The following is a 288,358-nucleotide window of genomic DNA, read 5'->3' on the forward strand; positions in this document are numbered from 1 at the left end:
ATTACAATCCACGTGCTACATCACTAAAATGTGCATGCATGCTTGTACAGACAGATTTGACATTTGATTACCTTTCTTGTCCCTCCTCCTGTGTCTGTACTTCTCTCCTTTCCTCCACCACAGTCCATCATTTTATTCCCTCTTTCATCTTCTGTACGTTTCATCTGTTGTGTAAAAGGATTGCGCTGCTCTTTGAAACAACAGTTGCATAATGAACTGACATGACAATGTCAGCAATGCTTGTCCGTGAACTCTGGCAAATCTTTCGTGCTTTGAAGTGTAGTGTAAAGAGCAAGTCATCAGAGTTCATTCACAGCAGCAGTGCCACAAAAAGGTATTTTGTCACCTTCCTGATTTCTTCGTTGCATATTTCTCGCACTCAAATGTTTCAGATCATTAAACAATTTTTATATTAGACAAAAATAACACGAGTAAATACAAAATACATTCGTGTCTCTAAATAAATGATGACTTAATTTATTATTAAGAGAAAAACACGCTATCCAGACCTACCTGGCCCTGTGTGAAAACGTTATTCTATCCCTTTTTGTAAATCACCAATTAATTGTGATTAACCACATATTTTTAGAAGACTTAATTAAATTTCACTAGCCATTTCCAGCACTGATTACTTCCAGACCCATTGAAACTAGAAGTTATTTACATAAAATCTTTCTAACAAAGTGGAGGGAGCTAAAAGATCTCAGAAAGTAACATATCATGCCACGATCTAAAGAAACTGAAGAACAGATGAGAAACAAAGTCATGACATCTTTCAGCCTGGAAAGGGTTACAGAGCCATCTCTAAGGCTTTGGGGCTCCTGTGAACCACGGTGAGAGCCATTCTCTATAGATGGAGAAAAATTGGTGGAACTCTATCAGCAATGAGATGACCTTTTTTATCCAATAGAAGCACTCTCATATCACACGTGAGGGAAATGGTGGCTGTTTAACTCTGGCTTCAGGCTGACCAAGATCAGGTTTTGGTGGACGTAAGATCATAACACAGGTGTGCCAAACAGTCATCAGTGGCATGGAGGAAAAAGAGAGTCCAGCCACATGTAAGCTTCCGTGATAGGAGAGTCCTCAATCCTCCTTGGTCCTTTCAAATTCTCCTGCATCCAAATAGCTGAAGATTCAAAATTTACACCAGCCTCCATTCTGTGTACCTATGCAGAAACCGAAAACAAAGGGGAGGGAAAAAACAGTCTGCAAGACATGTAACTTCTTTTTCAGATTATACACGTCAAAGTCAGAGATTCCCTCGAGATTAGTGGTCCCCTCAGTGTCTCACTCACTCCCCCCTCCCATCCCGCTCGCTTTCTGAAAAAAAAATCCATGAATCCACATGGTAGGATTTGTAAAGAATTTATTCGTAAATCAGGGTGGAAAATAAGTATTTGGTCAATAACAAAAATACAACTCAATACTTTGTAACATAACCTTTGTTGGCAATAACAGAGGTCAAACGTTTACTATAGGTCTTTACCAGGTTTGCACACACAGTAGCTGGTATTTTGGCCCATTCCTCCATGCAGATCTTCTCGAGAGCAGTGATGTTTTGGGGCTGTCGCCGAGCAACACGGACTTTCAACTCCCGCCACAGATCTTCTATGGGGTTGAGGTCTGGAGACTGGCTAGGCCACTCCAGGACTTTCAAATGCTTCTTACGGAGCCACTCCTTTGTTGCCCGGGCGGTGTGTTTTGGATCATTGTCATGTTGGAAGACCCAGCCTCGTTTCATCTTCAAAGTTCTCACTGATGGAAGGAGGTTTTGGCTCAAAATCTCACGATACATGGCCCCATTCATTCTGTCCTTAACACGGATCAGTCGTCCTGTCCCCTTGGCAGAAAAACAGCCCCATAGCATGATGTTTCCACCCCCATGCTTCACAGTAGGTATGGTGTTCTTGGGATGCAACTCAGTATTCTTCTTCCTCCAAACATGACGAGTTGAGTTTATACCAAAAAGTTCTACTTTGGTTTCATGTGACCACATGACATTCTCCCAATCCTCTGCTGTATCATCCATGTGCTCTCTGGCAAACTTCAGACGGGCCTGGACATGCACTGGCTTCAGCAGCGGAACACGTCTGGCACTGCGGGATTTGATTCCCTGCCGTTGTAGTGTGTTACTGATGGTGACCTTTGTTACTTTGGTCCCAGCTCTCTGCAGGTCATTCACCAGGTCCCCCCGTGTGGTTCTGGGATCTTTGCTCGCCGTTCTCATGATCATTTTGACCCCACGGGATGAGATCTTGCGTGGAGCCCCAGATCGAGGGAGATTATCAGTGGTCTTGTATGTCTTCCATTTTCTGATGATCGCTCCCACAGTTGATTTTTTCACACCAAGCTGCTTGCCTATTGTAGATTCACTCTTCCCAGTCTGGTGCAGGTCTACAATAATTTTCCTGGTGTCCTTCGAAAGCTCTTTGGTCTTGGCCATGGCGGAGTTTGGAGTCTGACTGTTTGAGGCTGTGGACAGGTGTCTTTTATACAGATGATGAGTTCAAACAGGTGCCATTCATACAGGTAACGAGTGGGGGACAGAAAAGCTTCTTACAGAAGACGTTACAGGTCTGTGAGAGCCAGAGATTTTCCTTGTTTGAGGTGACCAAATACTTATTTTCCACCCTAATTTACGAATAAATTCTTTACAAATCCTACCATGTGAATTCATGGATTTTTTTTTCACATTCTGTCTCTCACAGTTGAAGTGTACCTCTGGTGCAAATTACTGACCTCTGTCATCATTTTAAGTGGGGGAACTTGCACAATCGGTGGCTGACTAAATACTTTTTTGCCCCACTGTATAGAGTTGAAGCAATGTCCAAAAATAAAGCAGTTCAAAAAGTGTTATAAAGATGTGATCTTCATGAGTTATAAAGAAAGGGAAAATGTTGAAATTCAGCAAATGTCTTTATTCAGAACATGTATTTATTCACACATGTATTTTAGTGCTTTTGTTTTGTGGTGCTCCCGTCCTTCCCCTCTGTTTTTAAAGTTAGCACGACTGGAATTTAAGCATGTGTTGTACTCCTGTGTAGTCTTTGTTCATTTCTAAGATGTTTTTTGCATTTCTTTCACTTGTTTCAGCGATTCAATTACCAGGTCAGTTTATTGTTCATGAGCAAAACAACTTGATTTGTTTTCACTCCTGTTCAATTTGGATGAGTGTCCTTGAAGTGATTTCTACAACAGGCCTTTCTCTCTGTGATTTCCTGGACCCTACAGTTTTCTCCTCTCTTTCTCTGTTCTCTGTTCTCTTCTTCTAACTCAACCAGTATCTCTGATAGGCACTTAACTCTTACTCTTTCTCTCCCAAGTCTCCAAGTCCTTCTTTTAAAAATTCTGTTTCTCTTTTTACGTTTCCTGTTTTCTTTCTATTTGTACAGTATGCGTCCTTCAGCCTGGATTCAGTATGGGTTAAGAACATTTAGATTTTATATTGCACGATTAACGTATTGTTGATAAAAGTCAAGAAAGAAATCTTCAAAGCAGAGCAGATACCTGAGACTCAGGTAGTGGGTCACCTGTGAGCAGCTTTGATAACCTCACGGATACAGCTAAGACTGGAGGGCTTTGGGATTCAGCTCTAACTGTCCTTGAATGGTTCAGCCAAAGCTCTGTGGTTTGCACCCCATAAAATATCTAATAAAGACCAGAAGAGGACATTTCACAGATACTTTCCAGAACATCTGATGGAGCTTGAGAGAACCAGGCTCTCTCTTATCATGCCACTGACTGTGGCGAACAGAGGTTATTTATACAAGAAATTAAAGCTTATTTTTTATTAATTGCATGGAGACTAATAACTTCATGTAAAATAAATATGAATTGCAAAAACTGTAGCTTTTTTCTGGCAGAATAAACTTTGCGGATCAAAAGGTGGATCGCTTTTTAATTGTACTCTATAAACAACTCTTTGCAAACTGTACAAATGATCCTGTGCCATAACTTAAAGCAGCCAGTTCACCATACCCTTTGCATCTCAATTTTTTGTTTATTTTTTTTCTCTGCACACCTGTATTCGTCGCTTCTGGTTACATCCCCTTCCACCTATATTATAGCTGCAGAAGTGATCCACTGACATTCTGCTTGGAGGTTATGTCGACCAGACGCTTACACCACCCTCTTTTCCCTGCTCAAGAAAGGAGCATGTTTCTTCTTTGGATGTGGCAACTTCTACCTTGAAAGATAAAATTCACTTTTGAAATTCAGTGAACGTCTGTAATGAATGACCAATAACTTGACTATGTTTCATTTGTTACAGGGTTTATTGGCTTTACTGTGCAATAAATATTACTATGAAATGAAATACGAAGGGTTAGTTTTGCATTTTGCAGCCCTGATTTATCATCAAGGCTTATACACAAATTACCATAGGTGTTTCCAGGTAACAGATAATTATGTGTTTATCTTCAAATAAAGTGTAACTTTTAGAATATTTAGTAGAATTCATTTTTGCACTAAATAGCCACCTACATTTCCTCATTATTACGATGTTACTACCATGTAAATGTCACTATATATATGTTGACTTCCAAATACTGCACAGAAATAACAGATTTATTGCTCACAGGTTATCATGTTGCTACAAAAATAATACTATGCTGTTACTAACTTTTGTTACATTTCTTTTCACATTATTTAATTTTCCACAGCTATTGATAATTAAATGATATCATGGAGAGACTACTCTTTTATTCAATGTAACATGCAACCAAAAACCAAATATAGATAGATAGATAGATAGATAGATAGATAGATAGATAGATAGATAGATAGATAGATAGTATCATTAAGACAAACAAAGAAATAACAGTGCTTGAAATTTTATCAGGTGATATCACTGCTAAGGCTCTAAAGGCACCCAGAGCAAAATGAACATGATAAATGGCTTTGCCAGAGAAGACTGTCAAAAAATGCAGTAATAACAAAATAAATATACACTGTCTAGAGAACAAAGCAAAAACCATTTATTAATATTTAAAAGGTCAGGCTGTGTTCATTAATAATGTACTTTTTGTTTGCATTAGAATGAATGCAGTGTAGTTGTTTGTGTTCCTTTTTCTATGTTGTATTAGTCTGTAAAATGACGTTTTTTAAAAACTTGATGTTGATGTTGCCTAAAACAGGCAAGTGTTTTTTTCTAGGTAGGTAAAATAAACCATGGTGGTAAACCCAGGGAATCAAACAACAAGAGACAACACTGAAACCATTATCAGCTGTGTTTAACCACATTCTCACTAATTAAGGCGTGTAGTAATTATTCATTTATTTGTTTATGCTGCTTGTTTTTAGTACTACTAAGTCTAATTGATGGTATAATTCCCCAAAAAAACCCATTCCATTTTTTTTTAAAAGGCCATGAGATTAAAATAACATAAAAAAGAAGAAAAATAAACAAACAGAGCTTTTTCACATCAGGCATTTTTACTAGAGTAATCATAGGACCAGTGGAATTAATGTCTCCATTAAAAGTACCAGTCAACTCTATCGCTGAACCAGCATGTACAAAAGCAAGACCTCTTCTAAGTAGAATGCAGCCACTATGAATACACCTGTGGTTCCCTTACTGTGACAATTCAGAATGCCTGCGAGGTTTAAGGGATAAGAAAAGCTATGTCAAAAAGATTAAAGTAGGAATACCATGTAATATGGATTTAACCTGATCTTTATGGAGGGAGTATTCACACTGCAGGATCACAGATGAGTTTTAAAAGGTTTGAGCAAAAAAGATTTAGTATTATGAATGTTGTATTATATGAGTGACACAGGCAGAAATAAATCCTAACTTTAGAAACATCCATCCATTCTCTTCCGCTTATCCTTTTTAGGTTGGCCAGGGGGCAGGGCTAAAACACACTCATATTCACACCTATGTGCAATTTGGAGTTTCCAATTAACCCATACATGTCTTTGGACCATGGGAGGAAGCTGGAGAGAACCCACACAAACATGGGGAGAACATGCAAACTCCACACAGAAAGACCCCGGTCTGAATTGAACTCAGGACCTTCTTGCTGTGAGGCAACAGTGCTAACCACTGTGCCACATTGCTGCTTTAGAAGCAATGTTTTACTTCATGATCATATTAATTGCTACTACATGGGCTATCTTTTTTTTTTTATATACAGATAAGCTTTGTAGTATCCAGTCAGTCTTTTAATTACACAAGTATCGTAAACACTAAGTCTGAAACTGGCAGACATGATATCACAGTGGATTAAACCATGCCTGCTACATGATGTGAACACAAAAGCAAAGCCTGTTCTTTATAAGAAAACTTATGTAAAACTTTCTTCTGCACTCAGGCTCATATTTCAGCTCCGTTCTCACTCAGCTACACATTGTGATTGTGGTCTGTGAGCTGCCGTGTTGAAAGAGTGATTAGCAAAAGGTTACAAAATTAGGGCTGGTACGAATGGCTTTTATACTAATTGGCAAATTTTGGATGGACGTAATGAAGGGGGTGCTGTTTGTAAAAGGAATTCATTTATGGAGTGCAGTAAACACACAACGTTCAAATTAAACACGTGATGCTGCACTCCATACAGAATGGAGGTAAATGCAAATTTCAGATTTTTCACAACAATGTTTGGACAGAAAAAGTAAAAAAGTTCATTGGTTCTGAGAACTGATGAACTCATTTTTGGTAGGCTGCCCTGTTCTCACTAAATTATTACTAAATTTCTTCTGCAGTGGCAGACATTCAGGCTTACCCAGCCAAGTTCAGTAAAGGCAGCAGTTAATTAGGGAGGGCTGATGATTAGAGAACATTTCCTAATGCTAGACAACATGATTTCAAGTCCTGCATGTGTGTGCCTCTGTAAGCGTGTATTTGCATTTGCCCCGTGAATATTACTGCAGTGTACTCATTAAGATATAATAAAGGAAAAATAGTGAGACGTTATTATGAACCAGTAATAGCTGCATGAATCAGCCTGCAATACTGGAGTGCTTTCAAACTAATAAACATAAAGAAACAAAGCAGGTGTCAAAAATCACATTATTTTGCAATGTTTTTTTCTTTGTAAACTTTAAATGCTCCTCCAGCCTGTGCTGCTATATATGGAAGCCCGTTTCCGCCACTAAAAAAAAAAAAAAGCTAGTATCCATAACTCGAAATTTCGAGTTATTTTCTCGAAATTTTGAGTTATTATCTCGAAATTTCGAGAAATATAACTCGAAATTTCGAGTTACTTTTCTCAAAATTTCGAGTTAGCTCTGCCAATCAAAAATATACGTGAATGAGGTCGCTTTCTTGTTACCCGGAAGCATATGGCGCAGGACCACGCACTCAAAAACGGATCCCAACAAATTAAAGTATGTTTGCTGATAGTAACACCATGTGATTCAGCTAATAACACAGGGATTTCATCATTTGTGAAGCCAGGCTGAAAACACTCAGCAATCTGTGCATTCACGACTGGATGTAATACCGGTAGCTTAGCTGTAGCATTTGTAGCTGAGGGCTTCAGCTTCCGGGTAACATGGAAATGACGTCATTGACGTAGATTACTGATTGGCAGCGCTAACTCGAAATTTCGAGTTGCTTTTCTCAAAATTTTGAGTTAATATGTCGAAATTTCGAGATAATAACTCGAAATTTCGAGAAAAAAAACTCAAAATTTCGAGATAATAACTCGAAATTTCGAGAAAATAACTCGAAATTTTGAGTTATGGATCCTTTTTTTTTTTTTTTAGTGGCGGAAACGGGCTTCCATAGCTATACAACAGTTATGTTCAGCCTTATTTAAAAAAAAAAAAGAAACATGAATCGATCTTCAAAGGAAAACACAGCTCAAAGAAAATGTAAAAGTGTATCTAAAGAAATTACAGTAAGATTAAATAAATAGTTGTCATGCCGGAAAAGAAACTTCTTGTCAGATATCTCAGAAGTTAAGCAGCCTGTTCATCATATAAAATCCAGTGAAGCGTTGAGATTGATATGGCGGGCCACAGATACACCCTAAAAAATTATTCAGGGGCTTAGTAAATATCATTATAATTCTAAGTTAGATGACCTTGATTAAATCTTTGAAAATCACAAACGTGTTATCTTGAGTTGAAAATACTGAAAAGAATGCTTAAATTTTCAACACCAGTTTTTGAGTTGAACTGAGTTCTTTTGTTCAAGTTTATTTAAAAGAAAAAATTCTGTATTTGAAACACAGGGTGCATTATTTAAATCTACTCAATATATCTCATAGAAAGTACTCAAAATAACTGAGAGACTGGTATTCATATTTATCATTGTCTTTAACTTTAATTATTAATGGTTCAAAATCAATATAATTTTGTCCCCCAATACTAACTTAAAACTTTGAGTAAGACTAATGACCTTTGGCATGTACCGCGCGCGAGGAGCATGGCCTCATGGGAGATTTTCTGCACGTTGAACGAGACAGACACACATCCACTGCAGACTTGGTAACGTTTTCAGGTAAGTGACCATTCTTACATTAGCTGTCTTTATCCACACCGTTCTTTTATAACATGTTCTGAAGAAAGCGTTTGTCATGGTGGCTCACTTTTCGCAGCGTGTTGTGCACGTTAATTTAAGTTTTCAACCCGTCTTCCAGTAAAGGCGGCGGGAAACCGCGCCCTTTTATCCTTTTACGTTCTGAGTCGCTATCTGCGTTCCGGGTAATTTGACCGGAATGTCCCGGTACCAGCGACCTGACCGTTTAATCGGGGGCATTTTAGGAACCACGTGAAAGCAGGTGTGCTCAGACATTTCTAGAAAATGGCCCTGTTGAGTCACGGTGCGGGAGCTGCGGTAGTCACGCGGCCTGACTCACTCTGTCAGGTTGTTCAGGAGGAAATGAACAGACGTCATCAATGGCTTTGGTAACTAAGAAGACCTGCCCGCGGAACAGTTCATAGCAGCAACCATGCTGCTTAGCTTTCTTGTTCTATGTGGGGTCTTTCAGAGCATATAAGACGCTGCTTTCAGCTTTGTCCTGAACAGGGCCAGTTTTTGAGAGAACGCTGAGAGGACCGCCCGGGTCAGCAGATTACCTCATCCAGGGCCGGTCCAAAGTACTATGGGGCCTTAAGTAAATTTAGACTCGGGGCCCTACTTCCTTTCAGATCCCAGAAAATAATGGAAAAAAAAAAAGCTTTGGTCTTTTGGGTCAAGCCAAAAGTACCATCATTTCCAGTATAGTTACTCCCAATTTACATAAATAAATGTTTATTTCAATCCAAGCTAAAATTTCTTATAAGAGATTGATGTTATGGCAGATTACTCAGTGACATGTTTTGTAATGATAAAGTTTTGATTTGTATTTTTTCAGCACCATCTTCACCACCAGGAGAAAAAAATCTGCATCAACTACAAAGTAAAGCAGGTAATTTTACTCAGAGGACTTGATGTGTTAAATTTTGGAATGATATGATATTGTTTTATACAAGCTGAGTAGTGGATGGTGATACCACCTAAATATTTATACTGGTTTTGTGGTGGGTTATTTTAGTCATACAAATGCCAAATCTAAATTTTGAGAATTTTTCAGTTCGGTAAATATATTGATGAGTTCATGGTCTGTCATCTAGTGTCACCATACTATCTTTTTATTTATACAGCATGGTGATGTGATTCAGATTATTTCAATGTGGTTAAGTATTGTACTTTGTTCCATGTTGACTTATTTGTAAGTTGTATCCTCCACCTGAATTGGTAGTGAGTATTGGTTATTCAATCAGTTAATCATACAAAAACTGCGTAAATATGGTTATACACCATTCTGTCATCTTCATACTGTGAGACATATTTTCTCACAATTTTTTAGGTCACAGGTGATGAGATGGCAGTGTAAACTCTGCAAACATGAGGAGTCATCAAAAGTGTCACTACTCAAACATTATCGAGTGAAACATGGTACATTTGGTCATGGCTATTCCATACCCTGTCTTCATTTGAATTGTCCTTGCTCTTTTAAGACATGGGGTGCCTTACGCTCACACTTGTCTAGGTCTCACAGTTCGCATGAAACGGAAGAGTGTGAGGTCCTTCCAACTATTAGATGTAAAATCTGTGACTCTTTTTACCCAAACACAAAAGACTATTTTCAACATATAAATTCCCATTTGAAAAGCCATGAAACCATAGAGTGTGTTTTTGATGGTTGTGAGTTTAAGACAAACATTTGTGGGACTTATGCGACTCACAGAAGTCGAAAGCACAGATTTTGTTCATGGAAGCACTTTAAAACTAACTTGATTTCAAAGCAAACTGTCAGTACATCTAATGAAATCGTCTTACCAGCACTGGAATTAGAAGATCACGAGGACTTGGATGTCACCACTGAACTTGGTTGTGAAAGGGAAACAACAAATGAAATTTTGAAAAATATTGGTGTGCTCTTGTTAAAACTGGAAAGCATCTATAATGTTTCTGGTAAATGTGTGGATGACTTGGTAGAACAGCTCAGTTATATCTGCACATTATCACTTCAGTATATTCCAAAGTCAATAAGTGATATTCTTATTAAGAATAACTGTAATATTGATCAGTCTTTTGTCAGTGAATTGGCTGAAAAAATATGTCACTGTAGTCCTTTATGTGCAGCCCTTAGTCCTGATGGTCCCTTTGCTTCAAGATATAAGAGACAGAAATATTTCAAGGAAAACTTCTGTGTTATTGAACCAGTAGAATACTGTTTGGATCCAGAAAAGAATTCCACTTTTCAGTATGTGCCTATTCTTCAGTCCTTGCAGCTGTTACTGAGTAAAGAAGATGTTAACAGTATATTAACTAGACATTTGAACACTTCACAGTTATCCTCTTTCCACGATGGACAATATTTCAAGCAAAACCAACTTTGTGCTATTGAGGACTTAAGTATTTCCCTTGTTCTCTATGTGGATGACTTTGAAATTTGTAATCCACTTGGGACTTCAAGAAAAAAACACAAAGTCACAGCTGTGTACTGGGTACTTGCTGATATACCAACTGAACTGAGATCACAGCTAACATCAATTCAATTGGCTCTCCTGTGTAAGGCAAGTGATGTTAAAACTTTTGGCTATGAAACTGTTCTCGAGCCACTTTTAAAGGATCTCATAACATTAGAGAGAGACGGGATTTTTTGTTCACAGCTTGGTAGATATATCAGGGGCACTGTTTTTTGTGTTTGTGCTGACAATCTTGGCGCTCATTCTCTTAGTGGACTCGTGGAAAGCTTTTCTGGACATTACATCTGTAGATTTTGCCTTGGAGACCATTCAGACTTTCAGCAAAAAGAAGTTCGTTCAGGAGCTTTTCCACCAAGAACAAAAGAGAACTATGATCTACATGTCCAAACCATAAAGGAAAATTCCTCCTCGGTTCATTTTTGTGGTGTGAAGAAAGGTTGTCCATTAACGGGGAAATTAAAATATTTCCATTTTGTCACAGGGTATCCTCCAGATCTTTTGCACGACCTTTTTGAAGGCATAATTCCACTAGAATTAGCATTATGCCTTCATGTGTTTATCCGTAAACGTTACTTTTCCTTAACTGAACTCAATAACTTCATAACAGAATTTCCTTACAAATGGACCGATAAAACAGATCGCCCCCAAATCATCCCCCTAAATTTTTCCACTCGCAAAAGCATTGGTGGCAACGCACATGAAAATTGGACGTTATTGAGACTATTACCTTTTATTATTGGGGAAAAGATTCCCAAAAATGATGAAGCATGGCAAGTTCTTATGACTCTAAAAGATATAACTGAACTTGTTGTGTCCCCTAGTCACAGAGAGGAAAGTATTTGCTACTTGGACACACTTATATCTGAACATCGCAACAGGCTATTGGAGGTTTTCCCAGAGCAAAAACTAACTCCAAAACACCATTTTTTGGAGCATTATCCTGACTTGATCAGAGGATTTGGTCCATTAGTATGCCTCTGGACTATGCGCTTTGAGGGTAAACATAGTTTCTTTAAGAAGGTTGTTAAACACACAAACAGCTTCAGAAATGTACTATTGTCACTTGCCTCAAAGCACCAGATGATGATGGCATACTATTCAGATGGTAATGCATTGAAGCCATCAATGTGTGTCACTAAAGTATCATCTCTTCCATTGGAACTGCTTGATGTAGAAATACAGCAGTGTCTCAAGGAACTTTATCCAACACAAGCCTATGTGAATTTGACCAACTCTCTGACTCATCATGGAACTAAATATGCCTCAGGAATGGTTTTGCCTCATGGATCTACTTGTGGCTTACCTGACTTTGTGGAGATTTTACAGATTGTTGTCTTAAGCAATGAATTTCTTTTCATTGTGAAGTTGCTCAACAGCTGGTATGATGAACATTTTAGGGCATTTATTCTGGATCCTTCTGGGAAAATGACCTTAATACATCCCAGAGTACTTGGTGACACTTACCCCTTAACACCATATCGTGTTGAAGGCAAGCAAATGGTGTCAATAAAACGTCACATTGTTTGTTAGTGTAAGGGGAAAGACTGAGATACCCCCTTTCTTTTTCTTTTTTCTTGTGGTTTTTATTCTGCAGATGGACTCCGTTGCCTTGAAAGTAATTTTTGGACAACAGAGTGAGAAGCTTGTGCTCTCTTCAGGAATACCCAGGACTGTTGAGGAGTTGCATGAGACAGTGAGAGAGACATTTGGGCTAGTTGAGGATTTCATATTGCACTATTATGATGACTCATTTGGAGATTTCTTTACACTTCATTCTCCCAACCAAATCAAAGATAGGGGTACAGTCAAAGCTGTGGTCATTCCATCAGTAGTGCTTACATTGATTCCTCAGTGTGAAAATCCCTCAGATGTAAGTTCACTGAATGAAAGTTCAAGCTCTTCAACCTATAAAACCACAGAGGACCAAACAGATGGATCATCTCTGTCTTCAGACAACACTGTCATACTCTCCCCTCTTCAAAGTCCTCTAAAGACTACATGGCCAGATGAAATTGTCATTCCACTTTTCTCTGTGGCAACAGAGACTGTACTGAAAAATGCCAATGAAGTCTTTGTTCAAAATGGCACTGTGCTGAACAATACTTCAGTCAAGTCAGATATAATGGAAAAATTAGCTGATTATATGTACAGCTACACAGCCTACCCTACTGGCCTTCAGATTGGAGAAGTGGCAGAGGCTCTGGTCAAAAAGCACCCGTGTCTGACAGAGCCAGGCAGTCGTAATGGCTGGATGGGATGGATGTATAGTCTTAAATACAAGATGGGAAATTACAGGTCAAAGTTACGAAGTCTTGGAGTTCCAGAGGTTACTTGCAACTCACTGAAGAACAAGCACCCTGATGACAAGGCTCCAGCGAAGAACATAAAGAAGGCGCGGAAAGGAGAAGTGCTGTTTCTGCCACACTATCCAGGACAAGATGGTAAAGAACAGCAAGAGCTGGAGCGACAACAACTGATTGATGAGTGTAAGAAGAAAAACAGCACAGCCATCAAGGATTTAATGTGCAAAACCTTTGCACATAGAAGACATGATATTATCAGCCAACAGCTGAGTGTCAGCGACATCAAGGACAGATGGCCGGCGTTGTTTGACGTCTCCCAAGTAAGTGTACATTTAAAGGGATATCCACTTGTAAATAAAATTTGGTCTGTTAGATCCCCCATCATAAGAGAAGTGAGAAAAAACATGTTGCTACCATCCTAGTGATTTTGATGATCTTGCAGCAGCCAGGTTGCTTTAATTTGTCATAAGACTCTAGAATCGCTAGGAATTTGAATCAGAATGAGGAATCTGAATCAAAACCAGAATGGTTCTTATTGAAACCATTCCCAAGCCTATGGAACGATAAATAATTTCCGTTCACTTAACTTGTTTTAGGCTAAGCTAATGTAACCTGACTGAAGAATGACTGGGCTGATTGCAAAGTGCCTTTGTCTCACTTATCTAACTCTGGAGCACATAACGACAGACTAGATTTTACTGAAGAGTAAAGAGTGAAGAGTAATTTAATATTTTTATGAAACGTTGGTTACGTATTGTAACCCCAGATTCTATGAGTATAGGCGCAGCCCTTTAAGTGGGTATTCCCCTTGTGCGCGCAGCACTGAAGTATTTTATTCCACGCCCACCTGCTGTGTGGGCCTCACCCTGGTCTAGTATAAGTTATGGTGAGACCAGGAAATCGACTCTGCCGTTTTTCTTCAGCCAGCCAGAAGATGTCCAGCGAGACCATCCGTCTGTGTCCATCCTGCCAGACCGGCTACATCATGTCGTATGACCGACATGCCGTCTGCGTGGGCTGCCTCGGTCCTCACCATGCAGACCTCGCCCTCACACCTTAATCCTATTGCCGCTCCTGTTAGCTCCTCCCGCCAGAGGAAAAGCAGTGGAGGTCAGCCTTTTTCAAGGGATGCTCATCCACCCCTGGCCTTCACATGTCGGCGAGGACGCCGCTCCCAGTTGTTGGTGCGCTGCTCCTGGATCTGCCTGGCATCATCCAGGAGGCAGCTGGTGAGAAGGGACTTTCCGTCCCTCAGCCTGCTCCACCCCCCCATTGGATGATCTGGCGGGAAGGTATGGCTCTGCTCACTCTCGTTGCCCAGATCCCATCTGGCCCCAGTTCCCGGCGGTGATGACCTACCTCTCTGAGGCAGCAGCAGAGCCAGCGAAGATTAGAGCGCGGTCTCTACCTAGGGCTTCACAGAGGGCTTCACAGACCGGAGTTTTCCGCCTGTTCCCCCTCTAGAGCCGAGCCTCGCTTCAGTTTTCGGCACCAAAATGACCAAGGTCGTTGGACAGCAACCGGCCCATCCCGCCAAACTTGACCAGCTGATAGCAAGGTTCACTGATCGCGCACATCAATGCACTGTTCAGTCAGCTGCAGTGACTAACAACACTGCCTTGCTAGCGTTTGTCATCTCCAGGAAGGTGGAGGAAGCAGAGCTGCCAGAGGAGCTGAAAGGCTATCTCTGTAAAGCCGCTGACGCGATTCTGAATATTTGCGCCACTTCAGTGGAGGTGTGTTCCTCTCGCATCGCTGCCTGGCAGACGATGGTTCAGAGGGCAACCTGGCTCCGCCTCTTCCCTCAAAGATTATACAATCTCACAGGGAAATAGTGCAAGCAATTCATAACATAAAATTTAGAAGCTTAGTGGAAGATAATACTTTATGTTAAGGCTTTAGTCTGCATACTGAACAACTCCACTTATATGGATTTATGTCTGGATGAGTAAATTAATCTTTTGCATGTTAGAAAATAAGGTCCAGGTTGCAAAAAATGGTAGTTCCACTTAGAGATTTTTTTTTTTTTTTTTGATTGAATCAGAATTTTGGCCTTCAGATTTTTTGTCCTTGGTTTTTTGTCCTCTCCCATCCAGGTCAGTGCAGAGTTTCATAGGATCACGACCCTGAACCTTGAACCAAAGTTCATGTCATCGTTGGACTTGTATTCATCCAAACTCCTGTCCTTGTTTCAAGCCAAGAAAGGTGCTGCTGGACAACGCCACAGAGCACAGTTAAACCTTCTGCTTCAGGTAAGGAAGATTGCATTTTCTAACCACAAAAACGTTCCAACACAGCATTGAAGAGGCCCTTCCACTAAAAACGGCTTTTCTTAGGTTTCTGTTCAATATTTTAGCTCCACAGGTGTTCTTACCTTGATGGTGGGTGTGAAAACAGGTCAACAACAGAAAAAAAATAGTTATGTTTAAGCTAGAAATGGTAAGTCATGTTTTAAATGTGCAAATTTTGCCTCAGTTGAGACTTCCTGTTTTACAGAGTGGAAATTCCATCGAGAAAAAACGAGAAGTCATCATCAAATGTCTCATTGACCATCTGGGAGAGGATCCAAGTGCCTTAATCAAAACCTTTGAGGTTGGCGCAATAAATCTGTTTTAGGAATATTAGTAGTTTATTTTAGCTTGTGAGATCATAGAAAAGTTTTAAGATACTGTTCTAAAGAAAAAAAGCAAACACTTCAAAGCATACAAAAGAATAGCATTTGCTCAAAGATTTTGGAGCAGTGTCCACATATTATGAGTACCGGTGATGTCATACAAATGAAACTTTTTGTTTCAATGTTTGGAAATATGTGAGCTGAAAACAGTTCTTTCTCTTTTTAAAGGACGGTGCTGATGCTGTCTTCGTTGAAGAGGCTTTGGCTGAGGAGGTGATGAAGATTTACCTGCTGCAGAATCAAGACAGGTCAGGCGAACCTACTGATGTGGGTATTGTTATTGAAGGCGTTACTGTTCTGGGCAAACTTGGGAATCTGAGCAAAGCCTGTTGCTATCTTTTGGGACTGTGCTATGCTCTGGATCTGAAATACCCCAAGAATTTCAAATGCACATTTGAAGCATTTCAAAAAGTGTTCATGGAGCTGGATCCAGGAAACCTTTCTGTCAAGGTTCAAAGACTGAAAAATGACCTCTGTTCATTGTAGACAAAATTTCACAGGGCTGTTCTTAAAGTGTTAGACTTGTTAAGTGACATGTAATGCTCATCAAAAGGTTCAGTTGCGGCATTACATTGTGTTGACATTCCTGTTCATAAATAATGTTTGTACCATAAACTGTGTTTTTGTATTAACTTTCCAGATTCACATTAAGGTGTAAATGGGAGAGTATCTTCTGTTTGTTTTTTTTTTGTTTTTTTTAGCGCAATCCTTTTTGAAACCTTTTTATTTAAATTATGGATGTTTTTTGGTCACTCTTTAGTTATAATCTTCCCAATTTTTTGGAATCAAAATAAGATGTTCAAAAACTATGTCACAGTGCAAAATTTCTTTTTTTTTTTCAGGATTTATATTTTTTTGGGATCTTAATTTTATTTTTGTCATTTGACCTTTTCTGAAAAGGTAAAGCACTGCGTTCACTTGAGCCACTTTTATTCTTTGTATGGCAGGTACATTTTTCTTGTTGTTAGCATCAATATGCCAGTTTTACAGAGTTTTGTTAAGCATGCCAATTTGGATGCAATTTTATTATATAAGGCTGTTGTGACTGAAATTTTATCCAAGTTCTATCCACTGAATGTAGAACAGATTTCAGCTCACTGTGTTCAGAGAAGGAATCTGCTAAAATCTGATTCACAAAAAAGCTGTTTAAAATAAATCATTGTGAACAATGTTGAACTGACGTGGTTCTTTTTTCCTGTGGGGGGGGGTGTGTGTGTATGTGTACATATATATATATATATATATATATATATATATATATATATATATATATATATATATATATATATAACACTTAATTGTAATTAACGTTTTTGCTTAAGTTAACTTAAAAATATTAAGTAAATTGAACCATTATTTAAAAACAAATAATTGTAATGGTGTTGGTTAAATGTGCCAAGCATTTCAGCATTTCCTAATTAATATTTTATGTATTTTGAACTTTTGGTTACTGTTGTTTTGACTTACATTTTCAATTGTATTTACTCAATTTTGTATGTTACTGTAACATCTTTAATTGTTCATAACAACTTATTCCATTTTAGTTGGATTTACTCAATTAATAAGGTGTATTTAAGAGATGTGATTGTTTTTGCATTTACTCATTATTTTTGAGTGTAAAAGTGTTGCACCAAAATATTTAAGTAATTATCAGTTTTATTTCTTAGAGTGTACAGTCCTTTTATATAACGATAGGGATCAGAGTGAACGGTGATGGCAGATAAGAAATAGTGGCCTAAAAGGCACTCGCAAACATATATATATATATGTTGGCTTGAAATGACTTGTGCCACAGGCGGTCTAAAACAGGTCCCTCTGAGTCCAATCTCTGCATTTGCTATGATTGACTGACGGGATTGCTTATCTTTGACAGGATCATTTCGATAAAGTTGTCCTCTAACTAGGCTCTTCTTTGTCTGTTTTCTCTGCTTTCATCTTTTTCCTTTTTTTTTTTTTTTCATCTTTCATCTTTTCCACATCTGTCTTGTGAGTTAAATCTTGAAACTGCTCGCTACTGTTTATTTGAATGACTTTTCAAGCATAGCCATTGATGTGAAAGTTATTCCATTTAGCAAAATGGGAAAAAACTGAAATAAAAATCATATTTCAAAACACCAAATGTTTGAAAGATTCCCTGTTTATTGCTCTGTTGTGTTGGACAGCATATTGTGTTCTAATATTGCTTTTCTGTTACTCACAACAATCACCAACAAGATAACAAGGCCTGTCACTGTCTAAAACTATTATAGTTTAAAGCAAACATCTCTTTTTGTCTTAAATTAATTAAGAGAAAAAAATATGACTGAAGTTAAAGAATCAGTGTGAGTACACTAAACCCAGGGAGCTGGTGGAAATGTCTCACTTTTTTCTTTTTACTGCTTCCTACAAAACTGCATCCTGTACATCAGCCAACAACATGTTGCATATTTTTATTCCTTAGTCTGACTGTAACCGTAAAAAATTTCACTCACATGTGAGATGGAGGGATTCAATTTGTTATTCAAGTAAGATTGGTGTCTGCCTGCCTCTATATTGTGCTGCACTCTGTGCTGACATTGGGTTTCACCAACTGTTGTCAAGTTTCCACTGAAGTGAAGCGAGCGGGAGCCACGACTTGATTATTTTCAGATTGTTGCAGAGAGACAAACCTGATAAAATTCCAAATTTGATGCATCTTCAGTACAGATATAGCTTTGTCGCGCAACTTTGTCAAACCAGTGATAAGTGATATTTCAAAATAACAGTGTAAAAGTAGTCCTGCAGAGAATATTCACTGGAATCTTCAGCTTTATAAGTGTCACGCCGCTGTTTTGCTAACAAGCCTGCAACTATTTTGGTTGGTTCTCACCTCCCTTACTTCCATTTTCAGTCCCTGCAGGGAGCTCTTTTTCAAAGATAATACTCTAAAAGCCACTTTTACGCTTTAGCACCAAACAGCAGAGACACAATTAGTGATTGACATAATGGGGCATGTAGCAGTTTGGAGAGAAAGTTGTGAATATTGCATTTCCACCCATCAATTGGCCAGAAAAACAACAGATATGATAAAACATATGATAACTGTTGGATTTGTAAATACTACTAATTCCATATGCAGATATATGCCCATAAACAAGAATAATTTGCATCAAAGGGACATATTTGCGATACTGACAGCTTTCTGGTGTCCTTTTGAAGGAACCCTTGGAGTCGGGTGGCATGCAGAGATTGCATTTGCTGAAATGCCATCTTGAAAACAATGGATGTTATCTGAAGATGGAAACAGGGTTTCAAGAGAACCAGTGGAGAGTACCTTTGGACAGATCTTGCCTATCCCTGGCTTCCATCCTGTGGACGCGGCGTGGATCTCATCAAACCTCGCAGCCTTGCCCATGCTCTACATGTTAAGATCTACACCCTTTAAATGGCTTTGTTTGCTAGCAATCTAGCATTTAATAATTTTTTCAAGTCACAGCAGCTGGATTATCTGTATCTGACAGAAACGTGGCTTCAACGTGGTGAGTCTGTAGCTTTTTCTGAACTTCTTCCTTCAGATTGCTCATTCTTCAGGCTCCCTCGGATCTTGGGTAGGGGTGGAGGGTTATCTACAGTGTTCAACACCCATTTTCATTCCCCAGTTTCAGACTCTAGCTGTTTGAGCTACACCTGAACAGCCCTGTGCTGTGTGCTCTCATTTATTGTCCTCCTAAATGTAATAAGGACTTTATCCAGGAGTTTTCAGATTTAATGGCCAGAGTTGTTCTCAGTTTTGATAGTCTTTTAGTCCTCGGTGATTTTAATATTCATGTCTGCTGTGAGTCTAAACCTCTGGTCAAGGACTTTCTAAATGTTATAAACTCTTTTAACCTGACACAGTGGGTCACTGGCCCCACTCATGAAAAAGGACACATACTGGACTGGCTGCTGTCTCAGGGGTTGGATGTGTGCAGAAATATCTGACTTGCGTGTCTCTGATCATTTTCCTGTGCTGTTCACTATAATGTTACAATGCTCTGTAGATTAGCTTTGCACTCCAGCATGTAAAAGATGAGCGATTAATGGTTTAATGGCTCCTCAATTTTATGCCGCATTTCTTGATCCTGGGATAATTAACTTAAGATGTGAAATCATCAAGGACTTTTCTGATATTTTTAATTCCACCTGCACTGATATCTTGGACTCAATCTAAGCCAATGTCAGAGCCATGGTTGAATAAATATATGCACACCCTTAGACGTGAATACAAACATGCTGAGTGGAGATGGAAAAACTACAGGTTGTATGTTTCTTTACAGATATTTAGGGACTGCCTCTCTGTTTACCAAGAGACTATAAAGACTCAGTTTATCTCAGACCTAGTGTCCACAAATAGAATATATTTTAACGTTTTTGTCTAAGTGCTTTGAATCTACTATTCACACATAGGATACATCAGCAACTTGCCCAAGGTTATTTGGCATGTAGACTGGAGCAGCCAGGGATCAAACCACCAACCTTTTGATTACTAGATGATCAACTCGACCTCCTGAGCTACAGCCACCCCAAAACCACCCTTGGAGCAGTCTGAGCCTGTTTCCTTGAATCATATAATTATGGTATTTGATCACCTAAGATCATCATGCTGTCCATCAGATTCTTCCCCCAAGTATGCTGACTTGGTTTGGGTCCTACTTATCTGGAAGGACCTTTTTATGAGAACATGGGCTAAAGCTTTAAAATAGTCCCTCTTAGTTATGGTGTGCCTCAAGGCTCAATTTTGGGTCCAGCCTTCTTTGCACTGTATATGTTGCCACTGGGGTCTATTTTTTTCAAGGTCTAACTGGTCATTTCACTGTTTTCCAAATGACTTGGAGATTTATTTGTGTTTAAAAGAAGGGATATCTTCAATTTAGCTGTTATAGGTTGCCTTGAAGACGTTAAACAGTGGGTGTTAAGTAGTTTAAAACTAAATGAAACTTATCCAGGGCCGGGTCATGGGCTGCTGCCCCTGCCGACAAGTGGAAGAAGATGGATGGACTAAATGAAAACAAAACACAAAATGTCATTTTTGGCAATTCTGTTAGTAAATATAAATTCAAATTCAAATTCAAATTTTATTTGTCACGTACACAGTCATACACAGTACGATATGTAGTGAAATGCTTGGACAACTGCTCGTGACCTAAAGAAAACAAAAAAGGAAAAGGCTATGAATAAGATAGGAAATAAATATGAAAAATTAAAAAGGGTAAATTTAACTAGGAAGGAATAAAATATAAATTAAGGTTAAAAATGAAATAACTGTACAACACAAATTAGAATGAAGGGTAAATTTAACTGGGAGAATAAGATAAAATATATAAATTAAAGTTGAAAATAAAATAACTGTACAACAAAATACACAATATAGAACTATATAAGAATGTATGAAGAAATATAAATAAATATATACACAATAACAGCAGCATATACACAATAACAGCAGCGTGATTTAAGTAATGAAGTGAAACAATGTCCAGAATGTCCAGTGTGTGTAAGAACTGTATGTGTGGGTCAGTACTGTGTGGTGGTGTGATTGAGAGACCGTATCGCCTGCGGGAAGAAGCTCCTCCTCAGTCTCTCTGTGTTGGTCTTCAGGGAGCGGAATCGCTTTCCTGACCTCAACAGAGAGAACAGTCTGTTGTTGGGATGGCTGAGGTCCTTCACGATCTTCCTGGCCTTGGTCCAGCACCGCCTGCTGTAGATTGAGTGCAGGTCAGGGAGCTCGGAGCGGATGGTGCGCTCAGCTGACCGCACAACCCTCTGTAGAGCTCATCTGTCCTGCATGGTGCTGTTCCCGAACCAGGTTAAGATGTTTCCCGTCAGGATGCTCTCTATGGTGCAGGAGTAAAAGTTCCTGAGCACCTTGGAGGGCAGTTGGAAGTCTCTCAAGCGTCTGAGGTGGTAGAGACGCTGACGGGCCTTTTTCACCACGGTGTTGACGTGACAGGACCATGACAGGTCCTGCGTGATGTGAACTCCGAGGTATTTGAAGCTGTCCACTCTCTCCACTGGGCACTCGTTGATGACAGGGGTCTGGTAGTTCCTCTCCTGCTTAGTGCTGAAGTCCACTATCAGCTCCTTTGTCTTACTGACGTTTAGAAGGAGGTTGTTCCTCTGGCACCAGTTCTCCAGATTCCTAATCTCCTTCAGGTAGGCCGTCTCGTTGTTATCAGAGATCAGGCCCACCACGACGGTGTCGTCAGCAAACTTGATGATGGTGGTGGAGCTGGTAGTGGCCACACAGTCATATGTGTACAAAGAGTACAGCAGGGGGCTCAGAACACACCCCTGGGGGGCTCCAGTGCTGAGAGTGGTGGAGGCTGAGACATGTCCGCCCATCCTTACTGCCTGTGGTCTGCCAGTTAGGAAGTTGGAGATCCACTGACACATAGATGAGCTGAGTCCCAGATGCTCCAGCTTGGTGGTGAGTGTGGAGGGAATTATGGTGTTAAATGCAGAGCTGTAGTCTATGAAGAGCATTTTAACATAATTCCCCCTTCTAGTGTCCAAGTGAGTGAGTGATGTGTGGAGGAGATGAGAGATGGCATCGTCTGTGGAACGATTTGGACGGTAAGTGAACTGTAGTGGGTCCAGTGTGTCTGGTAGTGAAGAAATGATGAAGTCTCTGACCAGGCGTTCAAAGCACTTCATCACTACTGAGGTGAGGGCTACAGGGCGATAGTCATTGAGAGAAGCAGGGTGGGGTTTCTTCGGGACAGGAACAATGATGGACTCTTTGAAGCATGTGGGGATCACCGACTGAGATAGAGAGATGTTGAATATCTCAGTGAACACAGGAGCTAGCTGGTATGCGCAGTCTCTTAGGATATTGACGGTGCTCTTGGCCCTTTATCTGCTCATTGTAAAACTAATGTTAAAAACCTCAGTGTGTACCTTGGCGATTCCTTTAAAGTGTGTAGGTGAGTGTAGTAGTCCAATCTAACCTTTTCCATTTCAGACAGCTAGCCAAGGTACAGCCATACTTTCCAGCTAATATCTTTGAACGTGTTATTCATCTGTTCATGACTTGCAGATTGGACTACTGCAACTCTACTTCAATTTGGACCAGTACTTTTTTTTTAAGCCTCAGTTGTTGTTGTTGATCTTAGTTGTTTTATTGCCTTATTGTATTATTCTTTCTCTTTTATATTTTTATTGCATCGTTGTCATGTGTTTTCCTTGTTTACTTGCCTTTTAGTTTATAAAGCACTATGTGCAGTATGAGCTGTTATAAATGTGCTATATAAATAAATTTGACCTTTACCTTGACCTTACTCTAAAGTCAGTGTCACTCTCCTATGCAACCATGTTATCCATATTATCTAAAGGAGACAAATTACTTGTGAAGTTATGTGCTTCCTGTATTGATAGAACTAGTTATTCTTGACTTTTAGTCCATTACACTTCACAGCTAGTAATGTTGTTTTTTTTTAAACCCACTAATGCTAGCATTGACATGACACCTTACCTTACAATTCTCACAACCTTGTTAAATACACATAAAAGAAACATAACAAGCACACATTAAAATCATTAAAATATTATTAAATACGATTTGTGTGATCTTGAATTTTTTTATTTGTCACAGGGTTTTTTTAGTCATTCATGTAAAGGAACCTCATAAAATATGTTATTATTTTAAATTCATCAAAGCAGAACTCTGTCAAAATGAAAAATATGCTCTTTTATTTTCATTTTAAAGTCTTTTACTTGTGTTTTTAATATAGCGATAAGTCTGTCTTGGGCCACTGTCTATGTGTCTTTCGACACTGAAAGGAAACTGTAAGACCTCTCCCCCTTAAAAAATATGCCTTTAATGAACATCAAGTCGTGAAGCCACACAAGGTGCAAACACATTCCAAAAAAAAAAAAAAAGGTATGAACAGCTGCAGACAATAAGTGAAACATCTTTTAATTCTCCCTCTCAGAGTTTTACACACAATCCTAAGATTATGCACTTTCCATATTAATGTTGACAGTTGTTTTATGCAACCATTCTGTTGTGCAGGTGTGACACCAGATGTAATAAGTCCCAGTACAATGACAGAACTGCACAGAATAATGTGACACAAATCAGCATGCTGCACTGGTTGGACAGGTTTCCCCGCTGTTCCTTCAGATACAGATTTAGATCCCTGCAACCCCCCGCTACTTTCTGCCAAATGTGGACAAACACTGCATACTTTGACTAGATTTAGCCCCAATTAAGGAGTCATATGCATACAAATTCAGAAAATATTTTCAGAGTCCAACCATATCAATGTTTTTCCTTTGTGGTTTTTCTCACAGCAGCTCCCTCATCTGTAAAATTTGGGCTGGGAGAGTATGGTAACTTTGGGTTTAATTAGTTGAACTAAACTTGATGAGATCTTGTGGTGCGCATCCAAGCTAAGCTAAAACCAGGGGAGAGCTGAGTTTTCAGTTATCTTGCACCGTGAGCTGTCCTCATTAAAACACATCTGATGGTTGTCTGCAGAAGATTAAACGAAAAACACCATGAGGTGCTCTTATTATAAATACTGAGCTCTGCTGATTACAAACAATTGCCTACATCACCCCTGCTCTTTTTGCTTAGCAAGTAGATATCCTCTTTAAAGTCCATTTCCACTTTAATTATGGTTTAACTGTAGACACTGTGGAGTTTGTAAATTAAAAAAAAAAAAAACAGAAAATCAGACAATGACACATTCAGAGTTATTCATAATCTGTTTAGCAAGAACAAAACCACCTATTTAGCCTTAATTCATTCAGTGACTAAACCACCAGCCTGACCCAGGTGAAATGCAGGCAGGTAGATGGAAAGACATTTTATTCATCCAGTGAGTCATTCTGTCACTTTTATAGCTCGAGTCGTTATGAAACACAAGGACACATGGGGCAGGGTGCATAAATGATGTGCATGCATAAAGCCCATACATATGCTCATTCCTCCACATAAACAGGTATTTATTAGGGAAGTCTGTGAATGTGCAAAGGTCTCGGATTCTTTAAATTATAATATTTTTTATAATATATTAATATTTATAATGATTTTTTTTAACACAACCCCAGCTTGATGTTGGGAAATATGTCAACAAAACATTTAATGTCGATTTATGTTCATTTTGGAAACTTCTTTTGTTCTTGTATTTTTTATAAGGTTGCTAGGAAAAAATAATACAAATTCTCCCTTTTGTGTGCCCACAGTTTAAGTTGGGAATCTACTGAGTGTTCAACAAATCCATCCAGCGGTGGCTCGGTTGCTTGGCTTGTGCAGGGAGTGCCATTAGTTGAACTTCATTTCAGTGGAGTGTTGACTTCCCTCCACTGTGAGAGGCAGCCTCCGTGTGATGTGTGATCTGCGTCACGTGGCGGACCACTGGCATGAAGGGGCAAAGAGGGGGAGTGCATTTGGTATAAAAACTGAAATGGCACAATGTCAACCCGTCACCATTTAATGCTCTGTTACTATGGAGACATCATAATAGAGCGCTGTCATACCCAGTTAAAAATATGAAGTATTTACCACTCGTTGCCATGTTAGTTCATCCTCATTGTTTGGAATCGTGAAACGTAGACAAAAGGCTGAAGTCCTTGATGCAGCTAAAGCATGAGAGGATGAGAAATCCTCCGTGCAAACATGGTCCATGATTTCAACAGTTTTAAGCCTTTCTTCAAAAGATCCTTTTAAGAGAATTTAAAATGTAAAAACTTTTTAATGCAAAGAGGAAAATCATGGTAATGAAAGTATTATTTTTATAATCTTTGTAAATAATTTGGCTAGGAGATTATTTGCATACAATAAATGCAAATGACCAAGAGCTCAAAGCCTCTAGTCATTGATTGTCTTCTATACTGTGTGCACTTTATTATACTTTTAACAACTATGTAAAAAAATTAAAGCCAGCGTTATTACCGCCACTCAAAGTAAAGACATAAAGCAGATAACAAGTCAGAAGTCTGAAGGACTCTATCGCAGTTTCCTTCTAATTTCAAGCCCTGTGTAATTTATGATAATTCAAACAGATGGTAGACGGTTTAGTAAATGTTAGCGTTGAGCAGTTTCAGCAGTGTCCTGACAGTTTATTCTTCCATGAAATTTGTGCATATATGTGGTATTTTGGTGCCAAGCACAGAACGCATGGTACACAGGTGGGAAGACAGGAAGAAAATAGGTAGGGGGTTGTTCAAATAAGGCAGTGCAAAGCTAGTTATTGGCATTCTGGCAGAAAACGTCTATTTTTGCATAGAAAATAGGAATATCAAACCTATGTGTGTTGTTGGCACCACTCTGATGATACTTTGCCAATGAATGTCTATAAAGAACGAAATCCAAAATGTAATTTGCAACGGATATGTATGGACTACAAAAATAACATTTATTGTGGACCTTGCTGAAAAAGTCTTTGCAGGAGCAAAGATTAGATCCTAGAATAGATGTTTGAAATAGGCTCTCAAAGAGCGTCATAAGAGACTATAACACTCTTAAACAAGGATTTGCAGTACTATCTAAAACTATCTGGTAATAAGGTGTAAAGAAGAGGGTAATAATTACTAAATTAACAACCAACTTATACATTGTATCACCAATGGTTAGTAAGGTAATACTAATTGAAGCTTTATTTGGGTAGCAACTTTTTAATAACGTGGAAACAGACATACAGCTGGCTAAGCACATTAATACGAGTATAGTTACATACTGGTAACAATATAATAATCTCTAGGTAATAAAACAGCAACATCTCTGTATTGGGATTTTCATTATCTGTAGTAACCTCAAGTTAATTGTGTATTGATTGATGTTTTAACATATTTGGACATTATTAGGATGTTATGAAGTTGGAATAAATGCTACCTTATGTCCACCAGCTTTCTTTACTGCTTGAAGGTAACAGTGTAAATATTATGTATTAATTCTTCTTGTTTTTTTTATTGTAAATGTTTTATTTACATGCGTTATTTATTTATTTATTTATTTATTGTTAATATGTGTTTTTGTATTTAATTTTATTTCCAGCTATGTTGCTTTTAAGGTGCTTTACAGTTGGGATGGACTGGATTGGATGATGCTGTGGCTTATCACCTGGAAACATGCGTGTTATGGCTATTTTATATTACAGCACTAGGAAGTAAACAGCTATACAGGCAATCATAGCTCAAAAAAAATTAATGGTGGGCCAATACAAAATGCTTTGGTTACATAAACACACTCTCATTAAGCCATAAGACCTATGATTGTAACCAAAAATACATTCTTTAAAAAGCACACACTTTAGCATCCTGACTATATGGAAGTTCAGTTTAGCTGCCACTGTAAACACTACTATAATGAACATATTATTATCATTATTATTATTACTAGTGTATAATGATGTCGTCCTTACTTAAAAGTAATCAGGACAAATAATCAAGTGTTGCTTTTCTCATTGACTTTGTTTTTATTACATAAGCTTAGTCCTTTGTTTTAGGTTACAAGACTAATTATAAGCACAAAATGATGACCATATGTAGGGCTTGACAGATGTGCTGTCCTAGCAGTTTTGCTAGTTTGTGCCTCTGCGAGTGCAAAACCATCTAAGTTTTCTTTATGTGGAAAATCCAGAAAAATAATGGGCAACACTGATTTGGCCTGCTTGTTTCCTGTGTAGACTGCACGGGAGAGAAGGGAGTCCTCACAGGCAAAACACATCCAGGTGTAACAATGGATGCCCCAAGTGTGAACGAGGAGGGGATGTTTAACACTTGCAAATGAGATTCCACCAGATGTCGTGGGTTTAAATCTAGTTTAGGATGTTGGCCACATGTCCTCCGATGCTTTCTTTTCCAGCATTTCTTGTATCAGTCCACTGAGACTAGATCAAGAAGGGAAAATATATTCAAAAAGAAACTCAAAACATCAAGCCACTGAGTGTGCAGGCAGTCTGGGGGAAAAAGAGGTTTCACAGTTAAATCATTCAGCCACACAAGTAGTGATGGTACATAAAGTAAATAATAAAGAAAATGAATATTAACAACCTTTAAAAATACATTTTTAACAAACCCTCATTCATATGCAAACCTTTCTCTGAATGTCTTTCCTTTCTGATTTTCTATCATTCAGGCCCACAGATGTGAGACATGAGGATCTAAGGTTGTTTATGGACCTTTCCTGTACTGTTTCTATTATACCCTATAGCACCTTGTACAATTCCTTTGAAAGGTCCAGTACAAACTTATTAATATTTATGTGGGTGTTTTTCAGATGCACACAATGCGTGGACTTCTTTATCTACTAATATGACTTGGTGTTGCATTTGTAAGAGGATTTTCAAGGCTCTCTAGTCAAGGCTAAAAGTCTCTATAAAGAAATGTTAGCATTACTATCTTTTTTTTATAAGGTATCAGGCTTGCACTGACTCTGTGGTATATCTTCTAACCTATTAAAATTATAATTAGATTTTTTCCCTACTTTTCAAGGTTTAGATTTAACAAGCACTAGAAAGAAACACTCACTGCGGCTATGCTGATAATTTCGCGACCTGCCCAGGACACCACGATAAAAGTTCCTGCTCTTTGTATTTCTTCTTAATTCCATCGTGCTGACACATATCTGTGCGCACACTTTTGTTTTACTTTACTTTGTGTGAACATTAACTTGAGAACATGACAAGAATTCAACATGTACACTAAGTCTGGCCCCTGTAGAGAAGATGGTCTGATTAAATTTGGAGTGCCTTGCTGAATTGATTTACATATTAATAAATGTAAAATTAATTTCCTGAAAGCACTAGGACTATTCAGTGTAAGATACAGTTTAGCTTAATACTTTCCCAAGAATGTTGACATGAGTATCTGCTTTGATTAATGAATTCGGCAACACAACTTATTACATTTATTATACAGTATCCTGGTAATTGTGATGGGGTGTTGTCATCTTAAATGCCTCTTGTTTTATTCATACTCCTTTCAGGAAAACTTTTGAACATGTACACATGCAAAAGTGACCGTTTATAAATAATTAATTCTTCGTGATGATAATGACTCTTAGGATGGTTTTGATTTTGTTTTGTATTGCGTTGTTCTACTCTGCTGATTTCCCGTTTTAATCACATTCGCTTCCTGCTGTAAAACTCCAAGAGTGAAACATGAATCCCAGTTTAATATTGGGTGCTTTCTCAAAAGGAGACTCCAGGTTCTACCTTTTCTAGAGCCTCTCATAACATACAGGATGACATCTTTTTACCCCCTCTTTTGGCCCTTTGTTCCCTTCTGTAAATCTAGTAGTACGGATATATTTTTCTTTAACCTTCATTAAACTTCATCCATTGTAAGTCTTTATGCCTTATGAATAAAGACAAAAAAATATGGAATGGACAGGAAATAGAGTTAACAGGTGGTGATGAGAGTAAAGGAGAAGGGGGAGACAAGGATGTTGAAGAGCTGATCTGGCGATGGCTGCCTGCCAAGAACTACGGAGCAGAGAACTGAGAAATGGAGTAGATCAGGGGAGCAGAATGGAGTTGTAGAGATCAGACTGGGTATTACATATGAGAGGGAAAACAGAGCAGGGGAGAGATGGAGAGATGTGTGGCCTGAAAGTTGGGACAGTGCAGTATGAGGGAGAAAAGCAGTGGTGACTGAGGTGAATAGATGAAGGGAGGAGATAATGGGTGAGGAGGGAGAGGAGAAAAGCAGACAGATATATAGCATGGTAACAGGAAGCAATAAGTGGGATGGAGAAACGCACAGCACTTCACTTTTTGCAAATGGTCACCTCCCTTTTGAAGGTTGTAATGCTCTAGTATAATACAGTGTGTTAGTGTATTAGTCCCCATGTTGGATTAATCCATCTGTCAGCATATGCAAAAAATAATGTGAATAAATATGGATAAATTTGATTAGAATTTCCTACCAAAGCTTTGCTGATTTTTCATTTCGGACATCACAAACACTATAATTTAATACATGAAGCATTCCTCTACTCAGAAGTGCTTCTTTGTGAAGATTTAAACACTGATGAGTGTTGATCTGAAGGCATCTGAAATTTCTTTTTCTCCCTTTGCTTTTTCCTCTGAACTCAGCTGACAGGAGAATCGAATCGTGAATCTGTCTACGCCACGTCTGAAACAAAACCCTGGTCCCAACAGCAATCGTTGATCTCGGACATTCAATGTGAGCTCTAACATACCGCACTCCTGAATTTCATGCAATTGCTTTAATTAGTGTAATAGTATAGTAGTACTATTGCTTTTTGCTCAGTGAAAAGCTGGGTTAAGCTCCAGCCCCCCTCGGTGACCCTGAATTATTGGATAAGTGAATAAAAAATTGATTGGTTGAATAAACAGGTAGTAGTATTATATTCTCAGCCCAGAAATGAGAGCGAGTGACAAGAGAAGGACAGCTGCTGCTGCATTAAACAGCACACACACAAACACACAGACTCGCACAAACACTGTTTACACTGCCCAGCAGGTCTCTTGCATATATGTCAAAGTACTATAGCTCCCTCCACCTGTTATGATTACGTGTGAATGGAGAATAACAGAAAGCTCCATCTAAGACTGAATAAAATAACGCTGTACTGTCAAAAATGAGGGGTCTGTATGTAAAGGATGTAACTCTAATCCCCCCTTTATTTTACTTTTAATCTAACAGAATATTTCCTAATTATCTCATATTTTCAATCAGTAGATGTTCATTTTGTAAATGATATTACTAAATAGATTTAAATCACAATATGCCATCATATGTGCAGGTGTGCAGCATGCCCTAAAAATGTTAGTTTTAGTTTTTTAAGGTTCATTTTAGTTTTAGTTAACAACTACAGCTACAACAAAAAAATCAAATACTCAGAGTGGCCAGTCTGGAGAAGGTCATCCATTTTTGTTTAATTTTATTAGAAAATATCCACACACCATAAAAATTACATGTACAAAACTATAAGATTTGAAATTGCTTTATGTACACATACAAAAGATAAAGCCCAAAGAAAAAAGTAAGAGGAATACAGGAAGGGGAAAAGTGAAGACAATGTGTTTTTATTTTTTTGGGTGGGGCGTGGGATGTGTTGCTTCTGGAATAGGTCAAAAGTTTTGAGGTTCTCCATCTAGTTCCTGGTCTTCTACCGATCTGCAGGGAGCTGTAATCATGACGATAATCATTATGGAATGGCTGGGAGTGCAATTCCATGCACAGATATGAATAATGCATATCCGTGATGCCGTATATATCACATATCCCTTTTTCACAAACCAGAGTCAAAGCACGAAAATGGTAAGGAGATGCTAGTAACAAGCACCTGGAATATTCTGATGATTAATATAAAGGGATATCTGCCAGACACATGAAGATGGAACTCCTCACAGATAGAACATTAGGTGAGATGTGGCCTGTTATCGCTCATGCCGTGTGCACGTAAATGCACTCCACTGTGGTAATAATGAAAGAGATAATGGAGATGTGCAAGGCCTAGATGACAACAGCTGAGCTATTAGCAATGTAAGTTGTGCAGTAATATACAGTCATACAGCATTTTTCTTCACATTAAACTATTCTGATTTGTAGTGCAGAACTCTTTTAGAACTCTTGTAAACTTATTCTGTGATGAAGGTTAAGGTTGATGATGTTTCGGATAAAAATCTTGGATGATATCAATAATGACTCATGATTTGGAACCCTGCTACTTGGCTTGTTTTCTCTTAACCATTAATTTGTCTTTCTGGACTTCAGACATGCGGCTTTCCTTCTGGTCACTGGGTCTGAAAGACAAAAAGAGAAAGAAATTAGTTTGGAATATAGACCCAGAATTGTTTTAAAATTTCAAATATACGAGGGTTTAAAATGACTTGTCCTACTTATTTCCTCACCACAAGACACGCTTTGTTACCACCTGATATGCACAGCAGCCATACTTTTAGCCTAAAGCTAAAGGAAATGTGCCTTTTATCTGAATAACAGCTGTTCTTATTGTGTCAGGGGCAACATATCTGAAATGTGTTTTTGTTTGTGTATAAAAAGATTTTTTCTAAAAGGCCACAGGGATTTGACCACTTTTTATTTTTCATTTCTTCTGTCAGTTACATCTCTGCGGATTAGATCAAGCCAAATCCACAGACGATTACACTTCAAATTGAAGAGAGCTCTTAAAAGAGGTATTTCCTGTGCAGCCCCAGTGAGAACACATCTGCATCCCGCATGGGTTGGTTGTGCCTTGTTCCCATAAAAAGAGACAAACTAGCAACTAGGTTAGTGTTAATACAATCACCACAAACTAGACAGCTTTGTCACTTTCAGTGCTCTAGAGCACATGGAAAATCAAGTGTTTGACGTGATAACAATGATAAACCTCAACTTTGTGCAGTCAACTTATCACGTACAGCTGTTAAACCTGCAAAATAGTTATTTAATATTAATGTGCATTTCAAAAGCCCCTAATCTGACAACAGCTACAAAATTACATAATGGGGCCTCATAATCCCCTGTTTAAACAGAATGAATATGTGCGCAATACAGTATTAAATGACTATAGATTTATTGAGAAAATGTGAACAAAGGCATCATACTCTTTGTAAAACTGGCCTCATTAGTACTGTAATGTTAGCATGCTAAAATGATTACAGTAGTGGTCACACTGTAAGTATTCCATGTGGGGGAACCTGGTGCTCATTGATTGGAGTGTAGGAAAGAGACGATTTAATGGTGATGCTTAAAAATAAATACATAAATAAATATGGAAAAGGGGTGACCGACTGGACTGGTGGTTGGTGTGTGTAACACATGGGTGACAATGCCACAAGCAACGAGCAACAGGTTAGACACCTAATAAGTTACTGTGCACACCAATAGGGCCATATTGTGCTCTTTGTGAACACCTGAAAGACTCACCCTCCAACACCATCCACACCTATCCTTCCTAAGACAAGCACAAGAAATCAATCTAACGATGGGAGTTTCTCTTCTGCCTGCATGAGCAAATTATTTTCTTCTAAAAGATAAATGCAAGGGTTCTAACTTAAAGTCTGTCTAGTTGATAGATGTGCAAATGCTTTTTATACCACCGAATTCCTGCCACAACAGCCTGGCAAATGTGCGTGTGCGTAGCCTCGGTGACACCTCCTGCTGCAGGAACAACTGAAAAGATGTGTTTTAATCATTTTGCAGGTATTCATAAGCCCGGTTGCCCCGATAACTCCCCATCAACGTCTTTATCAGGTGTATAACAGTTTTCTAGTATGTAACATTAGATTTTCAAACATGGGTGCTCGTTAGCATCACAGATGGTCTCTTGTTTTTTTTTTTATTGTCACTCTGCATTCAGACAAACACATTGCATGCATTATCCTGACTACTGTGTTTAAATGCTTGAAATGAAAGTTGAATTATCAACTATAGGTGACGAAGTTAATTAATGTCACACTGTATTAAAATGTATTGAATTTCTAATTTCTGTGAGTATAGTCATAGAAAAGCAATTAATCTGCATTCACTATACTTTATCTTACTCTATGTACTAGAGCAATTACAGCCATGCAGAATTTCATTTATCGGGAAGAAAAATGCAAAGCTGTAGCTAATTACATGGAAATTGATCAAGGTGTTTTATGTTTTGAGTTGCCATTTTGTAACCTTCTGAAAAGCACTAACATATTAGTTTGTTTCTGTCCCCGACCCACTCCCCCCAAATGCATCCTGAAGGTGCACCATACATCAAACAGAGCTGTGGCCTGCTGATGAAATACAGGTACAGCTTTTGTGCGTTACTAGAGGGCGGGAGGGAGAGAGAGAGAGAAGATTCTTTTTATACACAGGACATATATAATTATATGTTCTATATCAAGTAATCAAGTAATGCTGAGCAGCAAATTTGCAGCATTCAATTATCGTTTTCCTTTTTCCAGCTACTGCTATTATAGGGATTGTCTCTCTCTCACTCGTGCTCTCTCTCTCTCTCATGTGCATACACGTTCCTCTGATGAAACACAGTTGACTTTTACAAGTCCGTGTATCACTAAATGTCAGCCAGTTTCACTTGCTATCATGTTTGATTTTTAACATGGCTATAAATATAATCACTGCTCCCACATGCGAATCACAGGCTCTCAGTGCCAATTAACGATTATTCGGCTGTCCTGAGTGCAGCGTTGTGCTGTATACGGCAGATAAAAACAAAAAAATGCCCACTGCCAACAAATCCATCCAGCAGATTTAAATAGTGTTGTCGATAAATGGTGAAACTCTGCCACGATTGCTGAGCGCTACAGTAATATTTATAAGCGGGGACCAGGTGAAGGTAAAATTACTGCTTTGCTTATTTTTAGCTCTGAAATTCATATTCCAAAAATCACTTGGTTTGATGTGATTGTGGTGGTAGGCTGTCGACACAAATTGACAGCAATGCTTTTAAATGGCTGATTATGCTACTGACCTTCACAAACTGACACTGGAGCATTTAGAGCAATCTCTTTTGCATAACAAATCCTGCTGGTGCTCAGATGTTGCATGAAAAAACCCCACACAAAACAAGAAAAACAATGGCTTTTAACATTCTGCAGCCCAGTCCTAAAAATGATTTTAGTACTGAACGTGGCCCAGAAAGATTAATTTTGTTATCTGAGGAATAGTTTACTACTCACAGACCTTGCTCCCAGGAATACAACAGGCTAAAATGCAAAAGTTTTGAACTGAATGACGCATGCACCAGTTAGCTGCGATATTAAAATGAACACAGGACCTCTGGGTATGTCCCGTGGTGTCTCATAGAGTGCTGGCAGTAGATCTTTCAGGTTCTGTGAGTTTGAAGGTGGGGCCATGGATTAGGCTTGTTCTGTCTAGCACATCTGGCATATGCTTAGAGCGGGCTCCTATTTTAAGCCATTTCTGAACAGGAACATTGTCCTGCACGTGTCATGGAATTATTGGTAAAAAAAAAAAACTGAATAGTTGTTATATTCAATGAAGGACCTCTTCTTGGCATCACCTTAATATATTTGTAAATGTAAAAATTTCATTTTCTATACTATTAAAAACTTGCAACTCTTTTGGTTTAATTGACGAAGAGATGGTCTAGGAAACTGCAGGGCACGGCATGTAAAACCAGAGGTCAGGATGATACGGGCAACTGGCCAAACGGGCAGTTAGCCAAGCTAAGAGAAATGATGAACCAACCAATGCTGACGCTGGCCTGACAGCAGCCACTAGTGGGAATATGTATTTAGGTGATCAGCTATATTCAAATGTTCTCATGAATGAAATGTCTGGTGAATGCCCTGAATTATTAAACTTATCTATTTTTTCAGAATTTGGTACAAATGTTGACTTAGACTCAAGAAAGAAATAATTAGGCGCTGTCAGTTAAAGATCAAGGTCAACGTGACACATCTGTCTCGTTCTTGCAAATCTCTCAGGAACACAGAGAGGAAATGTTATCACATCTGGCACATTTACCTTCACTTTGACTCACGGGTGAACAGATCAGAATTGGGAAGTCAGAGTGAGAAAACACATTTTAATGATTTTTCATTTTCTATTCGAAAAGGACAAAGACCAAGTCAACACTCTAATTTTCTGCAAGAACACATTTGTTTACCATTATTTGTTGGGAACAGAGGGGGTGGATTGTGACCATAAGTCAAAGCTGTTCAGATGTTTGGTGTCAACTTATTGCATTTTGCTTTAATTTATGTATATCAGTCTGGACAGATGTAAGCTGCAGCTTGACTGGTTGGTGGTGGCATCAGGGAGTAAGTAAGCAGAGAGCAAACTTATTTAGCCTCTGAAGTCTCATCGGACAATACACATCTTTTTTTCATCATTCACTTCTTCATCTAAACATATTCACCAGCTCTGCTAGCAATCTGTGGAGGTCTGGTGTACTTCACTGGGACATATAATTCGATATCTGTATCTTTCTAAGCATGTCTGTCTAACCACCTTAGGTGAATATTAGTAAAAAGACAAATCATCCAAGTTCACAAAAGCTGACTGGTGATTTTCCCTCGGATAACGCACTGTAAATGACTGATGTGCTAAAGTAGAACATTAGTCATCTGTAGTTTCTTTTAACTCTGTGTTGTTAATTACTTTCACCTCTGTGTAATTCCCCTCCTGTCATTCCCTCATCAGCCCTCAGTGTATAAGTAGTCCTGTCTCCCTCTTTGTCTGTCTATGGCAGTTTTTTTTAATATCTGCTTGTTACCCTTTAGAGTTTGTTTATTAGACTTTTTTTTTAGCCATTTATTCTTGATTTTTGTTGAACCTTTGTATTGTGCATCTGGGTCCTTGCCTCTACACTCCACACACTGTGGCACAATGAGCTTCTGAAAGGAAAAGTGCTGAAGCCAATCTTTCATCCCAATTTATTGACACAGACCTGTGATGTTGCATGTTCTTTCAAAATGTTTATTTTTTTTCCATTTTGGTTACAGTTTTGTCAGATAAGCCCAACTGCTTACTCTCTATTTAACTTCCTGAAAAGAGCTATACTTCTTTCCAGAGCTTTAATCCTTCTATTGAGAAAGAGCTCGTGAATTATGACCAATATGGATTTAGGCATTAAAAATGCTCAAGATTTAAAATTTCTAACCACATTAAACACTTAAATTATTATTAGTTTTACAGTTTAAAATTACAGTTTATCAAATATTATGATTTGTGGAAAGACATCTGATAACACCACTCTCACTTTTGGGATCCTTCAAATATATTCTAGAGCTACTCCAATTCATTGTCACCTGACTGCAGCAGTACTGCCCTTCTCATTATTTAGCACTTCAAATGCAATAAATAATCTCATAAGAATCCAGCGTTTTATATTTTTAATAAAAAAGTGCCATTGTAAAACTCTTGGCTCACAGAACTTAATTATCAAGCTTTCATCCAAGTCCTTGTAAGTGATGAACCTTGGTGACAACCAAAGGTTGATAGGGAAAAATGTGTATTGCTGGAAAGCTGACTTTAGGTGCAAAGAGGTGTGAGAAGATGCACCAAAAATCTATCTAGGGACTGTTTGCAGTCAAATAGGCTTGTTCCATTCACACTACAGGCGACCAAAGCAATCTGGGAGTGACCAAAACAATAATTTGCAAATTACTCCTTCTACAACTTCTTGATGCCACCAACTAGGTTGCTGGCTATCTATTAGTTGGGTGACTGAGGTCAGGGAATATGCATTTTCCTCTAGCTGCTGGAGGTTGCCAAGGGGCTGTTGACCAAGCTCTGGAGATGTGTGATTGGGGGAAAAGTTATAAGATATATATTTAATTTTTTGGAGTATGACGTTAAAACCCTTGATACTTATTAACTGTTTATGTATCTCTCCACTTCCACATGCCTTGATTTTACATATTTGATAGCAATGTGAACCATTCACCTAAAATATCTTTTAAAAAAGGGGGGGAATTCATTGTATTAGATTATTCTGTTATTATATGTTACCTTATATATATGTAATCAAAGTAGTTGAATTAGAATACTGCTGTAGATCATATTATACCCTTTAATATAGAGTGTGTGAGCTGTATGTAGTTTAGTTCTCGTTATACTTTTGAGTTAAAAGAACATATTCACTTATTAGTTTATTAGACAAGTGTGCATCACTCTGTATCCTTGATCTGCTGTGAATGTGTTACATGCTTAATTGTTGAATCATGAAGAGAAGATTGTAAGCAGGAGACTCTGTGTCTAAGACAGGGGAGATAGACAGACCACATTCCATACCCCCACCTTACAGAAAGCAGAGAAACAACTGCCGAGGTCATAACTTAGGCGCTGTAACAGAGAAAGAATGTGATGTTTTGGCTTTTACGACTAGATGGGGGCCACTAGAGACTATAAAAAGCTGAGCAACCCGTCACCATTTTGAGACTTGCTGTGACCCTCTTCAGGCATGTCTCCCCATCATGATGGTTCTTATGCTCTTAAGTGTTGAATTGTATGGAAATAAATGATTGTTGATTGAGCATAAATACACCGAGTATTGTCCTTCCTTCAGCCCAAAGATTCAAAGAATTGGGAGATTTCAACAACTTGGTGCCGTGACCCGGATCTTTGGTGTGCTGAGGAGGGGCAGATTTGGCCTTTGGTGAGATCGTGAGGCGAGGTGAACAGAGGACCGGTCCAAATATAAAAAGGTAAGCACAGCCTGTTGTATTATAAATACCAAATGTGCATATTGGGCTTTCCAAATTAATCTGTTCACTGAGTCACATGTATTTTCACAGTAAATTTGTCGGTGTCTGGTTTTTGGCGCAAGATACTAACAACATAAGTTGAGGCTGAATCCCAGTGTGTTAAATAAACTGCTTCTACCGAGAAACTAATAAGACACTACGTTGAGCTAGTTGCAGTAAACTGCTTCTACCGAGAAACTAATAAGATACTACGTTGAGCTAGTTGCAGCCACTTTACCTTCCACATTTAATTTTGTCTAATACTGGCTTCTGTAGCAATAATACATTAGAATTTCTTCTGAAGACGCGGCCATTAGTTCAGTACATTGAAGTCGAGGTTTGAAGTTTGTTTATGGTGTCGGTTACGTCCTGGCTCTTGCCGGCTATGAAATAGAAGTTGATTTAAGGAAAAGCAGATGCTGGCTCACGGTGCAGTTGAACGCTGGCAACGCGAGAGCGAAACACAAACTATATTTTGCCCAACACAAAAATATCTCCTCATGGTGCACTTGTGACAGAAAAAACACTGTCCCAATTAAAACTAGGAAAAATAAAGATGAGTGTTTTCTTGGGGGGGGGAAACACCTATAATATGCCTCGTACGTTAGTGAAAATGCATGTTATAACATCACACAAAGAATGAAACATGCTCAGAATGTACTCGTTAAAATAGATGCACATATCCACTGCACGTGACATGACGTTTCCATAGGAATATCTCGTCTTGCTGAATGTGTGTCCACGTGTTCACACATTTGTTCATCTGTGCACATCATCTGCCTTGCAACAAGATCTTTCATTTGCCATCTAGAAGAGGCATCATACAATAAACACGCTTAAAAATAAACATGCATTGTGTGTATGCATTGTCATCTGTGATTCATACTATCATTTTTTTTCTTTCTGAGTAACCAAAGACACCCTTATAGCACAATACAGCTGTATCTCAATAGACACTGCATAATCCTCCACACATCCCACTTGCGGTTCTCCTGTCTTCTGTGTATTCTTTCTCCTTTCGTTCTCCTCCTATTTCACTCCTGCCCATCGCCGTCACGTCCTCTCTTCTCTCCTCTTCTTTTTCAAACTGTTTTTCTCCTTTCTGCTCTACAAAATCTTCATTTACATAGCTTCTTATCATCCTCAGATTCTCCTTCTCATTTCACTCTTCTACCTAACAGTCCAGTTCAACAAGCCTTACTGGCAGGATAAAATCGTGCCTGAAGCACTTATACCAGAACACCACATTAGCCTATAGTGGAAAAGCATGCATGGATATTTTGAATTATCTCACGGAGCCCGCATTTCCTGCTGGTGTTAGCATTTCTTTCCTACATTTTCACATTATTCTCCCTCTGGTACATGTGAGCTTCTCTCACTGTTAGGACATGCTCTTGTAGGATTCTCTACTTATATCATTATGGATCAGACACCACAGTAGTACACACACACACACACACAGACACACACTCCATGCTCACAGCGTAGACATTTTGTGTATTAATTTTGTGTATTTTCCTTTTCTAATATCTTGAACAGCTGTTTTTAGATATGTAAGTGTAACTGACAGAGACCTCATTCACTTGTACAAATAAATCAAATATAATAATTTTGATGATGATGATTTTCTACCATTTTTGACATGCTTAAACTGATCAATATGCCTTTTTTTCACATAGAGATTATAATTAATGCACAAAAATAGGATCTTAGCATGCTATAATGACCTGAGCTTAACTTTAAACATAAAATAATGTCTTTCATTTGCAGAAACCGTCATTCACTTTAACAACTTACAGAATGGAAGGTAAAAAAAATGGCCATCGTTTTTATTAGTGAAGATAATGTTTTTTTCTTTGTTTCTTCCCCCAGCTGAACGATCTTGTCGTGGAAGGGATAAGCACTATATTCATGTAGGATGATAAACCAAACTGAGGTCATTAACATTAAACGTTAAGGATTATGTGAACCCCTGTCACATGAGAAAAAACAATGTCATAAATCAGTTTGACACGTCAGTTAACGAATTACATAAATTTGTTATCAATCATGTTGCATTATGTAACAATGCAAAAGACCAACCAATGCACTTTTGAGATAATGCTGTGCAGTCTGAAGAGGTCATTACAAAAATCAATCACTTTGTGTTTAATAACAGCGTGCTAATTGTTAATTATTATGATCAGAGCTGAGTTTGCTAGTGTCAGTGTTGCTAGTGTGCAACATTTGGCTTTTCACAAAAGCCGGAATGACATCAATACCCTTTATGTCATTGCAACAATTACAATGGAATGAATCAATTTCTGTAGTTCATCACACACTAACAAGTTGGCAAAGATTTAATGTGAATGTACAAAATAAAAAGAGCTTCAGCCAAAGGCGCTAAAGGCTAGTTGGAAGATAAAAGAAGAGAAATGTTCGCTTATCAGTTTTGTCTTGTTTCTCTCTCTCTCTCTCTGCGGACAATCATCAGCATCAATAGTCAGAGGAGATGCTTACGGGTGTAAACAATTTGTGATATCTAAACCACTTCTGCAATCACACTTTCACATAGAAAGTGAGTTCACATAGATGCACACAGACAATTACTACGGTCATAGGTATATAAAAACTGTTAACTGTGATTGAAGTACTCTTAACAGCCACTTTGGTTCTTGTGTTTGTGTGCCAGACCAAGAACACTGACTGATTGATTCATTGCTGGTGCCATTACTGAATGAACAATGAAGGTGTCTGTGTCACTTTGTAATTGAAATGCAAATTTAAGCTGGAGACACCATCATTACTGGTTGTCCCTGCAACATCTCATAACCATCACTTACCAGAAGAAAATAACATCTTTGTTGTGCTGCCCAGTCAAAACACAGCAGAAATCACACATTTCCTGTTACATTTCCTTTAACGTTATATACAGGAGTAATTACATGTCTGTAACATTTTAAAAATTTCTCTTGTTTTTATTTTACTTACTGAATCCTGTGTTCAAACTGCAACTACATTTAGTTTCTGATGTAAATAAACTTAAACTGGACTAAGTAATTACTGTAGGAACCCCCCCCCCCCCCCCCCCCCCAAAAAAAAAGCACAAGCACGTTCTTAGAAAACCATAGAAAAAACGTCAACACTTTCTCATATTCTTAATTTATTCTTAACTTTCCTATTGTTTCTATTGTTCGCATCTTATTCCCCAACTCATATCAGATCCCTTGTTACCTCATTTTAAGAGAAAAAGCTACTTATAGTTACTTATAATAGGAAAAAAGTCTTATTTTGATTAAGCTGGCAAGTCTATGGATGGTCATTTAACATTTTATGTGTATTTATTGCACTGTTTCCCCACAATCAAGCCAATTTCTCTCCATTTTTTATGATATTTATGATATCAAGAGCTATCCCTCACAGTGAGCTAATTTCCCTACATAAACACCACTGCAAAAGCAACTAATCAGATTGTGCTCTGCACAGAACTGCTGTTAAAGAAAATTATTGTTTGTTAAACGCAAAGGTAAATGCTCTCAAATTATGAGAGGAAATAATTCTGTTTGTATTTCATGGCAATTACACCACGGCCTTAAATTGCCTATTTTTTTGTGTAAACACAATAATTGGATCAGTTAAATTAAGTCTAGAATTATGAATCTCTTATAAGCAAGTTATTAAAGCAGTGTTTCCATCTGTGGCAAACAGATAACAGTACATCTACTATTTGATTAAAATTCATTTGAAACAGTGTGGGTGCCATTGACACTACATGGCAGGGGGAAAGCCAAATTATGTGGAGAAAGATATACTTTCAATGAGCTAAAGCTGCATGACCATTCTAATCTCTGCTGTTTTTCATTTAAAGCCATTTAAGATAAAAGGGGCACTTTCTTTGTGCCTTTTTATCTTTTGTAGATTTCTGTCAAATAAAGATCAACATCGCTTTATGAAGTCTGGAACAAGATTTCTAAAACGACAACAACAAACAAATATTGTTGTGATTACCTCTAATAAGAGGATAAATTCAATCTATAAGTGAAGATCTCTTTTTAGGCTGAGCGCTGGATAAGTTCTGAAGCTTCAGACATCAGCTTCTGTGCTGACTAAGCAGATATTATTGACCCCCCTATCCTCCCATACAGGCAAAGACCATCCCCAGGGCTGTGCTGTTCACTCATAACCATATCCTCCTGCAGCATATTATATTCTCCACCAGTATTCAATCACAGGCTCAGGCGGGAAGGGAAAAAGTGATCTGATGGACAGAGGGAGTGATATGTATGAGATAAGGAGTGACTCAGACAGTAAAAGACCAAGAGACAAACAGGATGGGGAAGCATTTCCTGTCGCCTGTTGTGATATTGCCATAGGAGAGTATTAGGAAAGCAGATCGTTTAGCTAGGATAGCTCTCTAATTGTCTAGGTGACAGCAATTAGATAGGCACTCATTAAAGCATTGCCCTCATTAGGTTACAGACTACTCACTACAGGAGGAGACACTGTAGAATCTAAGTGTGTCTTAAACTCAGGGGCAGGACTGTGGATGGCCAAGGTGACTACTGGTGGCCTACCATATGTCACGCTAATTAATGAGCCTGGATCTTTGGGCTCAAGAACTTCTCATTTGGCTCCCACTTTGGCTAGGTTAATAAGCTAATTAGCAGATTACTCACCTGTTTAAGGGGGCGAGGAAAGATGTAAGGGAGGTTGGTAAGGGTTCATCAGGTCCTCACCTGTCCAGTGGAAAGCAGAAGACATAGAGGCCAGAGCTGCAGAATACACACACTAGACCCAAACCAGTCCTTGGTAATCTGGTACAGTTTAATCAGTATCAGAACTCTGATCACTGTACAGTTCTAGTTAAGGTCCTGTTGGGTCCAGGTTTTTCAATTCAGTTCAAGTTTTACTATGTACTGTTTTTTCCAAGGGTAACATTTTTATTAAAAAAAATCAGGGTCTGGTGAGTTAATGTCCATCTCCAGTTCAGCCCAGGAACAGTTTTGCTTGGTTCAATTTAATTGAATTATTTTATTCCACAGGGATAAACACTGGCGAGCGCCTTGAGCCAAGAAAGCTGTATATGTTCATGCCCAAAACAGACCCCTCCAGAAGCTTTTTTAAACTCTTTTTTTACCTGTTTATGCAGTCTATTGCATTGTATTCCTAGGCTGAATGTGATTGTCTATGCATTCATCTTGCTTGCTCACTGTTCGGCCTTTTCTGTCCATGCATGTCGAAGTCTTTGTCCATTCTTATGTTGAAACATATCCATATGCCCCTTTATACGTCTCCGCTTCAACACTGGTGCAGAGGCTATAAAGTAAAAACAAATCTCCTTCATGAAAACTGGTATGTCACACTGCCAGCCAGATCTTGCACCAGCTGGCCAATCAGCAACCAAGCAGACACCAGGCCTTGACACAGTTGTCCAATCCAGAAATGAGAACCAGGAGAAGCACTCGAATGTAAACTGAAGACTACAGGTCTATAACCCTGTGATATTCATGGCGACAAATTAATGGGTACAGTGAACAGGAGATACAGGAACATAAGCTATAGGGCCTTTATTCTTCAGGTGGTTTCACCAGCTTTTCCCAGTGGGCAGCATCCAGTCTTCACACAACAACATCAGGGCTCTAAGAGAAAAGAAGATTGAAAACAAGGTTTGAAAATAGAACCGTGGGTATACAGTGTTAAGATTTGGAAAAAGCAAATTACTATCAGAACAAGAGCAGGTATAAAAATGGGTATCTAGAACCAGCAGATCTTTTTTTTTTTTAGCTGCCTTAACTTAAAAGTTTAAGAAAAAAAAACTACTGATAAAAATTTCTGACAGTACCTCCTAGGGTAAAACACACATAAACTACTTTTATAGGTAGTGAAGGTTCAAATGTTATGTTGTTGCTGTCTTTGTTTTAAAATCACACCTGGCTTAGAGCCAGACATTTGAAAAGGACAAGGCTCCAAATCATGTTTGGATCAGTTTAGTGTTTCTAAAGGTTAAAGGATGCAATGTCTTCATATCAAAATGGCCCTTAAGAACAAATATGTACACATTAGTATTAAAAGCGTGTAGCTTGTGTTCTTTTGTATCTTAAGGTGCAACTGCTATTTGTCGAGAGATATAATAAATGCCCACGTAAGGAGGGTTTGCTGACAAGAAAAAGCAAAGATGAGCAATAGCTGGGAGAGTGATGAGGTTGTACTTGTTGTGGCAGTATGTTGCTGCAGGTGTTATTTGTAATGTGTCTGTTTGTCGGGAGAGCATTTCTTAACTGTATCTGTCAGCAAGAATATTTCATAACAGCATTTATGTACAGCCAGTGCTTATTGTGTCGGTTTAATAATGAAGAACAGTCTTTTTAATGCCTCGGACTGTATTCATCCATCACAACCACTGCATATCTCCACAGTTTTCTCCTCCATCATTCTGCACTCCACTCACCTCTTCTCCTCCATCACTCTTTGAGAGGAAAAGGTAGTATATGATGATCATAAAACAGTATGAGGGGTGAAACACAACCAGACAGACAGAGGTGTTATAAATTTAAAACAGAAAAGAAAGGAGACGTAATAATGGATAGAAGCAGTTTCAGCAAAACAGCAGCCAGGAGAAACAAGATGAAAGGAATGTCGGGAAGAAAGGAAGAAGGGAGCATAAAGTAAGAAAGACAACTACTTATTTATCCTGAGAATCACTCTATAGTTATACAGTACAATGCAAAAGTCTTAAGCCACCCATTATTTCTTTATATTTTGCTTCCAAGTACCCAGACTTTCTTGTAATTTTTTAATGTGGTCTTGAGCAATAATTCTCCAGGCTTTCTGGAGGCGATTCAAACTTTTTCTTTGAACATTGCCCTTTTTCCCTCTCATTTTCAATCCAGTGCCTATATTTTACCATTTTCAGAGGACTTAACACTGACCTATAAAACATTCAAACATAAAAAGGCATCTAACTAAAGGGATGAACCGGTGTTGTGTCTACACATAACAGAAAACTTAGCAAAGTGAAAACTGGTGGAATTGGTGGAACCTATAAAAAATGCCAAAGATTGCACATGTTGACATGCATAAAATAGTATTTTTGTGCTAACAAGATGATTATGTACAGCAGATTAACAGCATCTAGAAGTCATATCTTTATGAAAAAGAAAATCCAACAATGATCCAACACACGCCCTGATAAAATGCATCTTGCTATGTAGCTGATCCATCTACTATGAAGCCTCTTAGAAATGGTCTCAGTGGACGGGTGATTGTCACGAAGCCATACTTACGGAAGAGAAGCAAAGAGAAAAGGCTTAAGTATGCCAAATTATACACCAAAACCAGGAAAAACACAAAAATCTTTCCAAATGTTCCCTGTTTACGCCAAACAACTACTGTTGTACTGCTGTCTGGGTAGAGACCATCAGCCATATCGTTCTGCAAATCTTGATTCTGTAGAAGACTGCCTATAGTTCTTAACTGCTGACAGGATGAGAAATTGTCTTCTTTTGGCGTTCTCTTTCTGGGACAGCCACTTTGCATCCTGTCTCTGAAATCACCAGTTCTATGGAACTTGCCCTTCAATTGGGGGATTTACCTAGGGCTCACTCCAAATAAAGCTGCAACAACAAGTTTTACAGTTGACCTATAGCATGGGCCCTATCCAGATTAGTCAAATATAGTATGCTTGGAGCAGATTCCATACTGTTGTAGCAGGGTCCATGCTCACAAGTGCTGGTAATCAGACACCAATAAGCCATCTGGGGCACCAGAAGCTCAAGACAAGAGTCAGTAGCAGAATACACTGTTTGGCATTGTCAGAGAAGATCTGGCAAGTTTTCATGGGTGCAACACACAAACTCAACTCTCCTGATCAACCCGCAAATGCATTTTCCTTACAAATGTCCCATCATTTAGGGGAAATACACAGGCTTTCAAGTGATTAAGATTAATGCCAAGAACGGTTGTTACAACAAATAATTTCCTTACTTTTCATAAACTAAGGGAAGTAAAGTTCATTAAATAATAAGGGATGACTCAAGATTTGTGCACATTCCCATAGCTGTCAACAATTAACCAATTATAACTAATAATTTCTCAGAATTGTTGAAATAGAATAAAAAAATGAAACAACCAAAAATGTGGTATAACTTTACTCAACAAGATTTTTCAAGTAACTGGCAAGTTTGTCCAGTAGCCAGAAATGTAGAGCATTTTCAGTTTACTTCCACACAGGTCTTTGAAAAGCAGCAGAATTTCAAAAATGATAAACAGTAAACAAAACGTGCTTACTTTAAAAATGATAATTAAGTAAAACACTATTTAAATTAAATGTGCCCTAATCGTCAGGGGCACATTTATTCGCACTAATCAGTCATCTAAGGGACTAACTATAGGTAACTATAGGTATTTTTATGATTTTAAGATGCTATTTTCAGTCATTATAATACAGCAGAGGCAGGAATTTCAAGGATACATCTCTCAAATGTCAGTACTCAAAATCACTAGATAATGAAACACAATTGTGGTTGCTGTTATTTAGCTGCAGTTGCTAAAGGGTCAGATTGCAGCATGCTGCAAAGACGTGAGGCTGCAGTAGGGAAAGACAAGTTAGGAATAATGACACAGGTAAGAGAAATGAAGAAACTGCTTGCTACAGGAGAAAACAAAAACCAGGGAGTGCTAAAATTTAAAGTGGCAGTCATTACTCTGTGTGTTGTAGTGGCGCAATCTCTTTGAGAGGCTGAGAGACCTTCAGATGTTAAAGTCCCTCCATTCCACACTACGAGGCCGCCTGTCGTCTGCTGCTGGAGGCGTCCAAGAGTCAGACAGAGAGAGGGGGAGAGAAATGGAGAATGAAACGGAGCCAAAAACAGCGAATGAGTGAAAGGACACAGAGAGAAAGAGGAAGCAGAGGAAAAACACTGATATAGATACAGCTAAACAGCAAAAGAAATAAAAAAATATATATATTCAGTGGAGAGAGAGAGAACAAGCAACAATGTCAGGGCAGTTGGAAAATGGGTAAAGAAGATGAGAGAAAAGCATGTGGGAGCACTTGTGAACAGCGGGAGGGGAAGAGGCCTGGCCGATTCCAAGAGATGTATTCAGAGAGACAGACGGCAGTGAAGAATGAGGCCGGGCATATGGGATGACAGTGAAAGGAGTGATGATAGATTAAAATACACAGAGGACAGACAGGCTACAGGGTCATGGATGGGCCACGGGGAGAACACACACTTGCACTTCACACAGACTCGCACATCCTTGCGCTGTGCTTAAGTATTTTTCTATCCTGACTAACCTTGTGGGAACATATGTACTGGCTCAAGGCAGATAAACCTTGTACATAACCACACACAAATGCAGGCACAAACCTGCAGGGATTTAGTGACTGACCCTGAGCTTACATACACAAATTTTTTCCATCTCTTGTAAGGACACTGCACACTGCATTTGTTACCTGATGTCTTGTCCTTAAATTAACCTAAATGTTCAGTCTTAACCTCATAAAAGAAATGGTTTATCTGTTTTTTCCCCCCAACAATGTGTGCGTCTTTATGTGTTTGTGCTCTAACACACACACACATTCAGTGTTTGTTTGCCTGTTATTGAACTAATAATGCGTTGCTTGACATAATCATAATATGTTTGTGTCAAGCATATAATTACTACTAATCCAGATAGAAAATTCCCCACTTAGTATTCAGGTTAAAGAGCTGCTTCTAATCCTGAACCCACATGCTGCATCCTTGTACCATAGAGCTAAAAAGCAAGGTGACAACTTGACTGCTAAAATGATCTCTGATGTACATTTCTTCTTTGATTCATTTTCAAATTCTGTGATAGTTTTACATTTTTCAAGTTGAAAGTGCCTATATTTTATTAATTTATGGAGTATTTATATACTGAACATTTCTATGAGAATATTGTTTATTGTTTTAATGTTCAAAAACCACGTTTATCTCGTAAGTGCATCTTTCCATTTAATGCCTCCCAACCAGAAAAGCCCATTTGGTTAGCTTTATTAACAGTTGTCACAGATAGTAGTAGCTTTGTTATGTTTAAAAGTGTGTCTTTTTTAGTCCAACACTGAACATTTTGTCTTTGTGCCATAATCGTGGGACTTCTCATCCATTTAATAAATAAATAAAATACTGCATTCAATTCCTATGAATATATAAGAGCAAATAGTCTTAAAGAATTAAACTACCATGAAGAAACATGTTTATTTTTTTCACAACTGCGGGCATTTAATGGGGTTTTCCTGTGTATCTGTCAGTTGCTCTGTTCCTCAGGCGCTCTGACTCACTGTGGCTCTCTGATCAGATCAATGTTGCCTTTCTCTGCAATGCAGCAACCAGTGAAACACATCACAGACACAGTTACACCCTGAGAAACTCCAACAGCCGTTGTACAAACACATGGGTATTATCCCTCACTGTAGGTTTCCCTCAAAGTGCCAACGATCCTGGAATCAAAGGAAGGAAACAAAGAACATAAAAGGCCAACTGTAACTTTTTCCTCCTGGGTAAAATGTCAAAATAAAAACAATAATAATTGGTTTGTTTGCATGTCTTTTAGTCTGGGATGTTGTTTGGAGGCTTCCCTGACTGGCATACTTCAGTTAGATAAGGTTGAGATAAGGTTAATTAGGCCTATAGGGGGAATATTTGAGTTTATGCATATGGTGTTACCTCAATGGTGCAACAAAATAAAATTCAAGGGTTTTTTTTCTTTCACAATTCCCAAAATTCTAACCAGTTTTAATGAGCGCTGCCTAACTCATCTACTTTGCAACCGCAATGTGGCCATCAACCTCCTGGCACACTTGCTGAACTGTATGTGTAAAGTTGTCGTCAAAGCTTTATTAGTATTAAAAAAATTAAAACAGCTTAAAACAATGTGTTTGAGTACAGTACGGTGCACAGCTGTGCAAAGCCTCATTTCTTCATATTTGGCTTCTAAAGATCCAGACTTTCTTGTAAAGTTTTAAAGTGAAGTTAACCAGCAGTTCTCCAGGTTTTCTGAAGGTCTTTGAACATTGAATGCTTTTTCTCTAACTTTCAATCCAATCCTTTTACCTGACCATTTTCAGAGGAACTCATAATTATGGGAAGAACATTATTTGTTTCAGAGAGACACATTTTGTGGATTTTGTTAAATCAACAAAATATGTCAGAGGCCGGCATAAAATTATATTTTTTGCACAAACAAGGTTATTTCCAAAGTGCTATCAGTACATTGTGCAGTGTATCCTTTAAACAAGTTAAGAAAATGGAACAAGTAACAGACAACAAACGTGGCAGGCCTAAATAAAAAAAAGTGTGTTAGAAAGTCATGTCCTTAAGAAATAGGAAGAAATCTAGCAAAGACCTGACACAGGACCTGAGACCTACTGTTCACTGAAGCGTGTTCAGAAATGGTCCCAGTTAATTACACGGCAACTGAACTGAAAATTCAAGAAATTCAAGAATCCTGGAGATCTATTCCTTAAAGAAATAAAAAGACTGTTCAGGCTGTGTTAAAGAATAAAGGTGGTCATATCACATATTGAGTTTGATGTTTGTTAGAATTGTGCAAACTTTTTTTTTTTTTTACCTCATATACAGTATTTCAATGTACGTTATTTCCTATTTCCCATTATCCTGGCAATACAAGTGGGTGGCTTGAGATTTTTTGCACTATAATGTCCGAAGTCGAAAACCAATTAATATCAATGGTACATTTTTTGTTAATGCTGGACACAATGAATTCTGATAAAAGCAACATCTAACATTGTTGTATTAATATAAGAGAGACAACCAAACCGTCAAAATTGATGAAGGTGAAAGCGCTCCCTCACTTTGCTGGCTAAGCTCCTATACTCTGCACAGATCTCTCGTTTCCTCCCTGCTATCAACATGAGGCTCAATGACACCTCATTTCAGCTCATTCACAGAGGCCAATTGAATGACATATCAACCGCTGATAAAGTATTTCCACTCAGCTCTTTAAGCCCCTCATGTGAAATGATGTCTTCATTTATTCATTCCAATGAAACCCCCATTTCCTGAATGGATTAGTGTTAAAGGGGAAATGCACTGGAGTAGGCTTAGTACAGGGAAATTTTACTTCCCCCCAAATATCCACATGATTTTCTGGATTTATATTATAAGGGATCCATTGACGGTTTCAAGCAATCTCTGAGAACATGTGCAAGTCGTTTCAGAAGTTTGGAACAAGGAAGTGCTCTTGATTACACAAAGTAGGTTTTATCTAATAGCTGGCAAAGACTGTTACGTAAAAGCAATTTTCCACCAGTATCTTGCATGCTAAGAAAACTACAGTAGAATTATAATCGAGCAGATTTGTGCATTATTGCAATCATGTATTTTGCACTACTTGGATAATTTACTCTCTTCATTAAATGATTACAATGACAAATTATCTCTCTATCGTTCTATTTCTTTCAGACTGTCTAATAAAGCTATTTTCTGATGGCATGCCAAAGGCCACTGCTGTAAAAACTAAAAACAGTATTTTCAAGCTGGCACAAGAGGCCGATCGTTGATTAGACCAAAGAGCCCAGAGATAAAAAAAAAACAGTGAATGGAAGCCTAAAGCTCAAGTAGTACTAATGGTTCTGAGGATTTAACCAATTTCGGTTCAGCAAATTGGTCGTGACTAAGCTTAATTTCAATCCGTCATGTGGATCATGCATATCTTCAAAATGTCTTTTTCTTATTTCTATGGATCAAACAAGCACATTTAAATATTTAATCATTCATCTTCCCTCCTCTGTCCAAGGTAATCCAGCTTTATTTATTTACATTTCTTTGTTTTATATTCCTTCTTTTTGATTGTGTGTTTTAAACTTTCAATTATACATCATCATGAAGTACTGTATAAATAAACCTAGCTGTAGCTTTTGCTGAGTGTTTTTGCTGCTCACATGAGCTTGCATGCCTATTACACCAGATGAAAAGGTTGACAAGTACAAGTTGTTGTCTTATATAATTTTACATTCATTAATAATAGCTGTTTCTGCATTGATTACTTTCTGCATTATGTATAGTGTATTACTTCTATATAACACATGTGTGCCAGACTCTGATAATCCTGGAGATTCTTCAAGTAGACTTTTCATGAATCTGCTGTAAAACACATTTCTTGGATTCACATAAAATGGTCTGTTGCACGGTCTCCCCCTTTCTCCTCCCGCTCTCTGCAATACAGTATTTAAACTAATCTGGTTCTCTGTAGGGTCTTTAACACTGTAATAAATGTTTATTACAAAGAGGAAAACACAAAACTTTTATATACCCCCCCCCCCCCCCCCCCCCCCCCCCCCCCCCCCCACCCCCAACAGATCTAGCATTCAGTGCTATTGAAGTCACATTTAACTTTATAAGTGACTTGGGCTTTTTCCAGCTTGATATTGAATGTAAGCCAGTGCATACAGCCTTTCTTTTGTACTGAAGTAGCTTTTTCACTCTTTAGCACTTGGGATGTGTCATTTCTAAAGGCAAGCAGGCTTTCTTGGAGTGCTTAAAGACTAATAGTTTGCAGCGCTCTAATGTGAGAGGTGTTAACTGGAATAATGTGTGACAGGTACTCCCACATGCATTATCAAATCCCTCTCTCCTCTAACACAAAAACATGAAGATTTATTTGGTTATTATCTGTTGTCTAGCCAAGCTTTCCAGAAACTAAAAAAAACTAAAATTTTGGCAACAAAGTTGCAGCATCATTCTTCATCTTCTTCACAAATTTAAAAACTTTGAGTCAGCATGTACCCCTTCTGAGCGTTCAACAGAAGAAGTCTGGCATTTGGAAAGAGCTGAAAACAAAAATAAATGAGCATGGGGAGGTTTTCAGTTCACTATAGGAAGGTTAATTCAAGACTTTTTTTCCATTCATTTTTTGGAAAAAAGGAATATGCAATCACACAGAAGAGATTTAAAAACAACTTGAGTTGCTGCTGCAGCCCTACAGACTGAAATTTGATGAATTGTCTCACCCTCTGTCTCTCTCTTACTTTCATTCTAGTGCACTAGAATGGGATCTCTCGTACTCATTTTCTCATTCACACAATGCTCTTCTCTTCATTATTATCTTACTCAGTTTTACACCCTGCATTTCACATTGTCTATTTCTCATCCACCAGCTTTTCCTGTTTGACCGAATTTCTTTGTGTCCCTCCTTTCCACGTTTTCCCCACTCCTACTCTGTCAACTTTTACTTTCTCTAAACTCTGCTCAGTTGCTTGAATTTGCTATGTCTGTATCTTTTCCACTAGCTCTCTAATACCTGCCAGTTCTTTGGGAGAGGTGGGCTCTTTGGCAACAGATGGCGGTCGAATTTTCATCTCAATGGCGACCCTGGAGGAGAAGCGGGACTTCGTGGGTGAGAGCAACTCCTCGTTTGCTGACGAGTCAGTCCTTGTCATTAGGCTCTGTCCACTGCTCTCCTCCTCGACCAACGTGACAGTGTCTCGCAGAGTGTTGCTAGGCGACATTGCCCTGGACGGTCCGAGGACTTGGTCGTCATGACTGTCAGTCATCTTTGAGGCAGAGCGAGGAAGGACTTGGACCTGACTGCCTCCTTGTCCATTGCTCTGCGGTCTTGGCGCAGTCGCAGTGATGGCTGCTTTTCCATGGCCTGCCCCTTGGTGGCTGTAAACCTTGTATCGTATCATTAAGATGATAATAAAAACAAGCACAGAAGCAACAATAATCCCTCCAATGATGATGATCATAGTACCACCCAAGAAGTGGCTGTGCAATGCTTGGCACTGGCTGAACTCTGTGTCTGTGGTAAATGACAGACAGCCCAAAGGACGAGTTGCAGTCAGCGATGTGATGACGTCATCAAACACGGCCAGGACACAAAGATCATAGCTACGTCCAGCAGCGAGGTCCCGCACCAGGAAGTCGTTGCTGCTGGATGGAATCATTCTGCCATGACAAGAAAGAAGAACACAAAGGAAAAGAAGATGTGAGTTCACCTTCACATATTTTTTTCCCTACATGTAGAGCATGTTTAACTGATTCTTCTCTATTACAATTATTCATCTTACTCGCAAGTTTGTCCTCAGGCTTCATGGTTGGTATATATATGGTTAAGTGGACATGCAATTAGTGTGATACAAGCATATTTACTGATAGCTAATTAATTTCCTTGGATTTTCAGGCAATAGTATGACCAGCAAAAACGTATCAGCAGATAAACAAATTGGAGATAATTTATCTGAATTTCAAGGGTGGGACCACACCTTCCATGAGTACATATGCCTTCCTGCTCTATAGGCTGTTTATTTTGCATTTTTGTGCTCCACCCTGCTCCCCTTGTCTCAGTTCTCAAGCCTCTCGTTAGTACATGGGAATCTGCCCAGCCCAGGAGCCACTCTCTTTCATGAAACACCGTCAATCTAACTGAGGATGTGGTCCCTGCAAATGAAATGTTTGACAGAAATTGCCACAAGTGGGATACTGAAGACAACTTAAAAAAAGAGCATTTCTATTTTTATTTCATTGAGTCTGAAACTTACTTTATTTGAGGCTCTTACTTTGTGGCTTTTCACTGAAATAAGCATACAGATTTAAACAACCTTGTCTTGTAGAAAGATATTTCTATAAGCTAACGGTCATCTCATTGAATAACTTGCATTTTTAATTACTTTGACGACAACAACAACACTGTCAGTCAGTTTATAGTTCAGACATGACATTTTGGTTTGAGTGGATAAAGTACTACAATTGTGAACTTCAGCAGAGTCATTAGGTGGTAGTTAGGGTAATTAACTTAATAAATTACAAGAAATGAACAGTTATATATTGGCTAATTGTTTACTAGTGTAAGCTATTGGACAGAGTGCCGCAATATCTTGCTTTGGTGATTTCAGTGACATTGCACAGCGCTCTCATCGGACCAACAGAAACCCGGTTTATCCAAACCTGTGACCATTTACTACTACACTGTACCTATTAAACCAGCAAGGAAGAGCCATGCAGCAAAAAAGTCCTTTCTGAAAATGATTTATGGATCTTCCTGTTTTGCTTCCTTGTATTTTTCTGTGTTATGTTATAAAAGCTGCACTGATGACATATGCACTATCATTAGATATTTCTGTGCTGCCTATGGCACAACAGTGACCTCAGTGGCCTAATTTCCCCAGAGAGTGGGAATTTACAAGTCTATGACTTGACTAACACAAAGAGTCATCCCTCACAGCTGTAGAATTCATCATTCTCTGATTAAACACTCCTGATTCTTCTCATTGTGCACTTCATAGAATAGAATAGAATAGAATAATCCTTTAATTGTCCCACAAGGGAAAATTTGGTTGTAACAGCAGCCAAAAAGACACATATACAAACAGAGAGTACACAGCACACAGAACAGAAACATACACAATTTTTCTTACATAGTTACATTAAGGACAATGGTTACTATATACAGAGTATTGTATAGTTATTAAATCAAATAAAAATAACTACAGATAAGAGGCAAACCAGGTTGTTGTGCGAATTGGTTAATTAACTTATTGCAGTTACAGCATTGATGTAAACATCTATGTTTGTTGGGAGCAGTTCTGATTGTACAGTCTGACAGCTGCAGGGAGGAAGGACCTGCGGAAACGCTCCTTCATGCATCTAGGATGCAGCAGTCTGTCACTGAAGGAGCTCTGCAGTTCACCAACATTTACATGCATGGGGTGGGAGACTCTGTCCTGTTCTTCAGTCTTTCTCTTCAGTCTTTGTAGGAGCATGGCATTGGCTGGTCCAGTCCCAATGCCAAACTCATCAATGGCATCAACCCCAACCACGAAGTACAACTTGACAGATAACACTCTGTGTGTCGTTCTATATTTGTGTGTGTGAGTGATTTCTCATGTGGTCGTGAACTGCTGTGAAAGGACCCCTGAACTGAGATCCTAAGAATCAAATCTGGAATCTTCAACAAATAATAGCATGATCTGAGATCACGCAAGGGGGTTGCTAAAAACAGGTACTTGTCCAAAGGGGCTAACACAAGGCAGAACTACCCTGGTCATGAAGGATTCCCACAAGGGCACAACACCATTAAACTACTGGATGATTACCTCCCTCTCCACAGCATATAAGCTTTTCTCAGGCATCATAGCAAACAAGCTGAGTAGGCACATGAGTCGATACATGAGCACAGCTCAGTAGGGCATTAAAATAACAACATGTTGCCAGTGCAACAGTTCTTGGTTGATAGCAACATACCAGGATTCTAAGATCTGGCAGACCAACATGAGCAATGCCTGCACTGACTATAAGAAAGCCTATGAGTCATCCACACATGGATACAGGAATTCTTGGCACTGGACAAGGCCAACAGTGTGATAACAACATTCATCAAGAACTCAACGTGACTGCGGAAGATGACACCAGAGGCCAACTTAAAGTCTGTTGTACCAAGTAAGTCACCATTAAGTGCAAAGGTACCATAGTGACGCACTGTCCCCACTGCTGTTCTTCACATCCCAAAACCCACTAAGCCAGCTCATCAATAACAGTGGATCTAGGACACAGATCTAGGAAAGGAGTCACCATCAACCACGTTCTGTACATGGATGACATCAAGCTGTATGCCAGGAGTGAATGGCATATCGTCTCACCATCTCAACAGGATCTATAGAAAGGACATCCAGATATTATTCGGATTGGATAAGTGTGGCTGAGGCCACACTTATCCAAAGGCTGGCTTAGGAGAAATCACAGAGATTATGATCATGGCAGCAAAAGAACAGGCCTTAAGTATCAGATCCATAGATCCAGAAGTCTACCACAGTCAATAGGACTGTTGTTGCAGACTGTCTAAAGATGCACGGAGACTATCCAACACATAGTAGCAGGAAGGTTGGACCATGTACTGTATGCTAAAAGGCATAACCTTAACCATAAGTGGTGGGGATAGTGTACAGGAACATCTGTGCTGCATATGGACTACAAGACAAAATATGAGACACCAAGGTGGTTGAGCACAACAGGGCTAAGGTCCTATGGGACTAGGAGTCAGGACTAGGATTTCGGCTGTTTGTTCGTTGTTTTGTAACCTCACACAGTTGCCATGGTCAATACTGTGAGCTTGAAGACATGAGGGTAAGCCTGTGTCTGGTTTTATTGCTAACTTAATGATGTATCAGTACAGAAGCTTTAGAGAGTCATAGATTATACAGAGACATGTTGCAACAGTTTGAAAAGACTTTCTGGTGGTTTTAACTTCTTCTCATCCTATACTAGCACTGAGAGGTTTTGTCTCAGTGACAACACCTATCATTCAGTACAATGCTGCAGCAAGTATATGCACCGTCAGTGCTGATATAAATGGTACAGAGCTGTGGCAAAGTCAGTGTTTGCACACAACACAAGCACTGCGGTATCTATGGTTGGTCTCTAACCGGCAGCTTGGCAAAGATCCTATTTTAAATTGTATATAAACTGTATGTATCTATAAGTAAATATCACCTCTGTCCACTTTAATAAACTTCAAACTACTGCAAACTGGGAGTTCTCCTCAAGCTGTTTAGACAAAATGATAGCTTTTTGTACCTTTTCTCATCTTTGCAGTGTGAAAAACTAAATCATAGATTACCAGGGGAGAAATTTTAGAAAATCTGTAGGAGAATGGGGCTGGCAATGTCCTTTAGTGAAATCCACGAGGCACATGTGGGCTTCCAATCCAAAATCTGCAGTATGACACATTGCTTTCAGTTTTAACAAGTATCTTTTTGGTTAAACTTACACCAGAGTCTAGCTGCTGTGAAAAGATGCAGCGTGTTTCACATGATGCAAACTGAGGTGTGTAAAAATGCCCTCAGGAGCTAAACAGTGTGACTCAAAACACATTATGTAAAAGTCGTGACTGATCAGAATTAAACTGTCATGGAGACAGAGGGAGCAAATTTTTAATATTTGTCACTGTATTGCTTCCAATTATAGCTGTGAACTACTTTTCATAATAATATAAAGTAGATAACAATGCTCAGTGAATGCTGAAGTTAGAACATACTAGCGGTGATATTCCTTCAAAATGAAAGTGCAGTGGAAAGTGTGAATCTCTCTGACAGAGTATAGGGGATAACTGTGCCAATATACTGTGAAACAATGGAGAGTAGTAATAAAGACACTCCAGTGTGTAATGTGCTGTGTTCTTAGCCAATCCTTGATATTTTTGGCTTTGTTGTGATTTGCTGTCATTTGTTTTTGTTTCAGTGAGTTCTTTGTCATATTGATTTGATTTGTTTTATTCTGTTTCATAATGATTAGGCTGAAAAATATGACAGATGCATCCTTCTGTGGGACATAAGCTCATTGAAAGGAAACTATTTGTATGACTTTACATTACAATAGACAGAGACATTTTTTCTTATCAATTGGCACAAATAGTAATACATGTTAAATGAATAGGTTTTGGGTTAAGCCATAGTTTGTGAAGTCTAGCTAAAGTGGATGAAGGGCAGACAGAGTACAAGGAGTAACTGATGATAAATGATCTTTAATTTAACAGAAAAAATTATATTTTTTATTAGGTTTTATCTTCACAAGGAAAACACACTGCTCAAGCTGGCTCGCAGTCTGCACTATTGAGTTAAGTCTTGAAACCATACAGACCACAGGACCAGAGTACATGTAAGGTCATTAATATTATGTTGTAAGGATCAGTCTTATGCAGCCACACTGCGTATGAATGGATCTGTGAACCTTTTCATTCCATTCAAATTCTCTTTGCCCATAATCATCATCTAGAAGGGAAAATCTATTCCAAAACACTAGGGGAATCCCCCGGTGTGTCCCCCTGCCTATAAGTGCTCTTTTCCTAATAGGAATTAATCCAGGAAACGTCAACTGCCCTGAGGCTTTGCTAAAAGGCAGCTGCATGTGAATCGTAAAGCGAGTGGGTAGGTTGAGGTGAGGCGAATTCTAGGGAGAGATGTTATTCAAACAAAAAATACCACCACCATCTTGCTATGTTAAACTTTAACAAGCAGGATTTGTTAAGTAGAGGACTATTCATCTCCGTTTTGTGTGTTGCATTTGTGAAATTGACCTGTTCTTATAGAGATGCTTTCTGACTTATTATTTATTGGGCGATCGTGGCTCAAGAGTTGGGAGTTCGCCTTGTAATCGGAAGGTTGCCGGTTCGAGGTCAGAGGGCCCGGTGGCGCAGTCTCGCCTCTGTCAGTGAGCCCCAGGGTGGCTGTGGCTACAATGTAGCTTGCCATCACCAGTGTGAATGGGTGGATGACTGAACGTGTAAAGCGCTTTGGGGTCCTTAGGGACTAGTAAAGCGCTATACAAATACAGGCCATTTACCATTTCACCATGAATGAGTTCAAATAGGATCACTTACAAAACAGTATTGGCGAAACGTAGGATTTAATGCCTTTGGCAAGGAGTCTCGCTCAAGGAATGTTTGCTGACACACGAGGGTGAACATATTCCTTCAGCTTGGAGGATAATTTTCTTATTTACCACTGCACAGTTTTGCCAGATACACAAATGGTAGAATAAACTTCAATTATATCAGAGTAAATTAACACATGGCATTTAATTTGCACATTGGCCAGCATCTGTTTGTGTTTTGTACATCCGCTATTATACAGATGCATGAGGATTGATGCAGCATTTCCAACCAATCAATAATTAATTGTGCCGCTGAGTTTTTGATCCTGTGTAAGTGTGTCATGACTTTAAAAAGGACAAGGACTGCTGGGCCAAGCAGAAATGCTTCAGCATACCCATTTGACACTGGGTTCAACCATAGTTGGACACACACACACACACACACACACACACACACACACACACACACACACACACACACACACACACACACACACACACACAGAGTTAACTTCTTCCATGATTCACATTCACACAAGCACACACTACTACTGATCTACACTAATGGTCTGTATGACTGCTGCTCTCTTGCTCACTCGCGCATCACACAAACAGATTAACAGTCAGTCATGTTTTGTCACTCTTCGGTTTGACGCTCACACCCCCAGGTTAACATGGAAACACACATACACATGAATCTGCGCCTACACATAGCTATACTAGATCCATTCAAGTACACAAAAAGAACCAATCAGATTACCGGATATTATGCGTACACGTTTAAATATACCTCAAGCAAGAGACTAGTCAGATTAACGAGTCATTTGGAAATGCAGAAAATGGCACTTTTCATTTCTTTAACGTCACTAAAATGACACATGGAAGCTACGCAATGAGCTATTGTTTATATAGAGAGAGCAGTGAGACGGGGGCCACTATTCAATCCTCGTCCTTGCAAAGCAGTACTGTAGGTCTTGGGTGCACCAACTATGTGGGTGTCTCCAAGCACACCTGCTATTTTGGTTCATGTAGGTGCAGCACAGCAGTCTGATTACAAGCATATTTGTTCCTGTGAGGGTGCTAGAGTTTTTTGCTTATGTTGCTTATGAAAATTAGAAGTATATATCTTATAAAGATCAATATTTATATCAAAGTTGACCTTTTAGGTGCTATATCGTCTGTGAGACTATTTCAATTCAATTCAGTTTTGTCTAAATAGTCCCAAATCACAACAACAGTTGCCTCAGGCAGCTGCTTGGCAGTTCACTTTTTAAAGAGGTTTAAAATACCACAAGTGGTCAGAATCTCAACAGTAAGTGTTGCTAACTTTGGGTACATACAGTGGGATGATTGCCATGCTGGCTATAACTAGTTCACTGTAAATTTTATGTCATCTGAAAATTCCAGAGATCCCAATTCTTGGGGACAGTGACTTTGTTTCTAAAAATTATCTATGTGTATGTGTTTTTGAAAATAATCGTTGTGGAAAATCAGGTTTTACTACTTTGAGAAAACAGCATGTAATGTGCTTTTTCCTCACACCACAACTTTACATGGAAACACTTACACAAATCATATCGATTAAAAAATAAACAAAAAAAATCAGATTACCCCTTAAACTACTATGTGGCTGAGTGTACACATGTATAAAAATACTGCATGCAGCAGAATAATCAGAATAACAAGTTTAAGTGATTGCATATGCTTAACAGTCATTTCTACATTTCTTTATCACTTTATCACTCTTTTAAGCTTAGAAACAAGCTTGAACCACCAGACTTCTCAGGCTTGTAAAATTACCCGAAATTCAAATTCCACTTCTATATTCCCAGATCCTGGAAGTTCTCTATGGTGTCTCTAAATTCCTGTGAACAGCCTTTAACCTGAATTTCTGTAGCAAGTTACAGGCTTCTTACTGAAAAAAATCCTACTTTTCACACAGTGTCTTTGAATCCTGGTTTAAAATAATTCCTATTAATATAAAATGCACTTCACTCTCAACAGACTACTTATAATCTTTACCGAGAGCCGAGGGAGATTTCACAGTGACCTGTGATCAGTGGGGCGCAAGACATCCCCTGGGCTCTGACACAGAGCAATCTGTCACAGCACATGTATCATCCTGAATACTGAATAACTACGATAATGCTGCCATCTCTGCATATACTTTTTTTGAGGTGCAATCGGGTTCAGAGGAAATTGTTTCGACCCTTCAATCTTCTGATAGTGTGTTTTGAAAACCATCAGTCCTATTCTCTCATGTATCGCCGCATTTTTACAGAGACTTTATATTGACAAGTTTCCCCCTCCTTCATCAATGTTGTTTTCATGCCTTTTCATCTCTAACGCCTTTCAATGCAATTGCATTCAAAGACTAGTAATTATTGTAGATTGCTGTCATTTCCGCAGGTTATTCCTCGCTTGTGTACTGCAAAGCACAACTTATCTGTGCAATTCCCATCTAATGACTTGTATTCCAAAGCACACTTTGAAGATCTAGGGACAGACGCACAGTGCAGTGCAGCCATAAATGTGAGATCGCACGTATATGTATTTCAGGTTGTTACACAAAATAATTTCTTCATGGACTCGATATAAAGAAGGGGCGCTAAAAAGGTCACAAGAGTTCTACACTTCCATAAACTCACGAGATTGACCAAATCTCAATAACTACATATATTCGGTATTCAATGCCAGCAAGTAAATGTTACATATTATCACAAACATCTAGACTCAACTACCAAGTAACAACCTTATCTGTACAAAACACCAGTCAAAACATTTAAGATCAGAACCTTATGGTACTTTACAGCATCCAAAGTGTTCATAGGATGTCACAGTCTAATGCTTAGAGTCAATTACTACGTTATATAACAGACTGCAGTCGGAGTTTTTTTCAGCGGAGAATGGCACAATATTTGCTAGAAGACTTACAGCAGAGCTATAGGCCTCAGTGTCTGTAGCCACAAATAGCATTAATACATGGTAATAGACCTATTCTCAGCAGCTCTACTTTGTTAGCATGTCATTATTGTCTTGTCTCAGGCGAGAACAGTGACAGGTTTGTTAGAGGCTCTTGTTACAACAGCAAAGTGACGAGGGCCGCTGGACTGCTCAGTCCTTTGTGTGCATGTTCACGAGTGAGTGTGCCCACTCTGAGTGTGGCTGACATTTACATGCACAGTGCAGTTATGTGTACACACATCTGGGTCTGTCATAAGCCTGACATTTTTCATGCTGTCTGCATTTACTTAGGTTGACTGGCAGGAAGAAGCTTTGTTTGTAAATACTGTCAATCAATCAGCCCTGGGGCACCCACAATGGATATCCACACAAGCATGCGCGCACACAGTCACATCCAGAGCTTTGGCTTGCAACTGTTGATCTATGCAAAACGTCAAGTGAATATTTATGATAATGTGCCCTGACTGCTTTTTTAAATAATTTAATGTGCCAATTATTCAACCAGCGCAGACAGTCCAGAATAGAAGAGGGCAAAGGTTTGACAGCAAAGTCCCTGAAGTACACAAACTCTGTCCATCTGCTAGACGCACTGCAAAAAGAAAAAAAATCACACTAACTGTGTCACTGAGCAAAACATGGATGTTATATTAACTGGTGGATTCGGCAGAACCTCATCAAGCTTCACAGCAAAAGAAGCGGATTTCTTACAACTAACAAAAGTGCCTGCCAAAAATGGTATCATTTATTGAAACCAATCATTATGAAAAAAAACGGACTTTCAAAAAATACGTCAAATTACTTTCAGAGCTTGTCATGTTTTTTTGTTTTTTTTGCAGCGTACCATAGCCATTAGGTATTCACAAGACCCAGGGGCAGAATTTGACGTTACAAGCTTTAATTATGAAAATAAGTGCCACATAATGATTCTGAGTGGAACTCTCCTTTGGGAGCTGGCAAACTGAGGGCCCTGTCTAGTTGCCCTATCTTAAGAGGTGAGATGTCCCCCTGCAGCATCCCCAAGGGAACTGAGTCAGTATTTTTAAAGTCCTACTGACTGGCTCGATCTGTTCGTTTTTCACAGCAGCATTCATTTTGAAATAGCCGTGCTCTTTCTTTTCTCTCCCTCTTTTTCTCTATCGCTACACCATGCACATAATTTTCCTCCCAAATGGTCCTCAAACTTCTCTTTTCATGTCTTTCCATCTCGCTCAATCCTCTCCTGATTTATTTCTTCCATCAAATTTAATTTCTTAGCTTCTCTATCTGTTTAACTTCGATTCATTTCCTCATGCTTCGCTTACACCCATATATTGAGGCAGATTAGATGTGTTTAACTGCCTTGCAACAACAGTTTCACCTTTATAGATGATGTAAGTGGTGGTTAAACCATCAGATATTGAAAAAAAAATGTCAGATCGAAAATAAATAGCTGTCATACTGAATCAGTTTTTTTTTGTTCATGCAGTTTTGCTATGCCTATTTATCACAGTTTAGTTTCTCAAAGCTAAAGTCTAATATCTTTTGAAAGCATATTTTTGAGAGCTCATTGTTCTTCCTCCTAGCGTTATTTCCGCTCTGCGGGTTGCTTTTCTGCAAAGCCGCTTCCATTCGGCACGGTAAAGGGCGTTGTTCAGGTTGGCGCCGATCTTCTTCACGTCATCTTTAATTCAGTCCATCCATCGCCTTTTTGGTCTGCACTTTGGTCGCCGGCCTTGGGGACTGAGTCGCAGTGCTGTTCTTGCCACTGAGTTTTTGTCACTTCTGACCACATGCCCATACCATCACAGTCGTGCTCCTTGCATTTTCTCTGTGATTGGTGCAATGCCCTGCCGCTTTTGGATGTCGATGTTCATGACGTGGTCCCATTGTGTCAGGCCCAGGCACCATCGCAGCATCCGCATTTCCATTTCCATTGTGTGAAGGGTGTGTTCGTGCTTTGCGGTGGCTGGCCACCACTCTGATCTGTAAAGGGCCACAGGGCGCACTACGCTCTTATAGATCTTCGAATTGAGGCGGTCGGGCATTCGTCGATCGCACAGGACACCAGTGACCACTTAATCCAGACTGCATTAATTCTGGCTCATACGTCTGGCAGGATGTCGCCATTGTTGCTGAACATCAATCCGAGGTACTTGAAGTGAGATACCTTTGCCAGGTCTTCTCCATCGACGCTGATGGTGCTGTCGGTTTGGGGGCTGGCTTCTAAGTACTCGGTCTTCTTGGTGTTCAACCTCAGCCCATACCCACGCCTGAGCGTGTCTTCCATTGCTGCGTTTGAGAGCTCATTAACATTAAAAAATCTTCTCATTGTCGAAGTTACAGTTAGATATATAATTGTCTTCTGGATGTCTTCAGAGCTCCCCTTTAGCCCCTATATGTGTGACAAGTTGATTTTTATTTGTCAAAGCTGCAACAACTTTCCCTAGAAAATAAAATACTTCGAGAGGAAAACTATGAGGTCTAAAGAAAGTCTGTATTATTTTCATCACATGGTGATCTGAGACAAAAAAAACAAGAAATAACTCAGTTTTGTGTTAAAGAAAGTCATACAACTCAACATTATTGCTTAATTTAGCAGTAATTGCAATGCATAAATGAGCTGTGGAATCTAAACTGATAAATCCTGAATATTTAGCTATACAAAGTTTTAACAGTTTAAATAGTAGTCATCCTGAGAAGGTGAGCCTGTATACTTTTACAAGAGAATAAGAAACTGTTCTTGCATGCACTTTGTAGATAGTTTGTTCAGGGGAGAAAGTCCTGTATCAAAACTAATTTAGACATTTCTTCTATAAGTCTGTTGAGTTTTTAAATGTATGTTAGATAGCTAATTGCACTGACTCTGAGACCAGAATAGGTATCGGTTCCTGTTTCTTTTTACTTTCAGTACATGTTGGAGCCACACTATACTGTTTTCTATAGTCAGGAAACAATTAGGACATACTGCTTTCATGTAACACTGCACGCTAAACTTGACCTTCTTACTTCTTACATCTCTGCTGTAATCTGCAGCACAAAATTTAAAGTAAATCGAAAACTGAAAGTGTTTGCTTATCAAATGGGTGCTGCATTACTTAACTGTCTGTGGATGAGAACAACCAGAAAAGCATACTGACTTCTGTAGTGCAATGTGGAAGACCTTAGTCTTTTAGACATTAGTAGCGGTATACAGTAGTTATGAGTGAGATTCATTAAAAGAGGGTGAAAATCTTGATGATGCACTCCCAATATTGTCCTTACACTTCAGGTTTGTTGATCTTCAAAAGGGTATATGTTTCAAATTCATTTATGTTAAACAGTCCTTAGTCTGAATTGCCATCCTGTTCCCTGAGAAACACATGTAAAAACCTATAATTACAGTGTATTGTGTTTTTGAGGTTGCAAGTATCAAGCTGCATCTGTGTTGCTAGCAATTTACTCACACCCAAATTAAATCTCCTTGTGATCCCATAATTGGGTATTGGTCATTGCTGAAATAAACTGTCTGTCTCTGTCTTTATGAATTTGCACATTGTTACTACATCACGGTGAGAATTTTATACTCCTGTTGGTTCCCTTCTTGTGGTTTCATGTTAATTTACCTAGCTTAGTAGATCTGTGGAGCTAGATGTGTCGCTTCATAAATCTCGAGCTACTCACCTCTTTACCCACATAATCCTTTGCTTCCATTTTCCTGCTTAAAATATTCTTCATAACACCTTTTCTTAGAGATGGATTATCATGGAGAAAGCAGATAATTACAGTGGAAGAGACTTTCCTATTTGTTTTCCATGGCATATGCTCATTTTAAATCAATTTATTTTATTTATGGCTTTAGAATAGGAGTTTTATTGATTAATTCGGGGCTGATGGAAACTAACATTAATTTGTTAATGAAATCCTTCTTTCATGTCTTTTTAATGACTTTATGAACATCAAGTTACAGATTATATGAATTCATTTTGGGAGCCAGAGATACTAGGAAATTTCATATTTCGCTTTTCTATGTTATAAATAAGCTGTTAGTGGATGCATAGAAGAAAATATGATTAGCTTACATCTGTACATGATGTCTATTATAAGCAAAATAACTCACTGACTCACTAGGTTAGAGATGTAGAGCAGTAAACAGCACTCGTCAGACTTTTTAATCTCTTTGACTCACATTTTCTGTCTTATTATTTACCTCTTGTCCTCAGTATGTTGCACTGGTCCTTTTCTGCTCTAACGAAATAACCCATCTGTTCTGGTTCCTCTGACTCAAAGGAAATCTTCTTAATCAAGCCTTCCATTTCAGATGTCAGCTTTAAACATTAAGCATGGTCTTCAATCTTAAATGTTCTACTCATTGCAATCAGCACCAATTTTAACTCTTACACAGATGCTGAAGTAGGGTACGGGGTAAATACAGAACATATAGTCATGAACTTGCTTCATTGTAACACCAAGTGTCATGTTTGCCAAGTTGAACCTAGTAGACCTTTCACTCCACAGCTGTCCCCGTCTCCTTTTTTAAATTCTAGTGACAGTGGATTTTACACTTTCACACACACACCTTGAAAAGTGACCAAATGATTACACATTTTATCATAACAAAGATAAATCTTGAACCTCTTCCAAGTCCAGATTTATTGAAACAGCACAATCTTGACGTGCGAAACAGAGTTTTCCATCAGAGATACTGAGTTGTGTTGTCCAATAGCCTAAAAATCTCCTAATTTGTCCCATGAAGAATATCAATCGAGTACAAATTTCTGAGGTTTGAGGTAAAATATCTTTCTGTAAATTTGATTTTTATTACTCAGTAGGGCAGAAATTCAACATGTGCTGATTCAGTTCTTTAGAGTGAAATGACACAGAATAACCCCTGATTACTCTTTTGTTCACAGATTTTGTCTCATTAGAATCTTTTCTCCATTCATGATCTCCTCTGATTTTATTATATAAGTACTAGTTCTACGCATGTCACTGGAAATGCATTGCTCATTTCTAAAGTTTTAAAAATACACAAAATACACACCTGACAATCGTATTGTCATCATTTTCTTTCCTTCAGAACAGGTATTTATGAGCACAGTATGGACACTTTCCTTTTATAGCTAATAACAATTACGGTATGCAGAATACCAGTTTAGACATTTTTTGGAAACTATAATGAGATGATATGTTTGTTTTGTTTTAGATCCCACTGGCTGCCAAAAGCAATTATAGGATGCCAGGGTCTGTGATGAGACATTTGGTCTTTATACCAACTTTCACAGTTTGAGCTAGACAGTGATAGGAAATCAAAGCTGGACTGAAGTCTGAAAGTGTCCAGTGACGATATGATGGTATATTTGTTCACACATAACATTCTCCTTTTGCTTAACAGACTGTGATTTCCTGCGTGCATTGGAGCATTTCACTGTTGAATTTTAGATTGTGTCAGAATTAAGCACCAGCTCTCTTTTAGAAAAGGGTCATACCCATGATCTGATGGGTAGATGAAGCCGCTGCATAAATTCAAACGCTTCACTGAATGATGGCAGAAGACAATTCAGGGGAGATGCATAAATCTTTATCAGTCTGATTGTGTTTTGACCTGCACCTTAGTCAAAAGCTTTGGGCAGTGACCAACCGAATAGGATTATGGATTCAAGCAGCCAAAGTGAGGTTTGTCCACACACTAACTGGGCTTGGTATCCGTAACAAAGCGAGTAGCCAGACAATCCAAAGGGCCTCAGAGTTAAGCTTGTTCCAGTGCATTCAGACGGCCAAATTATATTGTTTGGCAGCTGGTAAGGATGCCAACCCCGTCATGTGCATCCCTTTCAATGTATACCATCTACGGCTGATTGAGAGAACAGTCCACCGTAGGCCGAGGATGGCTGGATAGGCACGCTGGAGGGGCTTCCAGCTGGCAGGAGAGCTCAGTGGGACTCCCCATAAGGAGCAGAGTCTGTAGGAAAACAAAGATGAATACACTTCCTTTTTTGCTGGTACCTCAAACATGACGTGAGGTATAAAAAGACAGGCATCGAATCATGTACTGTCTGGCATAAAACCATAAACAGTAGGCACAGCTTAGTGTGCAACAAATTGAGAAGAAAAGGGTTTTATTTTTTCAAATAATGTGCGGCAACTGAAACGGCTCCAGTTCCTTTTTAAACTACTGGATGTGTGTTTTCTGCCAAAATGATAAACCTTCTGTTTATTAATACCATAATCAATCATTCTGCAATACCTAATGATTTTGTTGAAACAGCTGAAAGTCACTGACCACTTTGTTAGGTACACCTATTCAAATGCTCGTTAGCACCAGTCACCTTGCAACTCAGTGGATTTAGGCATGTAGGCAAGACGATCTGCTGAAGGTCAAACCCAGAATCAGAATGGGGAAGGAAGATGATTTAAGTGACATTGTTTTTGGTATTTTCCAACACAACCTTATTTGGAGTTTGCAGAGAATGGTCTGAAAAACTGAAACTATCCAGCAAGCTGGGTTGCAAATGCCTTGTTGATGGAAAGGTCAGAGGAAAATGTCCAGACTGCTTTAACTGATAGGAAAACAACACTAACTGAAATAACCACTCCTTTGAAGGTCTGCAGAAGATTAACTCTTAACACTCAACACGTCAAACCTTGAAGCAGATGGGCTACGGCAGCCGGAACAGGAAAATGAAGCTACAATCCACATGGGCTCACCAAAATTGAATAAGAAAAGATTGTAAAAACCTCCTTGGGTCTGATGAGTCTAGATTTCTGCTGCAACCTTCGGATGGTTAGGTCAGTATTGGACTTAACATGAAAGCATGGATCAATCTGGTGCCATGTCACAAAGCTCAAATCAACTTATACTGGTTTCTTGAAGACGTCACTGTACTCAAATGTACCCCACAGTTACCAGATCTCAATCCAATTAAGCACATTTGGGATTCGATGGAAAAAGATTTACATTATGTACGAAATGTGTAATTTCATCCCATCATAATTCTAAATAATAAAGTGTCTGAGTGTATAAAGGCTTTATTTCTAAAGTATTTTCACCTACCAGAATATTTCTGATTTAATGTTGAGAGCATTGCACAGAAAATAGCACCAGGAGCCCTTAAATGCCAGACTGATGTAATTAATAAAGTCAATGATTATACACAATCTTTTAAAGCTGGAATATAGTTATATGCCCTTTTTGATCAGGTAGAGTATTGAGTCTTGATTATGGTATGCTCGAAGAAGGAAAACACCCTGCCTTTGTCATAGATGGAATTAGAATATGGCATCGCATTGCTCAATATGGCACATACCTCAGGAGGCGTTGACTGGAACTGTCGTTGTTGTTGCAGATTTCTTATGTCTAGTACAGGCAAATGGATGGCACTAAAGCACTGTTACAAGTAGGTCAGTTGTTTTATTTATGCTCTTCAAAAGAAACTGCCATGTTCCAATATACAATGGCAACAAATGCAGGTGTTGCTCCTGTTTCTTATAACTAAAACGACTTAATTTCCCCTATTACCATGGTGCCGTTAAAGATTAAATTAATCAGTTTTACTTGCCGGTAGACATATAATTCAATGCTGTGATATCTAACCTTCAGCACATTGTGTCAGAGGTTAAAGGATTACCAATATGAGATTAAGTCAGCGTTAATCCCCAGTTTTTGTCTTTTCTATAAAAAAAATAAGCCAAGACTTAGCATCCAGCTAAACCCTTTATTTTTTTCCAGTCTCCTCACTAAAGCTATCCGTCTTTGGATGTCAACAACAAGCTAAACACAGAATCCGTGGTAATAATATATGCAAGAGTTACCTAAGTCTTTATCCTGTGATTAAGGATAGAGGGAGTACTTTATGAAAAATTGCAATTATAATATAGTTAGGTTAATACTTCAAAAATAATATGCTAGCATGTTGAGTATGATTAAAAACATCACTTCATTTTATTTTTATTAACTATTTTCTTCAACAGAATATTGTCACGGTGTCTTTTATTAATGTGTCGTTTTGCGTCCAAATGTACTACAGTGTACATTTTACAACAGTATAGTGCATAGTATTAAATGTACTATATCATATTTTATATATCAGCATTTTATTTTCATATATATTGCACTCACCATACAGGGTTGGCAATTCATCCTCAGTTTTAGGTACACAAAGAAGTGTCTTGGTTTAAAAAACACTGGATGTGACAGAAATAGACTAAAAAAAAGCTATTGCGTTTTAACAGGAAAAAAGTAAATAAAAAAAATATATACAAGTGGAACTTTGCTAAAGATAGAACATGATGATGTCAGATGCGATTAGTACAGGAATAATCTTCTCTGCTGCTGCTCTACAGTTATGATCTTTGATTTGATTACAACAGATTTTTGCTTCACAGTCTGGTTGTACCTGCAGTGGAACTATTTTTTTTTAGTTTTCCTTTAACATATTTATTTTTTCATGAACATGGTGAATAATAATATCTGTAAAATACAACTTTTTTTTTCCAGTGACACCTATAATATTACCTATAAACATGAGATAAATAAGGGACTTACTGTATAAAAATTAACACATTTTTGAGGGTGCCCTACAAGGCTCAGGCCCTGCTCTGCTATATGTTATTGCTAGGCAACATGATTATGTTATAAAATGACACAATATATCACAATATTAAAGTTATGTGGATACATAAAAGATGATATTGTCGTGAAATCAAATTACACAATGTTTTTCACATGTGTTCATGGTGCACAAATATAAAAAATATAAAATAAAATCCACATGAATTCCAAAAACTAAATAAAAACACTTCAGTACAAGATTAATAGCGACCTCTGCATGACAGTTGGTACTTCAAAACAACAGAAGGGGCGTTTATATACATCGTAGACTCTTTTCTTTTTTCTTTTTTTTTCAATTTATCAGATTACAAGTAGTTGGTCAACCCAAAACCAGTAATAACTCATTCTCTCATTTCCTGTGCCGCTCTCGCTAAAGTTGTAAGTCTGATAGAGCACAGTTACCCAATCTGTGAACGTCATATCTGTATGAACTACAGAAGTTACCTCATAACTGTAATCTCCCTCTCTCTCTTCCTTTCTCCCGCCCTGCTGTTTCCCATTTCATTCCCCTAGTAAACAGGAAGAGATAATCTGAGCGGAGATTATTGTAAGATTAGTTGTGTCAACTGTATGTTATTTGTTTGTAATGTGGCGTAGGGCACAAATTCATTGGCAACACATAGTCAGATGATATACGGAAGGAATGACTGACACAGGAGAGATGGACGAATTGTTTTCATGGTTAAGAAAAATTAACAACATCTAACCAAGTCGTCTGTGAAGGTTCTTAGTCATCCAGGTCATCGTAGTCAAAGGAGCTTGCAAAGAAAAGCGTCTGGACTTCTTTAAGTTACTTGAAGACGTTTCACCTCTCATCCGAGAAGCTTCTTCAGTTCTAAGGTCAAATGGTGGAGAGTCCCAGATATAAACCTAGTGGGAGTATCCCCCCACAGAGGGACAAAAGGACCCCCTGATGATCCTCTAATCGCCTGAGCCAAGGTGTGAAACTGGGTGTGGGTCCCAATCAGCCAGAGTTTCGGGTGAGTTCATTGTGAAACCTGGCCCCACCTTATCATGCGAATTCCTGAGATCAGATGGCCCAGGATGTGAGTGGGCGTTAAGGCGTCTGGGGAGGGATCTCAAAACTGGATTATAGATGGCAGAGAGTTGGTGTCGTAAACCACCGCCTCTATTCAAAGATGGTCGCTCACAGTGGACATAGATGGCTTCTTTCACTCCTCTTTCAAACCATCTGTCCTCTCTGTCCAAAATGTGAACATTGGCATCCTCGAAAGAGTGTCCTTTATCCTTAAGATGCAGATGGACTGCTGAGTCTTGTCCTGTGGAGGTGGCTCTTCTGTGTTGTGCCATGCACTTGTGAAGTGGCTGTTTGGTCTCTCCAATGTAGAGGTCTGGGCATTCCTCGCTGCACTGTACAGCATACACCACATTGTTAAATCTGTGTTTTGGCGTTTTGTCTTTCGGGTGAACCAGTTTTTGGACAGAGGCGGTGGTTTACGACACCAACTCTCTGCCATCTATAATCCAGTTTTGAGTTCCCTCCCCAGACGCCTTAACGCCCACTCACATCCTGGGCCATCTGATCTCAGGAATTCGCATGATAAGGTGGGGCCAGGTTTCACAATGAACTCACCCGAAACTCTGGCTGATTGGGACCCACACCCAGTTTCACACCTTGGCTCAGGCGATTAGAGGATCATCAGGGGGTCCTTTTGTCCCTCTGTGGGGGGATACTCCCACTAGGTTTATATCTGGGACTCTCCACCATTTGACCTTAGAACTGAAGAAGCTTCTCGGATGAGAGGTGAAACGTCTTCAAGTAACTTAAAGAAGTCCAGACGCTTTTCTTTGCAAGCTCCTTTGATCTAACCAAGTCAAGAACACTCTGGAGATGGCAGATGCATCACGGTCAAAGCCTTCAATCAAGAGATGCCTGAAAGTAAATACATTATAACAAGACGCAAAACACTGATTGCACTCAAGACCAGGAATGCAGAATTGTACTTTTTGAGAAAATGTCAAAAAGAGCATGAAAGGTTCTGGAAAAAACAAACAAACAAATAAAAGGTGATCAGCCAGTGGCTCAAAGTGGAAATGGATAATGACCCAGAGCACACGGCAAAAGCAACCCAAGAAAAAGCCAAGAAAAAGCCTGATCTTAACCTAACAGTGTTATGAATAATGGAATACAGAAAGCCCCACAAACCATGGTTGTCTACACTACAGGTATTGGCTGCAAAACTTATAAAGATACACTGTTCCAAAAAATAGTAATGTCAAAGTATCTTACTGTATATTTTACAGTTTTGTACTGTCTTTCTAGGATATCATTAAATTTACATAAGTAGACTGTGATCTTACATGTCAAAGGTAAAATAACGTAACAGCTCTTTAAATATAGTAAAACACAATTTACTTGTTTTTTAAATATATTTTTGTACATATGCATATTTAGATTGTAAAAATACATCCAGAAATGTATCATAATTTCATGAATATTTGTCTGTTATGTGAGAGAATGATCTGTTAAGTTCAAATGTAATACTATGGAAAAATATATAAAATGATCGAAAATTAATGAGAATAATCAATAATTAAAGGAGTATTTGAATTATAATTTTGCTGAAAATTTCATGTCACCTAGGTCTGATTCAATAATTAAGAGGTAACAAGGGAAATATAATTAATAGGAATAAAAACTAAAAAAAACATATTGTGGCGTGTTGAGGGAACAGCTAGTTCTCTCCCATCATGCCTTGGGACATGTACTGCTGTTTAGATGTTCTTGTTTTATTGTTTATGGTTACGTTACTTTTAACTGTTATCTTGAATGTTGTGTTTACGCCGTGGTGCAGCGTCACTTACAGTTGTTGTTTTGTAGAGAGAGTGCTGTACCATGAGTGACTTCTGTTGTGCTGTTTTTGAAGCTTGAGGCACATCGTAGCACCAGCAAGTGTTTTAATAAAGCGCTCCCCCTACCAGCTTGGGGTTGGATAACAAGCTCAATCTCTCTCTGTGAGCTTCTTTGTTAAGATTCCTTTGCATGCCACAATATAAAATATTGCACGGCCGCGCTGTGCTAATTATAAATTTAGAACAAGAAATGTATAGTTACAAATTGCAATTAATATAAATCTCAGAACAGAAATGGGCCTCTGCACCTGGGTTGAGGGTGTGGCCATGAAAGCAATGTGACATGCCATTGGATGTTGGGACACATAATAACATGACGCTAAGCATCGGCCAATGAATGTGAACTAACAACAACAAGGTCGCGGGTATGGCTGCGACCGTAGGAAAAAATCCTAATATGAAGATATTTTACTGTGCATTTTACAGTAATGTTCTGTTCTTCTAGAATTTCATTAAAGTTACGTAAATAGACTTTGACTTCACATTTCAAATGTAAATTAACGTTAAATCACTGTAATGTAATGAAACATAATTTTCATGATTATTAAATGTATCTGTCTGTACATATGCGTATTTAGATTGTTAAAATACATTCACAAATGTGTCATGGTTTCACAAATATCTGTCCGTTATTTGAAAGATTGAACTGTTGAATTCAAATGTAGTGCTATGGAAAAGCATATAACATGATCCCTATAAGCTTGTGTTACATCACATAAGTATTGTTATCATTGCTAGTTAGGGCCATCGTGGCTCAAGAGTTGGCAGTTCGCCTTGTGATCAGAAGGTTGCCAGTTCGAGCCTTGGCTCGGACACTTTCCGTCGTTGTGTCCATGGTCAAGACACTTCACCTACCGCCTACTAGTGATGGCCAAAGGGCCCGATGGTGTGATATGGCAGCCTTGCCTCTGTCAGTCTGTCCCAGGGCATGCAATTCATTATTATTATTTAAACCAACTGTTAACTGTATATTTCTGTACATTTACGTATTATGATTCATATTGCCACATTCATTGACCTTGTTTATAGGTAATTTCATTGTTTGATCACGTTAAAATGTTCCTAATTTAATGTCTAAAAGCACTTGGAAAGGCAGAATCCCATGTAAAATTAGCGCAACAAACTCTATTTTCATTACTGAAAATGACCGTATTTTTATGGGACAGTTATTTTCTGTTATTTCATGGTCGTATTTTGGCGCCCCAGCTGCCGGAATATTACCATTGTTTTAGGATGTTTTTTTAACAGTGTAGGCTTTATATGTAAATTTAGATTTGTTTGTTTGTCCCCCTGAAATAGGATTATGGATGACACTATATAATATGAGTTTTAACCATTGACTTTCATTTTGTCATGAAAACCTGTCAAAGCAGTGGTACAGCGATCTTGGACCTAAATTTTGGCTCACAAATATGGGCCAAAACTGGTGAATTACATGTGTGGCACAGTGAAACCGTGGTAAGTACTGTAATGTCCTGAGTTTTAAACCACTGGCTCGCTGGGTCCTTCAGTGTGGAGTATGCTCTGTCTGTGCCTGCAAGGGTTCTCTTCAGGTAATCTGGCTTCCTCACATAAACCAAAGAAATGCATGCTAGGTTCACTGATGATTATAAATTGGCCGGAGGTGTTATGGTGAGTGTGAAAAGTTGCCTGTCTCTGCAAAAGATGAATAACCTGTTCAGGGTGTACCCAGCTTCTTTCCCATAAAAGCTGGGATGGGCCCCCTCTAGACACCGAACTGCATAAATGGGAGAAAATGGATGGATACGTGGATGCATGGATTGCATATAAACTAATATTTCTTGGCTGTATTTGATCAGAAGCTTCTGTTTGCTGTCTGTGCATTTGGGCACCTATGTGTGCTTTCTCCACTGCCAATCTTATATTGTTTTAAAGGGCAGCTTAGAGGCCCTGGGGTGTCTGGACTGAGGAAAATGCAATATATCAACCTGCTGAATGTTGTGCTGTTAACACTTTGGTAAAATAACCCCCTGGTCATAAAGATAGATAGCCTTTTTTGTAGCAAATTTTGCCGTTCTTGTCTCAGAACACTTTATTATTTGCTTTGACTTTTAGTTTCCAAGATATAGATAAAACTGCAAATCACACTTGAAGCTTCTTAATTCCTCATTTTTTAACAAGACATTTAGGGAACGACAGAGTAGGGCGAAAAACACTCCAGTATGGGTTGAAGGTTCTGCAGGTGATCTACCAACAGTTTGCTAATTTGTAAGTAAAGTCAGTTCCTTTCAGTAATTACAGTTTGATCTAGTACACTTTGCAAGGTAAAAAACCAAACAGACCTGAGGGAGCATGCAATCTACAACAACAACAACAAAAAAATAAAAGTATCATTTTCACACAAGTCTTTAATATATCCTGATATGGGGCAAACTGATGGGTATCGTATGGCGTCTTGGGGGCTGAACAACTGCTCTCTGGATAAATTTGACAATTTGGGTGGCGTGCAGGATTCAGAGAAGCCTTTATTAAAAACAAGCCCACCTTATTTTATATCTATGTGTAACAGTGACTGAAAAACTGTACTTACTATCAGATCCTCCTGAGAGCCCCATGTTAATTAAGTTATTGTTACTGTGCCATGAAGTAAATTCAGGCATGACTTATGTTTATGTATTTATTTTGTTCATGGGGTGTTTAAGTTTGAATTAAAGATGAAATGAAATAAATGGATAAACAACCACCTGCAGACCACACCCCAACAGTTTCTGCAAAACCTTGGAATTCATGTACTGATACATGATACATAAATATGCACACTCTGAAATTGTAAAAGTACAAAAGATTGTTGTTGTTTGCACTTAGTCTTATGGCTTCAGCGAGACGTGGCACGTGTTGAAACCGGGTGTAAACCATATGCCTTTGCTATTTAATATTATTTGTCAAACTATAGACACTATGTTGATTTTGTGTTATGGAATTTGAAGACGTCATATGAAGAAATAATAAATTTTAAATAAACTGAATTTGTAAAATTTAGGTCATAGACACATAAACACCCACAAAAATCTCTGTCCTTAATTTACTGTTCATCTATACAAGCACAGAACACAAGGCCATACCACAATCTAAAATACCGTGCTTCTGAATGAATTATGTTCTTGCAACATACAGACAGATATAAGGTTTTGTAGCACAATGTAAATAAAAAAAACTCAAAGACACAAGCACAGTCACTCGTACTGTGACAGTCATAACCACGCAGGGGAAAATGTCAGTCTCTTTGTCAAGCAGAAGAGCCTGACAGAATCAATTAGCAGGCAGGGAGAATGGAGAATACTGGATTCAATTAAACTGACAGCTTTCCCCATAGGCACACCACTCACTGGGCCATTATTCAACCAAACTGTGTGTGTGAATGAAAAAGAGAGAGAGCGACTAAGAAGGTGTGTGTGTGTGTCTTTGTGTGTGTTAGAGAGTGTGTCCCTGTCTGTTTATCTTGAGGATGAACTCATTTCACTCCATCCACTCCGAGGTCAGCTAGCTCTGTTAGGGATTTAGACCAACACAAACGCAGTCAAAGTCTAATCCTGCCTTCAGCCGTCCCCACCAAGCCACACACACAGTGTCCATAGTTCAAAGAGCAGCTTTGGTATCAATACAGCAGATTCGTGGGCTACATTAGCATTAGCAGGAAAATGGCTTTCTGACACTGGCTTTTGAAGAGAGCTCCAGCAAAGGAGATATTTCTATCAGTCTTGATTATAGCCATATTTACAGTCACTGGCATGGATGTTGTTAGCAGAATTTGTGGCTTAGCCCTGAAAACTGTTTCAGAGCCACGGTAGGAGGAACCAAGGGCATTCACCCTTGCAGAAAATATAACTTTTCATAATCAATAAGGAGAATGTAGCTGGTGGTATACAAAATGTACTTTATGCATAAATGAAATAGCACAGCAGTTGAGTTTGGGTGGGTGTGTGGAGGTTGCACTTGATTGTTGGTGTTATTATTGTATGCTAAGCAATTTGTTCAGTCCATCTGTAATGCGAAGTGTTGTTAGCTATTTGAAAATATTTATCTGTAATATAAAAATGTCTTGGTGCCTGTTAATGTGTGTTTTTGTCTGGTCATTTCCATAAACACATAGAGCCCATCTACAAAAAATTACATTTGAATACAGATTATATTAATTTACAATTACAGGGAAATATTTTCCTGGATTATGTTTGTTTGCCCCATAAGTACGTCTAATCCATTTATTACTTGCTTACTTAGTGCTGGACTGTTTGCCCTTAAAACCCAGATGACAAGGTTAACAAATATAGGTTTATAAAATGCTGCACAATTAATCAAATTTACATCTTGATCACCATTTTGGGTATCCACATGCTTCACCAGCACAATGCAAAGCAAAAGCAAATCAAACCCAAACAAACAAAAACCAGCCTGGCCACATTTCTTCATGTTCCAGTCATAATAGTCCCCGCACTGTGCACGTTGAAGTTACTGGGGTGGTCTGGGCGAGTAACACTATGTTAAAATATAGCTATACAGCAAAAATCAAATGTCAGACACAGCAGAAGCATAAAAGCTTGTCCCTCAAAGCAGATCATCAAATCATAAGCAGAAAGTGCTGCACAGTTGTATCTGCGCTACACAGCAACACAGCTAAGTTATTCAGCTGCCTAAAAACACCATAAAATGCTGTTTAATACAGCATACAAGAAACACCGTCAAACACAATGCAGTGGTTGCTAACATGCACTCAGACATTCATAAACCTGGACCGCACAGCGCGTTAATTCAGATTATTTAACTATATGTACCTTAATGTATCAATGCATGATTCATTTAAATACTCTTCTGCCCAAATGTTGTCGTTTACAAGCAAAAACAGTTCAGCCACTAATATGACCACAATGCAGTGGTTGCTAACGTGCACACAAATGTCCAGAAAAGTGGAACATACAGTGTGTTAATCCATCCAGCTCACAAAGATGCACTGGAGTCACTAATAAAATCACATTTCCTTTAGCCATAGCTATTTGTTCACTAAGCACAGTGAGCAAATGGTCAGCATTCTGGACAAATGGTATCTCATCCCCACCCATTACTTTTGTAAAGTGGTAAAATGTCACAGAGGAAATGCAGAGTGATCTCACAGCTGTCAAAGACTTTGGTAGTGTTTTTCACATCCATTATGCAAGCACAAACAAAGTGACACACTTTATGTATTTTGCAATAGGACAGGCAGTTAGGTCAGGTGAATAAGGATGCATCTTCAAAGATATTTTAATTAAGAGGAATGCAGGACAGTGTACCGTAAAGCTGAACGAAGTGCCCTGTTCATTAAATTTTGTGTTTGGTTTTGGTATATTTTTTCTTGATTCTTCTTGATTCATATGCATTTCTGAATTTCTGAAGGAGTTTCAGTTGTATTTCATGCAAAGATTTGGACATTACCAGAAATGTCGGACAACATGAATGTTCAAGTAGTGTTATGGTTATGTGACAGAGAAATAAAAATAATCTTTCTAAATATTTAACAAATAAAATTATTTTGGCCAAAATCATACAGCCCTAAAAACAATATAAACCTTTTCATGTGACTTGCTATCATAAAAAAATCTAAATGACAGAATTTCTACTTTCATGCTTTTCTTAGACCTTGGACCTTAATAATATAATTTTTCATCACTGTATAATATAATAGCAAGCATGCATCCATGTTTTCAATGTCTGCAGCTCTTGTGTCTAATTGTACAATTTTTTGGAGAAAAAGTGACTTTTTCTTTAAACGTAATCGAGAACAACATAGAATTGTGTGGGAATGTTAGTTTGGCACAGAATATCTTAGCCACATGCATTACTACACTGTGCAATAAACTGTAGTTTGAATTCTTGCTCATCTGTTGCTATATCTGTCAATCTACCGCCACTGACATGAACAGAACCTCTAATCTAATCTTTCTCCATCTCTGTCTCAAGTCTCATTGAGTTAAACTTGTGCCACAGATAAACAAGGAGAAGAAAAGCAAGTCTGATGGCCGAGTATTTAGGTGTATACCACACGAGCACCAGTGCTGTCACCTGATATCTGGCCAGCTGGACCTTTGCAGGCCCTACATGTTAATAACTGATTCTGGCAGCCGAGCATTACACAGATCTCACAAGATATTTACGGTAATTTCTGTATTATATTGATTGTGGTAAAAGATTTTTCCAAGTTTTGTGTATTTGATACAGAACAAAGTATGAATGCAAAATGAAAATCTTAAGATGAATACCCATGACTTGACTTAATACGCCCTATATCAAAATGAACTACAGTTAGGAAACTGTTGAAACAAAAGTAAGCCTCGTTGTCTATGTGTGTGAGGTGTATTGTGGGGGCTACAGAAACTCCCAGAAGCAGCACGATGTGACTCTAGTGTCACTGTCTTTTATTTTTCTCATTCATCACCTCACAGTATACCTGGAATATGGTGGTTTCTATGTACTTAAACAAAGCATGGTTACGGAGGAGCAGCTATAGCACTAGTACACCCTTTGCTACATTGGTTTTCTAGCATGAAAAGGTGCTAGACAATACAGGGACAAATAAATTCAGTGCAACCATCCAAATTTATGCAGAGACACAACTTACACACATAGGTTTAACAAGAGCTGGAGTGATGGAACATAAAGCAGCACAAAGGGAGGAAAAGCTCTCTAAACTGGAGCTGGTGGCAACTAGTTCAAAATGAATAAGTCTAACCCATACCACAGTCTGTGTGCATACATTTGTTGTCCAGTAGGTGTTTTCCATCTTAACAGAGATAACTGACTGTCGGTCAGCTTAAGGCACATTAATGACTATTGCCCCACACCTTCTGAAATGGTGAGGAAACATCAATGTACTAAGAAAGGTGGTGCTTTCTCACACTTATAATTCTAAAAAGTAAATAAACAGCAATCAAACTTAGAGTCAAGAGCATTTTTGAAAACGTTCTTTTCCCAAATCCTGAGTAAGATGGAGCACAGCTGCAGAATACAGTTAAAAGCTTTTCAGTGGCACCGTTCGTAAATTTCATTTCATTTCAGTTATCAATATATATATATCAGGAGGTTGTCAGTGGAAGAAAGTCCTTATAGTTAGTAATCCTTGGTCATCGCTGATCTAAGGACTTCAAGCAACAACTTAGTCAAGCTGTAGTTGATCAAGTGCAAATGCCCAACCACAGAATAAGTCAAGTGCAGCCAAATGTAAGTGAGTTTGATACACTGAGGGCTTTTCTTTCTCTGTATAGTAAATAGGGCAATTTTTCTGTCATGCAAAAAAAAAGAAATGTTGATACATCTTAGCACACACCTTGTTTCTCCTAATGACAAATGGTCTTGAGACTGATAGCATTATTTGTGACTCCAGCCAGACAGCCTTGTTTTGACAGTACTTTAGAGTTTTAAGTGCATTTTATTTAACAAATTCTGAGTGTGTGATAAAGTTAGTGAAGAGCAAAGTTCTTTAGGTGTTAGCTAGCTAGGTGGGAAGCATAAGTGAGACAAAGACTCACAAAGACTCAAAAGTACACAGTAAGTTGCAGGTTGTTGGCAACACTTGACGACAGGACAAATAATAAAGCACAAACGCATGTCAACCACTATATAGTGTTACACCACTAAAATGACGGGCCAACTCATCTCCCGTGCAACATTTTTATTTTTACAGAAAACTGTAAAAACAGGAAAATGTGACATTGATCAGTTCTCTTCGGCTACACTGCCTCTTCACCACTGACACTACCTTCTAGTGTAGATAACATTACTTTTTTCGAAACTTATACAGTTTAATATTCACATGCACCGCTGTTATGAACTGCTTAAATCACAAAAATACATTTTACTATACACATGGATAACATAGTGAACTCTCATTACAGTTTTATCTTGTTCTTTACTACTGTTTTAATCTATGTATGAATCTGTCTTATTAACTGTATTTATTAAACTAGTTCTCTTTCAAATAAAGGTTTTAATATATTACTATAGCATTCACTATTCATGAACTAAACATGCAGCATTTTCTCTTATTGTGCAAACATATTAAGTGTGGCTTTAACCCAAAAAAATACCTGCAATGAACTGAAGACTTTCGGTACTGTCTAACAACTGAATTGGCACAGGCTAACAACTGGGCCAACTTGGATTTAGCCTTCTACTGCATGACTTTTTAATTTTTGAGGAAAAAAATATTTCACCTTATTTTGGGCCCCCAGTAATATATCAATCATAAAATTTGACCCCCCCCCCCCCCCAAATAGATATTGGTTTGTTGCTTCAAGGTAACACTATGAGACAAGGGTAGTCAAGCACCAAGTTATTCTATAATGAGCTTTATTAGTACAACAAGGATGAACAAATAAATAGACAACGTAAACATTTCACAGAACAATAAAACACCAAAATACATCCAACATTTGATCCTAACCCCATGCGCACGCGTACACACACACATACATACACACATGTTGTGTTTCCATCACTTTTGGGGACATTACATAAACTTACATTTATTTCCTGGAGACTTATCCTGACGCTACCCATCACAAGTCCCTGCCTGAACCTAACCCTAACCCTGACCTTATCCTAAACCTAACCTTACCATAACCCTGACTCAAGCCTTCACCCTAAAATTTAATGATTTACCTTGCAATTTTTACCCATAAAGTAGGCGAGACCTCACAATGTGAGTGTGTAAACAGATTTGTGTCCCCACAACAATAAGTAATACACTTCCACACACACACACGCACATAATTACTTTACCAACTGACCCCTGAGCTCCTAAGTGTCCCTCAAACCTGATTCAGGGATCCACTACTTCACTGTCACTCCCCCAAAGCTCACTGTCCTCACTTTCTGAGGACAGAAAGTGCACATTCCCTTGGTTTCCTTCCATAAAAGGTTTTTGCGTCCGTGAACTGTAATTATCAGTAGATTGTAAAGTAAAAAACATTGACTATGATCATATAAATGCACACAAACACATCTCTACACACATATGCTAATGCATTATATTGCCTGAAAAAAATTAGGCTAACTGCGCAGTGTTGCCTTGAGGCAACGAATGAAAATTAACAGTTTTACTGTATAAATAAAAAATAAAAAATAGAACAAACAATCAAATATGCTTCTTAACATATTCATGCACATGCAAGTATTTTTTATATACATTTATTTCACTATAAACATGTAAAATAGTGATCTTTATCTTACCTCCTAATGGAGATGTCTCTAGTGCAGCTTACTGAAAGCCCCTCCCCCCAAATGAAAGTCACACCACCTTCAACTCATCATTTTATTGGAAAGAGATGTGTCTGGTAGCATTATTTGAAAAAAAAAGTTTTGTTTTTTTTTGAATGGCCAGTGTGAGGCATGAAAATGTCCCATATATAAATCTTATAAAGTTTGTATCTGTCTTGTGTGAAACTTGTATGAAAAGCATACAAGAGTGAAAACAGATATAAGATCCCTTAAAAAATTATATAATGAAACTTGTATGTTTTATAATAATGGATTGGATTTATATAGCGCTTTTCAAGGCACCCAAAGCGCTTTACAATACCACTATTCATTCACTCTCACATTCATACACTGGTGGAAGCAAGCTACTGTTTGTAGCCACAGCTGCCCTGGGGCAGACTGACAGAAGCGAGGCTGCCATATCGCGCCATCGGCCCCTCTGGCCAACACCAGTAGGCAAGTAGGGTAAAGTGTCTTGCCCAAGGACACAACGACTAGGACAGAGAGCCCAGGGATCGAACCGGCGACCTTCCGGTTACAGATGTAATTCCCAACCCCCTGAGCCACGGTCGCCCCAATTTTGGATACTTACTAAAACAATATATGAAAGTAAAGAGAAAGTGGCCACTTTCATGAGTAAATCATGTAAGTTTTTACTATTTCTTTTCCATATGGGGTGGTTTGTTGCCTCAGGGCAACGCTATGCAGTAGAGGGTTAGCTCTCTAGCTTAACATTCACCACAAACAAAACATTTATCATTAATCGCCACTGCTGTCTGTCACTTTTATAACATCTGTTTTATATTATCAACCACCCAGCTTACCTGTAAAAACAGAAAAATGTGACATTAATCAGTTCTCTTCGGTGCACCGGCCGTACGCTGCCTCTTCACCACTGATGCTACTTCTTCTATTGTAGCGGCATTTGTACAAAAAATAAAAAATAAAAAATACAGCAGTACAAGTGTTTTAGTTTGTCTGAGGCAGTGTACTTCTGGTAACTTTGCAACCTATTTTCACTGCTGATTAATAGAGTCGGTAAGCTAGAGTGGCAGTTGCAGGTAGACTTTTCTCAGCTACAATCTGGAACATTCAGGCAGACGGGCAGGGCTGATAAGGTTTGCTGCTTTGCTCCCACATTAACAATATAATTTTATTATCAGCCATAGCCACAAGCTGTTACCTTAATGATACCAGCTAACATGGCTATCAGGTAATTGCTGATAGTTAAAAGGCTAACGTTAATATGTAAGCAGGTTTAAATTTATGAAAATGGTTTAATACTTAAATTTTGTCAAAACGGGAACTTTGTTGACCTTCGAAATTCCTCATAAAGTGTTGTTCGGTGTGGTGAACAATGACTCCTTAAGTTGCTAATGAGGGGATGGGTTCTATACCTGCCTGTCTGAAGATGTAATAGCTAATCAGATATTATTATATATTTTTCTACTTTAAATATTATTTTTTAGTATTATTTTTGTGACACTAGAGAGTGTATGCATTATTTTTTGCTCTGAGTATATTGTTGAAGTAAGAAAACAAGTGTTTCCATAGATGAGATACCTTGGTTGCCAGTCCCACCCTGCCCAGAGCTGGAACACTTCCAGACTACTAGGATCTACACTACTAGACTATTTTTTTCTTTTCTTTTCATTTTTTCACAAAACACAGGAGCAGCGTCTAGCTGTGTGTCTGGGGTAAAACCGTATTATTTTTCAGCTACAAGCACACTTGATGTTACAAACAGTGAACTGTTTGGTCAGATCTGTTTATTTGAATCTGAAAAATTGAGCTTTGTTCGAGTCTGAGTCTGAAATATGTTTTTAATGCACAAAATATTTTTCAGGTCTGGTGTGTAAAGGCCCTAACACGTACTAGGGGCAAATACCTGTTAACTGATATGAAACCCATACATTCAATTTCAGAAGAAGTCTGCAATGCATATAAAGTGTAATTCTAGACCACAGGGAATGAGATCCAGTGAGAATATTCGTTATATCTCTGTGCCAGGTGAACAAGTAAGCCGTACTCCAAGTCTGCTTGCCTGCTTCTGCCTTTTTGTAAGTAATATACACGCACACACACAAACACACGCACACACACACACACACAGAAAGGTGGACAGACTTTCAACCAGTTAGCTCCTAAACCAACTGTAATAGGTTAGATATTGAAGAACCACGGGCAGATTTCCTCCTATTTTTCAAAACTATCGATCCACAAGCCGCCCAAGGCCCATCAACCACAGAGAGAGTGAAATGGGCAAACAAGAGAAAAAGATACAAGGGGAGGGAGATAGAGAGAGGAGATTAAATTCATTTTAAGCGCACTGTTGACAGTGGGGGCCATGTGCTAATTATAGCACATCTATCATAAACAAAACCCGTGACGGGAGAGAATGAATGAACGGACTACAAAAAGGAAACATAAATGTAGAAGAGAAAAAGATTAACTATCATGGAATGAGCGGTGTTGACACTGGGGAGCATGTATTTAGTTCAGCTGGCGGATTAAAGCCTAATTTTACATCCATCTAAGTGGGCCATAGGGGGAGAGAGTGGGGCTGAGGGTGATGCTTGTTAATGGCTAAAGAGTCTTGTAAGGGCTGGGACAGACTTTGAATTCAATGACAAGTTGTGCTTGATACACGATAGAGGTTTTAGAGGCTTAGTTCAATAGTGTTAAACAGAAGATATACAGCAGCTGAATCGTTCACTAAATGCGTTTCTGAAACCCAATCAAAGCCAAACACCTCAAGTTTATTTTCTATACTTGTGTCTCTAATCTCATAGCCAGGAAAGCTCACTGAAATTTGACACTAACCACATACTGTGATGGCACTAAATCAATCACTCTGGAGGACAGCTGACAAAACCTAAAGACGTCTGAATAGCCTTGACCTTCATGGCGATTGTGTTACATTGCTTTTACTACTGCACGTTGAAGTAGAGCCTAATTTAAAGGTATTAACTACTTGAGAATATAAGAAAAAACAAAAAAAGTGTCTGAGTTATAAGCAGAGGAATTAAGTGAAAAAAATACAAACAAAATAAGAGAAAAAACAGTGACTATAACATTGGACTGAAAGTGAAAGAAAGGCTCAGTTTTGAGCTTGCTGGATATTTTAAGCAGGGAAAACACGTAATAGTTCTGATGTTCAGCACCGACACGAGCAGACTTAGTTATGTGTTTACATTCTGACACATTTTTGCAAATGATCTACTTGGCTTATGCAACACTAGCAGCAAGTGCAACAAGATTATTAAATCAGAATGTATCCAAACGAAAAGTGCCAAGGCCCTTTAAATGCACACGTTTCAAACACATTCAAATCCCAGCCTTTACATAATTCATTCAATCCATCAATATATGCACGCCAATAATTAACAGACACTGAGATGCACTGCATGTTGTGAGCAATGAAAATGCAAAAACAATGTAATATAATACTCGTTTGCTTGTTTGTTCGTTCTCTCCTCCACAGTCTCATCTCGTTTCATCTCTTGCTCATTCCATGTTGTTGTTTGTGAACTTCATAACTTCCTCATTTTCCTGTGTTCTGTCGTTGATAGTTAAAATCATGGCCATGCAAATATATTTGGTGATTATTGATAAACCAGTCGTTACTGTGGCTGGTTAAAAATGAATATATGGTGATAGAGAACAATAACCAGAGCAGAAGAGAGCGTGAAGAAGCAAAAGAAGAAGCATGAACTAATTGACACAGACAGAGAGATGGGGCCACAGCAGGAATGCTCTTCACCCGCTTTAATGGCAGATCCCGCATGAGCTTCCATGATTTGATATGTACGGACCAAATGTACACAGGCCAGCAGAGTATAATGAACTGAAAAGGGCCAATTAAAACAGGATGCTACTGAGACTTTGTCCCATTAGCAGGGATAGGACACTGTTTTAACAATTAACAGTGACTGCTGTGGCCCAAGTGAGGCCATTAGCTCATAGCACAAAAGGGACTCTATATGCTTAGCTTTCTGTGAATATAGTAAAAGACGACCTCATTTCCAGGAGTCATGAAGTGTCAGAATTCTTTAATGTTCCATCCATTATTACTTAAAAAAGGGCACAGATGAAAAGTATTGGCACCCTGCATAGTCAGCATTTGCAAATGTCATAAACACGCTTTGAACCAAGCTAAGAAAGTAACAATTTTTGGTGGTGAAGGTAGTTGGAGGATTGGGGGTGGCGGCATTGGGGTTATATCGGTTATAATCTTTTTCTAATATGCTTCTAGTTCCATGAGACTCCTTGTTTTGATGACATTTAGAAGACTGTGAGAGGTATATCTTTAAGGGAGGTTGTGGCTGTAGATTGCGGTGTACAGGCATTTCATCCTGTTGTTGATGCCATCCTCGTTTAATCTTCAGGGTGTTTTGCTGAGGTGTGATGTTATAGGATTATGGTGTTTAAATGAATCTGTATACCAGTGAAATGTTCCCTGTGCCAGTGACTGCAACAGACGCCTGAAGCACCATCGATCTAACTCAGTGCTTAAGAGTTAGAGAGGTGCCTTTTCATTAATTTCTGCAATGTTTTTCCTTCAATCATATATTTGGTCACTGTGGCATGAAATGCCAATTTTCTTTTAGAATTTCAATTTTTGTTAACGCTGGGCTCATCTGGCTATTAGAAAGATATTCGGAAATGAAGCATAGTGCTGATAAGCTAATTAAGTTCGGAGAGTTTGGTAGAACATTTCTAAGAAGTAAATATGTACATAACATAAATGTGGTAAATGGCCTGCATTTGTATAGCGCTTTTCTAGTCCATAGGACCCCAAAGCGCTTTACACTACATTCAGTCATTCACCCATTCACACACACATAACGTACGTACACATGTCACAGCCTGAAATGCTCTGTCCCCTCTAGTTTTCAGCCTTGTACAAGGAACAGCCAACAAGTTCTCAGTGTTTAATAGGAAGCTATTATCCATTTTGTGCTTTGTATGTAAGTGCAAGACTTTTGCACTGTCCTATTTTTTTCAACTTAGCAGACAAGAAAAACACAATCTTGTTCACTTTGTGTTTCATCTTTAACTCTTGGAGTTCGGTTAATCTCTACTCATCTCTACTCACAAAGTTTCTCCAGGGGAGTTCAAACCTTTGCAATCCATTGTAGGTACAAACAAACCACAGTAGGTAAACAAGAATCCACTGATGATGTACTGATGAGCTATATCGGGTGTGTTCAAGATCACAGCCCCACTGTGACTCTGAATTGGATAAGCAGTTATAATGGACGGATGAATGGATGGAAAAAGAATATCCCCACCAAATCGGATGGCAAGACAATTATAAATCCTCACTTTATACTGCCACTACAGATACAGTCAGAAGGCCATTAAATGTAGAACTCCTTATGAATCCTTGATAACGTTGTGATGGAAAATTTCTAGTTTATTCTGTCCAAAAGTTTAATGTCAAGGTTGAACTATATCACTTTGGACCTGACTTTGGAGCTGATTAGGCAATAGGGCAGGTAGCAGTTGCATTACACAGAAACAAAAATTTGATTCATACATATCTGAAGGAACTAATTTAAATACTATATCTTTGAGGCTACCGAATAATATAAAATGTCCCATATTAAATAAATATATTTGCTTCTAGTTATGGATAACTGTGTTTTCACGCTGTCTTCAACAATGCATTGCACTCAGAATAATTTAGAAATACCTCAATTCATCTGGCTGACAACTGCATTTACATCTACGTTTGTTGATGATTTGGCATATCCTGATACTCCTCATCTCGCACCCTTCGAGCACACACACACAAATGTACGCACACACAAACACACAGACAAACAAAGAGTTGTTTAGAACCCCAGAGAACTCATTGTCTGGATATTTTTCCAAACTCAGAAAGCCAATTTTGTGACAGTGCTGGTCACCAAGAAGTCTAAGTAGATCCTTTGTTTACAAGGCAGCAAACGGAAACTCCAATATACATTTAGCCAAAGTAATCTTAGACAAAACTGCGTGCAGTATTTGCATATCTATAGCAGACAAACAAAATTCATTGTCTTTCACAGCATTCACTGTCCAGGTATGTGTCTTCTAAATCTCAATATAACTCTAGATGTGTGTGTGTATAAGTATAGAGTTCTGTTTTCCTGTTGGTTATATGTCTGAGTGCATCTCTGAGTTTCTTCAAACTTTTTCCCATCTGAATGAATAAGTCATGGAGGTCGGGCATTCAAGAGCTCGGTGACTTAGTAGTTGTGCCTTAGAGCCTTTTCCATGTGACCCCTGAAAACAGGACCTTTGTGCTGAGGCAAGCCAGGGTCCTCACACTTAATGAGGCATCCATCTTCCCAGCCTTCTACCTTCATTTCATCTTTCTTTTATCTTTCACTCCCTTTGCACCTTTTGTATATCTCTCCCCTGTCTCTCCTGCTTTTCATCTTGCTCCTTGCCCTTCCACATTCCTTTACTGTTTTCTTTCTTTCCCCAGTCACTCTATTTCTTTCCTTTTCTCTTTTTTTACCCACCACTCTTGTCTTCTCTTTCATCTGTCCTTAACTCGAACCTGTAATGTCTCCTCTGATTCTTGCAACACATTTTTCTCTTCATTTCTCACTCTTACCTCTGCCCTACTTCTTCCCGTCTGCCTTGCATTCAAAAATATGAAAATTAATGAGTAAAAGTGAAATGAAAATGAATATATGCACCTCTTTGAAGTTATTGTAAGTCACTCCAGATAAGAGCAACAGCCAAATGCTTAAAAAATGTTTATGTAAACGAGGATCAAAGCACACTACACTCAAAGCTATATTTGTCTGCTGGGTGTGTTTGGACCAAAGAGAGATGATATTTGTGGGAATAAAGCTCCCAAATTACATCAAGTGTCGGGCAGCAGACACAACATTAGCAATGAGTTTATACATTTTGTTCATTATCAGGATTAGAGGAATGAAGAAGTCATTCAATCTATTTAAAATGCTTCAGTGAATTGAAAAATATATTTCATGGGGTTTACATTTGTTACATAAAGTTTTAACTTGTTGTTTCTCTCAGAAAGAGAAACAAATTAAACTGCTTTTCAGAAATAATGACTGATTTCTGTGACGGGGGAAATAAATCTCAGCACGATCAAAATGTGTTTCACAAATTCCAAAGTAATACTTAGATGCAAATAACTATAACTAAATTATAACTATAAAGAGCGCACTTACCTGAACTACACTTTAACACACTGACTGTGTGGCGGTTCACACTGAGGACAGAATCCAGAATCTCCTCAGCAACACCTCAGAGTAAATCATATCACAGAATATGACGAGCGTATGTTATGTTGAGGCGAACTGAAGAGGAGGACAGGGACAGGTGCTGATGATGAACTCTGCATTGTTAAGTGATAAGAACAAGTAATCGGATGTTCTGTAATCATTATGATGCTATCATTTGAGATACAACAAATAAAATACGTTTCTGTACAAAGTATCGGTATTGGATCAGTATCGTCGATACCACCCTGAATATTACTCGGTATCGGATCGGAAAGGAAATCAGTGGTATCGCACATCACTACCAGAAACATGCTTTGCCTTCTCACATTGAAACAGACGTCAGCGTGAACGATCGCATGTCCGCCATTTCCTGCCCGAAACCGGAAGTGACGTCATTATCGCGGAAAATGTAGTTTTTTATGTGTAGGCCTTAAAAGCCTATACTGGTGTTTTTATAAGTCATGTTTGACTTTATGCTTTTCTGAATAGTTTCTGGGATGCTTAGAACTCGAATTGCACTGCTGGAAATAGTTTATTTTGATGCACGTGCTGTTTTCTTTGCAAATTTGCATCATAGGATTGTTTTTAGTTTTTCCTGCAGTATATAAAAATTGGTGTATCTCAAAAATAAAACTATGAAGACACTCAAAATTAATTTCCTGTTGTTGTAAACTATTTTTTGCAACTTTTTTGTAGTTAAAGTTTTGAGGGATAAACCTCTTAAATTTCTCCAAGTAGAAACTTACGTAAAAAAACCAAAAACGATTTTCAATTATTTTGTAGTTTATTGCACTTTTTTGCAATTAATGTAGTTACTATGGACTTAATGCATACATATTATTAAAATATGGGCTATAACAGTTGTATTGATGTATCGCAACTTGAAATGCTCCCAGAAATGGCACTACAACATGTAAAAATATAAAGTAAGCTCTGGCGGACTTGGTTCTATGGTAGGTCTTAAAGGGTTAAGATATTTCTGAGTTAAGAGAATTCTAAAAATAGCTCACTTCATCAACTATCATATAACCCTTCCATCCATCTATTGATGTTGGGGTCATGGGGGGCTGGAGCCTGTCTCTCACATTCACACCTAAGGATAATTCAGAGTTACCAATTATCCTAACAGGAGGAAGCCAGAGTAACTGGAGGAATTCCTTGCAGATGAAAAAGACCAACCAAGAGGTACGTATCAGGAACCTGTGAGGCAAGTGTGCTAACCATGGTGCCATCATGCTGCACAACCATGTATCAGCCATTCACAATTATTATCTGGGTTTAAATTTTAAACATCTACATTCATGAGACAATTCCACCCCTGGTGACTGGAACAGATTGTGGCTGTGCCTGTACCCCACTTGTACCCCAACACGATTTTTAAATGTCATTTATATAACTGTTTTGCCTTTATTAGTGTAAACAGTGGGTAGAATGACATGCAGAAAATAGCCTGGGGCAGACTCAAACCCTTGGTACATGGGATGCTGCCTGAGCCAGGAGAGCTATATTAGCATCACCACTTTTTGTTAGTTTGAGCACATGAATCTGCCAGACTCTGAACTATATTGGATACAGATCGCCCTGTTTACAGAGTATTTATAATGCAAGACACTAAAAGCCAAGCATCGGATCAAAATAGATTTAATGATCGATAAAAAAAGACGGACAGCAAAACAGAGAGAAAATGTAAGGAGCAAAGGTTTTCAGTTCACAAAAAAATGCTAACAGATAACACTGCAGGTAAGTGTTACAGCAAGCCACTTCTGAAAATAGAAAAATATGACCCAGTGCAAGATGATATTGGATCACTTTATACGTAAATGCAGAGGCATGTTTATGTGTATTTATAGAGGGAATTTAGAAGACACTAAGAAATAAAAGAAGTCACCTGGGAAAGTAACAAGAGGATAGTTATCCTTTCATGGATAATGAAGGGATCAAGAGAATGACAGAATAAGAGGAAAAATGAGTCAGAAAGAGTGTTGTGTTTCAACTCTATACCGACAGGAAAAGGAGATATCCTACTGTACACATCTCACAGAGCATAGCATCAATAACTCTGTTGTAATCGTGTTTCACTGACCCGCAACAGACATGTTTCTCATTATGGATTCACAACCATGTCCTTGTTCTGTATGATATACAAGCAGTCGTGAATAAAACACTCGTTTCAAAGGAGTTTTTGCTCTGAACAACTGAAATGCTTTTTAACAACCATTCTGTTTCATCAGTTTCAAGAGGAGTGTTTCAAGGTTAGAATAACTGCTCTGATGATACTGTAACAACTAAAAGAGTTTAGGGACAAAACAAAAACAGATGGACTTTGAATAAAAGAATTACAAAAAAGTATTTTTGTGTTAAAAAAATTCTTCATGCAATATTGAGGCATACAAATACGACAAACACGATTTCTGATTTTCTTTATTTCTTTCAGTTAGAGATATATAATGTGTTTTTTGTTTAAGGATAAGGCCTGAAAAGCACAGAGACCTGAATTCAGATTTAACTATGTGTTCATCCAATTCACCCAAATACAGTGCAGTGCTGTGTGACTGTTTATGGTTCTTCTCTTTCTTTGTTTACATAATTCCATCTTAATTGTTGTAATTAACAAAAATGAGTGACTGCAGTCATGAAAATTACAATCTAAATAGTATGCCATATAAGCTCAAGTAGCTGATGTCAAACTTTGGAGTTGGATAATGTGACCAGTTGCAGTTATTATGTGCTGAGAGAGGTACTCATGCATTTCTTAGATTATTGCTTCATGTTACTACGGATCTTTGGGTCTTTACTGTTTTAAAAAGTAAGTAAAATTTCCATGACTTCATTTAGCTAGCTCAACCGCTGCTATACCAATTAGAAGCATTTCATGAGTCGTGTGTTATCCACTTCATTAGCAACAAGCATTGCTATACTACTTTGTGTTAAAATAAACACAACTGCACTAAATTGGAGGGTGCTCAGTGGCTACAGTTACACTGCCACTAGCATGACAGCTGTTTAAGATTTTTTTGTAGCTACATTACTTATATTTCATATAGTAAAGATTTGTTGACTATGTTTTATAAACAAAGTAAATATAAATAAATAAATAAAAACTGAACAAAAAGTGTTTGTTAAAAATGTTTTAACAAAAAAGAAACGTAGGTAATATTTTAGAATAGCCTGAGTGCTCCCTATTCCACTGGATCTAATTCAGTTTCTAATGAGCTGAGTAATAATATTAGACAGACTGACAGTTGTGAAGTAGTGAATCCCGAATAATTATATACATTAACTGATGATTGATATTGCAAACTTGATTAAGATGTCCTAACCTCTCACAGCCACTGTCCTTATACAGAAGATTAAAACATAGCTACCCAAACTAAAATATTAAGCTTCTGCAAGCGCGCGATTAGAAACTCCATCATTAATGAAGAGTTTGTTTATTCGTATTCCACTGAGTGCTGCTGGATGCAATCCATCCGGCAGCTCGTCTCTTATCCCTGCTTATCATCCAAATCCCCTCTTCACCTTACCTCTCATCCTCTTCAGTTCCTCTTTTCCTCTGCTCCTCCCCCTTCTGCCCTACAGTCTCCTCCTCTATCACACTGCCTCTTTTCTCTAATGCTTACCCATCCTTTGCTCCAGCTTCTTCTCTCTTCCACTTGCCTCCCCCACTCTTCCTTGCACACTGTATGACGTGTGTTTTTAATTACTCTTCCCTCTGTCCATGAAGACGTGAAAGCTTGGTGGGAGGCAAAGAGAGAGTGAGGCTGTGGACATGGGGCCGCGATGAGGGGAAAGAAACGAGGGATAATTAAGCATTGATTTGGGACGATGATGAAAATGGTAACATGACACCAAACAAGGGAATTATGGGTCAGACACCCAGTGAGCTGTGCTGCTGAGCTCAGAAAATATACAGGACATCAGAATCAGAATCAGAAACGGTTTTATTGCCAAATGTTGAGCAGGTTTACAATATTAGGAAATTGCTGCGGTGCTTAGTGCAGAGGTATAGCTATAGAAAAAGGAGGAAGAGCAGAAACAAGGGTCAGTATGGGATTATGGAATAAGAAGAGATAAGCAAAAAGCAAATCAGAGCAGGAAAGGGTAAGACAACAGAAAAACGATGCATAGAAAAGGCAGGAAATGTAAAAAAAAACATTTATAAAGGTGGTGAGTTCAGTGAGTTACATAACAAAATTGTCTTTCAACCTAACCTCTCTGATCTGACTCACTAGTGTTGTGTTTAATTGGTGTAAATACAGTAGATACTAGTAATGCAAGTTAAGTAAGGCTTGCGCGTGTTTCTATGTGTGTGTGTGTGCATGCAGTCCTTTGTCATTGTTCCTTTAAGCTCATTATTACATATACAGTGAATCATTCAATTAAATGTCAATGACCTACAGCCACACATTGCCATGAGTGCTGTATGGAGAAGTACACACATCTCTCTGTGTGCGTATTATGATTGGGATGAGTTATTTTTCCTGATACTGTATGTGAGACTGTATTAAGCTCAATTGACTACAAAGAAATCAACTGATAGCAGTTGCGGTAATAATAACTGTAAGTGTAGGGAAATAGCTGTAAATACAGTATCAACAGTATAACTTTGAAACAGTTCTGCTGTACTAATTTAGCATTTTGCATTCCAAGATCACATGAAATTGACCAGGTCTCACACATTAAGCTATACTTTAGTGTGAAATGAGGCCAGGCAAAACACAATCATTATCCACATCATGCAACTGAACAAAGAAAGTTTATATTATAAGAGTTTAACATAGCTTAAACTAGTGGTTGTGTTATTGTTGCGCGCACATGTGTGGAAAATAGCAGCATTTACTGTGTCTGCTCGTTTATGACATGCTAGAGGAGCTGATGGCTGGTCATCCATCGATCCATTTTCTTAACCACGTATCTAGCATAGTGTCATAGAGGCTGGAGCTTCTGACCACAAAGTTAAAGGGCAAGTTGCAGGAAACAAGCCGGAAGCAAAGAATAACAAGCAAATTCTTGGACTGCAGGTACAGAACTGCAAAGGAATTTAAGTACGTGCTAAAGAGCATGTTGTTTATTACTGCAACACTGTACTGCTGTGTTATGGCAATTCTTACAACACAAATATGTTGGTAATAAATGGTAAATGAGATTGCAAACCCACCTACTGTTACATATCAGTAGCTGTTTTCTATCGTTTTTATTGCTTTCTGTGTTGTATCAACACATTTGCCACAGTAATAAAACAATCAATATAAAAGTTCGAGATAGAACACTACAGCTTCGGCTATGATGACATTGTATTCTGCTATTATTGTCTATTATTCAATAGAGCCGGAAATGTTATTTTCTGTATGAAAAAACTGTCATCAGTACGCTATCTGTTAGACTATGAACTAAAAATACACGAGCGATAATCCTGCGTCTCATATCGCTCACATTGTATCAACCAGTTCTCACTTGACCTGACTCAACTCGACAAGCTCAACATGATCTCTAACATTGATTCCTAAACCTAAACAAACTGTGGCAGAAAAGGAAAAGTCAAAAACCACAGGGGTGAAAACATCAGTCCAAGATGAGACTTGACCTCTTCATATTTTACATAATATTGCATGATAGTGATTTATTTAAGAGACTGAAAATGTAATCAATTGTGTGTGATCTTTAACAGGCTGCAAAGGCTTGGTGTGTATTCCACACTAGGATGCACCCCCACGTCCTGGGAGCATGAGACCTTATACCTTGTCTTATTGTTTTACGGCAGGATTAACGTAGTTACGTCTGTTCTAGTCTAAATGCTTTAACTGCCTGACTTCCTCACTGTGTTATCTAGGGTGAACCATCTAGGGTGAGGGGGAGGCTACCCTCTTCCTGACCAAGGATGTTTGACCCTTTGATCAGCAGTAACACACACACACACACACACACACACACTCAATGGAGTATAAAATAAAGACCAGGGGCAAAGCTCAGCGCGAGTCTCAGTCTGGAGGCTGCCCTTGCTAGCAAGAAGTTCTGTGTGTTTCTCTTCTCTGAGTCTTTACTGAAGAAGTGTTTTAGAACATTTTCCCTAACATTATTTGGTCCTCAATTGTGTGTGATCTTTAACAGGCTGCAAAGGCTTGGTGTGTATTCCACACTAGGATGCACCCCCACGTCCTGGGAGCATGAGACCTTATACCTTGTCTTATTGTTTTACGGCAGGATTAACGTAGTTACGTCTGTTCTAGTCTAAGTGCTTTAACTGCCTGACTTCCTCACTGTGTTATCTAGGGTGAACCATCTAGGGTGAGGGGGAGGCTACCCTCTTCCTGACCAAGGATGTTTGACCCTTTGATCAGCAGTAACACACACACACACACACACACACACACACACACACACACACACACACACACACACACACACACACACTCAATGGAGTATAAAATAAAGACCAGGGGCAAAGCTCAGCGCGAGTCTCAGTCTGGAGGCTGCCCTTGCTAGCAAGAAGTTCTGTGTGTTTCTCTTCTCTGAGTCTTTACTGAAGAAGTGTTTTAGAACATTTTCCCTAACACTTACTGTTGTGATATTTTGATACCACGGTTAGCATTTACAGGATATTGTTTTATACAGGAAAACTGTTACTCAATAAGGCCCATCTACTAGTTGTTTTTCTCTTTCTCTCTGACCCAAGAATTGATGTGTAAGACTCACAGGCTGGTACCCCAAGGTCGAAAACACCACAGAGACGAGACCACTTCCTTACTCCCATCCTCCCTTTTTCTTTATCTCTTAGAAAAAGGCTCGTTAAAGGCCAGGTGGTTTGTTTCAGAATTCACTAATGAAAGAACTCTGTATTCTATGTCTAGGAGTGTATTTTGCTGGGATGATCATAAATTGTAGCTGAAGAGAGAAACTACACAAAGGATACTTCTTTGCTCACAAGGCAGGAAGACGTTTCCTTATTTGGTCTGTACCGGTTTGAACTGGGAAAGCTGACACACGAACCTTTTTTTCCTCTATATAAGCTGTTATGTACTAAATAAACCTTTGAGTCGATTGGGAAGGCAACCTAAAGCAGTCTCTGTTTTCTTGTTCTCCCAAGCTGCTCCCGAGCTCGTACTAACACGCTGAATGGCATATCTGAGTGTTACTTTGAATAATTAGGAATCTTAGAAGGAAAGGACAGAACTCTGCTTATCGCTCGTGCCTTGGAGGGAAAACCGGGATGGACATTTTTTCCTTCAATTTGGCGTCAGAAGTGGGATTGGCTGACAGAAGGTAAATATGCGTCTTTCATATTTATATAAAGACCGTATTATACCTCTCTCAGTGATCGATCCATAAAAAAAACGGGATATGCTGACGAAGTTTCACTTAGTGATCCAGAGAGATACACTGACGACTTCCTCAGTCCCCGAATAAAGTAAATTAACCCTTGTGTGGTGTTGGTGGACACAGGAAGTTGCCTGTTGTCTTGAAACGTACGTTAAAAAGTGAGAAGTTGCTCACTCAGAAAAAGTGACACAGGAAGTTGCCTGTTGTCTTGAATATTTCTCGTTAAGTGAGAAGTTGCTCACCAAAAAGTGACACAGGAAGTTGCCTGTTGTCTTGAAAAAGTGAGAAGTTGCTCACTCAGAGAAAGCTAGCAAATAATTAAATTTAATTTTGTTAAAAAAAAAAAAAAAACGAAAGAAAAGAAAACTGAACACGGGTCTCACAGACCCGATTACCATACAAGGGTTAAAAGCAGTAAATTAAAAGCAGAAAGACACAGGAAGTTGCCTGTTGTTTTACGAGAAGTTGCTCGTTAAGCGAGAAGTTGCTCGCTATGTGAGAGTTGCTCACCCAAACAAAAAATTGCTAGCAATAAATTTAAAGTAACCTCAGCTGTGCCGCAGCGAAATACTAACATAAATCCTTCAAGCGTGTAAACCCCTCTGGAAATCACTGAACATGGGTCAGAATTATTCAAAGACCACAGACAGGTCCGATAAAAAAAATCTAAAGTACCTGTAAAACCAAAAATTAATAAAATACAAAATAAAGTCTCAAATAACGGCTCAGTACAACTCCCATTTCCGGTTACGTGTAACCTACGTCCGCGAATCGGTGAAGACTCCCATGATTACGTATCCAGAACATGCGGAAGTGCTTATGTGACTGACTTTGTTTACAACTTACGGACTATAAGTTCAATGCATTCTAATTTCTTTTCGGAGCCCTATCCCGAACGATTATCGCCAGAAAACAGGTCAGTAGAAATGTTGAATATCATTTGTGATAAGAAAAGTAGTCTGCTTAAAAAGTCCTGTAGAAAATATATGACAGAATGCCGCGACGTGATACATCAAATGTTACCACTATGGAAAAAGGGACCGGAACCAGGTGTAGATGCTTTAACATCAAATAAAACTAGTGCAGGCTCTAGCAAAGAACATAAACCTACCGCAGGAAAAGCTAGTCTTGCATGTCAGCCGTTCAGCCTACAGCCCCACACCCTTACGATGAGACCGAATTAATAGTCGCTGTAGCAGCTGCACGTAAACAATGTCAGCATTCTGATCCAACCAGCTCAAAAGAAAGCGACGAAAAATCTGAATCACATGCAACGGATCTTAGCCATCTCTTTAAACAGGATCAGGAAAAACAATATATACGCCGCGAGGAAGAATTAGCAGAACATAGAAAAAGAGAAAAACTTTTGAAAGAAGAATGTGAGGAACTTATGAGAAAAAATTCAGACGACTATGAAGAAAAACTTTTGCATCAGGCAGTGTCCACAATAGACACCCACATGAAACGCCACGATATCGTAGCTAGAGGTTTAGAGGTAGCTAAAGAAATACCTGTTACCCGAACTTTAATAAAGTCTTATCTAAAAGGAAAAAAGGAAAAACAAAGCCAGGATGACAAAGGTCCTCACGCCAACACTCGCGGTAGTAAACAAACAGAACCAAAATCTAGTGACGTCAATGACACTTACCCCTTATGATATTATGTATTCAGCCCCCTAAAATCTCAGAATTAGTGACAACTATTAAAGAGCTTCCCGATCCTCTTAAAAATCCTACAGCCTTTGTCTCTGCACTACAGAGAAGTACCAGATATCACCATTTGGGTGGTCCGGATTACAGGTACATATTGTGTCAATGCATTCCTGGAGTAACCGAGTCACAACTCATAAGAGAGATAGGTGAATTAGACCCAAAGCATGATAAAGCATCCACAACTGCAGAGTTTTTGTGGGTAAATAATGACAAAATCACCGATTTCTTTAAGAATCTAAAGAAATTCCTGCTCACAATGTCCAGAGACAAAATTGACTTAAATGCAGTAACTATGTGTAAACAGAAGCCTGATGAATCTATCCTAGTATTCATAAAACGCTTTATGCACTGTTGGACAAGCTAGAGGTGCAAATTTAGCTCAGTTTTCCAGCAGCCGCAGACACCCAGAGCAAAAATGAATTTGTGTATTTCATTTAACATAAAGGGTGAAATGTTTGCTGACACTGATAACAGCTTATGTTTTCTCTGCCCTATGTATCGACATGATGGAGAAGGAACATCCTCTGTGTCAGCTGGACCCTCAGCAGAGAATGAACTCAACATCCTTTTTGTCCGGTACTCTATGTCACACACTGTGCCAAAAAAACGTGTACAGACGCCACTACCAGGTAATCCCATGACTGGGAGCCACACTTTTGTTTCTCTAAGGTCAAACAGTGATTTTGTCACATAACTCAGACATAGTTTATGACATAACTACACCATGTCGTCACATAGATCTAACCTACCCTATCGACTGTACTATTTCTGCACTTACGTTGCCAGCTGAATACCAGAATATGACATTGTGGTCAAAAAGTGAGAATGATATAGGATTTATTGACTGTACACTTTATCACGTACACCTATTAAAACACAACAAGCCAGTATATGTCAAGCAACATCCCATTTCTGCCGAAAAAGCCGCAGCTCTAGATGTCATGATAGGAGATTTATTGACTACAGGAGTAATAAAGCCCACACTCCTGTCAATCCTGTGCCAAAGCCTAACAAACCTGGCGTATGGCGTTTCATACAAGACTTAAGGCAAATTAATGCAGTCAACATTCCTCTGCCACCTCTCGTTTCCGATGTTCACAGCATATTGACATGCATTGCATACACATTTTACCGTGGTGGATTTATGCTCTGCCTTTTTCTCAGTGCCTGTGCATGAAGACACACAGCCGTTATTTGCATTCACACATAGAAATAAGCAGTACACTTGGACTCGTTTGCCCCAAGGCATGATAGACAGCTCTGCTGCTTTCTCAATGGTGCTTCACTCCTCCAGGGCTGCACCCTGATCCACATGTGGATGACCTCCTCCTCTGTGCTGAAAGTGAAAAACTATGTCAAACTGCTACACACATGCCTCTCCAGCACCTCCAAAAGACTGGCCACAAAGCATCAGCAAAGAAAATGCAGTACTGTCAGACTTCTGTTCAATATTTGGGATTCACACTGTCTCACGGAAAACGTTCCATGACTGCAGACAGGGTCAAAGCTGTGACCTCTGTCCCTCGGCCCACTACACAGAAGGAAATGTTGTCCTTCCTGGGCATGGTGAACTATTGCAGACAGTGGATACCAGACTGTTCTTTTCATGACCACATTCTGCGTGACTGTTGTAAAAAAGACAAGCCTCCTCGAATACTGTGGTCCACAGAAATGACTGCCTCTTTCAATGCATTAAAGGGAGTGCTGACCTCCGCCACTCAAAGGTGCTGTCCGTGGTTGTTCAGGAATGCCGGCCTGCCTGAGGGCAGTAGCAGCTTGCTCTATCATGATAAGGGACTGCGAGAAGCTCACACTCTCACATGACACTATTCTACACACCAATCACCAGGTCACGACCATTCTAGCAAACATAACTACACAACATATGCAAACCTCACCATAAAAGCGAGCAGCACACCTGATTCGCCAGCACATTTATTGATCCTATGCTGTGTTCTTCTGACCGACAGGATGGCTCAGACAGGCTTGACGATCATGACTGCATGACACGTATACAGGAATCCACAGCACCACGTCCAGATTTAGAGCAAACACCTATCCCAGACTCAGCCACGGTTTATGTGGACGGGTCCTGTTCAAGGCCGAATGACAACTCATTTCTTTGTGGCTATTCAGTGGTGACATTGCCTGACATCATACTAGAGGCTCACTCATTACCATTTCACTCAGCACAAAAAGCAGAGCTCATGGCTTTAATACGCGCCTGTGAGCTACATTTGGATAAGCATGTGACAATTTACGCAGACAGCCGCTATGCATTTGGCGTTGTGCATGACTTTGGCACATTGTGGAGACAAAGAGGATTTAGATCTGCTGATGGAAAATAAATTGCTAAATTCTGATTTTGTTCAAAGACTTTTTCAGGCTATACAGCTACCATCGGCCGTTGCAGTTGTAAAAAACGAAAGGACACAGTACAGCTGACACAGACGAAGCAACAGGTAATGCTTTAGCAGACGTGACAGCCAAGGTTGCAGCTGCATCACAGCTCCCACCTCCGCAGGAAGTATTATCTGTGCCCCTACAGCTGCCACTTGTTACACTCCCAGACTATTTAGAAACAAATGTTGATTTAAAATTCATACAAGAGCAAGCCTCTGCATGTGATTACACCTATTGGGAGAATAATGACTGTACCTTAGATGACAGAGATGGCTTATACAAAATCTTAAGGGTTTGATTGCCCTCCCATATTCCCTGATGCCAGTCCTTGCCCGACATTTTCACTGTGTGAGTCATGTCGGACAAAGAGGGGTAATAGGGGCAATAAAATCAAGATTTGTAATTGAAAAAACATCACATGCAGTAAAAAGCATATTAGCAACCTGTCTAACATGTGCGCGAACTAATGTAGGAAAATCAAAAGCAAAACATCAGCATTTACCACAACCAGATTTTCCATTTCATACATTACAAATTGATTTTACACATATGCCAGCGCAAGGAAGCATCAAGTACTTACTGGTAATAGTGGATCAATTTAGTAAATGAGTAGAAGCTTATCCAACCTCAAAAGAAACTGCAGAAGTAGTCTGTCAAAAGTTGAGCAATGAAATAATACCCAGATTCGGAATACCTCACCAGATTAACAGTGATAGAGGATCTTCATTCACATTAGAAGTAATTCAAAAGTGTGCTAAAACTTTAATGACCTGGGTCAAATTACTTCCTCAAGTCCTCTGTGGGATTAGAATGACTCCATCTGCAGTAACCAAATTATCTCCATTTGAAATAAGACTATTCCCAACACCATGGTCAGCTTCCAGAGGGGCACCGCTAGTAGAAGGTGATGTATATTGCATTGTCCACTGATGTTCACAACCTGGTAGAAAAACTGAATAATAACTATCAGAAAGTTTGTCTCTCTCAGCCTTTCCCCTCCACAGTTCCACCAGTGGAGACAAGGAGATGCGTGTTGGAGAAGTCACTAAAACCAAGGACACTCTGGGAGGCCGCGCGTGTTCCAGCCCCAGACTGTACTGGCAGTGACGAAGAACCAGCATCCTCACAGACGGACAACCTCAGTGGATTCATGCCAGCAGGGTTAAGACCAGCCCAATCGGACCATCTCAGGCGTCGGATCAAGCAGATGACATCTCCGGCGGGCCAACGCCCGGAACCAGAGCAAATAAACACACGGGTAGACGACATCTCCGGCGAGCCAGCGCCCGGATCCAATGTACATACACACACACAATCACTGATTAACACACAACGCCTGAAAGAACAACGACAAGGTACTCAAACATCCAGCAGGAACAGAAAACCAAAAGTACCACATGACGTCTAACCTGATAAAGCTAGACTCATTCCATCCTGATAATGGAGAAAATGAAATGCCCATTGTCATCATACGACGCTTATTCTGTGTCTCTCGAACCTGGGACCAGGCCAGAAGACGACTGAAGAATTGTCTTTCTTATATATTTAGGTTATTTATCATATCTATCGCATTAACCTTAGGATTTCTCTTTGCTATTTTGTATTGTAGACTGCAACCATGTTCACATTTCTGCAGGTCATATTTTGCTGACTATACCTCATGCTCTATTTTGCAAGACACCTACTTAATGCACTCATTACGTTCCCTAAAATCAGTAAATGACAACATAGACGCCACTAATAAACGATTTTATGCACCCTCTAGAGCAGGAGCTAACGCCTGGTATGAAAATGCCAGAACAGCCGCTCGTGATTTAGGAAACAGTAACTGTTATGTCTGTTCAAAGGCTAATCCAGAACAGGTAATAGTAGGATACCCCATATCCGGTTTCCCCCTCACTGAGGGACTAGAGAAAATCGGCGGAGATAATGCTCTCTTTAAAGACGCTTTACAGTTGACTCTGAGCCCTCTCGACTGCCTACTTAGACACACACACACACCAACTAACCCTGAGACTCCATTAGGCGAATTATTGAAGTTATCTAATGACACCGCAGGGACCTGCGCCCCAATGAAACGCCCCAAGAATAGGTTAAAGCCCTCACTGCCCTTAGGATAGATCCCTCTCCATTTTAATACTAGTATGATATGTCTGCGCAGACTAAAGTTAACTGGCCCAGACACACACATAGATTATACAAAGGATAACTATACATTCTTCTCTGACTCCCCAGGTGCACGCTGTAATGAGACATGGCTAGCTGTCTCTGTGGCTGAAGTTGTATCATATCTGGAGGAACACACACACAGTTCAAGTTCGAGCGGAGAATCGATCATTGTTCCCCCAGAGGGTGTATTAAATGACACTGACTGGGGGGAGTTAGTTAAATCACATATGGTCACGCGCCTAACTAGAGCAATCCCTAACGCTTATTGGTTGTGCAATAATACCCTTAGATTAGCTCTACCTGTTAATTGGACCGGTACCTGTGGTCTAGTAACCGTTGATGTTTGTTGTACTTTCATTCCCAATAACACCGCTCCTAACGGTTGATTCACACAAGCTATGAATAAACTTGAAGCATTGCAGATAGAACTAATTGCCGATACAGGCCACGGTCAGTGGCTAGATAAGTGGCTACAGGACACGTTTGGAAAATGGAGGGAACTAATTGTAGCCTTTGTAACCGTTGCAGCATGTTTTCGATGATTATTGTCTGTTGTGTGATACCATGTATACGCTCTCAGAATTTTTGATATTAAGCTTGCTCGAAGGACCAGTTACAGTTATGATTTGTCTTTATATTATGTTATTACATTCTGTCTTTATACTATGTTATCATTTCATGATAAAAGGAGAGAACTGTTGTGATATTTTGATACCACGGTTAGCATTTACAGGATATTGTTTTATACAGGAAAACTGTTACTCAATAAGGCCCATCTACTAGTTGTTTTTCTCTTTCTCTCTGACCCAAGAATTGATGTGTAAGACTCACAGGCTGGTACCCCAAGGTCGAAAACACCACAGAGACGAGACCACTTCCTTACTCCCATCCTCCCTTTTTCTTTATCTCTTAGAAAAAGGCTCGTTAAAGGCCAGGTGGTTTGTTTCAGAATTCACTAATGAAAGAACTCTGTATTCTATGTCTAGGAGTGTATTTTGCTGGGATGATCATAAATTGTAGCTGAAGAGAGAAACTACACAAAGGATACTTCTTTGCTCACAAGGGAGGAAGACGTTTCCTTATTTGGTCTGTACCGGTTTGAACTGGGAAAGCTGACACACGAACCTTTTTTTCCTCTATATAAGCTGTTATGTACTAAATAAACCTTTGAGTCGATTGGGAAGGCAACCTAAAGCAGTCTCTGTTTTCTTGTTCTCCCAAGCTGCTCCCGAGCTCGTACTAACACGCTGAATGGCATATCTGAGTGTTACTTTGAATAATTAGGAATCTTAGAAGGAAAGGACAGAACTCTGCTTATCGCTCGTGCCTTGGAGGGAAAACCGGGATGGACATTTTTTCCTTCACTTACAATCAAGCAATATATTTCTTAGCAAAGAAAAAAACCTGCTTATAACAACTACATCTGCTCTGATGACTAAGTTTAACAAATAACAACATGATGATCGGATTAGTGTTATAGGTTCACATTAACTAATGTTACATAATGTGCCGAGTATCCTGAAGCTTAACAAAGTACCTGACAGAGAGGATACACATGAATGACAGTAGTCATCCTCTCCTAGTGAAATGAATGTTATCGGTGCACAATTTCATTCACCATATCCTTAGTTTGCTGGCTTTTTCATGTGCCTGTCAGTGCAAAGATGCACAAAGCATAGACAGAGCACACAAGTGAGACCGAGAGGTGTTAAGTCACATGACTGGACAGATGTCTCGATTGATGGGTGCATGTGTGTTTTCATGTGTGTATGTGTGAAAAAGATTTACATCAACCTTTTTCTGCCCTTGCCAGTGAGCATTTGTATCAGTAAATAAGAAACTGTACCTATACTTTCTGCACTTTTACAGAGCAAAATAAAGGTTTTATATATTGTTGTGTTCAATGTATAAAAGATACGTCTCACTTTAAATGCCACTTAAAAATATACACATAAAGACACAAATTAGACAATGAAAATGATCTAGTCATGTATCTATTTTTCCGTTTTTTTTTTGTCTGTTAATTAGATTGATTTTAATTAATATGTATCTGGCTTGCAGTGGTTCCATAGGTTTACACATTCACCTAACAAGAAAAAGTCCCTGGGGGAAGACAAAATCCCTTTGGAGTAAGGCATCCTGTGTAAAAAATCTACCTATTTGAACATGTGGAGCTATCGCAGTAGCAACACCTTGTAAATAAAGGAGCAGATGACTGGAGTTTCATGTATCAAACTCACCATATAGGTAACAAAACAATGGGAGAATCAGAACAAATTCACTAATCTGCTTGTTCATACATTCATCCACAACCAAGTAGGTACTGATTATAAAGGATAGTCAAGGGATTTTGAGGAGAATATCTTAAATAGAGTGAACTAATACAACAAGTAGGGCTGCCACAAACGATTATTTTGATAGTCGACTAGTCACCGATTATTTTTGTGATTAGTCGACTAATCAGATCATACATCCATTACAACGTACAGCCTATTGCCCCAGCATGCATCTGCTCTTATATAACTATCATTAGCTTACAGCTTTAAGTGTTTAAGGTATGTGCTAGCTAAAAATAAAGACAAGATGATAGTTTGTTAAATTTTAATGAAATTTGCAGTTTCGGTGAAATTTAATAAACTCCTTGCTATCTAAAATATAACGGGACACCGGAGTATATTCTCCAGCATCTCACACTTCTGATAATCAGCTGTCTGCTTGACATTTATTCAGCTGTGTAAAAACTATAACTTTAATCTCAGCCAAACCGATTTACTCAGGAACAAATAAAATACTAAAAAAAAGCCAAACAATAACATTTTTAAGTTATCTAAATGACTTATATATCATGTTTAACCTGAGTAGCTAAAGATGGCGGTGGGTTTGAAAATGATTTGCCGGGAGTCCGGTGTTCTCACGGGCTCTAGTGAGCCTTGCCCCCGGCTAGCTATCGAGCTGGTGGGTAACAGACGTCTCCGAAAACGTCGGAGCGCTTTTGAAAATATGTGGTGTCTTGATAAACTGAGCAGATATTTGAGGTTTACGCAGTTACATTCTCGCCTGAAAATATGTTAAACGTTTATTTTGTGATCCAGAAAGAATAATAAGAGTAATATTAAAACTAACTAGCTGCCGCCATTGTTGGAAACTGAGCTGGACTGCGCTATGAATTCTGGGACAGAGCTACTTCTTCTTCTTCGGGGTTTAACGGCAGCTGGCATTCTTGTACATGCAGTGCTGCCATCTTCTGTTTCAGTCTGTTATTACACTCTAAAATCCTACTACTTATTCCTGCGACTTTTGTGATCTTACAAAGCTTCAAACAACGCGTCGACTATTAAATCAGTCGTCGACGATTTTGATAGTCGACGTAATCATGACTAGTCGACTAATCGTGGCAGCCCTAGCAACAAGTACACATATGCATGCACACATACATGCTAACAGATACTTGATGTTATAATAATATTGATCATGCTTTTGAAGCTATATCAGGTATATCTATACCATTTACAGCCTGGACTTGGACTTGAAATGTTCAGATAACATGGCATATGTTCAAAATGGAGATGCCCTAATAGGACTTAAAAAGTCTGTGAAGGTTCTCAGTCAACCATGTCATCGTAATCTAAGGAGCTTGGAAAGAAAAGCGTCTGGACTTCTTTAAGTTGCTTGAAGACGTTTCACCTCTCATCCGAGAAGCTTCTTCAGTTCTAGGGTCAAATGGTGGAGAGTCCCAGATTTAAACCCTGTGGGAGTATCCCCCCAAAGAGGGACAAAAGGACCCCTTGATGATCCTCTACCTAATCACATGAGCCAAGGTGTGAAAGCGGGTGTGGGTCACAATCAGCCAGGGTTTCGGGTGAGCTCATTGTGAAACCTGGCCCCAACCTATCATGTGATTTCCTGAGGTTAGATGGCCCGGGATGTGAGTGGGCATTAAGGCGTCTGGGAAGGGATCTCCTTCCCAGATGCCTAGATGGCAGACAGTTGGTGTCGTAAGCCACCGCCTTTGTTCAAAGATGATCGCTTACAGTGGACATGACTTAAAAAGGACGCCGAGCGCGGATCCTCTGGCTGATTTGACTTAACCATGAATTGAAGTTCTGTTTGTGCTAAACATGCATGTGAAAATGATACAAAATTCTAATAATGCATGTGTGGCACCCCTGTGAGGGAATGACCACATTAATATTATTTTTTGTAAAACACTCTAAAACACTCATGTAACGGGACATTTTTCATTGCTATATGTATTTATTTTCAGTTTCTTTAAGAGGATAGAAAATCCATGTAACAGGGATTCATTTTATGTTAGAAAGCAGTGAGGGCGGAACTTTGGTGCTTGCTCCGGGGTTCCGGGGTGCAGTATTCACCACTCATCCAACGTGTGAAACCTGCTGTGAGGACAATTAAAGTGTGGCCAGAGGGGACAGACGCAGTGCTCCAGGACAGATTTAAAAACACAGACTGGAATATGTTCACCCACACAGACCTGGACCAGTACGCCTCATCTGTACTGGATTACATCTCCAAAACCACAGACAGTGTCACCACCCAGAAACGGATCACCATGTACCCCAACCAGAAGCCTTGGATGAACCGGGATGTTCGTCTCCTCCTGAAGGCCCGCAACACTGCCTTTAGGTCAGGAGATGCACACGCCTACAGTACAGCCAGGGCTAATCTAAAGAAGGGCATCAAAAAAGCCAAACACCATTACAAAAAGAAGGTAGAAGAACACTTCTCCAACTCCAACCCCCGACGCATGTGGCAAGGACTCCAGACCATCACAGACTATAGGACCACCAAACCCTCCCCCGCATCCTCTGATGTCTCCTTCCTCAACGAGCTCAACAACTTTTATGCTCGTTTTGAGCGAGGGAACCCCACAACCACAACCAAAGCAGACATGACGCCAGACCACCAACCTATGACTCTCTCCCCCACCGATGTAGGAGCGGTGCTGAGCAGGATCAATGTCCACAAGGCTGCAGGCCCTGATGGCATCCCCGGGCGTGTTCTCAGAGCGTGTTCTGGGGAGCTTGCAGGAGTGCTCACAGACATATTCAATCTGTCCTTGGCCCACGCTGTGGTACCGGCCTGCTTCAAATCCACCTCCATCGTCCCGATACCCAAAAACTCCAACCCATCTTGCCTCAATGATTACCGCCCAGTAGCACTCACCCCCATCATCACTAAGTGCTTAGAGCGACTGGTCCTAGCACACTTCAAATCCTGTCTCCCCCCCACCCTGGACCCCCACCAATTCGCATACCGCCGGAACAGGAGCACAGAGGATGCAGTCTCCATCGCAATGCACTCTGTCCTCTCACACCTGGACAACAACAACACCTACGCCAGAATGCTGTTTATAGACTTCAGTTCAGCATTCAATACAATCCACCCCTCACAACTCATCAGGAAACTGACAGACCTGGGTATCAGTTCCCTCATCTGCAAATGGTTACTGGACTTCCTGACCAACCGCCCCCAACATGTCCGGCTGGATAACCGCTGCTCATCTACCATCACAATGAACACCGGTGTACCACAAGGCTGTGTGATGAGCCCTTTCCTCTACTCCCTCTTCACCCACGACTGCAGACCTGCTGATGGTTCCAACACCATCATTAAGTTTGCAGATGACACCACGGTGATTGGCCTCATCAGTGACAACGATGAGGCCGCCTACAGGGAGGAGGTGGATCGTCTGGCTGAGTGGTGCGACAGAAACAACCTGCTGCTTAACACCGAGAAGACCAAGGAGCTCATCGTGGACTACAGGAGGAATGCTGACCCACATCCACCCATCCACATTAAGGGGACGGCTGTGGAGCGTGTGAGCAGCTTCAAGTTCCTGGGAGTCCACATCTCCGAGGATCTCACCTGGACGACCAACTGCTCCAAGCTGGTCAAGAAGGCTCACCAGCGCCTCTTCTTCTTGAGGACTCTGAGGAAGAACCACCTGTCCTCAGACATCCTGGTGAACTTCTATCGCTGCACCATCGAGAGCATCCTGACCAACTGTATAACAGTCTGGTACGGGAACTGCTCTGCCTCGGACCGGAAGGCGTTGCAGAGGGTCGTGAAAACTGCCCAGCGCATCGCCGGAGCACCACTTCCTGCCATAAAAGACATCGACAGGAAGCGGTGTCTGAAAAGGGCTGGGAAAATCATCAAAGACCCCAGTCACCCATCACATGGACTCTTCACCCTCCTGCCCTCTGGGAGGCGCCACAGGAGCTAAGACCACCAGGTACCGGAACAGCTTCTTCCCCACAGCTGTCAGACTCCTGAACTCTGCCTCCTGACATCTGACCCACGTTAAACTCATGGACTGAACATACACACACCCACAATGGACAACTGTACCCTCAAACACAATAATAACATGGACTGAACCACCACTCACAACCACTAGCACTTTATATAGCCTCTGTAGAAACTATCTACACCCTCACTTATCTTAACTGCACAACTGTATAGCTCTGTGTAAATAATCATTCTGTACATTCGATAATCTTTAATCCTACAACTGTTTACAACTTGCATAGTTCCCATTTCTGTATAGCTGTATATCCCAGATTCTGTAAAGTTATTTATTTCATATTCTGTATAGTTTTTCATATTTATATCCTGTTCATATCATGTACATAGCTTGTACTCACTACAGCCTGTACATACTTATAGTTATAGAATATTCACAACATACTTCATACCGTGTACATTATAACATACCATAATAGACCCATTTCTGTAATATACTCACATATCTATATTATTGCTAATATATATTGTAATATATCTATATCACTAAAGCACTTCTGGATGGATGCAAACTGCATTTCGTTGTCCTGTACCTGTGCATGTGCAATGACAATAAAGTTGAATTCTATTCTATTCTAAGTGGAGCCCACCTTCCGCTGCTTCCTCAGACACGTTCTGGAGGAAAGCAGAGACGCATCGTGTCTTCCTTACTCCGCTCTTCACCTGCTTTTACAGGTAACATATTTGTCATCGTGGTCTTCATCCTTGGGACCCGTAACAAATCTTGGGGGCTCGTCCGGGATCGGCACCACCTTGTGGTCGGGGCTGATCCATAAATGACATCTGGGACCAGGACGCGAGCTGATGCTGGCTGAGCGAGCTGAGAGTTGGAGCCGAGACTGATCCATCGTCGTGCTGAGTGGCCCATTGAGAGGGACAGCAAGGAGTTGCAGCCATGGCCGAGGGAGGGAGGAAGAGCCTAGTGTGGGACATTAGGAGAAGCCTACTCACCCTGTCAGTGGGAGAACTCTACAAGGTCGCTAAGAAGGTGGGTCCAGCGGACCCGGGTCAGCCAGAGCTCGACGCAACAGACCAGGAGGGCTGCTTTGACCACATCAGTTCTTTCATGTACAGTAAGCCACTGCTTGAGGCAGAAGATGGTGGGATGGTGGACTTGTTAATGTTAAAGGACTTCATTGATGATGTGATTGAAAATCGACAAGTATGTGATGATAGTGAGTACGCAGATTCACCTGTTACACAGACACTTACACAAACTCTGCAACCAGCTCACCCCTCAAGTGGCATGGGTGATAGTCCTACGCAACCTGTTCCGGTGACCACGATAGCTAACATGGTTAACCGGCCGCCAGTTGCAGGTACAACTAGTCTGACTGGCCTAGCTAGCTCTATCTCTGATATCACTAACACTGAGCTGCAGGAGATGTTAAATAGCTATGAGGCGCTTGGTAAAAAACTGAGACAAAGTGTAATGGTCCCCACTGAACAGTCACCTCGACAGCAAACAGGTTTGCTAGTTCAAGCTAACCTAACACAGAGTGACCCATTTCAACCCAACCCACCCGGGCAGTCACGGGCCCAGCCCACTCGTGAGGGGATGATCTCTCTGAGAGACCTCTCTTATCTCCAGAGAAGAGAATTTAGAGTACAAGGGGGTCAAGTTGGTGACCATTCATCCGACATTAGCTACAACAACATTTGCAAACAGATGGATGAGGGGATTAGAGAAGGCTTCCCTGACGCAGAGACAGTTCGTGGAGTGCTCAGGATAATAAAGCCTGGAACTTTTAAAGATATGCTAATCAATAAAGACGATTTGACTGTACTTGAACTGAAGGGGTTCCTCCAGGCCCACCTGAGAGAGAAAAATAGTACAGAACTCTTTCAGGAATTAATGTGTGCCAGACAAGACGAGAGTGAGACACCACAGCAGTTTCTCTACCGGGTGATAGGGTTGAAGCAGCGGGTCCTCTTCACATCCAAAATGTCTGATGCAGGCATAAAGTACAGTCCAGCTACTGTTCAGGATGTTTTCTTGCACTCAGTCTACCAGGGGCTTGGGTATAAGCACAGTGACATTAGGCGAGAGTTAAAACCTCTGTTGTCCAGCGGAGAGGTGAGTGATGAAACAATTTTGCGCCACATAATGAGAATCACTAGTGAGGAAAGTGAGAGGCAAAAGAGAATAGGCTCGTCCCGTCGACAGAACACAACTAACGCACATAGTGCTCAGTCTGAGCTCAACACCATCCAGGAATGTAGTAAGCAAGACCGACCAGTTGACATAACTAAGACTGACCCGATTAAAGAACTCACAGCTAAAGTTAATGAGCTCGCTGGGCTGGTGGAGGCAATGAGACAACAGACTCTAGCACGAGCCTCAGACCTAGCGAACCCATACTCACAAAACAGGTCAAGAAACAGAAAAGACAAAACCTTTGGGTGTCCAAACTGTGTTGAACAGAACCGTCCAGATTGTTGCCATTGCTTCATCTGTGGGGAAGAGGGTAACAGGGCGGTTGGCTGCTTAAAAAAAATCTAAGAACCAGGGAAACGTGAACCGGTCTCTGCAGCGGGGCGCCCAGTGACCGAGTCCAAAAGAGAGCCCCACAGTGAGCGCTTAAGGGAGGTGAGGACCCAACCTAGCCTTAACAGTAGCAAACCCAGTCTCCCCTCACCAGTCACATCAGGAGTTAACCGGCAGCAGGGTGAGGCACTCGCTACGTCTGGTGTTATGACACCCCACACTAAACGTGGGGCAGTTGCTAAGCTAATCGGTAAGAAAGCCCTCATACAGTGTAATTTGAATGGCTTAGCAGTGAAAGCACTACTTGACACAGGTGCTCAAGTTAGCATCATAAGTCGAGATTGGAAAGACAGATACTTGCCTGACTTAGTCATGCGACCTCTGTCAGAGATCATCGAGGAAATTGATGAGTTGAAAGTGTGCGCAGTCAATGGGGAAACCATACCATTTGATGGCTGGGTACCCATCATGATCAACTTACCGGGGGGTGAAGACCCCAGCCTCTCCGTCAGTACTCCGGTCCTCGTCAGTACTTTGCCAATGGACAAACCATTGATCGGTTTCAATGTCTTGGAACAGATCATTGAGGGGCAACCAGAGCGGTTGATACCTACTCTTGTTACCTTGCTGTGCAATGCCATCTGTCTTCCCCCTGAGAAAGCTGAGGTGGTCGTAAGCTTCATCCAGACAGCAGAGCCAAAGATGACGCAAGGGCGCTTGAGAACAGGTGAAAGGGATGTGATTATCCCTGCTGGACAGGTCACCTGGGTAAAGTGCCGGGTTCCATCATTCATGAATCCACCTGATTGTTTGGTGCTGTTTGAGGCTGATGAGGGTAATCAGGCCCTAGAGCAGTTGGATGTCTGGACGGGGTTAGTTGAAATACAGAATCCAGCTAAGCCGTACGTCGCCATTGCCCTGAGTAACGACACCAAACATGATATCACCTTGACGAGGAAGACGGCCCTGGGCACCCTACAGCCGGTTGAACGTATTGTGGAGGCCGAGGCCCCAAACGAGTCCCAACCTACCGTAACAGTTCGCGAGGTAACGGTGGAGCCAGCTGAACCTCTCACAACGTCATGGCATCCGCCAGTGAACCTTGAACATTTGGAGGAGGAACAAAAAGAGATTGTGGAGAGAATGTTGTTCGACGAGTGCAGGGCCTTTGCGAGGGATGGGAATGATATTGGTTGTAATCCTGATCTGAAAATGGTGATAAACCTAAAGGATGACATACCAGTGCAGAGAGCATATACTTCCATACCTAAGCCGCTGCTACGGGAGGTTAAAGAGTACGTGCAAGACCTCCTGGTGAAGGGATGGATAGTAAGATCCAAGTCCTCTTATGCTGCTCCCATCGTGTGTGTACGGAAGAAAGACGGTTCACTCCGTCTTTGCATAGACTACCGTCTATTGAACCAGAATACGGTTCCGGACCGACACCCACTACCTCGGATACGCGACCTGCTTGACACCTTAGGGGGATACTCCTGGTTCAGCACCCTTGATCAAGGCAAGGCTTACCACCAGGGGTTTGTGGATGAAGGCTCCCGCCATCTCACCGCCTTCACCACACCCTGGGGCCTATACGAATGGGTGAGAATCCCGTTTGGGCTCACTAATGCACCCGCCGCCTTCCAGAGAAGTATGGAAGAGATCTTAGGTTCGCTGAGGGATGACTGTTGCATACCATACCTTGACGACATCCTCTGTTACTCACAGTCTTTTGAAGCCCATGTCGAGGTGGTCCGCAAAGTGCTTCAGGTCCTACAGGTCCACGGTGTGAAGCTGCGGCCTGAGAAGTGTGAGCTTTTTAAAGCAGAAGTTTGTTACGTGGGGCGCTTAGTTAGCGCTGAGGGCGTCAGGATTGACCCAAAGGATCTGGAGGCTGTCTTGGCCCTGAAGACCAAGTCACCACAGACAGTAGGTGATCTGAGGCGGGTCCTGGGCTTCCTTAGCTACTATCGCTCTTTCATACAGAACTTTTCGAGGATAGCTCAGCCACTGTACGAGCTACTCCAGAGCAAGTCTTCAGAACGGCCCACTCGTAGCCATCAGAGTAAAACCAAAGGGCCCCAAATGCCATCAAGGGCGCCCATAGACTGGACTCCTGAGCATCAGAGGGTACTGGAACAACTGGTCGACATGCTAGTCCATCCTCCAGTGCTAGCATATCCAGACTTTGACCAACCCTTTGTTTTGCACACTGATGCATCCGAGCAGGGACTGGGCGCTGTACTCTACCAACAGCAGGGCGGGAAGTTGCGCGCCATTGGCTATGGGTCACGAACCCTGTCGCCTGCTGAACGGAACTACCACCTGCACAGTGGCAAGTTGGAGTTCCTGGCTCTTAAATGGGCAGTGTGTGAAAAGTTCAGAGATTATCTGTTCTATGCACCACACTTCACCATTTACACAGACAATAACCCGCTTACGTATATCATGAGCACAGCTAAGCTGAACGCAGTTGGTCATCGATGGGTTGGGGATTTGTCTGATTTCCGATTTAGCATCAAATACAGGCCAGGAAAAACAAACATAGATGCCGACACGCTGTCCCGCGTTCCTCTGGATGTGAACAACCTTGCGTCAGTGTGCACCGAAGAGTTGTCACATGAGGTGGTGAGAGCGGCTTGGGAGGGAGCAAGAGTAGCCCAGCAGAAAGAAGTTGCGTGGGCGGCTGTCCTTTTAGCTTCCTCCCAGGATGTCATGCTGCAGCCAGGCGCGGCTCTCCAGGAAGTCAAACCTGATGACCTGATGCAGGCACAAAGGGATGACCCCACGATGAAGGAGGTCATCAGACTTAAAGAGTCTAATGTCAGACTCAGTGAGAGTATCAGGAGGTCGTTAGAAGGATCTACTTGTAAACTCCTCCGCGAGTGGGACCGATTACACCTCGAAAGTGGAATCTTGTACAGACGAACACCCGAACGGAAACAACTAGTCCTACCTCTCCTGTACCAGCCTATGGTCTTGAAACATCTTCATGACCAGATGGGTCATGTCGGTACTGAGAGGGTCCTTCATCTCGCACGAGAGAGGTTCTATTGGCCTCACATGAAGAGGTGCATAGAGGACTACGTCACTAAGAAATGCTGTTGCATTAAACAAAAGAAACCCACAGTTCATGTGCGTGCACCCATGGGCAACCTGAAGTCCAACTCACCACTTGAACTTGTCTGTATAGACTACCTACATCTTGAGAAAAGCAAAGGCGGGTATGAATACATTTTGGTGGTGGTCGACCACTTTACACGGTTCGCTCAGGCCTACCCGACCAAGAACAAATCCGGGCGGACTGCAGCCGAGCGGATCTACAATGATTTTATACCTCGCTTCGGGTTCCCCAACAAACTCCATCACGATCAGGGGCGAGAGTTCGAAAATGAGCTCTTCCGAAGTCTTGGGCAGCTCTCAGGGGTTGGTCATTCTCGGACATCCCCATACCACCCCCAGGGTAATCCTGCAGAACGATTCAACCGCACCTTGCTGCAGATGTTGCGTACCCTGACAGACAAAGAAAAGGAAACATGGAAAGATCATCTCCCACAGGTTGTACACGCATATAACTGTACTCGTCATGAGTCCACTGGTTATTCCCCACATTTCTTGCTTTTTGGCTGTCACCCCCGCCTTCCGGTCGATCTGCTGTTCGGCCTGGTTGAGGAAACTGAACCAGTGTCGCACGGGGGGTATGCTGAAAAGTGGCGTAAGAGAATGACAGAGGCCTATCAGGTTGCCACCAAAAATAGCCTCTCGGCTAGTGCTAAGGGGAAGTCGTACTATGATCAGAAGGTGAGGGGAGTGGTACTGAAACCAGGGGACAGAGTGTTGGTGAGGAACTTAGGCGAGCGGGGTGGACCTGGCAAATTACGCTCCTACTGGGAGAACAGGATATATGTGGTCAAGGAACAGGCTTCGGATAACCCAGTGTATGTCGTCCATCCAGAGGGTAATGACCAGGGAAGGACTCGGACCCTGCACCGGAACTTGCTCCTCTTGGTCAATGATTTGCCAGTAGAGTTCCCACCACAACCAACTAAACTAACCTTAAGATCGACTCACAAACAGACCAATGCTCGAGTGAGGGGTAAAGACAGGGAAGGACGGATAGAAAATGCTGAGACCTCTGATTCAGATGATGACCCGGGTAGTGGCTACTGGCTGAGGGTACCACCAATCCAGGCAGAGTTCAGAACAACCGTCCCTTCTGAGAAACAGGCTGTCAGCCAGGACAGATTGGAACCGGGGAGGCAGACGCAGGCTCAGTTTGAAGGAGGATCTGTTCTGAGCCCGAGGGATCTGGAAGAGCCAGGACGAAGGACACCTGTGATAGATGCCGAGGACATTGTTGAGAATCTGTCAGAGGTGGCTGGAGCCCACGAAGGAGGTCCATTAGGAAGAGGGGGTCCCATGGCACCTGAGAATGGAGATGAAGTTGAGACTCACCAGTGTGACCGCGAGGGGAGTAACAGTTCGGCAGCCCTTAGCTTGCCTCAGTCAGAAGTGGAACCTGAGTTACCTCGACATGAGTGCTGTGATGAGCAGGTAGGAGACTCTCAGTCTAGCTCACGTGAGGCGATCCACCCGACAGAGGCGTCCAGGCCAAATGCTCACCTATTCATCTCTAGGTCATCCAACATACCAGTCACGGCCCACTGTAAACATGGTAGATACTTACCTCGTGCCTTCGGCCACCCTGTGGCCCCCACAACCAAGCCTATCTTCATTCCAAGGCCCACCGGTCGTCCAGGTCCCATATATCTCTCTTCTCTAGCCCATATGTAGTTATTAGGAAAAAGCCCTAAACTATGGTGGTTACTTAATCCTAGAGAACCAAACATTCCTAAGTGCTTGAAGTTTTAATTTAACCCTCCTGCCTTCTTGGGACCTTTTTGTGCCACTGCTATGTGTTAAATGGCTGCCATTTCCACTGTGTTCAGTGGAATATAACCAAACTTGCCACAGGATAGTTTTTACCTGTCAATGTTAATATTCCAGTGTGAATTCCTTAAATCAGCCTAAAATGGCTGAGCAGCAGAAATCCCCACACCCATCACCCTGGGGACCATTTTCTGCCCATTGACTTCCATTATAAACGCTATTTTTCAACCCCAAATTATCATCATATGATTTTATTTTTTCTTCTTTTCTTGGATGTCAATGAAGACTCAGGGCCTTGAAGTTTTAATTTTTAAATTGCAAAAAAAATGCAAAAAAAATAATGGCAGGTCAAAATGTATGTTGGTGCCAATCTTTGGTCCATCTAAAGGCCTACTTATAATGACAATCACATATTACTTCAACTGGTTTTTTGTGGAAATATTTAGTTTCGTTTTTTGGTTTTTGGGGCTTATAACACAGGGCGCTCATGTAATAACACTGGGATTTGAAGGGTTAAAACAACGAAAATATAATTAAAACTTTACATGAATATTTCAGGGAGAAGTAGTTTTACAAGGTTGGCTAATTTAAAGTGGAATAAAATATGGATATATGGTCTTTTTATGGCGTGGCTGAGAATGGTCCCTAGGGTGATGGGTGTGAGTTTTTTAAAGGATGGCAGGAGGGTTAAGGGTTTGATTATTCACTGTCCGAGATTTGACGAGAATACAGAGATTGGGAGTGTAAATTTGTTTCAAGTGTCAGGAGCCACTTTTGTTGTAGGGGAGTGTGTGGCACCCCTGTGAGGGAATGACCACATTAATATTATTTTGTGTAAAACACTCTAAAACACTCATGTAACGGGACATTTTTCATTGCTATATGTATTTATTTTCAGTTTCTTTAAGAGGATAGAAAATCCATGTAACAGGGATTCATTTTATGTTAGAAAGCAGTGAGGGCGGAACTTTGGTGCTTGCTCCGGGGTTCCGGGGTGCAGTAAGTGGAGCCCACCTTCCGCTGCTTCCTCAGACACGTTCTGGAGGAAAGCAGAGACGCATCGTGTCTTCCTTACTCCGCTCTTCACCTGCTTTTACAGGTAACATATTTGTCATCGTGGTCTTCATCCTTGGGACCCGTAACACATGATCCTAACAGCAAACCTGTGTCACTCAGCAGCAGAGAGTTAAATGGATATGCTTAGCTATGGTTTCTATTTTGTAGAACACATTTTTTTTCTCTTTCCAAATATTCTGTGCTCTTGATGGTCCTCAGCACTTTATATCATCTCCTCCAGACTGCTGCCTTACCTCCTCTCTCTTCGTGGCATTGTGCCTTATCCCTCCTAATGGATATCGACCATAGAAAGACAGAGAGAAGCTGTTCACATATGGACACAGTGGGTTGTTCCTTTTTTTTTCTTCAGCTCAAAGCTAAACTAGTGCAGCATTGATGCATTCTAATGGATGTTAATTTCACAATAACATATGGTAACATCAGACTTGGATTTTTAGCCATGATCTTATAAAAGATTTTCCATCACTCCATCCATTAACTTTTGATTATCCTTATCAGGGTTGCGGGGTGGCTGGAGGCTATCCCAGCTACCACAGAGCGAGAGGTGCGGTCTACTCTGGGTTAAAATAAAGTTTCTTTTAACAAGCAAAACAGGAAAAAAACAAAACTATTGCAATGGGTATAATTTTAGGCATACACTCACCGACTACTTCATTAGTTGCATCTTGCTAATACTGGGTTGGACCCCATTTTTCCTTCAAAACCATCTTAATTCTTTGTCCCAAAGATTCAACAAGCCTTTGGGCCATGTTGAAAGCATCACACAGTTGTTGCAAATTCATCTGTGAATCTCCTGCCATTCTGAGGGAGCGCTATTGGATTTAGATGTGGTAATTGTGGAAGCTTTTTTAGTGCAGGGAACTAAGTTTGAGATGATCTAAGCTTTGTGCCATTATATGTTACCCAGCAGCTGGATACACTGTGGTCATAAAGGGAAGAACATGGTCATCAACAATACTCAGGCTGTGGTGTTTAAATAATGCGTGGTAATAAGTGGCCCAAAGTGTGCATATCCCCCACTATTATTCCACCATCTGACCTGTTGGTACAGCGCAGGATGAATCTATGCATCATGTTGTTTATGGCAAATGTTGACCCTACCATTCAAATGTCACATGTGAATTTGAGACTAGTCAGAACAGACAACATATTTCCAATCTTCCGCTGTTCATTGTGCCTAACAAGTAACAAGTGGTTATTTGAGTTCGTCTTGCCTTCCCATCAGCTCAAAGAAAGAAGCCTAAAGAAAAGCTCAAAGTCTGCCCTTTTACTCTGACCAGAGACCTGCTGCTTACTGGATATTTTCTCTTTTACTAACCATTCTCTCTAAATCCTAGAGATGGTAGTGGAAAATCCCAGTAGATCAGCAGTTTCTGAAACACTCAGACCTGCCTTTCTGACACCAACAACTATCATGCCATATTCAAAGTCACTTAAATCACTTTTATTCCTGATTCTGATGCTTAGTTTGAACTTCAGCAGGTCATCTTGACCATGTCTACATGTTTAAATACAGTCTATGCAGTCATTACCCTGTGATTAACTGATATTTAAACAAACAGTTGAACGTGTTTACCTAATAAAGCAGTATAACAATAATGTTACATAGCATAAATACATATGATGATTTTTTAATGAATTAATTATTGTATGTAAAGATTAATACTTACTCATGAATACGTACTAACACATTGGAATTAGCTGCAATAGGATATATTTTAAAAATACATTATAAAATTACAAAGTAACTGTTTTTTCTAAAGAAACAAGGAAATATTTTGGTATGATGTTTATACCTCAATGTAGATTATTACTATGCTCCTCATATGTTAAATATATATATAACTAATAGATAGTTAAATAGATAGTTGAAGCAAAATATTTTCCATAACCACGCATCTTATCTTGCTTTAGGACCTAACATAGAACCAAGTCCGCCAGAGCTTATTGTCATATTTTTACATGCTGCAGTGCCTTTTGTGGGAGTATTTCAAGTTGCTATTCATCAATACAACCATTATAGCCTAAATTTTAACAATATGTATGCATTAAGTCCACAGTAACTACATAAATTGCAAAAAAGTGCAATAAACTGCAAAAAAATTGAAAATCGTTTTGTTTTTGTTTTTTTAACAAATATTTCTAGTTAGAGTAATTTAAGAGGCTTAACCCTCAAAACTGTAAATACAAAAAAAGTTGTGCAAAATAGTTTCCAACCACAGGAAATATATTTTGAGCGTCTTCTTATTTTAATTTTTGACCGTTTAGCTATGTTTTACGGCTAACCGTGACCTAGGACAAGCTGATGGCATAAGATGTAAGTACAACTCCTCTGGTTTCATATGGAAAAAAAATTATTGCGCTAGCTTATGTGGCTGCAGTTCTGCCCGCTCCGACCGGTCTTAAAAAACAACAACATTACAAGGACATTTCTGAAAACCCCATTTCCATCTCACAAGTGTTGCAATTTCACAAATGAAGAGGAACTTTCTTTCTCCTGTCAGCACGAATGGATTCAATTCTGTCAAAGGTTCTTTCAAGACTTATTTCCCCCGAGACAGAATTATAACTGTTGATCAAGACTAAAAAGGCTAAATTGGATTTTAGATAATTTTGTAGAGCGGTAAAAACATTGTTGATTTACTTCTTCAACCACAGAAGACAGAGTGAAATATTTTACCATTCAATTTGTGGCTCACATAATAAATAAATAGTCCAAAATACGCATGTCAGATATTATTAAAGCCACCTGTCACTCACAACATTGCATCTAACATCTGGCAGATTTTCCAGACCTGTTGCCACGACAACTCCTTATATGTAAAAACCCCATAGAACTGAAAATAAGTAGGGCTTACCCAGGCTTTCAGAGAGACAGAGTTAGGCAATAATTTTGGTTTTTACACAGCAAGAGCGAATGTGAGAGATTCTAAGAGCACTTTAAAAAGAACAACTTAGAAACAAATTTAACTGGAACCCCTGGAAGTGATTCGTAGTAGGTAACTATGCGTTTTCCTTGAATGCCGATGAAGCAGTAGAGGGAAAGAAATCTCCCTCACTGAATTCCAAAGAAACATCCTGTATCAAAGGTATCAAAGAAACCCTTTATCAATAAAACTCAGAATATGAACCACCAACAGCAATGCATCCCTATATAAACCCAAGGCTTTAAACAATCAAAAAAATGATGGTGTGGTTTATACACCAACTTTTTTTCATCCTGCTGATATTTTTTTTCAACATGGCATTAAATGCATAGGCAGCACTTTACAATATGGTATACAAAATTGCAAGTATTTATCAAGGAGCAATTTTTTAAGAAATGAGAAGATCTGCTCCTTGAATGATGCAAATCAGATGTTTAATGTAAGCAAACTGTCAGTTTATATGTATCTAATTCAAAGTGGTGAATGTCTTCATTTGCTTATTTGAATCAGCGGGGATTATTTATTAAGGTCAAGGTTTTATTGTTCCCAAGTCTGTCTTAATTTTTGTCTTTTATGCCAAAGAACCAAAAGAATTAAGAGGGTGAGAGACAGAGAGGGTTAGAGAGAAAGAGAAAGAAAGTTGTTCCAAAGAGAATCCATCTAGGTTTTAAACTAAGCACTTGTAGCCAAACCACATGCAAATCTGAGTGCTGCTGACCTCAACTGAGGATACTGTCAGGTGGTGGAATGAATACTTCAAAGGCCTCCTGAACCTCACTAACATGCACTTAGTACAGGAAGTAATGCCTGGCCAATCACTGTGCCTGAGGTGTTTAAAAGAAAAACTCCCCTGTGGCCAAGCCCCTGGATGAGATTTTCCCTGACTTCCTTAACCCTTTAAAGCCTGTACCATGAAATAATTATCAGAAAGCTCAAATGTTTTGAAAATGGGGTGTTTAGTGAACCTCCCAATGAAATAAAAAATAGTAAAACAAATTAAAGATAGCATTGCATGTATGAGTTTTAAATTGTATCAAATTTGCTACATCAGACTTTTTTTGTTTGCATTTTATTCCTTAAAAATGTATTTTGCAATTTATTTTGGTTTTTCAGATTCACACTGGTGATGTTAATGTGTCAAAAAGACACGTATCTGGGAAGGTCTACATCTATGTGAGGTCGCTTCTGGTGTCTGTGGTCGCTGTTCCGCAAGTCATGTGGTTAGGTCATCTGTCTGAATTTAAGCTGATGATGGTCTTTAGTATCACTTTTCTAATTCTAATTATATACTATGTTTAGGGGCTGTAAAGCAGCCATAACAGTATTAAAGTCCATCTACCATCTGCTCATATTGTAGAATGCAATTGGATAAATGCACAAAGAGCACTAAACCTCAGAGTTGCAGCAACAACATAGGTCACATAGCCTGTCACAGTAAAAATCAATTCTGGGAGTTTTTTTGAGGTGAGTAATTTTAGTCTTCCAAGATCTCAGAAGACTAGAATTCGACCAAATCCCACTTAAAAGCCCTGCTGTCATAAGAATGAACATAATCATGATTTACTCATTTAATTTTGAGGTCTCATAAGAGTCTAACATGGCGTTACTTTTGTGTGATTAATATGTTTAACCACAAAATCAACTCCATCCATCCATCTTTGAAAGAATCTTTGATTCTTCTACAATTTCTATTGACATGACAGTTTGTTCTAAATAAACCATCAGAGCATGTATCTTCTTGATTCAGTCATTTCTTAACGTAATGTTCCTCCCTTTTCCACATTAACACGTTAACTATATTTGACACTCAGATCAAATCAGAGTCACATCTGACATAGTGCTGACATTGCCGTCCTCCTCAAACAAAGCCACAAAACATTTAATACTAACTCATTCATAAATTTATAATGTAAATGCTGACAAAGAAAGCATACAGCAAACTCATCAGGACAGCAATAAAGCAAACTAAATGACAACCGTTGTAACTTGTTCAACAGACATTTGTGACATTTGGCCCTTATTCCCCCGTATTCACCGTACCCAACAATGGCTCTGTTCCACCACAGATGTCTTTATCATTTCGCCTGATTAGACTTTTACGACTGGATGACACTATCATTATCATCTGCCCTCATCCTCATTGCATTTGCTGATGTCTCTTGATTAACTTACACAAAGCTGCAGATACACACAGAACCATGCATAGAAACCCATACACACACTTACAAACTCATAAAGGCAGATAGATAAATGCATTTTACTATTATGACACCATAGAAACATCAGACAGAAAATTTAAAGACACAAGGCAAATAATGAATTGACAGTGCAGACAGACAAACCTGTAAACGAGTGTGTCGTCCCCAGAGCTGTTGTACTGGACTTGGAACATCCTGACTCCAGATGTAGGGGTTTGACTGCTCCATCTAATCAGGGCAGAGTTTCCTGTCAGCTCCACCAATGAAACCCTCCTGTCTGCTCCTCTTGTCTCATTGTTGGGAAGTGCAACCTTGGAGGAGGTCAGGATGTCAGAAGGGGCTGGTTCAGAAGAAGGATCTCGACTGCGGCTTGTGCTGTTTGCCAGATGGGGCATTGCTGTGACGACTAGCTCCACCCTTCCCGTGGATTCACCTGCCGTGTTTGAGGCAATGCAGGTGAAGTTTCCTGAATCCTTTAGGGATGTTACATTGATCTCTAGGCTTCCATTAGGGAAGACTAATGTTCTGAAAAAAAAGTGAAATGGAAAATGAAATATCATTAAGATAGCAATCAATTGATCGATACATGAAGTCAAATGTGAATGTTACGAAAAGTAAGCTGTCTGCTGGATTCTTATTAGATAAACTGGATATTATTATAAGGAGTATCTGATACTGACAATATCATACCACCAATATCTACGGTACGTTGACAATATTTAGAATGACTGTTATGCTAATGTTTCTAACTGTGTGCTTTGGCATAACCAAAGGTGGCACTTGACAAGAAAAATGCTACTTATGTATTTTCCTTTGTAATTTGAGTAATACAAATTACAACTGCTGAATCAAAAAAGACTTTTGAAAGAAAAGAGTTACAACACTCAAAACACTGTCAGTGATTTTATAATACATGTTTTTAATGCAAAACCATAACTAGGCACTCATACCTGTGCCAAGTGGGTTACCCAATGAAAATTTTAGCAATACATTATAGGTGAGGAGATTATGGCCTTAACAAATATTGTCCTGAACCATTTCAGATTGGCCCGCACATGTCAAGTGCCTACACCCCCCTACAATATCTGACTTTCTGACATAGCACAAAACTGGAAGAGCAGAATATTGTAAAAACTCTGTTGCATATGCCTGTGTGTTTGCCAGATGTATAGTGGCAAACTCAGTGGGCAAGTCATATTCCATAGATTAATACCACAACTTTAATTTTTCAATGAATTTACAATGTACAGGGAAGAAATGTAGTATACTGGATTAAACTAGACCATATGTTGTTGTTATTACCTGGATCCATTGGATATGAGTCGCCCTTCAGGGCTGATCCAGTGGACTTCAGGCTCAGGGTCACCATTTGCTTTGCACTTCAGACTGGCAGGCTGACCTTCCATAGCCACAGTATGAGGTGACTTTCGTGTTAGAACTGGTGGGTCACAAATAAACTCCTACCATGAAAAAAAGATAAGGTCACACTTCCAATGTCAAAGTGATATATTATTATTATTTTTGTTATAGAACAAAAAAGCCTAGTGTCAAACTTTGCCATTTTTTTCAATTACTGCATAAAATTATTAAAAAATTGCAAAAAGTATCACCTCTTCCGGTATAGTCCAGAAATACTTGGCACTAAGGTCTGGGGGAGAAGCGCACGTTTCCAGATCATCTTCTCTGGTTAGTCTCCTCAACCACAGAAGTTCACAGTTACAGTGAAGAGGGTTACCTCCAAAACTCAACACAAGAGAGGAGAGGGGGGAGCCTTTGGACTTGGCATAAACTGGGATTCTAAGGAACAATGGGTCTGGGGGAATTTTCTTTAGCTTGTTCGACGTCATGTCTAACCTGTTAAAGGACGGCATACAGAAAGAAGGGGAGGGACGGACAAGAGAAGAAGGGAGTTATTTATAAAACCAATAGGGAGAGGCAACAATATACCAATTCAATGCTGCATTTGTACATCACAAAAAACACACCATTTGCCCTTTTCTATGTCCTTACCTTGCCAGTTTGTGCAGGTTGGTGAATACTCCCTGGGGAACATTTTCTATGAGGTTATGATCCATATTTAGGGTGTTGACATTGGTTAGGCGTCCAATTGTGTCCCAGGGCACCTGGGCAAGGTTATTGTAACTAAGGTCCAGGTCTTCCAGTGTGGACAGAAAGTCATCAAAGGCATGGGGAGATATAGAGTGAAGCTGGTTATTGGCCAGGATCAGATGCCGAAGGTTGGTCAGACCTTTAAAATGGTCATCCTGGTTGTCAAAAAAGAAAAACAAAAGGCAGTGAGTGGGTGTAAGTAAGAAATGATAACGACATGTGAGTGGATTATAATAAACCAGGGATCTCTCTTTTTAATTCAATGTCATCCATCCAGCCACCCATGTTACCTTTATCACAGTTAATCTATTAGAGTCTAGGTGGAGCGCTCTCAGGCGTCGCAGGTCACTAAAAGCAGAAGGAAGAATCTGGCTGATGGTGTTTCTGGACAGGGTTAGATGCAACAAGCTGGTCATGTTGGCAAAGTCCTTTCTTCTGACAGCTGGAAACAAGCGTAATAAACACATAAAAAGACCTCATCAACAAAGTAAATTAAGAATCATTATATACTGTACACAGAGAAGTCATCAGCTGGCTCATGAACTGTAAATATGTTGAGTGGGGGGCTGAAAAGTGGAATCCCCATGACATTGGGCAATAGAGTTCCTACGCGGTAAGGAGGACATTCCCCACATAGCAAAATTGGTATGTCCCCAATCTGGCCCACACAATGTGCTTACACATGGCCCACATACCACAAGGAATGATGGCCTTTTGGTGGCCCAGATCAGGTTTGCCAGAGGTGGCCCACACATGGGCCAGCACAAGACCAGCTGCAGACACACTGGTGGTCCTGTGCTGGCCCATGTGTGGATTACCTCTGGCAAACCTGATCTGGGCCACCAAAGGTCCGCCATGTTTAAGTTGTGTGCAGCCACGGGCCAGTTGCAGACACACTGCTGGCCCAGATATCAGCCTAATGTGTACCTTTATCAAGCCATGTAATAACAACATGTGCCGAAACATAATAGTGCAAAAGTAACATGACAAAACTCTGTTCGCAGTGAATGGACTGATTCTTATATAGCGCTTTTCTACTCTATTGGATTACGCAAAATACTCTATACAACATGCCACATTCACCCAATCACACACTTTCCCTAGACTGAGTGCTTCCTAATTACATTCATAAAGTAAATTGTCACTAGGTTTTGGATAAAATGTACACAATCCTGTCAAATCTGCATTTGAAATGTTGGCAACTATAGCAGTATAGTATTGCAACATGGCATTTGGGTCTTCTAACTAAAATAGGAAAATAGGAACATAAATAGTGCCATCATTGCCAGACATGGCCCACATCTGGTTGATATACACCTCGCCATGACACCGGTCAGTCAGAAGTGCCAGCTTTATGCCAGATTCAGGGAAGACCTGTTTCCTATGGGCTTGGGGCACATAACCCAAACCACAATCGAGCCAGATATGGCATGCCATCACATAGACAGTGCCATCTATGCCAGGCCTGGTGCACATCTGGTTGACATACACCTTGCCACGACACCAGTCAGTCAGAAGTGCCTGCTTGATGCCAGATCCAGGCCAGACCTGTTTTCTATGAGCCTGGGCCACATAACCCAAACCACAATTGGGCCAGATGTGGCATGCCATCACATAGACAGTACCATCTATGCCAGGCCTGGCCCATATCTGGATGACATAAGTCTTGCCAGAAGTCAACCAGTAGTGCCAGCTTGATACCAGATCCAGGCCAGACCTGCTTGCTATGTGGGTCTGGGCAAGTCAGGTCCCTCCAGACATCAGCCAACTTTTCAGAAAATATGACTCCTCAGCCATAAAAACTATTGATTCAATTCATTTTTCTGTTCAACCAGTTGTTGGTCCATTCATGCTATTAAACTGTTCATAAAAATAAACTCCATATGTGAATGTTAATGACATTAACAACAAACCTAACAGAAGCTAGGAAGGGGAAAAGAAGAAAGGTGATCGAAGAATGCAGGAGAATATACAGCTCGATAAAAGTCACAATTAATACAAGAAAAAAGTCAAATTGAAAGCAAATATATGGTGAGCAAATTCACAGAAAGATAAATAGACAAACTGACAAAATATAGAAAAAACAAAAGGCTAAATAAAACAGTTTAGGATAATAAGTAAAACCAACACATAAGAGGAAGACTGAATGTGGTTCTCTCAAACAGGGTAATGCAAAACTTAAATTAATTAAAATTTAAATGATCATTCAGGGTACTGTTAGATCTTTTTTTATAGCTTGTGTGCCTTTTGTTTTGGAGAACCTAGGAATAGAGCACTAACGGGAATCCAGATTAAAATAACAAGATAAAGCAGCACTTCAGTTCTTATAAAATAAGTATGTTTCAAAGTCACTCTTTGATATAAGCAGATGAATCATGAATGAGCTTAACTATGCTGAACCATAAATAACAAAAAAAGTATTAAAGTTAAAAAGAAATACTCAGGCTCATGAGAAAAAAATTAGTCATTGTCAGGCAGAGACAACAGAAAAGCTTCGTGACTGAAGCCAACATTTGTACTCACTGTTAACAAACTCTTCAGTTACAACCAAGTGTTCTGAAATAAGATAAATATGCTGCCAATTATCAGCCAGCCTTTTAGTTCATTTTCATGTATACAGCCAAACCAAGCAAACTCGCTGCAAAAGGCTGGAATACTAGTCAAATTTCAGAGGCATATTAAAATAATGAAATGCAGGACAGACTGGAACGCAGTTACCTGTAATAAAGTTCTCCTGAAGCCGTAGCTCCACGGTGCGTCGATCAATGGCAGCAGGAACAAACAGCAAGCCCGTCTTGGAGCAGAGGATAGCGAGAGATGGGGAAAGGCTCTGGCACATGCAGCGTTTCGGACACGGCTGTCCCCTGCATGCTGCTGCCAGCAACAGCAAAGAGAACCACAGCCGTTCCATTATCCTCCACTGGCAACAGGGTAACTGGAAGACAGAAAGGAAAGAGCAATAATTTAAAGTAGATATGATGAAGAAGCAGATATACATAAAAAGGATAATGTCAGAAAGTGGCAAACTGAGGTGAATCAAAGGTGAAGTCTGTCTTTGTTAGCTTGAAAAATCAGCCAGCCAACTGCAGGACTTTAAAAATCTAAACACTATGATTTGATTCACAGTTGGCAGTAGTCACCTTGTTGCATTTCAATACAAGTACATGCAATCGTAGTCATAGTTTACCAGACTGTGTGGCAGCCAACAGCTCGTAGGTAAGGCAATCTCCAAGCAAAATTATATTGTCCAAAAAGGTTCTCTTCTTTACAGTTTGGGTTATATGAAAAAACAAATGTGGTTCTCAAAGTGTCAGCAAAGTCATCAAGGATGCACTTCTACATGTCACAGTTTACCAAAAAAAAGAGTTCCACTCTCCCACTCTCACACCAAAAATAACTCGTGATTTTATATCTGTGTTTCAGTAGGCAGCGCTATGTTAGTCGTACCAGTTTGACTAACAGGTATATCTGTGCCATGGAAATTCTGTTCAGCAGGGGGTCTTGTCTGCTACTTCTCTAACCGGCTTCTACCTTGAAGCCTCAAAAACTCTAAAAAGAACATTATTAACAAGGCGTGACAGTCTACTATAGCATCTGAATATTTTAAATATCCAGTGTTTCCATTTATGTTAGAGTCCAAAGAGTGAATCTTATGCATTAAAAATAGAAAGCATAATACGATCATATCCTTTTTTAATGTACACAGAACAAAAATAGTAACTTGCTTACTCATAGATATCTACTTTTCTGCCACCCTTTTTTATTTGACTCTTTCTGTGGCATGCAATGTATTTCCTTCCATTAACTGATAATTAGTGCATGCCCATGTCCTGCTCTACTACTTAAATGCCATTTTAGACCATTGTTAGGTGGTTGCCAGGTAATATGATGGTGTCATTAAAATAAAAATGATATGATGCTTTTATCAGGCTGCATAATTCAATTCAATTTTATATATATAGCGCCAAATCACAACAAAAGTCGCCTCAAGGCACTTCATAGATACAGAGAAAAACCCAACAATCATATGACCCCCTATGAGCAAGCACTTTGGCGACAGTGGGAAGGAAAAACTCCCTTTTAACATTCAGGGTAATGAGATTGTAATATGTAATATAGATTAGAGATGGCACGATACCACTTTTTTATGTCCGATACCGATACCGATATCATAAATTTGGATATCTGCCGATACCGATATGAATCCGATATAATAATAATAATAATAAATTTTATTTATGAGCGCCTTTCAAGTCACCCAAGGACACTTTACAATAGGATAAAACACTTAGTAAAACAATGGCAGAATAAGAACAATAAAATAAAGCACAAGATAAAATGAACAAACAGTGGATTCACAGTGAATATGCAGATTTGAACAGATGAGTTTTGAGTTGGGATTTAAACTGGGGGAGAGAACCAATATTTCTTATTTCAGGGGGCAGAGAATTCCACAACCTGGGAGCAGAGCAGCTGAAAGCTCTGCTTCCCATGGTGGTGAGGCGGAAGGAAGGTACAGTAAGCTGGACAGAAGAAGAAGAACGAAGTGAACGGGCAGAACAAGTGGTGGTTAACAGGTCAGAAAGGTAAGAAGGAGCGAGGTTATGAAGGGCCTTGAAGGTGAGCAGAAGAAGTATAGTGTTTTTTAATCAACAAAACTGTTTTTTAAATATCTTGCTGCATTTTGTATAAGTTCATACTCAAGTTTAAAACAACAACTACACTAAAGCTATTCTGTTATACCTGTATGCAAAAAAAAATATTTCATAGTTCAGCAATACTGATCAATCTAATAAACTTAAACCTACACCATCCTCCCTATTCTGGTATTTTAAAGAGTACTTAGCATAAATATTAAGCAACCTAACTAATAGGGTTCCGACTCCCAGCAACAACAAAAATAAAAAAATAAAAAAATAGGGAACCACCCCTCACGCTCCACCTCATGATGCTTAATCGACGTAATCAACCTTAATTTGATGCAGTGTGAAAAAAAATGCACAGAAATCAATTATTTTTCAAGAAATATTAAATAGATTCAACATCTTTCTTCAACAAAATTGCAGACTGCACAGATGGTACCTTCCCAAAGGAAAAAGTACTATAGCTTACTAGGGTATATATATATATTAGACTTAATAGTCACTATATACAGTAATTGACTTCTATTCATTTTACATCAGATTAAAACTTTGGGTGTCAGATAATTATTTATTAAAAGCTAGACATTTTAAATGAGAATAAGAAAGAAAAGTATGTCTTTGTGCCCCCTTTTCCCTGTTAATGCCCTATCGGCCCCCCTGGCTAAACTTTGCTAGATCCTCCCCTGCACAGTCAGCTACGTAGAAAAAGATCCTCGAGTAGAAAGTAATATTAAATACATTCTAACAACAGCTGATCAAGCTTAAACGTGCTGCTGTTGTTCAGCCGCTGGTTTCCTCTTTCTGGTGCAAAGTGGGCCAAAAGCAAACAAGAGACACGGACTCGAGACAGAAAAGCCGATCAGCTGATCGTTAAGCAGTTTCATGATTGAAGTAGCAGCAAGAAGAGGCAGTCGCTCCATATATCGTTTGTTAAGCTTAACGCAGGAATGCTTTACAAACATTCAGAGATGGACTTACACACTTGCTTTACTTCTCTCGGGATAACTTTGTCGGAGATGAAATGCCGGGTTGCTAGCGAAGCTCCAAATGCTATCCAGACCACCGACAGGTCCCGCATGCCACAGCCGCTCTATCAGGTGATGCATACTGCTCCGACGTGCTAACGTTCTGAGGTGAGTTACGGCATGTTGCAAGTTTTGTGAGGTGCTTTTGTGATATTTAATGGATCGGATTACATTTTTTATTTTTCTCCGATATCCGATCCAGTAATTTAGGTCAGTATCGGACCGATACCGATACGTAATATCGGATCGGTCCATCTCTAATATAGATTAGAACATAATACATTTTTTATAAGGTATATAAATTTGATGTCATCCAATTAAATAACACAATGCTTTTATAAGGTGTTATAGGTCCACAAATGCTAAAGGTGAGTCATTTTAACCCACTGATAGGTGGTTGCTAGACAACAGGATGATGTTATATCTGATATACATAAGAACATTCAGAGGCCTAAGATGTACCTGTTTGCTAAGTATGGTTTCTCAACTCATCATAGCAGCTGACAGAGCGTTTGTTTATCACAGTAAGATTCTACTGTACCTCCCTCACATTTCCTTCATGCAACACATTATTCACATTTTTCTGTCATCGAGCCTTATATTTCATTTTCTCTTCACACTTAACTCGCTCCATTACTTCAACTACAAACCAAGATGAATGCATCACATGAAGCTCTTCAGTAATGTGCAAAATGTGATGTTACAAGTCTTACTCTGTCACTCTGCAGCCCACTATGCTCTAGCTGCTTGTCATTCAATATATTAATTCTATTCTGTTTAACAAAGGGGTAGAACCCAAGTCAAAACATAGCAATCATCATACTTCAAAAACAAGTTTACAAAAATTAAGAAAAAAGGAAAAAAAACAATTCTCTATCAGTTCATGTTTGAGAATATGAAACATAAGAACAGTGATTTAAATTGGCTGAAGCTACACAAAGTTTGCCTTTAACAATTGTAATGTGTTAATCTTTTTTTTTTTTCCATAAAAAAAAAAGAAAAAAAAAAGTAATGTGTTAATCTGAATCATGTATTCGTATTCTGACTATGAGTTACAGCAAAAGGAAATTTTCATTCTCTTGCTGGGACTTCAGTTTCCTTATACATATTGCCTTAATTTATCTCATGTGTACTCTGTGGCGGACAGAATCTAAACTCTGACATTGTTATTATTATTATTTTTATTTCAAGATGTTTGAAGTATTTAATTTTTAAACTGTATCAAATGTATCTTTTTTCCCTATCCAGATTGATTGTATGTCTCCTTCCTTCAAATGATATGATATCAGCTGAGTTTGGATGATACAGATCTTGATTAGAAGCCTAAAGTTTAAATGCAGTTTCTACAATTCCTGGGGCAAAAAATTGGGTTTCCCACATGGTTCTTTTAAACATGTCTCACTTCCTACCAAATTTTCATCACAGGTTTAACAGTTATAGTAATGTTGCTTACCTCTCACCACTGCCATTGCTTGAATGGACACCATGGTGACTTTTCCTTAAAAATCATGACAATAATGTATCTGTCTTTATCTACATACCACTTTCAACACTTAACAATTCTGAATGTGTCCATTCATAATAATGGGTAGCCACAAAAAAGCATTTGATTGCTCTAATACATCTCACTAGCTCTTTTTTTTATTGGCAATAAGATTAAAATAACCACGGATGGTACATTTTACATATTCGCTATACAAAAGAGACGTCCCTTGCTGAGCCTGTGTGCCTCGGGGTACTTTCTTGACAATTGAAAAGAGGCCTAAATTTTGAAAATGGTCCTCACAATAGGCTTTGTCTGAAGACTGATCAAGCTGTGAGAAACACTATTGTAAAAGTGACTGAATGAATCCCATATGTGAAAAGGGGCTCTTTCCATTTTATTGTAATGCCTCTTTAATGTGTTTATTTTCCATGAATCCTTCATGTCCTTAACCCACTCATCCAGATCCTATGTATTCATAACGTATCTTCAGTGTAATAACTGCTACACTTTGAACATTTAGATATACCTCACTTGGTTTTCTCACTCATCCAGACTATGGGGGTTTCAGGCGATTCAATTATGGATATATGTTTTTTGCTTTATGTGGAATTCAGTGGGGATGCTGGTGATGAGTCACCCACCCTTACTTACAGCCATGCCTGTTTGTCTGTAAAGAACTAATAACACCACAGAAACAAATGCAAGCTGTGTGTATTTGCTGCCACTTAGATTGGGCCATTATAATTGCTGGCAATAAATTGAAATACAATAAAAATGCTCTGCTAATGGTTTGTTAAGATACTGGTCGGAACCAGCTGAAACAGTAAATGGAGAAATTTAGGGACAAACACAAAATTAACACAAAAAAATCTGCTTTTGCTAAGTAAAACAGATCAGAAGTGATTCTAGTTGATTTCCATTTTTATTTTCTTTGTTTTGTTGGTCTTATTTCAGAACACCTGGTCGGGAAATGCTCAAAAATCTGGTCTCCACCATAATACTTTGCAGTTTACAACCACTCACAGACCAGGCCTTTCTCATCAGTTTATTCAGTCTTTTGGTGTCTGATGCTGCTCCACCAGCAGACCGCAGCAAAGCACACTGCACTCGCCACAACTGACTGACAGACAATCTCCAATATTTTGCTGTGTAATTTGAAGGATCTCATCTTCCTCCAGAAAGAAAAATTCTGCTCGTAGAGCCTCTGTGCTGGTTTTCCAGTTTAGTCTGTTGTTGATAATAATGCAAGGCCACTTGTATTCCTCCAAGATGTCAACATCAACATTCTGTGTTCCAGAACAGACATACACAACTGAAATTTGGAGGCTCGGAAGCTGAATAGGAATGGGGACAGTCACTTGTGGAGTTCCTGTACTGCACACCACCAAATCAGACATGTCACTGCTAGAGATGGACTGATCCGATATTACCTATCGGTATCAGTCCGATACTGACGTGAATTACTGGATCGGATATCGGATAAAAATAAAACAATGTAATCCGATCCATTAAATATCAAAAAAGCACCTCACAAAACTTGCGACACGGCGTAACTTGGCTCATAACCGTAGCACGTTGGAGCAGTGAGCTCACGTGATAGAGCGGCTGTGTGTATTTATAGCCTCGCTACCAAACCAGCATTTCATCTCCGATGAATTTATCCCAGAGAGAAGTAAAACAGCTTAAGCTTAACAACCGATATATGGAGCGACTGCTTCTACTTGCTGCTACTTCAATCGTGAAACTGATCAATGATCAGCTGATCGGCTTTTCTGTCGCGAGTCCGTCTCTCTTGTTTGTTTATTGCTCACTTCGCACCAGAAAGAGGAAACCAGCGGCTGAATAGCAGCACGTTTAAGCTTGATCAGCTGTTGTTAGAATTTATTTAATATTACTTTCTACACCAGGATCTTTTTCTACGCAGCTGATGGCTGGTAACTGTGCAGGGGCGGATCTAGCAAAGTTTAGCCAAGGGGGCCGATAGGGCACGAACAGGGAAAAGGGGGCACAAAGACATACTTTTCTTTCTTATTCTCATTTAAAATGTCTAGCTTTTAATAAATAATTATCTGTATCTTACACCCAAAGTTTTAATCTGATGTAAATTGTATAGAAGTCCATTACTGTATATTGTAACTGTTAAGTCTAATATACCCTAGTAAGCTATAGTACTTTTTCCTTTGGGAAGGCACCATCTGTGCTGTCTGCAATTCTGTTGAAGAAAGAAGTTGAATCTATTTAATTATTCTTGAAAAATAATTTATTTCTGTGCATTTTTTTCCCCACACTGCATCAATTAAAAGTTGATTACGTTGATTAAGCGTTATGAGGTGGAGGGTGGGGGGTGGTTCCCTATTTTTTTTTTTTGCTGGGAGTTTGCAACCCTATTAGTTAGGTTGCTTAATATTTCTGCTAAGTACTCTTTAAAATACCAGAATAGGGAGGATTGTGTAGGTTTAAGTTTATTAGATTGATCAGTATTGCTGAACTATGAAATATTTTGGGTGCAGTGTATTTTTTACACACAGGTATAACAGAATAGCTTTAGTGTTGTTGTTTATTTAAACTTGAGTATGAACTTATACAAAATGCAGCAATATATTAAAAAAACAGTTTTATTGATTAAAAAAACACTATATCATATTCATATCGGTATCGGCAGATATCCAAATTTATGATATCGGTATCAGACATAGAAAAGTGGTAGCGTGCCATCTCTAGTCACTGCCCAGTCTCACATACTGCAACCTATCTGTCAGACAGCGAGTAATTCATGAGAGGGAGATAATTTTACTGACTTTCTCTGTCTCTTCTCTCAATAACAGCAGCTTTCTTCTGGTTTGATTTCTCCAGCTGTTTCACAGTCAATTCAGATGTTTATCAGATATTGTTATGGGGCTGATCCACAGAGTTCGTTTGACAGGAAGAAGGAGATAAGCGCCAAATCAGTGAAGGTAGTGAAGGTGTGTAGACACCAGGGTGCATGATGAAGGAAGCCACAAATGGCTGTGAGCTGAACCTGTTGGAACTGTATTGTGTATAGTTCATTTGCTCGCTCCAGGCTACCCACTGGCTGCCTGCTACTTTAAAACCAATGATTTTCTTCATTACATTCAACACATCCTTCATGCTGTTTTGTAAGAATCACCTCCTTTTCTCAGTTTCACCCTTAGGTCATGCTCCTCTCTCTTTAGTTCATCCCTGTGCCCAGACCTGAAGGCTTTTAACTTTCAATTAAGCATTTCTTTCAGGTCAAAAGTGATCCATTGCTTATTGTTCACAAAGTAGTTGTGGCTGGTAAAATGGTGTATTCACAAAATTTGATATATTCCTTCATCCTCTGTCCTTCAGTCAAACTGTGAACGTCTTCTCGATGTGGTGCACTTTAGCCTGTGTCCACAAAGCAGTCCTGCAGTGTCCCCATAGCCCCATTTGCCAAAGTGTTTTACTGTTTAACAAGAAGAACACACTTTGGTGCTTTGGTCAGATCTGTCAGGGGATGGGAGTGAAGTGGCACTGGATGCTTTAGTAGCATTTGCCTACAGCAGCAATAACATTTAACAAGCAATAATATTTTGTGCCCTATGATCAACTGGCCATCTGTACAGGGTTTACCTTGCTTCTTCAATGACAACTGGAATGGATTTTAACACCCCTGTGTGACCTTGAATGGATGGATAATACAGACAAGAGCACTTTATTGACATAGGTGTTCATAATGTATGTGTTAATTATAGATAGTGTACATGTTATCAAGACCCATCAGTGTTACATGTGCCAGATATTCATAAATGCCTCTTTGGCTAACAAAAGGTCTAAAAAGTATCTAAAAAGCATAAATGTCATAGGGCCATAAAGTTAAATAAAAGTGCCACATAAATATCCTTAACTGATTTAAATCTTTTTCCTTAAACAACCTGTTATACTGGATGTCAAATCAACAAAATCTGGTAAATTTCTTCATATCACCAGAAATGTCAGCGCTTAAAAACAACACCTAATTGCACCCAGCATCATTCTGAGATAATTACACTACAGCTTTTTTTTTACAAGCAATTGTAAAAACTACCAGAAAAACACTGTGAATTTGTATGTTTTTGCAAAGTAAGACACAAACACACTGAGTTTCTTTGTTTTGCTTGACAGTATGATCTCTCCTTAGCAATAGGGAATCAATCAGCTGCTCCCAGACAGGGTATTTTTCAGTGTGTTTAGGCCAGATATTGTAGCAGAAAAAAAACAGGGATTTCTACTCTGTGCAAAAAAAAAGCAAGACATTCAAACACACTAGCAGAATTGCTTTGGAGTGTTTAGACTTCACTTATACTGGAGAGATCTGAAGGAAGCGGTAATTAGCAATGCACACTGGGGAAAAAATCCCCAATTTCTGAGAAGAAAACCCCCTAAAAAACAAAAATCTTCACAGGTCATATTGACGCTCGCTGTGATGACAGCCCCTCGTGGTCCCTTGTGTCCTCCGATTAAGCCTGTGCTCTTCAGTCGGAAAGAACAAGACATGATCAAAGTACTCCAAACCCAGTGAACATAATGCATTTACAGCAAAATGGAAAACAAAAGAAAAACAATATTTACAGCATTCACATTGTAAATATCAAGGATGTGACATCACAAAGCAGAATTTACTAAAGGTCACACAAGCAGAAATGGATTAGTTGTGAGATTTGAGAACTAAGAGAGCAGTGTTATTACAGTCCCATCTGAAGCAATTTGCAACGCATATTACTACAGACACACATAATGGAAAAAGAAAGAGGGAGAGCAAAAATCAGCAGGCGAGAAACATCAGAAAGCACCACAGGTATAAATAAACATAACAGAAATGAAAATGAATAAAAAGCTAGTTGTCAGATAAAAAGAATGATACTGTGAATGAGCAGGGAATGAAGTGATGATGCAAAAATGCTCAAGATAAAGGTTTAGTTCTGTCTAATTTAGATTTTTAAATCTAAATATAAAATGAGTAACAGTAGGTGGACATTAGGTAAGGCTGCACTTTTTGCAGCGATCTTGTATAGAAAACTATTCGGCGTGTATATAAAACAGGTCCACGGCTCCGAACCATAGTAAAGGGACCTCTGGCTAATACGTCAGTTTCTGTGTCAGGGTCGTTGCCGAAAACTAGCTTTACTTTGTTGTCTGGGTCAACTTTGCTTGCGAGACACAGAGAGAGGCGTTGAAAGACTGCTCCAACGGAACTTATTGTTTCGGACGAAAACACAAACACAGTGTACAGTCAGGTCTTAATACCTTACTTACAACTGGGCTCCTCAGACACTCCACTCTTCTTGGTTGCAGTGGTTATTATTATATTTACATGCTTCCATCTCCTGTTTCTGCTCGGTGACAGCTCGTACATTTCCTTTTTCTCCCTCCCTTGTGCTCACAGACACAAAACTGGTATGGCAGTCCATTCTCGCTGCAGCACGGACTACACTGCCCATGAGGCTACATTCTTTAGGGCTATGCCTGTAACACTCTGACTATTGCCTTTATAATACATAATTTTTTGACTAATTTTTTAAAATATTTCTTCACGTCATTATGCGGCCTGCAAGTGAGGTGACATGGGCCACGAGATTGAGACACAGGCATTAGAGCCTCTCAACGCTTGTTTTGTTTGAGTTTCCACCGGAATTACCAAAAATAGAGAGGGGGACAGCCTAACATATGAAACAGGAAAAGACCGCCGTGTAATCCATTTATTTCAACAAAGTAACTGTATTCTAAATACCACCCATTTAAACGGTAACTATAACGGAATACAGTTACTCATATTTTGTATTTTAAATACGTAACAGCAGTACATGTATTCCGTTACTCCCAAACACTGCTTAAAGCTAACGTTTTAAAAACATTTTATCACCATCTTCTGTCAGAACATGATGTCATGTGGTTGGTTGGTTGCGGCTGATAGACTTACGTTAGTTTATGTTAGCTAGCTAGTGACAGAATCAATAACTCAGAGAGAAATAAGGGCACTAAACCTTAAAATCAGGTCAGATTTGGGCTGCCCCTGGTTGAGTTTTATGTTAAGAAACTGAGGATATACTAGGGCTGCTCGATTATGGCAAAAATGATAATCACGATTATTTTCACTGAAATTGAGATCTTGATTATTTGACGATATTTATTTAACAATGACTTTAAAAAATAATATAAAATAGTGTGCAACACCACTGAAGTTTTTTTTTACCTCTCTTTTCAACCAACAGCAGTCACTCTCCTCTCCAAATAACTTCTGCTTAGCTTTCCGAGCTTCCCTCGGGTCCTCTTAATCAGTGGTCTCCAACCTTTTTTGCGCCACAGACTGGTTTATGCCCGACAATATTTTCAAGGACCGGCCTTTAAGGTGTCGCGGATAAATGAGGGAGGGGCTAATAATCGGCTCAGTCAATTTTAATGATCGTTGAAAGCCCAGATCGTAATCTTGATTAAAATTCGATTAATTGAGCAGCCCTAGGATATACCGTCCACTTTCACTGTCTGTCTCGTTAGCAGTAATTGACTGTTGCTGTTTGGCTAGCTGCACTCGAAGAGCCTGTTTGAGCCAGGTGGTTCACTGGAGTGTACCAAGTAGTGCAATCAGCTGATGCTATCAGGACAGGTAATAAAATAATCTTTCTCTTCCCAAGAACATCGAGACAGTTTACAACATAACAGCCTACTATATGTACATGACATCACAAATATAACAAAGTTTCTTACAGGAGCAGTCGGGAATCTATGGAAGAGGATTAAGGCCACTGGGGGGCAAAAAGTAGGGATGTCTTTTTTTTTAACTTATTTCTTAAATCCAGCTTCACAGACAGTTTTAGATCTAGGTCAATTTTTGAGAGCAGGGCTCAGTGGTGTAAATTAGCCTTTACATGTGTTGCATTTCATGTCCCCTTTAAGTCATCTACAGATTTAAAATCTCCATTTAAGCATTAAAAAACATTTCCAAAAACAGCTTACTCTTCAAAATACTCATAGTCACCTGGTGACTTGACTCACATGCCCCATAACACCCCAGTGAGAGTAAAATAATGACTTTTAAAAAATATATCTGAATTTATAACTGAATTTTCTGAAATGTGCACCGATTCAGGCCCCAAGTTTGCTTTCACTGGCTTAACAAAGTAAGGTCTGATTGTAACTTCTGGGTAAGCAAATGTCATCTCACTCTTCTCTTAAATGCCCATTGAAAGATATCTTTATAATGGCAGCCCCTGTCCTAGCCTCTAGCTAAGTCCTGGTGATATGATGTCATATCCTTATGAATTTCAAAAGAATCTCATTTAATATGAGGGCCTCAGGTGATGAATTTTACTCCAACTGGCAACGTTTGATCTCGCAATCAGTAAGGCTCATTCCTGCCGAAGTAACACATAAAAAATGATATACTGTATGAATATATCTTGCAGACTTTGTATATGCAAGACAGGAAAACAACGCCATTAAAATTTGTATGGTGCAATATAGTCCGCTGAATCACCAAGTTTTTTAGAGGCGAATTAACAAAAATTCACTGCTGGAATACCACGTGAATGAAAATGCTTTGAAAATCGCCAAACAATAACTCCTTATTATTCAAAACAGGTGAGTGGTTTTTGAAATCTTTATTCTTCACTGTACTCTATAGGTCATGCTTTTGCCACAAACATAGATGGAACCCATGTGTGACCTTTCGTATATCGCCACTACATCAACACCACCATCACCACATCTGTTCCTTTGGACAATCCTCAATTTTGTATTAACCAGAATAAAAAATCCACTGCAAGGCAAGGCAAGGCAAATTTATTTGTATAGCACAATTCAACAACAAGGTGATTCAAAGTGCTTTACAGAGACATTAGAAACAAAAACAAATAAAAAGCATGATTTAAAATTGATTAAAACAAACAAACAAACTAACTAAACACAATTTTAAATTCCCTGAATTTAAAATACTCTCTAGATCCAGTCTAGACCCAGCTGGGGAGCTACCCAGAGCTCTAAACCCACTTAACAAACAAACAAACAAACAAAACAGTATATAAAATCAAAACAGATAAAATCAGAACAGTAGATAAAATCAGTAGTTAATGTAAGTTTTGAAATTTAAGCTTAACAAACAAACAAAACAGTATATAAAATCAAAACAGATAAAATCAGAAATAGATAAGATCAGTAGTTAGTGTAAGTTTTGAAATTTAAGCTTAAAAGTGTGGATTTGGTGCTTTATTCAAATGCAGCTGAGAATAGGTGAGTCTTCAACCTGGATTTAAATAAACAGTGTTTCAGCTGATCTGAGGCTTTCTGGGAGTTTGTTCCAGATATAAGGAGCATAAAAGCTGAATGCAGCTTCTCCGTGTCTGGTTCTGACTCTGGGAACTGATAAAAGACCGGATCCAGATGACCTGAGGGATCTGGAAGGTTCATACTGGGTCAGGAGGTCACTGATGTATTTTGGTCCTAAACCATTCAGAGCTTTATAGGCCAGCATCAGAATTTTAAAGTCTATCCTCTGACGGACAGGCAGCCAGTGTAAAGACCTCAGAGCTGGACTGATGTGGTCCACTTTTTTGGTCTTAGTGAGGACTCGAGCAGCAGAGTTCTGAATGAGCTGTAGTTGTCTGACTGATTTTTTAGGTAGACCTGTAAAGATGCTGTTACAGTAATCAAGCCTACTAAAAATGAATGCATGGACTAGTTTTTCCAGGTCCTGTTGAGACATCAGATCTTTTATCCTTGAAATATTCTTGAGGTGATAGTAAGCTGATTTTGTTATTGTCTTAATGTGTTTTTCTAAGTTTAGGTCTGCATCCATCACTACACCCAAATTTCTCGCCTGGTTTGTGGTTTTTAGATGTATAGATTGAAGTTCTCTGGTGACCTGTAATCGTTTTTCTTTGGCGCCAAAGACTATTACTTCAGTTTTGTTTTTGTTTAGCTGGAGAAAATTGTGGCACAACTAGTCATTAATTTCCTCAATGCATTTACCAAGAGCCTGTACAGGGCCTCGGTCTCCTGGTGACATTGTGATATATATTTGTGTGTCATCTGCATAGCTGTGGTAGTTTATTTTGTTGTTCTTTATAATCTGTGCCAGTGGGAGCATGTAAATGTTAAACAGAGGGGGTCCCAAGATGGAACCTTGGGGAACTCCACATGTGATACTTGTCTGCTCAGATTTGAAGTTACCTATTGATACAAAGTATTTCCTGTTTTCTAAGTATGTTTTGAACCAGTTTAGTACAGTTCCTGAAAGACCTGCCCAGTTCTCCAGTCGTTTGAGTAATATGTTGTGGTCAACTGTATCAAATGCTGCACTGAGATCCAGTAAAACTAGGACTGACATTTTTCCACTGTCTGTGTTCAGACATATGTCATTAAACACTTTTGTCAGAGCGGTTTCAGTGCTGTGGTTCTGTCTAAAACCTGACTGGAAGGCATCGTAGCAGTTATTCTGTTTTAAGAAGTAATTGAGCTGTTGAGAAACTGCTTTTTCAATGATCTTACTTAAAAATGGGAGATTTGAGATCGGCCTGTAGTTTTTCATTTGTGTCTTGTCAAGATTGTCCTTTTTCAGTATAGGTTTGATTACAGCAGTTTTTAGTGGTTCTGGAAACACACCTGACATTAAGGAAAAGTTGACGATCTGTAACAGGTCTGACTCTAAAGTCTTTGAGACCTTTTTGAAAAAACTTGTTGGCAGGACATCTAAACAGCAAGAGGAGGAGTTCAGTTGACCTAAGATGTCCTCCAGGTCTTTGCTGTTAATCGGGTGAAACTGTTTGATGGTGTTTAAACAGTTTTTCGGTGGACACAGTACATATCCTGGATCTGCTGTTGATGTACCAACTGCTTGTCTAATCTTTTGGATTTTGTCTGTGAAGAATTTGGCAAAGTCATTGCAGGCCATGGTTGAATGAAGTTCAGCTGCCACTGGCACAGGAGGGTTTGTTAGCCTGTCAACTGTAGAAAATAAGACCCGAGCATTATGGCTGTTTTTAGTGATGATGTCAGAGAAGTAGGACCTTCTTGCACTCCTCAGTTGTAAATTATAATTGTGAAGTTTCTCTTTATAGATGTCATAATGAACCTGGAGGTTTGTTTTTCTCCATCTGCGCTCAGCTTTCCTACACTCTCTTTTTTCATTTTTCACCAGTGTGGAGTTTCTCCATGGAGACTTTTTCCTTCCAGAGATAACCTTCACCTTAATGGGAGCAATAGTGTCCATTACATTTAACATTTTTGCATTAAAGCTATTGACGAGCTCATTGACTGAACCTTTGGACAGGTCAGGTGTTAATGGGAAGACCTGGTTAAAGATCTCACTACTGTCTTCAGTTATACACCGTTTTGTGATCACTGCTGTTGATATATTTGTGTGGGCTGAGATTTTACTTTCAAAGAAAACACAGTAATGATCAGATAAGCCCACATCAGACACAGTAATGTTTGAAATGCTCAGGCTCTTGGAGATCAGTAGGTCGAGAGTGTGTCCTCTATTATGTGTGGCCTCTGTTACATGCTGAGTCAGCCCAAAGTTGCCCAGAGTGTTACTCAGGTCTTTAGTCCCTTTGTCCTGAGGGTTGTCCACATGGATGTTAAAATCCCCAACAATAATTACACAGTCGAAATCAACACAGATCACAGACAGCAGTTCACTGAGGTCATTAAAAAAGTCTGTGCAGTATTTGGGAGGCCTGTAAACATTAAGAAACACAACTTTGGATGGGGCCTTCAGCTGTAAAGCCACATATTCAAAAGACTGAAAACTTCCAGGAGATAGCTGCTTACATTGAAATGATTCATTAAATAAGACAGCAACCCCTCCTCCTCTCCTGCTCACCCTGGCCTCACTGATAAAACTGTAGTTAGGAGGGGTCGTCTCGATGAGAACAGCTCCACTGTTATTTTGGTCCAACCAAGTTTCAGTTAAAAACATAAAATCAAGGCTGTGCTCAGTGATTAAATCATTAATTAAAAATGTTTTCCCAGCTAAAGATCTAATGTTTAATAAAGCCAACTTAAGTGTTTTAGAGGCATTACTTGTCCCCTCGTGTTTGGGAGCAGTCTGTGGCACACAAGGTATGTTTACTATATTTAAAGATCTTTTAGAGTGCAGCTCTCTGTGTTTTGACCAGGCCACATGTCTCCTTCTGTCACCTAAAAGTACAGAAATTTTAAAACCTTCTAGTAAACAGGGTCCCAGCTTCTTCTGGGAAAAGTCACCACTGCCATAATCCTCGCAGCCCGGACCCTCCACACATCACACATCAGACTGCGGAGACAAAGCATGAAGGTGGTAAGGAGGAACTAAGGGGGGCGAGGCTGGGCAATGTGACTTCGATTGCTCTGTTGAGGGTGGGGCTCGGTGGCGAACCTTTGGCTGCTTTGGTGGGGGGTTTATGGGGGACAAAGAGGGATTGGGCCGGGGGGTAGATCTGAGCCCAGCATTGACCCGCTCCATCATCTCTTCAGTGAATTTCAGGTGTGGGGAGGAGGGAGAAAGGGAGGGGGAGGAGGGTGATGGGGGTGATGGCCTGTCAGGGGTTTGGGGGACTGGGGAAGTTCCTGGTCCTGGTCGTTGGTGTTGTTGAGAGAGTTGGAGGCAAATAGGGACCCCTCTTCTTGCCTCTTCTTGCCTCAGATGTCTCTCCTTTCTGAGGCTCTTCCCGGGTGGGGGCAGATGGAGCTCCTCCTCAAGGTTTCTGCTGGGCTTTGTCTGTTCTTGGAGTACTGTTTGTTCCTCTTTATGAGATAACTCCTCGTTTATCTCAGCCTTGGCTCCAGGCACAGATGGATGACGTATGGAATAAAACAAGTTGGAGGTGAACAGTTTCACCCCTGACTTGTTAAAATTAAATCCATTTGCTTTAAACAGATGCCTGCGTTCCCAAAAAATATTAAAGTTGTTGATAAAATGCACTGAGTGGTCAGCACATGCTGATATAAACCATTTATTCAGTGTAAACAGCCTGCTGAATCTCTCGTCTCCTCCTCTGACCGGCGGTACAGGCCCACTGATGAATACAGCTGCATTCAGAGAGTTTACAGTGTTTAATAATCCAGTAAAGTCCCGTTTCAGAACCTCCGATTGTTGTTTGGACACATCGTTTGACCCTGTATGCAGGGCAATGTTTGTCACAGTTGGATATTCATCTGCAATTTGAGGAATTCTCTCCTTCAGGATGTTGACCATATCGTTAGGAAAGCAGAGGACTTTAGTGTTCTTACCGCACATGCTTTGTACATCCTTTACAGCAGAGTCACCCACAATCAGCGTTTCAGGCCTAGCCTTTAGCTTTCCCCGTGGATCAGTCAATATCTGCAAAGTATCAATTTATGCCAATAATAGTGGGTTTGTGCCTGTGTGCACATATGTCTGCCGAAGCTTGTATGCTCACTTATACTGTGTTTCAGGCCCTGCACTTATCCTGTGTCCACCATGCTTTCCTAGAGTACGCTGCACCATGCAATGGAGATGGATTACCCTGTCAGTATTCTTGCAGAATCACTGGAGAGCATCTTGTGTGTGTAATGTACTGTGTGTGTGCTAAAGCATGAACATGCGCATGTGTGCCTCTGCACATGTGCTTACTGACTGCTTATAGTGCAGCTGAATGTCTGTTTGAATAATTAACACATGTAATTTTGCTTAAGGATCTATTTAAGGGCGTATAAGCATGCACTCTTTACTATAGTGTTTACTATAGACAGTAGAAAAATACTTCCATTACAGCTCATAAGTGCATAAGTGTTCATGTACATAAGTGCATGCCTTTGTGGCGTCCTGTGTAACCACAGAAATGTATGTGCATGTATATGTGTGTATGTGTATGAGCGTGCATGTGTGTGTGCTCAGATGCCCTTTGGTGTGTGTTTCATGTTTTTGTCTTGAAGCATGCTCAATCACCCAGGTGGGGAAATCTCAAAAAGCTCATTCTGTTCATCTGGACCTAGTATCTAAAAACGCTACGTCCAGATGAACAGAATCAACTTTCTGCGAACTTTGCTCTATTGAGAAAACTGGGTTACTAACAAACTCATCTGTACTCACCATTAACACGTCATTGTGCAATGCTTTCCTGTGCTTAATCTCTGTATAATACTACAATGATTGATGGCAAAAGTGCACACTTTACACCTTCACGTCAGCAATATGTCAGCTGTCACTGCAACAAAACTGCACCTCATATACACCTATTTGTCTTTTCTCATGTCACCTCCTCAGTAATAAAAACCCATTATGCTTTCTTCCCACTGAATCAAGCGAAAGAACAAAGTAAAGTAAAAAGGTAAAACTAAAAGCCGAAAGCTAAAATCAAGGCACAGAAAGGCATGAAAGAAAGTGAATGAAGGATAGGTGAAAACTGTGGCAAGAGCAATGGAAAGAGATAAAGCTATAGCAAAAACAAAGTGCTCCTCCAGAATGGGTTATGTGTCAAAACCAGCGTTGAAGGCAAAGCTTTCATTGGCTGCAAATAACTTGGTGGGGGCCTGTAGCTAAGCAACAGCCAATGACACATAGATGGTAACAGTGAGGAGGTGGGAAGAACGTGTGTGTGTATGTGTGTGTTATGCTTGTGGGGGTGTAGTGAGAGTGTGTGTATGGGGGCTGTGAGAAAGTACAAGATTGGTCTGGAGATCTCGCAAGTAATGAATCTGGAGTGTTGCCGTCAGAAAGGGTGAACGTGGGGGAGAGAGAGTCATAGAATGAGAGTAAAAGACAGAAAAAAAGAGAGCTTGTACTTGTGTGGCATTCAAAGTACACGAGCAGTGCAGTGGTACACTGTTTATTTGTGTATGAGATACTATTTGCATTATTTATTTTTCAAAACAACTAAAGATCAATCAGAGAATCAATCCCAACCTTTTTAACAAAATAATATTTTATCGCTTCTTATCAGTTTGAGGTACCCCCTAAAGTATATCCAGATTCCCTCTAGAGTCCCTCTTCGCACAACCAAGCTTGCTTTCTTTTTCATCTGATACAAAATCACATGTCATTTAACAGTTAGTAAAACCTTGATGAAAAGATATATAGTGGAGGAAAAATGCTTGTTTTGAATCACAAAGTGCATATAAGAGTTTGGCAGTTTCCAGAGTATTGAAACAAAAAAAAATGCAGTTAATCAGTTAAACTATTAGAGCCCCAGCTGGGTTTAAATGTGTTATTTAAATGGGTTCTTTGATTAAAGACTGAAATTAAAATTCTGCTGCCTTTTATGAAGACAGTCGATCTATCTATCTATCTATCTATCTATCTATCTATCTATCTATCTATCTATCTATACAGACAGACAGACAGACAGGTTGAGGGACGAGGGCGCAACCTCTGTATAGCAAGGATCCGCCCTACCAAAGGGAGAAACTGAATTCCTGATGGCCCTGTTGTGCTGCTCTGTAGCTGACCCAGACCTTCCCATGGAGGAGAACAAGAGATGAATGAGACACTTCCTCCGTGGGCATCACTATTATTGTAGCCCATGAACTGTTCTGTTCACTCTCTGAAATGAGTTGGAAAATGTGTTCTAGTTCTTCTCCTTGCCAGGGCAGCAGCTGCCTCAGCTAGAATGTCACATGTGTTATTTCCTTGAAAAAAGGAATTAAAAAAACTATTTCCAATTAAATTTGTTTTAATTTTATTAAAAGTTCTGTGACAAATTAATGTCTTGAATAATAATTTGGGAAAATTAGCTTATTCTACACTGAGTCCAGGAGCTAACGATCTACTGTAGTAGTTAATTTTGTAATTGCTAAGTCCTCAGATTACTATTTCAAAATGCAAGGTTTTAATTTGAATGAAACGACAAAAAAATTTATTTCACTGTTTTTCTTTTAAACTTATTTTTCAGCCTTTTTTTTTTTTACACTCAGCCGTTACTCCACACTCTGCCAGAGTCTGCCACAAGAGTCATTTTAATACTTTTCTATCCAGAAGTTTTATTAACCACCTAGGAGCTGGCGTCGACATATGTGGACATCACATTTTGTCTAGACCAAAACAATAGGTTTTGCTCTACGAGGGCCTGATGTCCACTTACGAGGACATTATACTGCCACTGCTTTAAAACAAATGTCCACATATGTGGATCTCATTTTTCTCAGAATTCTTTGTTTTTATATTCATCAGGTCCCAATCAGCCCAAATAGCAAAGAGAAATTAAAGATGCATGCCGTGAAAGAGTTAGAGTATTAGGAGGTAAAATTTCTACGCTTAAATTTTTACGTTTCTACAGTATTCTATAGATATGTACTTTTTCCTTTGTAGACCATTTTAGTGACACTTGAATAAACTCAACTTGGAGCTGATGTGAATAGGTCACATGCATTGTTCAACCAGGAAGTGCAACCACATTTTCAAGTTTCATATAGTCTTGGCACAGCTTGGATTCATATTGCAGTCTGCAGACTTCAATCATAATATTTTATTGAACTTATAGTTACTGAGTGAATGAGTCTTTAATGATTAATTTCTGGTCTTTGAAGGACACATGAGTCTCCCAGGGAGCACAGAGAGATCATTGTGCATTTATTTGAGTCCTACTGTACTGTCATCCTGAACATCCTAGGCCTTCTAGTAACAGTACAGTTTTGAGGGCTGTGTCCAGTAGAGTACTTTCTTTTCAAAGTGATAATCATGAAAGCATTCACATTTTCCATTAGTAAGTGATCATTACATGTGCAGACATTATATTTCTGATGCTAATGATCAAATGAGTTCAGTAAGAGGGTCTTAACTTCAGTTTAATAAGCTTTAAGAAATATGTAGTAATTTACAGAACTGAAGGAATTTCAGTTGGCTGAGATGAACTGTCTCTTCAAAGGTAAGACACCTGTCCTCTGACAGGTAATTCAAATCTGTCAAAGTACCGGATATGTTGAAAGCAAATGCCCCCCTGGGAACAGTGACTATGATGATACATATATACATACATACACAATGCCTGCTGCACTGTGCAAGTTAAATGTACCACATGACTCCAAGCTTCAAATACAGCCATACAGCACATTAAAAATGATCTTTCTGAAAACCATCACAGGTTGCTGTGTTATGTTGTGGCAAGACTGAGGCATTTCTGATCACCTCCTTTTTCTGTGTCACTAAAGCTCAAGGTTATATCAAGTGTAGGGAATGTAGTTTCATTGAAAAGCTCCATTGTCAGGTGTTATTTCTCAATTAGATACTTTAGATGCATTTCTTTTATCTAACTGTTTGTCTGTGAAATGTAAAGAAACTTCATAATCAAACAAGTTAGATAGGAAGTTAGTTAGGCAGGGTTTTTTTCTGCCTAAACTAAATGCATCCATCCCTCCATCTATCCAACATAACTACATATGTTCTTTTTTTTATTATAGTCTCAAGAGGAATGGGATTGACTTCTTTCTAACCCATTAGGCCTCGGTCACACAAGCCTAGAGAGTGGTCTGAGGCCCTCTGGTGATTGCCAGGAGGTGGTGAGGGATTGGGGAAGTTTCTGGCAGACCCTGGTATAAAGATGTTGCTTTTTGAAATGGGTTGGTTGGAGTTAAATGCACAACTTCTAATTTAAAGGTGGTTTTCTCACTTTTTTCAACTGTCACTATAGTTTGGACAGTATTAAGTAAATGTTGAGTGTTTGCAGACAACTGAGCATCTTTCATGTAAACTGATTTCGCCCAACATCAGCCAGCAACGTCTGGCAACCACTCTTGAGCTGGTCTGGGTGTACACGTTTTAGGTCTGTGTGACTAATGCAACATGACTGAATGTGAGTGGTTAAAGTCATCACCTATATAGGAGATGATAAACAACGTCGTCCTGGCCAACCTCTATTTTCACACACACACACACACACACACACACACACACACACACACACACACACACACACACACACACACACACACACACACACACACACACAGAGATAGATTTCACAAATCTGAGCTGGGGAAAGTAACAGACACTTGCTAATGGCATTTTGGTTACATGAGTCCTGTTTCTATTTCTTTCTCTTAACATTTCACTTTTTAATCTCTTTTTCTCATCATGTGATAGTCATCCTCTGTTTGTTTGTTTGTTTTTCTGTTCTGTTTTTTTTCTCTCTTTTTTTCTTTGCATGGTTCTTGGACTCTCCTTTGTAACATTTGGTTCTCTCATGTTAGTACAATATGTAATGAGATGATTGTGGCTGCCCGGACAGTGCATTAGTGCTTGTTGTGCTGTAATACTACCATGGCATCTGGTTTATTGTAATACTAACCATACACACACACACACACACACACACACACACACACACACACACACACACACACACACTATAGTTTCTCAGTTTTATACCTACTTAACACCAATAGCATTTTGTTACTCTATTCTTCAATTACTTACTTAATAATTCTCAACTTTAACTTGTAATTTAATTGCATTAAAAATTTCTAATTCACATTTAACTTATTATACTTTTACTTACCATTATGCTAAGAAACAGTGTCCACTGTGTAAACTCAAACACTAGACAATGTGGCTGCATATGTCATTAACTTTTTATTCTTACTTTGGATTTTCTGGTGGAGTGGAGCTTGTAATAATGAGACGCAGTAGCTTTGACAAACTAAAAATGTGAAATTGTATCATTTCAAACTTTCTCTCTCATCTACTTCTGAGTAGGATCATTTCTACCCTTACTCCCTAATTCCATCCCCAAAAGCTAATCATGCAATAGCAAAAGACAGAAACAACATTAACATGACTTCTGCCATCAAGGGAATACAAAGATGTATAAGCAATTTGGCATTAGAACAGGGATAGCCATATTAAAAGGAGCAAAACTGGGGACCTATGAAAAGTGAAATAACCAAAATTTAGAGTTACTGGATTTTGTACTAATCACCAGCATCATTAAACCAAAAATAATGGTCACAGAAGCCACGCCTCCATAGTGTTTCATTTATAACCAGAACAAATATATAAATATGTGCACTATCAACCACAAGAATTCATTCACAATCAGGAGCCCAAGCTAAAAATATAAATGGATTACCATATATTATTACTATAATGAATAGTATACTGGATTGGATACCACAATGCTGAAAGGAAGATCCCAGATTACAACATGGACACACTGGGAGTTCATTGTCTGCAAAGGACATTATTAAACTACATTATCTTTTGTTTCTTTAGAAAATGCTCATTGCTAAATTAATTATCAACTTGGAAAGAGCTAACTGCAAGATTTAAGCATCAAGATTTAGCTAAAGTCATGAAACTGTGACGAAGACAATCATCTACCTATTTCCCTATGGATGAAAATGCAGGTTTCTGATATCATGGCCTTTGAGTAAAAAAGGACTGATATACGGTTTTATCCATCATCTACCATATATCTGTTTTCTTTCACTCTTTTTTTCATTCCGTGATTCCTCTCATGCTTTCTTCCATCTGCTCCTACCTGTCCTTGTTCTTATCCTCATTTCCTCATCCTCTTTCGTCTGCTTTTTCAAGGTATTATACAAGTTTGGTGGCGAAAGATGTGTCTCAATTTGCAGATAGCAGTACCAAGCAGTTCTAATTTAAGGATTATGGTGATTGGAGAGTAATATTATTACAGGAGAAAAGTAAAAGGTAAAAGTAAAGCACAAATGAGAAGACTGAAAGAGTAGAAGACAGAAAGAGTAAAAGAAAAGAGGACATCAGGCACATTGAGAAAGGAAGCTGATCAGCATGCAATCACTGATGAGAGAGGTAAAGGTAAACGCAAAATATCAGGAAATGGTTCGTAGAAAGAAAGGGGAGAGACATGCTTGCCACTTGGTAGTCATTACAGAGAAGCTTTCTCCATTCAGGAGCTCGGTGTGCAGCTGTCGCTTCAGGGAACTGATCACATACACCCTGAGTCACAGAGACAAACACACACATATATACAAACACACACACATGATTTCTATTACACACATGCACACATGCCTTGGGCTGTGCTTTGAACTGATCCTTGCCACTAGAGAGAGGCACTCAGAGAGCTGGCTGATAATAATATTATCCTATGGCCTTCATATGGTAATATGGTTTTATTGCTATGAAGAAATATGAATATTATGGCTTTCACAGGCAGCTTAGGGAATTACATGGCTGTCATGGTTCTCAGCTTCAATAGAATGTTTAGATTCTCTATTTATCTAAGGTCTCTGGGTGGGAAATCTATTAAGTTTTGCTCTGATATCTGCTGGCATGTTGTATATACCTACAAGTATGGATAAAGACAAAGTGCAAGACATGCCTCTCCACCAAGTAAAGGTCACAGTTTAGCACACAGACTAACACACTTCTAGACAAAAAAACCCAAATGAGGCTGTGTCATGATACAGCTGAATAAACTCAGATACAGGATCATTTATCCCAACATATTTGCTGATAAAGAGCAAATAAACCTGGTTTGTGCAATAAAATAATTATACTTTTAAACTATGTGTAAATTTGCCTCTTTTTTTCCTCAAGTTTCATTTTGGTGGTCTAATTATCCGAATAAGGGCTTGCATTTATAAAATTGCATTAATTCAGGTATAGCCTCTTGCCTTACATCATATTTTAAATGTATGGGGTGTTCCATAGTATCTGTTTAATTACTTTTGCATTAGGAAACAATTCATGTAGGAGAATTTGGAGAATATAAAGTGAATGTACTTTTTCATGGCAATTTTGAGAGTAAAGAACATGCTCTTATTTAAAGTGTCACACACATACAGCAGGGACTTGAGCCTATTACACATCTTGTATATGTCACCAGTCTGTCGTACAGTAGGGCTACCACCAAGTCATCCTTTACTATTTATTTATTTTATGTTATTTATGTTTTTATAATTACACCTGTTTAACTTCTGGTAAGCGTGTCCCTTCTCAATCAATGAGTTTTTCCTAGCTAGCTTGCTAAAGGAGTAATCAGTAATAGAAACTTTATCTGTTAACATGAGTGCTTGTTTACTTGTCAATACTAGCTCTGTTTTCCACAATGTCCACCTCAAAACTGATCCCAGAGCAGTAAAAGCAGTGCCAGGTGCAGCTTGTATTGCATGCTAGTCTCCCATTGGTGTCTAATTAAAGAACACATGTTTATCCACAATGCACGCACAAAGTAGAAGCTAATGGCTTCTGAGCCTTATAAGCTCAAACTTTTTTCAACAGGCTATGGACGTGCCCATCAAACTGACAGATACTACTGATTTCAGTGGAATCGTAGTCAAGCAGAGTCAAGCCTGCTTCTGAAGACAAAAGTCAATTATGGCCAGTAATTTAAAGGATGGGTGCAAACAGCACATTATGGTGTTTGAGATGTAAGAAGAAAGATCACTGAGAAAAGCGAAACCTGTTTTGTAATAGGTAAAAATAGCCAAAAGTATGGATATCACATGGTTTAAGGACACATTCATTAGAGTGTGTCATAAAAGTAATTAGGCAGATAAGAAGTAAGTTGTCTGACTCTATGTCTCGTACAACCAGCAAGTCAAAAGAAAGAACTGAATCTGCATACTTTGTCCCTATAGGCTTTGATGTTAAACAATGACTCAATAAAAATTAATCATCATAGGACTACTGCATTCACACAAAATTGCTGACTCTTTTATATGGTATAAACATTTCTTATTCAGTGTATAAAATCTAAATTAGCTGACCGTGCAAAACTAAAAAAATAATGTAGAGCAATTTGTTATACAAAAAGGTAAATGGCCTTGCAAGAGCGTTATCTTCCTAACGAAAATAAACGAAACATTAAAAAAATGTACAAGAAATATGCAGATGTGATGTGTTTTAAGTGTTCCTATATTTTTTTTAAATGCTGTCTATTTGAACAATATATAGAATGGATAATCATAGGTCTATAATTACTTGTTTATAGCTTTTCCTGTATAGCTTGTCATGTTCGTCTTGATAACTTCTGGTTTGTCCCTAGTGATCCAAAGGACAAAACCATTCCATAAAATCCACAGTAATTGTGCTTTGGTAACAATCCCAGACAGTTTAAAAAATTCTCCTGGCTTGGTTTCTGACAAAAAAAAACAAGACATCCTCAAATAAAGGAAAACATAACAGTAACTATACCAATATTATGTTAAAAAAAAAACCCAAACCCAGACATACATAGATCTCTCTCAGGGACTTCAAAAGTATCCTTTTAAAAGACAACTCTCTGTCCTTTGTGAATTTCAACTGACAAACAGGAATCTGATGGATGCAACTGAATGACTACTGACCTGTGCTCAGAGTATGTTTTTAATCATTGCTACTAAAAACAAAAACTAATAAATAAACACTGAGGTTATGCTTCTGTTAAGCACAAACACCCTAGTAAAAGACAGTATATAATGTAAAAATATAATGGAATTTTAGATAAAGGCAGACATGTGGCAGCTAATCATCTGCAAATGTTTTACAATGAAAACTTATTTATCTCTCATCCATCCATCTATAGTCCTTCTATCCTGTATCAGGGCCAGCAAGGGCAGTCTCCCTGCTTGGCGTAGCTGTCTGACTGCCTAAAGCAGTGTGCCTAATATGCCTGCAATACAGGCAGAGAAAAATGGAGTAAAAAAAACACTGCTCTTATCACACACACACACACACACACACACACACACACACACACACACACACACACACACACACACAAATTACTTTACTTGTTTTCCCATTCACTATGCATAAGAAAACCAAGGCTTGCAGCATGTCTCACTTACTGCTGAACTTGAAAGTATGAGGAAAAGAAACCATAAAACAGCTGAAGTTTATTTAGCAAACCTAACAAAAATGGATGTATATGTGTGTGTGTGAGCGTGTTCTAATGATATCAATTAGAGCTTAATGTAATATCCTATACTTACCCAATTTCCCAGAGGATCATTAAAGTTTTATTAAAGTTAATTGGCAATAACTGTTTATGTATGTTTCAGGTGTAATTAAAGCAAAACAACAGTGTCACAGCTCCCAAATGAGCCGCTTTTGCAACCTCAGTTAGCACACTTTAAAACTCTACAGTACAACAAATACCAGTTAAAGCTGTAGCTAAAGCCATGCCTACCTCTATCTGGTGTTCTGTGTTTTAAGACTCAACATGAAGATAAACTGAGGTGGCAGGTAGATGGACAGAAAAGCAAGACAGAACAGCAAGCTGGATCCACAGACCTGTTGAAAAGAATAAAAAAAAAAAGACAATATTAGAGTTCAAATGTTTATAGCGATATCCCCAAAGTTGACATTGGTGACAATTTAAAGCCTTTATGAAACATCTAGTTCATAGAATTGTAGCTGAGTAAGTTACTGAGAAGTATGAATGAATAATTGCTAATTATAATCTGCAATTACTACGTGATTACACTTTAGGATGCCAGTGGGGCAAATCGACAAACACAATGGCGATTGGCCATCAGTTGTTGGTTTCACTGGGGTAATTGTTGGCATCAGTTTTGTTGTTCTATTTTGGCTAATTTAGTAGCCGCATACACTGACACTGAACTGTGTCTGAGGTAAAGGGCTATTCAGGAGCCAGTAAGGGGATGTGCTGCACGCAAACCTTTGTGAACATCAGCAATCACAACACATCCCCAAATCCAGAGTAAAACTTAGCATGGAAATGTTTGCATGAATATGTTTTCCACATATTATAGTAATCCATCAAATAGTTTTTCACAAGCTTTATATGTGAGATATTAAACACTGATACAACATCAAAAACATATTTGAAATTTGCAATGTATGCATGAGTGAATCAACTGCGCCTTTTTTTTATCTCAGTGTTTGGAGTCTCTGCTGCTGTCTTTAAAGAGATCATCGCTTCTCTGTCTCCTACTTTTGTGTCTTCTCTGCTTCACACCATGTGTCTAACTGAGAAGCGGGTGCTATTCTCCATTTAATTTACCTGTATTTAGAATGTTATACACTATATATGATTTTTTTTTTAAAAGCTCATAGTGATGTCACAATAGCTCAGTAATGTCTATTAGAAATAAGCAGGACAAAAAAGAAATCCAGTACAAGGATGGGATAGATGTCAGCAGTGTGTCTGTTTGTTCTGTAGTCCAGTGATTCTGAATGTTGTATAAAGCACCTTTAAGAAATGTCATATCAATACTACAAATGTCATTCTCAAGTAGCAGTGCAGGAAACAGCTGTGGATGATCCAAGTCAGTAGGGTTAAACCTTAATGGATCATGAATGGGAATCTATTAAATACTTGCATGTATTTAATTGATACTACTGTATAGACTAACACACTCTATGAACTGGAGAGCTAAAAAGTAGAAAACTAGTTTCCTTTTCAGGAAGCTCTACTATATTTTACTTGGATATCAGTATTTTCTTCATGCTATAGAGGGAGGCAGTTCAAATATTTTCTAAAGCTTCCTGTGACAGTAGTTAAAGACAATCCATTTGCCATTATAGAAAATATTGATTACCTTTTGCATGTGTCAGTTTTTAGTACAAATGAGAAAAACCATGGTGGGAAGCTTAACTGTCTAAACCTACCACCATCTAATGCGGGTATGTGAAATATAAAACCTCCCACAGCTTTACTTTGACTACTCTGTAAACCTATTATATACTTTAACAAGCATCTTCAGTCACACTGTGTCTCAGCCATTATAAGTTAAATATACAGTAAATTCTTTCATGTCATAAGAGGGAGGACTTCTTTCATTGCTACCCTATATTTTTTTCCACTTATCTCAAAGTTAATCTATACCAAAAGCTTTCTAAAACACAACATCAAGTTACCAATTACATCCATGACGAACACAAGCCTAGAAGTCAGGGCGTGATGTGAATGTTCAATGCTTTAACTAAAAATACTTTTGGCATAATAAAATGTGGGCAGCGATGCAGAAATTATGTCACTTTTTAACAATTCGTCCAACATTGATCAAAGTGTTATCAAATTGAAAATGACAGTGGATACTTCTGTGTTTTGGTAGTGTACACAAACACACAGACGCACACATCAAACAGGACGGAGACACTTTGGCAGTCAGTTCCCAAGCCAGCTGAGCTAACAAGCTGCAGGTTATTAGAAAATCATTACTCACATCACAGGCCCAAAGGCGTCTCATCACTAAGACATGGAACAGCAATGTGACACAACGGTGGGACAACTGATCATTTTGTAGACACTCAACCTGACTTTCTTCAGATGGAAGAATGCAGACCAAAAAGCTAAAATACCATACTAAGCTTTTTCTTGATTTGAAACATCATGTCAAAGAGCAACGACAGCATCGAAGTTTTTTCTGTATGCACAACATGACTAACACGTCAGTGTTGCAGTTTACCTGACAGCACACAAGCACACACAACAAAGGCTGTTTGACAGTTAAAGTATTAATTATGTAATTTCATGAACACCCCCCCACACACACACATTCTTGTTTACCTCACTTAGTGAGGACATCTAATTGACATAATTCTTTCCCTGGCTGCTTACCCAAAACCTAATCATAACCTAATTGTAACCCTGATATTAAAACCACATTCTGAGCCTCAAAAATGCCTTCAAATTCGTGAGGACCTTGTGTGTCCTCACAAGTGACTGTTGGTCCCCACAAGTATAGTAGAATACCAATTTCTGGTCCTCACAAAGCCGTCTAAACAGGAATACACACACAAACACCTTTTGGATTGCCTCCTTTTATTTATGTGGCCTTTTAAGCTAAACATGTTTTGTTTTTCTTTGCTTTCTTTAAAAAAAAACTGTATTCTACTATCAAAACAATCAAAACAATAATACACAAGGGGATACTTTGCATTATGATAGCCCTTACATCTGGTGCTACTTGCTTAAATGAGGTAGAGAAAACTATAGCAAGCTTTAGCTGAGCAGCTTTTCAAAAACAGTGTAGTTCATTTGAAAGTAGACAATTTTAATAGGCAAAAAAGGAAAAAAAAAATCCTACCAGAAAATGCGTTAACTCTGGTGAGTCTTAGGGGAGGTAAAAATAATCCTCAATCTTAAAGTAATAATTTCCCAGCGTGTATTTATAATTAGTAATGTGGAATTACTTAATTCATCTTATCAATTTAATTATAAATAGAGCCCATTGAATTACAGAATTCTGCTATTCAGTTGTTTAATTTGCTCCTTTTTTTATGAGGTGTAGCTCTTACTTCCTTGCACGCAGTACTGTGCAAACTCACAGCAGTCTCTTGACATCAACAACTAATGAAGGGCTCGGGAATTCTGGAATCCAGATTTCCCAGAATCTTGTCAAATAATCACTCATCCCTTAATTTTCCCATAATGTAGTGGTTGCTTTTCAAATAAACAGGAACGTGTTGGCTGGATCTATTGTGTTTCATTTCATGCCGTCATTTAGATTCTCTGACCTTTCAAAGGGCAGTGTTTATTTTGCTCATCATAACTCAACAGCATGTGCAATTGTGCTCATGTACAAATGCCTAGCGTAAACAAAGAATGATGAAACAAATACATAGAAAATGGAGGAGAACAGAAAACAATAAATGAAGGTCACAACACTAACTGAATGAATAAATTCAACCTGATCCTATAGCACTGTATAATATGTTCCTTCCCGAGTTGTCTTAGATTTAGGGTAATTACTGTTATTAATTACTATAATTCTGAGTATAATATTATAAGGTTAAAAAAATATCCAACTTTGAAATAGATAGTACAGGAAATAAATGATGATGCCTACCAACAACAAGATCTATTATTTGAAATGTAAAAGACCCACATGAGTCACGTGTTTCACTATAAATCAGTGTTAACATGGATACATTGCATTTTAAATTACATTCTAAAAAGCTTGACACATTTTCCACATCGGATTTGGAAATATACTCCTCCCTTTGTTTATTAGAAATTGTTTATTATCCGTATACACCTTTACATGTAAAACAAGGCAGTTTTTAAGATAAACCTATTTCAGACTTACCATTAATAATTTTTCGGTCTCATGCTTTGCACCTGCCTTATTGTTTTATCTGAATCACTGCTCGGCTGTTTTGTAGGATCTTGAGAGCCATTGATATTCTGCTTAGTTTTCCTCTATATTTAGCATCTGCACTCTGCACTAGATACATTAGATGGTGGTAAAATGACCTGTCAGTGAGTTGGAGTGCATATATATGCGTGCGGTTTTGGGTGTGTAGGATCATGACTGAGACAGGGAAGAAGCAAAGTGTGTGTATAAAGTAGAACGTATAAAAATGAGCATCTTTGAGGTGTTCATGTGTTTGTGCCTGGATATGTGATGGCTACTACACAGGTAGTTTGGAACAGCTCTCCATCAAAAGGGTCAGATCTTAATACTCTTATTCTAATAGGAAATGGAAGCCATTTTAACAGAGACACGCATAGCTCTAACTACCTACATCCGGTTTCCATACCTCTGATGACCCAACTCATCTGAGCAGCCCTGTTAATTAAGTTTAGCCACCAGCCACACCCATTAACAGCAGCTCTCCTTGATTGATCCTTGCACTTGGTAAAATGCCAATTTTGCATAAAATTATGTTATTGGCCAGGATAATAGACCTCGGGGATCTGTTAATTCTATGGCCTAGAGCAACCTATTAGAATCATTAAAACAATAATACTCACGTACAAGCTTCAAGCTTTACTGTTTACTGTTGAAGACTAAAAGAAGGGAATACCTGTATTAAATACAGTTTGGATATTTTAGTAAGTGATTTTGGCAGGTGCAAAGTAAACTGGTCAATTATATAATATAATGAATCACAGAGTCCAATTGCATAAAATCACTTGTTTATTTTTAACCAACCTCTAAATTTGAGCCAGTTGATACTACCAGTATACGTCTTTAAAGTTCACAAAAAGATATAACAACTTATGCTCAAGTTTCAATATTTACTCTGTATATTTTATTTACTCAAAAAGAGAATGTTGGCTTCCTCAAAGTTCAGAGTCTAACACGGCAAACTGAGCAGAGTGGAAACAGTAGGAATAGTTAGCTAAAATCTCAGATTACAGGTAATGGTTAACCCTCCCGCATTCCATGCAAATCATTATAACTCCTTCATCAGATGTAATGAGACAGGAAACGACTAATGACAGAAGTCTTCCAATACAGTTTTTCCATATATATATATATATATATATATATATATATATATATATATATATATATATATATATACAGATATATATATACAGATATATATGTATACAGATATATATGTATATATTTTTTTCACACACACAAACACAAACACACATATGCAGTTTTACATTTTATTGAACTCTGTGTTACTTTAACCATAAAAAGGATAGGTGTTATATTTCTTTTGCCACTTTTTCTGTGAAGGTGAGCTGGTGGGTATCAAACCTTTTGACAGATCCTATCAACTAATAATATAGCTTTTGAATATAACTTGTATATTGAATTTCAATATTTTTTTATGACTCACAGATGAATTGGGTGAATTAGCTGGGATGGTGTTAGTATTAGTAGTTGAAACTGGTCTGACTGGTATGCATCCAAAGTAGCTTAATTATGGACCTGCACAGAATGCATTAATAAATTAATCTGTCTTTTTGAAAGGTTTCCAAGACCAAAAAATTCAAACATATTCAGTATTCAGTACAGGGGAGGTGAGCATTACTCAACTTAAAATAGGACCCTAACAGACCTTGAAACTATAATAAAATACATTTCGTTCTTTCTATCAATGGAGTGTCCTGCTTTCATCTCATTTTCTTTACTCTACGCTTTTAACATTTCTCATGAAACACATCCATCTCTTCTTAACCCCTCATTGTGTAAATGCACTCTTCTTTCTCTCATCCATTTCAGCCTGTTTTTAAACCACCACTTCCACTCCCCCACTGCTTTCCTGCCTTCTTCAGATGTGGTATAATTATCTGGTCATCATTATCAGAATCATTCTGTTTCCTCATTATAAACCCATCTGCTCTGCTTTCCAGTCCAACCAACACAACATAAACACGCTGCCATACAGATACTGATTCACAGGCATACTCTTATCTGTTTTTCTGTCTCTCTCCCACTCTCACTCTCTGTCCCATTACAGTCTCATCTGCTAAGCCACTTTAGTGACTGCACATCAGAGTAACTGGTCCGAGGTAATTATGTTGAGATAGAGGTAAAGATGTTGGACTAATTTACTGAGATCCATTGAGGAATGAAAAACTGTTGAGTAACCTCTCTCTCTGGTCATGATGAAACTGAGCCAAAAACACTTCCTCTTCTTCCTCCAATCCCAATCATTTGTCTATAATGCGCTTACAGGCATTTAAGTTATAAGTTTTATTTAAACATATTTTGAAATTAATGGAACAATATGTGTTATTTTAAATCTTTAAATAATAAATTACAACTGGGATAAGTAAACCCTGGGATCAGCTATCAGTCCCCCAAAACACAACTGCTTTGCCTTGGCTGGTGGGATAAAGTATTATCAAGACTAGCTATCACAGTACAGAGGAAAGAAAGTGCCTGGGTCTTTGGGTTCAATTTTATATTGTTAGGGGGAATACATAGTACTAATCTACTTGTCAAGGTGGGTAGGGCTGTAAATAAGAAAATGTATTATTGACCGCAGTTCTAATGGAGGATAATGATAAAATAGCAAGAAAGGAAGGATAAAGGTATAAAATTGCAGACAGTTCTTCTACTGAATGACAAACACCAAACAGAATGCAGAAGAGATGAAGAGAAGCTGCTACCATGTCTCCCTTGGTTTACTAATCATGAACTGCATTTAATCAACAAAATTACAAACGCTCTTTTTATCTTGAGAAATCACTGTCAATATTCAAAATGCCCTCATTACACCTACTTTAGTGTTTATCAAGTCTAAATTTGATTGAAAATAATAATCTGAAGCGTGAGATCATTTAAGTTTTGATAAGGTAAGCTTAAAGTAAGCATGTACAGACAGCATTACTTGAGTTTAAGCGCCAAATTCTAAAATCTAATTTATTTATCCTGCAATGCAGTCCTTAACACACCATGCAACTTCTGTTGCAAAATCAGGTAAGGTTGTGGTAAGCTAAAACAACAAAATGCATGTCATACACTGGGGACGAATGACAGTCATGAAATAGACTGGTGGAGCAGAAAAATATGGTGTAACTCATGGTGAAACTCATCTAAGACACTGGAAATTAATGCCGGTAAAATTGTAATATGTAAAACTAAATATGTCAATACTTTGTTTTTATTTTGTTGATCATGGCTCATTGCTCATGAAAAATCTAAATCCAGTACCTCAAATTATTGATAAGATAAACCAAAAAATTAAAGGGAAAAATATTTACAGAAATGTAAATTTCTGACAAATGTCCAACTTCACTTTAACTAAACATACGTTGAGGATTCTTCACTTTATTGTACCCATGTAGAATGACATGGAGGTGAGGTATAGGTGCTGTTTGTGGCTCTCTGTGAACGATGCTGAAACACGAGTAGTGAATTTCAGATAGACAACTCTTAGATATACAAAAAAGTGTTTGTATGAATGAGACATGTTTTATAAAGTGCTTTGAATGTAGCAAGTAGAAACCTATGTTGTAGGGCCTTCAGCTTGTCTGTATTCTTGGTGTTGGTAATAGCTTTGGCACTGTGGTGAGGTGCTAAATACTACTGAAAAAAAAAGAAATCTCCATAAATCTCATCAGCACATGGAAACATGAAGCTCTGGTAGGTCGTTGTGTTGACTCTGGATTTATTGGAACATGCTTCCCTCAATCCCAGCCATTCATGGCAGATGGCTGTCCCTCCTGAGCTTGATTGTGCTGGAGGTTTCTTCCTATTAACCCTTTAAAGCCGGTGGAAGCGGGCACGCTCCGTTTTGCAACTATTTTTAAATCCCGGTAGCACTGCAACCACGTAAGCTAGCACAATAATTTTTTTTGCATATGAAACCAGAGGAGTTGTACTTACATCTTATGCCATCAGCTTGCCCTAGGTCACAGTTTCCTTCCACTGCATAAAAAGCATTTGCAGCAACAAAAACATAATATTCCAGAAACAGGCTTTGCCGATCCGATCAGCTGTTTGTAACACTTCCTACGTCCATCAGCGCGAACTATCGCATGCCCGCCATGACCTGCCCGGAACCGGAAGTGACGTCATTTTGCGGAAATGTATTTGTTTTTACCATCAGGACCTTATGATCCTATACTGGTGTTTTTAAAAGTTATGTTTGACTTTATGACATTCTGTGTCGTTTCTGGGATGCTTAGGACTCATATGATTGTTGGGGATTTTTCTGTGTTATTGCAGGGACTTGACCTTACAATACAAAGTGCCCTGAGGGGATGGTTGTTGAGATTTCTCACTACACAAATAAAATTGAATTAAATTGAACTAAATTACTTCTTTCCTGAATAGGCTGCGTAATCTCTATTGCCTGTGTACCTTTTCTACCACACTTTTCTCTTCCAGTAAACTTAGTAAATTATTACACATTGATACAACACTCTGTGAAATGGCAATCCTTTCACTGACCATCTGTTGCTGCTCCTTTTGGAGAGTGTTGGGGATTGTCATCTGAAAAAAAAAATAAAATCAGCAACCATCCCCAATGCCAGTCCATTGTGGTTATAAGTACTAAACTAGACCGACAGGTGAAATGATATATTCTAGTAAGGTGAAATGCTGAATTTCTTATTTTTTTATAATCATGTGGCTAAAACTTATATGAGATAATGACTAAAATAAACGCATATTTCAGATACCATATATTGAATAATTAACGTACAAAATTTTAAGTTTTTAAATACAATAATAAAAAGTAATAATAACATAAATTTCAAATTTTTGAAATGCAGTATAAAAGTTGCCTCTGATAATTAAAACAACAAAAAAACTAATCTTTGTAATTGCCAGGTGTTTCTGTACACATCTTAACTGCAACACTGGATTTGCACTAAAATAAAAAAATTTGATTGGTTCCTTATCTCTTTGTAATAGACCAAACATAGTGGCAGTATTAGAAATACATTTCTCTGGCGGTGTCAGAACCATTTTCTATTGTCTTGTATAAACTGCTAATGATGGCCTATATATGCATAAAAACATATCATCAAACAAGACGTCCTCACTCTTTCAGACACACACACACGCACACTCGCACACACACACACACACACACACACACACACACACACACACACACACACACACACACACACACACACACACACACACACACACAGACAAGCACACTGTGCCCCAGCTGTGCAGGGGATTAGAGATTAGAAGGGAGGAAGGGATGGATCTATCTAAACACAGCAGCCTATAATATAACCACAAAGATACATCTCCAAACATTTATCTTACAAAATAGTAAGCGATAAGTTGACAAATTTGAACAGACATAATGCACATGTCTGTTCAAATTTGTGTCTGCCTTACAGTGCAAAACATACAATAAACCTTCTACATTTTGGAAAACATTTGTGTAATTCTCAGTGTATGAGTATGAGCATGATAATGTCACTTTGGCTTTGCTGTTACAGCATCTCCAAACTGTTCTTTAAAGATGTTGCATTTTTAATTCCATTTTCTTTGTGTGATGTTGTTTAAATGGAGTAAAAGCACCAGATTAGGCATCAATGTTGTTTGATGCATCAATTTCCACTATTCCTCAATATAAGAAAATAAGTATTCTTTAACCCTCTGAGGTCTAAGTCGTCATATGTGCTAATGCTAACCCTAATGCTAATCCACTTTGGGAGAGCAGCACCAACCACTGCTAGCAAATGGTGCGTTCCAATATCAAACTTAAAACAATGAATCCCAAATATATTTTGAGACAATCTAAAACATAACACTAAATTCTACACATTTTTGCTTTTTAATGAACTATTTAAAAACAAAATAATTAGCATATCATACTATCTGAAACACTTCTGTGTTTTTTACAGTAAAATGTGTCCAAGGCATAGATAACAGAAGCATGGTTATTTTGTGGCTTTAATCTATTTTCATGGTTGAGGACTAGAACTACTGACCATCCATCAAACTGTCAATAAGGATTAAAAACTGGTATATAGTTTCAAGTCCGCACTTTCGACACATCTTGTTGCTAGATCATACCTGAATTAAATGCACTGGTGCACTGTTGACTCCAGAGCAGTGTGCCGCCACTCATTTCTTTCTATTTTGCTTCCAAGAAGCCAGACTTTCTGGTGATTTCTAAAGTGATAATGAGCAATAGTTCCCCAGGCTTTCTGAAGTTTTTCCTTGTACATGCCAATGCCAAAGACAAAGATGCCACAGTTAAACATGAAATACAAAGTGATTCCCAAAGAGCTATTAGCCAAAAGCATATCTCAGCATCCTGTGCAGTACGTCCTTAAAAGATTTGAGGAGAACAAAAGAAGAAGTAGCAAGCCTAAAAATTCTCTACAGTACATAAACAGTATCTGAAAGTCATCTTCTTGAGAAATAGGAAAAAAAGTCCAGCCAAAACCTGGCACAGGACCTGAGAAGCACTTGAACTTTCAGTTCATCTATTTACTGTTCATCAAAACCTCATCAGAAATGGTCAGTGGAAACATGGATGTCAAGAAGACATTCGTAAGGAAGGCAAACAGGCAGAAAAGGCTGAGGTATGCCAAATAATACAAGAGGTGGATTGAAAATTGTTGTCAATAGGTCTTAAGAAGTGATAAATTCATATTAAATGAAATTCTTTGGTTCAGTTCATGGCCATTGCATGGGTTTCACCTGGGTGGGTGATGATGAATCAGAATCTACTACATCAGCCTTGACTCTTCTTTTTTGTCCAACTTTATGGAAATGCAATACAAAATCACAGCTGAACCTTTTGCCTCAGTGCATAGAGCCATTTGTATTTTATTGCATCATACATAAGTGCTTGCAAGTCCACAACACAAATGCAAGTGCAAGTTACCAAAAATAAAAAGTCCACATTTTGAAGTACACCTATATACACCTAGTCACGAGTATGATCTTGCACCAGTGTATGATCCTGGCCCCCTGATCTGAAACAATTTCTTCACACTCCCTTTCTTTATCTCCAAGCCACTTACAGAACCACTATTTCTCTCCATTTGGCTTGTCCACATCACCAGGTTTGCCATGTGTGTGTATGTGTATGTTCCATCAGAGTGAGTTGATAGGTTGTGATAGGTCTCAGTGAGAAAGCCAGACTACAGCAGTTAACACTGACCCGTCCATTGCTTTCTTTCAGCCTCCTACATAACTTGCCTCCTTCATACTATACCTCTCTATAACTCCTTTTCTTTCTTTCAGTATCATGTCTCATGCTACTGTCTTTCCCAAATATCCGACTACCCTTCCTCTATTACACTTTTTACCCAAAGCTGTCTCCTAACGTTGTTATCAATTCAGGTAAACTGCATTCCTTTTTTTTTTTTTTTTTTTTTATTGTTTATTTTATTTTCACTTACTGAATACGGGACAGACTTGACTGGGGGAAAGAAGGGGAGAAAGAAAGAGGGAAAGAGAAACAGCTGAGAAGAGGGACGGGGGAGAAGGGCAAAAGACAAAAACCAACAGAACGGGCAGAGAAAAAAAAATGCATATATCAATCACCTGGATCACCTGCTGAGAAAGAAAAAAGAAAGCAAGCAGAAGAGAACAAGAGTAATAGAATAAACAACATCACAATGATATATGGGAATATGACAGTAAATACTAAATGTTAAACATTATTGTGCAGCACATAAGATCAACAGAACACAGTGTGCTTTGAGGTAGGAGCCAAAAAGGGTGTAGTTTGTGGGTGTGATCACCCGTGTGTACACCTGTGAGCATGGACGCGCTTGTTTTTTGTTTTTTTAAAAGGTTCCTTCATGTAATAATCTGCTAGAGGGTGTGGGGGGGCCACAGCCCCGTCCTCCAGGGCGTGAAGCAGGTGTGGAGGAGATCAAAACTCCAGACATCCAGAGGCCCCCAGAACACAAGAGACCAAGGAAGACCAACAGAGGGGCAGCTGCATTCCAAAACAAGAATGGTGCGGAAGGTGAGACATATTGCATAAAACATGTACAGATTCTCATTCTTGGAATTAGCTTTGCATTGTTTTTTTCTGTATTTTTATTTCCTTTTTAAATGTATAGTGGTCATTTTTTTTATTTATATTACAGCACATGTTAACATTTTGTCTCTAAAGGGAATAGCAGTTGTAAATATATGCAAGTAATTTCTTTTCCTTCAGCCAGTTTTGACTAGGAAACCTTAGTCCAACATACCTTAGTACAGTGGTTCCCAAACTTGTTTTGCTAGGCCCCCCTTTGTTTTACAAGAAAAATGTCCCCCCCCCCCAATCCCACGCGTGCACGCGCACATGCATGCACAAACACATCCTCCAATCATACACACCCTTATTTTGCTCCATTGCGGTTTATTTCACACCTCAAACATTTAGTAAACAATTAAGCAAATACAAGTAATCTGCAATAAATTACAGGTAGTAATATAATAAAATACTAACTCTATTATGCTACATTCACACCTAAACGAGTATTTTTGACAACGCAGCTGTTTCGTCCACACGAAACTATTTACTTGTCTTAGTTGTAGACAAGGGCAAGAATGTTAAACTGAATAATTATTCCACTTCCATCAAATGCATCAAATCTCTCGAAGAAACTCCAACTGTGTTAATAAAAGGCTAGGAGCAAAACCCCTCCAGACTGAGCATCACTCTGCATCTGAAATATCAAGCACGGATAAACAGGCTTGTGGCATTATATATACGAGATAGAGGAAATGCTTGTGTGTTTGCCATCCATTTTTTTTCAGTTATTTTTTTATTATTATGTTTTTGATTTTATTGATTATTTGTTAGGTCAGCCATGCACCACACAATTATATGATACAGCACAACATTTAGAGCCTAAGACATGTTGCAATGTATACTTCAAGAATACTTATTAAATAAATAAAATATATTAGAATAACAAATACACAATATTTAGTACACAACACAGAAAAAAACTAAACAAACAGCTACACAGTGAAGTGCTATCTGACTGCTCTGAGCTACTTTGCTGTTTGAAAGATTTTGGTTTTAGGTTTTGGAAATGTTATCCTTAATGGAGTCTTGTGTTGAAATGAGGTAGTTACTTTCAAGAGGTTAAAAAGTAAAGTAATGGATTATTGACTAATAACAAATTACTAATACGTCATGTAATTTGGAAAAAATTGCGGATTTTAGGATTCCTTGCTAAAGAAAAGAATTTGGTTGGGTCTGGAAAAAAATAGCATGGTTTGAGTTCAACTAGACACTTGTACATGTGTTACATATGTTAACCACATTAGAAGTTTCTCCATCATTAGCTGGGTGACCAACTAATTTTCTGCCTCTTGAACTGTATGCTAATCAATAATATACTGTGGTCTCATTGGTAGTTGCTTCAGTCTTTTGCAACTACCAAGTTGGGAAACATTTATCTCAAGACACGCCACCTCCACATCACCAGCAACTGTTTTCTGCCAGTTATTTGCCTGAAGCTGGAAAATTGTCATGACTTTGTGTGGTCTATGTTCATCCCACTGCTGGGAAACGCGATCGTGTAGATGAAACTTTAGGGGGGAAGGGTCTTCCAAATTGGGTTTTAGAGCTAACTAGACCTAGATAGCATTGCAACTCTAGCATCTATTATTGCTCTCTCTACATTCTCACTTTATTCAATTCAATTCAGTTCAATTTTATTTATATAGCACCAAATCACAACAATAGTCGCCTCAAGGCGCTTTCTATTCTCTCTCTATTCTAGTCCTATAACTTAAAAAAAAAAGCTTTAGGCCCTGACAGACATTAAGATAAAGGCAATGTTTCAGGTTTAGTGTATTGTGTGAAATAGGTCTAACAAAACCTTGGTCATGAAGTCTTTAGAGTTGTCAGATTGTGAAATAAACACTTGTTGAGTTGTATCATTAACAGCATAAATGGAAGAAAATGTTTTGCAGCAAAACAGAAAAAAGGACATAGTACTAGCATGTCAAGTTAAACATCCAAATAAGGGAAAACTTTGTGCGTGTGTCTATGTGTGTTTGCTCCACAAAGTAGGTCAGTCGATAGCCATAGCTATAATTCATCGCCTGGGTATCTGGACCACTGTCTGTATAATATTTCATGGTTGCTATTTCAACTTGGACCACACTGAACAAATAACCAACTGGCCAATATTATCATCTGTAGCTGTGGCTGTAAATGGTAGTTAAAATGTTGCCAGGGTATTCTGCATAATTAAATTTTATATTCCAATCACTTCATTTACATACACACATCACAGGAAAAATCACTCTGTGAGAATTCGGCCACAAATTTCTGAACACTGTCCAAATTTTGACACGGAGTATCACCAGTACTCCAGCTTGTCTATTACTAAACATATCTCAGTGCGATTGTCAGATTTTTCCAGGATAGCACAGATACAGAACTTCTCAGTTGCAATAAATGCAAGTTTTAGGTTTCTGAGATTTCTGTTCCCTTGAAAATGTCCATGGCCTACACTTTGATCCTTGTCAGTACTTGATGATATCTCCTTCCATCTGTTTCCCCTTCTGTAACTTTTCCCCTTTCTAACTCTATTTTCCTCACTTGATCACATTGTTCTCAAATTGCCTGCCTTCCATTTTTGCTCCATTCTCTATCTATTACCTCCTCATTTGTGCATTTCACACTAATCTATCTGAAGAGATCCTATAATTACTGCCTAAACTTAAAGTTAATTTTAATATGTTTTATTCAGCCTGTTCCCTGTGCCTCAATTTCTGCACTGCCATTTGTACATTTATATAGATTTTCTTTCCTCCCTTCTTCAATGTCACGGCTGTAATTTTTCCTTCCTCCCACACCTCTGTCTCACTCCCCTCTGTTTTTTTCTCTCTCTGTCTCCGACATCTGCTCATCTCTTCCCTTCACTGTGCTGTGGTCAGTGCTAATCATTTATCTGTTTGCCCATCCCACACCAGCACATGTGTGTATGTGTCTGTGCAGTGATAATAAGGAGGCTGGCTGATCTAAACTTGCAATATGACCTAATCAACCCACACTAATAAAAAAGCTTCCACTTACACACGCAAATACATACACACACACACACACATAGACACACACTGCTGCAGTGAGCTATGGCCACTAAGACACATCATATATACTGTTGTCCATTCCTGAACACTTGACTTCCCCCACACCTCATTATTGTGCAATCTAATGGGCGAATTTGGTCTTTCACTGTTTCATTCAACGTCTCTGGTTTGTTTTTCACTGTTATTTTCCTGACCTCCTCTCTTTTTTATCTTTATTTTTATCTTAGTGTGTTTGTTTCACCCCCCTTCTGTTTCAGTCCTCTGTATTTATTTCTTTATTTCTTTTTTTAATACTTTAAAGACACTGACATGTCAAAGGTTAATGCAATGGTGAGAAAATGAATGAATGACAATAGCATCTAGGGAATTAAGCAAAATGGTTTACTATGAATCAATTGATGGAACCTTTTCAGTAATGCTCAGTGATCAAATATGAATATGATTAAATCATGACAATCCCTTGTACCTCACATTAACGAGATGTATCTCCCAAATGCTATCTACTTTCTTCTTTTTAAAAAAAATCTTATCTTTTGTCGAATGTTCTCCAGTTTCTCCTTTCTGTAGCTTCCTGCCTCTATCTCTGTTTTCTCTATTTCTTCCACTGGCATACCCTTCTCCATGAGCCTTTCAACTTTTAATTATTCACTGAATGCTTTCCACCATGACATGCGGATCCCTTATTTTGCCAAGCGCATTCACAGACACTTACATTCAGGGTTGTGATAAGCGCACATAATGGGCATTTATCTGCAAAATTACGGGCATTCATGCATAAGCACTTGTAGGACAGCTCTCAGGCTGCTATGTGCTGGGCAAAGCTTCTCAAAAGACTGCCATTTCCTAAAACAAAATTCTCCAATGTTTACTAAATAATCTCTGCTTTGCAAGCAAAAAATGGCTTAAGGGCAGAGGCCACTTAATATGTTTGATTAGACTCACACAGCCTCATATAAAGACAATGATTTTGTTAATGCACCCTAACTTATATGTTATTCAACAGAGGCAATCTCTTAACCCTCAAGCTATTTTTACATTATGAGTTGAGGATAATGTTATCTTGTTTCTGTTCTAGTGTTTCTCTTTTTAAGAAAAAAATATTTTGAAAGTCATTAGTGAAGAAAAGCCTTTATATACACAGAGCAGATTTTTTTTTTAGGCATGTTTGTTTTAAAAATGAGAGCTTTGTCCCTTGGAGGGGCACGACTTGCCATCATAATAATATATACTTTGCATCAAGATGCTGTGCTTTGCATTTGAGTAGCACACATATAGTGGTTAATACATACCTCTCTGACTTTTTTCCTCCAAAAGTTATAATATTTAAGAAGTTCTACTCGAAATTAAATAACAATTTAAAAAAAAAATAACTGAAGAGCCACTAAGAGTGTCCAGAACTGCTTAATGTTTTAGTTATCTTCAGTTTGCTTTGGGTCAAATAATTGTATAACATGTATTCCATTTTCTGTATCAAATTTACGTTTTTAGAGTTTATACAGGTAAATTAAAAAGTCTGAAGTAACTGTATAAGAGCTTTTTCCTGGTGGCTGCTACCTATTGTGCTCTTTCCAAAGTTCCCAGAGGCACAGCTGAGAATTAAAAAAAAGAAAACGTTTGAATTACTTTAAAATGTATTGCAGCCCAAGTCTGAGACACAGCCTAAGCAGATGAATATGCTCACACAGAAGGCATTATTGAGAATGAATTTATAGACTGGAGGAGGTGAAAAGCATTTCTTTATGTATGGCAGTCTGAAGATGTTTTTATGCCATGTATGTATGCATGCATCGTTGCATCGCATAAAGTATAAGGAAATCAGCTCAGGTTGGATTCACTACAGACCAGAGCTGTGTGTGAAGTTTTGGTGTCTGACAAGAGATGACAGGCAGTGAATTTAGACAGTTGTTAGAAGGGCCCTTTAAATATACACTTCAAGGACACAAATGTGTTTATTATGAAGCACTTAAATTGTGATGTGATTGCACAAATTTGTAGTTTTCTAAAGGCATATGCGAGTAATTTCTTATAGTAATTGTGAAAAACCATTTATAAGTTTATCCTCTGCAAGTATTTTCATTGCTAAGTATTTTGTGATGAGAGTTCCAACTCCACCATCTTGGGCTACAGCTGGCAATAGTAATCCTTCCCTGCTCTGCGGCTTTGCTGAGCTCTGCACAGTGGCACATGAAGCAGTTCTCCACTAGCTGCAGGTTCTTCTTGGACTGACCCTCCTGCTCACTGCCAGTCTCCAAACCAGCTGCAGTTCAAGATGGAGGTGATAGAGTGCATCCGGTGTGGGATGAGAAGTAGGTGTGGAAAGGCTAACATTGGTCTCTTTCTTGCAGTGATATTTTATGGCTTATGTCATATTTTGGAGACTTTTAGGTTATTTTAGGTCACTTTGACAGTGCTGTATTTTTTTTTTTTTTTTTTTTTTGTTCCTTAAGTTTAATTTTCGTTTTTGAACTTTATACAACATAGCGCTACATCATCTTCATCCATCTTCAATGGATAGGGAGACGAGGAATGCAACTGATAAAAGAAGCTTTGCTTTACTTTTTATTTTGGTACTTTTATTCTGAATCAACATAATTTTTAGGAGTATTGCACTTTCCACGGCCTTTGCCAAGTTATGTTGGATGTAATTCAGTTCAGCAATAATGTCAATGGTGAGCAGAGAATCCAATAGCAGGCTTAACACTCACGGTGATATGATCCATAGTTTATTTATATATTCCACATTAGATTTCTACCTTACAGCAGCATATTGCATGTCACCACCAGCCTGTGTCTTTGTTTCTCTTTGCATGTGCCCATTGCTTAAAGTTTTTGTCCATCTCTGCTGCTATCCTCTGAACCTCATTTTGTTTATCTCTTTTATTCTGCTTTTAATGGGCTATTTTCTGAGCTTCTGTGCCTCAAAGAGCAAGTTGATTAGAAGGACGATGGACGGGTGGACTGACATGAAAAATAATGTTTATTTGTGATTTAATGGTTACCACTATTAGGCAGCAGCTCACTAAATTTAGGGTTTACAGTGAGAGCATTATATTTAAAAGAAAAAGAGCTCCCGCACATAAACAACATGCACAATTGTTAGAGAAGTGAATTTTCTGACTTAATCATTAAATCTGTGAATATTTTCCAAAACCCAAGCCAAATAAAAATGCCTGCCTATTCAATTTAATCCTTTTCAGGTGTCATACATTTGTACATTAAGAGAAAGTGTGGCCTTAAGATGTATACATCTGAAGTTCAAAAGTGATATTCAAATAAAATCAAGATTAAAGATTAAGATAAAATGAAATAAGAAAGAGTGTAATTATTTCATGTTTGTGAAATAACTAAATAATGAACTGCAAGGAGGATGATCTATCATTATGCATAATATTATATTATTAATATGACCTGGCATAAATTAGGCCAAAATTAATTTTAAGCTCACACTGTAACAAAGTAATTGGCTTTGAACAGATGCAACATTGAAGAAATGCATCAATGTTTGAGGCCTCATGAATGGACAATAATTGGGATCAGAAGCAAATGCATGGTGAAGAAAATGTTGAAGTTTCCTGTATGTGTTACCAACTCACAAGACACTTTACATCGTGAGGAAAAGACCTTATAGAATTAAAGAGAGAAGCTCAATAGTTCCCTTTACATAAATTCTTTGTGACAGTGAGGACAAGTTTTCCCTTGCTACCCTCTGCCAGTCCTCTTTTATGCAGCTAGAGCCAATTCTGAGTTATTTAGAAATAGTCCATAAGGGGTAAAAACAAATAAACAGCTGCAGTCTAAATTTGTGCATGTATCTAAGGTTTTATAACCTTTCACAGTAACAAAAATTTAAAGTAATCCAGGGAGTTGTCTCTTTAATAAATGCTTGTAGTGCGAATGAATGAATTGAATCTAACATATTACTGCAAAGCAAAGGAAATGCATGCAGTAAATTCTGTTAATACAACTTACCTACATATAAAGTGAAAGGGAATACCTACCACATGATAACTTTATGTGAGTGAGGCCTGTGAATTTAAATCAACAAAGCTAAATCTATTTAATAAATATGACTAAAACCAACTTAATGTGTCCAAATCCAAAAGATATGCTTTAACTGCTAGGGTCAAACGAAGCACTGATATCTGTATTAGCACGAGAAGAATAAAGACGAATCCATTGACTGAGGCAATGACAAGACTGATGATGACTTTCACCCATGCTGTTTCTATGCTATTATGTACTCTAAATCCTGTCAAACAAACCATTTCTGTGCATAAATTCACAAAATTTGCAAGGCCTTCAATAATTTTCTGCAAGGTCTCAAGGGCCCACTTCTATTCTAAGCAATGTAACTACAATCAGATAAAGAGAAAGAAAACTAAGAAGAAGATGCAGGTTAATGATAAACAAGTTATTTCTGCATCTGAGAAGCAAAGATTGTGCCTTTAAAATGATTAACAACCAATTTGAGGTCTTGGGTTGATTATTAAGAATGCTGCCACTCCTCCTTATTGGCCTTTGCTTTGAGAATTGATAGCTACATTCATTCAGACAGTTCATTTAGACTTGCACATTCTTTCTACAGGTCAGAAGCTGCATTTATTTTGATTACGTTTAAGTGGGTAACATAGTAGTGCAGTTGTCGCACTGTCACTTCACAACAAGAAAGCTTTGGGTTTGAACCTCCTGGTCAGCCTTTTGCTGTGGAATCTGCGCCTGCGCCTGCGTGTTGCCTCCCACACTGTGAAGTTATGTGTATAAGGTTAACTGGTGAGTCTAAATTGGCTGCGAGTGTGGGTGTCAGCCCTAAATGGACTGGCAACTATTGTGTACCCTGCTGCAGCATGAGAAATGGGTGAATCTCCTGTCTTCTAATTAAATCAGGCGCTTCCCAGAATGTTTTAAAATTGCCTACATAAAATTTTCCCATAAACCACCATGACAGTCAGGCATTGATGACTGACAGGTGGCTGTCATCGTTGGTTGGATTAGAGTCTGATAATTTTGTGATAAAGTTAGACATTGACTGATCATTTAACTTTAATGCATTTTGTTATTGTCTATAACAATTTTAATGTTTTTACATGCACATGGATAAATGTTCACTATACACTTGCTCTGGAGACATATGAAACCTATGAAGCTGTACAGTATGCATTTTATTAATTCAAATAGCTAGAAGCAAAACAACACAACTTAGGTTCCTTTTAACTTGTTGTCAAACCAGGATTAGGAAACCTTTATTGGTGAGTGTTGTTAAAGCTAACATTTGTTTTCCAGGGACAACTGACTTTGGAGCAAATGCTTAAGTCATAAATCTAACCTAATACTTGAAGTGCCATTACCATCATTGCTAATTAACTGCAGTAGACTTGAGAAAAGGTTTTAATGGATTTGCAGGTTTCCTCTAGTGCCACCATATTCCACAACTGGAGCCCGAAAGTATAAAAAAAAAAAAAACACAAAGCAAATGTTAAATTAATTTAATTCTTTTGCCACCACAATGTGCTAAATGCTTGGACACATGGCCAAAATAAAGATCACTGACATATGGCCGCTAAAAAGGAGATTCATATTTAATGCAAAGTATTGGACTAAGATATACGTAAAGAGAGACTTTTCAGAGGTTTAACAGACGGATGAAATGAGCGCTGACTGAGTAGCTCACTTTTTCTACATGACACGTTACCCATGAACCTCCTTCCATCATGTTTAAACCACTGAATTTCAATCAACCATGCTCTACTCTGCTTTCTGTTTGACATACTATAGCCATAATATAGTTACTTTTAATAACTATATTTACAAAGTTAGTATTTTAGAAAGCGCTCATTCTATACCAAGTAGCTCTTTTAAACTGCTGTTTTTGCCTATTAGCAATTGAAAATACAAGAGTGAGCTGATTCAGCTCCACAGGCAGCCAGCCACAGACAGTCGAGTAACCACTTTCAGCAGTAACAGTTCAAGTATGAGTCACTGAAGTGGTTGGTGAATAGAGATTTAACTAGTCTGGAAGGCTGCTGCAACAGTTAACAGTCATACTAAAACAACTCTTCACGTTTCATCTTCAAGATTAAGGGGAGTCAGTGGCAGCCAAGTGAAACCCATATATGAGTATTTAATGACTTAGGTGAAAACATTATCCAGAATTACAGGTTTATGATACTAACAAGGAAACTAAATTTAGTATTCAGACACTCAATTGCTTTGTGTCCTCAAGTGCTTTGTCTTGACCTCTTTCCTGACCTTTCCACCTTCTGCATATAACTATATCCACTCTCTCCAAGGTTTCTAATTTGTATTTCCCATATCTTCTCTCTTACTGCCCCTTTTTCTATTCTATCATGCCAACCATAGCTACTCGGAGATAGCAAAAACAACCCTTTATGAGAAGTTTTGTGTGTGTGTGTGTGTGTGTGTGTGTGTGTGTGTGTGTGTGTGTGTGTGTGTGTGTGTGTGTGTGTGTGTGTGTGTGTGTGTGTGTGTTGATCAGATTCCAGCTGGCCTGTGGTGAAGCAAGCTGTCCCATTAAAGTGATCCTATGTGCCCCTCCAACCTGAAATTTGTTTTAAAACAGCAAGCACACAGAGGCGCAAAATAATTTCATCATATTGTAGGATAAATTATTAGCGTGACAAAAGAAGTCAAATCTCTAAGCTCCTTACAACAAAACAAGAACCAAAACAAACTGAATCCATTTTCTTTGAGGTTTCATTAACAAAGACTACTTTGCTTACATTTTAGTAACACATCAGACTACAGACTACAGTCGACACATGGCAAGATAATAACAGGGTTTTAAAAAAAACAAACCAAAAAAACCTGATAGAATTGCTACTAGTGAAAAAGGACCAATTTCTTCAGGGAGTCTGGAATTCTAAGATTTCCAAATGACTTAAAAAAATGTGGCGGCAAAATTGTCCCCCCCGAGTCCATTTCAAGTAAGGAAAAGGTACATAGAAAACTAATAAAAATCAACAGGCATCAATGAAAAGGTTCTAATGAGCAAAATCAAGAGTAATTAACTGTTAATGGCTTTGCCAGCGATTACACCCTCACTGATAAGCTTTCCTGCCTGTAGGGAAATCTATTCTCTAGATTTACCAACATCCTCAGTGCTAGGAGCAGTGGGGAGCTATTGTGTGGTACCCAAGCTGTAAGCCAAGAGCGCGGATGACAGGATAATATCCAAAGCATGTTTTGTTTTGCTTTTTTCATGCAGCAGAAATTATACACAGAGAGGTTAAAACCCACCCACTTTAAAGGCATCAGTTCCATCCACTTACCAACTGTGTTGCAGAAATAGAACTCACAGATGACTGCTTGAGATTCCTGATATCTATTCAGAGTTTATTTAGCTTTAAATCTCACCTTCCTTACCGGTACAGTTGTCAGATGAGGAAGTGCCACAATACTGTGAATCATTATCCATTACCCATATTAAATTGAGTCTATTCATTTTCTTTTTTAATAGTGTTATGAAGAGTAATTGGGAACACTGATAAGATCCTTGCAACATCAATACGATTATCAGAGTACCTAATCCGATCAGAGTTAATCTTATCCTAAGTTTAATCAACTGACATCAGGCCAACTAATTCCAAGATCAATATTTCATTGAACTGCATTATTGGAAAGTCGTCCATTGCCTTACAATAATCCAGCGTTGTTATGCTTTATATGTTACCTACTGCCTTCTCTGAACATGGCTGTGCCAGTTGGTCTAGCCAGTGCTCTGGTGGAAACTAAGATATCTCACTAACTACTGGGGTAATTGCCATTAAATTGGATGAAAATAACACCAGTGCCCAAAGGGCTAATAATGACTGTTGTGATTACTTGACTTTCCCTTACTTCTACCATCTACTTACTGTCTTTGGTGAAAGTACATTTTTTGATGGAGGACTTAAATGTCTTGTCCTGCTTGGCTTTCGGCAAAGTACTTTACAATTAAATTTTCATATCGGGCACACTATTAACATTAAATCACATTAGGCATATATATGAGGGACTTAGCTTAGAAAAGCCCTTTTCCACGCGGCATCTGCAACTGCAGAATCAGCTTTCAAAATCAGAAAAAACTGTGCTTATGAAGGCTAATGTCAAAAGCGTAGGAGCCTTCAAGTGTTGAATTATCAGAACAGTGTACATAATTTAATACATAGTTAATACATATCGCGGCTCTTTAAAATGAGTAGCTCATTTACTAGTAAAAGACTCAGCGCGTTCTTTTTAAACTTAAGAACTAAGTTATGTAAAGAGGCAAAAATCTTAACTACAGTTCATGTCATCAACCTTACTACAACTCAGACAATTATTTATTCATTATAGCAAAATTCATAGAGGTATCCTGGCTCCTTATATCATTATTTGAGTAACTGTTTATCTCTTCTCTGTTTTATTACGAGTACATCTTAGTTAAGCAAGTTTTCTTTCACGCCAGTGGACCGCTGAGTGTTTTGGTGAGTCAAGATGAGTGCACAAGCATTCGCAGGTGTAATCTCTGAAATACTCAGTTGTCAGGTTTTAAAGGTGTATGTAAACAGCTTAACAGAATAAGCTTTGCCCTGAGAATGGCAAACAGCTGATTTACTCTGACGATCTCCGCTGGTGTAGGCTACACCTGGCTGAGAGAGAAGAGAGAGATAGAGAGAGAGAAATCATTAGTCAGTGGAACTGTCAGGACTCCTGCTGAGACTCCACAGCTTCTCCTGTATGTGAATATGTGTGTTTTAGGGAGGAACACAGCTGCATGTGTGAGATGAAACAGGCTTGCTCGGAGTAGCTCCGTCTTTCATTCGGCACAAAAACACACTCACCACACTGATTAAATAATACATTGGCTTTAGATGATATATTCATGATATAGCCCCCCACCACCCTCCCGCACACACACTGCCTGCGGTGTGTGTAACATGTGTGACTGTAGTATTATGTTCCTTCAGGTGCTATCATGTAAGTGTCATGCTTCTGGCTTCTGTACAAGTTTTCAATGATATTCTTTCGATTCCATTATATTCATTTTCATAGTGTCTCCTGTATTTCTTTTCCCACTTGTTTTTGCCTACATGTTAGTTTTCACATGTTCTATTGTTCTCACTTCCTGTTGTACTTTGGTAATGACTCTTTTTGTGTGGTACGTTATCATTGATAGAGTTTGTAGGATAGCAGATGCTAAGATGCCACTCCTCTCATTTACTTTACTTTCTTCTCTCATCCAATTACTTTGTCTAACTCTATCTGTACATGCAGTCTATCCCATCTATTCAGAGAGAGCCTAAAGTTGTATTAATTTAATCTACAACAACTGAAAACAAAATTAGTTATTAACAAACACTTTTTTCGCTCGTTACAATAAAATTAATTCAGTCCAAAGAATCTCACACTGTTACGCTACAGTGAGTTATCCCTCTTGACATTTACTGCAATATTGCCATAATGTCACCTTATTCTAAACTCTATTTCCTTGCCACTATACCTGCTGTGAGTGAAGTAAAAATATGCAAGCAAAGCTTTCTGAGCACTTATGACATATACTGTAAAAATGGAGGGAAGTAAACACATTTGGGTAATGTTTCTCATCAAAGAATCTGCTGCCGAAAGTGTTTCCTGCGAGCAATACTGCCGCGCTGTCCCCGAGCTCAAGAAATTGTAATGAAGCAAATGCTGCATTGCAGAGACAGCAAAAACAAAAGCGTACTGATGTGACCGATCATAATGCCCTCACTCTTCAAAAGCAAAAATCTCTTTCATCTCTCATTCTGTAAGTGAAATATGGATTTCTAACATCAAGTCAGGTGTCGTCAATGTATAAAACAATCAACCACGATGGCTTTGTTGAACGTGAAATATACAAAAACTATCATTTTAAAATAATGTAATACATTTAATTCATTAATAAAAAAATAGTCGTGTTCAAAAATGTACATACTGTAAGCGTAATGAAACATAAGGTATTAACAGAAAACAGTAAAAATATAAATAAACACATATTTTACAATCCAGATCACAATGCTGTATGCATGACATTTAAAAATTAAGTAAATAAAGATGTCAACACAAAAGTCTCAGAGAGAGCATCTCTGTGGAAGATGTCATGTGGCAAAAAGGAAAGATTTTGTTTTACTTCTTTGTGTATTCAAAATATTTATTTTTGTGTGTTGTCTTAAAGGTAAGACTTTCCCTTGACTTTAGTATATTGGCCTCTTTATATACTAAAACATTGTGATGAGACCCAATGTATTCAACGTATTTAAGTTGCCTTGATTCATAGTGTCAGTTTAATCCTGGAGTAAAATATTAAGTAATAATTTCAAAGCAAAATATTGAACTGCCTTTAGTCAAAACTGTGAATTCCTGTTTCTTTTTTTTTTTCTTTTCTAGTCTGCATGTAGTGACTGATGGAGACGGTGAAACAGTAAAGATGGAGGGATGGATCATGAAATCAGTTAAGACTGATGAATCAATGGCTCTCCCATCATAAGAACCACGGTAACCTAAGAAATAAGCCAGAACTCAGATGTGCATGTCACAGGTGCAATCAAGGTGAGATACTGTTAAACCCATTAATACAGACTATTAATAATAATTAAGCACTAAATAAGCCAGCATGGTAAATAATCCAAAGCAACACATTTGTAAGCATCAGAGATGGGAGATCCGATTACTTTTTTCAAGTAACGAGTAAAGTAAGGGGAAACTATTGCAAAAACGGTAATTAGATTACCGTTACTTTCCCATAGGAAAGCTGCGTTACTGCGTTACTAAAACCGTGATTTTTTTGCGAGAATGTCTCATGACAGTGACGTAAGCAAGTGCGACGTTTGTGACAACAGCTGTGTGCAGATCAACAATGGATAATATATCGAGTACGGGAGAGAGTATGAGCGTGCAGCGTTTAAAGCGTGGAAGTACTGACCTTACTTTAAGTTTAATTCCATAACAAGTGACAAAAACATTAGCGTCCGTTGTGCGTGGGAAGAAAACTTCTTTTTACAGTGAAAAAAAACCCCTAAACTTCCAAGCAAGCACCGAGTGCGCAACGACGTAATGGGAAACTCACAGAGAAACTCGCGGATTCTTCAACTAACCGTTGCGGCACACCTGCACCAGAGCATACCTCCGCCTAACCCGCTCCTGCTTTACAGGTGAAAATAGAGCAAAAAAAGGACCGCTGAGTCTTTGACTTTATTTATTTTCTGCTATTTTGAAAGAGTGAGTGTAAACACAAAATATATATATATATATTTTTTTTTTATGTGCTGGAATGTGCAGAAAATAGGTTTAAATATTAAACAAATTTCTTCCAGTCAGAGAATGTTGCAGATAATTAAATTTTTTTCTTCATGCATGAAGTTAAAAGATTAAAACTAATAAAACAAGTTTTAAAAAGAGACTTTTCCATTTGATTACATTTTGTATGATGGATTATGTAAAAAAAGTAGAATTGGGCTGAAAGATCTATCACTTTATTACCTATTCAGGTTGTAAATCATGTTTTTAAAAAGTAACTGAGTAACTAAGTAATTAATTACTTTTGAAAATAAGTAATCAGTAAAGTAATGGGATTACTTTTTGGGGAAGTAATCAGTAATTAGTTACTGATTACTTTTTTCAAGTAACTTGACCAACACTGGTAAGCATTTGAATAAGTTATTGCATATGACTTTAACCAAAATATTAATTACACCTTTTCCTTATGCTAAAACAGAACTCAGAGTTTTTTAATACATCCCCAAGCCACTGTGCGTTGTTCTGCGCCAGGTTACAGTGCACTGAAAACACACACCTTATCTTTTCTTTGTCACAGCTACACAGTCATTGCTGCCGAAATGCTCACAATTTGCCTGTGACTTTTCCTCAAACTCAAATTCAAGATTATGAGATGCTGTTTTGACCCAGTGGAAGATATCCACTGCATGTCACTAGATGTTCACTTTCAAGTGGTTGAACACTAGGTTTCTTTTAGTCAAAGCTCTGGTGTCCCTTGGCAGGTTAAGAAAGAATTTAAAACACTTTCTAACTCACACTGCACCTTGACACACAAGCTATGACATTGACTGTCCTTAGAAGTCCTGTTTTAGCATTAGTTTCTGTCATTACTCAGAGTGGAACACAGACTAAAGAGGGAGTGGAATGAATCTACTGACCTGGAAAACAATCATCTGATGGATCTTTTTTGTTGTTCAGACACTCAGACAATAAATCTCTCTACAAAGTGCAAAACCTTCTTAGAGATCTGTCTATTTGTTGTCAAGACCAGAAAAAACTTGTGACTTAACATCATTGACAGCAGCTGACTCACACTACTAAACACACGCTGGAAAAACACATATCCATCACCTCTCACACAGTTCTCACACTTGCACTCACGCACCCTTTCACGACCCTACTCAGCATGCAAAAAGAGTAACTTCCTTAGCTGAAGGAAAGACACTGCTTTAATTTTAAACACTGTGTACTTGTGTGTGTATGGGGTTAATGTAGATGTGCGTTATTAAAGAACGATTAAGGCACTGCTACTACTAGATATAAGACAATATGGCCAGGTTTTGTTTCCTTATTCCTCTCTGTACTTTGACTTATATTGTATATTCTGCTGGCTCTGATGCTACTATCACAGGAAGCTGTGGCTTGTAAAGGTTTGCACACGTCACAACCCAAACATCTTATTTCAGAGTTAATACTGCAGTTACAATGAGCATCAGAAAGAGAATTACAGTATTATTATTGTTTTTTTCTAAAGCCATCTTCACAGCCCTTCTCTGTGAGTACATACAGTATGTGAGAAAGTATTTAATCCCTTTTTGATATCCTAGTTTTCTGTGTCCTGTGTCACACTTACATGGTTCAGATCATCAAACTGATTGTCGTATTAGACAATAATACAGCAGGTAAACACAAAATGCATTTTAAAAATGATGCTTTTATGTATTAAGGGGAAAAAAGCTATCCAGACCTAACTGGCCCTATGTTAAAACTATTCACTCCCTAAACATAACAACTGGCTATGCCAACCTTGGCAGCAAGCACTGCAATCAAGTTCTGAATGATTTTAATCCAGCAAAACTGAAGGGTTTGGAGGGTTAAACTAGCCGTTAACAGGTTGTTTAAGGTCATGCCTTAATATAAAAAAAATGATACAAATAATTTTTCACATATATGTAATGCCTCATCATGATAATACATAGAAAAAAACAAGGTAGCCTTTCAGTTGTGTCATGTGAGTGCTTAAATTTAGCCAAAAGAGGTTTGTTAAAACAGGCAGACTAAAAATATACTCGACACGAGCAGTTTAAAAGCATGTTTTAAGGACACGAGTATATCTTTATGTGGTGAGGACAAAATATTTGTTAAAGCAAAGTTCAAATGTTGTTATTATCAGGAGAAAGATTTTGAATTTTTTATGCTGGGCTTCATGTGTGCAGCTTTTTACTTGCTTAGATGTGTATGTGCATCTCAGGTTTTGTGGCCGTAGTCAGAGCAGTGCTTGAGAGCAGCCTCGGGATAGAAAACACACAGTGCTCCAGTACCTACCATTGGTAACCACTCTGTGGTACAACTTAGTGCTGGAGGGCACCTTTTACCCACCAGTGCAACATAGCATCTGAGTGTTAGCAAAATGAATGCTATCGAACTCCCCCTTAAATGGACAGAGTAAGAAATCACAAGCTAGAGGAAGAACCTGAAAAAATACTAGGCAGAAAACAGGAGAAAGCAGATGAAACAGTCTATAGAGCTGAATTTAATGAAACAACAGGGACAAAAAGAGCAGAGATTTGTTTTAAAAGCATCCACATCGTTCTGCTCTCCATCTATACTCCTCCACTCCTCTTGCTGATCAGTTTCCGCTGGATATCGATTACTGCAATAACTGCACAATACTCATCAAATGCCCTCTAGAATCACTCTCACTCTGTGTTTCTAGTTTCTCTCAAAGCCTTTTATTTCTTTTTCTTCTGGTTTAGATTTCTAAGCAGTTATTTTTCTTTCTTTGGTCTCTCATAAAGAAAAGGAACTTAATCCCTCTATAGTTTTTGCCACACTGGAATTCGTCTCTCATTTCTTTCTCCTGTGTGACATAAGCCCACTAATGGTATGATGCTGTATATATTTCATTGCCATCTAATCAGTATTATCATCATTAGGTACTCAGAAACCCCAAGAGATAATCTCTATTTGCTCATTTGCGCAGCCATGTTGCTTTTCACACTGCAACTGTTCAGGGATTAGTGCACTTTTTAAGCTAAGAAAGAGCCGTGTGTATTGGAAATGCAGAGCTCTTTGGCAACAGACGAGTCAAACAGCAACCAGGGACACTGTTCTCAGAAGTAACGCACTGTGGCTGAAGACCTTTAAACCAATGCATTGGTTAGATTTTTAGCACTTATTTAACATGCTGCAGTTGCTTAAACAAAATAATAAACATGCTCATTTGAGATAAATGCCCGTTGCATTGAGTATTTGGTGTGTATGATTTTTAAAAATTAAAAGAACATTTGATCAAGAAACACCAAACATCTTAAAGACTTCTTTGTTTACTTCAAATGGAGACACATTCACCTAAACTGGATATTTTCTGTGGTTCTGCGTTTAAGCTTTGGATAATTTTCTATTTCTTTCTCTCTCTACCTGCATTTCTCTGCATGTATCGTGTTTTCTGTTCCTTTCTCTCAAAAGCTTTCCTTCCCTTATGTTGCTCTATTTTCCATTTCTCTGCCAGTCTTTATGCATTTCCTGTCTCTCAGCTGAGTGCGTTGACTTTCTTGTCCATCAGAGAGCTTCATCCCCAGAGTGGTGCTTTTATCCTCCTATCCCATCCATGTTCTCCCCTACTGCTTCTGTCTGTCTTTCTGCCTTCATATGGCTCAGTCTGTGTCTCTGACAGAGTAGTTCGGACAGTTTCCTTTCCGCCTGCATTGATTCCCAACTGGAATACATTTTGTTGTATTGAACTGTGGCATACTGATAAAACCTCTCTTGCAACCATGGAAAATCATAACTTACTTAAAGACAATTAAGTGCTTTTAACAATGTAACATGTATATTGAGTTCTGCTGTTCCAAGAAGACTTACCGCTGTCACTGAACGTGTGCGCGCTCCCTGACTAGCTGTCAGCATCTGGGTGTGGATGAGACCTGGCTGTGTTAGTGTGTACATGCATTTGTGTATGTGCGATGTCACATAAGCATGTAAGTGTGCTCCGTGTATGTGTGTTTATGAAAGATGGAGTATCTGTCACCTTAGTGATCCAGAAAATATTTAAGACAACCTGTCGCCAACTCTGTATTCAAGCACACACAGACAAGCACACAAGAGCTTTAATCTCCTTTAGCACCACTAACCCCTCCCCCTACTCTCACACACACAAACCACACACAGGACAAGCAATTATATTAACCCAACACAGGTGACCCTATCTAATATTGTGGAAAATTAATAACAAATGCTTATATATACTTCAATAAAAAGGAAGTGTGACAGGGTGTGGGTGTGACAGGAGATGGTGGACATGTTCTGTTTTCAAGATGATCCAAGTAAGCATTTGATGGAGGCAGCAAGGCAGAACAAAGAAAGCCTGTTGAGTACAGCGCTCAGGTGTTCGTCAAATCCTCTTTTGTATCACATGATAAGACAAGAGTGCAGTTTCTAGATTATAAAGCATTCTACATCACAGTGGATTACAGGACAAAACTACTTAAAAAGCTAAAGTTTTAATTACAACTTAATTACAACTATATTTTCCTGCTGGACTAGGAATTGATAGGAAAATGAGGAAATGATCACTTCACAAATCCCACGCCTCTGCCTGTAATCTCTTAATTTGCATTGGCTTATTGTCAGGTAATGAGGCTTACTTGGCTTAAACCAACAATCAAGATTTCCTAAAAATATAGGTGGACAATTCAGCTGTCTATGTTCAAACCTCCATAGGGAGGTTTATCTAAACAAAACCTCAGCCTGCCTCCCTATGTGAAGCGAGTAGAGGTAGTGGGGATGGGCACACTAAACATTCTTGCACCTGGGTCCAGTACCTTGTAGCTATGGCTGAAGTTGGCACTATGCTTCACAGACAGCTGATACACTGTCACTTTGTTTTCTGGGTGATGGCTGTTATTAGATAGACAGCCAATACTAGATCAAGATTGTAGATTTTGCCATAAAGAAGAGCTCTTATAAATACTTGATATAGGGGTTTAAATTCTCTGCAAGACACATACCATACCTGACTGGTGAAATGTTGCATCTGCTCTATGTGAAAACAGCCTCCATCTGAAACCATACAGGATATTTTGTCCCCATTAGTGGTGATAATTCTTATGTAAAAATATGCTGCTGCATTCTGCACTACATCTACAGTGTCTTCATTAGGTACCTCTGTTTAACTGCACACTAATGCAAATATCTAATCAGCCAATCACATGAATTTAGGTATGTAGACATGGTGAAGACAATCTGCATAAGTTCAAAGCAAGAAGAATGGGGAAGAAAGGCAATTTAGGTAACTTTGATCGCTGTATGGCTGCTGGTGCTAGACAGGATGGTGTGAATATTTCAGAGACTGTTGAGGTGCTGGAATTTTCATACACAGCCAAGTTTTACAGAGAACTTTACAGGACTTTACAGAAAATGTTCAAAAAAGAAAAAGAGCAGTTGTCTGGGCGAACATGTCTTGTTCATGCCAGAGATCAGAGGAAAATGGCCAGATTGCTTTAAGCTAAAAGGAAGGCAACAGTAACTCAGTACTTGTTGCAACCAAGGTTTGCAGAAGAGTATCTCTTGAACCTTGAAGCAGATAAGCCACTTCAGCATAAGGCTACACCAGGTGCCACCGCTTACAGTTAAGAATAGGAAACTGAGGCTACACTTCACACAGGTTCACCAAAGAAGATTGAAAAATGTTGCCTGTTCTGATCGTTCTCAATTTCTGTTGCAACAAACCTAATGGTAACATCAGAATGTGGTGTAAACAACACAAAAGCATGGACCCATCCTGCAATGTATCAGAGGTCCAGATGGTGATGATGTGGTGGAAAAGGGTATTTCTTCCTAGCACACTTTGAGCCTTTTACATGCCACAGACCAACTGAGGATTGTTACTAATCATGTCTATTCGGTTTTGACCACAGCGTTCACATCTTCTGACATCTGCTACCAGCAGGATAACACACCATTTCACAAAGCTTAAATCATCTCATACTACTTTCTTCAGCATCACAGTTTTTACAAATGATTTGCCGTATGTCCTGGATAAATCTCATCTTGTAATGTACGCTGATGATTCCACCATGTTTTATTCAGCCAGTAGCCACTCTGAATTGACAAGCGTATTACAACTAGATTTGCTGAATGTGTTTGATTGGATAAGTAAAAACAACATGATTATAAACGTGACTAAATCCAAATCCATGTTAATAGGAAGTAGAGCACGCTTAGTCAACAGTCCACAACTAAATCTTTCCATAGCTGGATCGGCATTAGAACAGGTCACCCAGATTAAATTACTTGGTGTTACCATAAACCACCACCTTTCATGGTCTCAGCACATCAATTCTGTTATTAAGAAAATGGGACAGGGCATAGCTATAGCTAGGAAATGCTCCTTTTATATTACTTCTTCAGTTATGAAAGATGTCATTAACGCATTAGTATTATCTCATCTAGAGTACTGCTCAATCATCTGGTCTGCAGCTAATAAGACAGATCTGAATAGACTTCAGTTAGTCCAAAATAGGGCGGCCAGATTAGTGTTAAGGTGTTCATACTATACAAGTATTGACAAAATGCATGATAAACTTTCTTGGCTTTCTGTACAAGCTAAATTATACTATGGCTTACTTGTATTTTTAAAGAAAACAATACTGTTAAACACACCACACTTTTTTTGTGCTCAGTTGCAGTATCCAGATGAAATTCATAATCATGCCACACGATTCTCAACCAACCACAATTTAGTAATTCCTCGTGTCAAAAGTAACTTTTTGAAAAACTCTGTTATATTCAGAGCATCTTTTCAGTGGAATAAGTTGCCTGAGGCAATAAGAGAATTGGCTTCAATTCATAATTTTAAAAATCACCTAAAAACCTATTTAGGCAGTTTTTAATGTATTTGTAAAAATTGTAGAGGGTAATATCACTTGTAATGGAAATTGTGTAATTTGTTTGAGTGTTTTGTTTTGGTTTTCTGCTTTTATATAATTTTTAATATTCACATGTTTACATTTCAGAATTGTAAAACTTTACTGTAGATCTAATTGTGTAACATTTTATTTGGAGATATTTGATGGCTTGGGCCCCAGGAAGACTAGCAACCACTGTTGTGGAAGCTAATGGGGTTCCTTATAAATAAACAAATAAACATTGAGTTCACTGTGCTCAAATGGTGTCACCAGATCTCAATCCAGTAGAGTATCTTTGGGATGTGATGACTGGGAGATTCACATCCTGGATGGGCAGCTGACAAATCTGCAGCAACTGTGAGATGTTATCATGTCAATATGGACCAAAAACTCTAAAGTAAAGTTTCAAGAACTTTGCTAAATCTATGCCATGAATTAAGTCTACAGGTCCAACGCAGCACTAGCAAGGTTTGATAATAAAGTAGCTAATGAGTTTATATTGCTTAAGTGTTTCTGATCTACGTTTGAAGTTCATTTGAGAGAATCCAAATATATATAGTTAGAATATATATTTATATATAGTCTTCTGTATAGTCTTATATATATAGTCCACATATTTTGAGGCAGGACCAGTGTCATTTTAAACCCACATGAGACCAGAATAGCATTAAAGTCAGTCCAGCAGGCATTCCCGTCAGGCCACCTCACCTCACTCATGTCGAACTGAAAAGAAATGTACTGTTGTACTTCAACTGAGCTCAACCTAAATATGCAACATACTCACCAAGTCTCTAAGATACAAGGCACCCTAGAAAGCAGGGCCATTTCAACCACTTTCCTTTATTTCATCCTGTCAGTCACCACTCAAAGCATATGACCAGAAGAATGGTTTGAATTGTATAGACTGATTGAAAGCTTCACCCTGACCTCAGCTTACACATAAAAGCAGTTCCGACTCTGCACCACCTCATTTCAAAACCCTCACTTTTGAGTTACGCTGAAAGTACTTTCACGCCATTACTTGGTGAAGCAACAAGAGCCAAACCATAAAGACATATGTTCCTCTTACATTTTAAAGGATACAAGATGTGATGCCTCATCTGCACCACCCTTGTTTTTAAAGATAATAATGGAAGGTGGCCACATCATAATGAAAACATCACTAGTACAGTACAACACAGATAAAACAGGTCCTTGCTTGCACCTTGAAATCCACCCCATAATGTGGACACAAGCACTATAGATAACAAAGGATCAAACTTGAAAAATCAGTCCTGCAATGGTCCACTTCCAGAGCATCTCACGTGAAACTTCACACGATTTATATTTACGCTACATTTGTGGATTAAACTGAGAAATTGGAGTGAATTGCTGGCTTTCACTGTTCAAACAAGCACTCTATCACATGTCTTTAGCACACTGTGAATATTCTGTGCATGTGAACTGTCGATGTCATTATTATTATTAATTGTTTCTGGCTTCAGTGGTACAAAAAACAAGAACCTGCTCGTACCCCTTTGCCTAATTTGCAACTGAATATGGACTGCATGCTTAGTTCTAATGAACATTATACACGACTCCTGCCATGATAGCAGTATTCTCATTACTACAGTTAGATATATGTAGTGTTAGAACAAGGAAATGAGAAAAAAAATAATCCTCTGTTTGGAAAGTAGTGTGTGTGTGTGTGTGTGTGTGTGTGTGTGTGTGTGTGTGTGTGTGTGTGTGTGTGTGTGTGTGTGTATGAAACACACTAAGTGGCTGAGAGATAATTAGAAATAACAGTCTATGCCACATGCATTCTTAAACACATTTGGAAATTCCACCAGAGTCATGAGCAGCTTTCTATTATACAACCCATTAAGTCATTAAAATGTAATTTACCGCATCCATGTTTGTGAAAGAAGGAGCTAAGACAGAAAATATAATTTGTGTTTCTGAGGTGGCATGGGAGTTCAAATTAATGCACGATGTTATAAATAAATGACAGCGACAAAGTTGCTAGCAGGAGATGAGGTTGTCTTAAGCAGTAATGAATCACGTGAGTTGAAATCAGGCAAAGAGCTGTGGTGAGAAGCAACTAGGATGCAGGTTTGTGTGCTACAGGGGAAAAGGTCTATAAAGGGATTTTTTTTCTCTTTAAAAATATCTTGTTTTTCACATGGAATGAATGATTGAGACACATTTTCTGTGGGGAATATGGTAAATAGTGATTAAGACTCAGAAACTTCTCCCACATGCCAACAATCAGCACACTTCCTCCTAATAGCAACCCTTAGCATTATTGCTGTCTTGTTAAATAAAACACTTTTCAGCAACCAAGGCATTTCTGGGTCACTAAAAAAGAGGCACAGATCAAAATCATGCAAAGTGAAACACACACACTTTGTATAACACGTATACACATTCGCACACTGTGCTCACAAATGTATGCAGTAGGTAAGCGCTAATGCAACAGTCGACACTGGTATTCAGTGCATATTAAGTCGTCTGAGTCAGCCTGCCTGTCTACACAGTGGCCTAGAGAGCTTACAAGATGTAGCCATTTAAATTGCTTTTTGACTTTGCTGCTAGAGCAGGGTGATATGGCCAAAAATATTTATCACGATATATATTTGAAAATTTGCGATAACGATATAACCGACGATATAATTGATGCGAGACAAAATACAACTCCACAACATTACTAGCGCAAAAAGACAACCTTCCATTTATTTTCACTTAAACAAGAAGCTGGTTTTTATGTACATTAAAGCTTTATAAAAATGTAACAGTGCAAATGCAAATTCCTTGCTGAAAGTTTAACCAAAAGGCATTTCCAGTAGAAATGGGCTGACATATCCTGAGCATAACCATGTATAATATCCACTGAAGTTAAAAAGAGGTGCTTTGCAACATTAAACTGCAGTGTGCAGTACGCATTTTTCGGACCATAAGGTGCACGGGATTATAAGGCACATTAAGCGAAACAAAGCAGTCAGATAAATCAAACTTTATTAAACTCATTCTTCTTGCTTCCTCCACTTCTGTACCATTGATTCATTAATGTTGAATTCTCTGGCAGCTGCTCTATTCCCATGTTGTTGCAGTATATTAATGATTAACCTCGTATTGTGGATGGATTATCTCAGTTGTTCTCCTGACTGAAGTTTGGTCCGTTTACAGCATCCTGCCATGCGATTGCATTTGTCTCTAACCATGAAGAACCTTCACGTTAACTTTTATAAGTGGAAAAGTGTTAGTGTTCGTCCTCCAGCTTCACTGTTTATGTTATGCTAACATAGCTGTGTCGCTAGCGATCACGTAGCACATCATTATATACCAGCTAGCCCAACTTCAGTAACCCTACAAACGTCACTGCTGTTTAGTTTCCTGTCTTCATTTATGTTGGAAGTGATAGCAGAGCTGTACGTTTGATTTTTTTCAGAAATCTCTCAGTCAGAACATGCAATATCATGCTTAGGTAACTAGCGAAACTAGCGAGCTAACTTCCGCTAGCTTCCTGCTAACTTCTAACTCCGTTAAATGTAATAACTTTTATTTTCATGGATGCCTGGAAGTTAAACTTTATAGTTACACCTGGTAAAGCAGCAATGCTGATCGTTTTATTAAAGATGAAAGAATTTAGACAGTTTTTAACTCTAAGTGATGCTGCAGTGTTGTTTGACCTGAAGAATACGGAGTTTAGGACCCAGATTACTCCCAGATTTAAGAGCATCTTAGTCCGACAAATACGACAATAACAACAGCCGCTTGCATGTTCTGCAAAAAAATGTGCTTTATTGTGTATCTGACGGACAAACACCAAACCAGTTCCACATCACGGAAGTTGCACCATTTTTACAAACCAATTCTGGTTCATCTGTTTCACTCAACAATCGGCCATGTGCGTATGAAAACAAAGGCACTGCGCATGCGCGTTTTACTCCCATTCTATCGCGATATTTCATTTTCCTATCGTTGCCTAACATTATACCGGTATTACCGTGAACGGTATAATATGGCCCAGCCCTATTTGCTGCCTCATGATTTAACTAACCTTAAAAACAGTTTATCGTAAACACAATAATTCTTGTCGTCTTATTGGCAACTGAGTCTCCAATTTTGAACTTGCCGCCCTTAAAAGTAGGATGCGGTTCAGTTTCTTTCTTCACAACAGACTTTTACTACTCACTAATGTCATTAATCAGTGTTATGTCCAGTTTAGATAGAGAACCCAAGTAGGATCATTAGTAACACCATCATATTATGTCATGGTATGTCATGTCAAAGCATATCAAATTGGCTGGTGTGAAAAAGGTAAATTACAAGGTTATATTAGCTCTTGCAATCTCTTGTAATACATCCAAACATTAAATGTTTACTTAGGAAAAAAGCTAATTTTTCAAATCCAAACAACTTCTCATAAGCACTCAGTGACTCACTGACCTGTGGGAACTCTTCTGACATTATTCGTTTGAAGTCAAAAGCCATTCTTGTAGGGATATATAGATAAAAAAAAAACGTTGATATATGGAACAGATTTCGCAACCACAAACAAATCACTTTAGATATCTGATCTTTTCCCACCCACTGTCACTTTCCCTTAGTCTGCCTTTTCCTCCCTTCTTCCTTTCTCTAACATCTTTTGCTTCCCACTGATGCCTATCTCTTACACACATGTATCCCCGAAAAAGCTATCTATTACCTCACAAACACACACCTCTGTCTACATCCTTGTTCCTAAAGTCAAAAATAAAACAAAACAGTTTGTTACTACTTTTTCTGTCCCTTGGTTTGGGTATTCATAACACTATATTGAATCCAACTCAAATCAGAAGCCTTTCAAAGCCTTCATCTGAACTTGTGTTACTCATTAGGTCTTTGTGACACAAGCCAATGAGCAACCTTTGATCACCAGGGAAAAAGGACCATTCTCTAACCATTTGCCAAGTGGTTGCTGGATATCACTGGATGAAACTGTTACAAAAAAGACTTCCTAAAATTGCTTAGGGTTAGAGTAAGGGTTTACTGACCTATTTACTGGCAGAGCATATGCAGTCAGAGTAAAAGTTGTGCCTTACTGCAGAAACCAACAAAAGGTGCAGCTTTAAAAGAGAATGGTCTGCATTTTAATTTTCACTACTGCCTAGCGAAGAGCTGACAACTTGGTGTCTTCCATGCAAGCAACCAAAGCAATTGCAAGGAGGATTTTGGTTCAGCACCAGACACCTTTCACCTGTCAACATAGCAGAAAGTAACCTTGTGAAACCTTGAGCCTTACATATTACATTCAGGGTACATATGAATTTACCCTGTATATCTTATATGTCATCATCTGAAAATATTGTTTAAATTCCTAAAAATGTAACTGTGACTGTCAACACATTTGAATATGACATACCCACCCGATCACTTCTTTTATGAAGAGTCACGACTCTCTGTAACTGTAAATATAAATTATCGAATACTGTTACAAAGTGAACGGGGGTTTTTTTTGCTGTTGTTTTGTTTTTACTGACTCTGATCAATAGGTAAGCTTAGCTGTTATTGAATCAACATTCAATCAATTCCAAGTGTCCAAAAATGGCACAGCTGTCAGAATCAATTTGTACACAGGTACAGGCAGACAAGCACACATATGCACATGAGAGGCTACATTCTCCACTATGACAGGGGACCAGACCATGCCAGTCCAGTTAGCTTCAGAGCAAAGTCAGAATGTGACACCACTTACATAAGCTGAGAGCTCCATCCCCCTCTCAGCTCGACTAAGCTCCCACTTCACAAGGTCACACTGGAACTGATGGGCCACTCAATCAAGCAGCCTGTTTTACCCATCATCTGTCCAAAATCTGTTAAGTACATACTTAATCCTAACTGTACATAGAGTAGTACAAAATTTTCTCCAGCAGAAGGAGGCGGAAAATGCCAGGATGCTGCATGTGAGCTCTAAACCATGTGTTAATGTGCGTTTATCAGTAAGCCACATGACTCGGGTGAACTCAAGACAGGGGAATCTCCTTATTTGTGAACTTATAGTATATGCTAGAGCATTTGACACTTTCTTGAATTCAGTTACAAGGGAAGATTGAGACCAGTTAAATATGAACGTAGAACCAGCTGCTGATTGTCTTATGTTGTCATCAAGGCTTTAAAACGTGTGAAGCCACAAGGCTGGCTCTGTCTAAAGCATTGGTGGACAATTAATCTTCCCAAAGGGTCACATGAGAAATTGGGACTATTGTGGAGGGCTACACCAATAAGCTTATAAGGAGATAAAATTAATATTGAGCAGAACTGAGTCCAGCTTATTGGTGAGGTCTTTCACAACAGTCCCAGTTTCTCATGTGCCCCCCTGTGAAGATTAACTGCCCACACCTGCTCTAAAGGAAACTGAATCCACCTGCCAGCACTTATTAAGCTTCTCCTTAAGCCATATTTTACCTGTTTAATTTGTGCTAAAATGTAAAATCGGTGTTTTTTTTGCAGGACTACAACTTTGCAGTAGTGTCTCATGAGGTTGCCAGGCAACCCACAGAGCCGCCAGCATGTCCTGTCCAGGAAAAGCTAAAAAATACTGCTCCAAATAACCTCACAAAAAACTATTTAAGAGCAATGGCAGTTTAGTCATTAAAATCCTTTGCATGAAAATTAACTACATATAATGACATTAAAGAAAATGATTAACTGATGGACCAGTTGGTTGACCAAAAGACAGCAGTGAAAGCTCACTACAATTTAACAGTTAACATAATTGTGCATTTTGCTTTTCAAATGAAGCACTCAATTAAACTGTAGAAGTTATTCCGCGTGTGTTTGTGTGTGTTTGTGTGTGCGTTGTAGTGAACTGTATTAACGCAAGTTGCTAGATTTGCTGCAACATTATGAGAAAAGTGTGTATTTGTCTTAGCTTTGATTATTTTGTCATTAAACATTAAAAAGCATTATACTAATGGAGTGTGTGAAGAGAAAAGCGAGACAGGGAGGGAGATGATAGCTTGAAAGCCCACTTTAATACATCACTTATCAGTGCCCCTGTTTTGTGTATGTCTGCAACTGTCTCGATCACTTACAAAACCACTTACATTTACACAGTGGCGTAACACTGAATTTCCTAAACGTGTGTGTCCATATGTGTGTGTAATAGGCTCTCCAAAAAATCTTGCTAAGCCTGAAAGTATTGAGAGCTGACACTTTTTGGAAAAATGATGCGCCATCACAAAGGAAATGGATAGAATGGGAGAGGACATACTGGTTATAATCTTCCAGCATTCAGGCCTTTGTGGGAGATTAAAAACAAAATACACACATATGTATTAAATACCAAGAGAGGTCATTACCACATTAAATTACACAGAGACTACAGTTTCCAATTGTATAAGCTCCAATAATTTATGTAAAACCAGCCTTTGAAGTTCAGTCGGTTTTAAGATGAATACGTCGTCTACACAAAAAAAAAAGATGTTTTAGAGACACTTAATCAAATGAAGACTTCAAAACTTTCAGTACTAACATAGTACTTTTAAGAGCTTACAGTTTCACTACCCCTCAGCCTCCTAGACAGACCTATGATATCATTTTCCTACGTCGCCTCATTCTTGAGTTATCATATTCACAAACGTAGGTGTCCACGCCCACTGCCCACCCACCTTCTGACAGGGTGACAAGAATAACCACATAAAAACAATAGACGAACCCTTAAATTAGCATGAATCCTTAAACATACAGATGCACAAAGAAGACCAGAATGATTTGATATATAACTATTATAAGATAAAAAATGAACAAACAAATATTCCATATTCTTTTTAATTTAGATTCATAATTGCCTTTTAAGGAGGAGAAAAAGTTGAATGCTAACTGACTAAAATCAATTTTTACCTTGAGAATTTACTGTACTTGTATGGCTTGAGATGACTGTTGCTGATACCAGCTCTCAGAGACTTTGTGTTTTGTTGAGAGCTGCTTCATAGTGTTAACGGAGATGATGCCCCATTTAACATTTTTATAACATCTGAATAAAATAATTTTACTGTTTGACAAACACATTGAGTTTTAAATGTCATGGCAGAATTTGAATAGTTTTAGATTTTAGACATACCTAATATTACAGTTACTGACCATGGCTATATTAAGAAAATCTGGATACCATTCAAACATGGCACCCCATTTGAAAGTTGATCACTTCAGGTCTATATCATAAAACCTTAGTCGTGTTTTGCGACCTACTTTCTATAGGCTCACCTCCCATAAGCACAGTATGACATAACTTCATCATATTCGCAAACTCAATGACAACTGTGAAAGTAATAAAACAACTGTGCAGCTGAGTGAGGAGTGAGGACACTTCTGTTTTTATGCTTCAGTTATCACCAGACAATAAGGCATTAATTGATTCATTCCTGTGGCAAGACGTGTCTTTATAAGATGTCTTATAGGGAGTTTTTGTGTTGTTATTTAATCATATTGGATTGTTTTGTATTTGCACCTATGTAATTAGTTTATGAGTCTGGGGCGTCAGATCAGATCAGTTCAGCTTAAGTAATCTAATTTCCTAACATTTGGTTAAGTGTTCCAACCTTTTGTGAAGTGAAATCTTTATCTGTTGACATTCATTGTATACATTAGTAGTACTGTGATTCATTAATTGCATAGATGATTGTAAATGATGGCATTGTGTATACATCAGTCTACTAAAAGACCTAATTGTTTGGAACTACTTTTCCTTGAGGACTAAGCCTGTCTGGACACCATATTTTTGCCTTTTGTTCAACAACCACCATTCTTAAAAAGTTGGGACACTGTGGAAAATTTTAATTGAAAGTAAATTTTAAAAAAATTGCTGAAACAACTAAAATTGGGTTAAGAACTATGTCTCTGGAAACTGCTGGACAGATGATATTCTTAGACAGTCTTCTGTCAACACTGATACACATCACCAGCTGCTTCTTTTCACCTGTCAGTGAGGAGCTTGCTAGAAGGGCACAGCACATGTCATGGTTCAAGCTGTCCCCCTGGATCTCACATGCTTCATAATTCTGCTCCTTTAGGGTCTTAGGCATAATTTAGATTCTGTCGACCATGTTGCCCTGAATCTTCAACAGTGAAAAAACAAACGGGTTCTATTCAGTGACCGCTGCATTTTCAGTTAAAGTAAATATTTCCAAATGTCGGAAACTTTTCTCTTTTGTGTCATTGCTGGTCTGTTTTTGCCTTTAGTTATGTTTCAAATGGTGAAATTTGTGCCCTTGAAGTCTGCAGTAGAGTACTATTTGCATTCATAAGTGCACATAAATTGTGATGTGCTGAATTATTAATTTGCATTTGGGTAAAATTATTGCTGCTCAAAGCATTTGAGCTGCAGAAAAGCTAGGCTAACTATTAGCATTTAAACTGCACGTCTGTTACCATATTAATGAGACACAGTCTGACTTTACAAAATTGAAGTGGACTGCTTCTAATCTACCGAGACAATTGTAGGCTCCCCGAGGGATGCACAGGGGGTTTTTTTTGTTTGTTTTTAATTTAAAACTCAACGGTGACATTGACTGCAAAACCACACATTTCTCTGGTGCAGTCATCTCTTGATTCCCAAAACATCATGCAGACAAGCAGCTTCAGGCTCATTAATAATGACTACAGGTCTAGGCAGGCTTGCTCTCTCGCTCTTTCTCTGCCTGCTTAGGTCTGTGATAGAAACGAGACGCCTCTACAAGGGTTTCTACAGTACAGCTGTTAACACAGCCAGCGCTGGTAAAAAAAAATGACCCGTTTCCCTGCAGACATAAAGTCACATTGATAAAAGTCTCTTTGCAGCAGTCTTTCGTTCCAGGACCTTTCACAAACATGATAATGCTACTGTAGAAATCAGCAAGAATGCTGCTACAGTAGGGAGTAACAGGGGATGACAGAAGTCATCCATTGGGTTAAGTAAAAATAATAAACTATGGGAGACAGTAGAAGAAGAGAGATGTGAGGTGCAAGAGAAAATTTATAAATTAAATGAGCGCGAGAGTCAAAACTACACAGCAATAGAAGAGAGCAAGGGACAGTGAGTGAGAAACAGAGTTGAAACATTGTGCTGACAGTTACAGCCTGTCAACACACACGCTGTGGGATTTTGGTTTTTGTTTTTGCATGTGTGTGTTTGTGTGTGCATATGCGTGTGGTGTGATATTTGAATATGCTCTGCCAGCTATCACAACGAGTAAAGGCACAAGTGACATCTCTCTCTCTCTCTCTCTAACTCTCTCTCTCTATGTCTTTCGGAAAAGCAAGGGATGTCACTGCTGCCTAGCAACCACGTGTTAGCCTCAGAGGCTATGCCAATATGTTATTTTACTTTCTATTTTTGCCAAATTTCACACTTCCCCTTGATTTAGATCAGTGGCCCAGCTAATACAACGGGTCGACACAAGCACGTCAATGTTTTTAGACATTTGTGTGTGAGTGCATGTGTGTTTTTAGGTGTGTGCATGCCCAAACTATTTAGATTAGCTTCATCTGTGCCAAATCAAATGTCAGTAGTAACTGGATAGGATGGCATGATAACAGACTGATAAATATCCCTGAGATACTATAACTACTTACCAGAGAATGTATTCATTAACCTGTTCCTGGCTCAAAGGGAACAGTCACCCTGGTCTCCAGTGTCAGCCTTCATTTCATTCACTGCTTCATTGTGCTTCACTGATTGAAACTCTGCCCCTCAACATAGATGACTAGAGCACATGTGTCAAACTCAAGGCCCGCGGGCCACAGCTGGCCCGGCGGACATTTATATCTGGCCCGCGAGATCATTTTATATAGAATTATTATTATTGCTATGCATGGACCAGCGATATGAGGCGCTATTAACACACAAACTACAGATCCCATAATGCAGCGCTGCAGCCTCCTTGTCAAACGCTAGGCTAGCTTGGAACATTCCCGCATCAATCAAGTCAAACTTCTGTTATTGAGAAGCTAGCCCCTCACATTGGCGAAGAGAAAAGTTGATTCTGAAAACAAAGCCTGTCAGCACCGGTGGGTGACTAAATATATGTTTACAAACATTGCCGGTAAACCCGTGTGTCTTATTAGTGGAGCTAATGTGGCTGTAATTAAGGAATTTAATTTATTATTATTTTTAAAAAATACTACTACTACTACTACTACTACTACTACTACTACTACTACTAATAATAATAATAATAATAATAATGGATTGCATTTATACAGTGCTTTTCGAGACCCTCAAAGCGCTCTAATCGCCTGAGCCAAGGTGTGAAACTGGGTGTGGGTCCCGGGTGTGGGTCCCAATCAACCCAATCAAACCCAACTCTGGCTGATTGGGACCCACACCCAGTTTCACACCTTGGCTTTTGTCCCTCTGTGGGGGGACACTCCCACTAGGTTTATATCTGGGACTCTCCACCATTTGACCTTAGAACTGAAGAAGCTTCTCGGATGAGAGGTGAAACGTCTTCAAGCAACTTAAAGAAGTCCAGACGTTTTTCTTTCCAAGCTCCTTTGACGGCATGTATGATGCGATGAAGGCATTTCAAGTGAAGCTGTCACAAGTGCACCAGTACAACTTGCCTCACTTTCCCTGTTGCCAAGTAATGTCGAACCAAGTCAGCCCAACGGTGTTCCCAAACACGCACCTTGCTGATAAACGCAGCGCACTAAGTTCGCATGGCGCTTTGGTGACTTTGAAGCACAAGATGAGAATTTCGAGCTGCTTCACAACCCATTTACAGTTGACGTGGAAACTGCACCTGTGCAGATTCAGATGGAGCTGCAGTGTAATGATACACTCAAGGGAAGGTACGACACTGAATGGCCCGCAGAGTGTATTAGTTCCATTCCTGAAGCTCCAGCTCCGTCTACATGCGGCTCGAAACCTTGTGTATGTTTTCATTTATTCTTTCTGGGGTTTTTGGCAGCATGTTCATATTTCTAACTTGCATAATTTTGACAAGATATATTTTTATGGACAGCAAAATATTTAAAGTTAAAGTTGATTTTTTAAAGTTTATTTATTCTGGAATTATATTCCTGTCTGTATTCATATTTATGTTTACAAAACATTGTTTTAGTGTGTTCAATAAATGTTTACCTTGTTTGGCCCGTGACCTAAAGTGTGCCTTGAGGTTTGGCCCCCTGTGCAATTGAGTTTAACACCCCTGGACTAGAGGGTTGAATCAACCCAAAGCAACCGCAAGATGGTAATAAAGGGGGCCACGATTCTAACTGGTTTCAGTGCTAACCTCTGTAGACAGACTATATAGACAAAAGTATTGGGCCACACCTCTTAATCTTTGAATTCATGTTTTTAGTCCCAGTGCCACAGGGACTCAGGCACCAAACCACGCTGTCTGTCAAACGTCTGCGCAAACATTATCACTCTAGAGATCACTGAAATTGTGTTCAGCATTGTAAAAGGATACCAACACTTCAACGAGTCAGTTCTACCTCTGGCATTAACATCAGCACAAAAAACTGCATGCAGTGATCTTCATGTGACCAAACATTTCCTGTATGTGTAATACAGCGTCAGGTTGTTCTTTAAGAACTTCTGAAAGCACAGTGATACTTTGGATATGGCACTTCACTTTGTGGTGTTTTGTTGCTCTAAAACTGAGTGAATTGAGGTATCACAATGCATTGCTACAAATCATATCCTGGAAGAAAAAGCTCTGAATTCATGCTTGTGAATTTTACATATAACCACTTGTGCTGGTAACAGTCAACTGAACACTACTGCTTTGGCTGTTCACGTCTGCAGTTTGTGTCTTTTTGTTCATGATTAAAGGGAAATCAGTGAGTGGAGAAATGTACAGAGATATGGAGATATGCCTACACAGGGGACAGGGATTCACTGAATGTATGAAAATGCTCGTCTTAAACTCATATGTAGTGACTTTCAGTTGCAACATATGAACCCAGATGAACATGTGGGAGATTTTCTAATTGACAGCACTCTCTGCTACCGTTATGAAAAGACTAGGGCACTTTAAATTGATGTCCTTGAGTTTTCTTCTCAAATTTTGACTTTGTTGACAGTTAACTGGGGTGAACTAATGAGGGGAAATACAATTCATAAATCTATGGAGCACATTTCACTCCCCTATGATATAAACATCCACAGATTCATTTGAGCCTTGATAAATTTGTTTTCTTGGTTTTGTTTTTAGGTATACATTTTACTTTTCCTTACTTTTCATGGCCCTGCTGAGTTTTCTTTCATGAACTGTATTTGTGTTTTTGTGAAAATCCCAGAAGGGTTGATTGTTGGTCTGACACCAACAACCACTCAGAGGGATTTGGATTCCCACTGTAATATGCAGTTGAACAGCGACTGAACCTTGTAACCTTCTCCACATACCTTATATATTATTTATTTGTAAGCCATTGTCTGGAGAAGCTACAGAAATGGGAAGTTGTACATAATAAAGTACCTTTGACATATAAGTATATATATATTATTTGATATTTTTTTTATAAGCAGGTACAGGTTAAACTTCTGAATAGCGATTCATCACTCTTACACCTTACCTATCGGTGTCCTGTTATAAAGCAGTTTTATGTTCTGGCTATGAAATTAAGTGCTGTCTAGAACGGGGCTGTTTTATGTTGATGTGTTGTGGATGTTGCCATTAATGCGTAGAACGCTGGGAACAACAGCTAATGGGGATCCTGATTAAACAAAACAGACAAACAAATACGACCTCAACAAAAAAAAAGAAAAAGCAGATATCAACTGTCCACATATACACTTACAGGGAAGAACTTTTCTTAATACTACAGACTTAACACTCAGAAACTCACATAGTGGTGCTGCATAATTTATGTTTACCTTAGTTTCTGTTTCGCTTCTAAATCAACTGTGAGAGGTTTTTCTCAAATGCTTTTTCAAACTAAAGTCTTGTTATTTGTCAAACTGCCACTGTTTTTTTTTATTACCAGGCTCAATTTCCATCTGAAGTGTCAGAAAATATTTTGTTGCCAATTTGTGTTAATACACAAAGCACTGTTTTTTTTTTGTTTGTTTTTTTAAGTCATAAGTCCAGGGTATTTTATGCAAATAGGCACTATTATACTAAGGGCCAATATTTATTTATTTAGTTTTTGGCAGACCAGCATGTGACCATTTTCTTTTGAGTGTATGGTACTCCATAATCATGGAGCAGTCTGGTGTAGTGAGGTGGAAAGGCTGAATACAGTATTAGAATTGCAGCAGTACCCACTCCAACACACACACACAGGAGGCACACACAACTTTCTAAATAACTTTCATATTGTCAATGGCTTTTCTTTTTTTGTTTTTTTGTTTTTTCTTCACTGACTGCACACTGATTACAAAGGAAACTAAATTGCCCGCGGTTTCCACAAATTTCCATTTTTCCATAACTGAATTTCGATTTTTTTTTTTTTTTTTAAATTTCTTTCTCACAAGGCAATCCAAGAACATTTTCAGTCGAGAATCCAATTAGGAGGTTTAGTCTCTTGCTGTGAAAACAAGGGTTATTAAAGCATATTGTGTCTCTTGTCGAATTGAGAACCACAAGGGATAAGTCACTGACCTATTTTGGGCTTTGACCTAAAGTGTTAAAAATACCCCATCTGTGCTTCGTGGAATTTCATCCAGTTACTGTTCCTTCTTTCCTTTAGGGCTCCCAGGACAACATAAGGCACCACAGAGATACTGAGAAATAGAGCAGAACTGGCAAAATTAGATCTTTCTTCAGACTCAACTTAGCCAGCTCCTTCCTTGAATGCACACATAGGAGGCCACACAAAGTAATACAAAGGAAATGAAAGGATGGCAGACAGAAGAAAACAGACAGAGACAACAAAATACATGCAGAGAAATTGAGACAGAAAAGCCGTAAACGCAGTCAGCCGTATCCCCAGCAAGTAAGTTTGTGTAGTTTTCTGTTTTTGCATTGTGAAAATGTCTACATGAGTAGAATTTTTTGGTCAGCTGAACTGAAAACATTCCTGTAAGAGCGTGTTTTGAAAATCAGACTACATACAACACCGGTGTTTTACATAATTGATGCTAATACCATTGGGGTTTTTTTGTCTGCCCTTTGTTAGTTTTGAACATTTGGCCAGCACGCAGTTTATTGTCACATCATAATGTCTTATTTCGTTAAAAATAATGGCAATCAACAACAGCAAGGCCGAGCTCGTATACGATACATCCCTAGTATCAATAGTATCCCTAGAAGTAGGCAGGCTATCCAGCTGTACGAAATGCTGTTTCTCTGCATCTCTGATTTGTTTTTTCTTGTCTCCCCTCCTTTCCCCGTATCCCTCTTCTCTTGAGCTGTGTTGCCTGTCTCCATGTCCTCCCGCTCACATCCTTTCAGTTTCAGCTTCTTTAAAACAGTTGGTAGTGTGAAGGAGGACCAGTGCGAGAAATCCATTGCCCTCCGTTGCTCTTTTCATCTTGTATTCACCACTTTAAATGCATACTTATGATGCATATCATTTCTATACCACTGCACTAAAAAGGGAAAGGAATACGAATCGAGTTTGAAAAATGACTCCTAATGAATTCTCTGCAAGTTTCATTGACTCTAGTGTCATGGAAATTGCTAGGCACACCTGATAAATTCTGCATTTAAAGAAAATGTAAGAAATCAGGCCGCATAGCTGGGTAAGCAACTGAATTAATGGATGGATGGTTGAATAGATTGATCAATGGAAAGCCTCGGGTCCAGACGGTACCTGCTTTAATACCAAAGCACCATCCCATCATTTTTTCTTGCTTTTCTGCTACCCTGCCCGGTGCATTCCCTCCAATCTAGTCCTGCTGTTAAGGCCACTTTGCCTTTGCATGTTTTTGTGTGTGTGGGGGGGACATTATGGATTAATCCTGTATTAATCACATTTTTTGACACAATACCCATTTCATAGAGTAGTAAAGACTAATCCTGATGAAACCTTTCTGGGATTCAGCAACAGATCACGTCACTTTTGCATATGAAAAATGCAGTATGCATACTGTTATACTATTTAAGTAGTGAATCATATGGGTGAGTTCCTTTATTAATCCTTACTGTTTATTGACCATAAACAGAGGAAATGAGACTACCCATATTCTTCTCACATACCCCGCTTTTCATTTTGCAAAATATCTTTCTTATGAAATTTTGTTCTCTTCCTATGAGAAGAACTTCGTAAAATCATATTGCTCCCCTCGTCATGTGCAGAACCACAAGGGAAGGGATAGAAGGTAAACATCCTCTGTGTTGGAAATGTAAACTGTTGCTTATATTCTTCCTTGTAGGGGTTTGAGGACTGAATGAAACTTCACACAGATATGAAGAAGTAACGCAGAGATGGCAAAATTGGATGTTTCTCCAGGCACAACCATAACTCACTCCTTCTTTGAGCGGATGCATTTAGATTTTTTTCTCTAAATGGAGCATAACAGCTTTATCTATGTATCGTTACGCGACTGGTTAGAAAGTCCCAGTGAACAACACAAGATTCCTGCAGGGCACTGAGGCTACGTAAGACATGGCAGCGCAGTGCAGTAAAGCAGGTTATCCTGAATCTACGCTTAGTGCCACCAGCCAGCTGGCTTAACACAATTGCTACTTTACAGAGGCCACAGTAATGCAATGTCTGAGCCAACAGGCTGACATGGTTCACAGCAGTCACACTGACTAACAGACACAGAGGTGAGCAGCCTTTGTGTAGCCAGATGGTGACACAGAGCATCTATTTATAGCCTTTCAGAAAAAGTGGAAGGAAAGACAGTGAAAGACACAAGAAAGAAGCATTAGGAGCAGCCTCACGCAGCCGGGGGCATCAATGCTTTTATTTGTGACGTGTGCATTGATTCAACGGTTTAAAATGCACCGTTTGAAAACCCGAGTTTCGAGTTAATGTACCGCCTGAACTTCTTTCACATTCAGATTAGGTGAGAAGACCTTAGAATGTTATTCACATCATTTTCATACTCATCAATCCATCCAGAAAGTCCTCAAGCCCCACCGATAGCCTTTTATCATTCTAGAGGCGACCACTCATATCGGGGTAGAATGCATCCATTATGGGATAAAGGTGATCACTCAGAACAACAGCGTATTGATTTGCAGTGACCTTTCCCTGAGGAGTACATGGGGACCCTGAATGTGCCAGCAAATCTCAAAACAAAGCATTTATTGCCACTAAATACAACACAGAGTGTCCGGGAGTGATGTGTTTCTTTCAATTTCTAATAATGTTTGAAAAATTCAGTGTTAGATAAAAACTTAAATTTCAAGAAGTCATTCATATTTCCCTGTTATAAGGTGCCCAAAATACTTTAAATAATTAAGACAACTTATAATCTATATTTATATACAATATTTCATGGTTATGTAGTGACATAAAGTCGAACCATACTTAACTTTTATCTAAGTTGTAATGTCTCCTTGAGGGTATTGTATTTTTATAGTAGCTGAACCAAGTTGAAAATGTTTTCTTTTTCTTTCTTTCTTTTTTTAACTTGCATGTTGCATTTTCTGCTACGCCAAAATCACAGAAATGACAGAACTATTCCCAGATTATTTCTTCTGTAGGGTTTTATATGTTAAATGTCTTTTCTAGGGAAAATAGAAATCTGTTTAAGTTCTCTGAAGCATAATTTACTGAATTTCTTTGTTTGAATCAGCTGGCAAACCTTGTTGACAAACCCATGTGGTGTTAATATTTCTTTCTAAACATAAAGCTTCCACTTTTATATTAAAATAACCATAAAATCCGACATACAACATCTGACCTGGCTACTATATGTTTAGGCTCCCATGTTGTCTTTTTAGCGATGTTTCAGATATTCGGGGAATACAAGTGCTGCTTTAGGTAGTACAGGTGCTACGGCTGGTGAGTCATGACTAATACATAGGGACCAAAACAATGGTGGAGAGCAGTGTGGAGAGAAAGAACAGCGAGGCATTATGTCAGACTCACAAGCCCTGTTCAGAAACAAACGTCAAACTCACCAGTGCATCTGTACCATGGATTCTCTAGAATACTTTGGATTACTCATGAAACTGACAAACAAATAACATGCAGCTTGTGAGTTAAGTGTTAAGGAATGACGTTGGCACTGAAGAAAGACGTAAACATCACGCACCACAATGAAAAACTCGAATACTGGAAATCAGTTGCAATTATATGTCTTTTTGTGTGTGTCACAGATAACGTCTCTTACAATGTGCCATTTGCTTCTGATGTGACATTTCTTATCTTCTGCTGAACTAAATCCGTATAAGCCATTTAAACTCTCTAAATGGTTGATCCTATTAATGTGCTGCCACGTGCCGTTATTTTCTGGAATTGTTGCTTTTATTTATAGGCCAGTCACAGCTCTTCAGGGACATTTTGAAGGTCTAGAAAATATCTGCAGTGTGATCGCCTTCGCTCACGTCAGTATGGAAGCAGATAGGTGAACAGTCACTGTGTTGTAAGAAGCAGGAAATGGTAGCTGTTTAGGGTTTTGAGTTTAAGGGCTTTGAATTCTCCGCCGTTATTAAATATTCTCGCTTTTTTAGTTCTTGGTTTCCTTTTTACATTTTTGTCTTTACGTATTTCCTTAGTGTTTTAAGTTTTAGTTCTAGTACGTTTTCTGCTATTATTAGAGTTTATTACTTCCCTCAGAAATGACCTCTGTGCTTTCCTTCTGTCATTAACCCATGTCAAGTTTACTTTTGTGTCTGTCCCCTGTTTCTGTGTTTTCAGTTATGATTGCTCACTTCCTGTTTTACTTTTGTAGTTAGTTGTTCCTTGTGTGTTGCATTTAGTTTACTTCTTACTACCTACTTACTTTTTTCCCTCTGCTTTGTTCCGTTGCCTTATTATTCCATGTGTGGGTTTGTTTTTTGTGGCGGCGTTTTTGCATTATTTTTTTTAATGGATAAAAACCGATGCTGTGTGTTTCCTTCCGGTCTTGTCTTTCATTTGTTCTAAATCCTCCCTTCTTTAATTTTTGGAGCTTTCAGGGTTTTTTGTTTAAGAACTTTCTGCATCGCCATAAATAATGGATTATTTTTATGTTTATCCACCTGTCTTATGTGTCTGCATCTTGGATCCACTCCCAATCCCTGGGATTCATGAGTTTCACATTGTTACACTATGCATTATTTTTGGAAAGGCTGGACTCATTTCTAGCAATAAAAATGACTTCAAATCACAAATATCTGCAGCTATTCTTTTAAAGAAGATGTTCTTTAAGGTTTCTCGATTTCCTCTTGCCCAGACATTTTTTCAAACATGTAACTCTGTTGGCAAGACACCAAATGCACCAGATTAAAAACTTCCTCAATGCATACTTCAGGTTTGAGAGTGAGATTATTTGGCACTTTTTTTGTTTTTGTTGTTCTTTCTTCTTACAGTTTTTTACAGATGCTAGGACACATTTCTCAATACTTAGGTCACGTTTGCAAAACTCCTCACACAGTGAGCACAACAGAAGTCTATGTGGGCTAAACTGAGGACCAGTTATCATTGTTTTGGCATAAAATGCATTCAATGACTACATCTCTCAAATTTCATGAATCATCTTCTCACTCAGACACAACGACTGCCAAAAACCTTTGTACGTACAGGACATTTTGCATGTGCTTACATACTGTTTTCAAAACTGTTAAACTCATGGTCAAAACAATAACACAATGCAAAACTTGAAAAGACAGCAAAATCCAACGGCAATATTTTATTGAAACATATTTTAAATCTAACAATGCAGTTTAACCAGCCACAGCTGATTCTCATTGTGGATGAACATCTACACAGTTGTTACTCCTTCAATTTTTCAACTCCTTCAATTCTGGCATGCCAGAAGATTCTTTCCTAGGTGTATTACCCTAGATGACATAAGATGTGATGTGGATGAGAACCTGTGGCCAAATAGGGAAGACCGAGTAGATTAGCATTACTATTGTATGTGTATCAGTGGATGGTGTGTATACAAATTCTTGTATTTTGGGATTACTTAGTGCAAAAAAATAAAAATACATAAACATAAATACATGATGTCTGATTCATTCCAGTAACATATATTGAAATTATAAACAGAGATGTGTCCTTGTTTTACACAGGAAAACACTGTGTAATGCTACATGTTGTTAGTGTTTTTTAGGTCATTGTTTTGTGGGTGACAAAGTGTGTTTGTCGGCTGTCAACCTTTGCTAGTGTTCTGGAGGAATGTGTTCATTTGAGACCTGAATGAAGTGTTTTGGTAGTTGTAGTGCATTTTGAATGTGAAATGAACTGCTTTGCCAGGCTGAGGGTCAGTTAGGAGAAATGTGTGAAGAGTTTTGCAAAAGTGACCTAAGTATTGAGAAAGGTGTCCTAGCGTCTGTAAAAAACTGTAATAGTGGATCTAGGAACCTTCCATCACTAAGCAACTTGAAATGTCTGTCACATGAATTTCAGAGCAGGTCTGCTTTTTAGTGGAACACTCTTATTGTGGAGTACCCACTGTTTCAGGAGGATCCGCTGCTGTGGTCTGTGTTTGATTATGTAATCATCAAGTGCTATAAAACATACTAGAAAGACACACACATGAGTATTCACTGCTGATCATCCACAGAGGGTAACACTAGCATCCCCAGGCTTCTACCTTTCTACCTATAAAACCCGAGAGCAGTCAAATGGTGGAAGTGGAAGCTAAATTGGCTAAATTGACCGCGGAGTCATCATTTTGCGTTTCTACCTTTAAAAGCCGGAGAGCAGTCAGTCAAATGCTGGAGTCGTTCATATGTATATTAGGTCGTTACCTAGGAATTCTGGAGGGAGGGGAGTGGGGGTGAGTGATTGAGGGGGTGGGGGAGTGGAGTGTTTCAGTTTGCCATCTTAGGGAGAAATCAACACATGTCCTTTGTATGTCCTTTGTTGCTGACATTTATTGATGAAAACAGTACAAAAAACCAACCATTTGTACACATATTTACAAATAATGATAAAAAGTGAGTGAGTACATTTCAACATTTTCAGCAATCACTCACAATCCTGGCACTGCCACGGTATCTGTCGTCTGCATTTACCACATGTGTACCTGTAGCAGTGAACACATCGCACAGTGGCCTGATTTTTTTTGCATCTGTGTACTTGGATTTTAGGTCGCAAGCCACCCAAAACTTGCTCCATGCACCACTCAGCAGGCCATTTGTAAATATGTGTACAAATGGTTGGTTTTTTGTACTGTTTTTATCAATAAATGTCAGCAACAAAGGACATACACCCATGTGTGTTGATTTCTCCCTAAGATGGCAAACTGAAACACTCCAAGTTGGTGACTTTTGGAGATTTGTTTCCCTGGATGATTGAGAATGCATCAAGATGAAACACAAAAGGAAGCTCACCGCTTTTAGCAGCTCCCCCACCCCCTCAATCACTCACTGAGTGATTGAGGGGGTGGGGGAGTGGAGTGTTTCAGTGTTTCAGTTTGCCATCTTAGGGAGAAATCAACACATGTCCTTTGTATGTCCTTTGTTGCTGACATTTATTGATAAAAACAGTACAAAAAACCAACCATTTGTACACATATTTACAAATGGCCTGCTGAGTGGTGCATGGAGCATGTTCATTGGTTCATGGACCTCCCTGAACTAATGGCATTTATGGCAGCAACAAAAGCGGTGAGCTTCCTTTTGTGTTTCATCTTGATGCATTCTCAATCATCCAGGGAAACAAATCTCCAAAAGTCACCAACTTGGAGTGTTTCAGTTTGCCATCTTAGGGAGAAATCAACACACATGGGTGTATGTCCTTTGTTGCTGACATTTATTGATGAAAACAGTACAAAAAACCAACCATTTGTACACATATTTACAAATGGCCTGCTGAGTGGTGCATGGAGCATGTTCATTGGTTCATGGACCTCCCTGAACTAATGGCATTTATTGCAATTGTCATCTTGCGGGGGGTTTACAGGGTTCCATCGGTAAATGACTGCTGGTCAGCAAACCTGGGAAACCCACAGATAATTGGAACTATGGCACGAAACCGCTTCCAAGACATCATGCAACACTCCACTCCCCCACCCCCTCAATCACTCACCCCCACTCCCCTCCCTCCAGAATTCCTAGGTAACGACCTAATATACATATGAACGACTCCAGCATTTGACTGACTGCTCTCCGGCTTTTAAAGGTAGAAACGCAAAATGATGACTCCGCAGGGGTCTAAGGTAGAAAACCAAAATGACTGCTCTCCGGGGGTCTAAGTGGTAAATAAGAGAGCGCTTGCATATTTCTTTCTTGTTACTGAGTCTTCTTTGACTGAAATGGTATTTAAAGGTGGTAAAGTATAGAATATAGTATATTGCCTGGGTGCTTTGTGTCCATATTTTTTCACTGCAGGTCAATTTTACTCTTGTTATTGTAGTATTTATGGCTACAAGCTGGTCGGGGTGGTTAGTTCAAAGAAATAATGACAGAATTATATATTTAACTATATTAAAATGACACCTTTTTCTTTTTTTAGTTATTGTAAGCATCTTTTTCTTGGTCAGACTGGCACTCAAGAAAGCTCCAAGCCCATACCAAGCCTGTCAATATTTTGCCAACCCCTTACTTGGTTGCAGTGGGAGATCACAAGCTGTTCTCCGGTCTTCTGCATTGTTAGCTGTACTTTACCATTTGAGGTTATTGCTGTGCCTCTGGTATTCTAGTTTGAAAATCCATTTGTTACAGACTTACTGTACTAAAACGTCTGAAAGAGGACTTGGTTATAATTAGTGTACTTATGAATAAATAGAGACACTCTTTCTCATTAGACAGTATTTCTGCTGGACAATTAGAGAGACTTCACTAGTGTTATTGGCACCGCAAGAAAGACGAGTGGATGATTTCAATGTTGTATTTAGTTAAAATGTCCCAGTGATTTGTAATGTAGAATAATCTCTCAATATCCAGAAGCTGGGGTAAAGCATCTGCTAACTATTCTTTTTATTGTCTACAGCTTCTCATACCTTGGTAAAAGTATGGATTGCTAGCCTGAGGTTAGGCAGAAAGAGAAAATTAAAATATTACTTCTAGCAGATGCACTCAAACATTTTGACCCAATTACATCTGCCTAGAAGAGACAAAAGAAAAAAAAGATGAGGAAAAAAAGAACCAAAAAAAAGAGTTGAGAGAAGACAAAGAACAAGTCTAAAGCAAAGGACAATGAAGAAGAAAATAAGAGGGAAGGAGGGGAGAGATGAGTTGTTTATGTGCTGCTCAAGGAGAGGTCAGCTGTGGCCGGTAGACACTCGTTAATCTGTCATTACTCTCATCAGGCCCCTGGCACTGCCACACTGAAGCTATGTGTGCGTGTGTGCGTGTGTTTGTAAGGGCAGTGAGTCTGATTGGGATTCTGGTCGCTGGCTGGGGAAAAGCTGAGTCACCATGGCGACCTGGAGCCAAGGAGAAGAGAAAATGGGAGAGGAAGAGGAAGACGATATGGTGGGATAAGATGAAGGAAATTGGGAGGGGGCAGAACAAAATAAAGGCAAAATAGGAAAAAGAGTGCACTGGGTAAAGACATGGCAGCTTCTCTGTATTTAGCTTATTGTGTTTTGTTTTTTTAATTATTATTATTATTATTTGGCTGTTCAGTGAACAAGTCTTGTTAAAAAAGAGAAAACACATAATCGGGACAAACATGGTTTTCTCACCATCTCCTTGTTTGTTACTGTGTATTTGTCACATTAATTGATTTTTTACCTCCTGGACAAAAAAACAAGATATTTTATCCTTTTTGAAGGTGTTCTTCTGAAACAAATTTCAATGTAAAATTGACCCTGTGTTAACTTACACAGAAATGTGTTCAATAATATGTTCAACATACTGGCCTTCATGGGAAAAGAGTTTAACCCAAGGCCAATCTGACTTGATTGGGTACACTGTTACACTGCCTGTTAACACAAAGCTCTAATTATATACTGTATATTTAAAAAAGTCAGCATGGCAGAAACTCAATCCATTTAGGCATGAATACATGGTCAAGCTGAAGTTCACACTGAGCATAAGAATGGGGAAGAAAGATGATTTAACTGTCTCTGAACCTGGTATGGTTGTCAGTGCTAGACAGCCTGGTTTGAGTATTTCAGAAACTACTGATCCACTGGGAAGTTCCCACACAAGCATCTCTAGAGAATGGTCAGAAAAAGAGAAAATATCCAGCAAGCAGTAATTCTCTGGGCGAAAATGCCTTGTTTATGTCACAGGTCAGAGGAAAATGACCAGAGTGCTTTGAGCTGATAGGAAGACAACAGCAACTCAAATCGACACTTATTACAACTAAGGAAGACGAGAATCTCTTTAGAGCAGATCGAATCTTGAAGGAGATAAGGTACAGCAGCAGAGGACTGCACAAAGTGCCACTCCTGTCAGCTAAGAACAGGAAACTGAGACTCACAAAAACGTGATAAAAGAAGAGGGGAAAATGTGTGGTATTATGAGACTTGATTTCTGCTGGGGTATAATAAAGGGAAGAACAAAAATTGACATTAACATGACAGCATGGATCCATCCCGCTATCCTGGTTCAAGAGCATTGTTGCTGACCATGTCCATCCCTTTATGACTACAGTTTACTTCTGATAGCTGTTTCCAACCAGCTAGCACTCAAAAAATATAAAACTGGTTTCTTGGACATGACAGTGAGTTCACTGTACTCAAATGGCCTCCACAGCCACCATTAATCTAACAGGGAATGGGAGATTAGAGTCAGAGTCATGGATGTGCAGCCGATAAATCTCCAGCAAATGTTTGATGCTATCACATCAGTGTAGTTACTTGCCCCTTGTTGAATTTATGTTCATTCATGAAGAATTAAGGCAGTTTTGAATGCACAAGGTGACCCAACCAGGTACTAACAGGAGGTACCTAACAGAGTGACTGGTGAGTGTATATTTGCCTTACCAGACCATAACCTTGGAGTTGTAGAGTCTTTTGTGATTCAGCAACAAACAAATTCAGAAAAAGTCACAACGCTAATCATGTCACCACATTTATTAGGCGGGGTGGAACTCATCACCTCAGCACTCAAGAAATAGAGGAAGCCCATCTAGCACATGATTGATGCAAAAATGCTCTATTTAACCCAATCTGTGATCTTTGCCCAGTCGGTTTGGTCCCTACACTTAATGAAAAGCTAACCGAAGGCAATAAAAATAATAATAATGAAAGAGAAAAGAATAAAAAAAGAATGATGATGATTACACCTGAGACATGGGTTTGATTCATACCACTAGCACTCCTGCCTCTTTCTTTGATTGCAGACAGCATGTTTTTTTTATACTAAGTTCGTGGCAAAAAGACTTTCCTGTGCAATCCATTCAAGTTAACTATAAAATTTAATTTGTGGCATGGTGTCATTATAGTGCCCAGGTCTTTCTGTTACTTCGATTGTATTTTCATCTTTGTGGTAAACAGAATGATATTCTTTAGGGGGGGGGTTGACAAACCTCTAAACAGTGAAGAAATCCAAAATGACTTTGAGCAACACTAAAAAATATAATGCAAGATTTAAGTCTTGGAAACAACTAGGGGTTGAGAAACACTCAAGTATCATGAAGCTAAAATTAATAACAGTAGCTATTATCATTTCACAGCAGAACACAGAAACACTAGAGGCTAACTTTCTGAATTGTGCTTTAGATGGATTACTATATATCTAGAACCTATTATGAAGACGCCATAGTATATAAAATGCAGAAAGCAATCGTAAAATGACATAACCAAAGATTTAAATTCCCTCAGTAGATTGTCCACTATGGGGTTTGCTTCCTCATGTCAGCCTGGCTCATATGACAGTGTAATAGCACTCCCATCCCTGTGGGATCCCCACAACTCCTGGGATTCAGTGGGATGCCTGCCTCTCAATGGCCCAAAGCCATGCTGATACCAGTAGAACAAAAACATTGTGTTACAGAGGAGTTATTCTGTTGCTCTCCTTTACATTGCATTTATCTGGCTAGAATTGCTACTTTCGTGTGCAGGCTGAAGTACTATATGTCTACAACTGCTGGATGGATTGCTGTGAAATTGTACAGACAGCTCTGCTCCCTAGAGAATCAACAGGCAATCCGCTGACTTTTCTTGTAATGCAATGCTTTTAGATTTAATACATACACGCAGGTTGTTCTCATGCTGCACCACCCGGTAAACTATAACATGACCTGGATGGATTAGGACAAGAATGTGATTCCTAAACAGCGTAATGAAATGTCCACATATGTGTATTTCTGTTTTTGAGTCAAATGTCTCAAACTGTCATGGTCCAGGACCTGGACTCTTGGTGTTTTTTAGTTTGTGGACTTTTAAATTCCTCTTTAGTATTTGATGTTCCACTTGGTTCTTAAGTTAGCTTGTTCTTGATTGACACTGTCCTAGGACTCTTCAGTCTTAGTTCTTTGTTTAGGTAAAGATTAATTTCAGTTAGTACTCTGCTTTAGGCTATTTGTCTCTAGTTTTAGTTTTCTTAGTCTTTCCCTTCTTGCCAAGTTCATATGTTTAGTTGTCTCTATGTTACTTCCACTTTTATTTTGAGTCCTGTGCTTGCCCTTGTGCTTTGTATTTCATTTCACATCCTGTCTTGTTCTTATTGATTGGCTCCATCTCATCTTGTTTTCTTCAGTTCTGTCTTGTCCTTCTCATTATCTTCAGTGTATTTAAAGCTTCAGTTTACTTTAGTTCCTTGTTGTGTTGTACTGTTTGACTGCGTGTGTGTTTCCCCGTTTTGATCGATGGACTTTGTCTCTCTGTCGCATGTTGGCATTTCAAATCTGTGTTTGGGTCCACATTCCACAATATTTGACACTAATACCTTTGGTGGGGCTTATATTTTTGTATTTATCACTATTATTAGGTCACTGTTTAATTTATACAGCATTTAATAATTAATATCAGTACCACTGGCTTCAACTATACTTTAGGGCTAATTGCTATAAAGCAGTAAACTGAGGTAAAAGACAGTGAACACTGCAAAAAATGTATCTTGCTAATCACTAGGTTGTTAACACTGATCTAGAATATAATATTACACTGATATTAGCATTTAGCTGAATACCCCAATGTGGCCAATTACAACTTTGGGGAGCTTTTAACCTCAGGAAATCATAAACTCTCCATATTACAGAAAGACAACAGACTGGCATGGGGTGTGCTCTATATAGGATGGAAAATATTCTATTACAAAGTCTGTAGCATAAAAGTAATATACTATGCAGAACTTATTTGTACTACTGTGATCTCACAGTCACAGATATCTGACTGATATCATATCAAAGAAACCTACCATGAACTTGAAAGGTGATTCTTCTTCTCCTGCCTGACAGACATTTAAGACTCTTAAGCAGACAAGGAGACAGACACTCTGGACAAGGGAAAAACTTTACACCACCGCAGACATTGACATGCCAGTCACTGGCTATAATTGATTTTCTTTTAAGGTGTAAAAAAGGTTGCAAACCCCAGTATTGATGTAGCCTCTATCTTAACAAGAAGAGCAAGTGTGCGAATGTGAAAGCGTTCAAGAGAAAAATAGAAAGAGATGAACTAAAAAACTGAGTGAAGATAAGGGACTGAGTGAAAGCGTTTGGAAGATATAATTTGTAAATGCATACAGCAAACAGCAGATAAGTGAGCAGTTTAGACTGTTTCACAAGAATAATGGCAGTTGATAGGGATCAATTGGTAAATTACATACAGCACTGATTGCCAATCTATAAAGCTGCTGATCTTGCACAGCTATTGCAAACACACAACCCCCCCCCCCCCCCCCCCCCCCCCCCCCCCAACACACACACACACACACACACACACTTGTGTATATAAGGCTAGGTGAGTGATCACATACAGTAACTTGCTTGCACATGCATGCACGCACAACTATGGAGTGCAGTGACAAAAATAGTCTGCGAATTGCACTGTCAACAACACCAAATTACGAGACAAGCAGACCTTTGCACATTGAAATCAAATGCCTAAAATGAAAACTGGTTCTTTGTATTTTGCCTGTTAATAGTCAAAACACTCATTTAGTTTGGACTTGACATCATTCCACAGGAGTTTTTTGTGGTGCTTTTAAGCTGGTTTATCTTACAGTAACAAGAAAGTAATGATCCAAGAAAATACAATATGGGGAGAGTAAGGAAGTAAGTAAGGAGAGAGGAAAAAAGAAAAAAAAAAGCATTCAAAAGATTTAAGGCTCTTGATTAGGATATCACACTCATATGATATAGACTGAAGAATACTGGGACACAATGAAACCCATTAATGAGTCTCTTGGATGCTGTCAAAAAGATTTTTACATTTTTAAGGCAGAATCAAACTCCACAGTCTGAGACTGTAAAGCCAAGCCAGACCTCTGCATCCACCCTTTAGACCAAAAGTGGTGATTCATACAGTATCTATCCTGGAAACTTGTAAAAAGTAAGGTAACAAATGTACTGAATGATAAATAATATTGCTGACATGACATCACAGAGTAAATGAACAGGATTAAGATGTTAAAAACTGTACTGCTGACATGAATTCATTTCATGCAAGTAATGCTGCTCGTTAGACACTGCAGCTGCTAGTATAACTATTTTCATAAAAATGCCAAATTTGATCATATATGGCAAATTGAGCTTGTCTCAATACATGCTCAATGATCCAGGTGAGAATATCCTGGAAAGTTGACTCAGAGAAAACAAGTTCATTTGTTTCCAGATGAACTGAGTCAACTTTCTGGGAGAGTAAGCTTGCATTTATCTTTATACAGACAGCTTTATTTTAGCTTGTCTATAACAGTTAATATGTTTCTGAAAAGACTGCCATTGTTTAAATTCTCAGTGCAGTAAAACATAGTACTTTTCTACATGTTTGAGTTTGTTGAATCGGAATGCTTTTAAATCAAGGTTTTGATTGCAGATAGAAACAGTTATTCTTTAGTGTCAGCTGAGGCAAAACTTCTGTTTGCTGTCTCCACCTTCTCAGCGCTGTCAATTGAATGTGTATGAGACAAGCTACAGCGTAACTATTAATGCGACAAAAGTGCAACTAGTTAATGATATGATCTGTAGAGTTCTTCTAAAAAGCAGATTATATGCCTCATTAAAATCTTCCACAACATAAGAATGTCAGATCAGTTCTTGGGAGACTATCCTCTCACTAAAACAACCCCAAGCAGTCGTTAACCTACATTTTCAAAACATAACCTGTTACATAAACTGATATGGATAGGGCAGCACGATGGCGAGGTGGTTAGCACTGTTGCCTCAAAGCAAGGTTCTCAGTTTGACTCCACCATCTGTGAGGAGTTTACATGTTCTTCTCGTGTTTGAGTGGGTTTTCTCCCGGTACTCCGTTTTCCTCCCACAGTCCAAAGACATGCAGTTAGTAGGGTTAGGTTAATTGGTGATTCTAAATTGCCTGTAAGTGTGAATGGTTGTCTGTCTCTCTGTGTTGGCCCTGCGACAGACTGGCGATCTGTCCAGGATGTACCCCGCCTCTCTCTGTGTGACAGCTGGGATACGCTCCAGCCCCCCTGTGACCCTGATAAGGATAAGAGGAAGTGAATGAATGGAACCAGTAGATTCTTTTTAAAATCAGGAAACTTCCACAAATCTGCTCTGTGAATGTGTATATACATGTCTGCTGTTGTCAAATCTTTAAATGCACCTTTATAATCTCAAAAATCGATTTTTTTTAACTTAATATTATTAATTGTATATATATATATGATGATTTCCTAACATCTGCGACATGTCATTTACGGCTAATTGTGCCAAGATTCACAATTGAAGAAAGCGTCTCTTATTTTTGTGCTCGATATTGAAATGAAGTGACTGTGCCCATGTTTAGAAAACTGCACAACCTTTGTAAAAATTAACCCATAAAACTGACCACACATCTATCAGAACTATTAAGGGATTGTACTCAGGTGCTATTTTGCCCTTTTTAGTATATCTTTTAGTATATCTTTTAGTATATCTTGCAGTTTGTGTCTAAACTTAAGCAAATAAACAGTGAATGAAACTGAAACTTTAATATGGGCATGAATGAGAGTCAGTCCCCACACCACAGGGTGACAGATATGCCTCTGTGTCTCACACCTACCACCTCCCTCCTCAGGATGGGACTTAAATTTATACACTGCTCTTTCTTACAAAATAAACCTGTTTGGTGGACTTGATAGTATTTCAAGTTTACACAAAGTGTACATACACAGCTCTGGTTAACAGCAAAAGGCTCTGTTATTGTATTTCTAGAGAAGCATCAAAAATGATTTGTCCCGAAAGAAGAAAATGAAGTGTGTATAAATGACTACAAAATCTATTGATCCTTGGTATCTTTCATAGAAAGGGCAACACCTGAGGGGTAAACTGTAGCTAAAATGAGAGCTTATTGCTTTGATTAACAAAACTAAATCACACAGTAAAATAATATTTTAGATTTTCTACAGGCGGTAGGTGTATTTTTAAACAAGGTTCAACATGAACATTGAAAGCAAAATGCCTGTTTAAAAAAAAAGTAATTAGCTAAATTATGAAGAACGCTCTTTTTCTATACTATGGGAAATTCAACAAAGCATCGTCTTAAAAGTTTGGACCCCAGGTCATTAATAAAATAATCATTATCTACAACTGTCACTATCCCTGTAAGATTATAAACGGTCTAATTAATAATGCATACGATGATAACAGTAGGGATTAAAAAGAATTTGTTCTCTGCCTTAAGCTACAGCTGTAGACACATCTAGCATCAATGACTTTATCTCTGCACCAAAATACACACATACTGTAACCTTGCCACCTTACTGACAGTGTAATGAAATATCGCTTTATCTGTCTACCATGATTAAATAATCATCACCCGGTGCTGACGATAAAGCACTCACCTTGCCTCAATCACACATCAGGTCTTCCTGAGTCTCCTCCAAAGTAAAGAAGAAGAAAAAGAATTATAGAACAGAGACGGGTGAGAAGAAGAAAGAAAGAGAGTTTGGTTTCAAGCGATTGTTGTGGTGTCCCAAATTGAAACACAGGATATTCAAGAGAGTGTAGAAAAAATAAGAAAGGACCCATGATGATTTTGTCTTAAAACACTTATTATACACCATCCCACATCACTGTGATATAAAGCAGGTGTTTATTATGCAGTCTAGGCCAAATGAAACACTCACGGGAATGAAAAACCACAGTACAATTACGGAGATTAACATAGTGAACAGTCTGTAAATTTTTTTTTCAAATAATCACACCAGAGAATAAAAATTTGAAAACATGCTGTTTTACTGATAATGAAAAAGAAAGATCACCAGTTGCTGCATTGTATCTAGTATCGCTAAACTCCTTTGAGTCTGTGTGTGCATGTGTGTTTGGGAAGATGGGTGGGGGATTATCATTGCAAGACGCAGTCTGCTGTAGTGGGAGCTAGCACACAGGTGGATACAAAGGTTAGGACTCTAGCAGGCAGGCACGTGTGGGGGGGGGGCAAAAGGGCCTTGAGCACCCGCCCCTTTCCTGATGGGTGCCCAAAGTGCCCTTTTGTTGAGGCAATTTATTTATTTATTTTTTTTTTAATGTGTGTGTGCGTGCAGAGTCCTGTCTGTGCCCCTCAACGATAATATTTAACTATTAATCACAGTTTTGCTAAATAAAAGGATCTGGTTTGCATCAGTCACATGATGGCCATTAACCAATGATCGCCCTTGACGGCAGAGCGCACTGGTTACGAGCCGGGAACGAGCTCACAAAGAGCACCCGGAGCTGTAGGAGAAACACAAATTAACTCAGAGACAGACTGATGCGACAAAAACCAGTAAGTAGGTGTACAGCGTACACTGTTGTCCATAGCACACAGGAGTTATGTACACGTTGGTAAGTTGTCTTGTGTCAACTGACGAAACAAACGAGCGTGCTGTGTGTGTAACAGCGTGACAAACATTACCTGTCCTTTTATTAACTGCACAAGTAGTGCTGGTCATAGCTGCTGGCTACCTGTGTCAGGCTGTCATGGGTCTGTAGCTCTGTCACCGTTTTAGTGAACATATTTAGTTTTTAAGTAAGTTACAGGGCTTTTCCTGCTTTTCAGGAGGGCTTATATTTCACTAAAAACTTTCTAATATGCATGTCCACATAATTATGGATTATTATAATTATGATATTTAAACACACACTGTATTTTAAAGAACATACATTAAGAATCAGATTATATTAGATTTATATTTTAAATAAGAGAAAATGTTGATTTTACAGCAGTAAAATTATTGTATCTCTACAGTTTACAGTTTTTTCTGATTGCGTAAGCACATTTTTTGTAACTATTGGCTAATTTTGCAAAACTCTTCACACAAATAAGAAAACCTGTCACCCAATCATCAAAACATTGTAGTTCTCTTGCAAAAGCAAACACAGCTAGATTAACTCTTCACACCTTCGTAAAAATGGTGTTTCCGTATCAAACAGTACACACAAGCCATCATCTACTAAGCACACAATGCGCCAACTGCACACTGATGGTATGAATACAAAACACATCTGGCTTTTGCTTCCTCTGTGCACAAGGTAGGCTATGTCAGTTTGAGCTACTTCTGTCATAGATCCATAAGCATAGAGGGATCCAAACTTCAAGTACTGGTGTTTATTCACACACATCAAAACAAACACAAGTGTTTATTTCCAAGTATAGGATTATTTGCAATCGCCATAATGACTATATGGGTTACTTGGTCTGCAGTGAACATGCTTCCTCTGCCCCCAGCATCTGGTCATCTAGCAATTCTGTAAAGTAACAATTTCAGTATTTTTACATCAATGGTATTGGTGTGTTTCTCATTGGCATATGGCAGTGCTACAAATCTTTGTGCGAAGTGACTGTGCTAACCGATTCTCATTTCAAGATGTCCTTATGATACTTGCTACAGTGTAGCGGCTCGAGTTAGGCTGGACCCGTTGGCCAGCTACCCTCAGGGTCATTCCACGGTTGATTACATGGTCCACTATTGTAGCTCTGATGTCATCAGCAATTCTATTTCTTACTCTTCCTACCCTTCCTCTTCCCCCTCCTCATCTTCCTCTCCCCCCTCCTCGTCTTCCTCTTGCTCCTCCTTGTCCTTGTTGTCCTCTTCATCCTACTTCTTCACCTCCACGTCCTCTTCCTCGGCCTCCTCTACTTCTCACTCTTTCTGCTCCCTCCATTGTACTCCGCACACACAGCTTACCTGTATTATAGTGCTTAGGCTGATTGCAAAGTGAACTAATTATCTAAAAAAGTTTTCACATGTGAAAGTGTGCCAGACAGTTGGCAAATTAGTGTTAATGATAGCCATACATGTGTATACTTTTGCTAGGAGTGTGTTGGAAATTTGGTAATTGAGTGTTGTGCAGTGAATTGTGCCTACAGTTTTGCATAGTGTGTGTTACAAAATTGCAAACTGAGTGCAAAGCAGTTTTTGTGCTTTTAGTTTTGCAAACTCAGTGAGTGGTTTTGCTATAAGTCTGAATAGTTTTAGAGATTGTGCTACAGGAATCACAGTTAGGGTTTAAGCATTCAGAAAAAACTGTAAAAATGTAATAAGCTTTGCCCCTGCACAGAGTGGATAGTGAAACAAATGGAATCATCATAAATACATTATTTCATATTCATTACTTTTTTCCCCTCACTGCTTTATTATTGTAGCTCTAATAATAAATAATAAGGGAAGGATTCTGGATCAGCACCATGATGGAAACTTGTGGCCATAGTATATACAGTATTCTGAAGTGTTCTGAAGAAGGTCTAAAATGTCACTGTGTGTGTGTGCATGTGTGTGTTTTATGTGTATAGACTTTTTAAATTATTACTTGTGATATAACATTGTCCAGACATGCCTGGTAAGGACATGAGGAGGAAACAGTAACAAAAGGAGCTGTGTGAGGCTGCTAAAGGCAGTGGATCCCTCAGCAGCTGGATTACAAAGAGCACAGGTAACATTAACACATGTACCAGTTGTTGGAGAGGTATTCCAGTATAAAAATAATAATAAGCACAACTGGAATGTTTTGCTTCTATAACATTTTTCTGTCATCATTTTATTATAGATTAAGTGCAGGAGTTGTTAAGTGTGGATAATTAAATAATAGTTTATTGCAATAGCAAATTGTGCTTTGTTCTCAGATGGACAGCAAGTGGAGAGTGATAGATGAGATGAGGAGATGAAGGAGGAAGACAACAAGGCCACCTTGCAACAGTGATGTAGTATGATGCAATCCCATATTAGATTCTTGATGAATGTGTTGTTATTCAGCCTGGTTCAATGTGCCCCTTTTTAACTTTGAGCACCCGCCCCTTTAAACGTCTCTGCACGGCCCTGCTAGCAGGTGTGTTTGTCAGTCTGCACTTGATGCAAACTGGACGACAACATTCACATATGATGTCAGAGCGATTTGCTACAATACAATCATAAAAAATTAGATGGTGGCGATAGTTTAGATTAAAACGGAGACAGAGTTCAAAGACAGGTTTGATCTACTGATTACTGAGTGTTCATGTAATAAGATAGTAATTATTAAACCATACCCAGTGTCTTAGCCAATGTGATCCCATGATAATATGACCTCGGATTCAACTTCTAAATACATATAAAAAAATTAAACATGAAAGTGTAACAGCTTTAAAAAAAAAAAAACAAGTAGAAGATATAAAACTGTATCTTCTTTATAAAGAAAATCACAGTGAAAGGCAAAAAAACATGTTTGCTTCAACTTTTCAGCTGTATGTCTCCATTTTTGTGGTGGATCGACACCTCATTTAACTGCAAGCGCAAGTTCCCCACTTTCACTGTAAATAAAATAAAGAGTGAGAGAATAAAAGATCCAAACCTTGGTTCAGAGTGACAATAAGCTCCTGTGATCATTTAAAACCCTGGGGACTGAAATCAGAGAAAAGTCACTATAAAGAAGATTTCATACACACAGTTTCTGTGATCTTGAGCAGTGCAGTTTATGTCCATGGATCTTATTCCTCAAAGCTCCAAGACAGTTCAGTCTATGTGGACTTTCAACTTTTCTGTTTAGTTAACAATGCATGTCTTCAACTACAACGCTGCGGTATTTTAATTTTTTTTTTATATTTTATAAATAATCACAGGAATCTTTAAAACCAGTCTAAGAGAAAGAGAATTCACTCTGGAGGTCACACTTTCATCTTAAGTTTTTTTTTAAACCACTTGACAGGAAAAGCGTGTTCACTATACATCTGAGCTTTTATTCAATTAATCAGTCTTAGACTAAGCTGGTCGGCCATAATCCTTAAGATTTTGTTTATTAAAAAACAGTTGAGGTTTTTTTTAGTACAATTTGTTCACATTTTATCAGCAACGGATTTCAGTGGATTTGCATTCCAAGTACCCCACGATGCTGTAGTTCTTTTTTAAATTGCTGACTTAAAGGCATTTATACCAATAATGCATCCATTGGACATGTCATACACAAATTATGCGTTGTGCATGCCATGTATTTGTCTTCTTTTATCAAATGTGGTTCATTTAAGGTTAAAGGTTAAATTTGAGAAAAGATCATGGTTTTGTCTTTAAGAGCACAGTTTTCTTGTTTGCAAGGATGACTATTTCATGTTTTGCAACCTTATCAGTTACTGAAGTCTCTATAAAGTCAAAGGAATAAAAAAGAAACATTTGAATACTGTACAAAAACAAACAAAGAACAAAAAAACTGACATTAATGTAATCGGATGCTCTTGGGTAAAATTCCACTCAGGATAAACCCACACATTTTACCTCATTTATTTACCTTACATTACCTTGTTCAGTGAGTTGCTAAGTTCTAATTAGCAATACGCATTTGTTCATGAGCTGATCCATTTAACATATACTATGTGGTAGGAATGTGGTTTCTAAAGAGGACATGAGGGACAGCTATTAGGTGGGCATGTGCATTTTAAATCAACACACCAACACTGCCTCTTCTTACTGAGATGAAGATGCACCTTATGTTGAAATCTTAGTTCCTGCACCATGGCCATTTAAAATACCCTAATATTACTGTCCTCCAGATGCTGTCCTCTTTCCTGAATCATTTCAGGATAGACTGACTGAACGACTTTGCATGCCCCCCCAAAATACTGATAAACATTCTGTCATTTTCTCCTCTAGTACTTTTTACTTTTCCTAGACTGCCCTCGAATATCACTAAAACTTTAAAGTATTCACCGTGATTTTAACTTCCCAGATTATCCGCTTCATGATTCATTGTGGTGACTCTTTAAATAAATAACATGAACTGAAGATAACGAGCCTAAAGTAAAGAAGAAACTCCAGAGAGCACAGTGCACACAGCATGGGAAAAGAAAATCAGTTACAACAGAACTGACATACCATTTAATAGTAATATTATAAGTGATTTAAATAATAAATTGTGTATTGTTTTTTACCATTAAGTCTCAGTATTGCTGTAATCCTCACAATAGAGTGGGCTGGCAAGTGTACAAGCCAATACCAATACCAGATAAGACTGATGAATCTGGAGTATGAATAATCCAGATTTATCACAGTATTATCATGGGAAAGAATAGAGACAACACCCTATAACTTTATTGTAACAGCTGCCAGCTCAATGAGTTGGCTGCAAAGCAGAACAGCTGGGACAAGGGCATCTACAGCTGTCACACACTCGACTCACACACACAGACTCACACAGTTTCAAACCTGTAAAGGCTTGCACCATTAAACCGAAGCTATAAATGTCCCGTGAGCACCGATGATACTCACCCTGAACTAGAACACTAATGTTGGGAAATCTGCATAAATCAGACCAATCAGGGTTTGTTTTTGTTTTTTTGTTTTTTTGCAAAATGCCATTCGTAAAGGCCAACATCTTGGCTTAACAATCCTTCCATTTTGCTTTTGTTGAGTAATTTGTACTTCACTACAAAGTGATTTATGGAGTATATAGCACAACAGCAGCAAATAGCTCCCAGATGAAGATAGCTTGATCTAACTGAGGGCAAGCAGAGGGGAAGGGCTCGTCCAGGTGTTTAGCCACATGCTGGTCTAGTGAACCAGCTGGTTATTATAGGCATTATCCATCAGAACTGAACCATCATCCATCAGAACCAAGGCTTCTGTCACAACCAAAACCTAACATTATTTCCCTGTACAAATACCTATGGAGTCAGCGATACACTGAGGTGATACTTCTTTGTTGAATCATCATGAAAGGAGCTCTTTGTCACATTTATTTACATAAATGGAATTTGAAGAGAAAGTCTACTGAGCCATTTAACAGGCAGTGATGAATTTTTAAAAATGCAAATAAACCAAAAGAACCCTATAAAATGTTACACAATAATGTTAACTCAACAATAGGTATTCATTATCATAGATATTTAGTATTTTTAGGGTACATTTGTGGTACATTTTGTGTTTGGCTTCTTCTAGCTTCCATCAGTGGTTCCCCACCTCATGATGCAGTGTCAGCTGTTTACCACATTAGCTCCTGCTTGTGCTCTCGCACACAGGCACCAGCACAAGCCACTGTCAATCAAACCAACACTCAGCGTGCAGCAGGAGCTTCACAGGCACCTTTAAAGTGGAGAAAGAGGTGGGGATGGTAAGCCTGAACCGAATGTAGAATAAGAGGTTAACCATATGCGTATATATAAGTTGTGTTTTGCTGCATGTCTACATGTAAACACATGGAAAGATTTTCGTGTTAACCTGCACCTGCAGACAGTTTATGTCATGTACACATACATATTCAAAAGAAATCTAATGCACATTCTGCTCTTGTATAAATTAAAAATCTCTTAGATGCTGAGAGCAAAAAGACTTTGCACATATATTTTAAAAAGCAAATGTAGGATGGCTTTATATTGCAAGGGGTGGCAGGAAGGGCAGTACAGTACTATAACAGTTAACACTGTCAAGAGGGTCATAGGTTCAAACCCACCAGCTGGCTGGATCCCCTCTCTATGTATCGTCTGCATGTTAACCTTGTGGCTGTTTTTTCTGGCTGCTACAGCTTCCTCCCACAGTCCACAGTAGGATCAGATTAACGCTAGAATTTCAAACTGAATGCCAATACACAAAATAATACCGTGTCAACTACTATTTACATGTTCAGCTGCTAGTGAGCAGGTTAGGTTTTTAAAAGGACCGTAGGAGTGAACAGTTGTCTCTCTGTGTTGCTCCGGCAAACTAAGGTGTACCTCTCCTGACCTAGCACATTGTGCTCCCACTCCAGGAACTGGATAAGCAGATAAGGAAAACTGATGGATGGACGAGGTCTCGGTAACATATTTGGGATCCCTCCCCATTTGTCTGCTAACAGTTGGTTCTGGCTTCTTGGTTTAGGAGCCAGTAAGCAGAGAACAGAAGGACTATTATCTTAAAAAATGGCATACAGCAATGTAATTTGGACCTCACTAGTTATCCAGCTTGATCACTGACCTCTCTTTTGTTCTTTAAGGTCACCTAGCAGTTTTGTTTTGTAGCCTTTGTTGATGTCATTATCCTGTTTGTTTATTTATTTATTTAGGTTCATAATAATCTTGTTTACTTTTTCTCATGTGCGATGCCCCGACCTCGCGCCCAGTTCATAACACTATACATAAATGAAGTGTCTCATTACCAGCTTCACGCATTATCTGATGCTTTACTGATCTAAAGAATTTCCGCAGTGTTCTTTTCAATCTATTTATAATGTTCACATACGAACACACTGAGCACTTACAAAGTACTCTGCCTTTCAGAGGGAGCTAAAAATGCAATTTCTGATTAGCACTGCCAAGCTTTCCAGAAAGCAACAGTGAGATAATTCCCACAGTGTGTCATGAGGGAATTGTAACTAGCTAAGCATACAATACAGTGACTGCACAGTCAATACTGCGAATGTGAAGTCAGAGAGCAACAGTGTTGAACAGACATTCAAAATGCAGTGCAAGGACATTTTGATCAGACTAAGAGTCAGATTATAAAGTGGTCCAGATTAAAGCTATGCTTCCAGCACCGCTAAACAATTATTATTTTATTTAAGTTTCTTAGTTCATTAACATACTTTGCACAAGCTAGAACTATTGCTGAGCTTTATAAGCTTCCTGTCCTTAAGAGTGCCATTATCTACAGAAGATTGCCCTCTAAAGTCTCTAATTATTCCTCGAACTATGTTGCAGAGTATCGGGTTCATGGTGCGCCAAGTGAACCATTTCAACCCAGCAGGGTCTGTCCTTTTAGCTTGCGTTAATAAACACCCACTCTGTGAACTGCTGAGTGGGCTCAGCATCAAGGCTGAGGGGTAAAACTTTTGTTTTTAGCTGCTGCTTCAAAAACCCATGACCAGGTGTTTCTCCTGAGTTCAGGTGTAGCTAAAATTATCAGGATGGCAAACTGTTTATCTGTTGTTTGCCACAGATAATGCAACAACAACAAGCCCACATCACATCCTATGGTAAATATTCACTGTCATTAAGATCACAATGAGAAGGTTTATGTATTTAAACAACAGCTCATGATGTTTTCTTTTGCACCTACATATTTGTGCAATTTCAGTGTTTTAACAAGCATAATCAGGGGACTGTCTGTCAGATAACACGTAAAAGCATTTGACTGCCTAGTTTTTTTTTATTTTTATTTTAGCCTGTTTTAGATGCTTTCGAAATCTAAAACAGGCTTCAGAAAGTATGAACTTTAGACAGAGACACAAAGATACTCCAGCACTTCAAAACGTGTAAGAATAATTATACCTTGTGTAGTGATAACCCTTCAAACTGGGAGGTTAAGGAAATTCTCTCAGCCTCTCATCCTTCCAACAAGAATTGATTAGCAAGGTCAATTTTATATTTATTTTTTGTTTATTTTTCACAGTACATGCAAAGTCTTAGTAACGTGACTCCAACTGCTGGTGTTACAATGTAACATGAACAATTTATACAGCAAACTATATAACTGCAATAAAAAACACACAAACAGAACAAAAACGAAAGAAAACAACAAAAGAAAACAAAAACATCAGTAACGCATTAGCTCATCTGGCTCATGATATGTCACAGGCTATTATAATGTGTGAAGTACAGAAAGAAAGTGATAGGTTTTCTTGGCTGTATTGCACAAACTAATGTGAATTAAAATCCACTGAGAAGTCAAATCGGTTTGTAAACAGTCATCTCTGGGAAAAAACAGTCTTGTTTCACTAAAATCTGACAAATCCTCTATGGGAAGCAGCAATTTTTGTAAAAATGGAAAAGTGCCCGTAATATAACAACCAATATGACCTTGACTGTGAACACAATTTGGGTGAAGACCCTTTAGGTGATCATCGTGTGCAAGCTGCACAAATATTTGACCAATAGCCTTGGAGGACTAGCAATTCTGGTCAGTTGTGAAGGGACGGACACTTCGCCTTTACATAACCTCATCATTCCTAAAAAAGAAAAATAACTGTGGGAACCCATTAAATAAAGCTATCTTACAGGCTATATTTTCAACCCCAGCCAATCAAACATGTCTTTCAAACTGCATCAGATTTCCTGTTTTTACCTTCTGTGCGCTGCACTGTTTCATGTTCATTTACTATGAAAAACCGCCTGCAGCACTGAGTATAGAGAAGTGAATGTAAGCAACAACTGATAAGCAGCAACAAAGTGATAGATCATTCTGTCACAGTAATTTGAAACTCCAGCTGCAGATCTCTACATTATCACTTCAACGCTTGCCCATAAACAAACACATACTACCACAACCGTGCCCCTGCTGTCACCAAAAGTAAAGAAAGTTGATCACAGCGGAAGAGAAATATATAGCGGAAGAAAGACAAATTACAAAAAAAAAAAAAATGGATGCACGCAAGTGACAGGTAGATGAAGGAAAACCAAGTGGTGAAAAATGCGTGAGTGAGAGGAAAACAGTGAGCGGAGTGAGAAGTGGATAGAGATAGAGTGGAGCATCCATCCATCATGCAGTGCTGCTTCTGTCAGACACAAGTAATAGATGTAGAGATATAGAGGAGAGAGCTGACACTCCTCTTCAATCTATCTCCCCTCACTATCTGGGTTAGCTTGTCAGGTCTGCACTGTCACCCTGACCAGGACGTACAGTTACATGCGAACACATGCCAACAGACAGAAAGACCCACATTTATACAGAGAACATCTGTTTTAAAGAAAAATGAAGTGAGTTGGGGAAACATTTTTTCTAAATCAATTATCCATTTTCAGCTCCTAAATAATTCACATAACATTATGCAACTTAATATTAATAAAGTTTGAATACAAAAAACTGGTAATCTAGTTTATGTAATGTAAAAAGCAAATCAATGCAGTAAGCATGATGTCATTACTGTGAGCATTGCTAAGAAATATTTGTTCATCCGTCAATACGTCAACAAAATTCAACTTTCAGTTCAAATGCTTCTTTAAATGATTTATATTTATTATTTAGTATTCAAACGACTCCAGTGCAGTTTGCATGCTGTTAAATGTTAAACGCATAAAGGATGCACTCACAGTAAAAGCCTTTCATTAAAAACAACTGATCAATACTGTAATTGCAAAGCAACAACATATGTCTTTAGTAATGGCAAGTGTGTTTAACTGCAGTTTGCAGCTCATTTAAAAATTCTGCTTTTTTATATATATATTTTTTTCATGACTTAATCTGGAGCTCTGTTTAATTTCAGCGAGCTAACCATCTCCACTATAGTCGTGGCCATAAGCAAGATTTGTCCAATGTGATTTTTGCAAACGCCCTGTTATACACATAATTAATGGAAGCACCAGTGGGACAATGGGAATATATTAATATTTTAATGCAATATGTTGTCTACATATCTAAATATGACCAGATGTATTTTTGTGGCTTCAATATAGCTGTAAAATCTTAGCTGATTTATTTATTTATGTATTTATTTTTAACAAATCAACTTTTATCTCTCAATTCCAGGCTCCTTTTACAGCAAATGTCTTACCAATACAGGAATACAGATTATGGAATTGTCACTGTTTGATGCTGAGTATCTCCAGATACCCAAAGCAAAGGTATTGTATGGGAATTGGAAATAACTGGACCAATCATTCTACAGGCAAAAAGATTGCTGATGCACACCAGTATATAAGAGACAAAGGCAAGGCAAGGTGGGTCAAAGGATGATAAAAATAGATCCCCATATTATTCTTGACAAAAGAGGTATTCATAGCTACTACAACCTATTTAGGCCGATGTTCTGTACATTATGTTAGATGGAGGGTATGGAAGAAGGTTAACATTTTCTACACTGACACAATTGATTTACATGGTCACAATAAATCAGCAAAAATAGCCCATGTTGTACCTGCTGTAGACAAAGTTAGAAAACTGACTGTGGTTTAGCTGAGCAATATTGTATCCCACTGCCTGCCTGCTCAACACAGCACCATTCTAATACCATGCTGCTTGGCATTCAGCACACAGCTCCCTCTTGCTCTCCCTCTCTTTCTCCTGGCACCATCCCCCCCCCCCCCCCCCCCCTTCTCTTCACCTCTCTCTCTTTTCAGCAGCATCTCTCTCCTGTTCCTCCCTGGTGAGGTGGGATGGCGCCACTGAACCAGCATCTGTTGCCATGCGCATGTACAGAGACACGAGCGCACACGCACAGACTGTGTAGACATTTAAACCCCTGCCGTAGTGGACAGCATGTCACTGTGTTGAATACATCAAAAAGACATAAAACTATAAAACAGCACGATGCCATATCGCAGTCTTAACACCTACAGCTTTATTGCAAAATATTCATTATTTTTTTCCATCTCCTCGTCTCTCCCTAAGTTTCTGTCATTCTTCTTCCGTTACTTTTTTTAAACTTTTTTTTTATTTCATTCTCGTTTGTCTTCTTTATGCAAACAAAGAATTTGGTCTTAACTTACCTGCCTCACTGAATAAAGGTCAACTCCTGCACATAATCCAGTTGGATTCAACAATGTAAACATTACAAAAACCACTACATGTGTTTTCCTTGTACCCTATAGATGTATACATTGCTTCCCCACAGTGATGAAACAGATTTTCCGTGGTCTCTAAAACTCAGTGAGTTTCTCTGTGTGAGTTCCATTTATTTTCTGCTGACTTTTTCACACAGAGGCATCAATCAGTTGGTCTTACACTCCTCCAGAATTTACACTTCTCTTCAGGTTCATTTTTCAATCTGACATTGACAGAAGGAGAGGATTTTATATGATGCCAAAAAATAAATGGGTTTATTGTTCCAAGTGACTGTATTTTGAGCAGGGTTTTGATTGCTTTTCTAGCTAATCATAAATTGATAAATTATGAGCATGAAAAGTCGGACTCACACTAATGGAGCACTATTGTCATTCAGTATTCATCACTTCTGTAATGTATCGTATGATTTTATTAATAGAGACAGTACCTGATTGTGCTGCTGTAAAAATACACAAGACTGAGACAGATTCTTGTCCACGCTTCTGAAAACCTCGATCCACTCCTTCCTCGCCAAATCAAGCTTTCCGTTTTCCAGCTTGGACTCAGCATGGTTCAATAAACTGTAAACATGATCAAGAACCCTGCATTGTCAGCTGGCAGAAGCAGCAGTGTTATGGCTTTTTTTTATAGTCGCATGTCTCCCATCAATCACCCACCTCTGGTGCTCTCAATCTGAAAGAAGGACCCACCTGTTTGATTATCTGAATTATAATCACCTGAATTATTGTACAGTACACATTTGACTACTGTGGTTAAAAGTAATGGCATAATAGAAGCATTTACAACCCAAATAAATCAGAGCAATCATGAAGGGACACAAGTCTCTGTCCCTCCACTATGTAGGAAATATTTGCCTCAGAACTGTTTACACACAACATGCAAATCCACTGTCTTTACTAAAGCCATTTCAAAGTCTGTTATTTACATTTTTCAGAAATACGCTTAATGGCTATCTTGCAGAGATATAGATCAGATGATTTGCTGTACAGATGAAATTCTCTACAGCAGGAAATTGTGGTGAAAGTTAAGTACAAGTGAAGCAATGTTGCCTAAAAATTGATACATAACTAAATAAGATAACATAAAATAGTTTTGAGAGGGATTTTTTTTTGTTCTAAAATACATTTAATTAATATGTCATACGCATACACAATCACCAAGGAGCTGAACGCTGTTTATGCATCAGATTGTGGAGCCAACCATGCAAGACCCAGTGCATAGCAACAGATTGGATTCAAATTGCATTAAAGAACATGATATATTAGGCACACAGCACGACAAATATAACATAATATATAACATCATTAATTCAGTGAGCTGTAAAGATGCTGAATTTTCTAGCAAGAGCAAAACCACCACTAAGCACAAAACTGTCCAAGGTGGACTTAAAAGAGAGCGTGGTTCTGTCCAAAATCCTTGTCATGCAGTAATCTCTACAGCCTTTGTGGCATAGAGGACTACATAGTGAGTTATTTGCAAAATTGCATAATTGAAACTCATCAAATGAATCAGCAAAACAAATTAATACTGACAAACATTCCTCTAGTAAAACCAAAAATTAAAAGTTAGTAAATCCAATACTCGTAGTACTACTCACATAGGAGTTGATAAGCATACAGCCACATTACACATAGCAGTTGTAATATTTCACTTTCTGTACAGTTGATTATCTGAGGCCGGCATAATGGTAAGCAATGTCTTGCCAGTCGCTTGGATAGAGATCAGTTGTAAACTACTTTTCATCACACAGTACAAGAAAAAGCAAAATGACTGTGTACGCTACTACCCAGTGGTAGTACATAGAGTAGGTAGTGATTTTGGACCAAGTCCATGTGTGGCCAAGACTTTTTGTTGGTTCCCTACACACATGAATGGGATTAAAAAATCAGACAGATCACGTAGGCTTTCCAAATCTTCTTAAGCCTAATGGAGCCCATTCTCTGATACAAGAGTCATTTTGTGAAGCTCTTTACTGCTTTACACCTATTTCTTTACCAAATACTTTGTGTAGGAAATACCTCTTTTATGCTAGTGCGAATCGTCTAATAAAGTGGTAAATTAAAATTTTGTCGTTCACTGTGGAAATCCCCACACAGCTATATCCCTGGTGCTTTGTCAACATGTCTCCTTGTTGCTGTATCGATAGCTGACAACCAGGTAAGACTCAGTTGTGTAAAATGTAGTACCATTGTAGGGACATCTCAATACCCTATGACATAGGCAGCCATCACGCTTTCCTCTGTCTTTAACTTTAACCAAATTCAATTCAGGTTTATTTATAGAGCACCAATTCACAAGAACAGTTGCCTTCTGGTGCTTTATACTGAGACCCTATAAAATTCTGTGGTTGGGGCAGCTATGGTATTAGGTTTATATTTACCATTTTTAGCATCTGTATACTGAGGACTGGGGTGTGATGAAACAGATGTTATACTGAAACACCGTAATGACCAATAAAATTATTACTTTTACTTTATGAAATTAAATCCAATGAACCTGTGGTCTGTCATTTATTTCTCGCTTTCAGCAATGAGTTTGGTCTCCGCTGCACTTAACAAACAAAGGCATTTGCATGTATTCTGATTTTCTGACTCACAAATGGGTAAAGGTGTTTTTTTCAAAATACCCAAAACAAAACAGTTAAATTGGTTTTCCACTCGTGAAAACAAAAAGCTTTTCTCACATGAATAAATATATTAATATTCAGAGCAGTGTCATGGATTCTCTGACTTCAGAGTGCAAATTGGTCTGTTTATGATCATTAAACCGTCCATTTTTTTAACCAACCAACAACATCATTCATGGACTCAGAGCATCTGCTTTTGGGAAGATAACCTATAGTAATAAATATACATTCATCCACATATATCTCCAGTAATTCCAGGACACAATAGTTTATATTTTTAACTGCTTCAGGTGAAAATATTTCATATTTATATTTCATGTCATATTTTCATAAAACTGTGCTTCTTGCCATTAAGAAATGAAAATAAAACATGGCTTTCATCCAATTTTAGTTTTTCTTAACCGCCCGAATGAACTCTCCTGTTGTTGGCAAGCACAGAATTTAGATGTTTCCTGTAGTTAGTCACCCGTTTTACACATATGACGGGAAGGATTTTGGCTCACTCCTCTTTACTCTTGGCTGCTGCTTGGCAACTTGAAGCTTCAGATTTTCTATATGATTGAGATCTAGAGGCTGATTAGGCCACTCCATGATGTGAATGTGCATTTTCTTTAGCCACTCCTTTATTGCCTTTGCAGTTTGTTTCAGTGTTATTTTATTGTTCTTATTCTGCCATTGTTTTACTAAGTGTTTTATCCTATTGTAAAGTGTCCTTGGGTGACTTGAAAGGCGCTCATAAATAAAATTTATTATTATTATTATTATTCTGGCTGAGGGAAGGAGGTTCCCATCTAAGATGTTGGCCACTCACTCTAGTGAAGTCGTCTTTTATGTTCAGCAGAAAAATAGCCCCAAAGCATAATGTTCCCACCTCCATGCATCACCATGTACCCCAACCAGAAGCCTTGGATGAACCTTGATGTTCGTCTCCTCCTGAAGGCCCGCAACACTGCCTTTAGGTCAGGAGATGCACACGCCTACAGCACAGCCAGGGCTAATCTAAAGAAGGGCATCAAAAAAGCCAAACACCATTACAAAAAGAAGGTAGAAGAACACTTCTCCAACTCCAACCCCCGACGCATGTGGCAAGGACTCCAGACCATTACAGACTATAGGACCACCAAACCCTCCCCCGCATCCTCTGATGTCTCCTTCCTCAACGAGCTCAACAACTTTTATGCTTGTTTTGAGCGAGGGAACCCCACAACCACAACAGACATGACGCCAGACCACCAACCTCTGACTCTCTCCCCCACCGATGTAGGAGCGGTGATGAGCAGGATCAATGTCCACAAGGCTGCAGGTCCTGATGGCATGTTCTCAGAGCGTGTTCTGGGGAGCTTGCAGGAGTATTCAATCTGTCCTTGGCCCACACTGTGGTACCGGCCTGCTTCAAATCCACCTCCATCGTCCCGATACCCAAAAACTCCAACCCATCTAGCCTCAATGACTACCGCCCAGTAGCACTCACCCCCATCATCATTAAGTGCTTAGAGCAGCTGGTCCTAGCACACTTCAAATCCTGTCTCCCCCCCACCCTGGACCCCCACCAATTCGCATACTGCAGGAGCACAGAGGAGGCAGTCTCCATCGCACTGCACTCTGTCCTCTCACACCTGGACAACAACAACACCTATGCCAGAATGCTGTTTATAGACTTCAGTTCAGCATTCAATACAATCCACCCCTCACAACTCATCAGGAAACTGACAGACCTGGGCATCAGTTCTCTCATCTGCAAATGGTTACTGGACTTCCTGACCAACCGCCCCCAACATGTCCGGCTGGATAACAGCTGCTCATCTACAATCACAATGAACACGGGTGTACCACAAGGCTGTGTGATGAGCCCTTTCCTCTACTCCCTCTTCACCCACGACTGCAGACCTGCTGATGGTTCCAACACCATCATTAAGTTTGCAGATGACACCACAGTGATTGTCCTCATCAGTGACAATGATGAGGCCGCCTACAGGGAGGAGGTAGATCGTCTGGCTGAGTGGTGCGACACAAACAACCTGCTGCTTAACACCGAGAAGACCAAGGAGCTCATTGTGGACTACAGGAGGAATGCTGACCCACATCCACCCATCCACATTAAGGGGACGGCTGTGGAGCGTGTGAGCAGCTTCAAGTTCTTGGGAGTCCACATCTCCGAGGATCTCATCTGGACGACCAACTGCTCCAAGCTGGTCAAGAAGGCTCACCAGCGCCTCTTCTTCTTGAGGACTCTGAGGAAGAACCACCTGTCCTCAGACATCCTGGTGAACTTCTATTGCTGCACCATCGAGAGCATCCTGACCAACTGTATACGGGAACTGCTCTGCCTCGGACCGGAAGGCGTTGCAGAGGGTCGTGAAAACTGCCCAGCGCATCGCCGGAGCACCACTTCCTGCCATAAAGGACATCTACAGGAAGCGGTGTCTGAAAAGGGCTGGGAAAATCATCAAAGACCCCAGTCACCCATCACATGGACTCTTCACTCTCCTGCCCTCTGGGAGGCGCTACAGGAGCCTCCGGACTAAGACCACCAGGTACCGGAACAGCTTCTTCCCCACAGCTGTCAGACTCCTGAACTCTGCCTCCTGACATCTGACCCACGTTAAAGTCATGGACTGAACATACACACACCCACAACCACCTACACACACACACACACAATGGACAACTGTACCCTCAAACACACAATAATAACATGGACTGAACCACCACTCACAACCACTAGCACTTTATATAGCCTCTGTAGAAATTATCCACATATCTCACTTGTCTTAACTGCACTACTGTATAGTTCTGTGTAAATAATCATTCTGTACATACGATAATTTTTAATCCTACAACTGTTTATAACCTGCATAGTTCACATTTCTGTATAACTGTATATCTCAGATTTCTGTATAGTTTTTTATTTCATATTTATATCCTGTTCATAGCCTGTACATAGCTTGTACTCACTACAGCCTGTACATACTTATAGTTATAGAATATTCATAACATACTTCATACCGTGTACATTATAACATACCATAATAGACCCATTTCTGTAATATACTTACATATCTATATTATTGCTAATATATATTGTAATATATCTATATCATGGCTAAAGCACTTCTGGATGGATGCAAACTGCATTTCGTTGTCCTGTACCTGTGCATGTGCAATGACAATAAAGTTGAATTAAATTCTATTCTATTCTATTCTATTCTATAACTGTTGGAACAGTGTTCTTTGGATCATACTCAGCATTTCTTGTCCTCCAAACACAGTGACTCAAGTTGAAGCCAAAGCCAGCTTGATTTTGGTTTGATCTGACTGCAGTACTTTCTCCCAAATCATTTAGATGTTCACTGGCAAACTTAAGACAAAAAAATAAATAAAAAAAACTTAAGACAAGCCTGTACATGTGCCTTCTCAGCAGGGTGCTCTTGTGGACACTGCAAGATTTCAATTGATTACGCTGTGGTGTGCTACCAGTGGTGTTCTCAGTGACTGTGGTCCCAACTGTATTCAAATCACAAACAACCTGTGTAGTTTTGGTCTGGTCCATCACCTTTCTCATTATCATCCTCATCCCATGAAGCAAGATCTTGCATGGGGCTCTACACCTAGGGAAAGTACGGTTCATTCTATATTTCTTTCATTTCTGAATAAGCGCACCAGCAGTCGTAACCTTCTCACCAGGCTTCTTGCTGATGGACTTGTAGCCCGTTCCAGTTTTGTGCAGATCTACAATTTTGTCCCTGATGTCCTTTGATGGCTCTTTGGTCTTGCACATGATGGTGGAGAGGTTGGATTTAAAGAAATTGATTCTGTGGACACATGCACTTTTTGTATAATGAATTGAGCTCATGACTATGTGCAGTTGACTAACTATGCAAGCCAGAATTCTGGCTAGGTTGTAGGGATTGAAATATTACTTCTCTTAATGGCATGCAGATCAATTTATAACTTTTATGCAATGTGTTGTTGTTTTTTCTGGGGTTTTAGTTGACATCCTGTCTCTCTCCATTCAAATGAAACTGCCATAAAAACTAGAAACTCTTCATTTCTTTCTAAGTAAGCAAACTTACAAATTCACCAGGGGATCAGCTAAGTCCCCTCACTGTACACGAGTTTTAACTCCTATTATACAAAAGGATGAATGAAGAGTATGTTTGTGTTAGTTTGTGGAAAAAAGTCAGCTTTAAATTTTTTTGGTTTATACTTGCCATGTTTAAGGCTTAAAAGTTTAATCTCAACAAAATCTTTGTTCTCTACTAGAATTTTACTGCTGCAGTCTAAAGTGGGTCATGATCAGTGGTACAGTATGCTGACAGCAAGTGCTCTTCATGATTCCATTAACTTCCAACTGTGTAATACTGATCATATGCATAAAGAACTTCACTGTGATCTGAAAGGCATTAAAATATCATCATCAATTGAATCTTTCAAAATATTCTGCCTAGACAGCAATTTGAGCTACATTCAAACACGCTGCACTAACACGAGCCAGGAAGAATGACACAACATAGGCAGGAAAGATTGAATTATCAGAACAAAAAAAGGCTTCAGCTAAGCCACAGGTATACACATTCCAATGAAGACAGGAAAACCAGAAAAGCCCTCCCTGCAAATGTTGTATATTCTTGCATGTGTGTTTACATGTGTTTTAAGGTGGCTTAGAGCCATTGCAAAACCCAATCAAAATGCAAATGAAGCAGTTAGGGATAGGAAGAATTTACCAGGTAAAGAGGAGCTGATGAGCTGACACAGCAACTTAAATTATTGGCTTCGTAAATCTATCCTTCCTGCCTTTTTTTTTAATGGTTTCTCCTCCTGTCTTTATATCTTTCTGTCTCCATGGTGCAGCAATGGCAGTTGCGCAGCAATCCATTGGATAATACCACATAGTGTCTCCAGCATAGATTGATGGAGTGTTCTACACTTGGCCTCCATCTTTTTAGAGCTTTCTTGAGCTCTAGCTTTCCTCACTCCTCTTGCACAGCGTCTTGATCCTTCTCCCCACCTGCACCAGTAAGCTAACCCCTCCTCACCTCACCAACTCCCCCCTCATTCTATTTGATTCCATTACTTTCACCCTTCCCCTTATATTCTCTCTACTCACCTTTCCAGCAGAACCCTCTCTCTGGCCATTATGCCCTGCCTTCTCCCCCTCCCTATCACAGAGCCCATCTCCTCTTCCTGCTCCTTCTCTGTATTCCACCTCAGCACCCTCTCTTCTGCCCTCTTCCCCTATCAGATCCCTTTAAGCCCCTCCTGTCTCACTTCTCTCCCTGTTTGTTCTCGTCTCCACAACGGTTTGGTTATTCAGTTCTGCCTTTCTTTCACAACCAAGTCACCCTTTCCCTCTTTAAACTCTCAGACTTCTCTTTTCACCCCATGTCCTGCCACGGTCTCTTAACATATCTCCTTATCTGTTTGACACATGTTACTTCACACTTTACCCCTCAGCAACATCATCCCTTCTCGTCTCACCGTCTCTCTTTTCCTCCTGTGTTTAATCTGGAGAGAGGATATCACCATCTCTGAATCGTAGGGGAGAAAAAAACCCACCAGCGCCATTATCTTCCCATCTGCCATCTCTTCTGTCTCTCTGTCTATGTACTCAACTCGGCTCTTCTAAAATTACAAACCAACCTCTAAAAAGCGATGCGGCATTTAAAAAAACAAACAAACAAAAAAACAAAAAAAACGAGAACATGCAGACGGGGGAAGGTGGTTGAGGGAACGGGGAGAGAAAATGGTGCGATAATCGGACAGAGGGGAAAAGTAGATAGACACTATCATACCTGCGCGTCTGCCTCTCCTCCTGTTGTTGAGGCTATGTCTCCTCTGGTTATTTGCTCCCTTTTCAAGCCAGGTGAAGAACTCGAAAGAAAATACTAAATAATCCCCTTTCTGATCGGAATAATTTTCAAGCCCAATAAGAAAATATATCCACTTTTTTATGTTGTTGTCTGACACCGCGCAAGGCTAACCGCGCTGCGGGGCTGCTGGAGGGGAGACGGGGCAAGGCAAGCGTTTCAATTTAGTTCCCGTTGAGTTTGCATCAAAAGCCCTTTACGGGTGCAAGGCCGGTCGCAGTCTATAACCTACAGCTATCCACTGTCCGCTAGTGATCCGCTGGGACAGGACTGTAAGAGAGAGGGGGGAAACGCCGTTAAACCGGCGCACCGCTGCGTTGAGCGCTCATTTGGACTCCATACGAGCTCCCCCCTGTTTCTGTTTAGACTCCGTTAATCGGTCATTTGAAGGAAAATACACAAACGCTGGAGGTTAGTATCGCTGGGTTCCCGTGTCTAAAGAGTGGAGGAAAAGCGATGTGTAGTAAAGGAAACCACGCTGGACTCATTTGCCGGTCTCCCCTATGGGTGATCTCCGCTTCCCCATTCAGCAGCTGCCTCTGCTGTCCTAAGGTCCAATCTTACTCCTTCGCAGCTCTTCGTGTTTCATCTGTAGACGCCTGAAACAAAAATCCTGTCAGGGTAATGGTGGGTAGGTGTTATCCGTCCCAAGGTCTTCCACAGGTAAAAAATAAATAAATAAACAAAATAGGTGCACGAATTTGTAACTCTTCTCTCCACCCCCAAAAAACAGAAACTATAAAATCACATAGCTCAGTGAAACCGCTGCTCCCCTTTTTCCTCTACACAAGTGACTTTGTCTTGACCTCTCTCTGCTCTCGGCGTTGTTGTCTGTGAGGAAAAACACAGGACCACACCGCGGGCAGCCGGAGGATGGTGGACGAGGCGTTATAGGTCAAAGAATAAGGCGAGCTTCAGATGGAAGGAGAAACAAATTTCGCAGCGAAAGAAAATCCCACATTTAAAGTCCTTTAGCTCATTTTAAAAACCCGCTCTGATCCGCTACGATGAGCAGTCCCTCCTGCAGTTACTTTCACACTGTGCGGCGGTTTTTCCCGGGAGGCGATACGCCCACCAGCCCCGCTCCTGTCTGTCTCCTTCCCTCCGTATCTGTGTCCTGCTCTGTCTACTGACAAGTCGCTGCTCCGGGATTACAAGCTGGTGATAACAGATGGATGCCTTATGACGACGGTGGGTGATGCCATCGCCTGGACCTCAGCCTGCAGTAGCTGAAGTTTAGGGTCTGTCAGGACACACAGTAGACAGCCACACTGTCAATAGGTTCTCAACGTGTGGAGCAGGGACTTGAAGAGGACCACGTGAATGCAGTTACAGCTGCAAAGCAGGAAAAAGCTTACATTTTATCAGTTGTTATTAAAGGTAGGCTATCTGCTCATGTTCTGGAATGCACTACTGTTGACAATAAAAATCACTGCCAGTAGTCTTGGTTCAAGCCAGTACATATGCACAAACACTGCTCACTTATATCTGCATATCGCTGTTTGACCCTAAGCATAGCTCAGGTGCAGCTGCTCTAGGTTGCCAGTGGAGGCAAGAGAGATGAGAAGCACAGCTCTTGTCTTTAGTCAGGAACCTCCATGTGATGGGAATGACTGGCTTTACTTTCATCATATATGATGTCAAAGGCTTTATGCCTGATAAATACTTGTAATTACCACTAGGAGGAAGAGAGGAGCAGACACTGAATTATGAAACATAAATAATATTAAACGGGTTATGTTAATAAAATTAAATATCACATTCATCAAAGTCTTTCCGTTAGGTGTCCCGGATACTGCGGATTAAGAGCTGTGGTGATGAATGTTACCATTAGAGATGGCTGAAACAGCAAGCGCAGCGGCAGATTAATGTGCTCACTTTCCAGATTCTGCAGGATTTCATAGATTATAAAATGTGAGTGTTCTACAATTATCTAATTAGCAAGAGGGATAAATTATATGGTGCGTTATTGGCAGTACACCAAACAGTTCAAGGTTGCGGTTGCTAGTGGTGGTGGGGCCGGGAGGACAGGGGATAATAAAGAGATAAAGAGAATAACAGAGGAAGGCAGAAATAAACAGATTTAGAGAATGGGCAGAGATCAGACAGGGGTCAGGAAAAATGAAAACTCTTAACAGTTTGTTTCATCTTTAACCTCTGCTGAAGTACTGAGCAATATAAGCTAAAGGCTAGTGTTATAAAATCAAATAAATATGTGCATTTTTGAGAGAGATTGGCTAAAAGGAAGTAAAAGGGGAGGTGTAGAGGCTTTGTAAGTGTATATAAGGGAACTATATACAGTAGTAAAAGTAACTCCTGGTGGCATTTAAAAGCAAAATGTGATGAGAATTTAATAAGCCTACAGCAGTATTGCTTTGGCTACTGGTTAGAGACTCTTTTTTTTCCAGATGCTTCTTTCTTTAGCAATGTTTTAATTAGACCGGGTGTCCCCAGGGTTTAAACAGCATTAGCAAATTTTGGAATCCTCAAATGAAGAATTATCACTGACCTAAAGGATCCTGTCAAGTTGCATTAGTGAGTTGTATAAATACTAGTGAATAAACTAGTAAACCAAACAACTTTTCACATACAGATCGAGCCGTGATGCTGAGTGAGAGTGAACAAAAAGCGAGAAAGAACGAAAGAAAGAAAGAGTGGGCAGAGGGTGAAAGAGATACAAGAGACAGAGGAGTGCTCATTGTAGAATTCTGTGAATCGTCGCTGCCTTCAGAAAAGCCACAAGGATTGCACATGCAGGGCATCACTTGGTCAGTGTCCTCCAATAACAAACCTCCAATTATTTTATCAAATTTTTCACAAAGTTAGACTAAAATAACCTTTAGTTGTCACGACTGCACAAAGCCCCGAAATGTCAAAGCAGCTGGTTGTAGACACTCATTGAGTCAAACCAAACTGTTACAAAAGCATCTGCACGGACCAGATTTTAACAAAGGAAAGGACAAATATGGAGAGAGTAACACAATCCTGACGCAAACTCTGGCAACATGTTCATCCTTAAATAGAGAGTAGGCCTACACGATGGCAAGCCACCAGAGGAGTGTGACTAACAAACCCTAAGGAAGGAAATTGTTGGAAAAATTCAGACTCAAAGAACAAAGAACTGGAGGGCAAGCCATGGCCAGACTTCTCTCAAGAAAATGCATAATTAACTTTTATTTCCAACGCAGTTTGAAAATCACAGATGTTTACTTCCTCTAATTCTAATCATTACACTTGTTTTTCTCAAAAATATGAACAAAACATTCCAAGAGTTACACTCCCTCCTGCTCTGTTGCCACAAATTAAACATATCTACAGTGCACAGTTTTGTTAGCTGAGCAAAACTGAGGATAAACCAATTTAACAAGTTCAATTTTTAGTCTTTTCTCTTTTTTAACATTATTGTAAAGCGAAATAGCTTTGGGGATGTGGCTGTATGGACAGAACCAGTCATTTAACACCAAGCGTCTCTGGGAAATTGAGGTAGGCATGTTTTATGATATGAAAAAGGTTTTGCAGCTCCAACTATAAAAAGCATGAAAAGCTCACAGCATAAAAAGGCATACCCGATTTAAATGTAGCCAATCTCCTCTTTAAAGTAATCTCCTTGTGCACCTTTGCTAATTTGAGATTAGCCCCCTGGAAGTCCTGTTCTGATAACTTCCATGTGTGTATCTCCAATAAAACAGGATCTCCTCCACTTTATCAAAACAACCCACCAACTTGTACTTTGAGATACAGGACAAAGTTTAACTGTGGTACTGTATGAGTATAAGTATGTGATGACATATATGAGGACAGCAAGACAGTGTCGAGGTGTCCTTAGTAGCAACAGATGGATTAAAGGTGAGGGTGGGATTACATCAGGGATTAGCTCTGAGCCCCTTTTTGTTTGCAGTGGTGATGGACAGGTTGAAAGATAAGGTTGGGCAGGTATATCCGTGAACTATGATGTTTGCACGGGCATTGTGATCTGTAGTAAAAGTAGGGAGAAGGTGGAAGAGAGTCTGGAAAGGTGGAGGAATGCACTGGAGAGATGAGGAATGAAAGTCAAAAGAAGCGAGACCGAATACAGATGTGTGACTGAAAAGGGGACATGTGTAGCAGTGAAGATGCAGGGAGCAGAGGTAGTGAAGGTCAACCTGAGGTCAACCATCCAAAGCAATGAACAGTGCAGAAGGTAAATGGAGAAGAGAGTGCAGGCAGGGTGCTATCTGAAAATAGCAGCAGATCTGCTAAAAGTTCAGAAGTGCGCCGAGAGACAAGCCTGAGGGGGAGATCACCCAAAGCTGAACCAGGTGAGGTTTTTGCTTTTTATGGGCAGAGGTGCAAAAGTTCATTTACTAAATCCCAGAAAGTTGACCTTATTCATCTGGAAGTAGGAATCATTAGAATGAACAGAATCAACTTTCAACAAATCAACTTTCTGGAATTTTCTTACCTGGATTATTGAGCATTCACCAAGGCTTAATGTACTAAAACAAAAATGACAAATGTTTTGAGTTTGCTAAGTTTATGTTTAGCCTATGTGTTGTGACAAAGAGGCCCACAATTACTACTTATATTATGATTATTGATTGCTAATTTTAACTTTTATTTATTTATTTATTTTTAAATGCCACCACGTTATTGTAAATCAATGTTTTACATAGTTATACTATCCCTTGCTGCTTTGTGGGAAATTTTTACTGTGTTTTTACACCACTGTGGCAACTTGCTGTGTTTCACAACAGTAAAGCCTGTGAAACTGAGATAGAGTTGAGATAAACACAAGAAGAAGTAGAGACAGTGTAATAGAGGAAGGAGGAAGGGAGGGAAGGAGATAAAGAGAGACGGAAAAGCCTCCAACCAATTCAGCACCACGGACAGTGCTGCAGCGGGATTCAGCTGCACAAGGCCGGAACAAGCTTTATCCTCATAGAGAAAAGCCAAAAGCTCTACTCAACACGGTCTGATCTCTCTCACTCCAACTCTTCCGCTCTCTTACACACACACTTATCCTTGTATTTCTCTTGCTCTGTCCTCTCTTAGACGCATACTGATGCGCATGCACTTGCAAACACACACACATACTGTACAGTGTGTTTTTACTCTTTGTGGATCAACATCCCGAAGTAGTCGACAATATGTCAAGCACATGTGTGTGTGTGTTTATGTAAAATTCGATGCTCAGCGTGGTAAGCACTTTTTTTCCTCCATCCTTAGTCACCAAATTTAGAAACGAGGCACAAGTATGAGACGGGTTCAAAAGGACACAAGTGCATTTGGACTTAGTGGCAGTAGGGAAAGGAAGAAGTGTGGAAATAAAGAAAGTTAGTGTGAGCTAAATAGATCTGGGGTAGCAAAGAAGATAACAACAGGGTATGCGACTCCTTTGTACATTATTATTGGTGTACGGTGCATATGTCATTACCCCCAGCTCTTCCCATACTGGTACTTGAACAGCACCCTTTGCCTCTATTTACTCCCCTTGCATCAGTTTTTGATATATACAGTGAAATCTGAAATAGGAGAGTCTGGAAAATTTCAACTTAGCATTATGAAAGTGGAGGTGGAGTGGGTGGCATAAACTGCTTGACTGATTTAGGTTAAAATATAGCCTGTTGCACTATTTGCAAGACATCAGAAGAAAAACTTCTTCTTCATTTTGTACAAGTGTTTGGAGACATTAATGGCACCAGCTGGATAAATAGATGCCATAGCATGTTGAACAGAATTCAGCGATTTCCACTGAATTCTGTTCAACAACCCTCCATGCTAGAAACTGACGGCAAAGAGATACTGACAAGAATCACTGTGTGTCAACCTGGGAGTGAGACTTCCCTCTGACTGGTCTCCCAGTCATGTCTTTTGCTATGGCCTGCTTTTAGAAACAGCTTATCGGAGAGGAGCCTCGTGGTACTTTCCAATAATCATACAGTAACAGACTAAATTTGGATTTAGCCTTACTGCCATGTCCGCTGGGTAGTCACACATTTTTTAATCCCCTTAACTCTGTAGGTCCCTGTACAATGATCAAGCATCAATCAACATCCTGTCTCTTTCCTATGGTCTCTCTGTTTAGCTCTGACAAGCAAGTTACCTACAAGTCTGTTTCACAACAATGACTGGGTGTGAATATTGCTGTTCACTGACTTGTGAAGTACATGCTATAATATCAAGATGTGTTTTTTGAATATACTATAATAATGAAAATAAAAATAATGAATGGACTTGAAATTGGGGTTACTCCATAAATTCAAACCAATGATAGACAAATATAAAAAACAGGAGTTTAGTGGCACTTAAAGAGTAATACATTTCTCAGTACTAAAGTTCAATATGTCACTTCTTTGTATCCCTAAAATAGTCAATTTTCACAGACTGCAGGTAAGCTCAAACATTGGGATGAGATTTGTTTTTTGCAAAGTATGTGTCCTCATTCTGAACATACAACTAACCCATGGTAGATATGTAAAGAAACTAAAATACACTGGGCTGAGAAACCAGTTCATGCAGGCCTTTATCCAGCAGTGTCACACTGATAAATTAAAGTATAATGAAATTGGAAGAAAGGATCTGTTCCAAAGAAACAGACAACTGGCACCACAAAGGGGAACTTCTTCACCTCAAACCTGCAAATTAAAGAAACACATGCCTCAGAGGAACTGGAAAAAGCTTCAGCTCAGTGCCATTCTGGGTGGCAGGAGAAAATGTATTGCTTAAATCATATGCTGTAAAGAAAAAAGAAACTGAGTCTATGCAGTTTGAAATTCTTTACACTTTGGCCTCTTTTTAGTTATGCCTTCCAGACTTTTGAGTCCAGACTTTGGAATGTTGGCCTCTCCATCTGACTTTGTCAACATTACATTGAACTGTTCTCCAATGGAAAAGAAACTGTTTTTGTGATCCAGGGAGATATCCAGCTTATGTCAAAAGAGGAGAAATATGCTGATAAATAAACTCAGAAGTTTATTTCAATGCAGCGTCTTTTTGGGTGACTAGCTGGTCACTTGTCTCTATGGAAAAGCAAGTGCTTTGTTCAGATGGTGGGCAATCTTTTACTGTGTGGACTTTACTTCTGTGGCCCTTAGCTTCATCACGTCACTTGTGCGCTTTGGTGCCAATGCAGGAAAGTGTTTAAAGTAGATCTAACTTTGCTTATACATTTACTTCAATCTTTCTTCTTCTGCCATTAGACCTCATGGCAGTCCTATGAACTTTTTGTGGAACACTGATTTTGGATTGAGGACTGTTAATGGGTGAAGGTTTTGAACTTTAAACCCTTTAAGAAAATGTTGCATAATTGGTTTTATTTGGTCAAAGAACCAGATATGTTTATATTTGATTTTGTTTTGTTTGTTTTTATCAATTTATGAACAATAAGAATGTTTCACCAAACCTGCCACATATTATCTTCAGAGCTCAAAATGTTCTTTTGATTTTGAAAAGCATTTGCTATTTGCTATAATGACAAAAATAAATAAAAATGGAAAATAGAAACCTTACCTTAGCATCTGTTTCATGTATGGAGAGTCCAACTTAGTGCAATGAATTGCACTCTTTTAGGCTTCAATAGGTTGGAACTCAGAAGCAAAACACAAAAAAGGCAGGACAAACTGAAAGTTTGGCAGTTTTTGAGTGTCCTGGCCGGACTGGCTGAAGGGGAGTGATACAGGTGATAATGGCGTGAGGGAGCAGTGAGGCGTGCCAGCGACTGGCAGAAAGTGGACAAGCAGGTTGAAGGTTACATAGAGCTTGTAAGCGGGTTGATGAGCAAAAGAGTTGCCTTAAAGCACAGAAAGAGACAGTTACATTGACAGTTACTTGAATAGATTTATAAGAAACTAACACATTAAAGTGTCTGATACCTCATAGCTGAAGGAGAGGTGACTGGCTGAAGCACCAGTGCGGACACACTGCCAATACCATAATGATAAGCAGATGTACCAGTTGTCTTCAGTGAAGGATCTGAAGGAGGTACCATGCTCATGGTGCACACAGGGACAGAGAAGAACCGAAACAGAAACACATAGAGGAGACGATGGTACCTTTGTGGCATTGCCAAAAACAAACAAACAAACAAAAAAAGCGTCATTTGACCACAGGGGGGAGGGCATTGCAATTTGCAAAAAACATGCTTTCCCTATCAATGCTTAAGGCTATGCTTTTAACATGATCAGAGCATGTTGCTATGGCAACTGTGCCCTGCTCACCTTATTGCTGTATGAGTTATTTAAAAAAGAAATTCCAATTAATTGTGATGTGGGTAGTTATTTAAGTTATTGTATAGTGATAAAGATATTAAGTAATTGCATTTTAGTAGAAAGGGAAACTTTAAAAAAAAATCTCTAGTGTAAAATCAGGAGAATAAAATAATTTCTTAAGCAGCCTGTTTATTTCCAGAGAATTGGAGAAAGGGGATGGGGAGAAAGAGATGTTATAGTGCTGTCCTTCAGACTAGCAAGGTTGCAGTTTAATGGAGCCAGCACGAATGCCTCTCCTGACACATCCACCCCACCATGACCGTCAGACAGAAACAGCCCAGTGGCCACAGAAAGAGAGAGAGAAGAATAAGGACAGAGCCATACTGAGCATCATAGATAGATCGACAGATAGCTAGGTAGGTAGAGAGAGAGAGACTGCCAGGTCATGGCCTGATGTACTGATGGAGAGAGTGCAGACGGAGAGAGGGATAGGGGCCCTGACACTACCATAACATGGCCATTCATTATATGTGAAAGAAGACAGAGTGATGAAGCAGAGACAGGAGAAGAGAGAAAGAGGGGTGTGTTTAACATAGTAACATATGTGTTACACTGGAAATGTTTACTTAAATTCTGAATATGACTTGACACTTCAAAGCTGTATTGCTTTTTGGTATTTTTTGTTTTTAAGAGAAAGATGAGAGGGGTGTTTTGTAAATAGCTTGTTGTAAGTTGGACTTGACTTGAGCAGATCAGCAAATTAAGGACAAAGGGATTTAGAGAAATATGCAGTGGCAATAGTACAGACATTCTGTACTTACGCATACGTACACATAGTGTTAAACTCCAGTAAAAGTTGAAGTACTGATTCAACGTCATTACTCAAATAAAAGTGAAAAAAATACTCAAAGTTAGAAAGTAAAAACAACTCTTTGGAGAACGTTTGTACCAGCTATTTTTGTGCAAAGCTGGCTGAACCTGCTACATTAATGTTATAATAAAATAATATTAGTAGATGGCAATACAAACTTTGTTTTAATCCACAATTTAATTCTAGTAAATTTACTCAGCTCGACTCAGTTAAGTAGAACATGAATAGAGAAAAGGAAGGAAATTTTTTAAAAAGCTCTGTTTTCTGTTGCCTACATAATAGAGGGTCTCTTTACCTCTAAACAGGGAAATGAGTACAGTCAGGGGTTAAAGTGGATTCAGCAGGTGGGGCGTCATAATTATTTCTATTGTGTGCTCCAGCAGATTTTGTTAATGTACAGGCTGCAATCAGCTGACCTGTGCCGCTGCTGCTCTGCGGTTGAACCAGATGTCAGCAGGTGTTTCATTTCAGTACACTATCTATGCTGTCTTTTTTCTAGACGGTATGAGGTTGGTATGAAGATGGAAGTCAGTCAATGAATTTAAGCATCATCAGCTAAAACTCATATTAATCTGTGCTACACTTGATGTTGCCTGACCCTGAGCATGAAACCACAGCCACGGTGCACCAGTCAGACACTGTTCTTTACTTTAAATCCATCACATTACATCAAACTAACCTGTTTATCCTTCACTAACCTGCAGAGTATTTTATGCAACCTTTCAAATAACACAGTCTGACTCAGTTTGATGTGCAGCACATTTCATAGTATAAAAAACATAATGTCACATGTAGAGACCCATGACATGATTTAAAAAACATGAGGACTTACTTGTAAACTTTTCATTTTCGGTTTATCATATACCATTGAGCAGTTCTTACCTTCAAATCTAACCTCTCTTGTTCCTCTCTTGCCCTTTTCTTTCTTATCTTTCTCCATCTCAGAGTGAAGAGAACTAATAGAGACTGCCTTTGAAATGACCTGTTATTTTGCTTGTCTTCTGTAGGGCTAGCTGAAGTACTGCAACCGCACCTTAAGCTCATTTGCTCTTGCTCAGATGTTGTGTCCGAGCAAGAACAAATGAGAATGCACAGTGAAAGACGGTAAGTAAGTAAGGAGGATCAGTAAGGAGGAGAGATCCTCCCCCACTCAACATCTTGAACTCTAGACTCTGAATTACTATAACGCTTGCTATTATATTCTGTTTTTCATTTATATGTCACATGACATGGAAATTTCTGTGACTAGAGATTAAGAGATCTTCACAGATTTGTCTTGCTTTTGAAGTTGTTTTACATGTATGAATTTTTACAGCCCCATTTGCAAGATGTTGAAACCTGTTTCTGACATTAAAATAAAAAAGCAAAAATGAATTTAATTTAGAGCAATTATGATTTCATAAAGAACAAAATTTGCTTGTTACAACATTTTACATGTTGTCTTTAGTATTTGTAGTTTTTTGAAATGAGGTTAAAGTAAAATTCAGAAGTTATGCGGCAGTTCCATCTCACTAAAATACAATTTATGTATAAATGTATTAGTGTGATTGAGCTGCTCTTCAGGAACGTGCTCTAAAAGTGTATATCATGTGTGTAGTAAATAAATACCAAAACACACTGAAAATAAACCATGAAAGAAAAAAGACCCCCCAAAAAATGAAATGGAGAAAAGCAAAAATAAAAGCAGCTACAATTTAATTTTGTGGCAGTCATGGTCGTGGTGCTTCATAGGTACTGGAGCTCACTGATTACACCCATGTGCATGATTGAACTGTAACTGGTTGCTAAGGTTAAATACAACTGACTGAATGAAAGGGCCTGTGATGAGTTGTGTAAAGTGTGACATCATTTTGAACACCTTTAGATTTCCTGGTGCGACAGGTAGATGTACATAAAAACATGACAAATGTGTAGCTACTACTATACTCTAACAATATTTATTTCTACATTATTTTTCTTTATTTCACATGGGTTCTGCTGCACACTAAGCAGTGGTTGTACTCGACATGTTGGCTTAAGGATTTTAGAAAGTTTGCCAACTTCAGGTATGTTACCATAGTCTTCTGAAATACTTTTAACAGGGAGATTAGTGGAATGCATGAGGACGAATATAAAGACTTGCAGGTTCTCATTGTGTTTCAGATCTGAATTATGATGCATAAATATTATGAACACTTAACACTGCATGTAAGTGAAACATCTGGCACATGTTTGAGGAAGATCTGCAGTTCTCTATGTATTTGTAATCTTATTCCATTACCCTCTATGTCCTGAACCTGTAAAGAGTTCCTTCTTTAGAATTTGCTCTATTTTTTGCTTCTCTTAAATCAGGACAGCTTCAAATTTGGAGATGATCCAAACCCATATTTTCTCATATAACCCACTGGTGAATGAAGCTGGGACTCTTAGTCCACTAGATTAAAATCACCACAGTCACTGACCAGCAGCACTTTGGTCACAAGATGAAGGTAAGAACAGAAATTGCTTTATTAGCTTCCAGGTTGTTGTCTTATTCTGAGTATATGGTTTGAGCATGTCATGCAAAAAGGAAACACAATGTGCAATGAGACTAGCGCTCACTGAAAAATAAAAGAAAGAATGACTGTAATCAATCATGCACGATGTAAAAGACATAGCACACTTTTACTCACTAGTCAGAAAAACAAATGAAAAACAACGTAATTAGAACAGACTGCTCTTGTAAATAATAAAATAAAGAAATCACATTTATAAATAATGTGGCAGTAGCACTTTCTTTCTGGGTTGAATATGCATGTCCCTGCAGTGGTTGCATGTGTAACCATGGGGAAAGTCTGCTGTGCAGGATGTTTGGAGCGTGGCTTTCATCGGAAAATGCCAGTAAACGGAACATCACACAGGGTCTTATTACTGTGATCTTGAAAAGGAGCTGTTTACTTTGACGGGACATGGTCTCCACACTGAAAGAGATAGTTTTCACATCACTATGTAGTCTGTGAAAAACAAAGTATAGCCCACCATTCAAAAGCTTATAAAACTGACTTTAGCAGCAATAACTTGAAGTTATTGCGTTCTGTATGATATTAATAATCTCACACATCATTGTGCAGGAATTTGGGCCCATCATTCTTTACACTTTTGCCTTAGTGCATTTAAGTTTCAGGTGCCGCCATTGCAGCCCAATGGGGCTGAGGTGTGGACTTTGGCTGGGCTACTAGTACACTTTGTCATTCTGTTGTAGATTTGCTGACGTGCTTTGGATCTGCATGATCCACTTTCAAACAAACTTTAGCTTTCAGACAGACGTCCTCACATTTGACTCTTGAATACTTTGATACACAGAGGACTTCACGGTCATTCGTCTTTGGTCTTGTCTGTCCAACAAAAATTGTTCTGAAAGTCTGGTGGATTGTTCAAATGCATTTTTGTAAATTCTAAGGAAACCATTAATACAGACTTCATAAATGAACCCAAACAGTCCTCTCCACCCTGACGGCAGCCACAGCATTATTGACCTATTTGCATAAAGCTTTATTTAAAACATCGTGTTATTCAATATAAAAGTTCAGTTTTACTTACCTCTTGAGTGAAAGTCCTTGTTTCAAATTGGTTCTGAGAAAAACACAAAGGGCTGAGATGTGGTTTTGACAGCTTCAAAACTAATAAAGATATGAGGTTTCTAAATGATCTGTTGTCAAGATTTGAATCAAGCAGTGTATTTAAAATTCTGATATGAAATATTTACTGATTTTGTTTGGTTTTAGCTCTTCTGCATGAGATAGGCCAACAGTGTCTTCTAGTGGTTTGAAAACTGTATGCGTTATGCTCAATCATCCAAATAAGAAAATGCCAAAAAGTTGATTCTGTTCATCTGGATGTAGTGTTTTCAGCAGGCAATAAGTATACTTAAATGCTACATCCAGATGAACAGAATCAACTTTTTGGGATGTGTGTTATGTGCTTCATGTAGATATATTCTTTCCACACTTGAAGAGTGGCAGAAGATTATTCCTGATACAGATTTTTAGGATCTCACAGTCAAGCCCAGGGAATCATCTCTGTAACTTGATAAGTGGTGGTGGTCTCTTTGTGGTCTAGAATCCCCTCTTGGGTCCCTGCCTTTCTTGGATCTTGGTACATCTAGGTGTTTTTAAAGACTTGTTTTCTTGGCAACTGTCTGTTTATCGGTGTTTCCAGCCATGTAAAAAACCGAAATTTGAACTCTAGAAATTTAGTTTAAAGTAAATTTTCCCCGGGCGCTGCATTGGTGGCTGCCCACTGCTTCACTGGGTGAATGGGTTAAATGCAGAGGAACTATTTCCCTATGGGGACTAACACATACACATTATTATTATTACAAAAAGTCAAAGAACAGAGAATTACAGTGATAATAGGACCTATAAAGATCTTTAATTGCCCTGATCCTACTGGGTAACGAGAAAACATAGTAAATTCTAAAACTTATATTTAACTCACCTGAAGCATTATTTCTGCATCCGTTCCAGTTCACTACATATTTGATGATATTAACATGATCCTTGTAAATGCACTAGTAAGTATGCAGAACACTAACGTGTGCCTGCATTTGCAGGTAATTGTTATGCATTTACAATGTAAAATTGTATGTATATGGGGTTCATCAACACAAGTGTTGATGAAGATGCTCTTTCCAGAGTGTTTGTGCCAAGATTAGACACTCAGCAGGTAAATAAACTGAGTAAGTGTGTGTGTGTGTGTGTGTGTCAGATAAGAAAAATATTTAACATGGACAGGAGCATACCCCAAACAGAGATAAAGATGGCAGTGACTCAAAATCCTTAAAATTGAAAGTTTTATTAAATGCATTAAGTAAACAGCAAGTCTTTGGAAGAGAAAGGTTGAATACCAAAATCTTTAACGTCACACAGAGACAAAAACATATGAGTATGGATGGGAAAAGGGTTTTAGCGTTTTTAGACAAGATGGTTAAGAATTAGAAATGAGTATATTGGGGGGACATTTATGGAGACTAAGCTGGAGAAACAGGGGTGAGATGGTTGGACATGTGCAGGGATAGTGGATATATATTGTACAAAGGATGTTCAACTGCCAGGCTGGAGAAACACCTCTGAAAGATTCATGGATGTAGTGAAGGAGGACATGCAGAAGGGACAGGTTGAGATGGAAGCCAGAGATTTGCTGTGGCGACCCCTAAAAAGAACAGCAGAAAGACGAATAAGTCAATATGTGCCAGTGAAGTGTTGCTCCCTGAGTTAAATACTTGAAGGTCAAGTGTAATCTGTGACTCATTCAGTGATTTCAGGTTCCATGTGACTCTTCTCATCCCCAGTCTTGTGGATTATTGCGGCTTAGTACATTATTGTGCCTTTATGTTGTATATTGTATTCATTCCTTTGATAAAATCACCACCACAGACACCGTAATAGTCACTAGCCAGAGTGAATATTTGCCTTCTGAAAAGATCATTAGTCAGTGTGTATGCGTTTGTGCGTCCGTCCGAGCACGCATGCGTGTGCCTGTGAAAACCCAGATTCAATCAGTCTAGTTAATTAGCAGCAGATGTGTTGCTTCCCAAATTAGAAAGTGATGATTCAGTGAAAGCACACCAGCACTCTGCTGTCTTTCTCAAATACATTTGGTGAAAAAAAATCAATGGAAAGATATTGATTTGTTTTTTAAATATACATTGAAAGGAAAGCGCTCAGTGCATTTTCAAATAATTTAGTCTACTCTAACATATGCAAATATGAGGTATGTAGTTTTGTGGTTTCCTAGTGTTTATTATGAGAAGAAAGCTGGAAGGAGCAGTAATGGTAGTGATAGGTGTCAAGCCAAGATACACATCTGGAAGCTCTGGTGCTCATTGTACTACTTTTACTTGTAAATACTTAAGATCCGGTACTAAAAGCAGAGTTAAAAAGATATAATTGTAATGTTTTTCTCAACAACCACCTTTTTCTGTTTCTTCGCAGACCTGCATTTGAGATGAAGACAGTAATTTATTGCTATTAATACACATTTTCTGTTGGGAAGATGTCAAAGTTGGGTGTATCTCCTGCCCTACCAGAACAAATGCAATTATCAGCTTCTGAACCCTTTTGTCACTGACTGCACATTTCCAAAACTGTCACTGGTTCACTAAATCTGAGTTGGTGTTAAACACTTTTTATTGTTCTGAAGTGGTTGTGGCATGGCTCCAAACTGCTCATTAAATAATTTTATAGTTACAATCACCCAAGCGTGCTGAGCTGAGCACTGCAGCAATGCTACCATCATCAGGACTCCAGAAGAGAATGGCGTGGCACAGCCTAGCAGACCAGCCTAGTATGGAACAGCAAAGAAAAATTACATTTAGATGACATTTCAGCACAGCAGAGAGTGAAAAACCATAGCAAAGCAAAGAACAGCGAGCTATAGCATAGGATATACAGTAGGTGTGCTTGACTAGATTTAAGAGAGAAAACGCTTCATGTTACACCTTAGCATGCCAGATGAAAGCACAATATTTCAGAGAAGATGGAGAAAGAAAGAAATGAAAAAGGGTTAAATGTGGGTTTCCCCAGGTGTTCTGTTTCTCCCACCAAAGGCAAGCCTTTTAAGCAAGACCAAAACTCTCCCCATGCATAGTAATGCCCTTTATTAGACTTAGCCTTACAACAGACTACCACAAGCTGACCTTGTACATGTTACGGTAGTCTCCAGGTTCACTGAGACCCTGATCAAATGAGCAGAAACTTTATTAATTATTAACACCTGTTTTAATACTTACTTAATACTCCGAGTCAGCGCTGTGTTAACTGCTCTGTGAGGGTGCATTTAGGATTACTTTGTGCTAAATGCTAGCATCAGCGTGCAAAAATGCTGATAAAGAACAGAAAGGGTTATTGTCTTAGTTAAGACGTTAACATTTGCTAAACACAGCACTATATGGTCAGTTAAAGGATGAAATGATTTCAGTTCCTCATTAGTTTATCAAGGCAGAAATTTCAAGACACCCAAAAACTGCTGAAATGCTTCCTCTAAAACACCAAATGCTAAATCAAGTAGATGAAAAGTCAGTCGTTACTGTCAGGTGGCTTTATGCTGCAGGTACTGTATGCAGTTTCAAGAAAAATCCCTCCTATAGCTGTTAAGATATTTGCAGGTTTTATAGTGCATGTCCTCTTGCATATGCTGCAGCTGTCTGGATAATTTCGTGCAAGAACCGAAAACAAAACAGGTGTGTGTGTGTAAGAGAGTGGTAGCAATGTAAAGCAATAGGTTATGCTCTGGACTTGAACTCACAACATGTCAAGTACGTGAGATGCCCCCTCTGCTCCACAAAGCGCTCAGCCCTGCTGTGCTCTGTTGTGTTCTGTGCTGAGGCATTCTGTTTCATGCCAAGCAGGCTAACTACACTGTTATGCTTCGGTGGTGCAGAACGTCAACTGCATCTGCTACACTAGCCTGTTTGCGTATGAGAGAGGATGAATAAGTATGAGGATAAAATGAGCAACAAAGAGGCCGAAAGGAAGCTGAGAGGGGTAAAAACAATAAGGAAGTATGAACCATAAGGAAAGTGTAAAAGTCTGCATGGTGAGGAAAAACAAAACAAGTTTGGTGAGAAAGAAGACGAAGAAATGAGGCAAATGCTGAGAGATCAGTTCACTGCACAAACTATTCGTTCCAATCTGCTTTATTTATTTATGTATTTTTTTTACTGGGTGAATCTGTAACAGTGTGATTTGGCACAGTGAGGTTGGAGAAAATTTTCACATTTCTGTTACGATATCTGCATCACTGAGGTCTCTGTGTTATCTGTTGCTGCTTACAATACTATATATATATATAGTAAATTAGTATGAGTTTGGTTCCTTTTGGCAATTTTGTCTTGTTTGGCTCTCAAACACTTCAAGACTATTGCTGTTGTGTCTCCTGACTCTAATATGAGCTCAATTCAAACCTGCACTGTTGTTCCTGAGGGTTTTTTTCTCAACTTAAATCCAGCACATAACAAAAAGACAAAAACAAAGAATAGAGTCTAATGGGTAATTTTTGAAATCTCATAGTTACCCACTGGTGGGAAAAAAACAAACAAGATACCTTGCGGACAATGGCAATTACTTTGAGAAAGGAGATTTCGCATGTACGTAAAAACATAAGTGTTGTGAGTCTGTTACTAATAATGCTTTGAACTGGAGTCAGGTGAGGTGAACCACAGTGCAGTCATACCGGGGTGTGTTGACTCCTGCCCATGGCGTTGTTTTTATGGGCTCTCCAAACAGCTATCTAAAGCCTTCTGGCAGAATATTTATCAAGAACATTGCAGGTTTCTTCTAATATAATATTTTACAGCAACACAGCAACTTGGAGAGGAAAAGGATGGAAAAAGAAAAACAGATGAGACTAAAGAAAGATGCGAGAGCAAAAAAGCCAGAAAAAAATAACTAAATTAAAGCCTAACAATTTAATATCTATAATAACAATAATAGGTGGTTTTATATTATGTGTGGTGTGGAAGGATTTCCTAATAGAAAAAAAAAATCCCCTGCCTCTGCAGTCCCCTCAGTCCTCCAAATCACTTTAGCATTTTTCAGCTCAGTGTTTTGGTTTCCTGCAGGCTTGTTTCCAGTTGCACAAGGCATGCTAGCTTGTGGCTTTTTAGAGATTAAGGAACATTTAGCAGCTAAAAAGCCAAGAATTTCCCTAAGGAACCAGACAGAGATGAGACCACTGCTAAAGGGAAGGTGATTATTGGACCTAATGTTAATTAATGCTAATGTTGGTCTGTGTCAGCTGCATCTGTAAATAGTATGCAACTAGGGATATGCTGATCACTTCAATAAAATTGGTTTCATAAATGATTAAACACATTTTTTACATTTTAATTTTAAACTGAAACAAACACGAACTCTAGTTATTAAAATATGGATGCCACCTTCAATTTAATTAGAGAACAAAATGATAAAGGAAATGAATTGCTCTTGTGAATTAGTCTTGAAAACTCTGTTCAACTTTTATTAATAATCAAATTAACAATTATCAATAACAACAGTAATTATAAGGACAAAAACTAATAATGGTTGAAGGATTTCAGAGTCCTAAAAAGCAGAAAGCATTTGTGCAAAGGGTTGTAAAAGTGAAACACTACACATGTAATATATTTACTAACCTACACATGACAACGGGTTGTGTGCAAGAAAGTTAGAGAGGGAATGTGTGTTTGTAAGTGTGAGTAAGTGTGCACATTGAGTCATGCCTGCATGGCATGAGCATGCATGTTAGGACAGAGCAAAAGAACGTGTGAAGCCAGAGCTTTGAATTCCCACTCTGCATATGTTGTTCATTTAAAAGCAATCCAATGTATGATCCCAGTGGGAAATTGGTCTCAAATTAGCAAAGTAGATAGTTAGACCCTGTGTCTGTGTGAGGCCTCACATCATCTTAACCTTGTGGCAAAGCCAACAAACCATTAATCACATAATCACACATCAGTGGGCCGAGTCAGAAAATGCACATCAGCTGAAGCCAAGTTTAACTCACCCAGTTGTGTATCCATGTTTAAAGCTTGTGATTCTGGCTGTCTGTTCATTGCTGTGTTACCCTCTCAAGAGCTGTTCTGACGTTTTTCTGTCCTTGTTCCTGTCATTTAAAAAAGTTAGCTGTTGGCTTATTGCTAAGTTTTGTTTTGTTTTTTAATTTAAGCAAATGAGTGTACTCATGCTGACAAAAAAAGTGTGGAGTTTCATGTCAGCTGTCACCAATATGGCTAAGGTGCAGGATACTTGGATACAGGATACTGGATATAGTGTACATGCAAGTGTACTAAGCAGTTCCATAGTTACAGACCATAAGTGGTGTGTAACTGGCCAACGATAAGTCTTTGATGTACTCTCGTCTCTTACTACACTGCTTTAAAAAGACATGAAAAACCTATTCTTTTTTTCTTCTTCTTGTTGCTTCCTTTAAGGGTTGCCACAGTGGATCATCTACCTCCATCTCCCTACATCCCTGACATCCTTTTCTGTCACATCAACCCTTTGCATGCTCTCCTTCCTTATATCCATGAATCTTCTCTGTGGCTTTTCACTTTTCCACCCATCTGGCAGCTCCATATTGAACATCCATTGTCCAGTATATCCACTATTCCTCATCTGCACATGTCCAACACATCTCAGCTTTGCCTCTCTAACTTTGTCTCTCAACCGCTTAACCTAAGCTGTTCCTTCTGATATACTGTAGGTGTCTTGATGCATGCTCAATCATCCAGATAAGTAATTCCCCAAAAGTTGATTCTGTTCATCTGGACATAGCGTTTTCAGTGGGAGAAACGTTTCATCACTCATCCAAGTGACTTCTTCTGTCTCAGCTGACTGGAGGTTTCCCCAACCTTATAAACAGTACATTTGCATAATGACTGAAACTAGCACCACTGAATGAACAATGGGCTGGGAGGGAGGGAGGTTCCTTGATTATTATTATGCAAATTCTCATGACCATTGATCAAAGCCCACTGATCTGATATAGATATTTTTTATCCTGTTCCTTTTGGTCACTCCAAAATAAAATTTTAGGATCTTATAGAAATGCTGCTAAGCCACCACATATGTTAAACGGCCTTTTCTGATTAATGCACATGTGCTCTCTCTCTCTCTCTCTCTCTCTCTCTCTCTCACTCACACACACACACAAAGCCACACTTTCCCCCCCTTACATTTCCTTCCTTTTGCTCCATCTATCCTTCTGTCCATCTGTTGTGTCAAAGCCTCCTGAGAGATAATCCAAGACATAGGGTAATGGTTATGGAGACAACTGGGAAAATATTACAACTCCATCGGAGGCGTAGATCTGAAAATGCATATCTAGGCTTGTTTCTCTCCCTGTGTGACTTTTAGGTAAATCCTTTAATTTTCTCAAAAATTGGCAGTGCACCTTATAATCTGGTGCATCTTATCTATGAATTCTGGCTGTGCTCACTGACGTCGAACCGATTTTATGTGGTACACGGCGCTTAAAAATCTGTCCAAAAATGTTTTAGTAGGACTTTGCTAAGCTACGAAGCCGCACCGCTTGATGGATTGTCTGAGTGTTATGGCTACCGTAGTCAGGAGCCTCGTGACTCATAGTAATCTGAGTCCAAAACTCCGTCCGCGGCAGGTCCCAAAGTCAAACACTGTGTAAATTCTTTCATCTTTAATAAAATGATCAGTGTTGCTGCTTTACCAGGTGTAGCAATTAAGTTTAACATCCAGGAATGCATGGAAACAGAATTTATTAAATTTAACAGAGTTAGAAGTTAGCAGGAAGTTAGCAGAAAGTTAGCTCGCTAGTTTTGCTAGTTACCTAAACATGATATACCAAGTTCTGACTGAGAGATTTCTGGGCAAAAATAAAACGTACAGCTCTGCTATCACTTCCAACATAAATGAAGGCACGAAACTAAACAGCAGTAACGTTTGTAGGGTTACTGAAGTTGGGCTAGCTGGTATATAATGCTGTGCTAGTGACACAGCTATGTTAGCATAACACAGTGAACCTGGAGAATGAACGCTAACTTTTTTCCACTTGATAAAAGTTCCCGATGGTTTTTTTTTTACAAATGCAATCGCATGGAAAATTGCTGTAAACAGACCTTCAGTAGGGGAGAACAACTGAGATAATCCAGCCACAATATGAGGTTAGTCATTAATGTAAGATAAGATAACCTTTATTAGTCCCACACATGGGAAATTTGTTTTGTTACAGCAGAAAGTGGACAGTGCAAAGTTACATAGCAAAAATTAGAAAAACACTGGAACAACATATACTGTTGTTCTAGTGTTTATAGAGCGGCTACCAGAGAATTCAACATTAATGAATCAATGGTACGGAAGTGGAGGAAGCAAGAGGAATTAGTCGAGTAAAGTTTGGCTTATCTTATCGGTGCAAGTCTCGGACGTCAGTACACCTAAAGCTGGGCAAACACTGTGCGATTTTTTCAGTCACGTTATTCAGCTTCTGCTCAAACTGCACGATTGACTCGCAGGGGTTAGAAGTTGGTAGGTCACGATGCAGGGTCTCACACTATACGGCCCGATGCTCTGATGCGACCTGAGTGCTCACACTGTGCCTCCATAAAATGAAGGTTATAACAGAAAATCTGTCGCTCTCTCTCTCTCTGTCTTTCACTCACACAGACACGCACACCACCACCATCAACTTTGCTAAATTGCTAATGAAAAACATTGATCAGGCAGCTGTGATTGAGCAGCAATGTAAATCCAACTATTTTCACGGTTGTTGTGGTCGTGATAATTTTGTGAGGCCACATCAAAAAGGCTCGGATGAGCTTTCCAAAGTTCTACAAGTTGTGCCTCCATCGCTTGTGTCCAGATCACACGCTGCACAGCCGTGCTTCTCCATCTTTTTCACCGACGTTTACGTGTGTTTGCGTGTGAGCAGTGTGAGCGGCTGTGGTGACACCCTCACGAGCGATTGATGATCGGGAGCTGGTCGTGAGGTGTTAATCGCTTCTCGTTACCCCATGTATACTACACGATGCACGATGAAGGCCAAAATCGGGCCGATCACCAAATCGGTCGCACGACTCAAAAATCGTCTCAAAATGGGCCAAAAATCGCACAGTGTAAGCCCAGCATTAGACCAGCAATGTTTGATCCCCTCAGAGAAAGAAAAAAAGGCTGCAAAAGTACAGGGAGGAATGGGAAAAGGAAAACACCTGGCTGGAAAAGTGCACGATAACACCTTTAAAGCTCACTGCACTGTGTGCTGGCGCACTTTTTCCATAGGCATGCTTCTAATGGTGGGCACATGAAGAACATGAGGGGCGTGAAAGCTCGGGGAACCCTTAACCAATTTTTTGTCCACCAGGCCACGGCAGAAGCAGATATGGTATGTAAACACTGGTTTGTTTTTTTTAAACCCTCTGGTTAAGGTTAATATGGGCATGTGCAGTGAATATCAGCGTTATGTGGCCAGAAGTGTGATAATATAATTTATTTTGTGTAATAAACAGCTGCAAGGATAGATGATTACAACAAATAGATGACTAATACATAAAAGTAATACAGTACATAGATTAATAATGATGATGAGTTATGATGCGTAATCATGGGAACAAGTGGGTTTACAAACGGGAGCAGCTGATTAGCATTAGAAAAGCTGAAATAATACCTCAACTGAAGCCAATTGTACTAAATGCACTAAATGTGCACTGTTACAAGAATATTTTTCATTCTATTGTTTTCTATTAATTTATATAATTTTAAGTTAAGCAGGACAGAGTTCTTTTAAAGAAAGATTTACTTATTTTCTCAAAAGTTAAGCATGACAAGCTTCTGTTTAAGAAAGAGACCTGTTTTACTGTGTTAATTTTGAGCTAAAAATAAATGGCTAAATGATCATTTGTTTCCCATATGGTCATATCACAAAGAATATGCATCTGCTTAAATCAAATTCAAGTTAAATGGTTAAAAAATAATTTCACACACAAAAAAAAAGAGCTACAAAATTCACCACACTGGGAAGGGTGAACTGGGTTGCCCGGCCCTGGCCACAAAGTGTCCCTTATTTTTTTTCAAGGAGTTGGCAACCCTAACAGTGCGTCTTATAGTCCGGTGCGCTTTATGGTCCGAAAAATATGGTAACTATGTCTGCTCAATTCCTTGATTTCCTCTGTCCATAAACATTGCTCTGAGCACCTCTTTACGTCATACTAAAATTGTACACGTAAATTCTTATCACTGAAAGATTTCATGTTTTCTTGAAATTCAGATGGTGAATGGTGAATGAGCTCGGTTCAAAATCATGAGTTTGATTCCCTTCAGTGTCCAATTTTCCATCCTTAGTGACGCGATACCTTGAATAATAACTGTATTTTAGCTCGGAATAAAATGACGCATCTCAGCACTGACGCTAATGTCAGATCAAGTGAAAATGAAAGCTCCTCTGTGCCTTGAACTGCAATTCCAGCTTCAAGATGTGACACTAATTTCTGAGTTAATTTATGAAACCATTCACCTTTAAACTCAACGTTTACATCAGGAACATTGCTTTGCATTCACATTTACATAAATGCCTCGTGCATCCTCAGCCATCCATAACAGATATAGCAGGCCTCTCTCCACCAGGAACAGCTCTCTACGGGGAACAGGTCGAAAGGTGAACCTTGACACAAACACAAATGAAATAAAATGTCGGTATAATATTTTTGTTTATTCTAAATTTTTCAACACACACAGGCCTCTTTTTTCAGGTTTGGGATTTGTTCACTTGGAAAAGAGAACCTGTAGTCCCTCACCACCAATAACTAGTTCAGTGTCTGCCTTGTAAACAGTGGATTGCAGTTCCCCAGATAAAGAAGCACTGCTTCAAGGACACAGAGCTGATACACACATGCATAGTCATACCCATGCACAAGCGCACACAAGCATTCAGAGACCTTTTTTTGCATGCCCAGACATTCATCCTCTCATGCCCACCCCCACATTACCTAAACACTCTTAAACTAAGATCCACACCTGAGCACAAACCTACATACTGAATGGGTGGCTGAATCGTGTTAATCATGTAATATCTCTTAAGGAAATAATTAATTGGATTGACTGAAAAATGCTGCAGCACAGAGAGCTCTGCAAGGGTAGGTGTTTGTTTCTGCATTGCTGGCGTGTGTGGACGTATAGTGCATGCATGCTAAATAAAGGCACTAAACAATAAGTTCAATGTAAACAGGCAGTATGCAAATTGCTGGCGGTTGCAGCAAACCAGCTGCTGGCAAAACAAACATGATATCTGGTTTAATTATAGCACCACAAGTAGGTGGACAACTTCATTTTGTATAAACAGTATATCCACAGTATCATAGCTTCATTACATTTTACTCCTCAGTTTGAATTTAGACGTGTGTGCAAAGAAATGCTTTTTAAAGCTAATGGCAAATGGCCAGAGGAGAGGGAAATTCAAAATAAGATCTCTTCTTTTTCCAGCCCGCTTCTCCTCGGTATAAATGAGTCTACTCTTTTCGTACTTTGTAGTTTCAGCTCCCCAGAAACCCCTCCCAAATTTACAAACTTGATTGGTTTGTACTGTAAATAAGCCTGTGCAATATTTTGTCTGTGATCAAATTCAAGTCTGATCTCTGTGCATTTTATCTCCTGCACTTTCTGTGATTCTCTGGTTATTCTCAGACTGGACAGGATAATTTGTCTAAGAATGATTTATTCTTTTACTTCTTTTTTCTGCTAGAGGGGGGGATTCTCCAAGTAGGAAGATGATTTATTTATGGTGAGACAAAGAAGCAACTATTGTGAGCAGCAAAATATTCCTTTGGGTAATGTCACTGGGTATCACATTTAAATTGGATTTTGTCAATTCTCAAACATAAACCAAGGTTATTTCTGAAGCTATGGAAACACATTTGAATTCACTTCGGTCTGAAAAGTATTTCATCATTAAAACACAGCAGCTTTCATAAAAAAAAGAAAGAAGAAGAAATCAAAGCATAATAGAATAGACTTGCTTAGGGGCAGTATCCAACTTTAAACAAAGGGGTAGGTGGTTAATATTTTGTTTTCTCCCAAGATTTTCTGAACAGACTCTTTAACTAGCATTTGTAGACAAGATCATAAATAAAACAAAGAAACAACAAACAACAAAACCTGACTAAGCTTTACAACTGTATGACAGGATATTTCAGGATGACATTCAAGTAAGAAAGCACTCCCTCTGAGGCCACTGAGCTGATGTGTTCAGCCTAAATAGTGAAGCACAAATACTTTCTTCAGGGGATGACACAACAATTGCATAACTAACCTAAAAAAAACCGCCAACAACAAAAAAAGCTGTAACAGTGCTTCACACATCATTTGTTTTCTGTATTTAGCTCTGTCACCTTGACCCTTTATCATTACAATTCTCCAAATAATTAGAAAGCATACATGCACTGTAGCCCTAATGCTTAATTATCAGTTGAATTGTTAATGCCTATATTCATCTTAAACTGGTCATAATTCTCTGAAATAACAATATATCCTTACAAACTATCAGGTTTTAATACATTAGGCATGTTGGTTGCGTGAAATATAAGTAGAAAGTTAGTTGATGTTAATGCTCCTTATTCAATACTGGAGCCTGGATCACTCATCACTCTGCTCAGAAGTCTGCTCTCGGAGGACGGAGGGCTTCAGCTGCCAAACTGGAACAGGTCCTTAAATAATAAATATTTACGTGACTCACCCCAACACTGGCAATGGGGCCAAACAGTCACTCCAAGGTGGTTACTAACCCAATAAGTTAATCCGGGGTTTCTCAATCTAGCTGTGAGCGTGTTCATGTGACACGCATGGCATTAGGTGCATGTGACTGATCAGAGATGGACAGAAATACTAGCAGCAGGATCTCTGATTTTTAATACACAATGTTACAAACATTTAAAAATACATATATATATAAATGTAGAGGTTAAGCACACAATAGAGGCTGAAAGCAACACTGCAGCTGCAGGCAAATTATTAAGTATGGGCACTAGTATTTGGAAACACAGTTTATAAGCACTATATGGATGTGTGCATGCTTTAAACACATTGGTCAGTAAAATTGGCCTGCTACATTCATATAGTCTTGACTTTTTGAAACCAGGAAGAAAACTTGACTGTGTAAGTTAACATTTGCTATTCCATCAAATTATTAAAAAGACATGCGTAAAGACAGTTTTAGTTTTTGTTATTTCAGCTTCAGTCCTGGTGGTGTTTGATGGACTGAGAGCAAATACAGTAAACAGTAAATAGAATATGAAAATAGAATTCAAATGCACACTTAGATTATGTACAAACTTGACATAATTTCCACAAGTACAAACTGGCACCCCTGTTTTAAGATCATATAGTAAGGCATTTATAAATAAAATATAATAAAGTTGTATAATAAAAAAGTTGATTGTATTCTTCTTGTGGTCAGTCTCGTCAGACAGAGGAAGTCGGTTGGATGAGTGACGAAACGTTTCTCCCACTGAAAACACTGCATCCAGATCAACAAAACTTTTTGGGATTTCCTTATAAAAAAAACAAAAACAAAACAAAACTGTAGACTCTCCTGCTGTTCATCCAAAGAGGTCAGAGGGATCTTCTAGAAATGGTGATGCTATTTTCCAGAGAAATGAATGGCCAGTAGGCAGTGATTTCATACCTGCTGATCTTTTTTATTGAATATAAACTGTTAGGATTCAAAAATTGAGAAAGGGTACAAGAGGTGATCGAAAAATAACCACACTGGTCCGGCCGGGTGAAGTCAAACGAAGATTTTAATTCGCACGTGGGAAGATCACTGGACACAGCAATTGATCTTCGACTTACTAAGGCACAAACAATTATTTTATAACATCAGGGTTTGTTTACTGACGCCCCTTCATGCGTCACAGATACATTTTATACATAGATCAGACTTTTAACCCAGAAGATCATCTTCTATTTTCATGGCTAGCCCTTCCTGTCTACCTTTCAGTTCTTGTCTTGTTCCTCTTTCTTGCCGAGACAACAAGGAACGGTTCCTCTTTTACCGAGACACTTTTGCAGTTACAACCAGACATGAGTAATCTCTCCTCTAAATAAATTTAACTCTATGTGTGTGTGTCACGACCTCACATGCTCTTTGTGTCACCTCTTCACCTACTGTCTGTGTCTCGTCCTCAAATGCTCTTTCTCAATTCACCTGTTGCACTTCTGACCTTTTACCAGACCAGAAGCTCACTGAGACTATGTGTATGTCTTCTACTAAATAAATGTTTTAACCAAGAACCTCTACTAAAACCTTAATATAAAATGATCTGATATATAAGTGTTTTGTAAGCATGTATTGCAATTCCTTCTATGTTCTAGTTTTCCCTCAGCATGGATCATCTAGACACTCTCACTAGATGAAGCTTAAGACCTTTAAAGAACCTGAACATCAACTCAAATAAGCACAGATATGCAATATGTATAAAATAGTTATAACTGCACCTGGAATACAAAGTTAATTTAATACCTGTATGCATAAAACGTTAAAGCCTTCTTAAAGCTATCTGTTACATTGTTAAAGCCTCGTCTTAGCCTGCTGCTCAAAATAACTTCCTGCTTTCACTTCTGCATACAACTTCCTGTCAGCCTGCAACTCAGTCTTTCTGAAAGAGACACTGTTTAACCCCTGAATGCAATATAAACTCCAGATTATATTATTAATGCAATGGTAATGATGACAATTATTTAACAATAGCAGTAAAATAATTTCCCTGCTCCACACTCCCTCTCTCGACCTCTGGAACACCAGAGGTCGCAATACATTGTGTCCTCGCTCAGACCCTCTCTGGTGGTCTAGCAGGCCTCGAGATCTCCAGGATCCTCGCCCCTCCTGTGGTCGCTGAGATCTTCTGCAAAGGAAACAAAACACCTTTTCTTGCATCTCCCTAACTTATCCTTTTTGGGACTCTTTAATCAAAAGCATGATCCTAATTATGCTCTTAACTTATTGACTTGTATTTATGTATATTCTTCAACGTTCCTCATCCCTTTAAAACTCTTCAAGCCCTGCTTTCACGTCCGGTTGCTCGCTCTATTTTTCCCTTATCTGATCATCAACATCCTGTGCACAAATTGTCGCTGCTGCAAGTTCCTCTACTCTAAAAGATCCAAAAGAAAACACCCATTCTAATCAATTAAGTTTAAGCATATAAGCAATTACTCCTGTATACATTTCATCATAGCTAAATGCTGCCTTGAAACAATTCCTATGTGTTAACACTAACTTCATTTTAAAACCTCACATTTCCTATGTTATAACCCGTTTTTGGTATAGGCTTTTTATTTCATTTGCTCCCTTTAATGTAACAATACCTTCTAATTCTAATTTATCAGACTTCACCAAAATATATGCTTTCCTTCTTCTTTGGTCCTTCTTTAAGTTCAGTTAAAAGCTAAATGAATTTGAGGCCTTTTGCCTGGAATCAATACTGTCATGTGTGTTTCTTAACTCTGTGTCTGTAAGCGTGTGCAATCCTTCAATAACTTCAATAACTCATCTCAAAAATGCAATATGTATAAAAATCATTTCTATTTACAAGCTCTCCCCTTTATCCTAAAAATACCTCCTATGTAATATCTGTATGTGTAAGCCTACATTATAACCACTACTTCTAGAAATCAAAAAGAAATCAAAGCTGTTCTACTCCTTCAACCCTCACTAATTTTCCCTCTAAGACTTATTCACAGCTTTGAAAAACCGGCATTGTATCTTCTAAACAGGATTCAGTTCTGTCTTGGTCCTGGGCCATGTTGGCCCAGTATTCTTGGTTCCTTGTATTTTCGCTCCTTATTTAGGCCAGGTTTTCTGAGGTGTCCTGTTGTGGTGTTCCCTAAGTGTTTTTCCCTTTGTGACTCTTACCCCCTTGTGCCCCTCCTGTGTATTTATGAGCTCTCGTCTCTCTTTGTGTTTATTCCATGTTTCCCCCAGCCTGTTATGTCTGTGTTCTCCCCGTGCTCTCTCTCCTCCTGTCTGAACCTCTGTGTACTTCCTGTTTTACTTTGACAGTCTCTCGTCAGTATGCGTAATATTGTGTTCACTCCTGCCCTGTCTCGTTATGTTTATCAGTGTCACCTGTGTTTCCCACCTGTGTGTAATCTCCCTATGTTCTCTGGGTGTATTTAAGTTGTGTCTTCTGTTATGGTAGTTGCTGGTTCGTCTGTGTTGTTTCCCCTCGGTCTCCCTGCGTCTCTTGTGTATTTCCCCGGACCTCCCTGCATCCTTGTTTCTGGTTTGTGTTATTAGCTTACCCAGTTTAGGTTTCCGGTTTCTTATTTTTTTCAGTTTCAGTTTTACCATATTCAAATGATCAAAAACCCAAAAGGTCCTAAAATGATCCTAAATTATTAAACAATTAAATTAATAAACCCTAAACCCCCCTTTATCTTGATACATTTCATGTGTCAAGATACTATACAAAACTTAAAAATGCTCAGTTTTCCCCACTCATGATCCAATCTATGTCATAAAATAAACTTAAAACAGAACAGTTATCAGTCATGTGTTTCTTCAATTAATGATAACTGAGTTTCATCAAAAATATTTCCCCTTTAGCATTTGGCATTCTCCCAACAATATACTATAATCCCATAATCTAACCCCAGTCAACAAAACAAAACAGAAATTTTCTCTGGTAAAAGCAAATTGTTTGTCCACATTAATTCATCCTCACTCACATTCAGTCACAGCATGTATTTGCTGATAGTGGAGCTTCCCGCACGATCAGATACTCCACCCTCAGCAAAATGAGCTCAGTCATTTTTTATTTTCCATAGGAAAATATTTCTTTATGCTTTTAGACTGGATTGACTCGCATAAAATCCTTTTTACAGGGACTTACGACCTGAATTGTCCCCAGGTAGCTTTCTCCTCAGCCAATTGAAATCTGGAAAGCCCACCTTATATTTGCTCTTCCCGATAATTTTCAGCGCCGTTATTCACTGTTTCAGGCCTGCTTAGAACAGAAATGAAAAAATAGAGCTGATTGTTAGCTCATAAAAACAAAACAAAATCACCTGACAGGTTTTCTTTAAGTGCACTGTTACAAAATAATGGGCCCAATTTTTTAGACATGTCCATGTTTCCTAAAACTCCCTCTATTAAAAACAAAAACACCAACCCAAACCTAACTGACAAAATCAACCCATCACCACAACAACCTTAAACACACAAGTCTTGCCACCACATAATTTCACCTCCTCAATACACCGAAAGTCTCATTAAAACCACACAATTTGCAAACAAAAATCACCCCCTTTAACATACTTAAATTCAGCATAAAACCCCCTTACGACAACGTATAATCACTAAACTATAAACTATTTCCTACCCAAATCTATACTTCTCTTGTCTGCCATGCTTCCTCGTCTGAAAGTCACTTCCTCAGTCACACACACACACAGGAAGTTCCTTCGTCACCACTCACTCCAACTAATTTGCATACTGAGTCATCTCTCAATGAGTTGCTGTAACAACAGAAACATTTAAACATCACCAACTCATTAAATTATGTTATTTCTTTCTGCAGTGATCACTGGTTTTGATCACTTAGTACGAGAGAGCACTCCTAAGTCGCTCTTTTTAAAACTACTTTAATCACTTTTTTGTTTTCATAACTCCCTTTGTCATATGGCTTCTTCTATTCCTCAATTACAAACTCAAATGTATTTTATTAAACATTCACACCATTGTATCATTCATACAAAATAGCAAGCTGTTCTTCATTGCATATGTTTGTGTTCTTAGCCAGGTTTAATCTGTATCTATGCATTAATTTCCATGAGCTTGTCTTGTCTTCACAAAGTTAATGCATTTCCTGCTTGTGTATGTGAATTTGCATATGTTGCTTTTGCAGTGTGTCAGACTCCTGCACAATTCTCCACTTAAGCCGTCAGTTTCTTTCCCAAATTTGCTAACCCAAATTTTAAGCTCCCACCTTATTAACCGCGTCCCTGCTCCTCAGCCAGAAGTTAGGGCCCACTTGTCAGGTTTATGGAGACATGGCGCTGTAAACAATTCAACCCGAAACTTGCCTTGGCATGTCCAGTCAAGTTAACCTACAGGTTTCTTCCGACCGCTGCACGTGGAAAATTGATCCAGATCTGTTTCGCCCCTATAGAAACACAACTGAGACATTTTCATTATTTTCATATATACTTAAACTACCCGTTTCCCTTTGTCTGGTCAGAAATCCCAACTTATGTCATGTATATACGTGTAAGCAGGTCTTCATTGCTTTTCCTATGTATTTTGTTAATGTTCAGTGAGTGTAAGCTGCTTTCTTCATTGCCTCTATATGTTATAGTCAGGTTTAATTCATGCATCTTTTCTCTGATTTCTTAATTCAAAACTATCTCACTTCTGATCCTTTCCAGAAATAATTTCACATGTAACACTTTGTCTATGTGTGTTTTCTATTCTTGTTTACCTCTTTGTTTGTGACGGTGGACATCTCTAAACCATCATGAGTTCAAGCTTCACTTTCAGTCCAATTACACCCTCTATTCTCACAGTCGAAGTCGTCCAGCTTCGCCTCTCACTGGTCACCGTCCTCTTCTCTCAGTGTCCTTTTGTTGTCTTGAATTCCAGCAAACACAGTCTGTTTCTTCTCTGTTTCTCTTCAGTATTTTCCTTTTGGATCAAGTCCCAGCCTGGCAAAATACCACATTCAGTGCCTTTAAACAGTCATGTCACACTGTTCTTACCAGCCTGCTGTCCACCGTGCATGGTTCATCACGTGGTTTCTTCTTTTCTGTTGATCCTCTCAGTCATCTCTTTCAAGATTACTCCAAGCATGGCAAATCTGACAATCAGTGTCCAGTGCTTTACCACCGTTCATTATCCCACTGTTCAACTCCCCAGCCTGTAATTTACAGTACATGTTTCCACCTCGTGGTTCCTTACATGCTGCTGCTGGTGTCGTCAGTGTGGTTTCCGTTGCACTGTCTTTTGCCTGCTATTAATTCTTCTCAAGTCCACGATGTTCTGTCGGTCTTCATCAGGAGATTAACTGTCCTTTGAGCTTCTTCTCAGGATGGGGACAAGTGCGAGGTCAAGCTGTAAAATTTTAAGCCAAAATCTGGCCTGTTTTCTCCCAATTATGCTACTCTAGTGGTTTTGGCGCCGTACTCAAAATTCCAGGTTGAGAGAAGTCCACCTTTATTTATCTGTAATCTGTTTTGACACACTAAAACATACAATTAATATCCTTTTCATTTCTTTTCTCAAAACCTCCATTCGCTTTATCTGCCTAGAGTTTAACTCATCTGTTTCTCTCTCTGGGTGCTCACTCGTCACCTTATATGGGCATGCAAACTTCCTGTCACCCACACCATTTCCTGTTACACACACACCGCACGCAGCTGCTCAGAGCAGCTCAAGCTGCTTTGCTGTTTCTCCAGGCTAATCAAACTTATTTTACAATCTACAGACCCTCTGTAATTCTACTAACTTTTGATCTAAAATGTAACATCATTCACACAATGATTGAACATAAACTAAATTACCATATCAACATACAATTACTGAAATTCAAACTCAAATACACCGTCTGTTTTAATAAAGTCAAAGAGTAAACGGGTGTACCAAGTGTATGTACTTATGTGTTTTTGAACTGAAAGAAAAGAAACTCAAACTCTTATAACATCACTCATGCATCTCTTAAATTAAAAACACTTTCAAACTTTAAAACATCCCACTTTACATCACCAAAGAAATACCTCTCACACCTTTATTCATCATTCAAAACCTTCTAGTCACCGCATTCACACAAGAAATTGAAAAAATAAAACACACCAGCAACTATTGCTGGAGAGAAGTTACTACTGAAAGTAATATGTTAATCTTAAGTATACACAGTGCACTCAATATATTTATATATCTACATCCAACTTCAGTCAATTACTATACATCCCCTACGGCAACTCAAAACTTTATTTATAGTCCTCTAATAAACATAAATGGCATTTTAAACACACACTCAACAATGTTTGCAGCAGTATTTGTAAAACCAACTGTGGCTTAAACAGTTCACTGCTTACTAATTTGCATTAGTAAGCATGTTCTGATTTTATCTGTTTTGATTGTTTGTTTGTTTGTTTGTTTGTTAATTAGTTAGTTAGTTTATTTGCTTGTTTTAATCAATTTTAAATCATGCTTTTTATTTGTTCTTGTTTCTAATGTCTCTGTAAAGCACTTTCAATCACCTTATTGTTCAATTGTGCTATACAAATAAACTTGCCTTGCCTTGCATTTTCACACTCACACACACACATCTAAAAATAGCAGCAGGCAGTCAGTGCATTACTGACTCGACACACAGAGATCTCTCACACCAAATTTTCTTATTCTATATTACAACGACGTCTTATATTTACAACCACTGTCAGATCTGTCAGCTTTAGCGCCTACACAATTTTAGACAAATTTAAAATAACCGCCCAGCGGATAAACTCCCTGAGTTTTTTGCGACCAATTAACCAGTATCAAGACTTTAACTGTTTCTGGCCTCATTTCTAAAATCCCTAACTCAATTTAAAAGTGTCCAACACCCAAGGTCCAACCTTTGCTGCCCAAAAAAGCGCAGATACCGTTCCAAACGGTAAGGAGACTCTATCTCCTAGTTATTCTGGAGTGCCCCAAGCTCCACAGTGACCAACTGACTATCCCTCTTCGAGGACAATGCCTAAGCGTCCTTGGCATTGGCAAGCGTTACCTCTGAGCACTGCGCTTCCTAGAACCCCCTCGGTTCCGTTCTAAAATAATTTATAATACTTTGAAACAACAATCAACACCCAACAAAGTGTAAGACTGAAGCAGGTCCAACCTTATAACCAAAAAATAACCAGATTCCCTAACCTACTAAAATCATTTCCAGCAGTCCAACTGCTTCCCGCGGTCCAACCGCATTAAATCCTTTCCAGCAGTCCAACTGCTTTAAATCCTCAGTACTGTCATGAGATTCTCATCAAAATCAAAACAGACATCCACCAGTAACTTCAGTGAGTAGACTTAAATTTTATCATGTCCAATTTGGCACACTTTGGAAATAATTCAACAGGTAGTGCCTTACCTTTTGGATAAGCCGGCTTATGCCCACTCACTTCGACCACTGGAATTCATGTCTGCCCGTCAGACCACCTCAGAGACCACCAAATTTCTCCATCTAAACCTCCAATCCTCCCTCCTCAACCACCGGACGAAGCCCCCAAATGTTAGGATTCAAAAATTGAGAAAGGGTACAAGAGGTGATCGAAAAATAACCACACTGGTCCGGCCGGGTGAAGTCAAACGAAGATTTTAATTCGCACGTGGGAAGATCACTGGACACAGCAATTGATCTTCGACTTACTAAGGCACAAACAATTATTTTATAACATCAGGGTTTGTTTACTGACGCCCCTTCATGCGTCACAGATACATTTTATACATAGATCAGACTTTTAACCCAGAAGATCATCTTCTATTTTCATGGCTAGCCCTTCCTGTCTACCTTTCAGTTCTTGTCTTGTTCCTCTTTCTTGCCGAGACAACAAGGAACGGTTCCTCTTTTACCGAGACACTTTTGCAGTTACAACCAGACATGAGTAATCTCTCCTCTAAATAAATTTAACTCTATGTGTGTGTGTCACGACCTCACATGCTCTTTGTGTCACCTCTTCACCTACTGTCTGTGTCTCGTCCTCAAATGCTCTTTCTCAATTCACCTGTTGCACTTCTGACCTTTTACCAGACCAGAAGCTCACTGAGACTATGTGTATGTCTTCTACTAAATAAATGTTTTAACCAAGAACCTCTACTAAAACCTTAATATAAAATGATCTGATATATAAGTGTTTTGTAAGCATGTATTGCAATTCCTTCTATGTTCTAGTTTTCCCTCAGCATGGATCATCTAGACACTCTCACTAGATGAAGCTTAAGACCTTTAAAGAACCTGAACATCAACTCAAATAAGCACAGATATGCAATATGTATAAAATAGTTATAACTGCACCTGGAATACAAAGTTAATTTAATACCTGTATGCATAAAACCTTAAAGCCTTCTTAAAGCTATCTGTTACATTGTTAAAGCCTCGTCTTAGCCTGCTGCTCAAAATAACTTCCTGCTTTCACTTCTGCATACAACTTCCTGTCAGCCTGCAACTCAGTCTTTCTGAAAGAGACACTGTTTAACCCCTGAATGCAATATAAACTCCAGATTATATTATTAATGCAATGGTAATGATGACAATTATTTAACAATAGCAGTAAAATAATTTCCCTGCTCCACAAAACCCACTCGAGCCAAATTTGGTCTGCAGCATAGGTTACCATGGCAATGTACCCAGGTAGGAAAGGAACCACCTTCATAACAGCGAAAACACATGGCTAACCCTGAAGTTACCTGCATAAGATATTAGGCTATTATCTCATTTAGATTCATTTTACTACAAACTGTATCCTCCGCAGTCCATAAAGTAATACAGTAATGGTGTTATCACAAATAGTTATTTGCCATTTCTAACAAAATGGCTTTTTTGTGCATGGCATTTTGATTTGTTTCATAACCTATTACTGCTGCGCCTGAGCTGTGTGAGGCTCTTTGGATGTGAAGTACTAAGCAGAATCTCAGCTAACAAGACAGAGGACACTTGAGGACATATCAGCTTCTTATCCCAAACCAATGTAGTGAAGAGAAGATCAAAGCAATGAATGTTCCTTTGGTGTCCAGAGCCCTTCAATCTAACCCCGAAATCTTCTGCACGTTCAGGAACCTGCATCTTGACAAATCTCATTAAGGTCGCTGGTTCATTGCAAAGACTAATATTAGACTGAAATAATAATACAGGGTCTTAAATTGGATTGAACTGATGACATTTATTAGAAGGTAAAAATAACTGGCAAGTTTCCCTTAATGTCATGTTAAACTTTATCTTTTGCCTTTTGTGTGTTTTGTTATTATCCATTATGGTCTGTTTTGTGTTTGTTGTTGTATTTATTTTATCTGTTTAAATTGTAATTTATTCAGTCATTGTTTGTTATTATTATTATTATTATTATTATTATTATTATTATTATTATTATTATTATTATTATTATTATTATTATTATTATTATGTTTTCTGTCACCCTGGAATATCCTTAATTAGCTGAAGAAGGTGAACCAATAAATTTGCAAGTTTATTTTGCCTCATTTTAGAACACTGCCACCACTGCCAACTAGATTTTGCATATGAACACTTTGAATTGATTATATATAAAATATAAGAATATGAATTTTCTGCAAAATGTCATATTGATTGTCACATGAATGGCATGTGTTTTTAAAATGATCATAAATAAGCATGACTTTCTCTACTACTACTCTTTATATTTTGTAAATTTCAATTAGCATTTTTCTTTTAAACAGATCATCTTGTGTGTGTATATATATATATATATATATATATATATATATATATATATATATATATATATATATATATATATATATGTGTGTGTGTGTGTGTGTGTGTATGTATATATTAGGGGTGCAACGATACACAAAATTCACAGTTCGGTTCGGTTTGGATCGGTTCGCTATACTATACGCTATACGCTTCTTCTGGGCTATATTCTCAGCAGCATATTAAACATATCAGGTCCCCATAAGGAGAATCATGTGCTAACGGCTGTCTAAATGACTCGGGTAAAGTTTGTAGCATGCGTGCTTGTTGTTTTTGTCTGCTTCCACTTGTCTTTGCACTAGGATGATGTCGGCGTAAATGTGCAGTCATATTTGTTTTCTTCCCACTAGTGCTGTCAGCGTTAATCTCGTTAATCTCCGTTAACAAGTTACCGCGGATCGCCCCGTGCGTGGGGCTGGACGGCATCAACACGTTAACAAGCTAACTGCGCTAACGCACTAGTTCCCACAAATTGAGCATTGCGTGGCACATCCGACATACTGTTTTACTTTTGTCAATGACGCGCTTACCATCAGGGTCATACTTCACATGAAAACCAAGACAGTTCCAAACACCAGATCTGAATGAGGGTGGGGGAGGTTCAATTTCGGGTAGCGTTGAGGTAGTTGCCATGTTGCAACGAGCTTAGCTTCTGTCTTGCTAACTTGCGCTGTGCTCAGTGGATCTGCACTCGACAGTGCAGCCTTGGCGGAGTAGTCGAACGCAGATCCACTGAGCGCTCAACGCAGACAGCATCGTCAGAAGAAAAGTTGATAAAACAAATAAAAAATGTTGTATTGTTTGATACATATGCGTACCGAACCGAAAGCACTGTATCGAACGGTCAATATCGATACGAGTATCGTTGCACCCCTAATATATCTATCTATCTATCTATCTATCTATCTATCTATCTATCTATCTATCTATCTATCTATCTATCTATCTATCTATCTATATTGAATATATATATGTATTGATATGCTATATTTCATAGCTTTCATGTCTGGATGATTGGTAAGTCCAAAGTGCTGTCCAATCTCCCTGAGCCCTGCCTCAATGGTGGCTCTGTGCTTAGCCTCCTTGCCATAGGTGCTAGCCTTTTATACATGCAAACGGCTGTTGCTATGAAGCTGTGCTGTAACTGTTAGGTGATGACAATAAGTGTCAAAGCTTCTAGTCTTTTAAATAACCTACACTGTAGAACGCTCTTGTTACTTGAGCTTGGGGCTAGGTGTTAGCTGTTTAATATGCAGGCTGGTGGCATTAAGGGGTATGGCTGCTGGCGCTATTGTTAATATGCAGCATAAGGCTGGTGATGCAGAGTGCTAAAGCTGCTAGCTGTGATGCCCAGGGAAATCCCTGCTGCTGACCTTTCACTGACAGGATGAAACCTGACACAGACACACACATGGTAATGAGGGCTGGGAGGGAGAAGGGAAAGAGATGGGAGGGCATATAGGAGGGGAGTTAGAGAGGAGGCTGATGGGAAATGCAAGCAAGAGACTAATAGGGGAATTAGGGAAATAAAGGAGATGGACTTGGGAAAATAAAGGAAGAAAGCTGCAACAGAACATGTGTTAGCTCTAAGGAGGAGAGAGAGAGAGTGGTGGGGGAATGAAAGGAGCTGATCTGAACTGCGGGGAATGCCTATTGCAGCATGTCTGTGAAATTAACAAAGAAAATGTCAGCAAAGGAGACCAGAAAAGGAGAAGATTTAAAAAGATGTGATGCAAGATGAACGGATGAAGGTAGATGATGATTGACCCAAGAGAACAAAACAGGTGAATAGAGGAATTAAACGAGACAAGACATCAAATGATGAAAACACAAACAAAGGAGACCAGAAAAGTGGAAAACAACAGGTGAGCAGAGAAGAGCTCTCAGAGTGAAGTGTAACATCAGTAAAGATAAAGAAGAAGGACAGTGAAAATGAGGGAGGGTCAGGGGATAAGAGACAGCAAGCAGAGCACACAGTGATTCCCTCACAGCAGTGTTGTTGAGGCTGTAATTTAACGCTCCGCCAGGTCGCAATCAGAGCCTGTGTGTGCATGCAAGTGTGTGCGAGTCTGTGTGTTGGCAAGCAGGCTGGAACGGGGGACAGTTAGCCCGACACTAAAGTTGGAGGGATGGAGGGGACGGGGAGGGAGCGAGGGGAACACAAACAAACGAATAAATGAACAGACGGAAGGGACTGGCAGGCAGATCTCTGGGCTTTGTCAAGATTTTGTTTTCCACTGCTCCATTTAGAGACATGTCGCTCTGGGATAGGAAACTGAGTTGGATGAGAAGCTGAGAAGTAAAAGGTCGAGGGGGAGGAAGTGAAGGGGAATGAGAAAGAAGAGGAAGTGCGAAAGGAGGCATGGCAAGAGGGTGAAAACCAGAAAATATTAACAGGCAAACGGAAGTAGAGGATAGAGCAGAATACAGCAGAGCGCGATAAGAAATGTAAGGAGAGTGAGTGATGAGTTTGGGAGAGGAGTAAAGGAGGAGTGAAGACTGCAGAGGAAATAATAGGAGAGACTGTCAGAGGATCAAAGCAAAAATGGATGAGGGAAGCAATGAGGAGGAGATGAAGAAGGAGGGTATTGAAAGAGGGGAGAGAGTCAAGGAGAAATGGGGATAAGGGGGAGGTGAGGACTGGAGAAAATAGAGGATGAGATGGGACAGTAATGGATAGGAGAAGAAGAGAAAAGAGGGAAATTCAGAGGAGAAGAGAGGGGGAGAAGATGGGATTAGAGGAGGGCTGGAAAGAGGAGAGGAAAGAGAGAGCCACGAGGGAGGGGAAAGAGGAAAAAACGAGTTTCTTTTTCATCCAGAGAAGAATAATCCCCCAAAACTGTACAGATAAAGAGAGTTCAAAGGACTAGTGAAAATACGAAAAAAGAGAAAGGCACTTCCTTGGATCGAAGTTCAGAACATTGGAAAAACATTGTTCATATCTAAGAGATGTTAGATCATTGTCAGATTGCAATACTGCAATACTACAATTAATATCTAGAAGGGAAGAAATTTCATGGGTGACACATTACAATGCCATGCTCAAATTCTGTAAAATCTTAAGAATCTTTAGTCCATTCTCCCACAAATATTTGTAAAGCCAGACTGCATGGCTTGAATTTATATTCAGTGGGACTGAAAAGATTTGAATTCATAAGATTAAGATGTATAGCCCAGTACTGTACTTTATGTATTGTAGCACACCAACAAGAGAGAGAAAAATACACTAATGTTGATACTATATAGTCAGTGACTCGGCTGTAGCCAGATATCAAGCGAAGAACCTCCTGAACCCTCCTCACGATGGCCTCAGGTCTTTGGAATATATTTTTTCTGTCTGAATTTGAAATCTCATCAAAGCTTTGCCCAACCTCTCATGAGAGAGTCATCTATCCAGTCTGGATCAAGATTGTTTGAAAATGTTTGTCTACACCTACAGTTTTCTTACTTTTATTAATTATAAACATGAAAACTAAACGGGTTAAAATATCCACTTATCTGAGCTTTGAAGTATACTAGCCTGTGGCTCCGGCCCGGGGTGGGTCGATTCATATTTAGACTGATATTTTGCCGTATTCCGTGGTTACCAGTGTTTTTCTGTTTTGTTTTATTTACTGTATTTTTTGACCAACAACATTCCACCCTGAGCTGTTTAATACTCAAATATTTTTGTAGGTATTTATTTTCTCTTTGTTCATAATTTTCCAGAGGACAGACACTATACAGTAAAATTAATGATAATGAACACAAAGGTTAAGAAAAAGTAAGAATGGATGTTTGAAAACAAAGCCAAGGAGCTGAAAGGCACAAGAAAGCACTAAAATGCACACAGAAAGATACATTGATTTGTGTATTGAGATGCCACTCACTCACTTGTCTTATCTTATCTTCAAATACTTTGTTATTAACAAGAAACGCATCATTTGTTCCCATTTTTTTTAGCTGAATCTAGAAAAACTACCAACAATAACACAGTTTTAATAAAGAAATAAATAGCATTTTTTCATCATTCCCAAAGAGCTGTTAGCGGAAAACTTGGCATCACATTGGTGTGGTGTGCAAAAAAAAGTTGAGTATCTGTATCTGGATGTCATATCCTTAAGAAATAGAAAAAATCCAGGAAAGACCTGACTCAGGACCTGACAGATATATCTGGCCCTTTAATTTATAATTGATCTATCTACTGTTCACTCGAGCCTCATCAGAAATGGTCTCATTTGAAGGGTGGCTGTCTAGAATACATTCCTGAGGAAAGGAAACAGGGAGAAAAGGCTGAGGTATGCCAAAGTACAGAAGAACTGGACTAAAAATCAGTGACATTATGAGTTATAGAGTGAATGGAGGAAGTCAGCAGAGAGGTACAACTGTGTTTACAGCCATCTGTAAAACATGGTGGTCAGTCAAGTCAGTGTCAAGTACTACCAAACTGCCTATGTAGAAAAACACACGCACGCACACACACACACACACACACACACACACACACACACACACACACACACACACACACACACACACACACACACACACACACACACACACACAAAAACCCTACAAAAAACAGTGGAACACTATCAATCATGGATTGGCCTGGATCTTGACATCCGGTTAGGATCATTTTTCATTATCATTATAAGAAGATAAAACAAATGACAGCCAACATCAGAAGAAGAGCATTTATGAAGAGATTTCATGCTTGTCTTGACAAAAATTGTGGTTTTACCAGATATTGACTTTCAGGTTTGTTAGAACTTACAAACTCTATTTGCCCTGTATATACTCTATTTATGCAAATTTCAGTAAACTGCTGTATCTATTTCATGTTACAAGCAAAATATAAGGAAACCAGGGTTTCTGAAAAATTGTTGCCCAGTATTGGAGATAGCTATGTTTAGATGCATGTATAAACTTTTCATCTGTTCAAAATATTCTGAGGTATGAACAGCATTCAAAAGATCAGGCGCACAGAGAAAAATGAGAAACACACACACACACACACATACACACTTCATCAATTTCACAAGAATGATTTATTTATAATCACATCTTGACCAGAATTTGCAGATCACATTAATATTACAGATGGAATAATAAGTCTTCTTGTAACCCCACAGTTCCATGTGTGTTCACAAAATGAGTCAAAATGCGGAGAGAACACTGTGAACTTGCAGACGAAAAAAGGCACAAAAATGAATTCTACCAACTTTTTTATTGGCAACTTTCAAGTCAATAATTGGAGAAACAATTAACAGAGAAGTTTACTGATGGTTATAGATGGTGAGTCTGGTCAGTTAGTTTTACAGACAGACAGACAGATTTTTAGAGTTATACATTTTTAAAACAGTTTTAAAGTTGTTTTTTTATGTTTTAACAATTTTTATTTCTTTTCTTTAATTTCAGCTGCTTTGCTATTAATCTATGCTTGGGCTACACATTGTTGTGTTTGGTGATGATGTCATTGTTGTGTTAATAAATTAGAAAACCCACAAACTGGTTTCCTGCTGCGCATGCGCCCATCATGCAGACACGCTCACACATATAGAAATGTCGACTGCAGGCTCAAATGCTGATTTGGTGAAAGACAAATCTTAAAAAAAGAAAAGCTAAAACAGCTATGCATGTAGAGAGTATGTGAATATGTTTATGTTGAAATTATTCATGTTTATGCAAACAGTACCATAAATGAATGACAAAATGCGTCCTTGCACTCGGGAAGCTTCGGGGTTTGACTAAAACTGTTACATGTGGTTTCTTATGTCAAGGACGGGCTTTGAGACAAGATCTGTAGTCTTGTTTCATACATAATAAACAGATGTGACACATGACACTGGGTGACAGATAGAGTTTTTTTTGCCTGAAGCGTTCAAATGTGTGTGTGCCAGAAGAAGAAAGGGAGCATGCAATATGAAACAAAAAGAAAACAACAAGAAGGGACAGATAGATTTTGTATCCTTTCCACAACAATTTTATCTACTGAAACTTTTCCTCGAAGAGGAACATAGTTCTATAAATGTGTACCACTATGTTTGCTGGCTTCCTTATGAGCATTAACATGGCATTTTGATTTATTTGACTTGTCATACCTGCTAGTTTCCTCCCCAAACACTCTATATGATTTAAAGGGACTTATAGAAGGATGTAAACATATATACTGACATAACTTATAAACTAATCAGCAACTTTGTTAAGTCTGGTGTGTGAAGGCCATCTAATTCTGACCCTACTATCTGAATATTACAGCAGAAATCAAGATGCATCAGACCCGGTGACATTTTTCCAGTCTTTTGTCCAGTTGTGGTGAGCAAACTGTAGCCTTATTTTACTACACCCAGTGTAGTCTTCTGCTGCTGTGGCCCATCTGAATTCAGAGATGCTCTTCTGAATAGGTTGGTAGTAATGAGTGGATACGTGAGTTGCTGTTACCTTCCTATCAGTTTAGAGCAGTTTGCCTGTGCAACATCAAAAAGGCATTTTCACCCTGAGAACTGTAGCTCGTTGGATATTTACTCTTTTTCAAAAAAATTCTCTTTAAACCTTAGATCAGTGGTTTTTCACCAACCATGCTTTGGTCAAAGCAACTTAAATCATCTTTTTTCCCAATTCAGTTTGAATGGCAGTAGATCGGTCTGACTGTCTCTACATCTCTACATGCATTACAGTACTGTCATATAATTAGATGTTTGATTAGGTATTTGCATTAACAAACAGTTGAACAATGTAGCAAACTAACCATTGAGTGTTCATGCTGGCCCATTTCCCACGCACAGAAACACACAGACATGCACTGCACACAAAAATAAATGTATAAAGAAACCTATAGTAAATTAATCATCATGACATATAGCTATGGTACATACAGACTGCTCTGTCCTAGCTTAAAGAAAAAGAGCAACTGTTCATATGGTTCATTTTTCATGGTAAAGAGACTCAGCAGTGAGATATGAAGTCCAAATAAACAGCGTGTTCACAGAACAGAGGAAGAATACACTGAGGTAGTTTCCAAGAAAACAATTATAAAAACAATGATGTGATTTACTCTGTGGGATTTTGGGGCCACAGCACCCATTTAATTCTTCATGGAATTAATTTTTTTATGCTTCATCTCATTTGTTTTGAGAGGTTTTTTTGTTTGTTTGTTTGTTTGTTTTTGTTTTGTCTTTTTGTGATTCAAAGGCCAAAGCTAACATATTTTGCTTATTGCTAAGGGATGATATAAAAACCATTGGAAGATGGTTTTTGGTCAATATGTTAATATGTAATATGTATTCCAGAAATCTCATGCATAAAATATATGCACTGCCATATACTATTTAGTTTAAATCTGCTTATAAAAACACATGATATCTATATATTAACTGTGCAAAAAGCATTCAGTTGAAGTTGAACACAATTCTCTGTCACTTTCTTTTTTAGTTTTAGATTTAGTCATAAGGAATAGCTTTTTTGTGGGAGAGAATAAGTGAACAGATTGTTACCAGCACACGTTGGTTGACTTTTAATGCATACTGGAGATAGAGACATGCTAAAATGGAATGTTTAATTACTCTTTAAACTGCCTCGGTGAACATCAAAGTAATCTCTGAAGAGCTGCTTTTCCATCAGGTACTTGTTGGCGCATTAGCAGGTCAAGGTCAAGGGGTCTTTATTAGTATTGCTGGAGTACACAAGTAATCAGAACACAAACATCTAGAAAAGCAGGGATGAAGAGGTTTTGTCTTTCCCACATAGAATGCAAAATTATGACCAGCAGCAATGAAACATTGAATAAATTCTCTAAAGTGGAACAGAAGCTGAAGCTTAACAGGGCTCTGGCCTGCCAGACACTGCTGAAATCCTTTTCTGTATCACACTGCTCTGTTAAGGGTCAGGAAAGGGATGTGGGCTTTTCAGACAGACAGAGAGGAGAATCCAGACCTCCAGGAGGCTGGAAGAAAAAAGTCTGACTCATTGCACAACTGTGTGCACACAGAGTGACAGGGAAAGTTAATAATCTTGACAGGAAACACTTGTTTGTGTATAAGTTTTTATTCAAAAGAATCAGGAATTAGTTCAGTTTTAAATCAGTATATTTTTTTCCAGCTACCTGTTAGTACTAAACTAGTTAATAAAAGTTAACTAATGGTTCTAACATAAATAAGTCAAAAATGAAACCCTCATAACAAGATTAAGTATTTTTGAATAGAAATCAGTGTACAAGGGCTTTAGGGAAAAGTCACAACTTTTTAGTCAGTTGATTGCTTGCATTCAGTGGTGGGTACTACACGTGTGACAGTGAAACTAACTGTATCTCATATTGAATCAGCAACAAGAGAGTAGATTGTTTAAAAAAAAAAAGCTAATTACACTGCAAGACAACATTAATAACATTGGCAGAAAAATACAGGTGCAGGAGCAATTGTAAAACTAGACATTAGCTTTTGAAACAGGTGCTGAGCTCAGTGGGTATGTGGAAATGGCTGTTAAGCAAAGCTTCATTACAATTTGAGAGGGAATCTGAACATATAACTGTATTTTGTAAAACAAGAAGATGCAACACTTTAATTTAAATGTAAAACCTCACTTGAATTAACAGATGCACACTAGATTAATTCCCTAGTGATAATTTTTTGCACAAATTAAATCTTACCTCTGCGCTTTGACTTTTCAGTATCTCCAGCAACACGAGCCCCGACACTACTCTCGGTCATCATTTACCAATCATCACCTGCATCGGGAGGTTAGGCTCAAGTTACAGATCTTAACTGATATACACAGCTATCATCTTCTTGTTGCTTTTGTTATTGTTCTGTATTGTAACATGTGGAAATTGCATCTTTGATGGCATTCTGCTCCTTGTGTGGAATTAATTTGTGAGTTCTGTGTGGCACGTATTCATTCTCCAGATCAGCTATTTGTGTGTGCACAAACACACATGAAAAATATGCATAATATGCACAGTGCATATGATAAATAAAAAAATGGCCATTTCCATGTATATGTGCACATATGCTCTGTTTTAAGTATATAAATGTGCATTTTCTGTGATCATATTTCTCCATTGGATTTTCTGTTTACTCCTTAACTGAAATTAACTAGAAAATATTGCCATAATTTATAATCACAGTAAATATAAACTATTATACAAACACAAAAGCTAGTTCTTTGTCACCCCGTGATTGAATGGTTTCTGGCGCCGTCTAGTTCAAAATTCTTTTTGTAAACTGTAAAGACAGATTAAAATGGTTGGAGTATGTTGTTTGACTGAAGGCAATGAGACAAAAGAAGATCACAGATAGACATATAGACACACAAAGATTATTTGGAGTAAATGATCTATATCAGTACAACTGGTCAGTGTTGGGAAAGTCTGTTCAGTGTAGTGTGAACTTCTTATATCTGAGTTTAGTGGTTGTCTTTGGGGTTAGTTCCTGTTTTACTTTAAAAGCCTGTTATTTCTTGTTTCATTCCTTGATTGCTATGTTTTTTTCTATGAATGTCTTGTTTATGTTCTCCTGTTTATAATTCCAAACAGTCAAAATACCATCTAAATCCAGAACTGGGTCACAGGTCGTATTAATTAAACAGACAAAAATATTGGGCACGACTCTTTGAATTCAGGTGTTTTCAGTTCCATTGCCTCAGGTACATAAAATAAGCACTTAGCCAAGCAGTCTGCCTTTACAAAGGTTTGTGAAAAAATCGGTCATTCAAAAGAGCTCAATGAATTCAATCAACTGTAAGTTACATTAGAGAAGTTTTAGGAATCACAGCAACCCATCCACAGTTTGGCAGATCATGTAAAGTAACAGAGCAGTGTCACCAAATGCAAGTGGTTTAGAGTCCCCAACGATCTGCTGACTGAATACCTGTAATTACAAATGTCATCCGGGATTAACATCAGCACAAATACTGTGCACCAGGAGCTTCATAGTGTGGTTTTTCATGATTGTGCGGCTCTTGACGGTATAATGTGTAGGTGGTCCAGTACTTTTGTACATTCAGTGTGTGTAAGTCTAACTGCTTGTGGCCCTTCAGTGACAACTGTGTTAATGCAAAATTAGCATGCATTTATTCTGCCAGTGACAGAAACATGATTTAAGCATGTAATACAGTTGTCAGCCTCCTTTTATAAAATACGCTATGACTATATTCCTTGATTGCATGGATGCCTTTCATGGCTTCAATATGAAATTAACATGACAAAGGGAGAAGTGACAGGAAATTAGAGAATGAATGAAAGGGAAGAGAGCAAAGCAAAAGCGGTAGCGATTAGAATAAAAGTTGTTAGACATGTTTATTCCCATCAAACATCCAATCATTCTACTTCCACCTCATAGAGATTAATCTCACAAACACGTCAGGAACAGTCTGAATTCTCAGCCGTATTATGTGAAATTCATCCATCCTTATTTCAGATCCATCTTATCCTGGCTACTGTCCCTCACTTATAAATACATAGTTACAGGTTCAGAATGTGAATAGGTGAAATGGGTAACCCCATTAAAAACCCCAAACTGAATGGACCTTTGACAGGTACTCTGAAAGTACCATAGCCTTTTTTAATTCTCTTGTGGACATTCTTGAAATTCATTAAAAGCCTAAAGTAGGCTATTAGTAGTAGTAATGTAGTTTTCTACACCAACATTGTGGAGCGTGTACAAACACAGGCTATTAAAAGGTAATAACATACTGACCAGCTATACACAGAATGCTGATGTCAAAGTTTACATAAAATAGATACTTATGATAAAATAAATACTTTTAATACTAATACTAAATATGTGTATTTATTTAAGTTTTGCAAATGGACATAAAAATCCCATTTAAAAAATACCAAAGCTTGCCATAAGATTCATAAACACTCAAACTAAAAAAAAGATAAAAATGGCATCAGTATTCATCGTTTTAGAGCAAAAACAATAAAATAAATTAAGAAGACTACATGAGCCAGCTTGCTGAAGACTTTGACTTGTCTTATATGAAGCATATTAAATCTCGTGTAGTTCCAGCTTTTTACCAGCTACCCACTTTGAACTCAGCCAGTACTTTTGGAAGGTCTTGCTGTGAAATGCAAAACTTATTCCTCAGAAAACCAAGGGACCTATTTAAAATTAACACATTGCGTTACTAATAATGGATTTTTGTCTTTAATGTGCAGGGATAGCTACCACTCATACATGAAAAAAGATTTTTAAACAGAGTGCTACGCTTTTAGCTGTGGAGAAGTGTGGCTTTGAATCCAAGTAGATCAGTCTATAGATGGAAGAAGGAGCACATTTGTTTTTATGTTCTCAAGAGGCAATCCAGCAGAGAAGAGCCGCTGGCTTCTTAATGTAAAAAAAAAAAAAAATAGTGGTGATGGGTGGTGGTTGTAAGCACAGCAGCACCATTACGCCACCAGCACGGCACTCTTTTCAAGAAAAAAATATTGTAATATGTCAGTTTCATCATACCCTCCGAGGGGAGCAGACTCTAAAAACAAGCTAGTGTCTTCATCCAGAATGTTATGTATAGCTCATCTGCACTATCTGCAGTAACAAGAATGCAGTAATAAATTGGAAACTAATATGGTAAATGGCCTGTATTTGTATAGCGCTTCCCTTAGTCCCTAAGGATCCCAAAGCGCTTTACACATCCAGTCATCCACCCATTCACACACTGCACTGGTGATGGCAAGCTACATTGTAGCCACAGCCACCCTGGGGCGCACTGACAGAGGCGAGGCTGCCGGACACTGGCGCCACTGGGCCCTCTGACCACCACCAGTAGGCAACGGGTGAAATGTCTTGCCCAGGGACACAACGACCGAGACGGTCCAAGCCGGGGCTCAAACCGGCAACCTTCTGATTACAAGGCAAACTTCCAACTCTTGAGCCACGATCGCCCCACAATATATTCATTGATCGCTGTAAGAATACTTATGTGAATAAGGTTTCGGTTGTCACTTCTAATCGGGATGGTTCTCGGGTGGAGGACAGGAGAATTAATGCACGGTGCTTGCTTGCTTGCTTTACTGGACTGACTTTGTTATAAAGAACTGGCAGGGTAATAATAGCTTCATGTCCAATTTGACTGATTGAGATATTTGTGCTTTCACACAAGGCTCCACCAAATAATGGCTTTCAGTTGTAAAAGCCTCTGTAGTCAAGTGCCTTGCTTAAAGGTTCTTCAATAGAAAAAGGAATGTTGTACTGATAAATATACATTAACTGTATCTAATTATGTCCTTCAGAGTGGACACCAATTTGTGGATTCTATGCACCAAATTGCCCGACCTGCTGGCTAGAGACCGGCCACACATATACACCTTATCAGTTATTAGCTTGCAGATCAAACCATTTATGACCATTTAACATTTGTGTATGTATATTTTCATCATCTTCAGGGTGACAAAATTACAGACTTTTTGTACTTTAGTAGAAGTACAGATACTAGTGGTGAAAAATACTCCAGTAAAAGTTAAAGTGCTGATTCAACTTCATTACTCAAGTAAAAGTGAAAAAGTACGGGGTCAGAAATGTATTCAAAGTTAGAAAATGAAAAGTAGCTCTTTGGAGGACATTTCTATTAGCTATTTTTATGCAAAGCTAACAGAACCTTGTCTTTCATTAATGCAATAATTAAAATAATATTAAAAAATGAGAATACAAACTTGACTTCAACTTAAATTTTAATTCTAATAAATGTACTCAGCTTGACTCACTTAAGCAGGTATTAGCAGAGAAAATGACGGAGAAAAAAAGCTCTATTTTCTGTTGCCTCTAAACAGAAAATGAGTACAGTCAAGGGTTAAAGTGGACTCAGCAGGTGGCTACAGCTCCCAAAAATCAGCTGTAGTGGCTCAGTGTGGGGAAGAGAATCACAGTCTATTGTAGGCTCTAGTAGATTTTTTTTGTGTGTACAGGCTGTGATCAGCTGATGTGGGCTCCTTCTGCTCTAAGGTTTACTGCTCTTTGTGGATTTACACAACTGAATTTAACAAGAGTGGGGTGGTTTATGAGATGTCCTGTTCCATCCTCTACGTCCTCAACAGTACAGTGTTTATGCTGTTTTTCTACTAAACTGTATGAACCCAAAAGTTAGTAAATTATTAATTACTGCAGGTCAACGGGTTCATCCTGCAGTAACCTGCAGATTATTTTTATACAACCTTTAAATAACACAGTTAGTCTACCTTAGTTTTGTTTTTGCCACACATTTCACATCATGAAAAAAGATACTGTCACGTGTACAGACCCAATATCTGATATAAAAACATAAGGACTTACATGTAAGATTTAAATGTCCATTTTATCAAATACCACAGTGTACTCCTTACCTCACCTCTTCTCTGCTTCTTCTTCCTGTTCTGGCTGTCTTATCTTTCTCCATCTCTGAGGGAAGTTGCTTTCGATTGCTCTGTAATTCTAGACTGACATAGTAATTTGGAAATCAAAGCTCTATGATTGCCCTACCATCTGTCACAAGTCTGCGAATTACTTTATCTTATTTTAGTTTATAAAACCGTTGAACATTAATGTACAATTAGGGTCTTTGGCAAATGAGTTCGCACCACACTCAGTCTTGTCATCACATCACAACTCTGTCTTCAGAGAGTACTGGACAAACTTCCATCAGTGTTGTCTCCCGACTGATGATGCCTGCCAGCAAGCACACTCCAGCATGTCTGCAGTTCCTACTGCATCTGCTCATGGCTGATGATGAACTGATATAGATCAGTGATTGTGACCAGTAGCCAGTGTATCACAAGTTCTGATAAAGGAGGTTGTTGAAGGGT

General features: G+C 38.9%; 1 protein-coding gene across 2 annotated transcripts; it reads right to left on the bottom strand.

The window, feature by feature from the left end:
• Window positions 1-30,739: 30,739 nt before the first annotated feature.
• Window positions 30,740-239,721, bottom strand: LOC146653983 (leucine-rich repeat and fibronectin type III domain-containing protein 1-like protein). Of its 2 annotated transcripts, XM_085429513.1 has the most exons (11): window positions 238,536-239,721; window positions 154,078-154,181; window positions 127,593-127,809; window positions 125,165-125,316; window positions 124,776-125,029; window positions 124,376-124,619; window positions 124,068-124,225; window positions 122,910-123,290; window positions 52,293-52,939; window positions 42,683-43,645; window positions 30,740-31,619 (listed from the first exon to the last, which is right to left on the bottom strand). In XM_085429513.1, exons 3-10 carry the CDS (start codon window positions 127,783-127,785, stop codon window positions 43,638-43,640), a joined length of 2,037 nt encoding a protein of 678 aa, XP_085285639.1. In that variant the 5' UTR covers window positions 127,786-127,809; window positions 154,078-154,181; window positions 238,536-239,721; the 3' UTR covers window positions 30,740-31,619; window positions 42,683-43,637. The 2 variants fall into 2 exon arrangements, with proteins under 2 accessions (XP_085285639.1, XP_085285638.1); XM_085429512.1 differs by lacking the exons at window positions 30,740-31,619; window positions 42,683-43,645 and having other exon boundaries at window positions 51,402-52,939.
• Window positions 239,722-288,358: the final 48,637 nt, after the last annotated feature.

Source organism: Rhamphochromis longiceps, linkage group LG14, assembly GCF_057381845.1.
Source record: "Rhamphochromis longiceps isolate RC_006_pf linkage group LG14, R_longiceps_female_GT1.1, whole genome shotgun sequence".
NCBI classification, from domain to species: domain Eukaryota; kingdom Metazoa; phylum Chordata; class Actinopteri; order Cichliformes; family Cichlidae; genus Rhamphochromis; species Rhamphochromis longiceps.

Bases quoted from the DNA above. Each gene is read 5' to 3' on its own strand.
- LOC146653983 (XM_085429512.1), bottom strand. From the start codon at position 127,785: ATGGAACGGCTGTGGTTCTCTTTGCTGTTGCTGGCAGCAGCATGCAGG. The intron at 125,317-127,592 runs GTAACTGCGTTC...GCTTGTTTCCAG, and splicing joins TCAGGAGAACTTTATTACAG to CTGTCAGAAGAAAGGACTTT. The intron at 125,030-125,164 runs GTAACATGGGTG...TTTGACAACCAG, and splicing joins ATAGATTAACTGTGATAAAG to GATGACCATTTTAAAGGTCT.